Source organism: Gobio gobio, assembly GCF_949357685.1.
Source record: "Gobio gobio genome assembly, chromosome: 4".
In the NCBI taxonomy this organism is placed as follows: Eukaryota; Metazoa; Chordata; class Actinopteri; order Cypriniformes; family Gobionidae; genus Gobio; species Gobio gobio.
In genome coordinates this window covers 29,923,435-30,211,792 of record NC_137100.1, presented here as the reverse complement: position 1 = coordinate 30,211,792, position 288,358 = coordinate 29,923,435, and the positions used below count along the sequence as shown (strand labels likewise).

Below are 288,358 nucleotides of genomic sequence, written 5' to 3'. Positions count from 1 at the left end.
TCCGTCGCTGCCCACTAAACCTTGCCGCGACACGTCCAAATTAGTCGGCAGGGCTTTTGGTGCGGCAGGTCGAGCTGCTGGTTGTCTGCACACCATGGCGGTCCTGCAGGCATACCAAGCCGACCTCCTCAAAGAGCTGGATGAGGGCGAGGGACCATCTCCGGATGACTTCACTGAGCTCAGGAAGGCAACGGATTTGTCTCTCCGCATTACCAAAGAGACGGCTCGCGCTGTGGGCCGCTCTATGGCTGGAATGGTATGCGTTGAGAGGCATCTCTGGCTGACGCTGTCGGGAATCAAGGAGAGCGAGAAACATTTTCTCCTTGATGCTCCGATCTCGCCTTCTGGCCTCTTCGGCGGGGCAGTGGATACTGTCGTCGAGAGGTTTCAGGAGGCGAGGAAGCAGTCAGCCGCCTTCCAGAAGTTCTTCCCTCGCCGCTCGGGCTCTGCAGTTAGAGCAGGCCCGGGTGGGCAGCCCGGACCCTCATCCAGCTCATCGCACCGCGATGTGCAGAGGCAGAGTGTCGCCTCCCGCGCCCCTCCCGAGGGAGCTTGGCAAAGGAGGCGGCGCTCTCGCAGGAAGCCTTCCCAGCCTAAGAGCGACCTGAGGGACGTTATCCAGGCTAAGAAGGCTCCCAAGCGGTCCTAGCTTCGGCAGGACCGCTGAGAGTCGTCCCCCACAGGGTGGAGCGATCGAGGTCGTTTCCACTCTGGGACTCTCGGGGAATCGTTGCTGCGCTCCCGCCGTCCAAGACGTTTCGGGCCGCATCGGTTCCCTGCGCGCGCGCACTGAACCAGTCGCCTCCATTAGGACTTGCGACAGTTCAGCAGCCGCGTGCGCCTCACGGACCTCTTCCCCGACGACACCCTGCCGGTCAGCCGCTTCAGGGCGTTGGGGCAGAGGCTCGAATAACACCCGAGGCTGGCCTCGAGAGGCTAGTTCCCTTAGTAGATTATCTCGGCGCATGGACATGCCTTCCGGGTATATCTGCGTGGGCCCTGCGTACTGTGGAACGGGGTTACAGACTGCAGTTCGGTTTCCCTCCCCCGAAATTCAACGGGGTGGTTCGAACTGTGGTCGGTCCCGAGCAGGTGCGGGTGATGGAGCAAGAAGTACGCTCTCTGCTGGTCAAGGAGGCTATAGAGAATATTCCTCCACCAGACAGGGAGTCCGGGTTCTACAGCCGGTACTTCATAGTTCCCAAGAAGGATGGGGGGTTGCGTCCAATTCTAGATCTCAGGCACCTGAACCGGTCTCTGAGGAGATACAGGTTCAGGATGCTCACAATTCCAGCCATCGTGACTCAGATCCAGTTCGAGGACTGGTTCGTCACGATAGATCTGAAGGACGCATACTTCCATATCTCCATCCTTCCAGCTCACAGGAAGTTCCTGCGGTTCGCTTTCGGGGGCGAAGCGTACCAGTATCGGGTTCTTCCGTTCGGCCTAGCTCTCTCCCCTCGCACCTTCACGAAGTGTATGGATGCAGCACTGGCTCCGTTGAGACTCCAGGGCATCCGTATACTCAATTATATCGACGACTGGCTGATTTTGGCTCAGTCGTACGATATGGCGGTTCGACATCGAGATGTCGTTCTAGCCCACATAAGGTGCTTGGGTCTCAGACTCAACACGAAGAAGAGCGTGTTGACGCCCTCCCAGAGGACTACGTTCCTGGGGGTTGTATGGGATTCGACGCTGATGCGGGCACGACTGTCCCCCGCACGCGTGGAGTCCATACTGGCGATGGTCTCGAGAGTGAAACTGGGCCGCAGCCTCACTGTGAAGCAGTTTCAGAGACTGCTGGGTCTCATGGCAGCAGCAGCCAACGTGATTCCGTTCGGTCTGCTCTACATGAGACCCCTCCAGTGGTGGCTGAGAACCAAGGGGTTTTCCCCCAGGGGGAATCCTTTTCGCATGATCAGGGTAACGCGCAGATGCCTTCGTTCCCTCGTCATGTGGAAGAAACCTTGGTTCCTGTCCCAGGGGCCGGTGTTGGGAGCGTCGTGTTGCCGGAAGTCCGTTTCAACAGACGCTTCCCTCACTGGTTGGGGCGCAGTCATGGAAGGCCGCTTTTCCAGGGGTCTGTGGGGGACCCGCATTCTTCCTGGCATATCAATTGCCTGGAAATGCTGGCGGTCTACAAGGCTCTGAGGAGCTTTCTCCCGGACCTCCGCGGCCACCATGTCCTGATACGATCCGACAGCATGTCGGCAGTATCGTATCTGAACCACCAGGGGGGCCTGAGGTCGCGCCCTCTTTGCAGACTGGCGCATCAGGTCCTTCTGTGGTCCCAGGGGAAGTTGTCATCCCTCAGGGCGATGTACATTCCCGGGGACCAAAATCAGGGAGCAGACATCCTGTCGAGGCAGGGGCTGAGGCCCGGGGAATGGCGGCTCCACCCCGAGGTGGTGGAGGCTATGTGCGAGCGGCTGGGCCCAGTGGAAGTGGATCTATTTGCGTCTCGAGAGACGTCCCACTGCCCGCTGTGGTTCTCCCTCACTCATCCGGCCCCTCTGGGGCTGGATGCCATGGCACAGACGTGGCCGAGGCTGCGTCTGTACGCTTTTCCCCCGATCGCTCTGCTCCCGGGAGTTCTGGAACGTGTCCGCCGGGAGGGCGTCAGCCTTCTCTTAGTAGCACCCCGGTGGCCCACTCGGGTATGGTTCTCCGACATCATAGACCTGCTGGACGGTCCCCCATGGCAGGTCCCTCTGAGGAGGGATCTGCTGTCTCAGGCCGGGGGTACGATTTTCTACCCACGGCCAGAGGTATGGGATCTCTGGGTCTGGCCCCTGAGGGGGCTCAGTTCCTAGCAGAGGGCCTGTCGGCAGGTGTTGTGGAGACCCTACTCAGTTCCAGAGCTCCATCCACCAGGAGGTTGTACAGCCTAAAGTGGAATGTATTTTCCACTTGGTGTAGAGAGCGGCAGGTGAACCCAGTTAACTGCCCAGTGGCTTCAGTGCTGGAGTTCCTTCAAGACCGCTTCTCCGCCGGTCTTTCCCCGTCCACACTTAAGGTGTATGTGGCTGCCATTGGGGCTTTCCACGCACCTTTAGGTGATGCGACGTTGGGAAGGCACCATCTGGTTGTACGTTTCCTCCGTGGGGCTCGGAGGATGAGGCCTGCGGCTCATTCCAGGGTCCCAACCTGGGACCTGGCAGTGGTGCTCGAGGGGTTGGCTGAGGCCCCCTTTGAGCCGCTGGAGTCGGCTGAGGCGAGAATACTGACCTTCAAGGTGGCTTTTCTCCTTGCCATCACTTCTCTGAGGAGAGTGGGGGACCTCCAGGCCTTGGCAGTCACGCCGACTTGCCTGGAGTTTGCCCCTGGCATGGTTAAAGCCATCTTGCATCCCAGCCAGGGCTACGTGCCCAAGGTGCCATCTAACAGGGCAAGGTCAGTGGTTCTCCAGGCATTCCATCCTCCACCTCACGTGACGGCGGAAGAGAGCAGACTTCACCTCCTCTGCCCCGTGCGGGCATTGAGGATTTATCTGGAGAAGTCTGCTCAGTGGAGAAAGTCAGACCAGCTGTTGGTGTGTTTTGGTTCACCCAAGAAAGGGCTGCCTGCGTCAAAGCAGACGATTAGTAACTGGATTGTCCAGGCTATAGCCATGGCTTATCGGGTGCGCAACCTGCCTTCACCCTTAGCCGTGAGGGCCCATTCTACCAGGAGCATGGCCTCCTCGGTAGCCCTCCTTTCTGGGGCCTCTATGCTAGACATCTGCGAGGCAGCTGGGTGGGCCACTCCTCACACCTTCATTCGTTTTTATAGTCTGCATCTCCCTGAGACGCCTGGCGCGAGAGTGCTCGCCCCCTAGTTGTGCCTGGTTCCAGCTTCACACTAGGGTGGTTATGATTGGTGCGGGATAGTTGGTACTCGTTCCCCAAAGTGTCGTCACGATGACGCAGTTCGAGTTCCCTCGAAGGGGAACGTCTCGGGTTATGACTATAACCCTTGTTCCCCGAGAAGGGGAACGAGACACTGCGTCTCGTGTCCACCCAATCATCAGAGCGCTCGCTTCATCGCAAAGAACGCTATCTCTGTTTCGTTCAGACGTCTCTTTGTATCTTCCGGGTATGCCGTCACATACGACGTCATCACGCAACACCAATCGGATTGGGCTGATTCTACTGTTTCTTCAGACGCTTAACGCGAGGGGCGTTCCCCAAAGTGTCGTCACGATGACGCAGTGTCTCGTTCCCCTTCTCGGGGAACAAGGGTTATAGTCATAACCCGAGACGTTTTTTGCACATTGAGCCAAGGATAGGATACATTTTTTAATAGTAAAAATAAATGCACACCTTGATTTTAACTAGTCCTATAATCACATTTTATAGAATTTCTTCAAATAATTTTGCTACTCAATAAATTATTTTTGTATTATTTTTTTTTTAATTGCTGCATGTCATTCATAATAATGATATATCTGGCATTTTGAGCCATTTGAAATTGTTGACATGTTGAGCCGCCAATTTAGAAATGCTAAACTAAGCTAAATGCTGAGTTCGTAATGAGCTGAATTCATCCTTGAGCTTCGTTGAAAGCTGTTTGGAATTGTGCTGCAGTCTGAGCCCCGAGACTCACACTAAACATGCATCTGCAGCAAAAACTATAAATTGAGGTCTGTATGAAGGTCGACACACTATAATTGCAGCAATTTGAGCCCTGATTTAATCACTGAATGTGTAATGAATCATCTGCGCTGTGTCGTAAATATTTAGAGCAACTGTAACAGACAGATAGGAGCTGAAGACAGTGTAAAAAAAATATCTCAAGAAAATATTACTCCTGGAGACCTCTATACCATTTCTTGTTGTCCTGGATTTAGACTTGTGTTTTCTCCTGTTGGCCCTGGGGTGGACTTGAGGAATAATAGTCAGTAAACCACCAATATGATGATAATGAAAACCAGTTGGACATTATTTCACCAAGTTGGAAATCTGCCCAGATTGCACAGTTTATATCTCACCGCGTAGTCCGAGGAAGTCATGATAACCCTCAATCTCTGTTTCTGATCACAGATCAAGCCGACAGCTCAGCGAGGTCTTTGTGCAGTTGCCCTCCAGGAAAGAGCTCCCTGAATACTATGAACTGATAAGGAAGCCAGTGGACTTCAAGAAGATCAAGGTACGTGAGTTACAGTACGTCTTTTATTTCAGTGTGGCCCTAAAGCCTCAAACATCTGAACATCACGCGTTAAATGTTCTGCTGTGACGTATTATCGCAGATCAGGACTGGCACACTCATTAATATGATAACATGATAACAGCATTACCCTGCCATAGAGATCTGGTTTGTGTAAGACAAGATGTTTTTGTGCTTATAATGAGCCGGCCTTACTCGCCTTGAGTGTTGGCTCTTATTTTCTGTTGTAACTCTTAATGGCAATTTAGGTGAAGATTGTATTGGTGTTAGAAGTGCTCTTGTTTTTGCAGGAGCGTGTGCGCAGCCACAAGTACAGGAGTGTGAGCGATCTGGAGAAAGACGTCATGCTTCTTTGTCACAATGCTCAGACTTACAATCTAGAGGGCTCACAGGTGAGTGAATAAATGGATTGAACACTCTCCATGACTGTCTTAAGTATGAATTGTATAGTAGTTGTAAGGCCCGCCTAATCGTCCCAATGACTGCTTACGTTTAGCGGGTGAAGGTTTATTTCACGCGTTCGGTCTTTTCAGCGGGGCAAAGTAATTTAATTCCAATTTACTTTTGATCATGACCTTGAATTTAGGTTACAGTGCGGATTGGTTATTAGGTAATTTGTATAACAATTTAACTACACATTTGATTATTCTATTTAACTCTTTACACTTATTGAAATCATTAATTCGGTTCTCAGAGTCGCACAGGGTCCTCGCACTCGCCAGAACTCGTCAGTCCGATCATTAATCAGAGGTTATGGCTAAAGCAATATTATCTCAATAGTATTTTATCTGGCCCCCTTTAATGCGACTGCATAACAACTTAGTTAAATTCGAGCAGTTAGTCAGAAATCTAGAATCTCGCCAGATGTGCCCCATGCTCCATACAATCCGAGATCTAGTATGTACTTTTGCGGTAACAAAGGATACATCATAATGCACTAAAATCAACCATTTCAGAGTAAGTCAGAATAAATTAAATATAACAATTTATTATTAGTCAGGTAAATGCATCATGCCAATTACATAATCAATTCAAAGATAATCCATACATAACATCAAATGCTCTGAAGTAAAGAGTAAAAGATGAATACCTGTCTAGAAGACACCCAGCGTTACGGGCTGACCTGTGTAAAGTAACGCACCCTGACCCTTCTGCAACATCCCTTAAATACCAGACCACGACAGAAAACTCTTTCAAATGTAAACATGAGTTCACAATGGGAATTAGCATTAATCAAGTCCTATAGACCTGTTTTGACGACAGGAGGTAAAGACCAATTGGCCGAAGACACACCCACCACAATAAGCTAAATATCTCTAAACTCTTAAAACCTTTGTTACCTTTTGCTTTACTTCTGTGAGAATGAGACCTTTGTACCAGTCACACTGAGACATTTCAAATGATTCCAAACATGTATAATACTGTATAGTACTTGTCACATTAACCCATATAGATTTTGGGTGCATTTCAACATATGGAGAGGAGAGATGAGGGGAGGGGAATGAAATGTTGAATGGGGACGCTAAATGCACAAGAGTGAGTTGATATGTTAATTTCCTTTGTTTTCTCAGAGAGTCGCCATCTCTTAAAGTTCTTCCAGTTTTCAGTCTTACATACAGGGTTCCCACGCTTCTTGAAAGTACTTGAAAGTTCTTGCATTTCAGAGACATGGATTCAAGGCCTGGAAAGTACTTGAAAACAAACATAGATCCTTGAAAGTGCTTGAATAAAGCATTTTGTTAGAGTAGCATGGTGCTATTACAAAAAATTGGCCTTCATGCGCTGCCAAAGCCAGAACAAAACAGCATTACGGGAGGAAGCTATTTCAATATATTTCTGCTGTTCCATAAGCGTCATCTACTGTCAAAAGCCCTATTCGAATGGTAATTGTTTCTCTTGGGGTCGTAAGGTATTTTCACCATTGTCAGGGGCTAGTCTGTGATTTTATTGCCGTCCGAATCCAGAATGTCAGTGTTTTTCTCCCACCCCCCGCGTAAAAATCCCCGGCCGAATGACCTACTGTTTTTAGACAAACACCAAGGTTGTGTGGTAATTGAATTGCCATCTGAATCCACATATCTGAGTTTTCAAGATGAAATCACTTCAAAAATTCACTGTTTATATCCTTTTTGACCCCTGCAGAGCACTGTACGGTTGAGCTTTGCTGTAATTTGGATACAGTTTAAAGATCTAGACTTTCATTACTGAAATGCTGGCAAGTATTTACAAGAGCAATATATTTCATCACCGCTCCAAAAATAAAAAGAAGAAAAGCACGTAAACATTTGAAATGGTGTTAAATATGTGAAATATTTTATATGTGAAATATGTGCAGGTCTTAAAAGCTTTCAAATTGATTTTTAAAAAGGTACATGTACAGGTGATTTAATAAATAATTTTGCATATTTTTAATGCCTAACAGTTAACTTGTCCATTTCTTTTCATTTAATTGTAAAATTCATGTATACAATATTATCTCTATATTTTGATGTTTTAATTAAGTAATGATTTATAAAAAAAAGAAAACTAAAACTAGTGTGAAATAAATGTTAAAAGCAGGAATTCTGTAAAATTGGACATTTTTCCTCATTGGAAATTGTATTTTAGCTGTCAATATGCCTTAGTGTTACTGCATTAATGATAGACACAGGGACAGTAGGTATTTGATATATGGGCAGTAACACACCCACCTTTATCATATTTATTGTGCTTGATTTAAAATAAAAGGTGCTTTAAAAAGTCCTTGAATCTGGTGTTCATGAAAGAGTGGGAACCCTGTACATAGTATCACACCAACATTTTGCAGTGATTAAATGTTGCATGAATTCTATGAAGTGCTTGTCATAGATTCAAATGTTAAGCGTGTCATTACTGTACAAAGACATGTATAGCCACTGATCTGTTTGTAAATGGCTTTTGCGTGTTGTGGTTTGTCCGAAGAAGTTTATTATTGCCTGTGGATTGAATTTATTAATCTAAAAGTTTATAAGAACTGCACATTATCTGTGACCCTGGACCACAAAACCAGTCATAAGTCGCACGGGTATATTTGTGGCAATAGCAAACAATACATCGTATGGGTCAAAATTATTGATTTTTCTTTTATGCCAAAAATCATTAGGATATTAAGTAAAGATCATGTTCCATGAAGATATTTTGTACATTTCCTACCGTAAATATATAAAAAAAAATAATATTAGTAGTAATATGTGTTGCTAAGGACTTAATTTGGACAACTTTTAAGGTGATTTTCTCAATATTTAGATTTTTTTTTTGCACCGTCAGATTCCAGATTTTCAAATACTTGTATCTCGGCCAAATATTGTCCTATCCTAACAAGCTTACTTATTCAGATGATGTATAAATCTAAATAAAAAAATAAAAAAACCCTTATGACTGGTTTTGTGGTCCAGGGTTACATATTTCAGATCAGTTATATCTATTTCTAAAGATCTCTCACAGTATTTTATGTTGGATTGTGATAACTGGATTACTTACCAGATTTTGTCTGTGTTTGAATCAAAAATCAATATTTAAGATCTACTGAAATTAGCACAATCCTTGGATGGAGTCTAGACGTCTACAAAAATATAATCAAAACTTTCAATCATTTCTTAGCATCCCTTTTTATTTGAAAGGATTGATCCAGGTTATGCTTTTATTATTTTTACCTCACCTTATTTCTGCTTTATTTGTTCGGGTTGAAGGTGACACAAATAATCACAGCAAGGGGTGTGTTTGTTTTAAATAATAGCTTGTAATTTACCCTTTGTTTTTTGTAGATCTATGAGGACTCTATTGTTCTCCAGTCAGTATTCAAGAGTGCCAGACAAAAGATTGCTAGGGAAGAGAGTGACGATGACAGCAATGATGATGACGATGATGAAGAAGAATCCGAGGAAGAATGTAAGATTTTTCATTAACAAAGGAAAGGACCAATTTACTGATACTAACGAAGCTAAAGCTCTACAAATCCTTATATTTGCTTGAGAAGTGCAGTTTTCTTTCCTTTGTTGAAACAGGATGTTTGGGTGGCACATTTCAAAGACCTAAACCCCTTTTTTTAAATAGCCATAAAGCCGCCTTTTCACCATCTCCGAAGTCATTTATTTCCAGTGGAGAGTAGCACGGGAGCTTTGTGTGTGCATCATATGCACATGCATCATTTTTGTATTGAATTTTATCTTTGTGTGCGTTGAAATATTTAAAATCTTTGCAGTTAAATTGGATCGGATGTTATGTATTTTAGTTAAACTATGAGCATGAGGTGAGAATTATCATTATTTTTGCAGTAATTTTTTTTTGTAAAATTAGTATTTATGTTAAAAATACTTATTTTATAAAAATTACATTGTTATTTATGTTAATTAGCCATAGAAACACTTAAGCAAACGCACACCATCCAAGGTGCAGGTCAAAGAAAGCAAATCTGTATGAAGGAGATATGACCGCACACTCATTTGCAAATGCTTTTATTTCACCAACATTTCGGCAACAAGCTTTTCACACACCTTCACAAAGACTTGTTGTCGAAACGTTGGTGAATTAAAGTATTTGCAAGTGACTGTGCGGTTATATCTCCTTCATACAAATTAGCCATAAAAAAAACTAATATGCTTTTCTTTTAGGCATATTGGCGGTCATTTGTTGTTTTGGTATTTATTTGTGTGTTCAATATTCAATCATTTTAACATGATGAATAAGTGGAAGATAACAGCTGATTCATGGTCAGTTTGAAAGTTCCATTTGAATACTTCTAGGGGATGAAACATGGGCGTAAATTTCATCTAAAAGTTGGGGATCTAACAGTTGGGGATCTAACAGACAAAAAATATCTATCTGAAAAATTATCTTATGTCCGTTTTTTGTTTCTCTGTCATTTTATCCGGAGAACAACAAAAAACAAAAACGTAGTTGTTTAAATATGAGTTATCATAGGTTCACCACATGGTAATATAATCATTAAATTATCTTGCTTCTTCCACATAGAATTGAACAAAACCCCACATAGTGGTAGATCTACAAAATTAGCCTAATACCAGTTCACACATATCGCCGTGTTAGTTGTAGTGGGTGACTTACAACAGCTACCAAACAATAATCAATAAATAACAGAAATACATCGGTATCATCATTTTTTGTCAATGATAATTTTTTTAAATCTCAGCATTGTCTGTATTAAAGAGAAATAAAATCACTTCATCCGATGTTTTGTGAATAAAATAATGAAATGCAGTGCACCAATTTTGAAAATAGTGGTCAATTAAAGCTACACTGTGTAACTTTTTTAGTTTATTCTTAGCTAAAAACACTTTTCAAACTCACTCTTTCAAAAATATATGTGCTCATTAATGTATATTTACTTCTTTCAAGTAATAAAGTATTCTCGTAAGTTAATAATATGCCATTGAAAATACATACGGGTAATGGGTTCGAATGCGGGTCGCCATGTTGCCCCTCCATCTTGAAAGTACATCAGCCAAAGAGGGACATACCCGTGAATTCAAGCTTTGCATTTCGCGTTTTAACACTCGATGGCACCGTGTCGAATGTGGACGAGGTCGAACTGGCAGCCATATTAATCTTGGACTAAATCGGCCACCGTAGGAGTTAAAACAAAATCGGAATTGAGAGGAAGAGAAACTAATATTCACTGGATGGTCATATACCTTTTAACCGCTAGATGGGGGAAAATATCACACAGTGTAGCTTTAAGGCTTTAGTCACATCACAGCATGAACATGATTTCTACTTGCTAATCAATTGCATTGACATTCTCAATGAAGCACATCTGATTGGACAAAAATCTGTGCAATACAGGATGAGTCATTTGTATTTTTGAGAGAAGACTACATTTCTTTGTCAAATGTCTATCTCAGGGGTGTCCAATCCTGCTCCTGGAGGGACACTGTCCTGCAGAGTTTAGCTCCAACCCTGTTCCAGCTAATCAAGGTCTTATTAGGCATACTAGAAACTTCCAGACAGGTTTTGAGGCAAGTTGGAGCTAAACTCTGCAGGACAGTGGCCCTCCGGAACCGACTTTGGACACCCCTGGTCTATCTACTAAAAGTGAATTTTGGCTTTTTTTTTATCGAGTACTCTGACATATTGATGACCCCAAAAGCCACAAACTACGGTTTTCATGAGGTCTTAATGTTTAATGTTAATTTGACAATTAATTAAGCAAACAGGTTAACTACAAAGGACTGATTTAGAAAGATGTGGGTGCCATTTGAGATGGGCTTGAAATTGTCTTTTATTACAATATTTTTTTTTATTTATTTTTTTAATCCAAGCCAAGTCAGTGAAGGTGAAAATTAAGCTGAGTAAACGGGACGAGAGATGTCAGGACAAAGGCAAGAAGAGGCCGAGTCGTGGAAAGGCCAAGCCCGTGGTCAGTGACGATGACAGCGAGGAAGAACAGGAGGAGAACGTAGGTCCACCATTCCTCTCATCAATTAGGCCTGTCATTGCTACAATCTGCTTAGCTAGTTGACATTTAGCTTAATTAGACGTTTTGTAATCAAAAACCTCAGGTGCACACATTGACATTTTGATTGAATATGCTTGAGGATATTATCTAAAAAATAAAATAAAAAAAAAACAGGCTTGATAGGGCGCTTATGGGATGGCTAACCGCAAAGAGCTGCCACCACTCAAAATTTAGCCCACAGACAGCCTCTAAAAACTGGACAAAGAGATTTATAGATGCTTAGTCAGTTATCTTTCAACATCTAAGAGGTATTTGAGGTGGTATGCATTTCCCTGAGGGAATCGTTTATGAGAAAAAGGATATATTGTGCCCTTAAACCTTGCTTTCATTCCTCTCTCTTTATCCCATCTGCGGCAGTTCAAGAGGAAAATGTAAGTCTGTCTGTTTTTCTCGCTTTTGAAACCTCCCTTCACATGCGCTTTTTTCCATTAGTGCGATCGCTTCATGTCTGAATGTCAGTAAATCGCATAGTCTCCTCATATCAAGTCAGTGTGAACATGTCAGGGCCGTATGACCAAGGCCCATGAATCAGTGTGAGATTGTCTCATTATCCAGAAATAAGAAAGCACATTCAGTAACCAGTAATGAGCCTCTGCAGACCAGCAATCAGTCAGGTGTGACGTGTGGGTGGACTCGGGTCACCAGAGCTCTGGCGTGGGGCGATCTGTGTCTGCACGTGCGTGTAATGTCATTGTGTGTTTGTTTTCAGGAGCAGTCAGAGGGGAGCCAAAGCGACGATGAGTGAGGAGGAGATGAGCTGATCATCAGCATTCCTTTCACACGTTTATTTGCTTCTTTTATTGTCTTTCCTCACCCAGCTGTATTACTCTGTGCTGCACCTGAGGCTTCCAACAAGATTTATTGTTTCTATTCTCTTTTTTTAATTTTATTTTATGTTTAGACACTTTGTCTTGCGCTATTGTCCCACTTTTTTTGGCTGTTTTTTGCACCTTCAATAGCTTACAGTTATTTTCCTACATGCAGTGAGGTATTTTAGAGATCATTTCTGAATGCTTGTACATAATTTACATTTATGCAATGTTTAAAAAAAAAGTTTGATAAAAACTAAATCTGAATTTCATCAAAGAACGTCATTATAAGCTATTCAAACCTTCTTTTTTTTTTTTTAAACCTTACCCTTGGTTAAACCTGTTTTTATAAACTTATGAAGCATATAAAAAAGTGTTACTTAACGTGAAATCCTCACAGTATTTCATATCATTTAGATTAGATCCTATAATAAAGTGACTTCTATATTGTATTGCATGCAGCACAAAAGCCAGCAGAGATTACAAATGTTTTTTAGATGGGAGCATTAATCAGCCCTGTACCGTTTCAGTGGTATGTGATATACGAATTTGACCAGCTTTGTATCATATACATAGATGTGACGATTTATTTTTCATATTCAGTGTTTTTCATTCACTAGTGTTATATTCTGCAGTCTCACTTTCCTTTATTTTTTATTTTTTATTTACAGTGGAGAAGAGTGTCTCACAATACTTCAATATTTCAAAGATCATGTAGATAAGACAATCAGTATTTTAAAGCATATATATGTATAAATATAAACCAGGTCAAATTGGCTACCTTTTTCCTTTAAAAAAACTGTGTTTTTAAGGAATAGGACATTTTTTAAAAATGATTCATTGCTCTTATACTGTATTGGTTGAAATATGCATTTCATTTGGTTTTTTAATGAATGTTGTCGCTTTTAAAAATGTACTCATTAAGGCACTTGCATTATTGTCAATGAGAACTATTTTTGATCTGTTCTCCTGTGTGCCATTGGTCATTTCTGACATCTCTTTTGTATGTGCTTGGTAACTTCTCTAAAGTGTCATAATAAGTGCTTTCCTTGCACACTGTCTTTGTGGTTGTAGCTCATAGCCCAAAGTAAACATCACCAATCATAACCTTTCTCTCGTTGATCTCTGGAGTAATGTCATGCTGATTGTCTATAATTGTGACTTGATATATTTACATGTTTGCAATGCTCCTCTTATAATCCTTGTGTATTGCAACCAGTCATGATGTGCTAGGAACATTTGCAATATCCCAAATATTACATTTTAGATGTATATGGCGTCGTCTGCTTTATTAAAATGGAAGCTTAATAAGCTTAATAGTCATTTGAGATAATTACCTGTCACTTTGCAGTTGCTGTTTACCTAAAGCCACCAAGCTACAGTAATTGCAGGGCCAGTCCCCAAGCAACACTGAGATTATGTACCTTGCTAAGGGTTGAAATAATAATGAGAGAGGATTCTTCAATTACCCCCACATGCAAGCAAACCTGTAACGTCTAGGTCAGACATTTTCAAACGGGGGTCAAGAGGGACATGGTGATGGAAAAATTATATATTTTACTTAATTAAAATACTTTTTGCGTTCTCTTGCAAAAGTTTTGCTTTCCCCCGAGAAACTTTGCATTCACTCCCAAAACCTTTTGAGTTCTTTGCAAGCGAACACAACATTTCTCGGGGGGATACAAAACTTGTGCGAGAGAACGCAAAAGCATTGAATTATTCAGCTTTGCCAAAGGAATCAGGAATAAACTACATTTTTAAAAGACTTCTTTTAAAAAAAAGAACAAATCTTAGACTTTTTATGGTAGCTGGCTTTATAAGGATGTCCCTCACAAAGGATCATAATTTTTCAGCGTCCTTGACATCCAAAAGATGGTTGGCTGTTAGGATACCGCCGCTCCTATAGCTCAGCACATTTAAATGTTGTGTATGATATTGCTGACTTCAAGAACACATCTGGCCAATTGAACATCCTTCACCTTTAAAGTTCATCTCAAACAAGTGTTCTACCTCATATGAGCACTGAGGGGCAGTGCAGAGGTCCCTCGTAGGTTTACCATGGTTCTTTTTTCCTCCGAGATCAAAAACAGCTTTTCTTTCAGAGCTCCAGCCATTTAAATGGAGTTCTAAGCTGATTCAGTCCATGAGTACAGTCCATTTCTGCCCTGTTTGTCTTCCACTTTGAAGTGGCAAGCTGTTTAGATAGCGGTAAGCCTCAGAAGATAGAGATAAATTGGGCAGTAATCCTTGTCTCTGTGCCAGGGATGTCAAATGGAAATAGTCAGGTGCCAATGCAATCCCTGCTATTCCTCTGTAGCCTTTGTGAGCTCTTTTCCCGGTCATCCGAGTGACCGATGTGGTGATAACCAAGGCCGTTTCTCAAACAATCTCTCTCAGAAGTGCGTAGAAAATTAGCCATGTATGACTGAATGAAAGGACCAGGTGCTCCCTATTATTAGAAGTTCTGCTGCTAATCGCGCTTTATATCACATATGTAGGGTCTCAGGCCTATGAATAGCCAAAATGCGTCACTTAAAAGGGCTAGGAGAGAATGCATTGATCCCTCTGGCATTCCAGAGTTCGTGATCGGTTAACTGCATGACTGAGGAAATGAAATGAATTAAACCTTACGGCGTATATATTTGCTTCACCATAATCTGACCGCTGAACCAGCATTTATATAACTTGACTGCCGCATCTCCACCATCGGAGAGCATGATCAAAGCCTGTGGTCAGCGAAATTTCCGTCGAACATTCATGAAATGCAGCACTTGTATTGAATTAACTTTATCGACTTTTTTTTAGCAGAGGCAGATTAAGGTGAACCTGAGATTAAAAAGTGCTTTATAGAGAAATCTATAGTGTAATTTATTCCATGATTAGGCCTTATCTGGCTCTCTTGCATCTAATTTGCCTAGATAACAGGGTCTTGGATAGCAATAGCTCTGCTCAATATTATCTAAAAGGAGATTGTTTTTTAAAAAAAATGAATAGAATAAGGAAAACTCAAACTCAGTCATGTAGGAAAATTGGCACATTTGAATGAGATAAACACTCTAGGGGACCAGCCTAAATCTGCTGCCTTTTAACTCTCCCTTGTGTGTGAAACTGGCAGAAAGGTGCTTTATTCAGATGTGTCCGGACCAGCATAGACAATGAGATACTGTAAACCATCACATCTTCGTTCACAGGCTGCCATACAAAAGAACGCTTGAAGTGGCTTATTTGAAGGATTGCATATCAACTTTGAGCTGTCTGTTCAGTGTCTGAACAGTTAACCCGTATGGTGTGCACATGCTAATGTATGGTCTTGACCATGATGCAGGATTTCCTGTTTTCAAGGTGTGAAAATTGTACACACAGACATGTTTATGAGGTGTGTCACTGGAATATTCTATAGATCCTTGTTACCTTGCTATAGATCCTCTGCTACTCTGGAAATCCCTGTACCATCACGAGTAGGAACTATCATGAGTAAAAATGGATAATTGCAGTTTTTGTTTGATTGTAGGGATGCAAGAGCTCCATGATGTAGGATGTAGAGAAAATGTTGCAGCTTCTTGAGCATTGATTTTTAATCTTCAACTAAATGTGTTTTGCCTATATTTTGTACATCGTATATGGACTTTCAAAATCATGCAGTTTTATAAAGACCCAGATGTTCATAAAATATATATTTTTTAATTAATACTTAATGATGCTGTACCTACAATAAATGTTCACTGGAGCATTTGATTATAAATTAAATAATATCCAAACGTTTATTCATTCACATGATCTTTTGTGTAGAAGCGGACAGTGTAAATAAACGACATTCTCAGTAAACAGATTTTGATCAATCATTTGAAAGAACTACTGAGATACAGACCTATTTAAAGGGATAATTCACCCAAAAATGAAAATCACCCCGATTTTCTCACCCTAAGCCATCCTTGGTGTAAATGACTTTCTTCTTTTAGACGAATACAATCTGAGATATTTTACATAATGTCTTGGCTTTATAATAGCAGTGAATAGAGGATGAAATTTTGAAGCCCAAAAAAGTGCATCCATCCATCATGAAAGTAATCCACACGGCTCTGGGAGGGTTAATAAAGGCCTTCTGAAGAGGATCAATGCGTTTGTGAAAGAAAAATATCAATATTTAAAACTTTATAGACTAAAATAACTAGCTTCCGACAGACGGCTGTATGCATCGTATGCACGAGAGGTGTCAAAGCTTACACTACTCCTACATCATGTCAGGGGTTACTCTTTTGGTGTAAGTTGACTTGCGCAGGCAGTCAGCTGGAAGCTAGTTATTTTCGTTTTTATAGTTTTAAATATTTTATATTTTTAGATATTTTTCTTACACAAACGCATTGATTCGCTTTAGAAGGCCTTTATTAACCCTCCGGAGTCGTGTGGATAACTTTAATGATGGATGAATGCACTTTATTGGGCTTCAAAATATCGTCCTCTATTCACTGCCATTATAAATCTAGGATGAGCCAGGACATTATTTAATATATCTCCGATTGTATTTGTCTGAAAGAAGTCATATACACCTAGGATGGCTTGAATGTTAGTAAATCATGAGGTAATTTTCATTTTTGGGTGAACTATCCCTTTAAATCAGTAAGGACAATGTGAATATTTGATTTACACCTTGATATTTATCATGATGTAAAGAATCAAATGCTTTCACTCCATTGCACTTCCTGTCTAGGATCTCAGCATAAATGGCAAGAGAGAAATATTTACATTTATGCATTTAGCAGATGATTTTATCCAAAGCTAGTGCATTCAAACTACAAATCTTGAACCAATATGAACTTACATTTACATGTATGCATTTGGCAGGCGCTTTAAATCCAAAGCAACTTACAGTGCACATATAACAGGGACAATCCCCCTGGAGCAACATGGAGTAAAGTGCTTCGCTCAAGGATACACTGGTGGTGGCAACTGCTGGTATCGTGCTAATAACTTGTTATTAGCACAATGCTACCAGTTGCACTGGGTCAAGTCTAGCCTGTAGTGCTATTTCAAATTATCACATTAACTATGAACATTATTTACATTTTTTTAACACTATCATTTCAAACTTCACAGCTTTTTTGTTGTTGTGATGTGTTGCATGTAAAGTGTTTTTGTGCTATATTTGTTGTCTAATGCAGTGCCAGTAAAACATAAGTAAGTGTGCCTTAAGACGAGTATATATAGAAAGTGAATTTAAGCTGAAATCAGTGTGTGTTCATCTTTGGAGCAGCTGTGCTGACATGGCTGACTGCCGAAAGTAATGGAAGACCCTGGGATACGAGTTCACTTTGGGTAATCTTGAAGTATGGCATGCGGAGGGGTGCCACGGTGGGAGTCAGCCCTCTGCTTGATGTGCTGCAGAGGAATTTTAGTCTGAAAGAGGGGGCGGATTAAAAGCAATAGCCCCGGCAGGTGGTTTTATTGTATTGAGGGAATATGTGAGGTCTGTACTCTGTTCTCTCTCACTTTGCTTCTTTGAATGTTTTCACCTCCTTTTTCTGAAAAGACTTTGACCAGAACTTCCCTGAGTATAGTTTAAAATTCCATGACTTGTGAACATAATTCGAAGAACAGATATTTGCATGCATTCTTATTCACACACTCTCCCTTTCTAAACCATCCATCCATTTTACAAACGGCATGTCCTAAATCAGGGGTTTTCAATTGTATTTCAGACTCCTAAATATAATCATTCTTGTGTGAGGGATAGGGTTGTGAAGGGAAAATTGATTTCAATTCAGGAATCAGATACTTGTTATAAAATTAAAATTTTGATTCTGCTTCTCGATTCCTGTGTGTGCATTTTAATGTGATTATAAACCTTTCAAGTGCAAGAGGACGCGAAAGAGAACTCAATTTGGTACTAGCACGCTGTTTTCTCAAGCTACCAAACTGGCCGTCTCTCATATAGTCTGCAGATACTCAATTGAGTTCTCTTTCATGTTTTATTGCGCTTGACCGGAAATACACAAAATATTGTCAAAATATTCACATATATTTGGGGCCTGTACAAATACACACATTTGTAGTCTTTGCACATGGAGACTATGCAGTGTTATGTAACATTTTAATCAAATTTCTGTCTAAATAGATCTACTTAAAAAAAAAAAAACTTAAAACACTGTTAAATTTTTTATTTTTTTTTGCTCAGTTGTATTTATTTGTGCTATTGCTAATTTGTTTATTTGTTCTTATTTTATTACTAAATTGTCTTTAAAATGTATTATATTTATATGTTAGTTTACGCTAATCATTTTTGCTATGGTAGTTTTATTAAAACCATGAACAAAACTTCCCTTTTGTTCAGTCACTCCGAGTAACATCAGTGATTGACGAATGGGGGTATCGCTTAGAAAGAAATTAAATGCCATGGGCCTGCGGAATTTGCATAGCGTAACTCCGCCCCACCTCGTGGGTATATAAGGGAGTACGCTGGCAATGTCGCATTATGTTTCTGCTTCGGAGCAAAGAGTATCTCTTCACTCTTGCAGTTCTCTCTTCAGTTCTTCGAGATGAGCGGTTCTCCAGTGTGTTGGTGCCCTCCAGCGATCTCACATTGCCTGCCTGCTGATCTGTGCAGTGATCTGCAACAGCTGTGTGTGTTTTCCCTGGGCGCTTCAGGACTCTGCAGAGCTTCCTCTCACAAAAAGAGCTTGCGCATGGCATGTCTTTTTAAAAACATGACCAATGTTGCAGTCGAGACTCAATGAGAGAGTCCCCTCTGCCACACCCCAATCTACCGTCTCCGAGAGAGATGGTAATTTGGCTGGTGGCCAGGGTGACCTGAGGGTTGCGGTGTGGTATAAAGAACCCCCGACGATCATTCCTCGGGCCACACCCCCCTCTCGCACCCTGCTACCCGCGAGTGCTTGGACTGAAGTGGCGGGACCGTCTGTTGACGCCCCGTTCACACTCCAGATAGCGACGAGATGTCGATTGCCGCATCTCAAGGTGAAGATTTGGCTGTGCTGCCGCCTTCGGGTGTGCCAGCACTGCCCGGGTCTGACCCAGAGTTGACAGCCATGTTATCTTGGGCAGCCGCGGGCCTCGGGCCCCGCACCCAATGCCTTTCGTTCCCGAGGTGAATGAGGTGGTCACGCACTCCTGGAAGTCCCTGTGTCTTCCCTTGGCCGCTTCTCTGCCCTCGATGGGGCCACGGCCAAAGGGTGCACTGGCTTCATGGCCCTGACTTCATTGTACCTAGCAAAAGCGATGGGTCATGGCCAGTTCTGGACCTGCATGTCTTGAAACGAACCCTTCTTTGGCTTCCTTCAAGATACTGGCAGCGTAACGCACCTCGAATACGTTCGTCCTGGATTGGTCTGCAGTGTTGACCTGAAGGATCCGTACTCTCATGTCTCCATTTCTCCCCTGACCCAGACCGTCCTGCGGTCTGCCTTCGGGGGGCGGGCATTCCAGTGTGCGGTTCTCCCATTCGGGGAACCCTAACCCTAACTCCTGTCACCTCGCAACTTCACTGAAGTCCCTGTGCCACGCAGGCACACGGGGTTCGCATCCCAAATTTTCTTGATGACTGGCTGAACCAGCTCACTCTCCGGAGCGGGTTTGCGAACACAGGGATGCGGTACTTTGGCACCTCACCCGCTTGGGCCTTTGGGTCATCTGGGAAAAGAGCAAACTCTCCCCTGCGTAGAGGATCTCTTTTCTCGGCTCGGTCGCCGTGCTCGCGCAGGGCGAGCGTGCACAGTCGTTGCTGACTTCCCTTCGTCAACTCGAGGGCAGGGACTGAAGTTATTTGAGAGGATCCTGGGGCATATGGCATCCATAGCCGCGGTAACGCCGCTCGGATTGCTTCATATGACACCGCTTCTGCACTGGCCTCGCGATCAAGTTCTGAGATGGGCATGGCAACAAGGCACGCTCTGGGTCCCAGTGGCTCGGGCCTGCCGTCTTACCTTCATCCCGTGCGAACCTCACTTTCTACGGGCAGAGTTCCCTTAGAACGAGTTTCTGGGCATATTGTTGTATCAACAAATGTCTCTGTCACGGGCTGGGGTGCTATGCACAATTGACATGCTGCCATGGGCTCCTGGAGGGGACCCCAGTGCCCATGGCGTGTCAATTGCCTCGAGTTGCTGGCAGTACGGTTTGCTCTGCATCGCTTCCAGGCGTTGCTCTAGGGCTAACATGTACTAGTCCGAACAGAAAATTTGCCAACAGTAGCGTACATCAACCGACAAGGTGACCTACGCTACCGCCAGATGTAGCAACTCGCCTGCCATCTCCTCATATGGAGTCAGAAGCATCTGAGGCCGCTTTGTGCCATTTGCCGTGTAGCTGATGATCTCTCACGATTCAGTCACTTCCTGGTGAATGGAGACTCCATCCCCAGATGGTTCAGCTGTTTTGGGAACAGCTTGGCGACGCACAGGTAGATCTGTTGCCTCCCACGACTCTTCCCATTGTTGCTTGTTTTTCTACCTCGAGGGAACCCTCAGCCCAGGTGCACTAGCGCACAGCTGCCACGGGGCCTTCCCCAGTGAGCCTTCTTGCACAGACACTGTGCAAGATCAGGGAGGACAAAGAGCAGGTCCTTTTGGTCACCCCATATTGGCCCGGCCGAACCTGGTTCTCCAAACTCATGCTCCTTGCGACAGCCCCCTCCCTGTTCGATTTCTCTGAGGAAGGACCTCCTTTCTCAAAGACGGGGCACCCTATGGCCCTGATGTCTGTAACCTGTACGTGTGGGTTCTGGACGGGAAGCGGTAGGTTTGAGTACCCTACCACCTCAGGTGGTGGCTACCATCTCTTCCGCTAGGGCCTTGTCTACGAGACACACCTATTCGTTGAAGTGGAACCTCTTCATCACCTGGTGCTCTTCTCGACGAGAAGACCCCCAGAAATGCCCGATCGGGTCCATGCTCCCATTTCTACAAGAAGGGTAGGAAAGAAGGCTGTCTCCTTCCACCCCGAAAGTCTATGTGGCCGCTATCTCAGCCTTCCACAACCTTGTAGAGACAAAAAAGGTAAGTCAGCACGACCTGGTCATCAGGTTTGTGAGGAGGGCAAGGAGACTGAATCCTCCTCGCTCTCCCCTCGTACCTTCTTGTGACTTTGCAGTGGTCTTATCAGCCCTGCAGAGAGCTCCCTTTGAGCCACTGTGGTCAGCCGAGCTTAAGTTCCTGTCGATGAAGACAGTGCTTTGGACCGCTTTGGACTCCATCAAGAGGATAGGGGACCTGCAGGCATTTTCGGTTGACGAAGCATGCCTGGAATTCTGGCCGGCCGACTCTCACGTGATCCTGAGACCCCTGCCAGGATATGTGCCCAAGGTTCCCACCACTCCGTTCAGGGACCAGGTGGTGAACCTGCAAGCGCTGCCACTAGGAGTGTGGCCTCCTCTTGGGCTCTAGCGCATGGCGCCTTGCTGACAGACATCTGCAGAGCTGCAGGCTGGGCGACACCCAACACATTCGCCAGGTTCTATTACCTCAGAGTGGAGCCAGTGTCCTCTCATGTACTCGCCTCAACTAGTGGCCGGTAACTGGACAGGCTCAGGTGTCTTCGCTTGCTCGCCATTCCACTCCACAGACTGGATACATGCAATATTTTCTCAGTTGTGCTTCTCCTGAAAAAGTTGTGCTTTTTCTTGTGGAAAAACCTTAGGAATTATAGTTAAAGAAAGAAAGTGCAATGACCACATATATCCAGCAGAGGTCCATAGGGACTTCATTTTCACTTCATTGATTTTGTGTGTGTGTGTGTGTGTGTGTGTGTGTGTGTGTGTGTGTGTGTGTGTGTGTGTGTGTGTGTGTGTGTGTGTGTGTGTGTGTGTGTGTGTGTGTGTGTGTGTGTGTGTGTGTGTGTGTGTGTGTGTGTGTGTGTGAACATGCATGTTGCATTTGTGCTCTAGTATTAGTTGATTGTAATTGAATTGTTTATTGTATTTGCCAATTTCTATAAAATGGCTCTCTGTTGGAGTCACACACGTGTTTGTGTGTGTGTGTGTGTGTGTGTGTGTGTGTGTGTGTGTGTGTGTGTGTGTGTGTGTGTGTGTGTGTGTGTGTGTGTGTGTGTGAGAGAGAGAGAGACAGATAGAAAGTTTGTTCCACTTTGTGTTTATGCTCTAGGACCAGTCCTTGATTTAAATGTAGAAATTTTCAGATTTATACTGGATTTATTTAAAAAAAAATTGACAAACAAATAGAAATATATATTTTTTCCATTAATTACCAAAATCTACAAAATTCCCCAGACACCTGTGTGTGTTTGTGTGTGTGAGTAAACATGCTTGTTCCATGTTGCATTTGTGCTCTAGTTTTAGGCAATTTTTCAGATTTATGCCAGTTTTGTTGATTTTATTTGCCAATTTCTATACAAATGCGCTCTGTTGCAGTCCACTTTGTGTTTATGCTCTAGGACCAGACCTTGATTTAAATGATCCAGATTTATATTGGATTTTGTTTTATTTTGTGACAAACAAAATTATTATTATTATTTTTTTAAATAATTTTTCCATTAATTTTCAATGTGGGGTCAATCCGACCCAGAGGACCTTAAATGGTAAAAAAATGTTTTACACACCTTTAGAACAACCAAATCAAGCCCAGATTTGTTGTGCATGTTTAGATAGATTATTTAGGAAAAGTCACAGAGTCTCATACCCCTGAGATGAAGGGAACACTTTTCTAAAAATGAAGGAAAAGTCCAGTGGGCTCAGCAGGACCCCAAGGGGTGATTAAGGGTTAAAGACGGAAAAAAACTATCAACACGCCAGGCGCACAGTCTAAAAGGGCTGTACCTTGTCACTTAATGAGTCATGGGTGTGTTTTGGGCGTAACGTGCAATAAACCAATCAGAGGCTGCATCTGAAAACCTAGGCAGCTGACTTGTTGCCTCGCAGAGACTTAAGTTATAAGGCAGCGTTTGCACACAAAGGCACCTCACAAAACTGATTTCGAACAGACTTCTGAGGCAGCGAACAATTTAATGATCTACAGCAAAATAGCGTGAGCTTATCAATGAATACTAAACTTCACAATGAATTTTTCATTTATATAGTATCTCCACTTTGTCGGTCGATCAGATCAGATGAAGGTCTCTCAGGAGGCAGGAAGTGAAGCTAACATTGGATTCAGACGTGCCTTGACGCCTTCCTACCTTGAAATGTGTCCTCCGAAGGCAGCATTTTCCATTTTTCGGATGCAGCCAGAGTTTCATGCCGGATTCCCTATTTACATGGTGGAATTTGCAAGCGGAAAGACTGAACGCTTCTCCAGAGCGGAATCCTTTTATTTTTAATATTTAAAAATGTTTGTGTGCTGCTGCCTTAGTGTGCTCTGTGCGTACGCGTGTTGTACACCCGCCTATATGCACATAGTACTAACGCGCTCTTTAAATAACAAAAAATACAGCGCAGTCGATTTCAGTTGCCTCAAACTAGCAATGTGCCAACAATGCGCCTGAACCAGCCTCGTTTTCAGACCAGTATGTCCATGGGCCAACAGATGGGAACATAAAAATTATCGGGCTAAAACTTGCAAAAAACTCTTGCATTGCGCCTGGCGTTGCATTGTGCTGGGTGTATGATAGGGCCCATAGTTTTACAAATGAGGAAAATCTTTGAAGGATAAACAAATTAAAAAATTTCAGTCATCACATTAAAAATAACATCTAAATTGGATAATATTCAGACTGCTTTGAAGTGCTGAAAAAAGTACTTGGAAGTCCTTGTAAAGTTCTTCATTCTTATAACATTGGTAAATAACTAATTGTCTAATTTGCTGGGTCATGGTCAAAGATTTATTTGATTTATACCGTTGTCATATTTTAAGGTTGCCGCTGTTGTCAACAGCATTTTGGTCTTTTTTCTCTCTGCTATCGCTTTGCATGAATGTCATTTTCATTTATTTCAATTTATCAAATAGCTTCAATGGGCAGCAAGATTAGATAATGTCTGCCATACCTTGGCTTTTGGTGAATTGACTGGTCCAGGCGCTTGGAGTGCAAAATATTTCACTATGCAGATTTCGCAGTGGAGAAATATTCGATGATAGACTTTCATCTGTGGATAATGGTGTGCTTTTGCTCTCATTCAGGTTGCCAGTGTGATCAGATATTTATATATTTATTTTTATTATTGAAAATATTATATATTTTTTCACAGGGGTATCATCTGTTGGCCATGTTGCCACTCAAATAATCATGCACTGAGAAGCTCATTTAAAATTAACAATTTTTGTTTTTATTGCTTGAACAACCTTTACCTTAACCTTTACGACTTCTGAGGAAAAATTATTCTCTGAATGACATCTCAGAAGACATCTGAATAAAACATCCAAACAAACAAAAATTTTACAATAGAAAAAAATTCCCTTCCCCACCCTTAACTTTTGACTTAATAATTCAGCATTGTTTCACTGTACAAACATTTGGAACAAATGAAGACGTATAATCACATGGTGGCCTTTTGTGATTAAACTTGAAGACTGGCAAGCTGCCCTGTTTCACTACAATGGTTATGACGCCGCATATTGTTCTCAGGGAGTCTTGTTGCATTAAACCAATTTCAATGTGCTTTGTCAGATATGAGGCTGATGACAATGTCTGGGGAAATGTGGGTTGAACAATTATGTACCTCTGTGTTCAGAAGCATGTCTTGTACAAAGCAATTGCATCATTACACCACCTCAAGCTGAGATTTTTTTTTTTTACATGTTCTTAATTAAAATAAAAATTTGTGTGTGTGTGTGTATACATACATACCTACCTACATAAATCAATTGTGAGCACAATGAATGCAGTGCAGGTCATAGCACACAAAGGGTTAGCGAGGTGCTCACCTTCTTTTTCGTGTTCTGCATGTCAAATCTTTGGGCCAGCCTGCATAGTAAGGATATTTACTGTGTTAGGCATAGGGCAGGAAGACTCTTCAGATGCTGTAGATGTCAGCTGTTGCTGAATAAGGAGACAGTGAATCCTTGTTTTTTTCCCCTGTGGTATCTGCAATTGTACTCTGTAAAATAGCAAGTACATGTTATCCAGCATAAGGAGCTGTGTGAGTCATAGATAATAGAAATGTGAATTACTTTGAACCATAGACCGTAAAAAATATGGACTTCATTGGCTTCCTCTGAAGAAAAGGGAAACCTCCGAATATAGCGCTGACATCTTGCGCTGCGCAGTATGCACAGTGGAGAGCAGGAAGTAGAGCTGCGATATCAAAAGCCCACCCACACTCTCGCAGACGCAGAACAATTCATGATGTCGGTGTGAAATAAACAATTATGGAAATGTAGAAATTAAAGCTAAAGCTCCAATCTCCTCCCGAAAATCCAGAAAAAAGTCAGTTGGTGCCTCAGTGACAACTTCACTCAGAGAAGCTCTCAATCTCAGCTGTCAATCATGACGTCACACGCCCCATTTTTATAGCATCAAATAACAAACTAAAATTAAACTTATTTAAAAAACGAACACTTGAAATTAAATCAGCATGATAAAAACTGCCTAAAATGACATATGTGTTTCATTTGATTTTTGCTAGTGCAGGCTAGGCCTAGTTATGCTATTGATGTTGATGTAGATTTTTGTCACCACTGTTAGTTATATGCTGTGTGGAGATGAAGTCTAATATGCTTCTATATAAAACTTTCACACATAGGCTGAGTTTACTCCGCTTTTAGGGTGATTACACGACACCATTTTCAACTGAAAACAGAAAACTTCTTATGCGTTTCATTTACACGACAACATCGTTTTGGGGGCCTAAAAACAAGCTTTTGAAAAAGTTACCATCTCCATGTAATCAACACAAACGTAAATTTGTGAAAACGGTGACATCATGTGCATGCATGTTACATGTTCACGCATGCATATTACGCCAACTACTGGCCTGGCATGCATAATACAGCGTTTTTAGTCATACACAGATCCGTGTGAACAGGGATCGTTTTGAAAACGTTGTTGTTTTATTACATCGTTGTTGTGTTAACATACCCTTAGACATACACTGGCAAACTTCCCTAAGCACTTCCCCCCAGAAGCATTCCCACCACCATTTTGAAGTGCATTCAGCTTCATCAAGTGGACGAAGGAAGTTTTTTTGGAGAGTGAAATGTTACTTAAGGCAGATCTATAGACCACAATGCAACATGATGGTGAGAATTGTGTGTATTGATATCGCAACTCACGATTGGTCACTTGTCTTTTGCCTGGCTCCTATTTTTTTTGTAGCTGGCTAAGTGCACTGTTTAAGCAACGTAAACACAAATTAATAATAAAACTAAAATAAATATATTTTTAAATACTTTATTATCTCTTTATATTCAAAATCATTTAACACAATTACACAAATAAACATTTCCTTTAAAGACATTTTTTCCCAATATTTTTTTTTCTTCTGCTTTCTTTTTCTCTCATTTCTTCTTCTTTTGTGATAATACCAAGTGGCAACCTCCCGCAGTTTCTCTTGAAGCCAATATGGAAGTGACTTAAACTGCAATTCATCAACTGGCCAGACAGGCTCCAGAAGGGAGCAGGATCTCATTGAGCCCCATGTTAAAATGCCCAACTTTACAGCAGAAAAAAACATGTTTACAGCCTGGTACAAATTGTGGTTTTGGTCTATATAGCTAATTTTGCCCTTTGTGACAACTGTGAGGGGGGTGAATTTTTTTATATCTCATCCGTTTAAATGATATAAAGCCTTAAAGTTCTGCATAATTAAGGGCGTGGTCACTTTGAGTGACAGGTGGATAGCCATTTATCTGCTGTCTGTTAGTCATCGCTTCACCTCAGCTCCACCCATGTCCCGCCTCTTTGCCCATTTTCTGTTATCCGGGAGTGACACGCGATGACATGCTGCCAAGATGGCAACGGCCAGCTTGTCCCTAGTTTACGCTTCAAAACGGCTCTTTAGAATCCTATGGGTGACATCACGGACACTACGTCCATATTTTTTTACAGTCATTAGATAATACCCACCACCCAGTGGTGGATGAAGTACCTAAAAGCTAGCCTAGAAATCTAGACGCACCCTAGCGGCAGAAAATGTATTTTGCCGCGAATGTAGTCTAGCAACTATTGGTAGACCTGAGAGCTGGAAAAAACAAACTCTGGTCAGGCCAATCACAGCGTGTGTAGAGTCGGTGGGCGGGCTTAACATAAAGACGGCACGTCACGGCAGAGTTGCGGAGGTTCTGTGTGCTACTCGTAAACAAAGAAGCTGACGAACTGCGGTCTTTTGAATCGGCTTTGGCTGTGACTCTGGAAGACTTGGAGTTAAGCTTTTCTTTGAGAAAAGAACAAAGCACAGAACAAAGAAGGTTGGTTGTGGCGCTCATGACGTTATCCAATTGCGTGCAGAGGGAATTTGAAAGACAACCGTTTATCCCACCCCTCGGATTGAGCCCTGCCAATGGTGAGTTTCCAGACCCAACATCTTGATGTGGGTCTGGCTTGTCAGGCTACCTAAAAGCCACTCTTGAGTAAAAGTAGCCTAAAATTACTTTGGTAGAAGTTAAAGTCACTGTTTACAATAGTACTTGAGTAAAAGTTTTAAAGTATGTGATATTTATTGTACCTAAATATGAAAAGTATTTTTTAAATATTAAACATACTTAAAGTCCCTGTAAAGGCAATTCTGAGATTTGTTTCTAAACACATTATAAATGTTAGAGATGTTTTCAGAGAGGGGGTTCAGCGAAAAATCGGCAGCTGGCAGCAGGAAGTAGCTGCCACTGGCAGCAGGAAGTAGCTGCCGTTGACAGCCGGAAGTCCTGCCATAATAGGAGGGACCTGCTATTTCGTGGCAGCCAATCAGCATCGTCCAACGTAGTAACAACCAATCACATTTAACTGAATTCAAGAGACAGCAGCAATGTTGGCGCCGGAAAATATCCTGTAATGGTGTCGGTATTTGGCTCGGTAAGTTCGTAATTCGTATATTAATGATCAGATTAATAAATTGTTGTTGCTCTGTAAATTGGATTTTAACTTTTATGTTAGAGACAGTGTATCTGACTACTTGAATTGGTTAATTTAATCATTTGTAGAAACGCAGCTTGTGCCTCCTGGTTTGCCAAGGGGCGATCATTAACTTCAAATTACGTTACCATTACCATTAAATATTAGCGTTTGTTAACACGTTAACTTAATCTATTGATTAGAATAAAGCTCATGCTGATTTATTGGAATTATTGACAATGATGAAACACGTACAACACTAACCATGTCGTTTTTTTTGTGTGTGTGTATCTAATTTGTTAGGGGATTGTCTGATATCCAACCATTTATTGAATTTTTTTTTATTATTGCTATTGCATTTTTTTTTTTTTTGGACACAAAAAGTTCTTTTAAGAACTACCTTCTCACTCTGTGTACAGTTCTACACTTCTTGTGTAACTGCCTATCAATTATGGCAGGTAAGAAGCTGATTCATTTTCCAAAATTTTACTAACTGAAGTAAATTTTAGCAGAGCATGGTAAAAATGTAATGAGACTTCTAAAATGTTCTACCTTTTATATATACTATGAATTTGTGTTGCTATTTTATGTTATTTTCTTGTATACACTGCATGTGTAGGAATACCCCTTGCTTTTGGGAAAGATGACGTCTTTTCTGGGACAGGCAGCTGTCCCTACTGTACAACTGGGGTGATGTCAAGTCCTGAGCATTTTCAGGCAAAGCATTTAAAGCATGCCATATATTTTGAGGACAATGGCATCCGTAAGCATTGTACAAAGCACGCGTGTTTTACATGTTTGGTGTAAGTTAAAATGTGTTAACTTTCTTTTCTCTTTCTAGAAAAATATTGTGTTCCTTGCTTTTGTTTGAATGCGCAACAACAAAAGAGGTGCCATTGGCATTGCCCGAAGTGTCAGCACATCTTGTGTCGTGCCCCTGACTTTAAAAAGCACCTACATAATCATGGTATGTTCAATGTTATTAGTTAAATTTTAAAGTCTTTCATTCATATTATGATTAACTCGCCTCATTTTTTGTCCTTTTTGTAGATCTATCAGTTACATACAAAATTACCAACAAGCCAGACAGTATGTACCTTTGATACTGGTATTTAAGGATGTTTAATATTTATTGATCTTTGGCTACATTAACATGTTTATATATTGTCCCTCAGAAGGGCCATCTTCAGAAAAACCACAGGCCGGGCAGCAGATCAGGGAACAGCCACCTGTCTTTTGTATTGATGAACGAAATGGGATTTTTGTCACCCCAAAAGATGCCCATGGACCTAGAGTCCCTGTTCACGTAAAGAAACAAATCGTCTTGGGGTCTATTGCCTGTGAGTCCCCTCAGTGTCAAGATTTTATGAGGATTGGAGTTGAAAGTGGCAATCCAGGCATTGAATGCGATCACCTTCGAAGGACAAATAGAGCAGTGTGCTATTCTGCACCAGCAGCACTTAGGGAGGACTCTTTGCAGTCAATGGTTGACAGTGGCCTGCTGTCGAAAACCCGACAAGATGAATGTGTGCAGCTAAGAAACCAAAGTATTGCTGGTGGTGTGGATTGTGTTTTTCCCATTTTTTGGCAGGAGCAAACCTCTGTCAGGTTTGTTTATTTTTCAGTGTTTACAGGGGTAAGAGACAGCTGGTGTCAGTTCGAAAGGACCAGAGTGTCTTTTGATAGCCTTCTGGGCAAGTGGCACTGCCAGTGCCGCAATAAAATGAGAAGCTGCGTCCACAGATACCTGTGCATGTGGTGGCTGTTTCAAGAGAAACCCCATCTCCTTTCTTGTCAAACTGACACAAATGCTGACGACAGTGATGTGGATGAAAGGGTCAGAGATGTTGAAGGCACAGAAGTGGCAACACTGGCTTCTACTGACATACAGGAGTTGACAGATTATTTGTGGAGGCAAAAGAGGGTGCCAGAAAACCTGCCACAGGATTTGTCAACAAAAGAACGCCAAATCCCAGACTTCTTTGAACCTCTAGAGTCCAACTGTCCTTACTGCCCTGGTCCCACTCCACCAGCTTTGGGGGAGAGGGTACTATTTACACGGCATGGAACAGTGTATGGAATATCTTCAGTGACTCGAGGTTAATTTCAGAAATGTATAGATTTTTTTTATTTATTATTTATTTTTTTTATTTTTTTTATGCATTTCCACATTATGTTTAACATTTAATATATTATACAATTTCTGTTTTCTCCAGATGTGCCAGTATATGTGAAGAACTGCCTTGTTTGTAGACGTCCAGTGAGGTTTCAAGAATATCAGTCTGGTTTTCACAATTATGAAAACAGGACCTTTTTGACCATTCCCCTCTGTTCTCTTCTAACATCTGGACTGGCAGTGAGTGACTTAACATGACATGAATTTCATAAATAATTCTACATGTCAGTAATGTCTCTGTGTTTTTATAGAATCATATTGCCCTTGGACGTTTTTTGAAAACAATGGAGGATCATGCCAACATCACTTTTCAACACAATTTGATAAGAAAAGCATTTTATCATTTCTCTGCTCTGAGGGAGTACTCCTATAACTATTCATGTGTCAGATGTGGCCACAGCCCTCCGGTTTTGGTTGCAGATGGAAACTGGAAAATTGCATTTGATTTACCAGGTAAAACAGAGTGAAGGGAGTATTGTGTTAATTGTGAGTGCAAATAATGACATCATATAATCTTGATATATATTTGCTTCTTTGCTCATTGTCTTGGTTGTGTATTAGCACATCTGTTTAGACGGCCAAATTTGGACAACATCAGCCAAGAGGATACTCAAGTTAATGTGAGGACAAGATGGGAGACACTTGAGAAGGAAATGACTGCTTCTGGGTTCTGTGATGGTGAGTGCTATTTTGGGGGTGGAGTGGTTGTACCCATAGCTTAAATCCTGAAATGAAAGTTCTTTTCCTTTTTGAATTTTAGGCAACAAGTGTGCCAATCCTTATTCACTTCCCTTGACATACACTGCCTTTACTCCTTGGCTGGGTAACTGCTCTAGGGTAAGCGATTTTGTTCCAAAGACAGAAGTGTACAAAGGTCTGTCTCAGAAAGATCGTGCTTTCACCTCTAGCTGTGGCTTGGAGATAGATGAAGAAGCCATTTTGCAAGTGCTGGAGTCCAAAACTGTATGTAATGTACTTTATTCTGCTAATGATGTTTTCTTTTCTTTTTTTTATTTATTAACCATGACTTTTATATTTAGCCAAAGAAAGAAGCCTTGGTCAAAGCCTGCAATGCCCTTGGAGTATCACACATGGGTAGTACCACTGACTTAATAAACAGACTTGAGGAGCTGCTACTTTACAAGGACTTGTACCCCAAAATGTTTGTTAAGCTTCAGAAGGCTGGTGGTAAGACTATTATTATTATTATTATTATTATTATTATTATTATTATTATTATTATTATATGTTAAAGGGTTAAGTTCACCCATTTAGGAAATTATTGTCATTAATCACCCTCATGTCATGCCAAACCCATAACATCTTTGGAACACAAATTAAGATCTTTGAATACTTTTTGTGCGTTTTTTTTTTTATCTATTTAAAAAATTTTTTTTTTGTCATCATGCATAGAATGTTTTGAGGATGTTTACTTCTTAAATTAACACATTTTTACCAATTTTCTTTTTGTTTTGCCAAATGGAGGTGGTGTTTTGCACATGTCCTGCCCACACTCTGTGGTGTACTACCAGTCAGCACTGTGGTGGCAAGAGTCGGCACGTGATCATGGAGATGCTCTGTTGAGCTTTAAACACCCTCCCACAGTGTATGTGTCAGACATTGCTGGACGTGTTGCAAGACACGTTAATAATCGCACCAACCAACGTTTTTTCCAGCCATATGATGGACGACTTTGTGAAAACACTGCTGCACACATCCAGGCAGCAACGGAAAAACGACTTGAAGTCCGGTTCCCATGGGTGACAAGTGTTGGCTTTTCATCTAGAAAAGTCTCTGAAAATGAGGCCACCACCTGTTCTTCTGACACTTTGTCCTCACTGCATCCTGTGACAGGAACCAATGCAAGATTCTCTTTGTATGATCGGTTCCATCAAAAAAATCAAAAGAGACAAGAGGAGGTTTTGAGAAGTTTGAAATTGGCACCACAGTTAGCTGCTCTTGTTAACTCCTCCGTAGCTGAACAGCTAAACCGGGAGTTGTCTTCCAGCAGATATTCTTTGTGTCAAATGAGGGATGCACATTATATGTTCTCCCTACGATTGTACTTTCATCTTCACAACAAAAGAGTTAATGAAAAATACACAAAAACTTTGGAGAAACAGGCAGAGCATTCCATCCACATTGGCCTACATGGGAAATTGACATTCAGAAGTGAAGGTAGTTGTTTAAGTGAGTACTAATTTTCAATATTGCCTGTAATGCCCTTTAGATTGTTTAAATTAGCCATATACATGGTTTTTTGTTTGCGCTACAAGGTAGTTTCACAGAACTTCAAGAAGGTAAAGTTTACTTGAATCACTGACGTAAATGTAAATATCAAGGTTTAGGTTTTTATACAAATCATTATTTTGTTGCCAATATCCCAAATGTGCCATGTTTAATACAAAACACAAATTTAATCAACATTACTTCATCATATTCTGTTTTTTGTAGTTTCACAAAGTTTACCAGAGCCTGACACAGATTGCTGGGGACGGACAAACATACGTGCCAGGAAGGAAACCCCAGATTTCCAGTTGCAAAACCAACCAAGCCCCCTGGTATGTTTTCACATAAGAAACAATGTTCAAATGTATTATATCCTGTCTTGATCAAAGCAGGCAAAAGGCATACTGGTTTTTATTTTTATTAATACAAATTCTAGATTTTATCAAATTTGACATTTCAGTGTCTGTTTTATTCTCTTAGTTTGAACATGTTTTGGATGGGACCCAATCACCAGATGAGATCATAGGTGCAGTGGGTAAAACAGTGTTGAAAAGATCTGACTTGATGTCTTTAGGATTGAACCAGGAAGTGGAGGCAACAGTTAGTGGATATGTTATATAACTTTATTTTAATATATTTGAAGTAACTTGTGATCAAATTTTGACCTAAAATTCTGGATCCTCATGCAATAGGTGATGAACTGTTGCCTTTCTCAGCTATCCCACATTGCTGGAGAGAAGGTATTATGGGTGTCATTGACAAACCTGGTTAATATAAACTAATAACGAAATTGCATGATATTTGTGTTTTTAAAATTAATTGTATGTATTTATTTTTTTTTATTAACAGGGCAAGGATGTTCATGTTCTTGACTCATGTGTGGTGGCCACTTGGCAACCACCTCTGAATTGTGATCCATTTCTGTCCCTGCCGGTAAGTGGTTTTAGAAATGTTTGGTTTCATTTGATATCCTGCTTTAAAGGGGCAGGTCACCCAAAAATACAGATTTGAAACAACTTGAGGGCGACTAAATTTTGGGTGAACTTTCAACTTTAAGTTATCGTCATCACTAATTCTCAGATGAATAGCCACATTCAACAATATGTTCTATGTTTGTTCCTCTGTTCACTCCAACAGACTGATGCATCCTCAAAAGACTGCATCCTATTTCCGATGTGCAAATCAGGTCACTGGACCTTATGTGTAAGTTGTTGATTTCTTCAAATAACATTCGTTTAATTTTGGAAATGTCTTAATCATTGCTTTCATCCACGCTTTTGCCTGACAGCCATATTTGATATTGTTAATGTTAACTTCTATGGTAATCATAATTTGGCATATTCATTTGTTTTCCATCTTTATCTTTAATAAAGATTGTATACATAAATTCAAATAAGAAATGACAAACCAACACACAGGCAGGCTATATTGTAGGAAGTTTGCTTTGTATTCTGCAGGTATTGCTCCCGAAACTTAAAAGGATACACATCCTTGACTCCAATGACCCTAGAGGTTATGGAGATGCTGACTGTGTATCCATGTTCAGGTTTACATACTGTATAATTCCATTCCATGGAGTTCCGTGACACAAACTGTTCTGTTCCAGTTTTACGCGTTTTGTTCATTTATTTTGTATATCTATACAAATATTATGGAACTGTTCATTTTTTCCATATAACTTTCACCCCCAGTTTCACAGACAAGGCTCAAACTAGTCCCAGACTAAAATGCATGTTTAACTGAAAACAACTTACACTTGCATATCGTGAAATGTCAGTGCCATTGTTTCTTTTAAGATTCGCAACAGTAATGTTTTTTCTAAGGCATATTTATAAAAGCTACATAAATGTCCTAATTGCACTAAGGCCTAATCCTGGCATAATCTTAACCCTATCTGTGAAACCGGGCTTCAAAGTTTTACATATTAGTCCAGTGGTTCAGTTCAACACTTTGTTCTCTGGCTTTAGATAGGCATAGACAGTGGCATTTAAAATAAATAGTGGCATAAAAAATAAACCTGCTCCCTAGTTCAGGTATGCTACTGTCTATACCTGCTGCAACATGGCTAAGTGGTTCAACACGAAGTTCCTCTCTCTCTCGTGTATAAAATAACTTTTTTTTCTTTTCTTTTTTCCCCTTCTTTTTAAGCTCAATTGCAATAAAGATGGATCCGGGATCTTGGAAGCTTGTTAAAAATAAGGTATTGATTTCATGTTACAACAATTTTGATTTCTTTGCTATCTTTAGTGTATAAATAAAATGTTAGTTTTTCCCCATTTCTTTTTCCAGGGTGTTCCAGCACAGTTGGGATCTGTGGACTGCGGTGTATTCATGCTAATGGCAAGTTATTACGGTGGTTTTGTTTCCCCATAACATTTATTTTACAGATAACCGTAAAATAATCCCCAATGAATTTTGTTTTTCATGTGTCCAGTTGTATGTAGTCCTTAAAGTTCTTTCTTTAAAAAAATATAAAATAAATAACTCTCCCTTTGCTTTGAACTTTGATCATCGTAACGTATTCATATTGCAGATATTGTTTATGCTCTAACAGCAACATTACTCTAAATAAAGTTAGAAAAGTAAAATCGTAATCATAATTTAAAAATGTTATGTTTTACAGTATGCACTGTACAAGGTGTTTAACTGGGAGTTTGACTTCACCCAGGTAAGCACAATCCCTTTCTATTTCTAGGAAAGGTATTACTTACTTTTAAAACATACTTTTCCAAATATATCTTGCTTTTCAGCATGAGATGGCCCATATCAGGCGGTGGTGGGTGAATCTGCTCTTATCAAAAATGACACATGGAAGGTATAGATAAGAGCCAAAATGGTTTTTATTTACATAAGTAATGTTTGGTAATTTAAATGCATGTTTTTGTTTTTTCAGAAAGAGGAAGTGCACATCAGCCTTGCCGGAAGTAATCAGTGAAGAGACAAAACGACAGGAGGCAGGACAAGTAAAGAACATCGACCTCTTGAGGGTAGTAGTATTAAATTCAATATGACCAAAGCAAAGTTCGAAAAGATTTCAAGCCTTTATTATCTCACAAACTACTTAGAAGCTTTATGGCAAATACTTGGTTAAATTAAATGTTTTCAGGTTTTACCTGCACCCATATGCACATTCTGTTTTAAGGGAGGTTAGGTCATGATGTTTGGAAATGGCAGTAGTAATTTTTTTGTTTTGTTTGTTTGTAATACCCAATAGTTGCCGGACTCTGTCCTGTCTGAAATTCTTCTTCACGTGGTCCTTGAGGAGGGTGATTCTGGATTGTTAAATCTGTCTTTAGTTTGTTCCAAATTCAGAAGTCTGGTGGATACAGACTCATTTAGGAGGAGGGCACACTTCTGCTGGCTGGACAGTATGTGTGTATTTATATAATTTATTTATTTTTCTCTTTTGCACATTTGATTTAAATGTGGTTAAAATAGAAACTGAGAAATGTAATGGTTTAGCAACATGTCTTCAATAATTCTTTTTAATCATGCTCATTTTTATGCTCCTCAAATTTAAATATTCAGGTGTAACAAATTGGAGAGAGAAGTTGGTGACATGCCAAGAATACTACCAGATGTACACACTGCAGCCCTGCAGACACTGCAATGAAGTATACAAGAACTGTTTACCAGGTGTATAAATTATGAATGTGATCACTGCTAGCTGCTTAATGACAATGCAATAAGAATCGTCTTTCATGTGGCTGCATCCATGTGTCCTGTTCATAAGGTCATTTGGATATTAATGTCACAATTTTTTTTTTAATAAATCCTCTAGGTTATGTTGGAAGAGGAAAACGAGGTGAAATGCAAGGCTTTTTCTCGGAAAACACCCATCCAGGGTTTTGCAGTGATTGGTGCCAGCTACTGGAGAGTGAAGTTGTTCCATCAACCAGTTGTAGTCTAAAAGCCTAGTTAATCTAAGCTTTCTTTTTTTTTCTTAACTTAACCTTTCTTTCTAATTCTTTTTTCTAACTTATCTATCTTTCTAAAAGTTACAGCTGTTTGACGAATGTATTGAAACCTGAATGATTTTAAATAAAGGTCATTGAGACAATGTTCTTTTTTCCTTTTAGACAGGACTTTAATGAATGTTTGTGCATTTAATAAATATATGTGTATGTATACATTTCATTATTTAACAAACACGTACACATTCATAAATTATATTTATACACGGACATACATAATTTAAACTGTAGCTTATTTTTTTGTTTTCTGTATTATGTCTATGATTCTCGTTAATTGATTTATACTTGATAAACCTTTTTAAATCAAATACAAAATTACAAATTTGGGTATTTTATTTAAATAAATACTAAAATGGTATATAAATTGATCATTTATTACTAAAATGGTATATAAATTGATCATTTATTTGCCTTGCTAAAAGCGGCATACTCCGACTTCCGAAATACAAAATTACAAATTTGGGTATTTTATTTAAATAAATACTAAAATGGTATATAAATTGATCATTTATTACTAAAATGGTATATAAATTGATCATTTATTTGCCTTGCTAAAAGCGGCATACTCCGACTTCCGGTTATTAGCGGCAGCTGACGTCAGCTGCCAGTGGCAGCTACTTCCTGCTGCCAGCTGCCGATTTTTCGCTGAACCCCTACTGTTTATTTGCCTTGCTAAAAGCGGCATACTCCGACTTCCGGTTATTAGCGGCAGCTGACGTCAGCTGCCAGTGGCAGCTACTTCCTGCTGCCAGCTGCCGATTTTTCGCTGAACCCCTACTGGGTTTTCAGTTCTTCACCATTGCTGTGTTCAGGATTTTGTGGGCAGGGCTAAAACTGTGGCTCGATGATGCACTGGAGTCACGGTGCATATGGCGCATTGGAGCCGCCGAGCCTGGCCCCTCCCCTAACACGATCATAATTAGAGCACATTCGCATCAGTTCGCCCGCTCGATCGCGATTTACTATCAGTACTGTTACTATCAGTACAGCCTACAGAGGTTACAAAACTGCAAAACAATAACATTGATATCAAGAAGAGGTGGATTAATCTTGTGAACAGCTAACGTTACCTTGATGGAGAGCTGAGGATCACCACCAACACCTGCCTCTGCAGTGACTTGATAAGCTATTTTATTTACTTGACGGATTTTTTTATGATTCAAATTTGGCTGGGTGGTTAATAATACATTTGTCTGTGGTGTGAAAAACTCAGAACACATATTTAATTTTGACTTCACAGGGACTTTAAGTATTGAAAGTAAAAGTACAAGTAAATAAAAAAATACAAAAGGAGAAAAAATATTAAAAATTATTCTATAGCCTACACAGTTTTAGTAAGATTTAAATCTTTTTTCATCCATTTAGTTTTCTTTGAATTAGAAGATGGCACAATGTTTATTGTATGTTTTAAGTTAAAAAAAAATGCAATTTTCCAATTTTAATTTGAATGTGGAGACCTCAAAGTGTTTCTTAGGGTTGGACAGTGATTTTTTAAATGCTAATATTTCTGTATCTTTGGGTAAGCATGAGAGGCACTTCATTTGGTACGAAAACTCTTTCATTCCAACATAAGAAAACATTTCTCACAAATATGGTCACAGGTGTTCCTCTTTGTCTCAAATGTTGATTGTCACTGGAGTAGCAGGTGCTGCCGCTAGAGGTCAGCAGATAGTGAATTTTTATTGATAACGATAACTAGGTTGGACCACACTGGCTGATGACCAATTACTCAACTGATAGTTAATGTTACAAATGGCAGTTATTGTAAAGTGTTACCATTTCATATAAATCCAGTCATGCCTAAAGATGGCCATCTTTAAAAATATACACAAATAACATAGCTTTGAAATTAGACACATGTATATTGTATGTATACAATATACACTCACCTAAAGGATTATTAGGAACACCTGTTCAATTTCATTCTCATTAATGCAATTATCTAATCAACCAATCACATCGCAGTTGCTTCAATGCATTTAGGGGTGTGGTCCTGGTCAAGACAATCTCCTGAACTCCAAACTGAATGTCAGAATGGGAAAGAAAGGTGATTTAAGCAATTTTGAGCGTGGCATGGTTGTTGGTGCCAGACGGGCCGGTCTGAGTATTTCACAATCTGCTCAGTTACTGGCATTTTCAAGCACAACCATTTCAAGGGTTTACAAAGAATGGTGTGAAAAGGGAAAAACATCCAGTATGCGGCTGTCCTGTGGGCGAAAATGCCTTGTTGATGCTAGAGGTCAGAGGAGAATGGGCCGACTGATTCAAGCTGATAGAAGAGCAACTTTGACTGAAATAAACACTCGCTACAACCGAGGTATGCAGCAAAGCATTTGTGAAGCCACAACACGCACAACCTTGTGGCGGATGGGCCACAACAGCAGAAGACCCCACCGGGTACCACTCATCTCCACTACAAATAGGAAAAAGAGGCTACAATTTGCACGAGCTCACCGAAATTGGACAGTTGAAGACTGGAAAATTTTTGCCTGGTCTGATGAGTCTCGATTTCTGTTGAGACATTCAGATGGTAGAGTCAGAATTTGGAGTAAACAGAATGAGAACATGGATCCATCATGCCTTGTTACCACTGTGCAGGCTGGTGGTGGTGGTGTAATGGTGTGGGGGATGTTTTCTTGGCACACTTTAGGCCCCTTAGTGCCAATTGGGCATCGTTTAAATGCCACGACCTACCTGAGCATTGTTTCTGACCATGTCCATCCCTTTATGACCACCATGTACCCATCCTCTGATGGCTACTTTCAGCAGGATAATGCACCATGTCACAAAGCTCGAATCATTTCAAATTGGTTTCTTGAACATGACAATGAGTTCACTATACTAAAATGGTCCCCACAGTCACCAGATCTCAACCCAATAGAGCATCTTTGGGATATGGTGGAACGGGAGCTTCGTGCCTTGGATGTGCATCCCACAAATCTCCATCAACTGCAAGATGCTATCCTATCAATATGGGCCAACATTTCTAAAGAATGCTTTCAGCACCTTGTTGAATCAATGCCACGTAGAATTAAGGCACTTCTGAAGGTGAAAGGGGGTCAAACACAGTATTAGTATGGTGTTCCTAATAATCCTTTAGGTGAGTGTATATGCACAGCCTCACGTGTCAAAACAAATTCCGCGAGGCATCAGTGATAGTCTTTATTTCACCTCTAGAGGCCGCTGTCATACTGTATAATGTAATGCAATGTATAAAATATTACCCAGATCATTTATTATAGCTTGTCAAATTGCCCCTATTTGAGTGTGAGAAAAAACGCCCCATTTTTGTGTGTGTCCCTTTAAATGCAAATGAACTGCTGCTCCCTGCCCCAGTTCCAGGATCCTTTACATGAGCTTCGGATACAATGTTAACAACCAAACGAATCTCACTCAGCCAAAATGTCAAAAATAACCAGTTGTGGAGTGCAGCTTTACATGTTTGAACTGCAGTCGGACAGATGGAGAGACTCAGGAAGAGGTGTCCTCAGTGGTCGGATGCCGGGAGTCTATGAAGACTCATCTATTAAGGTACATCCAACAACAGAACATTTGTAATGTTTTTGGCGCAGGCATTGTAATACTCTAGCTCTAGCTAGCTGATAGAGTGAGTAAACAGAAATGGCGGTCTCTGTGCTTCTCACTCAGGGGTGTGTCTATGCTAAAAGGGCAGATCATCAATAGTCATGGGTGGGGTTTCAATGAGAGATTGAAAATTATTGATAAGGATTATAAAAAAAAAGTATTGGGTGGATTTTTACCATTAAAGGCTGGTTGTTTACACACACTGTGGGCACGCATCTGTGTGCCACTGCCAACACCTTATAAAAGTGAATTTTGCATAATTTGTCCGCTTTAATGAAAAGCTATTAAGTAATTTTATCATAAAAAAATATTAAAATAAATAATTTTAAAATAAAAACAATAAAAATAAAACACAACTAAAAAATATTAAAATATATAAAAATATTTGTTTGCCTGCAAGTCGTGACCATTAATTGATATCAGATAACTTAACCTCACGTGCCCACTTATGAGGAGCTTGTTGAGGTTGTGACTCGTGCGGTGGCCAGACTTGCAGGAAGCGACTGTAGTTAAATGTAAACTTGATGAGCACTTCCCGGCAGCACAGAGCACAACCTCAACGCCGGGGTTTGCCATTTTTTCTAGACTTACATAACGAGTTGTGTAAATCCCGGAACAAACCACACTCCTCCCGCCTCTCTAATCCAACGGTGTTGGATTACAGTAATATTATGGGGGCGGGAGAGAATGGCTATGGGAGGATGCCGCGGGTGGAGGAGGCTCTGGCCGGTTATCTTTTTCCCGATGCGGCGTCCTCCCTGAAAACCCCGGTGCTGCCCACCAAGCCATGTAGAGATACATCGGCGATGGTGGGCAGGGCATATATGGTGGTAGGTCGGGCTGGTGCATGTCTGCATACCATTGCTTTATTGCAGGCATACCAGGTTGACCTGTTAAAAGACTTGGATGAAGGCGAGGGACTCACACCTGAGGATGTGGCTGAGCTCTGCAGAGCGACAGATTTGTCTCTCCGTGTCACCAAGGAGACGGCCCGCGCTGTGGGCCACTCCATGTCAGCTATGGTGGCCATGGAAAGGCATTTGTGGTTGAATCTGTCGGGCATCAGGGAGAAGGATAAAACTTTCCTCCTTGATGCTCCTCTTTCGCCTTCTGGCCTGTTCGGCGACGCTGTCAACATGGTTGTCGACAGGTTCCGTGGTAGGACCTCTGAGGGCTGTCCCCTCCGGGGAGAAGCGTCTGAGGCCGTTTTCTCAGCGGAACCCTTTGAAAAAATCGATGTGGTAATCCCGCCGTCAATGACGCTTCAGGCCACCTCGGTTTCCAGCGTACGGGCGCTACCTCGCCCGCCCCGAGGGGTTTCGGGCTGGCAGCGATGGCGTCCGCACACCGAAAATCGTCCAGGACCTCTCCCTGCCGGGCAGCCGCTTCAGGGAGTCGAGAACGGTATTCAAAAAATACCCGAGGTCAGCCTCGAGAGACTGATTCCCTTGGTAGATTTCTTCCAGGCGTGGCAACGCCTGTCGAATGTGTCGCCATGGGTCCTGCGCACTGTAGAGAAAGGGTACAAACTGCAGTTCAGCCACAGCCCACCAAGATTCAGTGGGGTGGGGTGGTCTGGACTGCAGTGGTCCCAGAGCGGGCTCGGGTAATGGAACAGGAAGTACAATCCCTGTTGGTAAAGGAGGCCATAGAACGTGTTCCTCCGCCAGACAGGGAGTTGGGGTTCTACAGCCGGTACTTTATAGTTCCCAAAAAGGATGGGGGTCTGCGCCCAATTTTAGATCTGAGGTACTTGAACCGGTCTCTGAGGAGGTTCAGGTTCAAGATGCTCACGATTCCTATCATTATGAATCAAATTCGGTCCGAGGACTGGTTTTGTCACGATAGATCTAAAGGACGCATACTTCCATATTTCCATCAGTCCTGCGCACAGGAAGTTCCTGAGGTTTGCTTTCGGGGGCGAAGTGTTCCAATATCGTGTTCTTCCGTTCGGCCTAGCTCTTTCCCCTCGCACGTTCACCAAGTGCATGGATGCAGTTCTGGCTCCTCTGAGACTCCAGGGTATCCATGTGCTGAACTATATCGACGACTGGCTCATACTGGTTCAGTCGCGAGAGATGGCAGTTCGGCATCGAGATGTCGTCCTTGGCCATATTCAAAGCTTGGGGATGAGACTCAACACGAAAAAGAGCGTGTTGACGCCCTCCCAGAGGACCACGTTCCTGGGGGTAGTGTGGGACTCGACAACGATGCGGGCACAAATGTCTCCCGCACGCGTGGAGTCCATGCGGGCTGTGGTCTCCAGCATGAAGCTAGGCCGCAACATCACTGTAAAGCAGTTTCAAAGACTGCTGGGGCTCATGGCAGCTGAGTCCAACGTAATACCTTTTGGCCTGCTGTACATGAGACGTTCTGGTGCGCTCCGACAACATATCTGTGGTCGCGTACCTAAACCATCAGGGGGGTCTGAGGTCTCACCCTCTGTGCAGACTGGCGCATCAGATCCTCCTGTGGTCCCAGGGGAAATTATCGTCTCTCAGGGTGATGTATATTCCCGGGGACCAGAACCAGGGAGCAGACATCCTGTCAAGGCAGGGGCTGAGGCCCGGGGAGTGGAGACTTCACCCAGAGGTGATGACGTCCATATGCGAGAGGTTCGGCCCAGTGGAAGTGGACCTGTTTGCGTCTCGAGAGAAGTCCCAATGTCCTCTGTGGTTTTCTCTCAGGCATCCAGCCCCGCTGGGGTTGGAGTAGACTGAGGGTCCGGCAGGACGGGGTCAGTCTACTCCTAGTAGCCCCGTACTGGCCGGCCCGAGTGTGGTTCTCAGACATCATGGCACTGCTGGCAGGTCCTCCATGGCAGATCACTCTGAGTAGGGACCTGCTTTCTCAGGCCGGGGGCACAATATTTCACCCCCAGCCAGAGCTGTGGAAGCTTTAGGGTCTGGCCCCTGAGGGGGCTCAGTACTTAGAGGCTGGCCTGTCGGCAGGTGTAGTGGAGACCATACTCAGTTCCAGGGCTCCTTCCATGAGAAGGTTGTACGGCTTAAAGTGGAACGTGTTTTCCACGTGGTGCAGGGAGCGTGAGGTGGATTCAGTTAACTGCCCAGAGGCTTCAGTGCTGGAGTTCCTCCAAGATCGTTTCTCTGCGGGGCTTACCCATTGCGGCTTTCCACGCTCCTATAAGTGATGGGCCTTTGGGGAGGCACCCTTTAGTCGTACGTTTCCTCCGTGGTACTTGGAGGATGAGGCCTGTGACTCGCTCCAGAGTTCCAACTTGGGATCTGGCGGTGGTTCTCGAGGGATTGGCTTCAGCCCCCTTCGAACCGCTTGAGTCTGCGACAGATCGAGTTCTGTCGCTTAAGGTGGCGCTGCTCCTTGCTATCACCTTCAGGCCTTGGCGATTACGCCGACTTGCCTGGAGTTTGCCCCTGGCAGAGTTAAGGCCATCCTTCATACGAGGCCGGGCTATGTGCCCAAGGTGCCATCTAATGTGGCACGGCCGACGGTTCTGCAGACGTTTCATCCTCCACCTTATGTGTCGGCTGAAGAGGGGAGACTTAATTTGCTCTGCCCGGTCAGAGATCTGCAAATTTATCTGCGGAAGTCTTCGCAGTGGAGAAGATCAGACCAACTGTTAGTGTGCTTCGGGTCTCCTAAGAAGGGGCTGCCCGCGTCCAAGCAAACGGTCAGTAATTGGATCGTTCAGGCGATTGCCTTGGCCTATCAGGTGCGCGGTTTGCCTTCACCTTTGGCCTTGAGGGCACATTCCACCAGGGGCATGGCCTCTTCTCTGGCCCTTCATATGGGGGTCCAGATTTGTGAGGCAGCCGGCTGGGCTACCCCACACACATTTATCAGGTTCTATAGTCTGCATCTCCCTGCGACACCAGGCGCTAGGGTGCTCTCGTCCTAAGTGTGCCTGGGTTCCAGCTTCACACTAGGGCAGGCATGGTTCGTGGTGGCATAGTGGGCATTTCGTTCCCAAAAGTGTCATTCCGACGCAGTGCGAGTTCCCTCGAAAGGGAACGTCTCGGGACTATAACCCTTGTTCCCTGAGAAGGAAACGAGACACTGCGTCTCCTTGCCACGCCTCTCCATGCCTGGGAGCGACTGCTTCATCGCGAAAAAAGCTAGCGCTGTTGTGAACCGCCATCCCTTTATACTTCCGGGAATGCCGTCACATACTACGTCATGACGTAGCACCAATCAAGATCGGTCTTAGTTTCATTCATGCTTCAGACGCGCAACGCTGAAGGCGTTCCCCAGAAGTGTCGTTCCTACGGAGTGTCTCGTCCCCTTCTCAGGGAACAAGAGTTATAGTCATAACCTGAGACGTTTTCAGTGCTAGTCACATGACCAGTAGCTGGTCTGTGTGCAATTCCAAAAAAAATGCTTCAGCGGATGGCAGGACCCAAGGTTTCCCAGCAGAACATTGCCCAAAACATCACACTGCCTCCACCGCCTTGCCTTCTTCCCATAGTGCATCCTGATGCCATGTGTTACTCATGTAAGCAATGCACACGCACTCGGCCATCCACGTTCCATTGCTCCATGGTCCAGTTCTGATGCTCACGTGCCCACAGGGGTCAGCATGGGCACCCTGACTGGTCTGCCACTATGCAGCCCCATACGCAACAAAATGCAATGCACTGTGTATTCTGACACCTTTCTATCAGAACCAGCATTAACTTCTTGAGCAATTTGAGCTACAGTAGCTCGTCTGTTTGATCATACCACACTGGCCAGCCTTCACTCCCGCCCATGGCCCTGTCGCTAGTTCACCACTGTTCCTTCCTTAGACCGGTTTTGATAGATACTGCTGAAAATGCACTGCTGTTCATCTTCAAACTCACAGACACAAAGTAGAAGTTGGATCAGATATTTATTTTAATGGGAAGTTGAGTTGGACAATAAAATAACAGAAGGAGTTTGGAAACGCAATCTTTATATTGGCAAGAATACGCTTGGAAAATGAATGAGATATTTCATAACACCAGAAACATCCTCTAATACCCCTTTTCCACCAAGGCAGTGCTAGAGCTAGATCGGTTTCAAATCGGTTCTTTGTGTTTCCACACCCAAAGCCCCAGCTCCGAGCCAGGAAAAGTGGTTCTTAAGTAGCACCAAAACATTGCTGGGCTAGAACAGGGCTAGAAGTAAGAACCGATTATGTCAGGCGCTGGGGGCGGGGTCAACAAGACGAACACAAACTTGAGATCCGCCATTTTTGAAATAGCAGCTAATGGAGCTAACAGCTGCTGCTCGTTTGTAATATCCGTCTATACAAATTACGGCGAACTGCTTGAATGCGTTGGATTCGCTGTGTTTTCGTTGTGTTTTGATGCCGATGTAGGATCGTAAAGCCATGTGAATCAATTGTAACGTAACGTTTGCATTGTTGATGGAAGGCTTGTTCGCAGTGGTGCTGTGCAGAGACCGATCGCCGTATGATAACGAGTCCAGCGAGAGCATAAGACTCCTTATGCTTTTGATTCACTCATGCGTTTTTTTTTTATATCATACGTGGATCGGTCTGCGCAGCGCAGATGCATCTCGAACAAGCCTGGTGTGTGTTTGTGTTTCCCGCTGCCCAGGGTTGCCAGGTTTTCACAACAAAACCCACCCAATTGCTACTCAAAACAAGCCCAATCGCGTTTCAGGGGGGCCTCCCCGGTAAAAATCACATTTGGGGGTAAAATATGTGTTTTTTTGGCATGGTTGCCTACTAAAATTCGCATTCCCGGGGCTAAATATCACATAATTGGGGTCGCTTCAACCCGCGGACATGAAAAACAGCCCGTGGCAACAGTGATGAAGTAGTCCAACTTGGCAACACTGCCGCTGCCTCGCTAGCGTTGCTGAGAAAGATGAGACGTATACAGCGACGTAAGACCTGGCTCTGTTGTGGCTCTCAGCATGTGGAAAAGCAAACCGGTTCTTAGAAGGCTCCTCTGTCGAACCAACTATGAACTGGGACTAGCTCTGGCTCTGAACTAGCTCTAGCACTGCCTTGGTGGAAAAGGGGTATGAGTATATTAATTCATCTTTATGATGTTGAAGTTGTGGTGAACTTAAATCTTATTAATATATATATATATATATATATATATATATATATATATATATATATATATATATATATATATATATATATATATATATATATATATATATATATATATATATATATATATATATATATATATTACACTTTAAATAATCTTTAATAATAATAATAAAAAAATTGGACTGAAGTAATTCTGTTAAAGGAAGAAATTTTTAAGAAACCAAATATAATAAAGATACAAAATATAGCTTTGGTTATAGGACCCATACTACTTAATAAAGATAAGTTACACTATATAGCCAAAAGTTTTGGGACATCTGCCTTTACACGCACATGAACATTAATGACATCCCATTCTTAATCCGTAGGGTTTAATATGCAATTGGCCCACCCTTTGCAGCTATAACAGCTCTAACTCTTCGGGAAGGCTTTCTACAAGGTTTAGGAGTGTGTTTATGGGAATTTTTGACCATTCTTCTAGAAACTCATTTGTGAGGTCAGGCACTGATGTTGGACGAGAAGGCCTGGCTCGCAGTCTCCTCTCTAATTCGCTAGAGTGGATCCGCTTTAATTTATAATTTATCTATAATTTATGTTCTATTGGGTTGAGGTCAGGACTCTGTACAGGCCAGTCAAGTTCCTCCACACCAAACTCGCTCATCCATGTCTTTGCTGGACCATGCTTTGTGCACTAGTGCGCAGTCATGTTGGAACAGGAAGGGGTCATCCCCAAACACCATGTACACCCTTTAAATGGTATTCCCTGGTGGCTGTGGCCTCTTTCAGCAGGATAATGCGCCCTGCCACAAAGCAAAAATTGTTCAGGAATGGTTTGAGGAGCACAACAACGAGTTTGAGGTGTTGACTTGGCCTCCAAATTCCCCAGATCTCAATCCAATCAAGCATCTGTGGGATGTGCTGAACAAACAAGTCCGATCCGTGGAGGCCCCACCTCACAACTTACAGGACTTAAAGGATCTAACATCTTGGTGGCAGATACCACAGCACACCTTCAGGGGTCTAGTGGAGTCCATGCCTCGATGGGTCAGGGCTGTTTTGGCAGTAAAAACGATAATGCCAGTTCACCCAATAGTATTTAGCCACCACAGGTTGCCAGTTGGCGGAAAACACAGCGTATTGCTGCCATGGAAGCCAGCAAACAAACTGGGTCAGAGACTGCAGATTCTACTCAAAAAGCCTCGGCATCCATCTAAAAATCTAAAAAAAGTAATAAATCAACTCATCAACTTACAGTATGGAAGTCTTCTTACCTTCCATTTTCAATTGCGCTTGTTCCTGCTGCGTGTGCTAAAACTGGCAACCCGCATGAGTGTCGAGTCTGAGGAGGAGGGGCCGAGGCAAACTATATTTAGAATTTGGACTGCAGTACCCATTTCAACCCCTAACCGTCATTTTTACATACAGCACCTTTAAGATACTGTAAATGTTTTAGATAAATAAGGTTTTGAGGTGCAAATTATATCTTCACATTCATTTGAAATTGTCCTGTGACATCCTATGACATGCAGTGTTGAATTTGAGTCTACACATACACCACACATTTTATGATCAAACCCTAACTTTCAGTGAAGACTTAATATGGACTTTGGCACTTTGCTATAAAAACCACATCATACGATACATTTTAATTATCACGAATCATCCACATCATCCATTAGTGGTTGGACCCCATGATCAACGCTTACGACTATATTTATTATTGCAATTTTTTGAGTAATCGTCTGTATTATTTCTCACTGTGACAGACTAAAAAGGCTGTTCACACTAAGGATGATAAATATTATGATATAACTATAACGTAATCTTTTTTTTTGCACAGGACATCAGGGGGTTTGTCCAGGAGTTTGATTTTAATAATCAATTTGGAAAAAAAAATTTCCAGCTGATAAACTATACAAAATGTAAAGGGCTTGAGCATTTTAGACAACTGCAGCACACGTATAATGAACAAAACTGGTGTGGGCGCTAATATTGTTGTATATCTTTAGTTATTATTCTTGAACAGCCTTAAATACAACAAATACTTGAATACAATGTTTAAATTCCATTGACTTGCTGCTCTGGGTAGCAACACAAGTTTAGTTGACTTGAAATCCACTAACCCATGTTCCACATCTCACCCCAGTGAAAGGTCCAGTGTGTTGCATAACCTGAGCAGGCAGCTCTTGCACTGCACTACATTTATAAAAATTGCACTCCCATTCACAGCAAATGGCACATCTGAGCTGGACTGTGGCAAAGTCTGCCACAGAATTTTCTCCGTCTGGTTGTCAACTCTTCAACAAAGCTGACCCTCTTAGCCATAGTGCAGCAAACCAGCAGTGAAAAGTTCAAATATTGGACTTTCCTGTGGGGCTCATGCTCTGTGACAACATGTTCATGCCAACATCAACAGGGTGGGATGGTGTCGGAGAGCATGTCTGTCTCGTCTGCGGCAAATGGCTGAAGTGCCATGTGTTTGAGCGGGAAAGAATACCACCCCATCCTTTGTTTCAAAAAGCAGCATGGACACTTTCACATTTTCATGCAGCTCAAGCATATCTCTTTCTCTGTCTTAATTTTACAGTGTAAAATCAATGCATGTTTATGTACCTTTGGCTATAATTACCTGCATATATAATATAACTGTTTTTCATCATTATTAATTTGTCCACCTTATGTATACAGTATGACCAACTACCAGTGAGTGAACAATAAATGGTTTATCTAGGTTGAGTAAATGTGAAGTTTATTCTAAAACTTATTTTAGTGCTGTTTCTTGGTGGTACGTCTAGTAATTTTCCCAGACCTTTTTACTTAAGGTAAAAGTCGCCGTAATCTTTACTGACATTGTCTGTAATGATTACTGAGATGGCACATTTGGACGGGACTAAAATCACTAAGAAGCTCTGGTAATAACTGCTTTACCCCACCATGTTAAACAAATCCCGTCCGAATAGGGCTTTTGGCTGTGTTCGAAATTGCCCCCTATACCCTCATTCACTACATTACTCCACTAAATAGTTCACTTGAAGGAGTGAATGAAAACGAGTGAATTCAAACGCTAGTGCGATGGAAGGGCTACCACTTTTGCATGGTTTATGCTTGCTGTTTGAGAATCATTTGATACTTAACATACTGGCAGCTACAGTAGTAAGATGGAAAGATTTATTTAGAACTAATGTCATGGAAATGATGTATAAACCTTAACCAAACAATCAGATCAATTAAAAATAAATGTATACCTGTATGATATTACGCTGTACCTCCATTGGACCAGCGGTTTGGAAAATGGATTGATGGATGATTCAGCTACGGGTGCCATCTTCTGGTCAGACACGCAGGGGCGCCGCTAGCAATTTTGGGCCCTATGAAAGAATATGAGGTTGGGCCCTCTATCGTACCAAACATACAGGCCAACCTATAGCGATCCAAAGTCGTTGTCAGCAATTTATTTATATGTTTATCTGTGTTAAATAGCACAATACCTGCTTCTCATCTCCATCACCTTCTCCTTCCTGACCTGCATATTTCCCTTCCCAGTGCTGAGCATTGGTTAATACAGTCTTTGCAAACTGATTGTTTCTGTCGCTCATTTAAAACTTCTATCGTAACACAGCTGTTTAGTTTAGCTACACATCTCATCTTGCACTTTATGACCGTTAACTGAAGCGTCGCGCTGGAATCCACGCTCAGTCTGTGAACGGAAAGCCTGCAGAACTTTGTAAATGTTGTTGACCGTATTTTATTTTGATAATGAACAGGCTGCGATGTCAAATTGGCAGTGCTAGAATTGACATATTATGCACGCGTGCGAGGCGCGATCACTTGGATTTTTCCCTCAGCAGTGGAAACAAATACTCAGTTATTTATAGTAATTTTATTTGTGTACATTGAAAATGACTACAAAATGTCAAGCCTTTGAAAACTAAAGAAAACAACAGGGCACGCTTTTCTGTCTCTGCCTCCTTGAACATCTTTCTGGCTCATGTGCACAAAAATGAACCAAAACACAGCAAAAGCTTGATGCTCTGACATATAAAATGAAATATAAATAAATATATATATAAAAAAATATATAAAAAGAAACCTTTAAGTGCCTACTTCTTTTTTTCTTTTAGATTATTTAACGTTACATGCATTATATAAAGTATGTCACATTTACAAAAGACAAAATTACATTCTTTTTATTTTCAATGGTGAAAAACGTAACCTATTGAATAGACTATCAGGTAGTATTTGGCAATGCAACTAGCGCTAACATTACAGTAAAGAAAGCTCCGCAAATAAACATACTCTTTCTTTTTGAAGAACTGGGTGAGTAATTGTAGGGCCGTGTTCTCTCTCTCTCTCTGCCCTCTGTAGCCTCGGATTTGATGACCGGACTTATACTTCTTTGTTGAACTCGAAGACATCTCTAATTTGACAGTTTACCATCTGATCTCACTCAGTGATTCTAGGCTATGTAGTACAGGACGGAACCATGCAGTGAATGGGGGGTAATTCGGCCGGAAATGCAGAAATAATACGTAATTTTGTTTTATTTGTTACTCAGGAAGATTATACATTTATAATTTCTATTACATTACTATTACTGTTACTACTAATAAAACCAATCTCTGGGGGCCCCAAAAGTGCGTGGGCCCTTAAAATTGTCCTAACTCCGGCAACACGTGTCAGGACCCACTCATCATCGTAATCATACTTTAGACCTAATATTGTCACAAGGAATAAATGTTGATACTGTTGAAATTCTGCAGCAGAGCGATTACATCTCAGATCATTATTTAGTATCGTGTATACTTAATTTAGCCAAGGCTGCAAATCCATCCCCTCGTTACAAATATGGTAGGACAATCACCACTACCACTAAAGATTGCTTTGTAAATAATTTTCCTCATCAGTTCCATCTCCTCAGTATCCCAGATAGCCTAGAGGAACTCAATGTTGCTACAGAAACTATTGACTCTCTCCTTTCCAGCACTTTAGACACAGTTGCTCCTCTGTGCATAAAGAAGATTAAAGAAAATAGTCCAACGCCATGGTAGAATGAGCACACTCGAGCCCTTAAAAAAGCAGCCAGAAAAATGGAACGCAGCTGGAAGAGAACAAAACTGGAGGTTTTTCAAATTTCATGGAAAGAGAGCATGACTGCGTACAAAAAGGCCGCAAAAACTGCTAGATCTGCTTATTTCGTGACTCACTTAGAAGAAAACAAACACAACCCTAGGTATTTATTTGATACAGTGGCTAAATTAACAAAAAATAAAGCTTTAACTTCTGATGTTAGCAAACAGCACAGCAGTAATGACTTTATGAACTTCTTTACATGCAAGATTGATAATATTTGGGAGAAAATTATAACTATGCAACCATCTACTACAGTATCGCATCAGACAGTGCATTTTAGTTAGCCTGACGTCGTCATACTCAATTCTAGTCAGAATATGAGTCTGATACTGCTCCGTTGGGCTGTGATTATGGGGCGTGTTTCAACCGAACCAGGAAAGACCTCAATTGGATAGACCTACAACCAATCAGAGCAACGGAGCGACCGAGCGACGCATAACGTTAGTTGTCAAATGTCAGCAGAACTCAACTGCACTGTGTTGCCAAGTCCACGGGTTGAAGCGACCCCAATTATGTGATATACAGACCCAGGAATGCGAATTTTAGCAGGCAGTCCTTCCAAAATAATACATATTTTACCCCCCAAATGCCCTTTTTTCCCAGAGAACCCCCCAGGAAAGCTATTGGGCTTGTTTTTGGCTAGTTTTGAGGGACGTTAGCAATTGGGCGGGTTTTGTTGTAAAAACTTGGCAACCCTGTGCACGCACGCTGGAATAAGTAGCCTAACGTTAGAAGAAAAAGATGAGTGTACTCGATCTTTGCCGGTGTTGTAAAAAAAGAATTTAAGGATACACAAAGTACTTACCAACACGATCATCATTCTGAGAGAAATAGTAAAGGTGAACGCATATATGAACAAGTTCTCCGTTTAGGATTAGAACAAATTGAACCCAAGCGCTCTTTGGTGACCTGGATGATTACGTTACTGTTTATCATCTGTCCATCATCGTCTAAAGGCCGCCCTGACAATTTCATTGGTCCGAACAGTTTCTGTTCGGGCATAATTACTTCTCTACCGATCAAGTCCAGACCGAACTGCCCAAGTAAAAATGTTGTGGGCGGGGCTAAGTTCGGCTGGCATCCAGGCAACATTTTAGTGTCACTGTGGAAAAATTCCTCTCATTCACTGCTATAGGAGAGGAAGAATTGGCTAAACTCGTTAAATCATCTAAATCAACATGTATGTTCAACCCCATACTGACTAAGCAACTGAAAGACATATGCTTCCAGCGGTCATAGATCCTTTTCTTAATATCATTCATTCATCTTTGTCATTAGGATATGTACTGAAAACCTTTAAGCTGGCTATTATTAAACCTCTTATTAAAAAAACACAACTTGCTCCTACAGAATTAGTCAATTACAGGCCAATCTCAAATCTACACTTTCTGTCAAAAATACTAGAAAAGGCAGTATCTTGTAACTATGCTCCTTTTAGAAAGAAATGGAATCTGCGAGGATATTCAGTCAGGATTTAGATCGTACCATAGAACTGAGACTGCTCTCATTAGAGTTACAAATGATTTGCTTTTATCATCCGATCGTGGTTGTATCTCGCTATCAGTGTTACTAGATCTTAGCGTGGCATTCGATACTATCAACCACAACATTCTTTTGAATTGAGTCTCTAATTATGTTGGCATCAGTGGAATTGCATTGGCATGGTTTAAATCATTCTTATCAAACGGTTATCAGTCTGTAGCAGTAAATTAACAGATGTCACATCGATCACAAGTTCAGTATGGAGTACCGCAAGGCTCAGTGCTAGGACCGTTGCTTTTCACCCTGTACATGCTACTCTTGGGAGATATCATTAGGAAGCATGGCGTTAGTTTTCACTGTTATGCTGATGATACTCAGCTCTATATTTGTTTGCTCCCAGACGAAACTTACCAATTCACAAGATTAACGGAATGCATAGCTGATATAAAAAATTGGATGACTAGTAATTTCCTACAACTTAATTCTGAAAAAACTGAATTAAAAAATTATACGACAAAAAACCTCTGCATGTAGTAACCTAGAATACTGTCTAACACTTGATGGCTGCTCTGTCAAGTCCTCGTTGTCATTTAGGAGCCTGGGTGTGCTCTTTGATACCAATCTTTAATTTCTAGCACCTAGCCACGTTTCTAGCATCTGTAAAACTGCATTCTTCCATCTTAAAAATATATCTAAATTACAGCACATGCTTTCAATGCAAAATGCTGAACAGTTAGTTCACGCGTTCATAACCTCAAGGCTAGATAATTTTTTCATCTCTACTGGGTGGTTGTCCTGCTCGCTTAATAAATAAACTGCAGCTGGTCCAAAACGCAGCAGCTAGAGTTCTTACCAGAACCATGAAGTATAACCATATTCCACACTGCACTGGCTCCCTACTAAACATTGTATGTATACATTTTAAAATCTTGCTATTTACTTACAGAGCACTAAATGGTTTAGCTCCCCAGTACTTGAGCGAGCTCTCAACGAATTATACTCCGTCACGTCAATTGCAGTCTCAAAATTCTGGCCAGTTGATAATACCTAGAATATCAAAATCAACTGCAGGCGGTTGATCCTTTTCCTATTTAGCACCTAAACTTTGGAACAGTCTTCCTAGCATTGTTTGGGAAACAGACACACTCTGTCAGTATAAATCTAGACTAAAAACACATCTCTTTACTATACACATAGAACATTATCAATTTATATTATTCAAATAAGTTAGATCCGGCCCATATCCAGATCAGATGGTGGAACTGTGCCTAGATGCAACCAACGCAGCACTGAAGTGTCTCCAGAGACTGTGTCAACTAGACATCCAGTGGCATTGATCCTCTACAAACCCGTCTCCTGCTTGATGACTCCATTCATCAACCAGATGGAACTGGACAAATACTCTGAATGTTCCGATCTAATATGACTTTGGACTTGTAATGTTGCCTGAATCAGAGTCATACACTGTTTGTTCGTTGGCCAGAGGAGAATGGGCACCTCGACTGAGCCTAGTTTCTCCCAAGGTTTTTTTTCCTCCATCATGTCGAGTTTTGGTTCCTAGCCACCATCGCCTCTGTTGCCTTTGGCTTTTGGCTTGCTCAGTTGGGGACACTAAATGTTCAAATATATCACTGATCTGCCTGCATTGACACTATATGAGAACTGAACTGAGCTGGATGACATCACTGTTTTCCCCAGAGCGGCTGTAAAGCCGAATCAAATTCTGTTGCATTAGTAAAAAGCTCTATATAAATAAAGGTGACTTGACATTGTGAGCTCCTACCCATCAAACTAGCTCTAGAAGAATGGAGACATTGGCTGGAAGGAGCCTGGAGCCCTTTCTTAGTGCTTAGTACAAAAATCGCTTCTGGTGGCCAGGCATGGCACAGGACATCAGGAGGTTTGTCCAGCAGTGTCAGGGTTGGTGAAGGGAAAGGAGCGAGGACTCAGAGATGCAGAGGAATGGGCTTTTAATGATAATAATAAAACAAAAAACAAGACAAAACAAAACTACCCCGAGGGGGAAAAAACAAGACTTGACTTGAGCTTGGCTAGACTTGACTTGACTTGACTTGACTTGACTTGACTTGACTTGACTTGACTTGACTTGACTTGACTTGACTTGACTTGACTTGACTTGACTTGACTTGACTAGACGGGAGCAGGGAAACAGGAGGTACATACGACGACGATTCAGCACTGGACTGCAAACACAAGGAGATTAAATAGGGAACAAACAAAGGAGGGTAACGAGGGAAGACAGGTGGGGCAAATTAACCAATAATCAGGAAAAAAGGTGGGCGGGGTTAGACAATAGACATGAGCACATGGCACAAAGAAACACTTGACAAGACATGTGCTCACACCAAACATGACATGAACATGCAGCTAATGAGAACTCATCAGCTGCATGTTCACACAAAACATGACAACATGACGTAGCACGTAGCCAGTGAAAATACACCAACCACGTGCTACACAACATAAGACAAAACATGAAAGCACACGGCCGATGAAAACATGAACCGTGTGCTACACAGAACACACAGACAGAAGAGCACACGCTCACATGACAAAACAAACACGCGGAGCATGAATGTCCGAATCCCAACACAAAACTGAAACCCAAACTAGACCGAAGTGCTGGGATCCGAACACCACGCCCCGCACACAAAACACAAGGACAGAAGAGCACGCAGCTTGAGCATGCTCAAAGCTGTGCGCTCACACAAGACAATACAGGAGTGTCAGGGCTCTGTCACAAAACCATGAATAAACTAGACAGAAGTGACAGTACCCTGACAAGCAGTGCCATTTCCAAAAGTTCACGCCATCTACCATCGGGCAAACTCCTCCAACTGCCTATTCCTCATACACCCTGATCACACCTTGGAGTCTATTTTTATCACAGACTCACCACCTTCAGATGGGTTTACAACTGTGGACCTCAGTTCATCTCTCGGGTATGGAATGCATTTTTCACTAGCTGTAAGTCTCTAATCCCGTTACCACCCTCAAACAAATTAGCAGATGGAGAGAAAGATTTAAGAAAATGTATGCTTCCTGAGAACCTTCTGTCATGGCCACCAGAACTCCTGGCCACTTCCTTGCCTAGGCCCAAAACTCCCTCTGTCAGCCAGCAACTGGATATATTCTGATTCGATGCATACTCAACCCCCAGCCCCCTCTGTTCCAATGGTCTGGGGAATCCTCGGATCCATCACTCACTGGTTCCAGGAGAGCGAGGGGGTCTCGGACACAGCTCACCACCACCTTCAGCGGGCTGTTTGGCATCAGAAGGGCAATGCTGATGCCCAATGGAACGACACTTACCAATCCAGGCATAAAGTTTGGCTCTTCACATCAGACTGCGCCTGCAGAGCAAGAAGTTATGATACATTGGTCCCTTCCCTTCCTAAATCGTCAAATTAACCCTGTCACTTATGAACTACCACCCCACTACAGAATTCACAGTACCTTGCGTGTCTGTCTGCTCAAACCATACCATACCAAACCATTGTGAGGCCCTTTTCTTTGTATGTATTGTCAAAAGTGCTATGATTACAAGTAAATTAAATGCAAATAATTGAATTTATATTGCATTTAATCATGTTAATGATTTATTATATATCTCTCCTCTGATAAGTATGATCAGAACTGTTCATAGACCCCTGACTTAATTGTAAGTCAATTAAGCCCCCCCCCCCCCCCCCCACACACACACACACACATTTTTAAGCGGTCTTATACATTTTGAAGGTTAGTCAACTCACATTCTTTGTAATGTAATGTGGACAATGTTATACTGTTTTTTTCCTGTAATCAGTGCAAATTGGAAACGATCATGACTCTATTGAGCAATATGAAGAATTTACTTATTGCACAATCAGCATGACTGAACAAGTGCTCTTATACGCAATCTTTTGTCCTTTTGTGATGGGTTAAGTAGCTATCAGGCCTCTGTTATGCTCTGCTAAGAAACTTTGATTTGACCACAGCTAAGCTGAACATTAGCCGGTAATTACTTTAAGCATCCTTACCCAAGAAACTCAAATTTTGTTGTTGTACTTTAATCTGCCCTCTTTACCACTGTGAATTTTTCCTTCCCAGCAATTCTTACATTTACTTATCAAAAGAGGTCATGGATAAGAAAAACAGCCAATTTGACGCTGGATCCAATTGGTTGATTTTGTGATCTGTCCAGGGGATTTAAAACAGCTGCTCACTCAGAGGCCTGTGAGCTTTGGAGAAAGGAAGCTGAAGCTCTTGTTCTCTCTATCTTTCCTCCCATTTTCTGCTTCTACTGTATCTTCACTTTTTCTTAAATTTAATGGATGCTATATGTTATTTGATCAAGCCGACTTTAAAATAGAGACTTCATATATATATATATATATATATTTATATATATATATATATATATATATATATATATATATATATATATATATATATATATATACGTTTATCAAATACTTTCATTTCAAATCCGCTAAATCCCAGCGTACAGTTTACTATGTATTTTTGTCCATACATGTCTTTTGCAAAAAAGCACACAAGACATTTACATTTGTTAATGAATCGACTAAAGATAAGGCATTTCAATAACTGACAAATAACCTTTTATTAAAGTGAAATTACTGAACCTAAACATAGGAGCCTGATAAAAAATGCTAATTTAAAAGAAAACATGTCAGATAGTCTTAGGGTTTTTTGCATCTGAACTCTTCATATATTAGTAACAATTGTATATATTTATGTTTTATGGGGACATTCCCCTTAACCTATACCCATCACAAAAAACTTTCAGCATTTTTTCAAAAAACATTACTTAGTATGATTTATAATCCGTTTAGCTCATGGTGACCATAAATGTCCCCACAAGGTCATTGATTTTCAATATTGCTATCTTTGTGAGGACATTTTTTCACCCATGAAGTAAGGTATACTTAAACCACTTGCACACACGTTGGTTTATGGGGACTTTCAGACAATGATTTTTATACTGTACAAACTAGGGCTGCACGATTAAGCGCAATTAACCTGAAATTGCACTTAAACCGATTTGGCATATTGCAATGATGAAAACGCAAAGGCTGCGATTATTTTTTTACGTGCAGCTTGTCAGTGAAGCACCGCTCTTTGATCAATGCTGCTCCATCTGAAAGCACTGCGAGAACTTGAGACTCTTATAACATGCATAATTTTTTTAACATAATTTCTAAAAACATAATTTATTTAAGTTGTTTTCCTCATTGGAACCAAAAAATGTCCCCACAAGGTAAAAAATGACTGGTAGTACACATCATTGAAGAAGTTTTAAATATTAGTTTATCTAGCATTAATATGCATTATTGTAATGTTAGCCTAAGGCTATTTTTCATCTGTAGTCCCTGAACATAATGTTACAGAGTCACCCTAAAAACAAAATTTATTGTTATAAACATACACAAAAGGAGAAACAAACTATACCATGCAAAGCAGATACAGGGATATAAAAAGCATAAACAGCGTATTAGATTAAAAAATCACAATAAACCACAATACTATTGTTTGTCTTTGTTTTAGATATTGACATATTTTCAGTTTTGCATTGGGCTTCTACAAAAGGTGAGTAAGTTAGTGTTATTAGCAGTTGTTTTTCCGATTTGGTTCGGGCTTTAGTATCAAGACAGCAGTCTCCTGTTTTCAGTAAAACTGTACACCTCAAACTTAGAAGATACATACAGCTGTACCAACATAGATATATACACATGGATGCCCCATTAGCAGCTATTTCTATGGACTGCTATAAGCTGTCTGCCATATTGGTCTGTGAACACTTGAAAGTTGACTGTGCATCTTTAGCCTAGTTACTCACATTGATGAATATCTATATAGACCTTAGCAGCAATAGGATTTCGTTTTTTTTATTACAATCCGAAATCAGAAAAAGTTGGGACAGTATGGAAAACGCAAAAAAAAAAGAAAAAAAAAGAAGTGATTTCTACATTTACTTTGACTTGTATTTCATTGCAGACAATATGAACACAAAATATTTCATGTTTTGTCTGGTCAACTTCATGTAATTTGTAAATATGCATCCTTTCCTGTCATTCAGACCTGCAACACATTTAAAAAAAAGTTGGGACAGTAAAGCATTTACCACTTTGTAATGTTGCCATTCCTTTTCACACTCTTAAAAGATGTTTAGGGACTGAAGACACCAAGTGATGAAGTGTTTCAGGTGTAATTTTGTCCCATTCTTACTGCAAACAAGTCTTAAGGTGGGCAACAGTACGGGGTCTTCGTTGTCGCATTTTGCGCTTCAAAATATTCCACACATTCTCTATTGGAGACAGGTCGGGACTGCAGGCAGGCCAGTCAAGTACCCGTACCCTCTTCCTCTGCAGCCAGGACTTTGTAATGTGTGCATAATGTGGTTATGCATTGTCTTGTTGAAATATGCATGGACGTCCCTGGAAAAGATGTCTTCTTGAAGGCAGCATATTATGCTCCAAAATCTCTATGTACTTTTCAGCATTAATGGTGCCTTCACAGAAGTGCAAGTTACCTTTGCCAAGGGCACTGACACAACCCCATACCATGACAGACCCTGGCTTTTGGACTTGTTGCTGGTAACAGTCTGGATGATCCTTTTCTTCTTTGGTCCGGAGCACACGGCGTCCATTCCTCCCAAAAAATACCTGAAATACTGATTCATCTGACCACAGTACACGTTTCCACTGTGTGATGGTCCATCCCAGATGCCTCCGAGCCCAGAGAAGTCGACGGCGCTTCTGGACACTGTTAACATAGGGCTTCCTTTTGGCACAGTACAGTTTTAACTGGCATTTGTGGATGTAACTACGTATTGTGGTACTTGACAAAGGTTTGCCAAAGTAGTCCTGAGCCCATGTGGTGATATCGCTTATAGATGAATGACGATTCTTGATGCAGTGCCGCCTGAGGGATCGGAGATCACGGTTGTTCAGCTTAGGCTTGTGCCCTTGTCCTTTACGCACTGAAATTCCTCCAGATTCCTTGAATCTTTTAATTATATTATGCACTGTTGAATGTGAAATATCCAAATCTCTTCCTATCTTTCTTTGAGGAACATTGTTTTTAAACATTTCAATAATTTTCTCACGTATTTGTTGGTAAACTGGCGATCCTCTGCCCATCTTTGCTCCTAAAGGATTAGACCTTTCTTGGATGCTGCTTTTGTACCAAATAATAATTACAATCACCTGTTGACATCACCTGTTTCAAATCACATCATTATTTAACCATTTTACCTCATTACTAGCCCTACATTGCTCCTGTCCCAACTTTTTTTGAAATGTGTTGCAGGTCTGAATGACAGGAAAGGATGCATATATACAAATGACATGAAGTTGACCAGACAAAACATGAAATATTTTGTGCTCATATTGTCTGCAATGAAATAGAAGTCAAAGTAAATTTAGAAATCACTTTTTTTTTTTTTTTTTGCGTTTTTTCATACTGTCCCAACTTTTTCTGATTTGGGGTTGTAATATTAGATCATTCTGAATATGGATATTGCATTTTGCAAACACAAACCAATTCTCACTTGGAATTTATAACTGTGTTCGTTACAGCTACACAGTGATGTGGTGTTTCTGATTTGTTTGTGAAACTGTAGACATGCTGAAGAATCTTGTGGGAAACAATTTCTGAATAACACAAACATTAATTTAAAAATTCACTATATCCTGTAAAGTTATAATAACTATAACATTTTACAGTTACAATCTGTCTTAGAATAGCTTGTGAAACAGTACAGATTAACACCAGAGGATAAATGGGGCCGTAAAAAATGGCCTTGCCCTCAGAATTAGACAAGTAAGGGTTCAAATGTCAAAATGTATTGTCCTTCCCTTTGTGAAAAGCCTTTACATGGTTAATTTTTATTGGTGTATCTTTTCTTTGACTCAAAGATGAGCATGGACAAAAACTTCCATTCAGCTCTCAGGAGGTCAAAGCACCAGTTAGATGCACATTGTGACTTCTGCATGCCTTCAGTTGCTATTGTGTTCCAAACGTTTTGTTTGAAAACAAAGACGGGATGGCAGCAAGTGGACAGCTTGACATTCAAATATCTATTTCATATATAGCCATCAGAATGCCCTTTGTGAGGTCAGAAGGTCCATCTGGTTAGGTGTGGTCTGGTTAGTGTGTCACACATTGGACAAACCACAAGCGTCTTGTTTTGAAAAACCAAAGCATTTGTATTATTTCCAGAACTCCAGTTAATCCTCATTTCGCATTAACCTCAAAATGCATGACTATATGCTTACAGTTTAAAGTAAAGTATTTCATTCTAGTCTTGTGTTTTAAAACAAGCTTTAGTGTTGAGAAATTCCTGGCTGACAGACGAAACGGGTGACAGGCCTCAAAATTAAATGCCCTTCATGAACGGTATGGCTCTTAATGTCAGCACAGTTGCAAATAGTTTATTGTTTCATTGACCACTTTACAACCTCATTACTCAGCTGGAGTCTGCTTTACACAACCAAAGCTTAGGCACAAAACAAAAGGGTTGCTGACATTCAATTTTACCTTCCAATAAAAGCTTCAGAGAGCATGGACCTGAGTGCAGACAGATTCTCAGGACCTCCGAGCACCTTTTTAATCAACGATAACAATACAGCTGGAATTTCATATACCATTTCAGCAGCAGACCGGTAACACTTGGAGAGAAGCCAGAGTAAGGACCACAGGGAAAGAGAAATACTGTGATTCTATGAGCGTTGTCCATGGGAGAGTTGTATGTATCAGATATTTCATTCAGGAAATAAGAACAAACTTTTCACAAAAGTAAATAGATTTTTTTTTTTTTTTTGTGAATTTCATGTAAAGCATGCTAAAAATCTCACCAGATGGAAACTGCTTTTTTTTGTAGACAGTCGACACTGAACGTGGGCTATTATTGAGTGATATGGTCTGGGAACGTACTCAGACAGTGGAAGTCATGCCTAAATTGGGATGAGGGAAACATAAGGTCTACAGATGTGAAAGAGATCAGATTACCTCTGCTTAAAACTCACCTGTAATGCATTTGAACTGACACATGGCCTTGAAGGCATCAGGAAGACCTCGAAAATTAGACCTGGAATAGTGTGGAAGAGAAAAGAACAAAGGTGAGATGCAGGTGGTCTTTTTATGGATATGAGGATTACAATTGCCAGTTTGTATTACAAAATCAAATCACAAAGAGGTTGAGAAAAGTGAGAAGAAGAGATGCGAGGTTCTGTTATTATGTTCAGGAATGGGACCACAACAAAATTATCATCCAAACAGTCTGTTATTATAGCAGTTTTTTCTTCCTCTCAAAGGTTTTGACAAATCCCTCAGACCAGAAATTAATTGTATTACCTGGTATTTTTGTCTAAAATAGAGACCTTGTAGAAGGCCGTCAAACAACATGTTGATTTGAGATGGGAGAAGACTGTATTCTCTGCTTTGTTGCTCCCTTCTGTTCCTCATCAGAGAGGGAGGAAAAACAAAACAAATAATTTTCAAGCACCGCAAGCTGTTATTAACTCTGTTATAAAAGTCGGTCAAATCACTTGAAGTCAAATAACTATAACAATTAACATTAAACAGATTTTAACATAGAACATATATGTAAATCGAAACTATTGACATTGTATACTAAGCAATATTATTGTTACCTGTCAAATATATCTAACAGGAGCAGCTTGGTTTTACATCTGTAGGATATGACAGACCTCTTCTGACTTGCTTGCTTTGTGAAACGCAAAGCCCTGTGTTTTCTTTGCATATTCCTTTTCTTCTTTTTCCCCCCACCATGTGCTTTCCTGGGAAAGTGTAGAAAATGACGTCACTGTAGGGCTGGTCTGTAGTTTATTAGTCAGCGCGAAGTGCCAGATTAGAGCTCAGACAAGGCTCTGTCCAGCCAGCTCAACTCAACTTAACCACCCCAATTCTTCAGAGGGATGTCTTTCCTATAAGTTTAACAAACTGAGGCATTGACCCAAGTTCTACAACTTTTAACTCTCTTAATTACTTTTTGCTTACTTTTAACCAGTCTTTAAAGTTCTGTTATTTGAGGGTAAAGTGCGCGACACTTTTAGAGAAGACAGGCGCGTAGTGAAACATCCAAATTTGGATTATAGTTTCTGTTTGTCGTCTTTCAGTTGAGAAAACCCGACTCGTGATGGTTGTCCTGTCACTTAGGTTACTAATGGTAGGAGTTGTAGTAAGTCTGACTTCAGCTTTTCTGGTAAGTGTTAATGATTTACTGTTTCTGCACGTAAAGTTGTATGGAAAGTGATCTGAAAGCTCGCGGGACAAGTTTGAGGTGTGACAGTCGCCCTCCCGCTTGGAACACGATTCGAATTCAAAATGTAACTGAAATTTAAAGCCGGTTTTAACGTTATCTATAGCAGTATATAGGGTTTGTTCTGTCTGTTCTTATTATGCAGAGTACTTTGAGAAACTGTATCAACCAAATACTAGAGAGAAACTTGCGCATTTTAGGAGAGTGTTCCCAGCTGTCAAACCAATAGCCAAACTGTCTGAAAGTTGGCATGGCAGAAAACACGTGAAATATGGCAAGCTGCTTTCATATTCCTTTAAACAAACAAGTACAGAAGTAACTCATTGATTAAATACGAGTAGCTACTTGCAATTAGCCTTTTCTTTTGTTACAAACAGTGCATACTTTTCCATAGATTTATTTGCGGGTCTGTGGTTCAGATATCGACTATTCACAGCTTAGCCTAATGCATTTCAGTTGGTGCTGGAACCTAGTTTTATAGTCGTCTATTTATTAATAGCCTATTTCTTAGTTAGGCTACTATTCCACTCAATTTGACTATTTATTTATTTCACAAAAAATACATACATACTTTTATTAAAACTATAAATTAGCCATTTAACATTGAATAAGAAATATAACAGCTGAAATGGGATACCAATGTCACATACCTACATAGTGTTTAATAAAGCGAAAGGCTGAAACAGATATATTAAACAAGTTGGATGTTACAGTAGTAACAAAAAGTACTAGTAGCGTAGAAGATATTAGTAAAAATAGACAGGTACTAGCAACAGTTGGAGCACTTGTTGGAGGTGAATAGTTGATATCGGAACCACAGTAACTATAACAATGGAAGAGTTGATTATTCCTATGTTTCTGGTCACTATTATTAGTGGAATACATAGTTTAAAGGAATGCATGTGAAAATGGCTTGCCACAAATGAAATTGAAAGTTAAGTGTCAAGTTTGGATATTCTCATGACAGATTTACATCTATTATGCTTTCTCTGTTTCTTCCAATGGTACTTTTTTCAGCTGTTTTGTAAATGTCTTGGCTGCCTGTTTTATGCATTGTCTCTTTATCTCTTTTTCTTGCAGGCTGGTGAAATTATAGATAAAGAAGGTAAAGTATACAGCCTTGTGGTCCTCAATCTTTTCCACTATCATTGTGCTCCGTTTGTTTATTTTTTTGTTCATAAAGTCATTCTATTACTTTTGATCTTTCATTTATTATTTATGTAGACAGCTGCAAAGTGCATACTAGAGTCGCACTGTGCCAAGTCATGTGGGGTTTAACTGTTATCACTTGCATCTTCTCCTCTCAATGTTTAATGACAAATATTTTAATCAGAAAATTAATCAGAATTGTTTAACAGTCAGTACCGGAAAAGCCCTAAGGTTACCCTATAAGAGATGATGCAAGTCAATCTCTAGAGAACTTTTAACAGATTTTATAATAAATTATTCTGTTGATGTTTTTTTATTGAACAGTGGGAGACATTTAAGAAGTTAATTGTACACCGTAAAATCAAAGGTGTCAAAGTCACAATCTGCAGTGATGAGTTCATTGCACTTTGTCAACCACTTTGAATTTATTTACGTAGTAAAAAAAAGATGTAGTAAATCGGTCAGCCGGATAATTTCCATAATGACCAACGCAATCTACCAAGAGTTTAAGACTTTTTTTGAGCTGTAAATAATAATGGCGCAAACCTTAGTAAATCACCTTGCATTGATTTAAATATTCTCCTCCCATAAATTTTGCGTCTGAATGGGAAACTCCTACAAATGCATAAGGACAGCTGCAAAAAGAACTGTGTTCAGGCCTTTTCAGCGCTAATTTTTCACTGCGTGTCTTTAGTAAACCCTGACAGTAGTTTTTTAGTGCTAAAAGAGGGTTTGCGTTGCCGCAAGCTGTTAGTAAATCTGGCCCTTAATGTTTTAAAAAGAACACAATTTTTATATCTTATTTGTATGGCCTAGTTTGGATTCAATTAGACAAGGTATTTACATTCAATGAAAGTGTCATCTTTAAGCAGTGTCAAAATTAGATGGCTGAGCTCAAACAGTTTTATTTTTGTATATGCCCAACAGTTTCCTTTCCTGCTAAGACAAAACTACCATAACAAATTGCAAGGGTTTGGCTCCTGAACACTTGAAATATTTTCCTTCATGCAAACCATTATTCATATGTCATGAGGCATTAGAAGCATGCTTTGAAATGTAAGGAGCAGTATAATAGCAATAAACAGACATCCAGTAAACTTCGTGACCACATTTAACATGAGATGTGATTTTTTTTCTCATAAATTTTAATATAATCAAAAGAAATTCTACATGTTTGTCTTATGTTTTATCAGACTTGTTGAAGATCCGTCTGAAAGAGTATGGCCTCATTACTCCCATCAGTACAGACGCAGAGGGACACTACCTCTCGCATCTTCTCTCGGCCAATCACAAGCAGCGTGTGAAGCGTGAGGTTTTGGAAGGGTCAACGCAAGCGGTAGACAGGCTGTTCTTTAACATCACTGTCTTTGGCAAGGAATTCCACCTCCGACTACATCCCAACCAAAGATTAGTGGCTCCAGGAGCTATGGTGGAATTGCACGATGAGATTGAAATAGCTGGGAATGCAACTGAGAATGGAACCCACTCAGAGAGAATACTTAGAAGAGAGTTGCTGAAAACAGACTGCACTTTTATAGGGGACATCACGGATGTGCCTGGAGCTTCTGTCGCCATTAACAACTGTGATGGACTGGTGAGTGTTGTTTCCTTTCCTAGTAAATTCATTTTGAAATGAACTTAACTAGCAGGGCCTGTCACAAATGACAAATTGTAACAGAAACTGCAAAGCGTTAGATTTGTGTAGTTAATATAATGGCTTACAATCTATGTTGGCCTATTTTCACATAATGCCAATGCAGTTCGGTTTCTAAACTTTTATGGAAATCCTCACTGGCATTGAGTGGTGAGTCATTCCTTTCCAAACCTGCAGGGAACATGCTTCGATGACCATATTTTGTTCTTTTCCCAAGAATATTTGCAGTTTGCTTTATATTTGACATTTTCTTTATTTAAAGGGACAGCTCACCCCCTCACTCCTTCGTCTACTAACTCTCATGGTTCTCCAAAACTAGCAATTCATAGTCAATATAAATGAGCCAGTAATCGTTTAAGTTTTATGGCTGGTGATCAACAAATGGCCAATATTAACATTTTTATACAATATTTTATACATTAATATTTTTTTTCTGAATAAAAATAAAAACTAACATAAATATTTAAGAAATAAAAAATAATTAAATTTACAGTTTTGCAGAAGATTACAATTTTTTATTATATTGTTAGTGCCCCCCATACAACCAAAATAGAGTGCGACTAATGGCTGTCATGCTCCAAAAAGTTTTTAAAAAGCAGTCCATACGAGTCATTTGTTATATTACAAGCCCTCTAAAGCCATCCAGTAGCTTTGTGTGAGAAATGGTCTGAAATGTAAGTTATTCATTGAAAATCTTGCTTATAGCGAAAATGAAAAGTTATTCATTCACCTTTCAGCAGTTGCTGTGGTGAGGGTGGTACTTATCAACTCACCTGCCAGTTTTCATATCAGATAATTCAGGGAAATTGTGCATTGCACTGTGTGTCTCTTGGCCTTTCTACTTCCTCACAAAAGACTATGGGAGCTTGAGGCGAGTGTCCAGAGTGAGAAGTGGAGTTGAGTGAACTGTGGGTCACCCCAGGAAGCTGACAAATAGGATGAAGCTGCTCTCCCCAGGGCCTGTCCAACATCAGAGGAAAGCTTGACTCTTCAACAATAAATAGAGCGGTCAAATTGGGAAAATCGATTTCGCACAGACTTCCAAAGAGTTTTACACAGACAAGCATGTGCAAAGGAGTGATGGCTATGTTGATGAGGCACTCAGTGGGAAAATATGTTTTTTTGGAATCAAGCAATGGCAATGTGTCAGCTTCTACAAATTTCGACTTTTCATACAAATGTCATTTACGTCTTTTAGTAATCAAGAGATTTAAAACACAATTTTTGAAGAGTGCTCTAGTAAGAACGAGCCTATGATTGAAACTGGAACTAGCTAAAGCAAAATAATAGAGAAAAATGAGAATTAGTCCTCAGGTGCCATGTTCGTAATTGATAGCAAAAAATCTAGCATTAATTCAATCTCAAACAGATTCATTACTCCACCGTCCCTCTGTGGCATCATTAACCTACGTGGTTGAATGACAAATTTGCAACAATACAGTTCCAGGAAACATACGTGAGTAGTTGGTTGATTTCTTTAAAGGGGTCATATAATGGTACATGCACTTTTACAAGTTGATTATACAGAAATGTGTGTTGGCAGTGCTTGTACAGCGTTTCAACACAGACCCACCCTGAGCGAGCTGTCATCATAGTCCGCCATTGTTGATACGCTGGAGCAGAATGGCGTCTAAGCGATTGTGGTGTTCTGTTCTTGGGTGTAATAACGAACACAGCAGTCATTTTGATGTTCCTAAATCCGAACCGCTGAAGACGCAGTGGCTGCTGAGTTTTGTTTTCGAAGGGAATATTCCCCACGATCAACGTCAATGTTTGCGCAATCATTTCTTCTTTATAAACGAGGGTCAGTATAAAGCAGGTTTTGCTAATAAGCTGCTCTTGAAAAAAGGATCGTGTTCCTGCTGCACCTTCAGAAGAAGTGAGTGTAACGTTTTATTAACCTTTATATTAATCTTTGCAAATCGCTTGCACGCTTCACGATGAATGTGGCTAAAGTTTACAGGGTAAGTTACATTACGGCATGCTTTCTATGTATGACGTTCGCAATATAATTAATAATACCATGTTTATAATGAACAATGCGTTATGGTTGTTATTACAAACTGTGTACGCGGGTGATAAAGTTAACGTGGTAACACTACACTAAGCTTACTTTTGTAGATGGTTTATAACGGTGTCTGTTACTGATTAAGAAGTAATGTCAAAAAAAAAATCTTATAACATAACATCAATCTGTCAATGAACTAACGTATACATCAGTAAACACATAGCATTCGTATCTCACTACGCTACTCTGCCAGTACAAAGATAGATCAAAGTGACATGACGTTAACCAACCATTCAGAAACGTCCTGTTCGAACTTCGTTGGGTTTGTCATCTTGTTCCTGGTCCGATTCCGGTTCAAAATGATAAGGTTGCTCAGATGTGTCCTCAGAGACTCCCATTGCCATTATTTCTCGAAAATATACCCTCAATTGTTGTCAAGGCAACACTCCACGTATGTTGTGGTGTTGTGTCGGGTCGAACCGAACGCCCCACAGAGCAGAGGGGCGGGGTGAGCAAAGCTCAGTATCATTTAAAGTCACATGCACTGAAATGCCTTGCTGAAAATTGAGCTGTTTTTGACCAGGTAAAATTAGTGTTTTCTTACAATACTAATGAGAATTTTTAATTAAAGTATATTACAAACTTTTCATTTAGACACTAAAGAATCATATTAACTTGGCAAAAATGGCATTCTAGTACCCCTTTAATGATGCATCGTACTTTGGTAGTTAAAGGTCCCATGGCATGGCATTTTTCTATTATTTTATAATGTTTCCTGATGTGTACTTATATTGTTAGTATGATTTTTACATCATAAAATGTCATAATGTAGAAATAAAATGCATTTTTTCAATACTGATGTTTGCCCTCTGGCTGAATGCCCTGTTTCAAGAGGCGTGTCTGCTGTGAGACTTCAGTAAAAACGCCCACTGTTGTGATTGGCTGACATCTTTGCATTTGAAATGAGCGGAGGGGGCGTGGTTTAACGAGGTCTACCAGGCACGAGCTGCTGCCAGATCTCATCAGTTCTGTCAGTACGTCTCAGTTCAGTGAACTGTTGTAGTTACTAGGATATACTTCAGGTATTAGTTTATTTCTAGTCGGAGGGGCTGTCACTCATGTCAGAAAGTTAGTAACTTTAGTAAATTATGGATCAGCGCTGACTGGAGACGCGAACCGTTTAGAACGATTCAGTCCGATTTGGTGAACTGATTCGGTTCACTAAAAAGAACCGGTTCAAAAGAATGATTAGTTCGCGAACCGGACATCACTAATGTACCAGAGACTGAGCGATTGCTAACAAAGTTATTTATAGTAACTACTGAATTGTGAGAGCGCTGTCAGCACAAGTTTATTTTGTTTGTAGCTGAGAGTTCTGAATAAACAAGAGTCTCAGTCACACCGAGCCCGTCTTCATCATTATTCTACCAACTTTGTAACACATGCAATGTACCATTACAGCTGTCGAGATGAACGAGTTAGTAAGTGTTGATTATAGCATTATTTTTAGATATTTTCCTATCATATGAAAAGTGTCAGTGACGCGCATTGAGTACACAGCGCAAACAAAGACAACAGCAGTAATCGAATGTAATCCAGTTTATTGTGGGGAAAGCTGGCTAGTCCTGATATGCTCACGCTAACCCCCCTTCTGCTTAATCTCGCGCCGCTTTTGGTGCCTCCGCTGTGGGCCAGATGCAGTACTGGGGGTCGGGGATGTTGAAGGCCGACCGGTCAGTGCAGCCCGAGCTTCGGCATGTGCGTGAAGTTTATCTCTAAAGATGTGAATCTGCCGATATTGGGCAGAAACTCACAACTGTATGCACAGTATGCACATTTTAGAACAGATAGACGCGACGAGGACGTACAAAAACACTGACTCACAAGATAGAAAACACCGTTTTGTCGGGAAAGAGAAGCAGCTGCGTGTGCACGAATAATAAATAATTAGCTACACATCAGAAATCACTGATCACAGATCAGAAGGAACTGAAAAAAGACTTCTGTTTTCATTTGTACATCCAAACACTGAGAAACTGCCAGCGTTCACTCGTTCACAAGCCATGATCTCTCGTGGACAAATATAGCGCTTGCATGGGTGTGCCAGATTCTCTGGGCGGAGGAAAGGGAGGTAACACGTTCCTGTTTTTACGTCAAAACAGGAGACTTAAGGATTGGCTAGTCTGGCCTGTCATTTTCTCAAAGGCAGAGAGAGACAGCCACAACTCTGTTTACACCGATCAAAATTTCTAGCCACTTGGGGACAATATTCAGGCTAGGGGAACTCATATTAATGTTGAAAAAAAGCAGCGAGTTACATCATTGTTCTGGAAAACACCCCTGATGAGAATTTGTCAGACTAATTTAAATGAGTGATTAATGAGTAATTAAAGAATTTATGAGTAATTCTTTTTGAATGCTCATTCAAAGAACCGCTAAAAAGGTTCATTTGGTCATGAATTGGTCTACTACACTACATGCTATGTTTTGATTGCAGCCCTCAAAGGCCAGTAAATAGAAATACTTTTTTTCCTCACTAGACATAATAGTGAGTCAGATTCAGTAGCCTATCCGCTCTGACTTATTCAGTGACGGATTCATCAGACTGATTAGAGCTGCATGGTAACTCCTGAGTTTGATTGTACATACTGTGAGACAAGCTGAACCATTCCATTTGAACTGACTTCTTTAGACCTTTTCCTTCAGCTCTGAATGTTTAAATTGTCTTAGAATGACATCAGTGCTATTGTGTGACCTTTGAAACCTTGACTGTGTATTTCTACAAGACTCACTGAGGTTTTTGTAGCTTTACATTTTCCACCTAAACTCTGCTACTTCCTTGAGTAATGGATCAAATGCTCATATGGGCAGTCTTTGATGTAAAGTGGCACTCAGAGTCGACACCAATATATGTTTCACTGGTCTTAATTACAGCCATCGTGGATCTTGAAATCTTGTAGCCTGTGAAGCAGATATTTCCTCTCTGAGCTGAGAGGTTGTGGGGGATGGAGGGATGATTTTAGCTGGGGGAGGAGGAGGAGGCGGAGTGGGAGGCTCACTTACATGACACAGGCATGTTTCAGGCTTGTGAACATTCCTCTGAAAGTGGGAAAAAGTGAACGGTTCTGTTTCTGCTTAGCAACTCAACAAGGTCTCGGAATGTCAGCAGAAATACTTTGGTAGAAGTATCAAAGATCCAAGCCATTGACCATTCCCTTTCCACTAGGGACCAAAACAGGGTCAGCAGTCAGAGCGTTCCCAAAGCAATGGGAATAATCCTCTGCTAATCTACAGCTCTGTGTCACTCATAGCTTGGCCTCTTTAATGCATACTGCTATATTCTGTGGCCAGGGTGCTGAATGAGGCTTCTTACTCATTGATGATCAGAGCTGGCTGTGTTACTGAACTCCTGGCTGAGCTTCACACGGGAGGCTGGCTCTGAGCCAGAACTTCATCCCCAGTGCACCTTTGTCAGGAGAATAATGACTTTAATGGTCAGAGGAGTCTGTGTTCTTCTGCCCAGTAACAATCTAACAGGTTCAGTCTTTTTCAGATCCACTTCAGTGCTGAGATGACTTTGAACTTCTCCGTTTTTTTCCCCCATCATGCCTTGAATTCCTCTAAGAGTTCTGGTACTGTTCCAAAACCTAGTAAGCTGAAGAACAGTAATTTGTATTGCTCTACTGTACACAGATACCTAGAAGCAAATAACAAGCATAAATGTATATGACACCCACAATTTTAACTAGTGAATCAGTACTCTTCATTACTAAATAAATATTCAGCAGCGATGCATTAAATTGATCAATAATTACTTGTGATGAAAAGCGAGACTTTTACATTGTTAAAAAGATTTCTATAAAAAAAATTAAAAAACCTGACATTTTTTTCCCCACAAAAACATTCATTAGCACAACTGTTTTCAACATTTATAATAACAATAAATGTTTCTTGAGCATCAAATCAGCATATTAGAAGGATTTCTGAAGGATCATGTGACACTGAAGACCGGAGTAATGATGCTGAAAAGGAATGCCATCACAGGAATACATTACATTTTTAAATAAAATAAAAACAGTTAATTACTATAAAAAAATACAGTTTTACTAACTTTGTGAGCATAAGAGACTTCTTTCAAAAACGTAAAAAAAAAATCGCACTGACTTTAAACTTTTGAACAGTAGTGTATGTATGTTAATTTAGTGAAGGATACGTCAAACTGAATCAAACAGGCAATAGTATTTTTTTTTTTATTCCTCAAAAGGATCACTCATAAGAGTCATTAGTTAGTCATATGTTGATTCAGTAACTGCTCTGATGGATTCAGTGAGTTCATTAGTAACACTGGATTTGAGTCTTCATTAAATTAATTCATTAAAATAACTGCTCATAAGAGTAATTTGTTTATGAGCTTGACTGCATTGTATTTGTTTACACATAAAGCACATTTCACATATGCACTGTAAAATATTTTTTAAAGTTGTGAATAAAAGAAAGGTTATTAGAGTATATTTAACTAGAAAATACTATTTCAGTCTTTCTACTTCAAAATGTCATGTTTAAAGAGATAGCCCCCCCCCCCCCCCCCCCAAAAAAAATAAAAATAAATAAATAAAAAACACCTCAAGCCATCCTAGGTGTATATGACATTCTTCTTTCAGACGAATACAATCAGAGTTATATAAAAAAAATGTCCTGGCTTTTCCAAGCATTGGCAGTGAATGGCAGCCCAAAATTTGAAGCCCAAAAAATGCTTCCATCCATTATAAAAGTAATCCACACGGCTCAAGGGGGTTAATAAAGGCCTTCTGAATTGAATCAATGTTTTTTTGTAAGAAAAAAATCTATATTTAACACGTTATAAAGTAAAATATCTAGCTTCTGGCGGACCGCCTTCCATATTCAACTTACAAAAAAAGCGTAACTGGCGATGACGTCACATGTTGTGTAAGCGTTTTAAACTGTGAGAAGCGTTTCACTTTCTTCATAAGTTGAATACGGAAGGCAGTCCACCGGAAGCTTGATATTTGACTTTATAAAGTTTTAAATTGGGATATCGTCCGAAAGAAGAATGTCATATACACATAGGATGGCTTGATGGTGAGTAAATTATAGGATAATTTTTATTTTTTGGGTTATTAATGTGTTGCTGTTTCTTTGTAACTATTTGTGAAATTTACCAGCAATTTCTGAGTGAAAATAGTTAAAAGTAAACCCTACGCTGAAGGTTTTCAGTGTGTGTGAACAACTAGAGAGTGCGTTTGTCATAATTTTGTGGTACACTTTAAAAAGAATATCTCACTGAATTTAAATCAGACAGTAAATTCATAACTAAAAATGATTTCTTTAGCAGTGATGCTGTAGATTTACTTGTGGTGGAGGGAGCAGGAAACTGTTGTTATAACAGTCTTGTTAGGATGTATGTTGGAGCTGCAGTTCAGAGAGGAGAACTGTGCTGTTTTTTTTTTTCAAGTTCAGACACAGTGGCTGCACGACCTACATCAAACAGAAGTGCCAGTGACCAAGCAGTGTATGAGACCTTAACTGTCACAAGTGGGTGTACGCTGTTTTAAGAGCAAACACATCTCTGCTCTCTGACATCTCTGGCATACCAGTGTGTGTCCCACCCTTTACTCAGTGGATCACTCACTGTGCCTTGTTCTTTACGCTCCAGACTCTCACCATCTGTAACTGCCAGGGTTTGGTCATAACATGAAAAATGACAAATGGGATTTATTGTGCATGAAAATTTTATATGGAATTGAAGAACAGAATGTTTCAACCAAAACAACATGCTTTTTTTAAAGAGTCTGCCCTCATGGCTTCTGCAAAAGTGAGTCAAGAATTGTGGAAGACGTAGATGCATGCGCATGGTATTATGTTACCAATTTACATTGATAATAGAACAGATAATAGAACAGCATTGCTGATAGAAAATGAATAGAAAAGTTACCAGTTAAACAATTTGTGTCATCATTTTTCTCACAAAGAGGTTGTTTCGAACCTCTTTGACCTAATTTCTTCTGTGACACACAAAAGTATTGATTCTAAAGACTGTTCTGACCCTCCTTTCCATGGCATTAAAATTAATTGAAAAATAAAGCACTTAAGCCTGAAAAAGAAGGCCCTAATAAAAGTGCACTACATATATGACTCTTTATGGAACCAATTTTTGTGTGAGAACATTTTTGTCATTCATTGATAACCTTCATCTCCACAGAGCTGTTAACCACTCAAAACAGAGCATCAGTGATTCAGTGGTTTGAATTTGAAAACTGGATCAGTTAGATTTATGTTGTGAATCATGTTTTGTTCATGAATCGGACATCTCTACCCTTCTCATGCAATTTCTTGAGAATTAGGTTGGATGTCAAGATATTATGTGAATAATGAATTAATATTATTCTTTAAATATTGACCCTTTTGATAGCATTTTTTATCATGGTTTTGTGACCTTTTTGAAACTTGAAAGCTTTGTTACGTGTGTGTGTATATATCATGGAAAAGAGCATACAAACAATCTTCAAACTAAATCCTTTTGAGCTCCACATAAGAAAGAAAGCCATACATGTTTGGAATAACATAAGGATGGATAAAATATTACCGGATTTTCATTGTTGGGTGAATGAACAGCTATATTTAGAGTGAGAGTGTGCTTGAAGGAAAGCTAGCTTTCTGAACCATCATAACTATTAGAAGTTTTTGCTTTCCACTGAAAGAGCAGCATTAGCTTGAGTTTCACTCTTTATCTCTGTTTAAACGTTGCAAACTCACGTGAGGCTTTTATTCAGTCCAACACCAGTTTAAACTCAGAAACCATCCTTCTGGGAACACAAACATTCTTCACCAAATATTGGCTGAACTCAGTGACTTCAACTTCAGCATCTCAGCTTGAAATCAGGTAACATTGGATCATAACAGGATGTCCTGATTTTAACTGTTACCTCAATTCTGCTTGTGTTTTTACAGCTAAAGGACTGTAAAAGAAACTCAAGCCCCCTTCGATGTTCCTCAATGCACTTTTAGAGCTTTTAAACACGCTTTTAGAGTGCAAATATTCCCAAAATATTTGATAAAGTTCTGTTTTTACTTGTAAGACTTCCATTACGCAAAGCATTATCTAAAGCGACTAATAGAGGCTTCGATATTTGGAATAGACTCAAACGACAGTTTATGTTTAATAAGCCTTATAGTCCATCTCCAATATGATATAAGCACTTGCGAAGAATGGCTGTATATGCTTCAGTTATGCAGAAGAGGGCATGTTGGGGATTTAGCATATCTAGAAAAAAAGGTTGCATTTGATTTAGAAAGAAACTGAGCCAGTTCCTTCCCCCTGAGAAGTGCTCCCGTACACAAGAGTCGTATTCACTAATAGTTATTGATGTACTTTGTTGATTCAGCCGAAGACTTGCCTGTTGCAGAGGCTTGACCCCTGAGCTGTTTTGGTATATGGTTTGAGGTTGAAGAGGGGAGGTGTTGGAGGATATGCAGAGGCAACTTATTTCTTTAGGTCTGCTTCAGGAGAGGCCAGAGACTAGCAACTCTAGCCCTGTGTGTTTAGCTGCTTTTATTGATATATTAAAATATTTTTACATTTTTAATCATGGCCAGTTTAAAGCCACATTTTCTGTTGTCATTGCACTGAACATTGGGACCCGTTCACCAACAGCACTTGGGTTTTATTTAGAGTTAGCCATGCAGGTCTTGCAACCACTCAAAGTGGTGTGTAAATGTTTGCTTTCAGTGTTTTTTTCAGACCGGCACAAAAAGAAATGAATGATTCCGATTTGATTCTCATGTTGTATTTTCAAATTGGATTTAAAATGACGTCACATAGTTTAATTTGGGCTTGCCACATTCAAAAATTTAGTAAAATCATGCAAACATTGGCACACGGTTACTCCCAAAAAATCCCAAACTGAGTTGAGTGCCCATTTACTATTCATTCTCTATGGGGGCAGCAGGTTCATGCAGGGGAATTTAGGATTAAAAGTGGAGCACATTTCCAAGTTCTAATGCAATTTGAAGCTTTTATTGTGATTCAGCTCTGGCAGGGATATTGAAAGTGTACTAAATTGACACCTTGTGTATAATTTTCCTACTGTGATGGCGAATAATATATATAAAGCATTTATTGACTGTGTATTGAAAGCAATTATTGCACACACTACTGCACCCCCCCAGAGTGACAGGTTGCACATTTTTAGTGGTATTGAGCTGATTCTTCAGCACCAGTACATATGGGAATATGATATGTGGTATATACAGCATGGCTAAATACAACATGTATATCAAGGAAATTAAGGCACAGCGAGCTGACATGATGATGTGTGTTCTATTTCCTTCTGTACCTTCATAGCACCTGTAACAATACTTTGGATGGTTTTCTTTGCTCACTTGAATTTTGTGAGGCACTTTTCACTAAAGCAACTTTACAATATGTATTGTGAACGAGCTCCAAAAATTGTGACTTACTGTACACACTTTGTGATATATATTTGGCATTAAAATGTCTAGTGAGTTATTCAATACCAATCATGATTATGCCAGATAGTGGAAATAAGAAAAAATACTAAACAGTATAGTGTAAATGTGATTATTATGTAAATTTTTCTGAGTTCTTGTGAAATAATTTTGCTTCACTCTGTTTATTTTGATTTTCCTTCCTCGAAATACAGAGATTCCTCTTTTCCTCTCTGGGTTAGATTACTTTTTCGGATAATTTTTCTTGTTTTTTTTTTTTTTTGGTGAAAGAAATTAACTGGTGTAACTTTTTAAAAGTTCCTTTTAAAGGAGGGATGAAAATGGCAGGTAATGATGACGAAGGTTTACACACATTTCTAAACCAAACACACCTTTAAACAACATGGCGGGTGAAAGGTAGCAGTGTGTCGGCTGAATTCATGCTTTTTTGAAAGTGGCAGTACCTTTTTTTCAAATAAAGCACGTTCAGACCGGCTCCTTAAGAAGTTTAGACTGGAGTGCAGTCTTAGAAAACTGGACCCCTTCAGCTGAATCCCATATGTTTGTTTTGGCCCATAGCATGGTGTCTGCTTGGCGGGCGCTGATGCTGGGGATATTAAACTGATGGAACACAGGTCTCTTGATCCCTTTCGAGGGCTGCTATTTAGGTAAGGCAGGAGACTCTGTCCATCCACCTGTGATTGTCTGCTTCACAAAGCAAGCTGCTCTGTGGTTGGTTTGGTGAATGGGGCATTAATAGAGGTGACTACCCTGTGTCCTCTTTTTTTTTTGCTAGCACTGACACCTCAGAGATGTGTTTAATGTTTTTAATGAGGGCTGGATGTAAAAGTGGGTTTTTGGGAATGGCAGTAATTCATTGAATGTGATCAGCTTTAAAGGAAATGTATGTAAGATTGTGGCCAAAACTGGTACTGCAATCACTTTCAAATTACTGTAGAGCAGTGTATCCCCCCTGACTCGAGGTTGCCAGATAGGCTGCAGGATCCAGCAGGAACGTAGGCTGCTACAAGGAGCTTCCAATGGCAAGTGACGAGTCCTACACAGCAAGTTCACAACGTTTTTCTGATTCATAACGAGGTCTTTTAGGTTTCGTAAAGTTTTATGTTTTATCCAAAAAGTTTGTAGCTGCAGCTGTGGTAACTAGAGCAGAGCTGGCAACCCGGATGCCGAAACACTTCTGACTTTGTAATTGGTAGATAGGCAGAGGGTGGTGCTTCAGGCCAAAACACAACATGTCAACATCAACATCATTTGAGGGCTGCAACTTCACTTTTAAATGACAATATCCTGGCCGGACTACTGTTGTCAGTGATTAAAGTATTTGAAATGAACATGATTTCTTAATGTCTAGTGACATATCAGGGCGATTTTATGATTAATTGAAATACATTTCTTACATACAGTTCCTTTAATACTTCTCCACCACAGTGTCCAGCCACAGTCTTGCTATGGAGGACTGTTTGTTTTGTGTTTCTCCATTCTCTGAAATGGTTTCCTTGGATACAAAGAGCCTTGCATATTATTAATTATAATAATAACTAACTAACTAGCTAAATAAATAACTAAATAAATAAATAAAAAATACAGTAAAATACATTTATAAAAATATATCTGTTATATTAGCTTGAGGACTTCAGGTTCATTCCAGTGTTGGTCTACTGGACCAGTGATTCCTTACTACAAAACATTGGATTTAGTTTTTTACCCTTCATTAGGAGTACAACACTAGACTTTAAAAAGCTTCTTCTTACATCTCCCCATTTCCCATTAATCTTTTTCAAAAGATGAATTTGTACTTAAAGGGGACCTATTATGCCCCTTTTTACAAGATGTAATATAAGTCTCAGTTGTCCCCAAAATTTGTCTGTGAAGTTTCAGCTCAAAATACTCAACAGATAATTTATTACAACATGCTCCATTTTTGAATGAAAGCAAAAACGTGCTGTTTTCGTGCATGTATCTTTAAATGCAAATGATCTGCTGCTCCCTCCCCCCAATCCAAAAGCCTTTACAGCTCTGCCAAAAACTAACAAAACATCTGTTTTGTTTTGATCTCTATAGTGGTCACACTCATGTGACATTGCAGTTCTTCATCATCATAAAAGTTTATTATCTGCATGCGTTTTAAAGCCATATCAGTTTAAACTTCTGATATATGGTTTTCTTAGCGCACACATCTGAAGCATGTGCACAGAAAGCTGTCCCGTGAGTATTACACTAATTTCTCTTTAGCATTATGTACTGCTTCGAGACATGAAGGTTGAGTATTCAAATGCAGTGAAAGGGTAATCTAAAAAAGGCAAAAGGACAAACACAGACAGACAATCCAAAACACACAACAGGGTAGACGGCATGCATGCGCAAGCAGGATAATCCAAAAACCAGGCAGACAAACCAGAGAGAGCATTTCATTTTATCTCAGGTTTTTGGTTTACTCTGTGGCGCTAGACTAGTCGACTAATCGGTTACAAAATTAATTTTTAAACAGTTATGAAATTAGCCGTTGCGCACATAATTGATGCGTACAAGACTTAGCAATAGGTGACCAGAATTGACCAGGCTTTTATAGGGTGAGCTAACAAGGTTAATGGGACACAGGTGGATGCAATCAGGGATGAGTTATGGAAAGGGATGAGTCCGGACAGTGAGTTATGGGAAATGTAGTCTATAAGGGAATGACAATAGTCTGGGGTAGAGTGCCCTCTAGTGAACAACCAGGGCACTCCAGCTTGTGATCGTGACAAGCATATTATACACAAGATCGTGCTGCTGTTAAATGCTCTGGCGAGGAGATAAACATGGCGGAATGTGCTCACTCAGGGGAGGAGCTAAGATAATAGGGCGGAATTTTGTCACCAGTTGTGGGCGGGGCCTATTACAATGTCATCGCAATGTGATGTCACATTGGATTACATTCCTGAACAGCTCATTTTGAGACACTGTTTCAGATTTATGAGGAAAATAACAGTGTTTTTTTTTAAACCACAATAGGTTGATTGTGTACACATTGCGGACACATGAATATGTAAAAAAAAAACAATATAAAAGTGAGTTTTGCATAATAGGTCCCCTTTAAGTAAGTAATGCTCAGGCTGCTGCTTCTCTGAGACCTTGTAAAATCAGATATGATAAATGTACTCTTCTAGAAATAATGTCTAAAGCAGTGGTTCTCAAACTTTTTATACCAAGTAAAATACAGTAGTGTAGTAGGCCTAACTATTCAGCTACAGCTCTGCACAGTTCAAAAACGAGGCGGTTTATTCCCTAATAGGAATATTTTTTGTTGTCAGCCACTTTAACATTATAAATACACAGTTTGTACATTAACACTGCACTGTGCTTACATAGTACATACAGGTAAATAAAATAATGATCAAATTAAAATGTGTTATATCTAAAAGTTAAATGAAAACTATCATGTACTTAAATGTAAAACAAACCTTTAAATATAAATGAATGTTAAAACAATATTATATAATATTATAATAATTTTAATTTCATCTTTATTTGAGTAAAGTCAAAATTAAATATTTGTTCTGAGTGTCACACCACAGAAAAATGTGTTATTAAATGTGTGCCAAATTTAAATTATAAAAATAAAAAGCCAAGCAAAATCGTGAAAAAAATAAGCAGCATTCTCTGCTCTCAAACACTGGCTGCGTTCAGCCCCGACAAAACGTTGCAAAACATGTTTTAAACGGAAACGGTGCTGCGTTGAACACCCTGTTCTGTTGACGCAAGAGTTGTAACTATGGCAGCCGAGAAGGCCATTCTTTGTGTTCTTTTGAGGCCTGTTCTGTTGACGCAAGAGTTGTAACTATGGCAGCCGAGAAGGCCATTCTTTGTGTTCTTTTTGAGGAATTTTCGGAGCCTGATGAAATCGATATAAATACGTGTTTAATACTGCAAAATACATGCAATCACTGCCCTTGCCGTCCAGAATAAATGACAACATCCCAATCCCATTTATTTAACTTTTTTATCTCCTGGTAATCAATTCTAATTTAAATAATTTTATTTCTAGTTCTTACTTTTTTAATAGCTTGTATTTTCTTTCTCACTTTATGTCAAGCACTTAATTACCATATATGAAATTTGGTATATAACTTGCCTTGCAATTAAGCTAAAGATATAAATTAATACATCATCATGTTGATTATATATATATATATATAACTCTTACGACAATCATGTCTTCTAAAACCAGCAGACACATTAAACAACTTTACTTCCATTGTGCGAGCTGTCTCTTTAATACCGCGTGGTTTATATACATGTTGCTGCTGATTGGGCTGACATTTTTGACACACCCACCAAACGAGATCAAACGCATCTCAAATCCGTTGCACACCGTTGCACACCGTTTCCAGGAAACATGACGTTCAACCGGAAACCGTAGCAAAACGTTGCGCACCGGTTTGAGCTTTGAACGTGCCCCACATGTTGGCGGGACGGGCGGATGAAGTCCTGTGTCCGGCAGTGGATTATCAGTGAATCCCAGTTGTCTCCGATGAACGTTTGTAAAACTATCCGGTGTAAAACGATCACTGCAGAGGCAGTGGGTTGGTGGTGTTCAAGGTAGCTGTTCACAAAATTAATCCACCTCTTCTTGATATCTCTTCTATTGATATTTTGTTTTATAAGCTTTTTATACGTTTTACAATTAGGTCATATGCATTTACGTGATGAAGGCATAACTAGCTAGCTAACTGTAGGCTCTAGTAACTAACGGTAGTGACAGCAACGCACGATTGAGTGGGCGAACTGATGCGGTTAAGCTCTAATTTAACGTTAGTTGTTATAGTGTTAGGGGAGGGGCCATGCTCAGTGGCTCCAGTGCGTCATCGAGCCACTGTTTTAGTACAACACAGTTCACATTCTTTGTAACGTGTTTCAGCAATACTTTTCTAACCTTATAATGTGTTTAGAATAGAAACAAATTTTAGAATCGCCTTTACAGCAACTTTAATTTAGTGATTCCTCTGCGTACCACTAGAGGGAGCCTGAGTACCACTAGTGGTGCGCGTACCACACTTTGAGAACCACTGGTCTAAAGTAATGTCTCTTCTGAAAATACCACCTTAGATTAGCATGAATTTCATGGCGCTGGTATGGTTGGTGGATCACCATGGCTGTAATGATGATGCTGGTTGGGCAAGGAAGTCTTGCTAGTAGTATACTAGTTAAATAATAATTCACCCTCAAGTTGTTCCAAACCTGTGTATCTTTCTTTTGCTGAACACAAAATAAGATATTTTGAAGATGTCAATGGTGTTGATTAGCTGTTTGGCGACCTATATGAGTAAATTATGAAAAACAAATATTTTTGTGGAAATTTGCATGTGGACACCAGCAACAATTATTCTGGTCAACAACAATGCACAACTTTTGTTTCAGTCGGAATTAATTCATTCCAATTGATGAATCTGAATGTAGTGTTTACATGAAAAAAAAAGCGATCGGGTTGATGTGCATCTTTATATGTCTCAAGCTTCATATCGGAATTGAGTTTTTGACATGCGCACACTGTACAAATATAGAGAGTTTACCTCTCTTTGTGCATACTATTCTACTACATTGCTACTTTCTTTGTTTTAAACAGTAGACTTTATCTATTATGGGCATAATTAGGAGACAATGATGCTTCCCAGCAGGCACCGGACGTCAATATGATGTCAACGTCGGACAGCCGTCACGTTGCATTTTGGTTGAAAATGAAAATCGGGTTGACGTCAGAACACAACATCAGACTGACTTTGGGTTCTGACGTCAAACCGATTTTCATTTTCAACCAGATTGCAACGTCCGTCCAACGTTGGATGTTGACGTCAAACTGACGTTGGGTTCTGACGTCAACCCGATTTTCATTTTCAACCAAAATGCAACGTCCGTCCAACGTTGGAGGTTGATGTCAATCTGACATTGGGTTCTAAACTCAACACCAGATTGACATCAACCTCCAATGTTGGACAGACGTTGCATTACATTCATATTGAAACTGGACATTATCTCATTTGTCATCAGCCTGTGGATATAAAAAGAAAAGGATTTAAATGTCCAAATAATTAATAATACGTAACACATTATGAACTGGTTGTCATAGTTTTTGTCAGGTTCGTCATATCTAATACAGATGTCACACTGGTTCTACTCTGGTGCTAGATGGAAGGTCATGGGCTCACCCAGATATGCCAGGTTTTTATCTTCTGGCAACACAAGTGATAACATGCAATTCCAAAATCTAAAACGTAAAAATCTCTAAACATTTACTTAGGTCTGTTGTGAATATGTACACAAAAAAGAGAAGAAACAACAAACAACTGACTGAGCAATTATTAGATGGAACCAAAAGCAATGCTTTAGGATATTTCACACTATGAATTCAGTGATATCACCAGTCTGTAATCGTTGTCATTGCTGCTTCTTCTTCTTCTTCTTCTTCTTCTTCTTCTTCTTCTTCTTCTTCTTCTTCTTCTTCGCTTGTTTTAATCAAGAGATGCTGTACTCGTTCAGGAGATGTGTAATAGCACCCCCTACCGTATAACATGGAAAGTGGAAAATATCGTAGCGATAACAAAAGACAGAGAAAATAATCACTCACGACTCTTGACGGAATAACTTTTAATAAGGGTTCATCTATATTTATATGCAGTGATATATAATTGAATGCAGACTATGCAGTAATATTTAACATTTGATTACTATTTGTGTACCTGAAAAGCTAGTTTAGACCTATATTAACCTACATCATTTGCATGTTTGTTCTGCTGTATTGATTTGTGCTGTTGCTCGTAATTTGATTATTTGTTCTAATTTTATTACTGATTGTCTTTAACAATATTCAAAATATGTATTAGTTAGGTTAGTAGTTTTTGGAGTCATAACCTTATTTATTAAGGTTACATGGATCAAAAACAACAAAAACAATACTGGGCTTATTTTATTTTATTTATTACTTTTTTTGTGGTGGGGCCAGTGAAAATTTTGGCAGGGCATGTAAAAAAAATCCTTATATAAAAATGAGTCCTTATAATTATTATTATTATTAAAAAAACTACTGACGCTTGAGCTCCATGTAGAATGGACAAGGTGACAATACTAAACAGACAAAATTCGTTTTTTTTTTCTTCTTAAAAACAACAAAATCCTGAGAAACAACTCAAGCAATGCATCCTTGGTTGTGTTGTAAATAGTTGTGTGATGAATAAATGTTGTTTTATATTTATTTACCAAATTTGCACAAATAAAATATCAACCTCTAAAGTTGGCTTGAGACGTTGGCTCAATGTTAGATTTTGGTTAGTTAATACCACAACCTAAAACCAACAAAGGATCAACGTCTAATGATGTTAGAATCTGAACGTTGAATTTTGGTCACCTGACGTCGCAACCAAAATGTAACCAAATATCAACGTCTTATGACGTTGTGTGCCTGCTGGGTTATATTTATCAAGCAGTAAAAATGCCCCTACCTGAGTATGAAAAAAGGACTGGTGGGACAATGTCCTGATGAGTGGAAGGAGAATGTTAGAATGACACAACAGTCATTTATGACACTTCATTCAACAACTACAGATCGTTCCACATGTCATACATCATTATGTCATTTCTACGCCATTGCACATGCACAGTATTTTCCTTTTTCAGTTTTCAATCCGATCAAATGTTTACATGCCCTATCAAATGGATTAGAAAAGGAATAAACCACCCCTTACAATCTGATTGCAATTTAATTTAGATCGATTAAGGTGTTTACATAAAGGCTTTCCAGTCTGAGCAGTCGATCCGATTACTAACGGATTATTTGGTTGTATGTAAATATAGGCACTGAGAGGCATATTGTGGAGTATTTGCTCTTTTAAAGGGGGGGTCTAATGCTATTTCATGCATTCTGACTTATTTACGTGTTATTTACTTTTCTATAGATTCTCATCCTAAACATGGCCAAAATAAAAAAAAAAAACAAGTTGGATGTATGACAGAGCATTTATGTGCCAAATACACTCCTTCAGGATTCGAATATGTTTCGGAATTTTTTTTAGAGTATGTCCCTGTATGACGGAAAGGGCGGAATTGCTTGTATGGACACTTCTCCCGGATGAGCGCGTGCGCACATCAACCTGAGCGAGAGCAAGAGCATGCCCATCAAGCTTAGTTCGGGTTACGGAAGCCGTCGGCAGCTCTGTCATTTCGTTTTTAGACCGCAAAATCAACATTGTCACTAAAGAAGTGTTTCTGGTTGTGAGGAAAAGATAACCTTGTTCAGCTTCCCAAATAACCCAGAGTTAAGGGAACAGTGGATGCAGTTTGTTTTTCTAGAGCAGCAATGGGAGTTCTGCAAGTGTGTTTGTTTGTTCCTGGTCATGAGTCGAACATATATACTGTATGTGTTCATAACACATATGTGTTTTGTTGGCAATCGGCGCGTAAGTGCATATAATGTAAACAACATACTCAAGATTAACATAAGACTGGCAGAAACTGTGTGTGTTATGTACCCTTCTTTAATCCTTTTCACAACATACAGTGAACACCAAAAGTTTGAAAACTCCCTATAGGCAAAATGCACAATATCAACATAAAGGCCCCGATATACAAGCAAATATTATTCATCTAAATGCCGCTCTCAGCAGTATGGGTGGTGTCAGGATGTTCGCTAACAATATACTGTTGCTCACGTAATTCAAAGTTGTTTTTACCCCATAGCGAAGAATGAAAAACTTGACCCAAGTTACTGACCCAAGTTAACTTTTTGATCATTATTCGATGATCATTAGCTTTACTGATTTGATTGATTGCCAGTTAAGGTTAGTGTACCAATTAGAGATTTAAGGATTTGTCTATATTGGCATCCACACAAAGGCAGTAGCATTTTACATGGTTAAACAGCAGTTGAGAACAATGCTTTGTTACACTCAACTGGTCTCCTTCTGCAGATCCTCTTGCTTTCCTTGTAGACTTTAGGATTCCAGATTCATCAAGGAATTATTCCTGCAATAAATGGACATTAATTTACTTTTATTTTATGTGATTAAATTGCTCAGTGCAATATTGTGCAAAGATATTCCCTCTCTGCAAGTCAAACAGTTTGCCAGTGGCTCAGGTGGTTGGTGCAGTGACCTGTGGGTCTGCAGGGAAGAATCATATGTGTGGAACATGTATGCGTACTGATTCTGTATTCAAGCATATAAATTGCACGGTCTATTTACTTGCCTCTGACAGTTTTAAAGAAACTGAGTAGGATTTTCATAATAATACATAATCATCTAGTGTTATTGTGACTAATGGGTGCAGAGCGATTCACGTGGTGCAATTTTGCTCTTCGGATGCATTTAAAAATGTCCTATAAGGCAAAACGGATCTTTGAAGCATAGAGTTCTTTTGAAATGGGTGAAGGAATGGAGAAAGGTAAACCGTGTCTTCTTGAGTGCACAGGATGGCGCTGAGTAGAGGTGGCCAGGTTATGACTAGGAGAGAGTGGACTGAGCGAAAAGAGAGAGCGCTAGTCTTTCAGCACATTCCAAAGCATGGCCTCTGAGAGGCTGTTCTGTGTCCAGGAGGCCGGCTCTGGGGCTGTGGGTAAAACTGAGAGGCTGTTCAGAAGAGCAATGAGGTCGGTCCATGCAGACACACTTGAAGTACTGTACATTCGAACACTCACCCAATCACGTGCCCAGATCCAAGTACGCAGTTGAGCATATGGATGAACTCCCACTTCAGAAGGGATCAAATATTGCAAGTCAAGATGGATCTTAAAGATCTTAATGATATCAGTATGATTTGAAGTGACTTAGCTACATGCTCCCACTCATGTTGTACACAAGTTAAAATGAACGTGTTAATAACGCGTTAACGCAAATTCATTTTAACTGCACTAATTTTATTAACGTGCGATTAACGCAGTGCTAGAGTTGGAGAACTCGAGAGCAGCCATAGACGTAAAGGATGCAGCAGCAAACAGAAATTGGGAAAGAAAAGGGCTAACATTAACATTACTACTCTGAAACAAGTGACGTTCGTTATAGCCTACATAAGCTACCATTTTTATACCACTCCAGGTCTAAATAAAAGAAAAGGGTGTTTTTACGCAGTCTGAGCGCGATAGTTCTCGGTTTCCCCCGCAACCCTGGTTCATTTGCGTGCGTCTTACATAATCACTAACATCCACAGGGCATGATATAAAACAGAACGTGGGTCTATATATTGGATAAGGGTTTCTTTCTGTTGCATGCTTGCAAAGGGACTCTGCGGAGAGACTGCATGCGTGATGTGCGACTAGCCTACACTGCAAGCTCGCTCTCGCTCATATCCGAGGTAAATCATTAACACCATCACCACTTATGTACTTATGAACTATACATTACAATCGGCTAAAACGAATGCGCAGGTTACTTTTCTGAACAAGCACGCTCCCGAGTCTGTGTTTCTCACACTGTTCACATGAATCGCGGCACAGTTCGAGTGCAACCGAACTCGGCACCTTCTCCAGCCAGGTAGTCTCGGGTGTGGTTATTCTGAATTTTTAAGCTTGGGCTTAAAGCTACACTATGTAACTTTTCCGTCCACTAGAGGTCGCCTGTTCAAAACAAAGGCGTAGTTTGATGACGCCACGTTTGAGCGCAGAATCTTGGGACATGTGGTCTTCAGCTCACAGCCGGTGGAAAACAGTCAGGATAGGACTCGGGCAGAAATCATGTTCATGGATGCGATTATTAACATTACTGTAGTCTGAAGCAGAGCAGGAGCGAGTGTAGTGGAGCTGAGCAAGGCCGCAGGAGCGATTGAAGAGCGGGACTGTTATTATGACATAGTCGCCGGCGGGACTTTTATTATGACACGGTTGCTGGCGCCACTTCCTCTTTTCCAGTCAGTATGATGTAACGCAACTCTGTTTATCGTATTAGATATATCTGAGTGTGTTGAAAAGGAAGTTATGACGTTCGCTCGGCGGCTGCTATGACACTTGTTCACACTGCAGTGAGAGTAAAGTGTTTCACTGAATAAAGCCGGAAACCGAGGGGAACGCAGATATGACGCCATCGACAGGCGACTCCCTCAAACGCATAACTCACACGTCCCGGTTCCTTGGTTAAAATTGCAATTTCTCACGATTTACAAATAGTTGGAAACATTTGGGATATTCTAAGTACTCAACTGAACAAAATATATAACACTGGCCTAGTGGTTTCTGGATATTTTACTGCAAAAATCCTACATAGTTCACCTTTAAGAGACATGAACAAGTTCTTTGAAAAACATCTTTGACCTTTGATACATGTCTAGTCTTCATACTCTGAGTATGGTTTCACTAATAATAAAGCATGCATTTGCATAAAGCATGCATATTTTTTTATTTTTTTATTTATTGGTCAACAAGCAAAATTCCATTTGCAAGCATTTTACACAGGAAAACATGAAACATACAGGTGCATACATACAATTATGTATATACAAGCACCCATAAAATTAAAAAGTAGAATTAAATAAAATAAACAAAATAATAATGTTTACATTCTTATTGACCAAAGGTGTAGGCTGAAGCTAAAGCTTATATTATGCCTACCCTTAACTCCACACAAGCAGCACTAATTAACACTCATTTAATATGACAATTATAGGATTTTCTCAATGTGTATTTTATTAATTATTATTATTACCACCATTATCACTACCAACACTGTCATCATTACCATCATTACTACTACTATTATTAACATCACTATTCAGTATATCTTTTCATTACCAATCTTTTATAAAGTATTTTAAACTGTATTAATGAATTAACCTTTTTTAATTCATCAGGGAAACTATTCCAAAGCTGAACACCTTTATTTGATGGGCAGTTTCTTCTTAAATTAGTTCTACAATATGGTATATCAAACATATATGTCCCTCTAAGATCGTAATTACTATCTCTCAAGCTAAACATAGCTTGCAAGGAATGAGGGAGGGATTGTTGTCTTGCCTTATACACAAGTTTAGTAGTGTACAAATCTACCAAGTCGTAGAATTTTAATGTTTTCAACTGGATAAACAAGGAATTCGTTGGAGTATTAAATGGGGAATGTGTAATTATTCTGATGGCCTTCTTTTGTAGTAGAAAAACTGGAGTAGTTCTAGATTTATATGTATTTCCCCAGATTTCTATTCCATATGTTAAATATGGAGTGATGAGAGTACTGTACAATATATATAATGCACTTTTGTTCAAAATATATTGCAATTTATATAAAATTGCAATTGTTTTTGATATTTTCTTTTGAACATTTTGTATATGGTATTTCCATGCCATTTTATGATCTATAATCACTCCTAAGAACTTAATGTAATTAACTCTTTCTAGTATATTATTATCAATTTTAATTTTAATATCATTATCTATCATTTTATTACCAAATACCATGAATTTTGTTTTAGATAAATTCAGAGATAATTTATTTGAGTCGAACCAGCTCTTTAGTTTGCACAGTTCTCTCTCCACTACCATTACTAACTCTTCCAGATTTTGACCTGAGCAATAAACATTGGTGTCGTCAGCAAACAAGACATAATTGAATACATCAGACACCTTACAAATCTCATTAATATAAAGCAAAAATAACTTCGGTCCCAACACCGAACCTTGCGGAACTCCACAACTTATTCGCTGCAAATTAGACTCTACACCATTTATATGTACATACTGAAACCTATCTGTTAAGTAATTTTCAACCCAAGAATGTGCTATCCCCCTGAAACCATACTTTTGCAATTTACGTAATAAGATATTGTGATCTATTGTATCGAAGGCCTTCTGTAAATCTAAAAAAATTCCAACTGTGTACTGTTTTTTATTCATTGCTTGTGTAATATTTTCAACTAAATTAACAACTGCCATTGTTGTAGACCTCTGTGCTCTAAAACCAAATTGTTGTTCTGTTAAAATATTATTTAATTCTATATAATTATCCAGCCTTTTAACAAATAACTTTTCTAATATTTTGGAAAATTGAGAAAGCAAAGAAATAGGTCTATAATTAGAAAACAAATGCTTGTCTCCATCTTTGTGTAGCGGGAGAACTTTGGCTATTTTCATTTCATTAGGAAAGATACCAGTTTTGAATGACTGGTTGCAAATGAAAGTAAAAGGCTGAACAATATTATGCATTATTTTCTTAACTATACACATGTCCAACCCATTTTTATCTACCGATTTTTTTCCTTTGCAACATCCCACAATTTTTAATATTTCGCTTTCGTTGGTTGGACATAAAAAAAATGAGTTTGAGCTCTTATGGATAGAATCGATGTTTATGGATTTATTTTGTGGATGCACCATTTTATTTGCTAAATTAGAACCAATTTTAACAAAATAATCATTAAACTCATTTACAATTTCATTAATATTTTTTATAATTCTATTATCTTTAAGAAAATGATTTGGATACTCCCCCTTATATTTTCTTTTATGTATTACACTATTTAGCACTTTCCATGTTCCTTGTATATTTTCTTTATGTTCTATCAATAATTTGGTATAATATTCTTTTTTACTGTTTCTAATTATGTTTACCAATTTATTCTTATATTCTTTATATTTATTTTCATCATCTATTGTTCTAAATTTCAAAAATTTTCTATACAATATATTTTTCTTCTTACATGCTTTTATAATGCCTTTAGTAAACCAAGGTTTCTGTATTTTATGATTAACTTTAATTACTTTAAGTGGACAGCATTTATCATAGATCTTTAATATTTTTTCCAGAAAAATACCATAAGCCTCATTTGGGTTTTCATAACTATTGACCTCATCCCAATTTTGCCTACTCAGTTCCTCTTTAAATATTTCTATTGCTTCTGGTGTTCTGTGTCTCACAATTCTGGATTCATATGTTGGCCTAGAATTTACTTTAAATACATTTTGGAAAACTGCAAAAACAGGTAGATGGTCACTAATGTCAGTTATTAAGAGCCCTGCTTCTACTTGATCCATTTCGTTAGTGAAAATATTATCTATTAATGTTGCTGATGATGCTGTTATCCTACTTGGTTTTACTATTACTGGAAATAATGTAATATTATAGAAGGTGTTAATAAAATCTGTGGTCCCTCTATGTTCTCCCGGATTAAGCAGGTCAACATTAAAGTCCCCACAGACAATATAGGTCTTGTTTCCACTTTGCCTTTGATACAAATCTGATATAAATTCATTGAAGGTTTCAAGTGGTGAACCAGGAGTCCTATATGTACAACTAACAGTAACATTTTTCCGTTTTTCAATTTTAACTTCAACAGTCACACATTCTAAGACCTTATCAATTGTTGTTGACATGTCATTCACTAGATTGCATTGTAAATTTGAATCCACATAAATAGCAACTCCACCTCCTTTTTTGTCTTCCCTATTTATTACAAACAATTCATATCCATCTAGCTCTACATCTAATACCTTATCCTTATCTAGCCATGTTTCAGAAACCGCTACTATACTAAACTTTGGAAAACTATTTAAATAGTCTTTAATTTTAGCAAAATTTTTCCCTAGACTTCTACTATTGAAGTGTATCACAGATAAAGATTGCTTCATATTGATTTTACTATTAAATTGTTCTTCTGTATAATACTGACAATTTGGTTCATTATAAAGATAGATTTCTGGGTCAATTTCTCTCTCAATGTCATACTTGTTGGGTCTGATAAATTTAAAATTATTAAAATTATTCAAGTCAAATAATTTGTTGGATGTGTCAGATAAGTCTATGTTATCAGCTTCATAAATACCTAAATTAGAAATTAGGTTTATATCATTTTCAGGACCTGTACAACTCATTACTGATAATCAAACTTAATCCTTCCCTATCCCCCCAATCAAAATAATGAACATAAGAAAATAGATAAATAACATGTCTACAAACAAAAAAATAAAAATAAAAAACAAAACCAGGTAAATAAGCATTATACTGATAAATATCCAATACATTTAAGCTATATGATGAGAATTGATCCTTAGTCTTTAAGTCATTAAACAGACTATTTTTAACAAAAATCTTATATCCAAGTTTACAGGTCTTTCTTTTAACACAAAAAGCATTCTTACTAGAGGAAATCAACTTGACATTAATTAAAGTACGCTTAATATAACTAAATTTGTTTAGCAATGTCCCCATAATATTCATTAGAACTTTTCCAAATCGATGATTTCCTTTACCGTGATCACTCTTGCTTCTTCTGGCGTTCCATTCAATCGAATCATCACACGGCCATTTCTACTCCACGTTGCTTGTATCTTATTTTGCTTCCATAAACTCCGCGCTTGTCTCGCAATATCGGCGTTCTTTTTGGTAAGGTGTTCATTGATGTACACCCCAGTCCCTTTAAGCTTCCGGGCCTGTCGCAGTAGCTCAATTTTATTTCTTCTGCTCACAAAACGAACTATTATTGCTGGTTTGGAAATGCGATTCTTTCTAGGAAGTACGTGACAGGCAGATATATCCTCCGTTTTAACACTGATGCTCTTGCTTGCAAGGTATGTTACAACTAGGGTTGGGTACCGAAATCCGGTTCCAATATGGCACCGGTACTTATATAACCGGTATGTACCGGACCGAATCAGAACGCAGATTTCGGTTCCTCATTTCGGTGCCAAAATTCAAACGTGCTTTCGCGCTTTCGCGCTTTGGCTGAGCCAGAGACAGACGCTCAGCGCTGGTCACATCACAACTCATGACAACTATTCAGTGTTTTCAACGACATCATGTTTATTTCAGGTTTCAGACATTTAAATGTTCATAAGTACTAGCAAAAAACACACACTGATGTCTATGAAAGCGGCAATGACAATCCTTTCAGACGGTTATAATTTGACTAACGTTACGTGTTTTATTCACATCAGATAAATGCACATTATATAGTAACTATATAGTTTACTCTATTCTTCTTCCAGTTCACTGGTCACTTACTTTCATGTATTTCGTGAGACGAGAATGAACTGTTGTAAATCCGACAGATCCGATTCTGAGGCGCAAACTAACATGGCGCCGCCCATTGCGCTTTATAGATCAACTAACACACATTCACTCACACATTTGAACATCAGATAGTTCGTGACACAGTTAAGAAGTTTGTGAATATTTTGAATAAAAAGAAAAAACGAAATAAACCCGATACAGCTGAGCTGTCAGCGCTATTGCGGCTGCTGTGTGTGTCATGTGAGAAACATGACGCGTCACCATGGAAACATTAAGGCGATGTGTTCTAAAATATTTAGCCAGAGAATATGATCATATTTCAAAATAAAGCTGAAGCTCGAAGCTGGTTTGTAGCAGAGCAAGAATACAGACTACTGCTGTTATTACTGTAACTGTTTAGAGTTATATTAGGCCTGTTGTAGTTGGGTGGCTTAGGTTTTACTGTGAATTTGTAAATATGTCAATTATAATTTGTAAATAAGTAAATTGTGTTTTGTATTTATTTATATTCATACATTTAAGTATACATTAAACTTTTAATAAATGGTTCAATTTAAATAATAAATAAATAAATAAAAAGCCATTTAATGTCATCCACCTCGTTTGGTGGCCTTTTAAAAAAAAAAAGTATCGGTTCAGGCACCGTTTAGGCACCGGAACCGTTTTAAAAGTATCGGTTTGGCACCGGAATCGAAAAAAACCCAAACGATACCCAACCCTAGTTACAACCTGCCGCTCGAGTGTTTGTAGCTCCTCCGCCGGTGCGTTCTCGCCCTCATTCATTTCGCCGGTACTAGCGGTAGTAGCTCTCGCATAAGTTTGATGTTTCGTTTCCAGTCCATTGATGATTACTTCCTCCGACCGCGTGTATTGTTCCAAGTCATCAACTCTTTTCTCCAATGCGCAGATAACCTTATCTTTCTCTTTCAGGATTTCCTTCAGCTCCTTGACTTCAATCAGCAAGCTTACTATTTGAGCTTGCTGTTCACCCACGTTGGAAAGCTTTTCCGTTATGGATTCAAGCGATTTTTTGATATCATCCAGCTCTTCCTCCACATAATTACTTGCTTTCTTGGGTGGCATGTCTGTTTCGTTGGATATCTCATTTGATATCCAGTTTTAATTCACTTTAACTCAATTAATTCAACTCCGACGTGCTGCTTGTGCTGCGTGCTGCTCTCAGAGAGGGTTCCTTCTACTGAACTGAGCCTGGATTTGTCCATACCCATGTTGATTAGAGTATTAAAAACTTGAAAAAAATCTAAATTTAAGGTACATTTAGAACGGATAAAAATGTGCGATTAAGTTAAGTCTAACTCATGACAATCATGCGATTAATCGTGATAAAATATTTTAAACGATTGACAGCCCTAATTTTTTTCTTTTTTAATGAGTATAACAAGTTGCTAGGAATGTTAAACATTAAATTGAAAAAAAAAAAAAGTTTTTATGATGTCACACTGTAAAAAGACCTTCTGTGGAAAAATTTATTAATTTTCTGCCAGGACATTATCTACTCTTAAGATTATTGACATTTCCTTTAAAGGATACGTAACACACTCAGTTTCTGCCATGTTATGTCATCTCATGTTAATCTTGAGTATCTATAGAGTAGTATTGCATCCTTCATATCTCAGAAGAGTTTTTAGTTTTATCATATTTATAAAAGACAGATACGCTGAACCAATTATTTCCAAAAACAATCAAATTCGTGAAGATGTGCAGTGGGCGGAGCTAAAGAGTCATGAGCACACACGCACGTATGACACACACACACACACACACACACACACACACACACACACACACACACACACACACACACACACACACACACACACACACACACACACACACACACACACACACACACACTCACACACACACACATATGAAATACATCATGGTGTTATCCCTGGATAACTTTCGTTTCACTATACGTTCGTGTTGTTTACATTGTATGCACTTACGCGCCGAATGGCAACAAAACATACATTTGATGTAGTTTCACTCACTGCCTGCGGTTTCGATTCGTGACAGCGAACAAACAAATACACTTGCAGAACTCTGTTGCTGCTCCGGGAAAACAAACTACATCCACAGTTTCCTTGACGCTGAGTTAAATGAGCCCCACTTTGTTCGTTTCTGAACAATTTAATGTAATTTGTTTGGGCTCCTGTGCCTAGATGTTCTTGTGGCCAGTGATCGGAGTCGCCGTCCTGATGGTAACAGTTCAAACAGGCGGTGTCCAGGGTGAGCAGTCTTTGATGATTTTCCCTGCTCTCTTCCTCACTCTGGAAGAGTACAGGTCCTGGAGGGTTGGCAGGGAGGCACCAATAATCCCGAGTAGAACTGAATCAGCAGCTCCTGTGGGAGGTTGAACTTCCTCAGCTGACGAAGGAAGTGTAGTCTCTGCTGGGCCTTGTTTAACAATGGAGTCAATGTGATTGTACCACTTCAGGTCCTGAGAGATGGTAGTGCCCAGGAACCTGAATGACTCCACTGCTTCCACAGTGCTGTTCATGATGTGGGGGGAGAGCTAGGCTGTTCCTTCTGAAGTCCACTATCATCTCCACCATTTTGAGCTCAAGGTTGTTATAACTGCACCAGACAGCCAGCTGTTTAACCTCCAGTCTGTAAGCAGACTCGTCACCATTTTGGATGAGGCCGATGACAGTGGTGTCGTCTGCAAATTTCAGGAGCTTCACAGAGGGGTCTTTAGAAGTGCAGTCATTGGTGTACAGGGAGAAGAGCAGTGGGGAGAGAACATACCCCTGGGGGGCCCAGTCTCACGAGCTGTTGTCGGTCTGTCAGGAAGCTGGAGATCCACTTTTGGATTTGTTTGCTCTGTAGGCAAATTGAAGAGAATCCAGCAAGGGTCCAGTGATGTCCTTCAGGTGGGCCAGAACCAGTCTTTCAAACGACTTCATGACCACAGACGTGAGAGCGACAGGTCTGTAGTCATTAAGTCCAGGGATTTTGGATTTTTTAAGGACGGGAATGATAGTGGAGCGTTTGAAGCAACAGGGAACTTCACACTGCTCCAATGATCTGTTGAAGATCTGCGTGAAGACTGGGGCCAGTTGGTCAGCGCAGGCTTTCAAACAGGCAGATGAGATGCCGTCTGGGCCTGAAGCTTTCCTAGTCTTCTGTTTTTTGAAGACTCGGCTCACATCCTCCACACAGACCTTAAGCTCAGGTTGGATGACAGGAGGGGGGAGGAGAGGGGTGCAGGAGGTGATGGGGGACGTGTGAAGTGCAGATCAGAGCGGGTGTGTGGTGTGAGACTGGGCTTTTCAAACCTGCAGTTGAACAATTTAGAACCTTGGAATGGAAAATGGAATGGAAAAACATGGAAAAACAACGCCCTGCTTTTAATTCCAGTGCGGCAGAAAATGAAATGAAAATGAAAAGGATAAGGCGTTAGTCACTTGAAGAATGAACTGGCATAAAGTTGGTATGACATTATTAGACGTTCGATATGCGCAAATTTAGGGATCGTCTCTAAAGTTACATCCAACATTGGTATACACATCCTAACTTCAATAGCATTTGAACGGGATGACTTACAGTATCAAAACCAACTGTAAAGTGTTCATCTAGGTGTCAGTTATGATACATACATTTTGCATATTCCGTTCAAATGCTATTGAAGTTAGAAATGTGTAGGTATCAATGGCATATGCAACTTTAGAGACGGTCCTTAAATTTGCGAATATCGAACGTCCAGCGTCAAACCAACTTAATGCCAGTGAAGAACGACCGGTATGCTCCGTGATGGCTCGTTGGCCTCTGTAATGTTGGTCGCAATTCGTCAACTAACTGCAAAATCATGTGTCGTGGGAGTCTGTACTTATTTACCAGCAGACGATCAGCTGAATATCTCTTCAGCAAACTGACGCAAATTAAAGTAAAAGTTGCAGACGCTCAATACACAATCATCATCATCATTAAAGGTGAAGAAACTAATTGATTAGTTCTTATGCCACTCTCTCTCTCATTTCGCGGTCCTTGAAATGTGGAGACACATTTATGTGGCCAAGTGTAAATGGAATGGTTATAAATCAGATAAATATCTGATCTGTAAAAACACATGAAGTGGACCAGCCTAATAGGCCCAGCAAGATCACTCTTTGGGAAGCTTGAACTATAGGAAGAAAAATATAGATATTGAATTGGGGAGGGGGGTTACATGAATGTATCCCTGAACAAAACTGACTGTCTTCAGAATAGTTTCTATGGCATTTTACAGCGGTACCCAAATAAACGCTTGTTTTCCATAAGCACCTCCTACTGTCAGAGAGTGAATTAGCATTTTTATTCAGTCCATCTGTTTTTGTTTTGTGCAGGTGTGTCTTATGTTACAATTTCACAAAGTTAAAGTCAGAGCATTCTGTATTTACTCTAAGTCTTGAAATTATGCAATAATTTAAATAAAAAACAACTGCTCATGCTACATATGTGTATCTTTGTTTGGATCGTAATTAAAATGCAGTGGTTGCCTCACATTTCAAATGGCAATTTTTTTTAAGGTCAGTTTGGCCTGTTATAGAGCAAATAAACAACAAATAAATTTGCTTAAATAAAGAAAAAACGACAGATGGTCTCGGAAATAAAAAAAACCTCTGAATCGGCCCTGAAAAATCTATAGGTAGATCTTGCCTTTCATCAAGGCTGAGGTCAGGGATCTTTGGCTTGAAAAGGTTGGTGACCACTGCTCTAGGTCCTCCAAAAGTATCTCCACCATCAAAACGTTGTTTCTCTTCGTCTTATATAATTAATAAATGTAACCCTCTCTCGAAAAAGGCTTTTGTACTGTGATTTTTACCGTTGGATTTCAGTGGGGTTGTTCTAAAGTTAAGACAGCTTTTGGGATTTTTTGTCGAGTTAGGATGCTTCTGTAATACCTGTTTCCTATCCATAGTTAAAGGAACTGTATGTAAGAAATGTATTTCAATTAATCATAAAATGGCCCTGATATGTCACTAGACATTAAGAAATCATGTTAATTTCAAATACTTATATCACTGACAACAGTTGTCCGGCCAGGATATTGTCATTTAAAAGTAAAGTTGCAGCCCTCAACTGATGTTGATGTTGACATGTTGTGTTTTGGCCTGAAGCGCCACCTTCCACCTATCTACCAATCACGAAGTCAGTAGTGTTTCGGCATCCGGGTTGCCAGCTCTGCTCTAGTTACCACAGTTGCAGCTACAAACTTTTTGGATAAAAAATGTCTAAGGAGGGGGAGAGGGGATACACCGCTCTACAGTAATTTGAAAGTGATTGCAGTACCAGTTTTGGCCACATTCCTACATACAGTTCCTTTAAGATAGGATTATGCACTTAAGAAATGTCATTCTGTAATAGCTTTTGTCCTAAATGTGGTCCTAACTGAAATTGCCATGGTTACTAATAAGATAAGATGGGATTGTAAAGTTAAAATGTTTCTGTAATACGCCCCCTGTTCCCCATTGTCTCATGTCTAGTCTGTTGTAAATGTTTGATTTGTTCCTTTGTTCAGTTTCCTGCCACTCCTCGTTTCCATGATCATTGTCATTATGAGTTATTTCTATCACCTGTGTCTTGTTAATTACCTCATTTGCCCTGTGTATTTAACCTTCAGTTCTCCCTCAGTGTTTGTCTGTTGTTGTAAACTTGTGTGTTTTGAGAGTATCCTGAGGTTTTTGGTTATTAAAGTTCCTGTTTCAAGTTCTTCACCGTCTTCGTGAGTTTTGATCAATACTAGTTTGTGACACCCATGGACATACTAGTACATAGTATAGTACATAGGCTACTTAAGCCGCGTTTCCAACGAAATTACCCGGAACAATTTGTACCAGGAACTTTTTTTTACAGGATTTTTTTCCCCCCAGATCTGCTACTGTCTGTGTTTCCACTGCGGTCTAAAGTACCGGGAAGATTAGGCAAATTAGTCCGGTGATGTAGGACTGCGCGCGGCTGCTCCTCCCAGTCAGCGACGGACAGTAATCATTTTTGCACGATACTGTCTGCAACAATAACGAGGAGATGCAAGCAGCGCTGCTTTTGGTAGTTATGTATTGGTTTAATAAAGAGGTCATTAACAAAACGGCGGAAAAGAGACGAGCACTGATACTAAAGCGTATTCTGAAAGCTTGTAAAGCTAGATTTAAAATAAGACAATGTATGTTATTATCAGCTATTATGGACATTGACTGTGTGATTGCTGAGACGAACGCGCGCCATCAGACAGAAAGAGCAAGACTGATATTTACTGAACGCAGAACGAACGAACCTCGCAAAAGACTTTTAAAACTGCCGGTTGAAATAAAATGCAGCGTGAGTTCAACCGCCCAAGTCCCACCCCCGAAAGTTCAGCGCCCAAGTCCCACCCCCGAAAGTTCCTGAACTTTGAAAAAGTACTACCCCGGGAGCAGGGCCGTTTGGAGGGGGAAATATTTACCCGGAACTTCATTTAGACCCTGGTTCCTGCGGTCGAAACTCACAGAGTACCACCCCAAAGTTCCTTGTTCCTGGGGAAAGTTCCTGCGTTGGAAACGCGGCATTACTATAGTAATTGCAATAACTGGGTAATAACTAGGTACTAACCCAGATTATCTTAACCCAAGTAGTTACCTAATATTACCCAGTACATTCTTAAATACATGCACGTATTGTAAAATTAAGTGCCACCGATATTTCCATATTTTCAGGTCTAAATCCCCATTTTGTTGATTTCTAACAAGTTTGTGTAATTAAGTATTTCAGACTCATTAAAACAATTTAGTCAGGGGAAATCTGATTAGTTTATTGAGTTATGCAGGAAAACCAAGTTTTGTTTACAACTGTGTGTGATAATGAGTTTTGTATCCTGAAAGCATTTTTGAATTAAAGATGCCTTTGATTTTTAAACGAATAGGAGGCTAAGAAAAACAAAAACAAAAAACAGATAGGAGAATGGATCTCCTGATTATTCACTGATGAATGCATTAAACATTTAACTCTCTCTGGTGTTATCTGGCCTTCTTGAAAATATTTGCTTGTGAATGCACACACTGGACTGTGTGTTATCTAAAAAAAATTATGATTGCTTAACTCCGAGTAGAAGGAATGTTTGGAGTTGAGGCATGTGTTCTGTACCTGTACATATGTTGTGTGACTTACCGTATGTTAGATGAAAAGATCAAAGTAAATGAGTGAATGAGGGTTAGGTGATAAATAGAGCATCTGCTCTCTCAACAAGACCATAAGATGTGTTTTGGCAAGGGCCTTGCAATTAGTGGTGAGATTTATTGTAACACTGTGACAGTCACCTACATTTCAATCACAATGACTGTCATATACATGAACAGATTTCATTTGTACACTGTCAAATCTGTCTGTCATAGTCATTTATAGGTTAATTCTCTAGAAAGGGTCCTTGGTTAGACAGACTTAAATTTCTGTCCATTTCGGATAACAATTTTTTTATTTATTTTTTGTTCTCCAAAGGCTGGTATGATTCGTACTGATTCTGATGAGTACTTCATTGAGCCTCTGGAGCGAGGAACACAGGAACACGAGGAGAGAGGAAGAGTGCATGTGGTGTATCGAAGGTCTGCAGTATTACAAGCTCCTTCAGACATCTCCTTGGATTACCAGCCAATCCGTACGTATCACTGGTTTATTAAAGTCTTGTGTGCATCTGTTGATTCTAGCCTTGTCACATTTCCTGTGTATGCCTTGGGCTCAGGGTTTTCCACAGCTTCATGTTGTAGATAATTTAACAATGCTTGATTTATTTGAAACCTTTCTGTCTAAAAATAAAGGCTCCATAGAATATGGTTCATTGAACCATATATGCCAATAAAGAACTATTATTTTTATTATTAGTGTATTCCTCTATACTTTTTTTTTGCTATTGTGACAGTGTTTACCCGAGTGCCAGTGGTGGCACACATATCTACGGTTTCCGACTTGTGCTGCTTTGTCATATTTATGAATCTTTAGAAACTAGTTGTATTATTCAATCACATATACACTACCTGTCCTAAATTACTGTTAATAGCACATGTTTCCCCCCCTTTTGAATGAATAATGTTTGTTTGGAGCATATAAATTAATTTATAATTATTTGAAAAAAAAAATTATATTGCCTTTGCTCAAATGAAATCAAATGCCTCACAGCACTTTTTAGAAATGGCGTACTAAAGCATACCAGAAAGCCTGAAGTCGGACATTCTTTATAGGTGGGCCAGCCCATTATTGCTTAACAGCATCTTCCCAACCAGATCACATAAAGTTTTTACAAACCGCCATCAGGGCGTGTGAATGACTGACAGCACTTTCAATTCACAGCCAACTTTTTTTTTGTTGAAGTAATTTTATAATCACACTCGAACAGTGGGAAGCTCTTGGAAGTCAAGCCCTTTGTGCGGCCACGACCTTTCGAGATTTCCTCTCAATTCAGTCACTTCTAAAGAGTCAAGTGCTTGTGTGGTTGTAGCGGTTGCCATGGTGATGTGATGGCATTCCATTGTCCCAGGTGGGAAACATGCCATAGGCAGAGATGATTACGCTCTCACTCCTGTTGCTTAGATAATCACAGCGTGCTGCTTATAAGATGAGGAAAAGTCTTCTCTGTTTGGCCAGCAGACCTTGAAGTTATTGCCACTGTCAAACCTATTGTGACGTTTCATGTACTACTTGTAAAACCCAACAAATGTTTAGCTGTATGTCAATTATCATTTACTCACCCTCAAGTTGTTCCAAACCTGTATACATTTCTTTCTTCTGCTTAACATAAAAGAAGACATTTTGAAGAAAATTGGTAACCAAACAGTTGATGGGACCTATTGACTTCCATAGTATGGAAAAAAAATACTATGGGAGTCAATGGGCTCCAAGCAACTGTTTAGTTACAGCCATTCTTCAAAATATATACTTTTATGTCAAAAAAATGAAAACCGGTTTGGAACAACTTGAGGGTGAGTAAATGATGACATAATTTTCATTTTTTTGGATGAACTACGCCTATCCCTTTAAACTGAGTTGAATGGGCATATGTATTTTTAGCTTAGTATACACTTTATGGTGGCTGGTCTCATGGACATCAGAAATACAATCTTCTAAAGAGACTCAATTGTATGCCTCATTCAGCTGTCTTTCAAAAACCCATTTAAATTGTGGCCAGGAAGCAAGCTGTGTAGGTCTAAGAGAAGAGAGAAAGTTAATGCCGCTTTACTGCTTATCCTTACGGTTGTGTGTTATTTGAACTCCTCCTGTGTGGTACACAGGTCAGTACCCTCTTGACCAAAGAGAAGTTCTCCTTCTTAGTGAATGTGTCTAGGTTACATTTGCAAGTGTGCAAGTGTCTGTCAAGTCGCTCAAACAGTATAGCATGGTGTACACCAAGGTTATAGGTTTATAGGTGTCTTGAATGTCATTTAAGTCGCTTTGGATAAAATGTAAGTGGGTTTGTTGCACACTAGGTAACACAAAAGTATGAAAAATAGATATTGCTTTTGAGATTTGTTAAAGATTATATTTAAAGGTGCAGTTATTAATAAATTGTGTTTTTGTAAAGAGTCATAGTAGTGTACAATCACACTGTACACATAATGGTTTAAAAAAATGTATGGTTTGGGTCAATTTCCTTGTGTATTTTGCCTTGTTGAAATGACGTGACTTGCAATGCTTCTCTAAATTATGTTTTATTAAGTTCGGGAGGAACATGTTCAAATGATCTATCCAATTATCATGTCATTCCAACCAGCTGTCAGCAATCATTAATCAACATGTCTACCCAATCAGCACAAGTGGAGGCTTTTATAAATACCCAGTAAACTCACCAGTGTTCCTTGACAGTTTTTCAGCATCCCTCCACCACCCCGTCTCCTCACACTCGCCTGGTTACTTCCAAACCAGAAATATGGGGGGAGTACTCTGGGTTCGGGCCAAAATACAGAGCTCGGAGCCCTCTCCTCGGACAGCACGCCAAATACACATACTACTTTACTCTATCCGACTTATTAGTAAGTACGAACAGATTATTTGTCAGTGTGAACTTGTGAAATGTCAGAGAGAATACTTGCACTCCTTGGCTGCTACAGTTCATTTGTAGATAGGCTAGTAGCATAGTGTTGTTTGACAATGCAAAGAGCAAAAATGAGACAGAGGAACAAACTTATTAGTTTGCTTTCACAATATGAAAAGATTTAAGGACAGAAAGTCCTGAGTAGTGATGCCCAAGTTGCTTCTTTTTTGTTGGACAGATAAGGGAATGAAAAATTGTGTAGACAGCTCTCTGAAACTCAGTAGTATTAGTGTAATTTACATAAAACTATGCTGATCCATGTTGATAGATGGCTGTGCAGCGTAGGGATGGGATGGTATAGTAACCAAATGTATCATGATTATCAATATTAGCATGGTTTTGTTGAAAATGAGATGAAAGTGTTCAAAAAGAACTGATGCACACACTGAAAACATTTCAGCAAGTTTTATATTTGAAAATCAACAAATAAAACAAGCAGCTCTATGCACCTTTTTTAAGCAAGATTCTATTCTGTGGCATTTCCTTCCTTATAATAAACGTCGTCAATAGCAACCATTATAACACCGCACACATCCATGTATCACGAGAGATCTAACCAGCAGAAGACACAAGCCACGGTTTAAATCCTAGTTTTGCAGGTGGGGTGCATTGTAACACTCAGTTACAATAAGCCCCTATTAAAACTACGCTATATTATATTCTATACTTTTATAAATTCTTTTGAGAAACCATGAGAAAAAGGGTGAATAATGACTGGGAGTCAATGTTCCGAAATTATTAATTATTATTATGTTTTAACTATGCTGTATAGCTGTATTTAGCGATGAGTTTGTTGTCAAACTCAAAAATGAGTATATTTTTAATGATTAAAAAATGCCATTATTTTATTTTAAAAAGTGAATAATTGTATTTTATTGACAAAATATTTTAGTTTGTCTTGGATATTTTTTTGATTATAACAGGTAACATTTTAAGCTGTCATTTGGTCGGGGTAAATCAAGAAAAAAGTATACACTGTATTAATGAAACAAAACCACATAACTGTAGACATGTGGGAAATTAATGTGGGAAAAAATAAATACTCTGAACCCCAAGTGGATTTACACAAAATGAGAAAGTCAAAAAGTGTTAGGTTGTGCACCGCTGTCCCCTATACGCTATTATCCCATAAATGTCACCCTTAAAGCTACACTGTGTAACTTTTTTAGTCTATTCTTAGCTAAAAACACTTAGTTCTTTCAAAAATATATGTGCTCATTAATGTATATTTACTTCTTTCAAGTAATAAAGTATTCTCGTAAGTTTATAATATGCCATTGAAAATACATAAGGTAATGGGATCTAACGGTGGTCGCCATGTTGCCCCTCCATCTTGAAAGTACATTAGCCAAAGAGGGACATACCCGTAAATTCAAGCTTCGCTTTTCTCGTTTTAACCGGTTTTAATACTCGATGGCACTGTACAAAATTCTCTGCCTCGCGCATGTGCGCGTCAACTTGTTCAGACTTGTCTGGTGCATGTGCAGAGAGTTTTCATCTCAGCAGCGTCCAGTAACAGTTATACGGAGTTTTCCTGGCTTGTTTATTCCTCAAAAGTCTGTTTTTCCTTGTGTGGTATTTCTGTGCGTTAATAACTCCGTGAGTAATAAGTTATTGTCATTGTAGATGTGTTTCAGAGTGTGTCATTGTGTAATTCAGTTGATGTCACCTCAGAAGTATTTTTGTGTCAACATACAATAGCTTAATGCTCACCTATTTGAATAATCATTCAGTTATTTTGTTATCAACAATGTTTATTCGTTTATAGAAAATATTTGCTTGTAATGTATGTTGATGGAAATATGTATCAGGTCTGATCGGCATATTAACAATTGTTATACAGAGCGCACTGCAGTGCTAACGTTAAAGCGCCGCACACACTTTTGTAACCGGACACCGCTTGTTAGCAGCGGCAGCTCCGCTCCTTTTAATGCAGCTTCATTTAGCGCCTATATATGGTACAATAAGCTCTGGTTTACGGTTACATTATACAAATGTAACTTATAAGTATAGTTATACAGTTCTTAACTGTGTATGTATATTTACCATCCTTATTTGTTCTCTCACAGAAACCACATTTATGTACATATCCACGCAAACCTGTTTATGCCTTGCAATTGGATGACTGAATAAACATTACTATCATCAAAGTTCACTCTGGATTAGCTGCAGTTCTTTCTAGCCGAATAATTAGGCCAGTTGAGTTCCAACCATCCCACTGCGCACAGAATATCCCACAGGCACCGTGTCGAATGTGGACGAGGTCGAACTGGAAGCCATGTTAATCTTGGACTAAATCGGCCACCGTAGGAGTTGAAACGAAATCGGAATTGAGAGGAACAGAAACTAAAATTCGCTGGATGGTCATATACCTTTTCACCACTAGATGGGGGAAAATATCACACAGTGTAGCTTTAATAGTCTTGTTTGAACTTGTTCATTCGTCTTTGGCCACTTTTCTTTGCGGAAGCTTCACGTTAATTTCAAGTGAGTGAGATTAAATATTTCAACTCAAAACAACATTTTGTGTCCAATTATTTCCCAGACGTAGTTTTGGTATTGAGGTGAAAGGGCAACTTGCCTCGCGTTCGCTATACAACAGTGGGTGATGGTCATGAAGACGACTCTGCAGATTTGAAGTGTTTCCCCCTATTGCAGACTTTGCATGTTCTGCAGACAGGGTGACCATCCTCGGTTAAGTTTCCCTCTTTTTTTTTTTATAAAAGCCCAAATATGACCACACCTCAGATTTGGCCCTTTTAGAAGGCTGAAAAATCTCCCGAGCGCTGTCACTGCCTCCCACCATTTCTTCTCGTTCAAAAAACAACATTTTGCGCTGTGCCTGCACCAGACTGATGCTGACTGGACAGGATTTCAAAGTTTTCAAAAGTGACTTTTCAAAATCAGGATAATCAAACATGGTTTTGATGATAATTACATTTTAAACGATAATACTACCGTCAGTACATTTTATCGTGGTTTATCGTGAAACCGGTAATCGTCCCATCCCTAGTGCAGCTTCCGGTCTAACACCGTTTTGGGTTTTGTGATTTTACTCACTTGGATCTTTGAATCTCATTCAGCAAAAGGAACAAATCTTTTTTCAAGTCATTTCGTTCATTTGAGCAGAATTAAAAGTAAAAATGTTCAATAGCCAGTTTCCCCAAATATGTCTACATACACAAATTTGGTCATATTCAGAAAAATTCAAAAAGGAAAATGTAGACAACGATGAATTATAATATTCAGACATAATTAATTCAGTATCTTCTGTTTAAAGTTGTTCCTTGTCACATGACATTCGCATAAGCTCTTTGATTGTACAAGAAACAGAAATGATCAGTTCACCAGAGTATTCTGGTAAGAGTCGTTTATTCTCTGTGGCTGTCACGTCACGTGACATGAACGAAAGAGACTCGGATGGGACCAGAGACTCGAGATGAATTAATATTTTATTTTTCCTGTATAGAGTCGGACTCTGAGCCTATGCGTCTGTCACTTGAAAGAAGGAACGACTTGGACCTGAAGACTAATCAATTCAAATCAAGTTTCCAGTTTCCAGTACTTTTCACGTTAGTTACAAACAAAAGGATGTTGAATGAATGAATGAATCGCTCTCTGAGACAACGTGTTGTTCGAAATGGACGAATCGTTCATGATCGACCCATTACTAGTATCTGCTAACACTAAACAATAGGGATGTAACGATTCACCTATGCCATGTTCGGTTCATGTCACGGTTTTGGAGCCACGGTTCGGTTCGGTTCTGTTCTGTTTGCTGTGGAGTCATGGATCATGGCGGGCACCAGTAAAAGTATAAGTAACCACCACACTAATTTAAAATAAACAAAATAACAGTGAAAATAAATTTGTGACATTTTGTGGTTATGGAAACAACAGCTAACGTTACCATGGCGAATACACAATACTTCATGAACTGTTAATGAAACATGAAAACTGCTCCTGATAAATACAATGCACATCATACCTGCATGCCTTCCCAGCTAACACACGTCAAACCAGTAACGTGATTTATTGGTACTTTACTTTTATTTCATGAATTACAAATTGACATATAATATACGGCGTGATAGGGCGCGCACCGCCTCGTGTGCGTGCGCGTGTAACTAAAGTGTGTGCGCAACGAGTGCAGTATAATGGCTGACAGGACAGGAAAGCGGTTTTCTGAGGTGAGAGAGATTTTTTTATTTTGTAACAAGCTACGAAAATGACGATGTTGCTGGGACTCCAAGGTAGTATTAGCCAAGCTGTCTAAATGGGGAAACTGGTTCTCTTTGTTGTTCCATGAAGCTTGAGTGCAGTGTTGCCACAGTTACTTTGAAAAAGTAATCTGATTACTGATTACTAATTACTCCTTTAAAAAGTAACTTAGTTACTTTACAGATTACTTGATTTTAAAAGTAACTAAGTTAGATTACAAGTTACTTTATTAGTTACATTCATCAGTTGCCGACAACACCTCTGCAGCCTCAACATAAAAATGACAACCGTTTTTGCCAACACTCACTTTATTGGAAGTGCATTTTTAACAGTAACGTGAACAATGTATCTCCTGAAATTGTATCTCCAAAAAGAATCTTTTGATTAATTTTATAAAATCTAAACATGTTAATGAAAAGGTACAAACTACTTTGTGTTCTTATTAAATACATTTATGAAAAACAATTTATATTTAATTTTTAATTTATATTTATTTATGAATGTAAAATTGTAAATAATTATATGGGCCTACACAAATAATATAAAATCACAAGATTTATAGTTTATTGTAAATGTAATGTGCAGCTCTGTAAAGGGACAACAAATATATGATCGATACGTGAGAACAAGATATTTGTTAAGAAGGTCCCATGGCATGACATTTTCATTTTATGAGGTTTTTCAACATTAATATGAGTTCCCCTAGCCTGAATATTGTCCCCAAGTGGATAGAAATGTTGATCGGTGTAACCCCGAGTTCTGGCTGTCTCTCTCTGCCTTTGAGAAAATGACAGGCCAGACCAGCCAATCTTGAAGTCTCCTGGTTTGACGTCCAAGCAGGAACGGTTACCTCCCTTTCCTCCGCCCCGAGAAAATCTGGCACGCCCAAGCAAACGCTCGAGAGATCATTGCTTGTGAACGAGTGAATGCTGGCAGTTTCTCAGTGTTTGGATGTACAAATGAAAACAGAAGTCTTTTTTCAGTTCATTCTGATCTGTGATCAGTGATTTCTTATGTGTAGCTAATTATTTATTATTCGTGCACACGCAGCGGCTTCTCTCTCTCCAGACAGAACGGTGTTTTCGTGTTTTCTATCTTGTGAGTCAGTGTTTTTGTACGTCCTCGTCGCGTCTATCGGTTCTAAAATGTGCATACAGTCGTTTCTGCTCAACATCAGCAGACTCACATCTTTAGAGATAAACTTCATGCACACGAAGCTCGGGCTGCACTGGCCGGTGGCCTTCAATATCCCCGACCCCCAGTACTGCATCTGGCCCACAGCGGAGGCACCAAACGCGGCGCGAGATTAAGCAGAAGGGGGGTAAGCGTGAGCATATCCGGGCTAGGCGGCTTTCCCCACAATAAACTGGATTACATTCGATTACTGCTGTTGTGTCTTTGTTTGCGCTGTGTACTCAATGCGCGTCACTGACGCTTTTCATATGATAGGAACATATCTAAAAATAATGCTATTATCAACACTTACTCGTAACTCGTTCATCTCGACAGCTGTAATGGTACTTTGCATGTGTTACAAAGTTGGTAATAATGATGATGACAGACTCGGCGTGACTGGGACTCGTGTTTATTCAGAACTCTCAGATACAAACAAAATAAACTCTCTCATAACTCAGTAGTTACTATAAATAACTTTGTTAGCAATCGCTCCGTCTCCGTGATGTCCGGTTCGCGAACGAATCATTCTTTTGAATCGGTTCTTTTTAGTGAACCGAATCAGTTCACCAAATCGGACTGAATCGTTCTAAACGGTTCGCGTCTCCAGTCAGTGCTGATCCATAATTTACTAAAGTTACTAACTTTCTGACATGAGTGACAGTCCCTCCGACTAGAAATAGACTAATAACCTGAAGTATATGCTGTAACTATAACAGTTCACTGAACTGAGACTGACAGAACTGATGTGAAGTGAACTCCGGTCCATCCGTCTCTCTGGCAGCAGCTCGTGCCTGCTCGTGCCTCGTAGACCTCGTTAAACCACGCCCCCTCCGCTCATTTCAAATGCAAAGATGTCAGCCAATCACAACAGTGGGCGTTTTTACTGAAGTCTCACAGCAGACACGCTTCTTGAAACAGGGCATTCAGCCACAGGGCAAACATCAGTATTGAAAGAATGCCTTTTATTTCTAAATTATGACATTTTATGATGTAAAAATCATACTAACAATATAAGTACACCTCAGGAAACATTATAAAATAATAGAAAAATGCCATGCCATGGGACCTTTAAGTGCACAAAACTATGAAAATATATGAAACGCTTCAAAACAGAGCGGCAACAAATCGCTTCTGCGCATCCCAGGTGCAGAATGATGCGCTTAATGAAACATGGAGTCAGAGGGCGCAGGTGCACATTGAAAAGTTCACAGCATAAAGAGAAGAGGAGCGTTGAGCGCACAAATCCTAGTCTACTATGTATATCGGACCAAAAGTTCACTGATTATTTGTTTCTTCACAGTTTTAAATTCCGGTTATTGTGCGTGTGATGCTAATTAATAGTCCTTGTGTTGTCACCTGGGTAGCAAGCACAACATCATTCAGAAACCGCTAGATAAACTCCAGGAAGATAAATTATCAAGTAGCCTATTATAACGGGAATATATCATCTTGGATTGAGCTTTACTGTGCAGCTGCAGCTGTAACCGAACACAACGCGCAGTTTGAATGCTGAACGGAGAATGATTGACAGCTACAGCGGAGGAAAGACATTTAGCTATGGAATGGCTTTAGATGACTTTGTAGGATCATGTGACAATATATATTTCTGATAATTATTTAATTATCACGACATGCCTAATCTGAGCTAGTGACTGCCTGTCTTGAGTTTTGTCAACAGACGGAGGCGGCACGAAATTTGACGGAGGCGGCCGCCTCGTAATTCTCTATGCAGGAAAAACCCTGTGAGACTCAACAAGAAAGCAAAAATATATATTTTTGCTAAGGAAAATTACAAAAAAAGTAACTCACAGTGACTTGAATAAGTTACTTTAATCTGATTACTGGTTTGGAAATAGTAACGCGTTAGATTATTCGTTATTGGAAAAAAGGAGTCAGATTAGAGTAAGGAAAGAGTAGAGTTACTGGCATCACTGCTTGAGTGATCGCCCAAGTCACATGCACTTGTAAGACAAAAGTTAGTGTATCCTTAGTAAATAATATTATTATAATAAGATTTAGTAAAAATACAGCTCTTAAAGTTTACTAATTACTATTTAATCTAACGTCAAGGAAGAAAAAATATTTTGGGGCATAAGGTGAAGTGAAAGATGGGCTGGGGCAGATGGGGACGGGACGCGTTCGGTTCGACATGATAGGGTCGCGGTTCGAACCGTGGGTGGTGTATCGCGGTTTTTCGGTTCGGTTTGAATATCGTTACACCCCTACTAACCAACTACTGACTGCAGATTTAACAGGATAATTACATTTACTGGTGTTTTTTATTGAAGAACTTTGAGTGTTTGATGATGCCAATGGTAATCTAAATGTAAAATAAAGTAAATGGGAATACACAACTTTCGTTTATTTCCAGGTGTTTGAGAGCTAGATTTAAATTGTATATCATGCTTACCACTGCCTACACAATTTAGTCCATAATGAGATTGCAATGGGTCATCTCACCCTCAGTGTACATAATTCAGGCCATGCTGTTTTATTCAGTCAAACTCATTTTGTGATGTTGAGCTCTTTTTTAAACAATCTTGATTGCACAGGGGAGAGAAGCAAATCATCTGAACAATATTCTTTTCTGAGCTGCACTCTACAAACACAGTTTTAGGTGTGAATAATGTTAAGTGTTCCTCAGGGCCACAGAAAAAAAGTGAAAATGAATGATTTTTGCTTTCATAATGATAAATACCTGCACATTGAGGACCATATTAAAAGCGGATAGAACGACTCCATTATCTGCTTAACAGCAATGCTTTATCAGCATGTCATTGTGCAATGATTGTAATGGATGACAGCAAGGCCCCTAAACGACACTGCAACAACTTAAAGCACAATTGTGAGATTATAACAAACTTGCCCCAAAGTTCTCGCTTGTGATAACAAATCAGAAATTGCCATCGTAATCTAGATTCAGTCTCCCTCCAAAGACTGTGCATCATCCACCTGAAAGGTCATGAGGTCTTGGGGAACAGATAACATCAGGACATTGATGAACCCATTTAGTGTAAATTGCAGGCCAGGCTGCTGGACGCCTACTTTGTCTTGGTTGCAAAGCAGGTTCCGTTTACTCTTTAAGTGATTTGTCACTGGTTGTAAAGATTGGCTCCAGCCCCTGGAGAGATGAGTTTAACCAAAGGGAATAACAATTACGGTGGTTTACAGCCATAGCATACCATGCTGGGTATAAGGCACCTATTAGCATGCTGCAGTTGCTAGGCTTTCAAATTAAACATGCAAGATCAAGAACGAAGGAAGAGAGAAATAGACTGTGGTACCTCTGAGAATCCATGTCGGATTCATCTAGAAAGTGTAGAGGTGTAGCACTTTCATGCTTTTGTCTCCAACCTGACAGCGTCTTGAGGGTTTAAAGGGTTAGTTCACCCAAAAATGAAAATTCTGTCATTAATTACTCACCCTTATGTCGTTCGAGACCCGTAAGACCTCCGTTCATATTCGGAACACAAATGAAGATATTTTTGTTGAAAGCTGATGGCTGAGAAAGGCTTCAGTTAGGCCTCCATTGGCATTCAGTACACTTATACTCCCAAGACCGATAAAAGGCACTTAAAATGTCATTACAAAGTCCATCTCACCACAGTGACTCTACAATAATCTTACGATGCGACGACAATAGTTTTTGTGCGCAAAAAAAAATCAAAATAACACCTTTATCCAGCTTGTTATTGCCTTCCGCGTGTGCCTCCACGACGCATGCGCGAGAATATGACGTAGCGCCGGGGCTCGGGATTCCATGAAATGCGCACTCTAACCCCATTTTGAGCACTACGCCGAGACCTAAAGCACGATCAATGTAGAATCCAACAGCTGAGATACGCGCGTCTTCCTCTGATTGTAAACAAATCACTTCTGGGTCATCTGTCCGAACGCCGGATCTGCGTCATATTCTCGCGCATGCGTCGTGGAGGCACACACGGAAGGCAGTAACAAGTTGGAAAAAGGTGTTATTTTGATTTTTTTTGCGCACAAAAACTGTTGTCGTCGCATCGTAAGATTATTGTAGAGTCACTGTGGTGAGATGGACTTTGTAACGATGTTTTGAGTGCCTTTTATCCGTCTTGGGAGTATAAGTGTACTGAATGCCAATGGAGGCCTTTCTCAGCCATCAGCTTTCAACAAAAATATCTTCATTTGTGTTCCGAATATGAACGGAGGTCTTACGGGTCTCGAACGACATGAGGGTGAGTAATTAATGACAGAATTTTCATTTTTGGGTGAACTAACCCTTTAATCCAGATTTGGCAAATGGAAAATAGTTGTTTACATTGGAAACAATGCCCACTGAGCTTGATGGAATTGGGGGGAGCCTTCAATACAAACAACAGGAAAATGAAAACAGCCACTTAAACACATAATGCTTTCTCAATGCTCAGGTGTATGGTTTCAGAAAATGTCAAGCTGAATATAAAAGGTGAGACGACATAGTGAGACAAAGAGAGCTGTTATCGGAGGATGACTTAACTGAAGACTTAGACTTTTTTGTCAACATTAATCCACTTATAGTGGTAGTAAAACAATTTTCCTTTTTGCAGTTTAAACACTTCAGATCAGGATTTAATTGATTTGATTGTCTTTTCATCATTGCTGTGCTGTGTTTTAGAGAATGCACTGAAATTTCAACCTTCAAAACCTTTAAAAGATCTGATAACAGAATCTTTAAAGTGAAATTTCACCCAAAAATAAAAATTATTTCATTTACTCACCCTCACATCGTTTAAAATGATTTACAAATGATTATTTCTAATGTGGAACACAAATTAAAAAATTATTTGGAGAACTATTTCTGTCCATACAATATAACCCTTTTACTTTGTTTGAAAAAGTATTTTTTCACTTATGGGTGAAGCATCCCTTAAAAGATCAAAATTATCATATTTATAGTTTTTAAAACATTAAGTTTACAAATTAATTTGCTCTCTAAAATTTGTACAAATTGTGTGTCCATTCAAATATTTTAAAAAATATGGCTTATTTAAAGGGTTACTTCAGTGATTTAGCATTAAGCTTTGTATCAGTAGAAACCCGGTAGTATATTCGAATTATGGTACTTTCGCCCCTCATGTCCCCCATAGATGAGAGAATTATGCATTTTATTTCTGGAAAAATCCTCCAATGAAGCAAATATCGTCATTTTGCGTCATCTGAGGATTTTTTGGCCAGAGCCTAAAGACTACAGCCAGTTGAGGGAGCTAGTTCCGCATGTTTTCAACCCGCCCACAGGGGAGGGATCTCCCTCACAGAATGTAAATGCGCTAGGCTCGGCCTCGGCCATTCATAACGGAGCGGTGCAGAGAAAAGAGAGTTTTTCAACTTTTCAATGAATTCCTATGAAAGTTTACCTTCCATAGGCATGATCTGATAACGTGCCAGACTGGACATGCGCCGTGACACGCTTACCTCAGCTCTGCTCAGCTCTTCTCGTGATGAATGATATCTGACTCCTGCTGCGCTTGTTCCGTGCCTTTCGTTCGGCTCACTCACACGTTATTGAAAAGACACATTCAGTTTTTAATTGTAGTGTCTATTCTCTCACTGAACAAAATCATTTTATTACTATGAATATCAAAACGACAGTGGGGTGTAGCCGCGGTGGGCAAGAGATGAAACCAGTAGCCGTTGCTTTGGGAGGGGCCTCATTGGGCAGCGAAGCAAGTGCATTCTGGGAGTTGTTGTCTTTCATCCACATGAGACAAAAATACATTTTCTGTCTTTTCTCAGTCTAGAAGGCACCAAATTCAAAAATAATTTCACATTTCTACTACATAAATGACCCAGTTTAAATACACATTCATCTTCCCAGCGCTGAAGTACCCCTTTAAAATGAGCATTTTTGAGTTGCCTTTGGGCCCAGTGGCTCCAGAATTTTGTTTCGCCTATAATTTATTAGTCTTTTTTTTTTTTTTTTCGTAGTTTGTTTCATCAGGCTGGAAGAGAGAACAAGGTTATCTAGTATTGCGGATAGTAGTGCAAGATTCTAAAGATTGTTGCCCATCTGTTATCTCCAATGCTTTAGTTCACTTAGTGCTTGTGTTCACTTAGTGAAAGCTCCAGAAGCAAGGACAGTTGGCTTTCCTGACACATTAGGGATCAGCAGAGTGGTTACACAGTGAACACAGGGGCCTAAATTGTGAGTAATGGCATCCCTGAAAGAGCCAATCCAAAGTCCCCTCCTCTTCCATTGTGCTGTCAAAGACTTCCACATAAATATTTTCCCACACCACGAATAAAAGGCTGTTAAAGTGCCTTTTCATTGGCCTAAAGGGAAAGATAGCTTCTTTCCCAGCCTACATGATCACAGTGAAACCCACCGCTGACACACAAAGACACGTAAGCACGTCAGATTTGCACCAGCACTTCTGAGTAGGAAGTTCTTAGAGTGTTAATTGGTATAAACAAAGTCATAGAAGATGATATTAGCATTTGCCTGGAGGCGGATGGCATCATCTTAGAAAAAAGCTGATTAGCAAGCTGTTGCTGTCTATGTGCAATTGCCAGAGATTTCATCATGACACTATTGGAAATTTATTGTTCAAGAATCTTAGTAAAATAGATGATAAAAGCAACATTATGTTATTAAGCATAATTCTTATGTCCACAAGATAGGAAAAATTGTTTAGGCTTTTGGCTCCTGCTCTTTTCTGTTATAAATTAGCTAGAACTCAAATGAACAACCAAAGGGATGAGATGAGGCTGTCATGAAAATATTGTGGTCCATTAAAGAATGAAACAGGGCTTCTAGCGTAACTTTCTGGTCCTGTATGATGTGTTAAGATGTAAAATGTCATGGCTAAGAGAATCCAGCTGCAGCACTTCATTTGCACAATACAAATATGGCACACATAATAAGTAAGTCTTTAACAAGTGCAAATTCAGCATGCCTTTGGGCCAACTTCAGATGTATACTGTTTGGTTTGAATATCCTACAACCAAGTTTAATTGTGGATTAAAGCTGATCTTTCCTGGGGCACTCACATTTTTTTAAAAGTAAATGCTTTGGAGCAGAAAACCAGAAACGTATACCTAATACTGTGTGATGAGAGTGAATGAATTTGGTTTTTGGTTTACATAATTCTTCCTGAAGGCTTGTACCATGAACGATTCTGATCCTTGAGTCAAAGAGAGAATTATGTGCTTCCATCATTTATTCTTGGCTAAAGCCTCCTTTTGTAATGAAATATTAATGTTTAATTCAACCCTGCATGATGGGAAATGGACTTCTCAGCTGAGGAGCTACTCATGTTTATTAAGCTAAAAGCCACACAATGAATTCTGATAAATGGCTAATGTAAAGTTTGTGTGTGCACAAACCTCTCAAGTTTTTAATGGAACCACTAAACAGAACTTATTCTGCCAAGTTTGGCCTTTTTGTCAGATAGAGAGAGAGAGATGTGCAGCCCTCCAATTCTCCATCAGTGACCATTTTCTTTTCGAAGTCTAGTGTGGCGCAATTTACCTCTCAAATTAATTGTTCCGTGAAATTAATTATTCAGGCACTTTTCTTTCCATATTCCCTTTTGAAAATAATTTGTAAGAGTTGATACATTTTTTCCATGAGCCTAGTTATAATTATCCTAAAGTCTTGGCTCTAAAGTGTGTCAAATCGAGGACAACCTTGAAAGCGGTTTCACAACATTTGAATGGCGTCATTAGAGTTGGGAAGTTACTCTGTGAGTCTTGATTCCATTGAATCACCCCGTGCAATGCCATCTGGCAGTGAAACAGCACTGGTTTTTATTACCATCCCATAATGCCCTTCTTCTTTCCTGTCTGTGCAAGGTTTGCTGGAATTAGATACTGGCAAATTGACAGAATTCTTTGAATTCTTGGCCCACAGAATGATGTCATAACTGCTGATTATTTTATTCCATGAGTAATTTATTAACAGAAATAAAAGAAAAGAGGGAAATCTTTAAGAGCTGGCAAAGATCATGCCCAGTGACTAGGGTTATCTTCTAAGAATGTATTCCTTTTTAGATAATAATAATGTGGATATATTATGCAGTGAATTCCCTTCCAAGAGTACTCTCGTATTGCGTAAGTTAACTTTTCTCGAGAATATTGAAGCCAAAATTATCCTTACAATTTTATATAAAACGGAGTGCAGCTGCACAGTAGACCCCAGCAGAGCTTACTAGCGTGCTGATTGGCTGTGCTGCGGCAACTGCATGAACCTATGGCGAGGCCTAGCGCATCAGAGCCCTCCAAAATGGGCGCCACCAAAATTGGCTATAAAAGCCCCCCTTACGCCATAGGATTCAGATTTAATCTCCTTCAGCTCACTTACCTTCGCTGACCTCCGGATTGAGAAGCCGCCGCCATCGAAAAGGCCTTCAGCAGAACGAGCCACCTGCCTTGCAGTTCTGAGGACGCTGGTTCCTGTCTTCACTGGACACCACCGCGTGCTTAGGCCGTGACCATGCTGAAGCTGCACTCTCTAAGGGCGGCTGCCCAGAGTGCCACGAAATGCCGCTGTCGACCCTGCAGGCTTGACTAGCTAGCTTCAATGAGGACGCCGTTCCCACCGCTCTCCCTTTTCTCTCGGTCGGGCCACACAGAAAGAAGCGCCGTGGACTGAGAATGCCAGAGCAGACGAGCGAGCCCACGCCGGAGCACTCCCAGCGTGTCTCGCTCTCAGAATCCCTTTCGCCGGTCTTGCTCAAATCCTCTGCTTTTTTAGTGCTCTCAATACTCGACAGCGTGAAGGAGAAAGGTTATGAGAATCTTCAGATTATCCCGTTGGCTCACTCGCTGGCTCGTGCCAAGCATGTTCTAAATGCAGAGCACACGCGTCCACTACACAGTGCGCGCCACTAGACATAAGCCCTGTCCTTACAGTGTCACAATAGCAAAACAACCGGGTGACCGGGTCCCTATTACAAAGCGGCCCGTCCCCAGACTTAAAGGGGTCATGAATTGAGAAATCAACTTTTCATTCAGCCTTTGATATATGAAAGTTCATTGTGATATAAGAGTATCCTGTAAGTTTCGGAGCTGAAAACTTCCTTGTTAGTCAAAAAAAAAGCTTTTATTGACACTAAGCCCAGCAAACACTCGATCTCAGAAAATGCCAACCCTTGACGTCATCGTGTGGTGAAACGCCACCCCAAGCCTGCCCACCGACTCGTGGGGCTGAACTGATTGCGCTACCGAACAATAAACATGCCGAAGATAGCAAGATATACTGTGCCTGGTTGTGGAAGAACACAGTCGCTGCATATGCTTCTTTCAGATTCTAATATTCGGAATGTGTTGTTGAACTTTATTTTTAATGAAGTTCCAGCTCACGTGCCTAAGACATTGCGTTTGTTCGCTTCATTTCACCGCGGAATCGTTTGTAAACAAGATACAGGTCGAGACTGGATTTGCAGACATATTGAGATTAAAACACAATGCTGTGCCTTCTATATTGGATCCGACAGGAATGGTGCAACACATTTATGTGAGTACAACATTTTTTTTTATATTTGATAGTATTGCATTGTTACAGATCGTTTGATATCTACTGATTATGTTGCGGAAGTTTTGAACATGCTGATTTTTCTGCAGTGAAGTTTTGCTGATGCACGTGCTTGGCTTGTATGTGTGTGTGTTAGTGATGCGTGGTTCCCGGATATATCCACCGATCGGGCGGGCCAAGTAATAAAAAATAACATTCATATTAATTGCGGGTGGATGAGAGAAATCATTGTGTTTGTTTGATAAAGATATTTTGCGAGCCCTGTAGGTGGATTCCGGTTGTTGAAGTTTTCAAAACAATTCCCCTTATGTACTGATGGGGGAGCCGAAACTCCTTATTATGCAAAACTGTTATCCAGTCATAGCAGTGGGCGTTTACTTGCAAGTCTTCAGTGCGACACGCCCATAAAAACCGAGCGTTCCAGGAGAGAGGCTCAAAACCAGGGCAGAAAATATCCTATTACTTATTAATAGTCACTTATCACTCTAAGTGGAAAGTGATCTCGACAGATGTATCCAACCTAGGTTGGGGTGCCCTGCACGAAGGCAGGCCCATCAGGCGGGGGACTTTTATAGCCAAGGTTACGCCCATCTTGGTGGGCTCTGACTTGCTAGTGCACAAAGCAACCTGATTGGTTTGCGCATTTCTGCCGCCTCGCCATAGGTTTGTGCAGTTGCCGCAACACAGCCAATCAGCACGCTAGTAAGCTCTGCTGGGGTCTGCTGTGCAGCTGCACTGCGTTTTACATAAAATGATAAGGATAATTTTGGCTTCAATATTCTTGAGAAAAGGAGTTTTTCCCATAGTGTAAGCTAATTTATGCAATACTCGTTCCCTTCTCTCAGGGAACCGAGGTTACATTTAGTAACTGAGGTTACGTTTCTTTTCATGCCCCTGGTTAAGTAGCTTCTTGCTTTTATGCAGTTTTAAATGAGTAAAAACCACCTGCAAGGCAGGAAGACTTTGCAGTTGTGCTGTAATCAGCTGGTTTACTTTATTGAAAGGTCTTTGGGAATGTAAATGGACCGTTGTAAATGTTTACTCTGGAGTTAGTGTTTTTTATGGACTAATGTTTATTATGTGCAGCTCATTTTCTTTTTTTTAACGCATTTCACTTGCTTTCCAGCAATAATTTTATGTTTTCAATGCACCTGGCTTAATTTATTCAAGGCTTAATATTAGGTTCTATCTGCATTTTCGTCAATGTGGCCACATCTGTTTTGTTTTGGGGAGGCAAAATGTTGTCTGGGAAAGAACTTCATGGCCTCTCTCTCTCTCTCTCTCTCTCTCTCTCTCTCTCTCTCTCTCTCTCTCTCTCTCTCTCTCTCTCTCAATTCAATTCAAATTTGCTTTATTAGCATGACTGTGTATCACAATGTTGCCAAAGCATTAACATATTATATATAGATAATAAAAACAAACAAACATATATATACTATATATGTACAGATCATGTCACATGCAGCACAGTAAATAAGTCAATCAAGTTCATCTCCACAAGTGAGTAGCTGAAGCTCTAGAGAGTTAGCGCTCTCTATCGTTATGAATGGCTAACACATATTGTGCAGCGAGTGTGGCTGTGCTCTCATCTTCTCCAAGCATGAAGGACATTTTCTCAGTATCACTCAGTTCAGTGAATGATGGAATCAGAGTTTCAAATCTGGCCAGAAATGTTTCTCTCACATGATGATATTTAGGACAGATGAGCAGAAAGTGTTCCTCGTCCTCTATTTGCTGTAGATCACAGTGTCTACAGATCCTCCGCTCTCTCTGTCCATGTGTGTCTGTGTCTTCCTCTCTCTATTTCTAGATCATGGTCACTCAATCTGTATTTGGAGAGGATTTGTCTTTAATTACTATATATTTGGCCAATTTAGTGGTTCTATTTAGGGTTGAATAGCATTGGAGTTTATTTTTGAGTTCAAAATGTGTTTTTAGTGATTTATCATGGGTGTCTTTTAGATTTTTGTCAATTTCTTTAATAATGGTTTTGGGGTTGTAGCTGTGGTCAATCGGGGCTTGAGTTTGATGGACTAGCTGAAGAGTGAGTGTGTTTAGAGGATGAGACTCTGCTGAGGTTTCATTGGCGAGGAGGGCTTTATATTGGACTGACTCTGGATCAGACTGATGGAGGTGATGCCAGAACTGGACACATCTCTTCTGGATCTCGATGTCCAGCGGGTACAGGCCTAATTCAGCCCTGCAGGCGGCGTTGGACGTGCTTCTGTGGACCCCTAAGATGTTTTTGGTAATTTGCAATTGTAGTTTTTCTATTGAAGTTTTATCCCAATTTTTTTAAATTCAGTACTGATCCCCAAATTTCACATCCATATAAAAGAATTGGTTTTATTATTGAATTATATCATTTTATCCAAGTTTTTATGTGTATTTTTAAGTGACCGCATCGTGACTTTATAGCATAGAAAGCCCTCCGAGCCTTTTCGCTAAGTGTTTTGACAGCCAGACCGAAGCCTCCCGAAGCGCTGATGTCGATGCCCAGATAGCTGTAGCTCGAGCTGTGCTGGAGGACCTGGCCTTTGTAAGTGAACGGGTGTTTGTGTGCCTGAGATCTGGCCTTCTTCTGGAACACCATGGCTCTGGTTTTGTCCAGATTGACTGTCAGGGCCCACTCGTGACAGAACTGTTCCAGCAGGGCCAGGCTCTGCTGAAGGCCCTCAGGTGTGCGGGACAGCAGGACCAGGTCATCCGCGTACAGCAGACATCTGACCTCTGTGGGGCCGGGGACAGTAGATTGACCTCTGACCTCTGTGTGGCCGGACTGTAGAGTGAGGCCGGGGACAGTAGAGCGCTCCGGCATTGATGCCAGGTCATTAATATAGATGTTAAATAGAGTTGGACTCAGACTGCATCCCTGCCTCACTCCACGTCCCTGCCGGAAAAACGCGGTTCTGTGGTGGTTGATTTTCACCGCACTTTTACTGTTGGTGTAAAGGGATTGTACAATATCAAATGTTTTTCCGCCAATGCCAATTTGTAGGAGTTTGTATAGTAAACCATCATGCCAAATTGAGTCGAAAGCTTTTTTAAAGTCTACAAAACATGCAAATATTTTTCTTTGTTTGTCTTTGATGTTTTTGTTGATTAGAGTGTGAAGAGAATAGATGTGGTCAGATGTGAGGTGTTTTGGTAAAAAGCCAATTTGTGCTTTATTTAAAATGTTGTGTGTAGTGATGTGTGAGACAATGCGGCTGTTTATGAGACTGCAGAACAGTTTTCCTAAAGCACTGCCCACACAGATGCCACGGTAGTTATTGGGGTCGAAGCGGTCACCTTTTTTAAATATGGGGGTGATCAGTCCTTCAGACCAGATCTCAGGGAAGTGACCGGACCATAAAACCAGATTAAATAGTTTGGCTAGAGCTTGAATCATGCTGGGACTGCTGAGTTTAAGCATTTCATTATTAATGTTGTCTTGTCCGCATGCTTTCTTTAATTTGAGATTTTTTATATGTTCTAATATTTCAGATATTGTTATAAATTTATCTAATGGATTTTGATAATTTTTAATAGTTTTCTCCAAGTCTTCTAGTTTCTCCTTGATTTTAATCTGAGGCTGGTTAAGGTCAGCTGGTTCAATTGTTTGATAAAGGTTTTCAAAGTAAGATTTCCAGATTGTGCCATTCTGGAGCGATGTCTCTAATTTGGGTTTATCAAGTTTTTTATATAAGTTCCAGAAAGTGTTTTGACCTACTGCTTTATCAATTTCATCTCTCTCTCTTTCTCTCTCTTTCTCTCTCTCTCTCTCTCTTTCTCTCTCTTTCTCTTTTCTCTCTCTCTCTCTCTCTCTCTCTCTCTCTCTCTCTCTCTCTCTCTCTCTCTCTCTCTCTCTCTCTCTCTCTCTCTCTCTCTCTCTCTCTCTCTCTCTCTCTCTCTCTCTCTCTCTCTCTGTGTGTGTGTGTGCGCATGTGCGGTCACTCAGGGGTGTGTGTGAGCGTTTGAGCGGGTTGCGGCGTGTTCCCTTTTTCCCTTAAATTTGTTCTGAAAGTTTTGTTTAGTATTTAATTGTCACCGCTTTAATCACCTTAGGGTGAAAATGGGGACAAATTCAGATGGTTGTGCTCCTTTAACCGCTCAACATGGGTGTAAATGTTTACCTGATGAGTCCATTACAGTTGAGGACTGTCTAATTGCGATTAGCAGTGAAGTTGGTGCGTGTAACATTGTGTCCGCATCCAGGATTAATAAGGCTGTTGTTGTTTTTTTGAAAGAACTATCCTTGGTTCAGCATCTAGTTGAATTTGGTTTATCCGTCAGAGATACTTTTTTAGCGGTTTTTCCGTTGTCGAATCCGTCTAAGAAGGTTATACTTTCGAATGTGCCCCCATTCATCACCAAAGATTCACATGAGCGTTTGTTAGGACGGTATGGTAAGATAGTGGGGCCGATTAAAATGATTCCTTTAGGATTAAAAAATCCAGAACTCAAACATGTCATGTCATTTAGACGTCAGACATTCATGATCCTGAACGCTGAATTTCAATCCTTGAATACATCAGCGAAAACTACTGTGTTGGGTAAAGATTATACAATTTATATCAGTACTGAATCGATGAGGTGTTTTACTTGTGGGAAGTATGGTCATACAAAATTGGTATGTTCAAGGAATGATGAGGCTAACAATAATGTGGATGAGATTATTATTCCTTCTACTGAACAATTGCCTTCTGCTCCAATAAATAATGAAGGGGAAATAAATAACAGTGACGTAATTGAGGCGTCTTCTCTTTCAAAAAATTGAAATAGTGCTGAGCTTATAATGAAAACGCACGTTGACGATGTTGAACATTCTTCAGTGAATGCCGTAGTTAGTGTTAATGACAGCGCAGCGCGGGCTGTGGTAGAGTGCGCGGACGCAGATCCTGGCGGTATGATCGCTGAACCGGAGCCGGTGGAACGGGTTGAGCTCGCGATGCCTGGAGGCGAGTCCGTCGTTTTACACTTTTCGCAGGCATCAGGATGTAGCCAGTCTCAGGGTGATGATGGTGAGCTGATAGACAGAAGTGAAGTTCAGTCAATGGATTCTGATAGTGACGCTTCTGATATGGCAGAAAATCCTTCTAGTGTAAATTCTCAGGGAAGGTTTGTAGAGAGTCAAAATCTTAAATTAAAACATCCCTATTATACAGTTCGTCAAATCAATGATTTTTTTGGATGATACCTTTTAATCAGCGAAAACCAAACCTTATAAAATACTTCCCGGATCTTCAGCTTTTCGTTGATTCATGTACAGTGGCAATAAGAAAGGCAACATTTAATGAGCTTGATCAGCCGAAACGCTACAGGCTCAAAAAACACATGAACATGGTCAAAAAAAAGATTAAAAGCTCGTTATAAGGATTACATGGGGTCATGATTGTCAGTTTATTTTTTGGGATTTTTGGATACCCTAGCATTTTCTTTTCCATGACATCCATAAGTATTGGATCTTTTAACATCAATGGATGTCGGGACACAACAAAGAGACTTGCTTTGTTTAATTATTTACAATTAAAGAAGGCGGACATTATTATGCTTCAAGAGACTCATTCTGATATACAGAATCAGACACAATGGAATTGTGACTGGAAGGGAAATATTTTAATGAGCCACGGGACAAATCTTAGTGCTGGTGTTGCTATACTTTTTTCTCCATGTGTTTGTAATCAACCAGTTATGTCTGAAATAATACCTGGCCGACTTTTAAGAGCAGATATTGCGGTTGGACAAATCAGGTTTTCCTTTTTTAATGTATATGCTCCAAATGTTGGACATGAGCGTAAGATATTTTTTAAAAAGTTGTCAGATGCTTTGACACAGTGCCCACAGGATAATGTTGTGGTTGTAGGAGGTGATTTCAACTGCACATTAAACCCTGATTTAGACCGAAACCATGATGAACCACATTCAAGTTCTGCAGAAGAGTTAAAAAATGTTGTTGGGTATTATGACTTTGTTGATTTATGGAGAGATAGTTTTCTTGGGGTTAAACAGTATACCTTGTTAAAAGTTAACTCAAATGCTTTGTCGGGAGCAAGACTTGACCGATTTTATGTTGCTAGGAGTAATAGTGGTAGGTTTTATAATAGTCAAATAGTACCATCTTTTCTATCTGATCACCATTATATATCCATAGCTGTGTCTGTCCTGTCTTCTAAAATACACAAATCACACTGGCACTTTAACAACAGATTATTACAGGATCACTCTTTTGTTCACTCTTTTGGCCTTTTTTGGCAATCTTGGAGAGAGGAGAGATGTAGTTTTCCTTTAATAAGTCAGTGGTGGGACATAGGCAAAGTACATATTAAGATATTCTGCCAACAATATACTGCCCATAACACCAGAGATCTGAAAGAAAAAATTAGATCACTTGAAGAAGAAATTTTGAGACAAAGTAACCATGGTGACTCTGCTGAATCCATTGAGAGGAATAAACTCCTTTTAAAGACTCTGTTGGAGGAGCAAGGAAAGACCTCCCTCTTAAGGACCAGATATTCCCAACTAAATGAAATGGATGCTCCTTCTGCTTTCTTTTTTGGTTTGGAAAAAAAACCAAGAGAACATAAGTATTTTTATAAAATGAATTTACCGCAAGGTGGGGTGACAACTGATCAGCAGGAGATCCGAACTCACGCACTTTCCTTTTATGAGGACCTCTACTGTGCTGAACCATGTGACAGATCAGCGGCAGAAGAACTGTTATGTGACCTACCACAGCTATCAGATGAAGATCAACATATCCTTGAGAACCCCATCTCCTTTGCAGAACTCTCTATTGCCGTCCAGGAGTTGAGCCCTGGGAAGTCACCGGGTCTGGACGGTCTTTCAGCTGAATTTTATCGAGCCTGCTGGAATTTGATTGGAGAGGATTTGTATGCAGTTTTTTTGGAAAGTTTTAACAGAGGGAAACTTCCATTGAGTTGCCGGAGGGCAATCGTAACATTGCTACCAAAAAAGGGAGATCTTGGATTCCTAAAAAACTGGCAACCTGTGTCACTGATCTGTGTTGACTTTAAAATTTTATCTAAATCATTAACTAATAGACTCAAAAACTATATGACAAATGTAATCCACGAAGATCAGTCATTTTGTGTCCCAAAACGTTCAATTTTTGATAATCTTTTTCTCGTAAGAGATATTATTACAGTTGCACAAAGACACAAATTGGACATTGGATTCATCTCTGTGGACCAAGAAAAAGCTTTCGATAGGGTGGACCATCATTATTTGTTTAAGACCCTTGAAGCTTTTGGTTTCGGCACTTATTTTATTTCTCTTGTCAAGCTGCTGTACAGTGACATTTACAGTATGATACGAATTAATGGATCTTTAACGAGGCCTTTCTCCGTGACTAGAGGAATAAGACAAGGATGTCCTCTGTCTGGTCTTTTGTACTCTATTTCCATTGAACCCCTGTTAGTTATGCTGAGGAAACAGCTGGGTGGTGTTGTTGCCCCAGGCTTCCCAGAAATTGCCCCGGTGAAATTAACAGCATACGCAGATGATGTGACAGTAATAATCAAGAATACTGACGATGTTACCAAACTTATTTATTGTTTAAATAAGTTTCAGAAAGCTACATCTTCTCGTATAAACTGGGATAAATGTGCAACTTTGTTGTTGGGAGACTGGGTAGATATAGGACCACCTCGATTGCCACAACAATGTAAATGGGTTAAAGATGGAATTAAAGTACTTGGTGTTTTTTTTTGGGACCGCTCAATATACTGAAAAGAATTGGGAGGGATTAGCAAATAGAGTGATTGGTAGATTGCAAAAATGGCGATGGCTTCTCCCACAGCTCTCCTTCAGAGGGAGGTGTTTGATTATTAATAATCTGGCTGCCTCAATGATATGGCATAGAGTAACTGTTTTAAATCCTCCTAAGGAATTGCTTAATATCATTCAAAAAGCTTTCGTGGATTTTTTTTGGAACGGTTACCATTGGCTTATTCCTGGTATACTTTACCTCCCTGTGGCAGAGTGAGGTCAAGGACTAATACATGTAGAGTCCAAAATATTAGGAATGAGATTACAAACATTACAGAGGTTGTTATATTGTTCTGCTCTCTCTCTTTCTCTCTCTTTCTCTCTCTTTCTCTCTCTTTCTCTCTCTTTCTCTTTATCTCTCTCTCTCTTTCTCTCTCTCTCTCTGTGTCTGGGGTGTTTACATCTGGGTTGTTAAGAGGTCATCCCCATGGGCCATTCCATGCCGGAAAACAAAGTGTAACAGGCAATAGAAGTGGCACAGTGTCTCTGTGTAGTCGTCAAACATGACACATCCCATCATCCTTCAAGCTTCCTGCATTTAATGAAGCGTAATGGGCAGTATTTGTAGAGGATATCACACCACATGAGGTTTTCATCCTCATGAATGAATTTTAGACATTCATTCTTTTACTTTCATGGTGCACTATGCAAGGCTGACAGAAGGCCTTTGAGAGCTGAACCCAATGACACCAACTGTTATATTATAATTACGGCATAAACAACAATATATCAGCATGACAGCAAAGTGCTCTCCTCTTTCCCCTCCTGACTGTCAAGGATATTGTGTGAGATTTAGCTGTCATATGTCCTATCAGTTTCACAGATATCTGAAAGGCTGTCATGACAGCTTGAGGACACTTCTGATTTTAATGAAAATCATAACACTTAAACAGTATCATATGAGCAAAAGACTTCACATTTGTGATTATGTGTCTGTGTACTGCAAAGTTCATAGACTCATTTATATAATGTACAATACTGTTCAAAAGTTTGAGGTCATTAAGATTTTTAAAAAGAAATGAATACTTCTTCATAGGCCCTGGAGCTCAGCTCTCAAAGCGGTGAAAACTCTAAGGCCAGTTTCACACTGCATGCATTGGCAGAGCTTAAGTATGGCAAGCCAAGAGGGTCAGAATTACGCTATACAGCGTTTTAAACAGTATTTGCGCTGCAAAAACTAAAACGCCATCAAATACGGCGTCATTGACGTATTTTGCGTGATTTTTAAAACCGTGTTTTAAACAGTTTTTGTGCCGCAAAATATACCGTTGTGATTAAAATGCGCCCTCCTCTCCTCTCCTCTCCTCTCCTCTCCTCTCCTCTCCTCTCCTCTCCTCTCCTCTCCTCTCCTCTCCTCTCCTCTCCTCTCCTCTCCTCTCCTCTCCTCTCCTCTCCTCTCCTCTCCTCTCCTCTCCTCTCCTCTCCTCTCCTCTCCTCTCCTCTCCTCTCCTCTCCTCTCCTCTCCTCTCCTCTCCTCTCCTCTCCTCTCCTCTCCTCTCCTCTCCTCTCCTCTCCTCTCCTCTCCTCTACCCACTGATTGTATTTTTTGCCCTTTCCTTGGCAGACATCCTTTCTATCTCCTGTATGTGCCTTTCTGATTCTTTCTGTTTGTCTGTAATAAATAGTTTAACATTACTTTATTTCAACACCTATCACATCTATATCAAAATACCTCTTTCACCCTTTCCCTTTTCAGTGAGTGTGAGCCCATGTGTGCACAACACATACACATACCTCACTAACATGCACACACAAACAGTCGAGCACACATTAACCCACATCACATACAAACACATTTGTATGGTAAAATGTGAAAAAGGTATGTCACAAATGCAATAATACACTATATTAATAATATTAATAATTTTTAATAATAGGAACCACCAGAATTTCTGCTTAAACTCAACTCAGAAGGTGGCCCATTTTAACTGAACTTAATGGCCCATTTTATCTAACACATTCAGGTAAATTGGGCCAGTAACTAAAAATGCTTAGAACTATTTTTTTAATTGCTTGTGCTATTTCGCGATGTTGATAGTTCTTTTGGTTTTAGACAAAGGTTGAATTTGACTATTACGTTCTACTTGTCCTTATCGCTGACAAACTCAAAGTAATGTGTATGTGTCCGTCTTGCGAATGTACAGTCTTCTTCTGCCATCTTCACCCATTAGCTGCTTTTCCACTGGCCAGCGAGAGCACAGAGGACGAAATCATGCCTTGCGGCACTCCTTGTAAAACCTGCCCTAAACATGCATTCACATGTCACACAATACAAAGGTACACCAGCAAGAGGGAGATTAATTAAATACATCGCTATACAAATATATCAGAAGCTGTCATTTAGTCTTTATTTACAAACTTGGACACCCCACGTGGCTATTGACTGACCACGAACGGGTAGTAATTTACTTGCATTTTTCATTCATTAATGTCTTGCGGTCTTGCTGTTTTTTTTTTTTTTTTTGAACAATTACATTTTGGGCTAAAAGTGTGTTGTAACTCAAGCGTTACTGAACATGTACAGAGTAAAATATTACTGAAAATTGATTAGTAATGCTGTGTTACAGCAAAAAGTAAAACTTTACTGTAATGCATTACTTTTGTAAAGGTACTGTTTGCAGGTACAAAGGTACACAAGCCGCGGTTCAGCTGCGCGCGAGAAACGCTGCCAGCGTGAAAGCACAAAGGGCGCATGCTGCTCCCGCTCTGCAGACACTCATTTGCTTGCGCGTGTGGTGTGAAACCGGTGTAAGTCGAGACTTTCAGAGATCCATAAAGGTGTACATTAAATTATTTAGAAAGGATGCATTCAATTGATCAAAAGTGACAGTAAAGACATTTATAATGCTACAAAAGATTTCAGTAACACTTTACAATAAGATTCCATTTGTTTTCTTTAGTTAACTACATTAGTTAAAGGGGTGGTTCTGTAGTTTTTTTTTCTAGGCTTGGTTGTGTTTATGGGGCGCAGTATAACATGTCTTAATACTTCTTTTTTTTAAAACGCCATATTTTTCTTATATTTTACCTTTATTCCACACCACTGTCTCCACTGTCCTTTGAACGGCTCGTTTGCTTCCTGCTTCTGTGAAGCCCATCCCTCCGAAAAACGCAATGGTCTTAGATTGGTTAGATGTAGTTTGTAGTTCTGCAACAGCTCTCTCTCTTTCGTAATGACTGCGACGTGGCCTCGCCCACTTTGTTGCGTGTTCGCGGGGGCAGTGTTTATGTTAATAGCAAGGGTTTATGATGTCACCAACCCGGGAAGAAGCTTGTTGTAGTCCAAACCGGCCGTTTTTGTAGGCAATAAACTGCCATAACTTTAAAAGACAATATCTCCGTTTGCATTGAACTTTCAGCGCTGTAACTTTGCAGATACTGTTTATGCTCAAGCAGCAACATTACACACTAACTAAAGTTTAAAAAGTGAAATCGCATGCAACCACCCCTTTAAAGGGGTCATGAACTGCATTGTTTTATTGTGTTGTAATGTTTCCTTGGGTGCACTTATAACGTTTGTATGATTTTTAAATCAAAAATGGTCATCATTTAGAAATAAAAGGCTTTTTTCCTACCCCGATTTTAGCCCGCTGATTTGAACACTCGTTTTAAGGGACGTGTCTGCTGTGAGACGTCAATGTAAAGGCCCACTGCTGTGATTGAAGTACATGTGGAACACTCACGAAAACTTTTAGCAGATTTTTACTATTACAGTTTTCAAGGGTAACTATCGTGAAAAGTGTTGATTATAGTATTATATCTATGAAATTAAATTTAGAATGTCGCTTGAAAGGTTGCAGTGATGAGCATTATAGCCGATCACAGACATATTGAGCGCATGAATGCAGTGATCTCGTTATGGCAACTCGATTTCTGCACACTAATGAATGCTTTCATCATAACTAACAGTGCAAACACAATGTAAATAAGATATTTAAAGTCCATGCCTCTAAAACTTAAAAGATAAAAAAAAATGTCATAAAGGCATCAGAAAAATAACTAATTGAGACACGATGGCTTTATATGATGAACAGATTTACTGTATACTGTACCTATACTCAGAGCCGGATTAACGCAAAGGCAAACTAGGCACGTGCCTAGGGCCTGATTGGCGGGATGGGGCCCAGACAGAGGGACAAAAAAAAATTAATAATAAAATTAAAATGTACAAATGTCCTATCTACAATTTATTGTAAATAAATTGTAGATAGGACGATGTTTATCTTAACCATAGACTGTTACATTACGTCACATTAACGCCAGCCCATGACTGAATTTATTATAATCAGGTCAGAGCGGGACAACAAAGCTAGCAGGCAGGTGTTTTGAGTAGGCTAACATTCAAGATGCTTTCGGGTGCGGCAAAACGTAAAAAGAACAAAAATGAAGAGGAACAAAAGAAGAGACAGCGGGGGGCTTTATAGAAGTTTCTGTCGGGCAGCCGTCCGACAGCTGTGAACCTGCTCGAGTCAGCAGAGCCAAAGGCCGAGCCATGCCCGGAGACACGGCCCGAAGACGCAGTGGAAGATGCGGCGGAAAATAAGTAAAACAACATTTCCGTGTTAAGTTTTATGCTGCGTTCACACCAAACGCGAATAGAGCGTCTGGCGCGAGTGATTTCAGTGTTAAGTCAATGGAAAGGCGCGTTTACGCGCGTCTGGAGGTCCCGCGGCGCGGAAGGCGCGTTTCACGCGGAACGCAGCATTAAGTTACAAGAAAATCTAATTCAAAATGATAATAAAAGATAAAAAGAAATGTAAAAAAAGAAATAAATCAATAAAAGAATAATGGCATGGCCCTACTTTACATATGATATAATAATCATGTATGGCTCCCATAATTGTGTTAAGTCCTTTATTTTACTCTTGGAGATATAAGTCAGCCTTTCCAGTCCAATGCACTCTGAAAGTTCGTTTATCCATTGTTTTATAGAAGGTGCTTCCATGCTCTTCCAGTTCATAGCAATGGCTCTTCTGGCATGTAACAATCCAAAGTCCAATAGTCTAGTGTGTTTCTTTGTTTGTGAGAAACCTGTAGGATATATTCCCAGTACACAAAGTTTGGCACAATGTGGTATTTTAAGATTAAACCGTTCTGACAAACATTTTATGACATCCTTCCAGAACTTCTGTATATCAGAACATTCCCATAGACAGTGAATTAGAGTTCCTTTATAATTTTGGCATTTTGTACATATATCAGGAATATTGCTAGACATATGATTGAGTTTTTCAGGTGTTATATAAACCCTTGTCAACCATTTACTGTAATAATTTAAGCCGCGTCTTTATGATTTGTTTTTGCGCCTTTAAACATGCTTCAGTCCATTCAAATTCCTCTATTTATTCTTGAATGGCTTTCCTCCATGCGTTTAATTTGTCTACAGCAGACTCTTTAGAGTTAGACATTATTAAATTATAATATTTTGACAATTGGCCCTTTTCACTTCTTTTTTCAATTATTTCCTTAATTAATGACAGTTTGGGAATGTACATAATATCTGTAGACCTGGAAGACATAAAACTTTTAAGCTGTGAATTTTTAAAAAAAAATGTTTTGAGGGAATCTGGTGTTTATCACACAATTCTTGAAATGTAAAGGCCCATTTATACTTCTGCGTCGAGTGTACGCCGTAGTGTACGCCGTAAAGGCCAATTTATACTTCTGCGTCGAGTGCACGCAGAGGGTACGGCGTACCCTACGCATAGACGCGTTGGATACGCCGTACCCTACGCCGTACCCTGACGCGCACCTCTCCAAAAATGTAACAACGCGTCAATTCTACGCGGACCGCAAGCGCTGTGATTGGTCTGCCAGAACCCTTCCCTCAGGTCGGGCGTATGACGTCATTACTTTGCGTGGCGGCCATGTTGATGGCCTCATTTGCTGCTACTCGGACTACTGCGCACTGTTTATAGACGTGCTCCCTCTCAGTCGTGTGTCTTAATTTGCCGTTATTATTGGAAACCATGGTAAACCGTTGCTGTATTGTGGGGTGTAACACTAGATCACATAATCGCCATGGGAAAAAGTTCTAAAATTGATTAACTTTCCACCTCTTTCCTGCTTGGAGACGCAACCACGGAGACCAAGTATCCGAGGTAACAAAGAGTCGTCGGCTCGCTTGGATCGCGCTTGTAAGACAAACTGTTACCTGGGGATATGGTGTTGGCTGATCGCGGCTTTGACATAAAGGACAGTGTGGGACTTATGTGTGCCGAGGTAAAGATCCCTGCTTTCACAAAAGAACGCTGTCAGCTGGATGCAAGAGATGTGGGGAGCACAAGAAAAAATGCCCACCTCCGAATTCACGTGGAAAGGGTGATTGTAACCGTCCGCAACAAGTACACTATTTTGTCAGATAAAGTACCGATTCACATGGTGTTGCCAAGCAAGGACGAAGACATGACATTCCTCTATAAGATTGTGTATGTATGTTGTGCTCTGACAAACATGAGCCCTAGCGTTGAAATAAAATAAATGTGCATTAAATACAGCCATAAGTGTCTGTTGCATCCATACCCACAATCTTCAAAATAAATATACTTAAATCAATATAATGTGCAAAAGCAAGAAGTGTCACACAATCGCAATAACCGTATAATGTGCAAAAGCAAGAAGTGTCACACAATCAGATATTTTTCAGTGTTTATTTGCAAGTAGTGCAACCCGAGAACACAGAACGGTGCAGAATGCTTCAAGGTAAAAGGTTAACGTTACATAGGCTTCATGGTCTGCAGCTCCTGAACCCATCCATTTATGAACTGCAAATTTCATATGAATCCAAACCGTTAATAGTTCCAATTTAGTCCATATACCGGTCCCTGGCTTCCCTATTTAACGTATCCCGGTAAATTCCACATCCTTTTCGGGATTTTAACATAGGTTTTCTTCTCCCAACTCTGCTTCTCCTCGTTCGATTTGCTGTATGTTTACATTCGCGAGGCCATCAACATGGCCGCCACGTCCCAGAATGCAACGCAGCGCCCGAGCCCTATAAATAAATAAAAAATCTGCGATAGGAGTGTGTGTGTGTGTGTCCAGAAATTGGATGATAGTTCCTTACGTCTGCTATAACACACTATTTTGCAGTCCAGCGATTCTTTATGGTAGTAAATAAATACATAGATCCGCTGAATATAGTTTATTTATTTTCTCATTAAAACCAAAGATGTTAATCAGTAATTGTATATCAAGAACAGGGACACATTAGGGTATATTTCGTGAATGAAGTCTCCGCAACAACAATCGCTTGCTGAGCCACCGCTGCTGAAAACAGCGGCCACGAGCTCCGCATGGTTTCACAAATGCATTCCAGCGCCAGATCGCCTTATTTAACTTTACTAATCAACTAGAGATGCTTAATTTGTATTAGATACAACAACTCAAGCTGCAAGAAAAGCCGCTCTCTCACTGCTGCTGATATTCCGACATGAATGTACAGATTCTACACATCAAGCTGCTTCTTCTTCGGCTGTTGTCTTGATTACACCAACATGCCGGAGGACACTGCCTTCTAGCGTCTGCATGTGGAATTGCACATTGACGCAGACAACAGCGCAGAAGTATAAATGCTCACGACGGCGTCGGCTACACGCGTAGCCTACGGCGTACACTACGGCGTACACTCGACGCAGAAGTATAAATGGGCCTTAAGGCCTGTTCACACCGGGGCGATTTTCGCACGCGTTTATCGCCGACGTTTAACGCCTCGGGACTAAACAATGGGCGCCAATGTGAGTGTTCACACCGACGCGCAAAACGCCAGGCGTAAAAGCGTCATTTTTAAAAAAACGCCTCGGGTTCGTTTTTTTATTTTGACGCGGCGCGTAAAAAACTGTCCGACCAATGAGATCGGCGCTTTTGTTCACATGCCTGGAGCTGCTGAAGTGACAGTAAAACACGACTTGGTGGCGCTCGAGCACAAACCGGTCTTGCCGAGCACACATTGATACGACGAAGAAGTAGTAAGTAGACAAAGAAGAAGATGAACTGCTAATGCTGCTTGCCAGTTAGCAAAAAGTGTGTGAATGGTTTTGTCCATATACATAATATGTCTATGGTTTTGGCAAGCACGTAAATACTGTCTCTCTTCTCCTTCTGTGTGACAAGCGAGTGTCAGAGGCTTAAAGTGCCGCAGCACCATCTTGTGTACCGGGAGCGCATCGACTGAATGTGCACGTTCACTCGGCGCAGCGCCAGTGAAAATCGCTTGGGTGTGAACACTCAAGACGCGCCGAAAAACGTCACGAAAAACGCTGGCGATAAGCGCGCGCGATATTCTTCCCGGTGTGTACAGGCCTGTAGGCTATGCGCGTAGCCGACGCCGTCGTGAGCATTTATTCTTCTGCGCTGTTGTCTGCGTCAATGTGCAATTCCACATGCAGACACTAGAAGGCAGTGTCCTCGGGCATGTTGGTGTAATCAAGACAACAGCCGAAGAAGAAGCAGCTTGATGTGTAGAATCTGTACATTCATGTCGGAATATCAGCAGCAGTGAGAGAGCGGCTTTTCTTGCAGCTTGAGTTGTTGTATCTAATACAAATTAAGCATCTCTAGTTGATTAGTAAAGTTAAATAAGGCGATCTGGCGCTGGAATGTGTTTGTGAAACCATGCGGAGCTCGTGGCCGCTGTTTTCAGCAGCGGTGGCTCAGCAAGCGATTGTTGTTGCGGAGACTTCATTCACGAAATATACCCTAATGTGTCCCTGTTCTTGATATACAATTACTGATTAACATCTTTGGTTTTAATGAGAAAATAAATAAACTATATTCAGCGGATCTATGTATTTATTTACTACCATAAAGAATCGCTGGACGGCAAAATAGTGTGTTATAGCAGACGTAAGGAACTATCATCCAATTTCTGGACACACACACACACACTCCTATCGCAGATTTTTTATTTATTTATTGACCTGAGGGAAGGGTTCTGGCAGACCAATCACAGCGCTTGCGGTCCGCGTAGAATTGACGCGTTGTTACATTTTTGGAGAGGTGCGCGTCAGGCTACGGCGTAGGGTACGGCGTATCCAACGCGTCTATGCGTAGGGTACGCCGTACCCTCTGCGTGCACTCGACGCAGAAGTATAAATTGGCCTTAAGAAGTATACCATCCATATACAAGTCTTTAATAGTCTGAATACCTTTAGTTTTCCATAGTTTAAATCCTCCATCCTTATATTTATTATTATTTATTGTTTGACAGTTTCTAAATGGTCTTGATGAATGTGAAGGGGTCATGTTTGCCTTGTTCTTAATTACAACATTTATAAATGTTGTAAGCTATTGCATTTTGCAGAAAATCTTAATTACAACATTTATAAATGTTGTAAGCTATTGCATTTTGCAGAAAATCTTAATTAAATGTGTTGATTAAATGTAAACAGAGCAAATAAGATAAACTTATTTGCTCTGTTTACATAGTTTACTGATACCTATTGGTTATTTACTGGTACTACTGCCTTAACAATGACACTCCCAATGGATGAGGATAATTTAATAGCATTTAATAGAGCCATGTAATGATGTATAAATAATGAATGTCAAAAAATAGTCTGATGGACTGTTTAAAATACAACACAACCAATTTGTAACCAAAGACTAGGCTATGTAAAATGTGAATTCACTTTTATTAGTAACTTTGGTAAGTTTCAGATTTCAATTCATAAATAACATCGATGGAGGGGGGCCCAAAAAATGCAGCCTGCCTAGTGTAGTCCATTTATTTAACCCGGCTCTGCTCATACTGTAGTAAACACTGATGTTTAAATGCTTGCGTGACGCGTGAAAACATCATGAGAGTGAGTAAATGCAGAATAAAATTTTTGGATGAGCTAAACATTTACAGTTTGCATTGATCATCTGAAGCAAACGCGCTGCCGGAACGGCACTTCTCAGAGTGAAAGTACAAACATAATTAAAACGGCACTCCTCAAAGTGAAAGCGCAAACATTATTTAAATCTCCAGATCAAATTTAGTTTTAGTGGTACAATTACTCAAAGAATTTTAGATGGTTTATTCTTATATGTGTAGTGCATTAATAGCGGGAGAGGCAGGACATAGCGAGCACCTGGAGAGTCTGTGTATGGGTGGCTTAAGAGATCCAATGCCTGCATTGAAAGCACGAGTACTGCGTCAGGGAAAATAATAATGTTTACAGAGTGTCAGTGACATACATTCAATGACTATATATATATATATTTATATATATATATATATATATATATATATATATATATATATATATATATAAATTGATATTTTGTGGTCCCTGATGATGATAATAATACAATTATTATTTTAATAATAAAGTACCAATAAAACAAACCTCTCTTCTTTATTTTGGCTTAAAATATTGTGATAAATATCGTATCGTGAGTTCAATATTGCATTTTGTATCGAATTGTGACACGAGTGTATCGTAACACCCCTACTTTCTATATATACATTTAATCACAGTTTAAATAACATTATTTTCATCCTACTAAGAGAAAAGTTGCAAAATACCAAATAATCCCCAATGAAATGTACTGCATACAAATAGATAATGTTTAACTGAAATATTCACATTGTTGAATATAAATAACCACATTAGGGTGCTATGGAAGATAGTGTTATTTTTAGTGCAGTGATCCTTTTACACTCTCCTCTCCTTGTCATCACACTAACACACCAGTGGGCGGGGCCAAAGTTGCAATAATGAAGTATTCCTTGATTTTCTTCTGCAGAGGCGGGCTTTCAGCTATCTATTACATAGAGAGGCAATTTAACAACGAGTCATTCGCTGGGCTTGGTTACAATAAAAGCTGTTTTTGGACTTACATGGACGTTTTCAGCTCTGAAACTTACAGGATATTCTTATAGTATGATGACCTCTTATATGTCTATAAAATATATTTTTTGTCAAATATTATGTTATATTATAGGACCTCTTATATTTCAAAAGCTTAAGGAAATTTTGATTTCTCAGATCATGACCCCTTTAACTGGAACAAACATACTTTTAAAGAAGTTATCTTAGTTTTTATTCATTTAATTATTTCCTAATACTTTATTAATACTGAATTTATTTTTATACACCTTTATATATTTTATATTCTTTATATACTGTATATATTAAGACTTCAGATGTAAAAGCCTCTAAGTCCATCTAACATTTTTCTTTAAAACAAGCATTTTTGTCAGGCTCCTATGTATAGGTTTCTACCTAAGTACCGGTACTTCTGAATGGCTGTAATTTAGTGGGTTTGAAGTGAAAGTATTTTATGAACTTATACTATATGTGGAGAGCATTCAGTCAGTATCGTTATCTCATTTTTATTTTAGAGGCTTTTGCATCTGAACTCTTCATACATATATATATATATAATATAATCCTATTCATTCTAACATACAGAATCATTAAGAAAAGGGAAACGTTTGACATGTTGGTTGTGAACTGCAGACTGGATGACATGAATGGGATGATAATTAAAGCTGATTTGATTCATACCTGCTTTCACTGCGGAAGAAAATTAATCGACACCAGAGATCACAGATAACATTAAGTCTCAGTGGGTTAAAGAAAAAAAAATCTCTCCCACATTAATGGATTCAGTGTATTTAAAGTGATAGTTCACCCAAAATTTAAAATGCTGTCATTAATTACTCAACCTCATGCGTCACTTCATAAAATGAGGTTAAACCTCTAGAGTCACATGGATTACTTTAATAATGTCTTTCTTATCGTTCTGGACTTTCAATGTGTAAATTATGTTGCTCCCAATGGAGGGACTGAAAGCTCTCAGATTTCATCAAAAATATCTTAATTTGTGTTCTGATGAACGAAGGTCTTACGGGTGTGGAACGACATGAGGGTGAGTAATTAATGACAGAATTTTCATCTTTGGGTGAAGGAACACTAACCCTTTAATAACTAAAAAGTTGTGATTCTGTTCTATCTGATATCTTCAGAGAACTTTACAGAGATATACAGAGAAATTTACAATGACCCTTTGAACAAACAGAAAAATATAAGAATTAATTAATCTCACAAGAAGATACTGAGTCGCAATAAAAAATTGAAAATCACCTGACAGCCTCAAATTAAGGCCAAGCGTGTTCATGAAGTACAGTAAACCCCCCCCGCTGCCATACTCCAGCTTTAGGAGGCCAACATTTGCTAACTCAGCTGCACTCGTTTACAAGAGTTCTCTTATGTCCTAATAAAGAGTTAAAATAGCTCCTGGCACATTAGATCACAGCTAGTGGTGTTATACTTGAGCGCCACGTGGAAGAATTCCATCAAAACTGCCTCCTGCTGCATCTTTTGATCCTGATGCTGTTTGTTATTAGCACACTGTTGCCTGCTAATTCTTAATTCTTCCAGGGGAGTAAAACCACCTTCGCCCATCATAGAGATGGTTGTTAATCCTTACACAAGTTTTCTGTAAGAAAAGCAGAGAGATCTATTTTCTAAATCAAGATAGAACAGGGGGAAAAAGTGAAATCCAATCACACTGCTTTTGTTGAGATATACTGCATAGATACATTTTACATCCTTGCATAAAACGGTAATTGGATTCATAGATGGTTTTAGCATCCCCAATTTGTTTATCAAATAATTTCAGAGTAAGCGGATTTCATGATGATAAAGGGGCTCTGTAACTGTCATCTCAATTTGTTCATTTTGTCCCACTAAGAATACTTTCATTGTGACAGCGTGTGCATTTTTTACATTAGATATACTTACATGTAATCATGCAAAATTGGGCTCTTATGTAGAATCTTCTATTTTAAGTAGACTCCTATGCAGACTTTTGCTCTGGGATTAAAATGAATGTAATTTTCAGCACTCTAAAATATGGTGAGGCCATCTGATAATGTAAAATGAAAAAACAAAAACAAAGTTAAACGAGTTAAACCAAGGCTCATGGTGCTCCAAATGTTTCTTTGTGCCATCATTTTAAAAGATGCCATGTATGCATTCTGTTTCTCCTCCACAGCAGTCTGCCACCTCCTGAATTTTTATTGTGCAGAGCGTGGCTGGCAAGGCAAACCCACTCAAAGAAGCCAGCAAAGAATCGAAATGAGGTCTAGTTGAGGTGAACACAAACACAAGTTTGTTTTTCTGTCATGGTGGGAACCTTACTTTGTCTTCTGTTGGTGTTTTACTGAGGTAATGATATTTTCTGGCCCCTAATTAGTGGTGTTGCTAGACAAATCCTTGTCTGATAAATATAGCTGATAAATCCTTGTCCTGTCACGGTGTGTAGCACAGGAACAAACTGAAGAATCAGAAGATCTGAATTGAACTTGTTTTTTTTTTTTTTAAGTTGCCAGCCACCGCCAGCATTTTTTAAAATTTTCATATAATTTTCATGGCCCCTAGAGTATTTTTTTTCATGAATATCTCAACATGCAATATACCAAAAGAAAGAACAGACCATCTGCCTTAAAAAAAAACAAAACAAACAACAACAACAACGTTTTATTCTATCTTTATGCATTCTTTTTTATGAACATTTGAATGTGGGTTTGTTTCATAAAAAAAGCTACATTTTGAGCAACAAGCTAAGAAAAACGTGTTTTTGTCAAAGACTACATCCAGATTGGATTCAGAAGGATGATCAAATATAGATGGATTAGATCGAGTCCATCGACACCCACAAAGCTGGGTCTACATTTCATTCAGTAACATTTGCCAGTTTTAATTTATATGCTGTTTAATGTTGATGATCGCGTTTTCTTTACATATGCATCGGCTTACATATGCTATTGCTTGTTTCTGCTTCTTATTCACATGTTTTTGGTCAGTAGTTTCAGTACTCTTTCAGAAGATGTGACATAGCGCCCCCTACCGTATAACAGTGAAATCACCAAAAGCTGAACATTTCCGTCAATGGCGGGAAGCATTTTCTCATAAATTACGGAAATTTCAGTTGAAAAAAAAGTTAATAAGTATGTTCGCATTAGCAGTTCATTATAACCAAACAAATTTTAAATGTATGACGCATAAGTATAGCATAAAACAATAAACTGTAATATCCTGACCCACACACACTTTCAATGTGAAAAGCCTAGATACATTTTTCTTTTGCCTACTTCATGGTTTAACACATTTTTGAGCTGCAGTCAGAGTTTTGCAGTCTAGACATTGTAGATTTCCACTGGTGATCTGGATCTGGTCTCATTTGCCATCAAAAGTAATTTTTAGAATTGGGGCCGGCGGGTTACGCAGGTTTGCCATGTGTGTGCTATCCTCGCTTTGCCATTTGTGAATGGCAGCCCCTCAGGAGAATGAGGGTGTGCATGGAGACGCTGTGGAGTAGGGAACCTGCGAGGGACACACGGCACGTCTGCGCTTGAGGGGAAGCCCTGTGCTTTTTGAAGTGGGACCTCAGAGACATGTTTACTCTTCTGGGATCTGGGCCACACAAGAATGCGTGTGTCATGAGGGGATGTAGGAGCCGAGGAATGTTCCTCACAATCCCCACACTGTAGGCCAGAGCCAGCCAAAGAGCAAGATGTTTGGAATATTTATTTTAGCATCAGCGTTTAAAAAAGACATTGGTTTATAGCCTGGATTGATGTTGGATCATGAAGAGCCCTTGTTTGGATTGCTTTCTGTTGTTCTTGGCTGGCATTCACTTGCACTCTGCGAAGAAGAGAAAAAAAACTTGCAAGATGCTAGTTCGTAGTAATGCAAAAAGGCCTTTAAGAGGTTGAATGTGGTGGTGGTGTTGTCAAATGATGAAGCTAAAGTGCTTTTTTGAGACTAACCATTCTGTCTTGCAGAGCCTGAATTGGATGCGCCAAGGGTGCTGGACAGTATTGAAAAACAAGTCAAAAGGACAGTCAGGAGACGGAGGCACGCTGGTGACGATGACTTCAATATTGAGGTGCTGCTTGGAGTAGATGATTCTGTTGTCCGTTTCCATGGGAAAGAGCATGTGCAGAACTATCTCCTCACCCTCATGAACATTGTGAGTATCCTATCTCCTAAGCATTTTATGTTTTGGGTGCTAGTACACAATATTATTTGCCATACAAATATATATTTCAGTAATTCAACTTAAAAGGTGAAACTAATATATTATATAGACTCATTACATGCAAAGTGAGATATTTCAAGCCTTTATTTGTTATAATTTTGATGATTATGGCTTACAGCTTATGAAAACCCCAAATTCAAAATCTCAGAAAATTGGAATATTGTGAAAATCTAATCAGCTAATTAATCCAAAACATCTGCAAAGGGTTCCTGAGCCTTTAAATAGTCTCTCAGTCTGGTTCAGTAGAATTTACAATCATGGGGAAGACTGCTGACCTGACAGTTGTGCAGAAAACCATCATTGACACCCTCCAAAAGGAGGGAAAGCCTCAAAAGGGAATTTGTAAAAGAAGTTGGATGTTCTCAAAGTGCTGTATCAAAACACATTAATAGAAAGTTAAGTGGAAGGGAAAAGTGTGGAAGAAAAAGGTGCACAAGCAGCAGGGATGACCTGGAGGCCTGGAGAGGATTGTCAGGAAAAGGCCATTCAAATGTGTGAGGGAGCTTCACCAGGAGTGGACAGAGGCTGGAGTAACTGCATCAAGAGCCACCACACACAGATGGATCCTGGACATGTGCTTCAAATGTCGTATTTCTCTTGTCAAGCCTAAAGAAAAAAATAACTGGTCTGTTTCTCAGTGGTCCAAAGTCCTCTTTTCTGATGAGAGAAAATTTTGCATCTCATTTGGAAACCAAGGTCCCAGAGTCTGGAGGAAGAATGGAGAGGCACACAATCCAATATGCTTTAAAGTCTAGTGTGAAGTTTCCATAGTCTGTGTTGGTTTGGGGAGCCATGTCATCGGCTGGTGTTGGTCCACTGTGCTTTATTAAGTCCAGAGTCAACGCAGCCATCTACCAGGACATTTTAGAGCACTTCATGCTTCCTTCAGCAGACAAGCTTTATGGAGATAATGACTTCATTTTCCAGCAGGACTTGGCACCTGCCCACACTGCCAAAAGAACCAAAACCTGGTTCAATGACCATGGGATTACTGTGCTTGATTGGCCAGCAAACTCGCCTGACCTGAACCCCATTGAGAATCTATGGGGCATTTCCAAGAGAAAGATGAGAGACATGAGATCGAACAATGCAGAAGAGCTGAAGGCCGCTATTGAAGCATCCTGGTCTTCCATAACACCTCAGCAGTGCCACAGGCTGATGCAGTAATTCATGCAAAAGGGGCCCAAACCAAGTACTGAGTACATATGCATGATTATACTTTTCAGAGGGCCGACATTTCTGTATTTAAAATCCTTTTTTTATTGATTTCATGTAATATTAAAATTTTCTGAGATTTAGAATTTGGGGTTTTCATAAGCTGTAAACCATAATCATCAAAATTATAACAAATAAAGGCTTGAAATATCTCACTTTGCATGTAATGAGTCTATATAATATATCTCCTCAACAGGATTATATATATATATATATATATATATATATATATATATATATATATATATATATATATATATATATATAAAATTTACTGCCATTCCCCTCAACTGGCCCAAAACTTTCACATGGCACCTAAACATCAGGCCATCTTTATTGTTGAGCAACCAATTCTCTTCATAAAACCTATTATCCCTCTCCTCCTGATCCAGTCCTCTGACACATGTAAATGGAAGGCACAGGTATGTCATTTACTGCACCTGTAAAGAGATGGACCTCGTATGAGGGGGGATATTGTCCAGATGTGGTCCTCCTGTTTATGACATTTTCGGTTTTTTGGAGGAAAAGCACATTCTTAGGCTAGCACAAAACAAAAATTGGATAGCCATTTTTAAAACAGAGGACCCCATTATCTCTACAAGATTGACATAGTCCTCATTTTGTAAAGGACGCTGTTCTGAGGAGAGTTTTGAAACATGACCACAGATGCACTATGTAGTCTGTGAAGATAATAGCATCAGTCATCAGGCTTTATAATTTGAGCACATTAACTATGGGCTTCAACTGTAGACACACAGTGCCTGTATGCTCCTTATGTCTAATGTATTTATGTTACCCTCCTATTGATTGCATAATGTTACAGGATCAAGGGCACCCTATCCTTAGTTTTACTTGAACAATTTGCAAGAGTTTGTGTCAATATATTCATAGGAAAGCTCTACTTTCTTTTGTTGAGGTATTCCATCTTTGCTTTTTCGATGTGGCGTACAACAAGGCATAGACCAAATGTGGTGTACTTGAGGATGTGGCAGAGAAATAAAGTAGCTATGACTATTCACTCATACAATTTAAGTATAAACAGCTGCTTTTGAGAAATTTAGAATTCCCTCCTCCAGTAGATGTCCCTGCTGCTCTGAACACCAGAGCATTGATGAGATGTACACTATAATTTTTAATAAACCCTCACTAAAGATTGGCCCAGCATTCAGAATGTAATGAGCTCTGTATAAAAATGCAACATTGCTACAACTTTCACACACGCAGACTTCCGTGGTTAGGCCCCTTGCATGCTTATTTGAATCCCTGTTGCCTGAAGAGGACAATTTTCTGTATCAAACAGAGCTTCTGTTTAATTGCATGAGGCGGCTGGGATGAAGAGAGGGAGACAGTTGGTAAGAGACTAACCATCCTCTGCTGATTTAGAGAGTTGTTTTGGCAATCTGTGTGCATATGCCAATTGAGAATTTAATAATTTTTCATGGGTACATTTTTGCTGCAGCCTACAAAAGATCACTACAGCAACTTAGATCTGCTGAGGCATAGTTTTTCTTTCTGTGCCCCTCCCCTCCTTTTAAAAGCTGTCTAAACATGCCTATACAAATATGTTTTTATTTCTGCAACATAATTGTTTTTTTCTCACCTTTTCCCTTCTGAGTGTAGAGTTTGTGGCAGACTCGACAGCCTCTGCCAGTTTTAGGGGGAGCAAAGTGTTTGCAGTATTAGCAAGATTATTTGGAGCTGTAAGAATTGATTAGCCTTCTCCAGTTTATTATATATATATATATATATATAAAGGTATAACACTATATGATATGGTTCCATTTGTTAACATTAGTTAACTAGTTAACATGAATGAGCAATGCACAATAATGCTAACAGTATACTACAATGAACAATACTACAGCGTTTTTTTTTTTTAATGTTAGTTAATGCTCATTTCAACATTTTCTAAAACATTAAGGTCAAAAGTTGTATCTGACTAACATGAACATGAACATTTTTTAACCTACATTATCAGTTTAATAAATGCTGTAAGAAAATCATAGGCTAATAAATATATTTGATTTATAAAATATATTGCTCATTGTTTTAAATAATGTTTACCAATTAGAACTTATTTTAAAGTGTCACTATATGGCAGAACAAAGGGACCGTATGGCAGATCTCCAACATGCCTACATCATGCCTCCTTCTGATTGTTCATGCTTTGTTCAAGAGAAGATATCTTGGCACAAGTGGAACACAGATGTGCATTTAGATCCACCACAGTTGTCTCTCCTCTCTGCTGTACAAAAGATCAGGACCACCTGGACTTTATTTTTACAGAATCATAAGGTAGAAACTGCTTAACTGGGTACATTTTTGTTGATGTCATGATAATCATATTTTGAAGCATTTGCACCAAAACTTCAATATGTTCAATTAATATATCAATTACTATAGTTATATAATTGTTATTATTTATTATATCAGCATCACATAAAGAAAACTGCTCGGGTTATGTATATAACCCTTGTTCCCTGAGAAGGGGAACGAGCACTGCATCGGGACGACGCTTTGGGGATGCTCCCTTAGCATCAGCGAATCTGAAACCAGAATGCCAACTAGGCCAATCCGATTGGCGTGCGTGATGACGTCATCGTGACGGCATACCCGGAAGTATAAAAGGGGTGCTGGAACGTAATGGCGGTAGTAATTGCTCTGAAGCATGCGCTCCAGGCGCGCCAAGGTGTGGCGTCGGGATGCAGTGCTCGTTCCCCTTCTCAGGGAACAAGGGTTATATACATAACCCGAGCAGTTCCCTTTCGAGGGAACTCGCACTGCATCGGGACGACGCTTTGGGGAACGAGTACCCACTAGGCCACACCGAAGGGTAGCGCCTGCCCTAGTGTGAAGCCGGAAACCGGGCACAGCTAGGACTGGAGCACCCTAGCACCAGGCGTCGTAGGGAGATCCAGGCTATAAAACCTGATAAAAGTGTGTGGGGTAGCCCACCCGGCCGCCTCGCAGATATCCTGCAAGGGGACCCCAGAAAGAAGGGCCACCGAAGAGGCCATGCCTCTGGTGGAATGAGCCCTCACGGCCACAGGTGAAGGCAAACTGCGCACCTGGTAGGCCATGGTAATCGCCTGGACAATCCAGTTACTGATTGTCTGAGTAGACGCAGGCAATCCCTTCTTAGGTGAGCCAAAACACACCAACAGTTGTTGTGATCTCCTCCACTGTGCAGACTTCGCCAGATAAACTCTTAGAGCCCTAACCGGGCAGAGTAGGTGAAGCCTCCCCTCTTCCGCCGTCACATGAGGCGGAGGATGAAATGCCTGCAGGACCAATGACCTGACCACCCTTGATGGCACCTTAGGCACGTAGCCCGGCCTAGGGTGTAAGATGGCCTTTACTCCTCCCGGGGCAAACTCCAGGCAGGTCGGCGTTACCGCCAAGGCCTGGAGATCTCCCACTCTCCTGAGAGAGGTAATGGCAAGGAGAAAAGCCACCTTAAGGGTCAGATCCTTTGGTCCAGCCGACTCCAATGGTTCGAAGGGGGCCTCAGCCAATCCTTCGAGAACCACTGCCAGGTCCCAGGTTGGAACTCTGGACCGAGCCGCAGGCCTCATCCTCCGAGCCCCACGGAGGAATTGTACAACCAGCTGGTGCCTACCCAGAGGCCCATCACCCAAAGGAGTGTGGAAAGCCGCAATGGCAGCCACGTACACCTTGAGTGTGGACGGGGTAAGCCCTGCAGAGAAACGATCTTGGAGGAACTCCAGCACTGAAGCCACTGGGCAGTTAACTGGGTCCACCTCACGTTCTCTGCACCAAGTGGAAAATACATTCCACTTGAGGCTGTACAGTCTCCTCGTAGACGGAGCCCTGGAGCTGAGTAAGGTCTCTATCACGTCTGCCGATAGGCCAGCCTCTATGAACCTGGTCCCCTCAGGGGCCAGACCCACAGGTTCCAAATCTCCGGGCGGGGGTAAAATATCGTACCCGCCGCCTGAGATAGGAGATCCCTCCTCAGAGGAATCTCCCACGGCTGACCTGCTAGCAGAGCTATGATATCCGAGAACCAAACTCGAGTCGGCCAACGGGGTGCTACCAGAAGTAGACTGACCCCCTGTCGACGGACCCTTTCCAGGACTCCCGGGAGCAGAGCAATCGGGGGAAATGCGTACAGACGCAGCCTCGGCCATGTCTGCACCATGGCATCCAGCCCCAGCGGAGCTGGATGCGTGAGGGAAAACCACAGTAGACAGTGGGACGTCTCTCGAGACGCAAACAGATCCACTTCCACTGGGCCGAACCTCTTGCATATGGCCTCCACCACCTCTGGGTGGAGTCGCCACTCCCCGGGCCTCAGCCCCTGCCTCGACAGGATGTCTGCTCCCTGATTTTGGACCCCCGGGACATACATTGCCCTGATGGACAACAGTTTCCCCTGGGTCCACAGGAGGACTCGGCGTGCTGTCTTGTACAGAAAGCGCGACCTCAGTCCCCCCTGGCGGTTGATGTACGCTACGACAGACGTATTGTCTGTCCGTACCAGGACGTGCTGGCCTCGGAGGTGCGGGAGAAAGCTCCTGAGAGCTTTGTATACCACCATCATCTCCAGGCAATTTATGTGCCAGGAGGAATGACGGCTCTCCCATGGGCCCCTCGCAAAGCGGCCGTCCATGACCGCGCCCCTAGCCTTATTCCTGAGACCATCGCCTGTATGGTCTCGACTCGCGCGGGAGACAATCGTGCCTGCATCGTTGTCGAGTCCCACATGACCCCGAGGAACGTAGTCCTCTGGGACGGCGTCAACACGCTCTTTTTCGTGTTGAGTCTCAGCCCCAAGCATTTCATGTGGTTCAGAACGACATCTCGATGCCGAACCGCCACCTCGTACGACTGGGCCAGTATGAGCCAGTCATCGATATAATTCAGCACACGGATGCCCTGAAGTCTCATTGGAGCCAGAGCTGCATCCATGCACTTCGTGAACGTGCGTGGGGAGAGGGCTAGGCCAAAGGGAAGCACTCGATATTGGTACGCTTCGCCCCCGAAAGCGAACCTCAGGTACTTCCTGTGACATGGAAGGATGGAGACATGGAAATATGCGTCCTTTAGATCTATCGTGACGAACCAGTCCTCGGACTGGATCTGACTCACGATCATGGGAATAGTGAGCATTTTGAACCTGAAGCTCCTCAGAGACAGATTCAAAACCCTCAGATCTATAATCGGACGCAACCCTCCATCCTTTTTGGGAACTATAAAGTACCGGCTGTAGAACCCGGACTCTCTTTCCAGCGGAGAAACACGCTCTATGGCTTCCTTCGCTAGAAGAGTTTTTACTTCTAGTTCCATTACCCGAACCTGCTCGGGTATCACTGCTGTCCAGTATAACCCCCTGAATTGTGGAGGAGGAAAACCGAACTGCAGTTTGTACCCCTTTTCTACAGTACGCAGGACCCACGTAGAAATATTCGGAAGGCATTTCCATGCGCCAAAATAATCTACTAAGGGAACCAGCCTCTGATCCGAAGATCGCCTTTAGGAGCTGAAGGCTGCTGCTGAGAGCGCCGCCTCTGTTGCCAGGCTCCCGGGGGAGGGGCTCTAGAAGCGACGCTCTCCTTTTGCACCTTCCGGTGCGAGGAGCTGGATGACGGCTGAGGCTGCCCGCTAGGGCCAGCCTTCCCAGGTTTAGAGCGGCGTGGGAGATACTGGTGGAAGGCTGCCGACTGTTTCTTCGCCTCCTGGTGTCTGGAAACGACGGTGTTAACCGCGTCTCCAAACAGACCAGAAGGCGAGATCGGGGAGTCCAGGAGAAAATCTCTATCCTTCTCCTTTATCCCCGACAGATTCAGCCAGAGATGTCTCTCCACTGTCACCATGGAAGCCATGGAGCGGCCTATAGCGCGGGCCGTCTCCTTGGTGACGCGGAGAGACAAATCTGCAGCCTTCCTTAGTTCCAGAATGTCCTCCGGAGAGGGACCATCTCCCTCGTCCAACTCTTTAAGGAGGTCGGCCTGGTAGGCCTGCAGAATTGATAATGTGTGCAGGGAACCACCAGCCCGACCAGCCGCCATATATGCTTTGCCCACCAAAGATGAGGTGTCCCGACAGGGTTTGGTGGGCAAAACCGGGGCCTTGAGGGACGATGCAGAGTCGGGTGAAAGATAGCTCGCGAGAGCTTCCTCCACCCGAGGCATCGCCCCATAGCCCGCCTCGCGTGCCCCCAGAACATTGGAATAGTCCAATACTGGGGGATTGCAAACACGCGAGGAATAGGGCCGTTTCCATGATCTACACACCTCGGTGTGTAGATCCGGGAAAAAAGGCAGGCCCCGGCGAGGTGTTTGAACCCGGTGTGAGAGGAACCGGTCATCCAGCCTGCTGGGTGGCTGGATTTCCGGAGCCTCTTGTGGCCAAATTAAATATAAGTTGGGGGGTCTGCCACTGCCCGGGTCAACACCTCGACCAGCTCCTCTTGGGCGGGTGGATGAAGCGATGAAACAATTCCTGCTTCATCCCCCGCCTCGGTGCCTATTTCCTCCGGCTCCTCGGAACCGGAGAGAACAAGCATCGGACCTCCCACCCCGGGGGAAGAAGCCGCAGCGCGGGCTTCCACACGGGGAGGAAGATCCTCGGAACTGTCAGAGGAGGATCGGGAAAGTGCCGCAGCAGTCCCGAAACCCTCTGACAAGTCCCGCTGTGAGCCCCATGATCTGCGACGCCGAGCCGCCTCAGCGACTGCGGGTCCAGAACCACGAGGCTCACGAGGCTGGCCGGCCTCATCAAACGCAGCCAGCCGAGAGCGAAGCACCCTGAGCGTCAGTTTTTCGCAGTGCTCACAAGCGGCTCCCTCGAGAGCCGCTTGGGCATGCTGGACGCCCAGGCAGTGCACACAAAGCAGGTGTGTATCCGAGCCCGACATGAACCTGGGACACGGATGCACACACTGTTTGAACTCTCTCACACTTTCCATACTTTTTCACACACTTTCACTGACAAACAACAGTAAATAGACAGACAGTTTACAGATAGCGCTTGCTGAAGAGCAATAACTACCGCCATTACGTTCCAGCACCCATTTTATACTTCCGGGTATGCCGTCACGATGACGTCATCACGCACGCCAATCGGATTGGCCTAGTTGGCATTCTGGTTTCAGATTCGCTGATGCTAAGGGAGCATCCCCAAAGCGTCGTCCCGATGCAGTGCGAGTTCCCTCGAAAGGGAACTCCCATTGGCTTTGTTTCTTCGGAAAAGTTCACTAAAGTCATGAGGGGAGAATGTTGTGGAAATGTGTGAGGCATTAAATTGTACAGATTCAAAAGCATATAGCATATGTAATGAGTGTATGTGAAAACTTTTGGTGATATTTGCTGTTAAGTGTGGCCAGTTTTTGAAAATGGCTCCAGAAAGTTTCGATGAAACATTTGTACCATTTGGATGGAGTCATTCGGTACAGCATTACACCCTGCATTCAAACAGCAAAAATGTGCCTCTAAAATGCAACTCCCCACACAGCAGCCTCTTAGCTAGGTGGAGAAGGAAAAACATCTGAACCTTTAAAAAAAGGCCTCTGTATGGCCAGCTCAACACTGGGCTCTTTTCATTTACCAACCTTTCATAGGCTTTTCCATGCCAACTGTAGACCCAAGGCCTATCTAAAAACGCCTTCTATGCCTCAGAGAGCCACTCTCACAGGTCTGAAATGTCATTTTCTCTCACTCTCTTTATCTCGATTTTGTTGTCAAAAAATCTTTGCTCTCTCTTGCTCATTGTCAATCATGGTGAGCTTTCAGAAATGGGATGAAGCAGCATTATTTGTTTTCGCAGTCCCTGGAGTTGATAAAATCAGTAGCTGTCATAGATGACTAGGTGGAGGATGATGTAACTTATTTCCTTGCCTGATATCCTTGCCCCCCTTTGTGGCAGGATCAGTGTTTTGTTGTTTTATTATGTTGCATTTAGAGGATAATAATGTATTTTTCATCATGTGTTTACAGGTGAATGAGATCTACCACGATGAATCATTGGGAGTGCACATTAATGTTGTGCTTGTGAGGATGATAATGCTGGGATATGCTAAGGTAAATTACTGCTAAATAGACCCTCATAATTTTATTTTTTCATGACCATTTTCCACTCTCTCTGACTCTGTATTAACACATGGGTTGAATTAAGCCTGTCGTGATAGTCAATAAATCAATTAATCGCACGATAAAAAAAAAATTTGCTCGATAATTTTTCCGGACGCGATAATTTCCAGCGTCCGTTTTTATATCCATTTTTGCCGAGTTACATTATATGATCACGCTCTTATACATGTTATACATGAGAACGCGCTGTATGTCAATGTCCTGTCTGTGTGGCTGCGTCTCATGTCAGCCAATCGAGGGACACTCTGACACACACACACACACACACACACTCGACGCACAGACAGACTCGAATTTTGAATATTCTCATATTAGGAGTCTTAAATTAGTTAAATAACGTCTTAAATGAGAAATTCAGAGTAAAATAATAAAATCAGAGTTGTGAGGAAATGAGATGTGCGGGACAGCGTGTCAGATCCGCGTCATGTTCGGCAACGGCTGTTCTTAAAGTGACAGGAGCACTGATGATGCCTGTCATTAATGTTCATCAAAGAACAACGGGAACAGAGAAAATTGTAGCTTTAATGATGATTAATCTATATTTAATTTATTATTTATGCAGGTAAGAAAGGTGTTTGATAACTATTACATTTCTGTATATGTCTAACAGGGAAGGCCAAGGGTAAATATAACATTTTTTATAATGGGTTTATGTAAAGATTGTTTTAAGTTCACTTAAATTAAAAGTTGTTTTTTTAAAGCCTAATAAATGTTGAAATTGGTAGCTTTCAATTATACTGTAATGTAACGCCATTAATGTTTCATAGAGACATCAGTGATACTGGCCTTCATTCATAAAAACATGACAATACAACACATATTTAAAATATGCTGTCAATAAATTGTTTCTACATTAATTTGGAGAGTAAATGAAATTATTACAATATCAAAACATTAAAAACGTATTAATCGTGATTAATTACAGACATTTTTTTTTATTAATTAGTTCATTTTTTTAAATTAATTCCCAGCACTACCTAAAACACAATCATCCGTTGCAGTTTTCTAGCTGTTTATTCAAGTGTATTTTTTTTTGTTTGTTAACAGACTGAGAGTCCATTGCTTTTTTGTTTTGGTTGTTTTGTTCATTTATTGTTGATATTTAAAATGCTTTCTGTTTTCAGTGTTAAATAGTCTTTAGAAATAAAAGTTTATTGATCTTTGAAAAGGTGTACCTGCATTATTATGCCATTATCATTATTTTAGATGAAAATGGTCTCAGAACGACAATATTATCGTTTATCGCAATCATTTCTTGGCCAATTTATCGTCCAGCAAAATTTGTTATCGTGACAGGCCTAGGCTGAATTAGTTTTTGTTTGTTTGTTGGTATTTCTGTTTTAATTGTAAAATTAGTATTTTTTTAAGTTAAACAAAATGAAAGTGAGAAATGTTTCTTTGACATCTAGCAGAAATAAAATAAGTTACATTTAAAAATATTTTATTTTATTTAACATTTTTTTTATGGTTTTAGTTTTAGTATTAGTTAACAATATCCCTTTAATGTTCCCATGTTGGCAGGTGTGTTTATAGTTAAACACCCAGAAATGGCAGCATGGGCACAACTTGGCACATTATCCAATGTTCCTGGAAAAAGAGTCATTTTTTTTTTTTTTTTACATAACCCCCTCTTCCCTGCCATTTCAGCACAGATCAGTTACTGTCACAGTTTAGTTTAGTTTGATATGTTTTGTTCAAGGACTTTTAGTATGTTTATCTTTGCTTCCTGTTTCCTCCCCAGATAGCAGACCAACACTGAATCATCGTTGAATCAATGTTAATGCATTAATCAAATTATCATTGAAACAATGTTGATATTTAACATTGATTTTTCATCAGGTTTGCACCTTGAAATAATGTTATTTCAACGATGAAAAATAGATCAAGATGGCCATAAAAATCTTAAATTAAATAACTTATTTAACACTGAATCAACATAGAAACACTATAAAATCAATCTTGCTTTATGTACAGCAGGATTCTATGCCAGTTAATTTTCATGTATGGCTGCAATTGATATGATTTTGTATCAAGTCACTCAAAGTAAACAACATCCTTCAGTTTACATGCAAATGTATTTATTTATGCCTCCACAGTTTCAACAGGAAATCTCACATTGACTTAAAACAATTACATCTGAATTTATAACACAATTTTATTTATTTTATCTAATATTAATACTGTATTTAATAGTTAATAATAGTAAATAAACAAATAAAGTGTGAAAGTGAAACAAGTAAATTAATAATCAAGCAGCTAAATTAATAAAAGAGGAGCTGGATAGGCTACAGTGGTTTGGAAGAGATTATCCATTTTACAACACGAACTGGAGGCGCAGAAGTTTGCTAAATTTCTGCAGTTTGATATAGCTGCCTACAGAACTTAAAGATCTCACTCTTCTTTCGTTTTCTTTCTTGCTGCATTAAAGATTAAATTGGAATTCTGTAATTCTGGTCGGCCCTCGTGAGCTAATCGCACAGCCGAAGCAGAGCTACGAACTGATTGTCCTATTTCCCCTCACCGCTGCAACAGGGCAATCAGTTCATAGCTCTGCTTCAGCTGTGCGATACCCGCAAAAGAGGGGCGACCAGAAGAACTGACATGCCAGAAATTCATCCGACCGTCTGATCGCCTCTCATTTCTCCCTGTACACTGGACGAATATGGGATGATTTTACTATCAAAATGATTAATAAATGCACGCACAATTATCCATGAACTTGATACATTTTGTAGATATTTTTTACAAAAAAAAACCTTTCAACTTGTGTGTGCTAAATACAGAATTACATGAATGTGCGGCATATTGTACAAATAGAGACATAATTGTGAATGCAAAACTTCGATTTTGTATTAATGTTGGTCAGAATCTGTGCGTGCAACGAGTAGGATGTGCATTTGTGGGTCCGGTGCCACGCATGCATTCATTGACTCGTTTGTGAGTAGATCCTTTTGTCTTAAAATCCAAAAGAATCAAATATGATCAACTCACAAACGAGGCGATGAATGCTTGCGCGGCACTGGATCCACAAATGCACTTACTCATTGTACGCACAGATTAATCTTTTTGATTCTAAAATCATGCGAACACCTCACAACCAAGCCTGTAGTGCTCCTCTCAGAAAATGAAGCCTCCGCGCCACGATCGCCCCCCCGGTGGTTGGTCCCAGTATAGCTCCTAAACCCCACCTCTCCATGTATTAGAATGGATGCGAGACACACTAAACAATTAAATTACACTTCAAATAATTGTTTCCTAAAGATGGTTTCTGTCATTTTAGGTTTTTATCATAATGATTTCATTTCAAGTGTTCGTTTTTTAAATAAGTTTAGTTTTAGTTAGTTATTTGATACTATAAAAATGGGGGGTGTGACGTCATGATTGACAGCTGAGATTGAGAGCTTCTCTGAGTGTTGTCACTGAGGCACTAACAGACTTTTTTCGGGATTTTTGGGAGGAGATTGGAGCTTTTAGCTTTCATTTCTAAATTTCTATAACTGTTTATTTCACACCAACATAATGAATTGTTCTGCATCTGTGAGAGTGTGGGCGGGCTTTTGATAATCGCGCCTCTACTTCCTGCTCTCTACTGCGCAACTCCGGTCCCGAGATGGCTACTGCGCAGACTCAGCCCCAAGATGTCAGCACCGTGTGCGGGCCTACGAAAGCTTCAACTCTGGTCAGCGGAAGTCAATGAAGTCGCGTCGTCCATATTTTTTTACGGTCTATGCTCACAACAAACGACGCACGACAAAGCTGAAAATCGGCCCGACCCAAATAAGAGTTGCATGAGTCAGAATTCGGCTCGAAATCGGACGAAAATCGCACTGTGTATGCCCAGATTAATAAAAATATGATAGGGTTTGGTGAAAAACAAACTGAAATTCAACGCGTTACTTAAAGTACACAACAAGTGGTTGTGTACGGAGGGCGTTCACGTGACTCTGGCTGCGTTCACACTGCAGGCTGAAACGACCCAATTCCGATTTTTTTGCCCTTATGCGACCTGTATCTGATCTTTTCATGACAGTCTGAACGACACAGATCCGATCTTTTCAAATGCGTCCCAGGCCACTTGGGTATGTGGTCCAAATCCGATACATATCCGATCTTTTGAAATGCGTCTTCAGTCTGAACTGCCAGGTCACATGTATCCGACCCGCACGTCGTTGATACGTGACAAACGTCATCATTGTAACTCCCGTTCCTTACTCCAGTCCAGTGGTGGCGGTAATGCACAAGAAATAGTTGCTAACCGCCAATAAAAGAAGAAGTACGCACCTGTTGCTAGCCGTTTCTGCACTGTTATGGGCCGCCGCAGACGTGTCTCTTCCCGTGACAAAGTTAGTTGAAGGCGCTCGCAAACATAATTGAAGGTGGATCTGGTCATTCTGAAGTTACTGACGAATTTGGTATCAGTAAAGCCACTCACATCAGTATCCCATCTCTCCTGGCTGCGACTCCGCACACACACGTTTCTCTGTACCGACGTTGCTACCACTGCTCTACAAAACGGCATGGCCAAAAACCTTGCTCTCCTCCTCTTTTTTAATTTTCTTCTTAACATGAGAAGGTTGTAATGGTGCTGGCTCCGTTGCGAAAATAACTTTAATAAAGCTAAAAGAACTCCAATGCTGACACCCATATTTGGCTACTTCCGTAAACAACAAGTGACGTCGTTGACCGTTGAGTACTCTTCTGCGCATGCGGGTCACTTCTGGGTAATTTCACGTTCACACAGGAGATCACAAAAGGTCGCATTTAATTGGAAATGTGAACGGCCTTGCAAAAAAATCAAATTTTTTCAAAAAATCGGAATTGAGCATTAAGCCCTGCAGTGTGAACTATTACTCTATTAACGTCGCAGTTCACTCTCGCCCAGGAGAAGCACGCAAGTTGTAAGAAATAAAGATAAATAAAAAAATGAATGAAAATGAAAATTGAGAATTGTATTAATCTTTTTGTACTAACCTCTAAAATTAAAAAGTCTCTTTCGCGCTTTTGATGTCTGTTAAACTGCGCTTTGATCTGAATGCGCTTTGATCTGTATTACCGCCACCTACTGGATTGGATTGTGGCGCATTTGATCGGTAGGGGAAAATATAAAACATGTTTTATTAGCCCTGTATTCTTTAGATAAATAATTAAATGTATGTAAATTATACATGATTTTTAAAATAATAATTGCCTACATTTTATAAATTTAAAACAGGCTATGATTTATACTCACCTAAAGGATTATTAGGAACACCTGTTCAATTTCTCATTAATGCAATTATCTAATCAACCAATCACATGGCAGTTGATTCAATGCATTTAGGGGTGTGGTCCTGGTCAAGACAATCTCCTGAACTCCAAACTAGTGGTGAGAAGTTCGGATCATTTTACTGACTCAGATCTTTGAGTCTCGTTCAGCAAAATGAACTAATCTTTTTTCGAGTCATTTCGTTCATTTCAGAAAAATATAATTAAACTGACATGTTAAATAGCCCAACCCATCTCGTACTTATGAAAATGTTGATTATATTTGTAAAACTAAATAAAAATAAACTATAGGGTACTGCAACCAAAGCCAAATGATAAGAAACTGAAATGTTTAATTAATTGATTAGTTGTTGGGTCAGGCTACTGCAGTTTAACTCTGTTAGTTCACCTCACCTCCTGATCCAAGACATTCTTTCTTTTGCAACTTCATATTTATCACGTTTGTTCTCCGCCTCTCGTGTCTTCGAACTCCTCGAGACGTTAGTTGTTGACTCGTCTGTGTCTGACTCTGATCTGGGGCTGGGCCGGGCCATGTGACAGGTCCGGGAACAGAATGATTAGTTAATCTTTCGAGTCTCGAGTTCGGGTTTGAGTCTTTCGTTCTTCCTGTGAGTCCCATAGAGTCTATGCTGTCAGTAACGGAAACAGAAAAGATTAGTTCTTACGAGTCTTTCGGGTTTGACGTTTGAGTCATTCGTTCTTTTGCCAGGTGACTTGTCACCGTATTGAACACTAGTTCACAACCTTTTTACTAACAAGCACGTAGTTATTTTTTTATTTCATTTTTATTTTATATATATATATAATTCTCAGTTAATATCAGACATAAACAAATATGGAAAATATATTGACTATTCAAGTCTAACATCACAAATTCAAGTCAATTAGACTATTACTCATTTTGAATCATATAGCACAAACACACACACACACACACACACACACACACACACACACACACACACACACACACACACACACACACACACACACACACACACACACACACACACACACACACACATACATTATATATATATATATATATATATATATATATATATATATATATATATATATATATATATATATATATATATATATATATGTGTGTAATATGTTTTTGTATAGGTGCTATAGGCCTATAAGCTATGTTACAAAGGTTTAGGTAACATTTTTTTATATGAATATTTTTATTCATTAATAACACAAGGACAAAAATATATATATAACAACTCAATAGAGAAAAATAAAATACAGTTGATTCAAAACGAGTAATAGTCTAATTTACTTGAATTTGTGATGTTAGACTTGAATAGTCAATATATTTCCCATATTTGTATATGTCTGATATTAACTGAGAATTATATATAAAAAAATAAAAATAAAATTAAAAAATAACTACGTGCTTGTTAGTAAAAAGGTTGTGAACTAGTGTTCAATACGGTGACAAGTCACATGGCAAAAGAACGAATGACTCAAACGTCAAACCCGAAAGACTCGTAAGAACTAATCTTTTCTGTTTCCGTTACTGACAGCATAGACTCTATGGGACTGACAGGAAGAACGAAAGACTCAAACCCGAATTCGAGACTCGAGACTCGAGACTCGAAAGATGAACTAATCATTTTTGTTGTTTCCAGTACAGATTCAGCGTAATGCGCATGCGCGGTCAACACAAAATGAACTAATCACTCTCTGAGACAACTCGGTAGTCCCGAGTCATATTTAAGATAAGTTCAAAATGAACGAATCGTTCATGAACGACACATCACTACTCCAAACTGAATGTCAGAATGGGAAAGAAAGGTGATTTAAGCAATTTTGAGCATGGCATGGTTGTTGGTGTCAGACGGGCCGGTCTGAGTATTTCACAATCTGCTCAGTTACTGGGATTTTCACGCACAACCATTTCTAGGGTTTACAAAGAATGGTGTGAAAAGGGAAAAACATCCAGTATGTGGCAGTCCTGTGGGCGAAAATGCCTTGTTGATGCTAGAGGTCAGAGGAGAATGGGCCGACTGATTCAAGCTGATAGAAGAACAACTTTGACTGAAATAACCACTCGTTACAACCGAGGTATGCAGCAAAGCATTTGTGAAGCCACAACACGCACAACCTTGAGCCGGATGGGCTACAACAGCAGAAGACCACACCGGGTACCACTCATCTCCACTACAAATAGGAAAAAGAGGCTATAATTTGCACAAGCTCACCAAAATTGGACAGTTGAAGACTTGAAAAATGTTGCCTGGTCTGATGAGTCTCGATTTCTGTTGAGACATTCAGATGGTAGATTCAGAATTTGGCGTAAACAGAATGAGAACATGGATCCATCATGCCTTGTTACCACTGTGCAGGCTGGTGGTGGTGGTGTAATTGTGTGGGGGATGTTTTTCTTGGCACACTTTAGGCCCCTTAGTGCCAATTGGGCATCATTTAAATGCCACGACCTACCTGAGCATTGTTTCTGACCATGTCCATCCCTTTATGACCACCATGTACCCATCTTCTGATGGCTACTTCCAGCAGGATAATGCACCATGTCACAAAGCTTGAATCATTTCAAATTGGTTTCTTGAACATGACAATGAGTTCACTGTACTAAAATGGTCCCCACAGTCACCAGATCTCAACCCAATAGAGCATCTTTGGGATGTGGTGGAACGGGAGCTTCGTGCCCTGGATGTGCATCCCACAAATCTCCATCAACTGCAAGATGCTATCATATCAATATGGGCCAACATTTCAAGGCAGTTCTGAAGGTGAAAGGGGGTCAAACACAGTATTAGTATGGTGTTCCTAATAATCCTTTAGGTGAGTGTGACAGTCACTCTGTGTGACTCTGTGACAGTCATTATTTATCGCTGCATGTGCTGTAGCTAGCCGAAAACACTAGAGGATTGGAGATGTTTTCCATAATGGAGGAGATTTTAAAACAATAATTAAAACATTAATATTAACAATATGCCTACTAATAATAATCCACTGGTTCATCCCATTGAGTTCAATTTATGGTAGTAGTGCTTTGTTAATCCACACACTCGTTGGTGGAGATTCATCCTTTGAGGAGAATGAATGTGCTCACATTTCACAGAAATGTACCCAGTTAATTTGGATTTGCTTTGACATGTTGAATGATGGGACAGATAGATTGACAGTAAGCCTCACCAGTGGAGAATTAAGCTGACCAAAAATCAACATTGATTCAATCTTTGTCTTTTCAACACTGAAAAGCATGAAATTATCAACATTGATCCAATATTATTTAGCCTTGCATTTTCAACATTGGTCCACTATTTTTTTTGCATCAAATTTTCAACATTGATCCAATATTATTTAGCATTGACATTTCAACCTCAACCAAATGGATGCTTCTGATGGAATTTCAACATTGACTCAATGTCACAATGCTATCTGGGTCGTTCCTTTGTTTCTTGAATTTGATCAGTTACCGTGGTTTTTCATTGTATGATTAATTATATATATATATATATATATGCCCTCTGTTTCAGTTCACCTTGGTCTGGGGTTGTTTTTGTTAACATGCACACAGTTACATTGTATATTCTTGATGGAGTACCACTTTTTTGTTTTATTAAAGCCAATGTTTTAGTTATTGTTTGAATGCGATCTTTCTCCTCATCATCCTTTGTGGAGCCATGACAGTTACCACCACAGTTTTAAAAATGTGTACAATATTTTAGTGTGGAAAGGGGGAAAGGGGGTGCTCAACAACTGTCTGCAGTCTAGCTTCTTATATCTGTCTAATTATGACAGCATCTAAACCTCTCACTAATGCACAGAGCAATTCACAATCGAATGCAAAAAATACATAAAATATACAATTCAGTCCACAAATACACATTTCATGTCTGTTTTGTAATGCACAAATAATTGCAACGTGGTTTGTTCTTTGTTAATTTGATTAATAACTAAAATGTATTAGGAAAAAAGCAGCAACCAAACTAAAATTAATTTTAGTTTATTGTACTGTAGTTTGCAAATTAAAAGTTTTGAATTTCACCTTCAAGGATCTTGACGACTCTCTTGACTTTTAATAAACAGGAGTTTATCTTAAAGATGTTAAATAAACACCCACAGTGATCAATGTGAGTCATTTTAAGGTGTTTTATAGATTAATGAATCCTGAAAGTTTCCCTTAATGAGTCTCTAATCATTTTCTCAGTCCATCAGTCTCATTGAGCGTGGCAACCCTTCACGAAGCCTGGAGAACGTGTGCCGCTGGGCATTCGTCCAACAGAAAGAGGATCCAGAGCACTCAGAGCATCACGACCATGCCATCTTCCTGACCCGGCAAGGCTTTGGCCCTACCGGGATGCAAGGTTTGACCTTTTTGGTCTTTAACATGCCTCAGACTTTCAAACATTTCCTGCCTTGTCATGTATAGCATGTTTTACACATGTTTATACAAAATCGTACATCTTAAATGTTCATACTGTGAAAAAGGTCAGGCTGTCTCTCTGTCTCTCTGTCTCTCTCTCTCTCTCTCTCTCTCTCTCTCTCTCTCTCTCTCTCTCTCTCTCTCTCTCTCTCTCTCTCTCTCTCTCTCTCTCTCTGTCTCTCTCACTAATACTCCCTCGCAGTCCCCACGGGTTTCTGTCAGCACCTCATCAATGCTGTAAGAAATGTCTGACAGAATGCTGCTTTGAGTACAAGCTCCTCTTCAGACATATTGTGGATGTGTAAAGAGGTTCACACCATTGAATAAGGATAGAAGAGAGACATGAAAGTGGACTTACATAAGCACATAAGAAAAAGGGATTTTGTTGTCTAAGGTTTGAGGCGGCCGCTGAAGCAGCAGTCCTCTCAGAGCATATCTCCTTCAGCACTGACAAAGTTCATACAGTGCACATTTAACGTCTATTCAACCTGACAGGAAAACTCAAGCTTTTCCTGAGAAGAGCACTGATCTCAGCATGAAGTGTTTATGCTGTCACTGCGACTCTCACATTTCCCTTATCATGCCACTGTATGTACTCACGGCCCTCGTTAATCATCCGAAAAGACCTCTTTGGCCTCTCTACGGCACATTCCTTGTCTGGCAGTGGCAATATTAAGCTAATCAGAGCCGATGTGCTTTATTGGCTTATTGACACCAGATATGAATGTAGCTTTAGAGCTGAGATCTGTCACTGTTTTTTAGACTTGCATCAAAGTATTGTTTCATTCTTAGTAGGTGCATGGAGCTTGTGATTGAACAAACATAGCCAAAGTCCCTACGGTCTGATATCAGTCTCAATATGCTTTTGCTCACTGAACATAGCACTGCAAGAAGCTTTTTTTCTTCTTTTTTTTTTTGCATCGAAGCAATGCTACTGATTTTGAATTATAATGCACTTTTCAGTGCCAGTTGAGCACTCAAACTCTAAATTGGAAATTGGTGCAAAATAGCTGTAATAAAAATGGAAGTTGCTGCAATCGGGTTATTGAATTACATGTTAATATGTACACACACAGACACTTAAAGGAACACTCCACTTTTTTTGAAAATAGGCTAATTTTACAAGTCCCCTAGAGTTAAATAGTTGAGTTTTACCGTTTTTGTATCCATTCAGCCGATCTTTGTATCTGGCAGTAGCACTTTTAGCATAGCTTAGCATACATCATTGATTCTGATCAGTCCATTAGCATCTCATTCAAAAAATGACCAAAGACACTTTCAATATTTTTCCTATTTAAAACTTGACTCTTCTACAGTTACATCGTGTGCTAAGACCAACTGAAAATGAAAAGTTGCGATTTTTTTACACCTATATGGCTAGGAACTACTTTCTCATTCCTGCGTAATAGTCACAGATCTTCGCGGCCGTACCATGGCTGCAGCGGCGCAATGATTCGTTGGTATTCTGTGAAACATGGTGGTAGTATACTCCTTCGACTTACTATCACAGCCCTTTACAACACACAGAACCATGGCTAATCACACAGGTAAATCCACAACACAATTTGTCGGCTGCAAGCCTGAAACTTTCTCTGCAACTACACGAACTTAGTGCCGGTCACATTGAAAGTTACCTAGCTGGGGGCTACTTTCAGGCGTTGTGTAATATCATTATGCAGGAATGAGAAAGTAGTTCCTAGCCATATAGGTTGAATGGATTCAAAAACGGTAAAATTCAACTATATAACTCTAGGGGACTTGTAAAATGAGCCTATTTTCAAAAAAAAGTGGAGTGTTCCTTTAATAAAAAAAAGCAGCACAATTGTCCAGATCACTTTGCATCACAAATGCCATTACCAAGAAAAAAAATATTTTCAAACTGAGAAATTTTCATTTCATATCACTCATTTTATCTGAATTTTATTTATTTAAATGTTAACACATAAATGTGACACTTTTTTGTAATGAATTATTATTGACTGCATGCCAAATTGTCAGTATGCTGTAACAATTGCACATTTCACAGTATTACACTTTGTCCAACAAAGTAAAGTGTGGTGTAATGACAGATGGTAGGTTGACATGTTTTTGGCACATACTGTCAACCTGTACTGGAAATAATCCAAATTGGTTCTGTCCTCCTCCTATAATCCTCAAATATGGATTTGAATTGTTTGTAAAATAGCCATTACATGTCATAACTAAATGAGATAATGACAAATAATAATCATAATAATAAAAAATAAAAAAAACATAAAAAAAAAGTCCTTTCTAATTCTAATGGACAGCTCTTTGCAGAGTTGTCAGCATCACTCTTCTCAAAGTAATACAATTACACCATGCAGCAAGCTGTCAGAATGTAGAATCATAGGGCAAGTTATGACAGAATAAATAAACCCTAGTAACTGTTTCATCCTCTCTGTCTGTCTCTGTCACTCACTCACTCTCAGGATATGCCCCTGTCACTGGGATGTGCCACCCTGTCCGCAGCTGCACCCTCAATCATGAAGACGGCTTCTCTTCTGCCTTCGTTGTAGCCCATGAGACAGGACATGTGTAGGTTTTTAAACATGACCAGGTGCTTTTCAGCCATTTCAGATTGATGTTAGCTTTTGTAAAGTGTTTTATGTCACTCCAGTAAAAGTTTTATTTGTGGTTTCTCATTTGAATACAAAGAATGTGTTTTCAGGATAAATAGGCATAGCTAATGTACTATAAGGGCTCTATTAAGAGTAACACAATGGCCATGTTGATGAACCAAAGAAATTCTGATGAGGCTTATCTTTTGAGGATATTATATAATAGTGAAAAAAAATTCAGTATATTTGATAGTTATTACTACCATCCTTGATGTAAACTCACATTTTTCACATTTAAATTTTTGAGCTCATGCTTAAGAGTCCTTGGTCACTGTCTCGGTAAGCCTAATCAGTCTTGCCTGCTCCCTTGTGTCGGTGAGCTTCAATTCCTTTTTTGACAACAGTTGCTGAAAGTCTGTAGGCATCTAACAATTAAAAGGGTTTCATAAAAAACCCACCACCTACATGCAGATTAGTCATTAATTCAAACGTCGTATCTTCTTCTCCATATTAAAACTATTGTCCAGGACTTCACTCTCTCAAACTGCTCTGTCTCTATATGTTTATCTCTTTCTTTCAAATACCTTTATCCAGTTTTCATTATTGAGCACATGATAAAGAATGATAAACCATCATTACTCTGCATCTTGCCACCATCCTACTGATAGTCTTTCATTCAGTTTGGCATTAGCACAGACTGCAGTAACATTTTATTTAATTCAAAGCGAGATGTCAGGGCCTCTGAGATTATAATTTTCTGGCTGACAGCCACATAGAATTGATTCCTTCTTAAGCCCCTGTCCTTACTCTTTCCATACCAATCCCTGTGCAAACGGATCCATCTGTTTGACATTTGTAATGCAACAATACATACATTTATAAAGTTGCAAGAAAAAGTATGTGAACCGCTTGCAGAATCTCTGAAAATGTGAATAATTTAAAAACAATAAGAGAGATACAAAATGCGTTATTTTTTATTTGGTGCTGTCCTGAATAATATATTTCACATAAAAAAAGTTTACATATATTCCACAAGAATGTTTTTACAAGAAGTTTATTAGGCATTTATTTGATTAAAAATACAACAACAACAACAACAACAACAACAACAAAACAGTAATGTTATGAAATATTATTAAATAATAAAAAAAAAAACGGGGACCTTCCACTCCTCAGCGTGTCGTGTGCCATTGAACTGCTGGCTGACAACGCGTGTCATTCGCCGTTCTAGATCAGGATCAGATGTTGATAGCTGCATCGGAGAGAGGGCTATTATGCTCTGGAGATGAAGATGATGCTGGGCTGTTTGCTCATGCTGAATCAGATTCAGAGTTGACAGCCATGCAACCATGTTCCGCTGCTGGCCCCATGGCCTGTGGTACCCAAATTCTCAATAAAGAAGAATTACTTCATCGTACCCAAGAAAGGCGTTGGGTTATGAAAAATTTTGGAGCTGTGCTTCTTGAATCGGGCCCTTCACAAGCTCTTGTTCAAGATGTTAATGCAGAGACTCGTTTTCGAATGCGTTTGACCCCAGGATTGGTTTGCAGCGATCGTCCTAAAACATGTGTACATTCATGTCTCGATTCTCACTCTATTCCTATGCTTTTCGTTCAAGGGACAGACATATCCTTACAAGGTCCCCCCTTTGGGCTGTCCCTACCGCCTTGCGTCTTCACAAAAGACACGAATGCGGCCCTTGTCCCTCTGAGGGAGCACAATGTTCACATTCTCAATTACCTCGACGACTGGCTCATCCTGGCCCACTCACGAGAGCAGTTGTGCAAACACAGGGACTTGGTGCTCAAGCATATGCTTCACATGAGACCTCTTCAGTAATGGTTACATGGCTGAGTCCAGAGATGGGCATGATGCAGTGGGACACACCGGGAGGCAATCACACGGCTCATCGTCAAACCTTCAGGAATTCCCCTACAACAAGTGCTTCATGTCATTCACATTCCAGGTGAGCTCAATCGTGCAGCAGGCGAATATATCTCTAGGGGACCCTCAGCACGTATGTGCTGGCACACAGCTGGCCCCAGGGCCTACCCAAGTTCGCGTTTCCCCCAGTGAGCCTGCTCACACAGAAACTGTGCAAGGTCAGGGAGGAAGAGGTGCAAGTCTTGTTAGTTGTGCCGTACTGCCCCAACCGTACCTAGTTCCCAGAACTGATGCTCCTCGCGACAACCCCTCCTGGGCAGATTCCTCTGTGGTAGAACCTGCTTTCTCAAGATGTGACACCTTATGGTACCTGCGTCCAGACCTCTGGAACCTCCACGTGTGGTCTCTGGATGTGGTCTCTCTCACCTTGTACCCTCTTGGGATTTCTTCTTGGTCTTGTCAGCCTTGCAGAGAGCACCCTTCATGCTGCTACAGTCAGTAGAGCTTTAGGCCCTGCCTCTCAAGACAGTGTTCCTGACTGCGCATGATCCTTCCCTTGGGGACCTTCAGGCATTTTTGGTGATGGGTTGTGCCTGGAATTCGGGCTGGCCAATTCTCACGTAATCCTCAGACCCTGGCCTGGATATGTGCTCAAGGTTCTCACCACCCCCTTCAGGGATCCGGTGGTGTACCTGAAATCACTGCCCCTGGAGGAGGCAGACCCAGTCCTTGCTCTGCTCTGTCCCACTCGCACTTTGCTCCTGTATGTGGACCGCACACAGAGCTTCGGGACCTCAGACCAGCTCTTTGTCCATTATGTAGGCCAGCAGAAGGGAAAGGCTGTCTCCAAGCAGAGGTTGGCCCACTAGATTGTAGATGCCTCCTGCCTGTAGGGAGGGAACAAGTGGGCTTAACACATATGGACTGACCATAAGGCAGTGCTACATATGGAAGGTATCTGTGGTAGATCCAGCCTTGCTGAGGGATTAGGTGGCTTACGCGGGGCGCTGGAAGGGACAATCTTGGCATTTGGCTGGGATCCCAATTCGTCAGTCACCTGCCATAACACACTTTGCGGGGTGTGGTTCTCGATCCAAATCTCACTTACCAATGTCCATTGGCTTGCTTTGTTTACACTTGAAGGTGATTGGGCTCTTAGGTGTGATCCCAATTCATCAGTCACCTGACGCAATGTCTCCGTTCCCTCCTTCAGGAAACGGAGGTATCATTAGTAACCTAGATGGTCTTTTGATCTTTCTATTCATCAAAGAATCCTGAATTTTTGATTTTACTGTTGTCATTGTTTTTTGTACTTTAAATTAAATAAATGCTGCCTTGGTGAGCATAAAGCTTTAAAAACATTATAACGGCAGTATGTAAAAAAAACAACAACATACATTATGACATGCACATTCATATTTTTATTCAGCAGGGACACATTAAATTGAACGAAAAGTGACAGTAAAGATTTTTTTACATTGTTACAAAATATTTCTATAAGTTAAGAAAAAAATTGTTTCCACCAAAATATTAAGCAGCATAACTGTTTCCAATGTAGATACTAATAAGAAATAAGAGATTTCTTTTTAAAAACAAGAAACAATCTTATTGACCCCAGACGTTTGTATGCTATTATAGATGTTTAGAAGTAGTATTTGTTTGTTTTTCAGCATTTATAGCTTTCATTGCTTTGTTGTGTCTAGACTGGTTAGATCACAGTGTCTTTTTGTAATTTCATACCCATTAATGATGTTGGGAGATGTTGGGAGGTGTCAAAGGTGTGTCCCCAGTTAGATATAACTTTGCTAATTGGGTTAGAAAATTTTACTTTCTGGCCATTGCTGCACTCAAATGTTCCTGCTTACCATAATCATGCCTTATATTTAGACTGGGAATGGAGCATGACGGTCAGGGCAACCGCTGTGGTGACGAAACAGCTATGGGAAGTGTCATGGCCCCTCTGGTGCAAGCAGCCTTCCACCGCTACCACTGGTCAATGTGCAGTGGTCAAGAGCTGAAGAGATACATTCAGTGAGTTCACACTTCTCTCTCTTTATGTTTTATCTAGAAACTGGAAGGCCTTGAACTTATGTGCATACTTTAAATGGAAACATGTCTCTTCACAGGTATGCCTATGATAAATATTTCTTATAAGTTATACTTGAATGTAAATATTGGCCTGTGCTTTAATTGGAGCTGTGCTTTGTTTGGTTTCACCTCAAGTCCAGTTGACTATTTACCTGCATTAGAGTCACCAGTAGGTAATTTTCTGCGAGAGAGAAGTGTGAGATCTAAGGGCTTTCATTTAACTGGTCAGTAGATCGCCGTCATATCTGACAGTTTACACACAACATTGCCAACAGGGATTAAGTCTAAAACAACCTGTAATTGCTGCTTTTGCCATGATAATGATGGTGTTTGCTCCATTGCTCCAGCAAAATATTAACTAATCACCTTCTGCAATGTGTTTTTTTTTATTTTTTTATTTTTTTATAAGAAGCACTTTACAAATGATTTTGAGCTATTTTTTATATCTGTAAAAAAAATACTGAACCGTGGCCATTCACGGTTTGTTTCATAGATGATTTAACAGGCTTGCTTTGCACCCGGTAAACTTTGAAGTCATTCTTTATACAATTATTTATATAATGCATAAAATACTCTTTTTTTCTTAAAGAGATATTGATAAACAGACATCATCATTATTTGGACAAAAATCGAATCAGTTTAATTTTTGGGTGAATTATTCCTTCAAGGAAAGATCATGACAGTTATGTGAATGAAACAATCAGTAATTAATGAGATGATGTGATCCAACAGCAAACGGCTCTCATCTGAGACCTGTTACATTATGATCTGGGCTAAAGGTTCTGTAATAAACCTTTCAATTTTAGGTCATTTTTTCATTTGAGCCCTCATTGATTCACTCAATCATTTCAGAAGACATCTAGTGCAACTAAAGGATTTTTGAATTTATATACTGCTCAATGTCCAGGGTTAATCCAATCATGACCAAGGGCTGATGGGATATAAATGACCCATGATCTTGGCAACTTACTGCAGCCAATACAAATGAGATGTTGAGTAGCTCTCTATGACAGGAAAAGCTTTTTCACCGTTGTCTATTGAGTTTGAAGTGGTCACTATTCTTGGTAGCCTTTGAGCAGCGTCAAATGAATGATTTTTCCATTCACACCAAGCAAATCGACTCGTTTTCAGAAGCATATGGGGCATGCATATACCAATGCATTAGATTTGTGTGATCATTGTGTTTTACTCTCAACTCTCACAGCACCTTTAACCTAAACTGCACATGAAGAAATTTGAATAATTAAGAGCGGATACAGATTTATTTCTGATAATGAATGGCTTCACTTTTACTGAAAATCCTTGAGCAGCTCATCATTGGCCCAATTTTAAATTAGCCAGCAGTAGAAGGAAATCTCAGAAAAGCCTTTTGAAGTTCAAAATCTTTTTTGTGGTTTGAAAGTTTGAAAGCACTTTGTCTGCATTTCCTGGCCTCACTCAGCACTTCATGATTTTGAACATTTACTGTAAATTATCTATTGCATGGATATTAAGAAATGTGATTGATTCTTTCTTTGAGGGTTCAAAATGAGTTCCATTTTAATTATATGAATCATGTGTATCATCTAGAATGTATTAGTCTCATTTTCATTACACCCTACTGTCCAATTTAGACTTACCGTTTGTAACCACACTTTAAAACTGGCTTCTAAAATTTATAGGTCCATTCATTAAACACCCCTATTGGGTTTACTCAAACAGCTGTTGTAACTTTGTTTGTTTTTCACAGTTCATATGACTGCCTGCTTGACGACCCCTTCAAACATGACTGGCCGCAGCTCCCCGAACTTCCCGGCATCAATTACTCCATGGATGAGCAGTGTCGCTTCGATTTTGGAGTTGGATACAAAATCTGTACTTCAGTGAGTGTAGCTGGAGGCTGTATTCTCCCTTGACAGATCTGATAAATGTCAGTCATTAAACCAAGCACCAAAATGTCAATCTTCTAAATATTTAGTATTTTAACGAAGGCTCATTGAGGTGTCTGTCCAAGGTCTTTTAGCTGGAAGTGCTTCAAATATTTTTTATATATTTCTATGCCAAGTTTCACTTGTGAATACGAACATTTAAAGAAAGACATGCATAATAATTCAGTATTCGTTTCTGGCCTTTGGATTACTCTTTTTTATGCTCTCTTAACCCCCCAAACCCCCAGCTCTAAACACTTTCAAGTGTGAAATGAATAGGTGCTGCAAAGTCCCAATCACAGGTACAGTGTCAGGGAAAAGAGCCTCACACCTGGTTTATGGCCTGACACTGAGAACCAGCAGATGGCAAGATGTTTGGCATTCTGTCATCAAAGGCTGTAACACTAGTAAACAAGAACACCATGCTGTGATCTTTTCTCCCAGCCCTCTGTCATGCCTAAACAATCTGTGCCAAGCTGTACACCATAGCCTGACAAAAACTCACACCTTCATGAAATTACACTAATCATTCTTTAAACAGTTGTCTCTCTGTGGCCCATTGTCAGAGTCGATAGAAACAATTAGATTGTAATGGGATTGTAAACTAAGTATTTGTCACTATTTGTTGCTTCTCCCATCTGCAGTGTGACATTTTAATTAGCTCTCTGAGGAATTTGTGGTACCAAAAAAGGTAATGTTTCAGCATATTTTATTCCATGACTCTGTAGTTATATTGAATGCTTAATAAGTATCGGGTACGAACTTGCGAGGAGATGCATTTGGCACAGGCATAAAATCCTATTACAGTTTTTTCACCCTCCTATTGCTTCAAACCCGTATGACTTTTGTTCGGATTGTGCTATGTTACAAGTCTTTTAAAGCCGTATGATGGGCGTAGCCAGAACTTTTTTTCAGGGGTGTCCAGGTAAGACCCAGTGATTTTATTGGGCTGGCAAAAAAAAAAATCCTGCTTCAAATCTAGAGAAGCATGCATCTAACTGTGATCGTGTAGGCCTATAGCCTGCGTGGAACACCTTAAAACGGATGTGGAATGGATCACACATAAATTGGATTTCATGTAACTGCACCTCAACAAGCACTGGTTAAACATTGGATCCTCGTTCCTATTTAATGATTACATTTTCGTCTGGCATAAATTATCTTCCATAGACAAGGAGTCTCCAACACAAACGCAATCAATCAATCAATCAATCAATCAATCAATCAATCAATCAATCAATCAATCAATCAATCAATCAATCAATCAATCAACCGATCCCATAACCGGTAGAGCTTTACATGCGCTTGAAGAACATTTTTTAAATCTGCGCTTGCTCTGGTTTGTTTTTGCTCGTAAAGCTGCTTCGCAAAGCGCTTTTGTTGCATTGCTGTGACGTTTTCACTGAAGGCAAGTTGAAGTGAACCCAAGTGCAGTTTATTTACAAAAGTGATAAACAGAATCCAATGATGACTTCACTTGAACAGACTTGAAGCCAGACTTGACTTGAAACATAAACAGACTTGAAACTAGGGATGGCTGACACGAAACTGACGTTTCGGCGCTTTGCCAAGATCCCGAAGCACAGATGTTTTGAAACACTGCTCCGAACAGTGATTCGAAACACCCATGTCACGTGACTATGGCTAAATGAAGCTTCAAGTGTTTCATCAGGTGGCGCCTGTCGAAACTGCGTTTGATTGAAAGGGGCGGGAACAAACCACACAGTCACACATCTATATAAACCTAAATTTTCACAGTTTAAAAGTGAAGTTAATCTGTCTTCACCTCGTGGGTTTTTGTGAGAGGAGAGAGATTTTGTGATAGCAGTGATTTTCCCTCTTTTTATGCAAGTTACTTGCTAAAAAGTATTTGTGCATGTCAGCAACAAGTGTCCCTTGTGAGAGGATTTTTTTAAAGGCTGGAGAAAAAAGAAGTCGGCTAAGTCCTTTAACAGCAGAGCATATCATATTTTTGAATAAAAATGTTATGTAACAAATGTGACACATTGTGGCTTTATTTAATTTTATTAATCAGTTTTATCAATCATTAATCATTTTACATGACCAAAAAAAACTATAGTTATCCACAATGAGTAGGCTACAGATAAAAACAGTCAAACGTCAAACAGATGTTAAAACCCTTTTTTTTTTTTTTTTTTACATGGATCGTAAAAGTTATTTTAGATCAACATATGCAAGTGACCACTAGGTGTCACCGTAGAGACGGGTGTCAAATTGATTCGAAGCTTCGAAACAATATGGCACATTTGCTTAAATTGTTTCAGTGCTTCACGAAGCCTCTGTCTGCCCATCATTACTTGAAACCAGACTTGACTTGAGACAGATTGGAATTGAGACTGACACTCACCAACCATGGATTACAGGGAACAATACTCGAGGGTATGAGTACGCAAAGACTAATGACTAAACAAGACACACCTGTGAACAATAATTAGACAATGAACCAATGACAGAACTGAACTAAGAACACATGACTAAAATAACCAATGAGAACATAACACATGAGACTAGGAAATCACATGACAAACCAGGAAACAAGACAATGAACATGAACATGAAACAAAACCAAAACATTACAGTTGTCATGTCCACTTATTATTGGCATCTTTGGGCTTGTTGTTTTTTTCATATGCATAAATAACACGATCACCAACATTAAACAGCATATAAATCAAAACTGCCTAATGTTACTGAATTAAATTTCCGAATCCACTTTTGCTAGTTTAACGACGGGAAAAAATGGTCTAAAAGGGTTGCCCCTATTCTCTTAATGATAAATAGGTGTGTTTTGGGCATAACATGCAATAAACCAATGAGAGTCTCATCTCCCATTCCCTTTAAAAGCCAGTTGTGTTCGCACCATGGTGGAGATTCTGTTTTCAGACCAGCGGTATGCCATGGGGAAACAGATGGGCGCGAGTGCATTTGCCATTTAAACAACGTGGCACAGGACGTGAAAATGATAATTGTGTCATGGATGAAACTAGCAAAAAAAACACTTGCGCCACATTGTGCCAGGTGTATGATAGGGCCCCTAGTCTTTGACAAAACTGTGAATTTTTTTTTTTTACAGCTTTTTGCTGAATGTTTTTCTTTTTTTAATGAAACCCATATTCAAGTGTTGATAAAAAAAATGCTTGAAGCTAGAATAAAACAAAAAGAATAAAACAAGAATGCAAACTTTTTTTTGTTTAAAAGCAGAGCATCTGCTCTTTTTTATAGATATATTGCATATTCAGATATTCATACAACAAAATATTCTGCGGACCATGACAGTTTTGTGAAAATGATCAAAAATGCTGACGAGTTAATAGGTGAAGAGTGTGTACATGGCCTTTGTGCCAGTGTCAAAGTTCTTTAAATGGAGAAAAGTCAGTTGTTAAAACCGTGAAAATGCTTGCGCAACAAGGGTGGCAAGATGGGTGGCCAAGTTTCAATCAACTTGGCATTGGCCACCCATGGCCACCACATAGCTACGCCCCTGGCCACAGAAGAAAGACATATGGGTTTGGATCAACATGAAGGCGAATAATTAATGACAGAATTTTCATTTTTGTGTGAACTATTCCTTAAAGCGACAGTTTGGTAACGCTTTAGATTACAGCCCGGAAAGTACTGCATATTAAAATGAATTTACAGCGTAACTTTCGGTAATTATAGTGTAACTATAAAGTACATACGTGTAGGTATAAGAGAACAATATGTAATATTTGGGGAATAAAGAAAAAACTAATTATTTATACTGTAAGTATTTTTTAATTAAGGGTTAATAATTTGTGTAGTTACAGGGTAAATATGAATCTGCAGGCTGTAAATTAAAGTGATGTTTGTTACCCTCTTCTTTCATGAAGTTACAGGGTAACTACAAATATATACACGCACATAATCTGATATCACCCGTAACCTTTATTTGAAAAACAACTTTCAAAACAGATTTACAATACTTCTTATTCGTTTCTCTTGCTTGGCTTCATCCTCCTCTTGTTCCACTTCTTTTTCGTTCTTGCCACAGATGAATCTTAAGAAGGAATACTATGTCTCTAGCTATTCTGTATTATGTATTAAAAGAAAATTGTTACAGTTGTCGGGTTGCTGCAGGGATGAGGCAGAATCGGACTTCCATGAAAGACGAGTTTATTACATATACGAAACAAAATGCAACCAAACAGCGGAATCAAACATAACAACATCAACAACTGACAAGGAGTGAAAGAAAGTGAGTCCAATAAGAAGGGAGTGCAAATGACGAAGACCAGGTGCAGAGAATCTAGGGAGAACGGGAAAGATGATGAGGGAGTGCGTTCAGATGTGAGGCAGGGAGGATTCTGGGAAATGGAGTCCGGGACAGGCGTGGAATATAACAAAAATACAGTACACCCAGAAATGTCCTCACCGTTTACTCGTCTTTTACTCTCATGCCATCCGAGATGTATACGACTTTCTTTCTTTAGATGAACACAGAAAAACAAATAATCTCTGTTAATGAAAACTCATTTAGGTTCCTAAAAGTTGAAGCATCAAACAGCACATACAGCAATAACTACAGTAATCCCAATGCAATGGACGAATCAATGTGTTTGTAAGAAAAATACCAATATTTTACATTTCATACACTTTTTAAGCTGTAGACTATCTCTTCCGACCAGCAGTCACCTGTGATTGCATGAGAGGGTTAAGGTCACACTTGAAGTGTGACGTAAGCGCGCTGAGAAACTCGGTCACGCGGATGTCAGATGCTGTCAGTTTTTTTTTTTCTTTGTGAAATTTTTTGTCAATGCTCACAACAGTATGCAAACAATAACATAATATATGATAATTGCAATGAGAAACAAACAAGACAGGAAGACAGAGACGTCAGAACTCATGCGAGAATGTCATGAAAGCTTGAATCTTCATGTTGCTCTTTACTCATATTGCACTCGCTGGTAACAGCTGGTCGGACGCAAAAAGATTAGTCAATTATGAGAGCATTTCTGGGTGTACTTTTTCTTTTAATAAATATTAATACAGAATAGCAAACGACATGGGATTCCTTCAGTTGAAATAATGAATAAGAAGAAGAGGAACAAGAGGAGGAGAAGCGAAGCAAGAGAACAAAGCGACAAAACGTGCTTCTTTCTGTCAGGACGTTAGTATTTGAAATTAAAAGTTTATTTTAAAAAATGAATAAGAAGTGTCGTAAATCCTGTAACTACAGGAAACAAGAGGGTAGAAAACACCACTTTAATTTACAGCCCGCCGATTCATACTTACCCTGTAACTACAGGAAACAAGAGGGTAGAAAACACCACTTTAATTTACAGCCCGCAGATTCATACTTATCCTGTAACTACAGGAAACAAGAGGGTAGAAAACACCACTTTAATTTACAGCCCGCAGATTCATACTTATCCTGTAACTACAGGAAACAAGAGGGTAGAAAACACCACTTTAATTTACAGCCCGCAGATTCATACTTACCCTGTAACTACATAGATAATTAACCCTTAATTAAAGAATAATTACAGTATAAATAATTTGTTAATTTTCTCGTAGTTACTAGGGGTGTGATGAGACACTTGGCTCACAAGACGAGACAAGACACGAGATTGGGTTCACGAGAACGAGACAAGATTTTTCCACAGTATTTTTAAGAAATCCTCAATGGCAAAATTCATGAAATATGAATGGAAATATATACTGGAAATATAGTCTGCAGGTTCATTTTGAAATGTATTAACTAATTATCTTGTAATGAATGTCATTTCAGTTCTACTTTATGAGTATGAATTATCAAATGCATTGAAAGACAACAATACTCAAGCACTGTAAAAGGTTTAGCCACAAACGGAACAGACTGGCTTCTCTCCTGCATGATTTCACATGGGTCTCTTCAGACCTAACTGTACATGAATTATGAGCTTCCAGAACTTCTGATTGAGGCTGTGTGTGAGCTCCTAATTCAACTCCTGTTCATAATTTTAACTTAGAAATAAAAACAGTATAAATAACAAAAATAAATAACAGTTTTATTAAAAGCACTCTCTCATTATACAAAGTGCAAACAGAAAAAAGAGACCAGAGCTAAGAGGTGATTACAACTACACAGTCCAGCCTATAAGATATCTTTGATATTGGGAGACAGGCTATTGCCGCCTAATTTGCGCGAATCAGGGAGCTCACGTTTACTTTTGCTTTTAATTCACGATAACATGTACTCTGTGTATAGGGAGTGGCTGTGCTGAGCGTGCATTCTACAAGATAACACAGTGTTTACACAGTTTTAGACATTTATCAGACACTCTATCAGGCTCTGTTGCGCACAAATCCTCTGCCATGGTCCTGTCAATCATCTCACCTTACTCTTGTCACGTGAGTAGTGAACTGTGAATCCTGGTGCGTGTTTGTGCATGTTAGCTATGGTATTAGCGTGTGCGAGTGTGATTGCAGCTCGTGCTGGGTGAGCAGAGCGGACGTTTACAATAGTTTACAATTGAAGCGACCATTATCCAAATGAATTAGTAACCAACTAACAGAATTGGAGGATTTAATATAAACGTAGCGTAAAACGTGGCAAATTCTATGTTAATTTCACCCTCACGCTTCCTCATGGCGATATCGCGAGACAGCTTTTCACTCGACGAGAAATCTTTAAAAAAAAGATAAATCTTTTTTTCACATTTTAATCTCACAAGGTGGCACGAGATCTTGTCACACCCCTAGTAGTTAACCCTTTATTCCCCAAATATTACATATTGTTCCCTTATACCTACATATACATACTTTATAGTTACACTATAATTACCGAAAGTTACGCTGTAAATTCATTTTACTTATGCAGTACTTTCCGGGCTGTAATCTAAAGCGTTACCATCCTTTTTTCTGTATTGTGACTTACATCCAATGTACATATGATAATGGAAAAAGAAAAGAAAAAAGGGGGGGGACTTTTATTCATCAGATGTTGATTGCGTGAAGACCTGAATGCGAGCGTGTGGTCGATTGTAAGAAAGGGGTGGGGTTTAACTGGACTAAATGATTGATTGGAGAGTAATGATATTTCTATTTACACACACACACAGATGAATTGTTCTCAGTAAGGCCAATAATTAGCATTTAGAAAATAGGCCGGGTGAATTTCCATTTCATGCCGACTTTAATAACATGACAAAATAATACAGGTATATAGTAATCGGAATTGGCTTCGCCTATTGATAAAATAAAGCACAGTGACAGAGCAGACAACTGATATCCTTTAGTCTAGCTGCTTGCCAAGGGACTTGTTAGAGGCTTTAAATGGAAGTTCATTTTACAGAAACAGTCCTTCCCATCTATGCCTTCAACATTTCTCCCTTGGGCACATCCGTCCATTTATTAACCATGTCTGAACCTTCCATCCCCACACAGCATTGCAAATAAGCAGAACTGTTTTGTTAAAGCACAGAGCTTAGAGATGAACCTTGGTATTTCAGCTGTCATCCATTAGTTTCCTCTCCAAGTCTTGTGTTCTAGGCTGTCAAAAAAATATCTTGTAAATGTGAATTGTGTTTTCAGTCCTTCACATTGTAATGTGTATGCCACATTCTCCTACTGTGTTTAATGAAAAGAAAAAGTAGTGAACAGAAGTCCAGCTGTGTATCAGCCATGAGTGGACAACGTTGTCATTCCTAAAATGATCTTCACTTTAGCTGTGTTCATATTAATTTTCATAATCAATGCCCTTAAATGTAATGATAAATTTCCCTGTTTCATTTGAAAATAAATGTTACTTGGTTTATTGTGACCGATAGTCATGAAAATCGCATTGTAATGTTTTCATCTCATGTGCTTTAAACCCACAAACAAATGTGTAAGAAACCACAGCTAAGGTGAATTAAAGGGATAGTCCAAGCATAAATACATCAATCAATAAATAAATAATTCACTCTCATTTCATTCAAAACCTGTGCGACTTTCTTCTGAGATATTTTGAAGAATATTGGAATAGCAACATAGTTTCGGTTCCCATTGACTTCTATTGTGTGGAAATACAATACAATGGAAATCAATGGACACCTCAACTGTTTTCTTACCAACATTATTCAAAATATCTTTGTTTGTGTTCCGCTGAGGAAAGAAACTCTTACAGGTTTGGGACATGAGGGTGAGTAAATTATAACAGAATAAAATTTTTTGAGGACTATCCAATTAAGATAAATAAAATACATGAGCAGTGAACTGTGTGTGCATGTTAGCTATGATGTTAGCGCGTGCGAGTGTGACTGCAGTTTGTGCTGGGTGAGCAGAGCAGATGTTTACAATAGTTTACAATTGAAGCGACCGTTATCCAAATTAATTAGTAACCAACAAACTGAATTGGAGTTAATTTTGCTCTTCCTTTCCATTAAGTGAATATACTATATGTATACTTATTTGTTCCTTCCGACTGAAAATATACACTTTTTTGTTCTGGAATCCCACTTGAACCAAATTGTGTCATTTGGAGTAAACAGAAAATTCAAGACAATTGATCAAGAATCAAGTCTTGATTCTCTTTTCTGTTCTCAGATTCATATCCTGGGTGTATAGAAAATAACACTAGCTCCACAGTGGCACTGGCAGCCTCAAGAGGGAAAATCCATTTGGTCTCTCTATCTCTCTCTCTTTTTTTTATTATTGAATTTGAGCACGTTCCTTAAAGGAAACGGATTGTCAGGGCCTATCTCTGGTGGAACTGTAGCTTGGCCAAAAAAGTTCAAATTTCTTTTAAATGTGTCTTGCCATTTGATTCTCTCTCTTAAAATGCCAAGCATCCAACTATGTGCACTTTTTCTCTCTTCAGTTTCGCACATTTGATCCATGCAAGCAGCTGTGGTGCAGTCATCCAGATAACCCTTACTTCTGCAAGACCAAAAAAGGGCCACCATTGGATGGGACTGAATGTGCACCTGGGAAGGTAATTTCATGTGTCCACATTTTGCTGAGCCTATTTTGTCCTATTGTTCCCAATTTGATCCTGTCTCACACCTTCCCCTCTTAGTGGTGCTACAAAGGTCACTGCATGTGGAAGAATGCCAACCAAGTGAAGCAAGATGGAGCGTGGGGTGCCTGGAGCAAGTATGGCTCCTGCTCTCGCTCCTGTGGGACGGGCGTCCGCTTCAGAACCCGCCAGTGCAACAACCCTGTGTATGTTATCTACTGTACGCACGGTCAGGATTGCTAACAAAGCTCACTGGCACTCTAGTGTACTTTCAATAATCAGATTCAGTTATATGGATGGCAGCAGATTCTTAAAAAATGAAAATAACTATCTGTATAGAAATAAAGCATACAGGCAGCAGGGGTGAACATAATTAGATGAAGAGTTATTCACAAACTTTGCATTATACAGTAAGGTTAGTTTGTTCTTTATCCCTCTATTATTTCAATAACTAATATTTGAAGCCAGATCAAAACTAATGCATGAAATTATCTGATTACCTGTTTACATTCCTACATTTTATTGAGAATAAAATCCCTCTTTTATTGATCTGCACAGGGTGTTTTTAATCAGATGACGCTGCCGTCTTTGCTGTCTAAGTGTAATTTTCTTTTTGGGGAAGGTCTATTATTTTGTACCACGGAAATGAGTGGATGCTTCTTAATTAGCATGCATGCTTTGAGAATGAAAGAAGCAAGACAACTTAAGCTTTTTTTAATGCCATCACATTAGTGTGCTAGTTGTGTGGAGTGTTTGTTAAAGACCTGTTAAAAAGCATTTGAGTTGAACAGATGCTTGCACTTATAGAAAATATGCATGAAAAATTCTAAGTGAAATATCATCCAAACATTGCTTAGCTTTTCTGAATCTTGATCTAAAACAATTTTATTTGGTGAAATAAGGGATAGATGTGTTTCTAATATCTGTTTGTGGCAGACAATTGAAGTGATTAATTTGAACTTTGTTTAGATTAACTATGGTTATTGACTGCTTTTTTAAATCACATGCTTGTATATTTAAAGTACTTTGTTGACCTTTAATCATTATCTTTTATCTTTCAGTCCATCTAATGGAGGTCATGACTGTCCAGGGGTGAACTATGAGTACCAGCTGTGTAACATTGATGATTGCCCCAAACACTTCGAGGACTTTAGAGCTCAGCAATGTCAACATCGCAACTCCCACTTTGAATACCAGAACACTAAACACCACTGGCTTCCCTATGAACACCCAGACGGTGAGTTCATCAGATTTTTCAAAGCAGTGTAATTTGAGGAAATATATTGATATAATAGTTTGTTCTGGGTCCACAAGTTCGATTGGCCGAGTGACATTCCAAAAGTACTGGCATATTGCAAAAGTGTCTGACAACTTTTTCAGCAGCCTTGTTCTGTTTTTTTAATTCAGATTTTTAAAATGTCTTTGTAAAAGCGATATAAGCCATGAACCAAACCAATCAGTGCGAGATGAACCACAACTTTACCCACTTTCCTCAGTGTGTGCGGCTCAAGAAACCGTCCAAGCCTTTAGAATGTCCTCACACATGAGATGACAAAGTGTAATTTTAAAGGCTTTTGTCAAACTTTGCACTTACTGGAGTCGCTTCATGTGCGTGCCCATTGCCATTTATCTCTGTAACCCACAAAAGGAAAGGCCCACATAGTTCAAAACTAAAGCCAGTAAGAAATGTCACTGACAGGCATTACACTTCAAAACACATCTTTGAGCATGTATTATAATATAGATACTTATTTGGGTGATTTTGGAAGCATCTATGGTTTCAACAGCATTTTTTTTTTCAAAAAATGTTTTAGGGACACAGTAAAACATTTAGGGACTGGTGAGGTGCGGTCTTTTAAGACTGCAATGCTGCTGTATCACAAAACAGCATACATATGCAATAATATACAAGCAGGAGTGCAATGCAGCTCTGTATCAGCATAGTTGTGATTTCAGCCACGTGCCGCAGGTAATCAGCCATGCTGATATAGAGCCATAAGTAGGGATGCACGATATATCGGCAACATATAGTTATCGGCCGATAAATGATTATTTTTGATGTTATCGTTATCGGTCTGATAAGGAAATTTGACCGATATAGTCAAGCCGATAGATAATGTATTATTTCCTTCAGCTGAGACAGACGCGCTGTCCACCATGATGGGTTTTGAATTGCTCTAAATATGATTGAAATCACTTCGAAAAGGAAAATACAGTTATGTGCAACATGTGCAGCGCAAGTCTAACATATAATAAAATGATAATGAGAATACGGCTGTAAAAGAGTGTTTCAGCGCGTTTGTTGAGGGAAGAGTGCGCCCACGGAGTTACACCTTCATGACAAGCACAGTCAAATTCGCTTGTGCATTCACAGCCTTTTGTGCCATTGTAAGTTGTAATTAGGGGTTCAAGCATGAAATGCTGAAACCCTATTGTAATTGTAAGGATTCGTAAAACGCATTGTGCAGGCCAAACCGTAAGGCCTAGAGACTTGAAACCTGGCCAGATGGTAGGCCTCAACTTGGGGACAACCTATCAGAGTATGACGAATGGCCCATAGGTGGCGCTACAGCAACCAAAAGTTCAAAATTGCTCATAACTCTTAGACCGATTGTCCCAGGATCAAGTGTCTTATATAGTTGGAATCCGTGGCTCAAGTCGGACAAAATGGCTATCTCTGATTTGCTCGCCCTTCAGGTGCCAATTTCGAGTAAATAGCATTTTTTTTAAAAACATATTTTTGCTGACTTCTCCTAGGTTTTTGGCCCGATTGGAACCAAACCACTGCAAGACTATTCTCTAGAGTCGGACAATCAATAATCATCCAAAAAATTCAAAATTTCAATTAACGGTCGATAAGGGGAACCAAAATCTTTGATGGCACCAGGGCCTTTTTTACTAAAATGGTTATAAATTGTGAACGGAAAGAGATTTTTTTGCTAAATTTGGGATACATCTTCGTGAGCTCATTCTGAGATCACTTGAAAAAAATCGCAACGATTGGCCACTAGGTGGCACTATAAAACGGTTATAACTTGTGAAAGGAAAGGGATATTTTCGCAAAACTTGGGACACATGTTCATGAGCTCATTCTGAGGTCACGTGAAAAAAATCATGACAATTGGACACTTGGTGGCGCTATAAAATGGTTATAACTTGTGAACGGAAAGAGATATTTTCGCTAAACTTGGGACACATGTTCATAAGCTCAATCTGAGTTGACATGAAAAGAATCGTGACAATTGGCCACTTGGTGGCGCTATAACAGTGAAAGAAATCATGAAAATAGCTATAAGCGCACCCAACCGTTAGTCTACTGAAAATTGGCATGCAGTGTCTTTGTCCAGGGTGCCATGATAGTCTATGAGAACATTGGTGTATCTCAAAAAACTCTGTATACGTCATTGGCACAATACCTTGAAGGAGCCTTAGAAGTTTCAAGCCCGTGTTTTTTTCACAGGAGTGACCTCCTAAGAATCCTTGCCGAGTCCAACAATACCAAACATGCCAGGTTTTGCCTTATGGTTTTTGTAAGTGTCATTTAGAGCTTTAAAAAATTGTGGTTATCTTCAAAGCTGTTAGTCTGATCGAGACAACAACAAAAAAACAAAGGAAATTTGTAAACATAGGTAAATAGCTAAACAATAACGCCAAAATGTTAAAATTATGATAGGAACTGACAAAAAAATAAATTAAATCCAATCAATTTCACCCATGGATCATTTTGATGCTCTCACATGTTTGAAACGAACAATGATGGATTGTGATGAAATTTGTTCTGAATTGGGACTGACGAATCCCCGTCCATACTGTCAATGACCGTTCGCAAAGACCCGCCCACTTTAGTTACTGTTGCTATGTCTGACAAGCGACGCCACTCTCACACCACACCAAGTTCTCACGCATTGAAAAATACATTGCGGATCAGAGAAAAGACTGCGTGCTGACAGACAAGTACTTTTGATATGAAACAAAGTCTCACCTTTCAAATGTAGTCAATTTTTAGAGACATTTAAACAATAAATACCATTTTGTGACTCTTTAATGTGTCTGATAGATTGCTGTAGACTCGAGGCTCAGTTAAAGCTGCTTGTGAACCGATCATCTCTTCCTTCTAGTTGATTTATATCATTAAAATAAACATGAATGAACATAAAAAGAATGTTGTTTTAAAGTGCTAAGACGTCAGTACACTTTGTTTTTCAAATGTAATTCCTCCTATGTTAATCTACTAACTTTCCTGACTGCTTTGTTGGACAAAATGGCGGATTATGATTAGTCAGATCGCCTGTCAATCAAACTCCCTCCACATATATACAGTATGGGCACACTTTGAGTACTACTAATAAAAGTGGTGGAGATCAGGCAAGACTATAAGAAGACTCAGGCAAAATGTGCTATAACTGTAAAAACGCTTTAAAACCATATATTTCCTATGGTAAACTGCCTGTATAGGCTGTAAATTGACTTTTTCATCAATGATGGCAGTTGTTAAATGCTTGCTAAATAAAACTTGATGTCTTTTGATGCTTGTGTGCTTAAAGGCCTTAACTGCTTGAACCCCGATAAATGCTGCTTGCAGCTTTAATATTATATTTATTATTCTGTGTATATAATCTCATATAAGATGCGTTTGGTTGAGTTAATTAACGATGCAGTAAAGCACTTCATTGTACCGGTCTTTAGCTTTAGCTTTAGCTTAATAACTACTGGGACTGTCCTATACATAACACTGTAATGAGAATATTTTTGTTATAAAACGTAGTGAATTCTCTGGGTTTAGTTGTTGTGTTGTTGTGTTTTGGGAAGCATCCACAACGCATTCTGACCAGCACATTCAAGTTCACTTGTGCATTCGCGTCATTTTAAGCATATGTAAGTCGTAATATTACGTTTTTGTAGTATAAACATCTGATTAATGTCATATAGGATGCGTTTCGTTACGTCAATAACCTGCAGTGCTTCATTGTACCGGTGATCATCTTCAGTTTCAACGCGCGCTCTAAAACAGAGCATCCACAGGAGTTATAGGCCTTCACCTATGCGTGATTTTGTGCTAATATAAGTTGTAATATTATATTTATTTTGTATAAATATCTGATTGTTCTCATATATGATGCGTTTAGTTGTTAATTACCTTTCAAGCGCTTCAGTTTACGGTTGTTCGTTCATTCTCTCCAGCTTCAGCGCACGCTCTCAAACAGCAACATTATTTAATAGACTAGACTAATATTAAAGATGTTTACTATTACTGTAATATTAAACATATTTTTTTCAAAAACATAGAAGCGTTATTTTTAATAACTAGCACTTTTATTGTTCATCATTTCCATCAACACTGCGGTTTGATTAAAACCATTTCCTTATTGTCCGTGCGGAGGCTATTTCATACATGGCTCTTGCATTCTGATTCTTTATTATGCAGCCTAAGCAATGCTGTTCAATAACTTGTTTGCATTATTTAGGTATATTATTTAAATTTTTTTAGGCAATAGAATTTTTGGTAACATTTTACAAATAAGATCGCATTTGTTAATGCATTAACTAACACGAACACACAGAGAACAATAAACTTTGTTAATGTTAGTAATGAAATGTTTGTGTTAACAGTCCATTCACAGTGCATTACCTAATGTTAACAGACACAACTTTGGATCTGAAAATGTTGAGATTAACATGCACTAAGATGAATAAATCCTGTTGAAGGATTGTTCATTCATTGTTGGTGAACTAATGCTAACAAAAATGAAACCTTATTGTAAAGTGTTACCATTTTTTTTTTAATAAAGTAAGTTGGCCATAGGAGTGTAACATTTATTTGAAAAGGTAAGGAATCTTACACTGGTTCAAATAGGCTACTGTACTGTATAGGTTTGATTTATGTTGAAGTGTTTGGGACATGGCTTTTAATTGTGAGCCTTTTGTTTTTGTAATCAGGCTCTCAAAGTTTATTAAAATTTGTATTTAGATTTATCGGCCAATATATCGGTTATCGGCTTTCAAATATAAAGAATTATCGGTTATCGGTATCGGCCAAAATGTTCATATCGGTGCATCCCTAGCCATAAGCTGAATACCGCATATGACGCTTTTCCACTGCATGATACAGCCTTTAAAACTATATTCAGTGACACAGCAACAGTAGAATTCCTAATATTATAGTGGGTTTTCTTATTTGCCACTCACTGGGAGAAATACTGCCTGTCTAGATTTTGCAGAGACAAGCGGTGAACTGTCCCAGTGCTAATACTGGTGGAATATCAGGATTCCTGGATCAGATATATACTGTATATGCACAAGCAGACAAAACTGAATTAAGAGTTACTTTATAAAAATATTAGATACACTTAATGTGTGACAAAAAACACCTTCACAGATAGACTTTGAAAGTTCTATATTGTCAAACTAAACAACAGCATCCCTAACGCATTATCACTTTATGAACATCTGATTATCAAATATATATTTACAACACTTTCATTGTTTTTCCTTACATTGTACATTCATTATATTTTCATTATACAAACCTTATGCAACGCTTAATAACAGATCAGTAGTCCATGAAAATTCAAGTATAAAGTATATGAATATAAATGTATGAAAAAGAGTATATGAATAAAACTTCCATGACTTTTTATGATAATTTATTTCAAAGTGTGAAATACATTTTCTGAGACATTTTATAGTATTGTGGTCTGTATGCTTGTGTTACAAATCCTACTAAGATGAAGTAGGATTTTGCTCATGCATATTAATTAAGTTTCGTCTGCATTATTCAGCTGTAGAATTAATCCCACAGAATCCCACTATTGTGAATGCATGCTTCATAATTATTTATTAGGTTACTTGATCAGACGCTCACACAAGGTTTCCTAATAATCAAGTGTAGCGTTAGTTCTGGCAGGTCACATCAGTCAAGCTCGCATCAGCTGACTCTCAGCTGATCTACGCCTACCTATAGGAATACAACTCCTATCTCAACATCCCTATATATAAGATCCATTCAGTATTGTCAGCAGCTTTACCGCTGTCACGGTTGGTGTGGCTGTTATAAACCGCACGACTCAGGAGATACACAAACAGTCTTTTAATTGAAGAATAAAAAAACTAGGAGACACGTAGGAGATAACTTGTTCAGAAAAACTGAACAAACCACAATACCTTTACCGCATTTCAATAACATCAACGCAAGACAAAGAACAGACTGAAATTCAGGGCATTTATACATGGCAAACAGAGAACTAATGAAACTAATTAACTACACACAGCTGAACAGAACTAAACTAATGAGGGTAACCAAGGAAACACAGGAGTGGTGGGAAAATGAACAAAGGAACATGTGACACGGAAATAAGATGACAACACAAACAGACCAGCATTGCTCAGGAGCTAATTAAACGGCAAATTTGGCAGGCAAAACTGCCTCATCTTATCAGGGTATCAGCAACACATGTTGCTTAAGGTTTATCTAGTTGTTTTCAGTAACATGCATGTTGCTAGACTCATGCAATCATATTGGCTGTTCCCTGATAAAGCGGAACAAGATGCTGCACAAAGCGCATATGGGAACGTCTTTATCGTGACCAGCTGTGAATAGTATGTTTAACACATCAATGAAATTGACCCGGAGGTATTATAGCCTTGGTAGGTGACGTCACCTGCGCACCTGCTTTTGACACTTCCTGTTGAGGGGATGTTAGATGTCCTGGATGATAACAGGATTTAAACACAACGTCTAACATTTCACTGGAAACCACTGCCCCCTGAATCACCAGAGGCGGCGGGATGGAGTGGTTTTGTGAGGGTAATGGGACGATGCGAGCAAATGTTTGACGGGCCCCATCCCGCGGGGGCACCAGACTGGGCGCTAGACCATCAGGACTTCTTCTTTTTATTGATTATAGTCCTGAGGTCTGCCCTGGGAGGTTGCTGAGGGCGACGAGCCAGCCCCCTGTCTTCACGAGGGGAAGCACGACTCGCCACACTCTGCTTTTTCACCTCCCTGACTCTTGAAGGACCAGGGAGAGGTTGGGTGGCCGATGGCCCCTCCCCTTGAGTGCAGCGAGGAAGAAACTGAACAAACGCTTCCTCATATTTTTTACTTCTCTAAATCTGGCAACCACAGAGTTGACTGAATCACCAAACAGACCAGAGGGGGAGATCAAAGCATCAAGAAGAAAAACTTATATATATATATATATATATAATTTATATAAAATAATATATAATTGCGATATATATATATATATATATATATATATATATATATATATATATATATATATGAACTAAAATATATATATATATATATATTAGGGCTGTCAATTTCGATTAATTAATCTGAGGAAAAATAACGCGTTAAAAAAAATAACGCATATTTATCCATTCTGCATTGGACTTTGACCCTGAGCTGTAAAATGAAGGAGGGAGATGAGAACGCGCTGCCTGGATCATCGATTGGAACATTTACGTAGCCTATATAGAAACGGCCTGATGGAAGTGCTGATAAAAATAAAGTCGTCTGCGATGTCCTGCAATGTCCACTATCCTACCCAAGAGCCATATACACGCCATAAAGTGAGTATCATATGCACGCGAAAAACTGCATAGCATATACATTCCACGACACTGCACACTTGTACTATTGATACACATTCTCAACAGGGAGCGCGCACTCTTAAAGGCATCCTTACACAGCCGAGTTAAGGCGGCTCTAAAGCGGCTCTGTGTCTGCTCAAAATTCTGTGTAAAGATGCAATGCCGCATTAAAGCAGACTTAAAATATGGCGGGTCTGATCCACCTCGGCCCCTAGTATCAAAGGCGATGCTGAAACGGCTTTGATTCAGTGTAAATGAATGCGAACTTGTGCCGCCTTAAACTACCCCATTGTCATGACAACCGCCTGTCAGCGTCAGCTCACGCAGCGCGAGAATCAAGAAGCAGGAGACAAACCATCTAGGAATTAAGGTAAAAGATTCCTGTACTCACATTTAAATTGAAGGGAATTGGGAATTGAAGATAGGAATTATATTCATTTTGCGGAGAGGTGTAAGACAACCTGCATGTTTTAATTTTTATTAGTTTAGATTGTGTAGCCCGTTTCGTTTGCGAGCAGCATCAGCCTCAGCTTGTCAAAAATACCCTTTTGTGGTGGTGGTGATAGTAGGCCTAGGCTAAATGTTTAAACTAACATTGTGATGCTTGAAGTGTTTTATAGCTATGGATTTTATTATAGGCAAGACAAATCCAGTGTTGATTTGAGAGGATAAATTGATCAAACATGCCATTGTAATGTAATTTCCATTACGGATTTGCGCAAAACTTGTGCAATATTTTGTAAAAGTCGATAAAAAAATATTGCGAAATGACAGCGTTTCCATTAACTTCTTAACCCGCAGCGGTTCGTGGGCGGGGGGGTTGACGGAAGTGGGGGGGTGTGTACTTTTATTTACTTTTGTTTTATACAAAATATTCAATCAATTATCACAAACTATGCATCATTTGAAAGCTAAAACACTCAAGATTCATGTTCTGAACTTGTTTTTGCAATAAATACACCAGAGAGGAAAGGGTTAAATGAAATGCTAAAGGACCGTCCATGTAAACATTAGCATAATATCAGCGTTACTCATCTTTCATCTCCTGTCGTTCAGATCAGATCGGACGAATCCAATAAACACCCGCATACATCTCTGTGTAAGAGTCCATTCTTCAAAATGCATCCCACTTTTTAATCCAAAACAACGAAAAAATAGGGAAAAAACTAAAAATCCTCCGTTGTTTGCAAGAGAGTTTTGAGTTAGCGTGATCAATCATGTCCATTTTCAATGAAATATCGATTCTATTCCGTGTCTGGCAAACTCCCCCTGCTAGAATAGCTTCTCCCATGTATTTTAAACCCTCCCCCGTCTCTCTCCTTCAATCAGAGACTCTTCTGGGATGCATCATATAGAGGAAGTGCCTTACAGGCTTGGTGAGCTGTCAATCATTGCGCCCATGGTTTTCGTTGGATAAAGGCACTCGGTGCCCAGCCAATGCCTTTCCAACAAAGGTTTGATTGATGGACTTAGTAACCAATCAAAAGGCATTATCTTGCGCAGTTTGCGTAAGTAGGCTTTGGTGAATACTGTTTGCGCGCTGGCTGCGCGTTCTCCATGGCGCAACTGCAGTGGAGCGCGCAGTCTCTCACTGACGCTTCCCATCAGCTAAATGAGTTTTTTATACTTTGTAATCTCTGTAAATAGTTGCTTTAGTTTTTCAGTAACTGTTTATCCATTATAATTAGTAGTATATTGCAGTTTATTGCAGATTTATTTGAATGAAAAACTACTCTTTACAATAGCAAATGTTCTGAAATAAATGGCCTTTTTGAAATGACGCCTAGACTTTTCTTGACATAAAAGCTCACAGAAGCTACATTACTGAGAGAATCATCCTCATATTTGAATCATGACATGATTAGACATTCAGTTTTATATTTAAGTTATTTTCAGGCTCTTAACATTAAATTATAATATTTTTTTCCCTAAGTGAAAACAAAAAACAAAAAACGTGAGTCACTTACATGTATATTTACATGTATATTACTCTGTTCCCATATTACTTTGAGTTATTATGACTCTTGGGTAGCAATATTTCAAGTGTCTAGTTTAAAATAAGACCAGGTTTATGAATATAGACCATAGGGTTTAAGAGCTGCAGACATTTTCATTTGGGTATATCGTTTTCAAAGAATTCCTAAAAAATGGGGCGCTTGTTAAGAGGTAACAGATGTTATGCGACTAAAACAATTTTTTTCCTCTTGTGATAAATCATTCCAAAAATCATGCTACGTATATTGTTAGGTTTATGTATATCCCAGCCACCGCACGGCATTATTATTAATGGAAAGAGACGTGTGTGTTATCTAAGCACTTATGGCAAGGAAAGCACCTTATACTTGAGCGGCACATATGAGGTGTTATTATAAATTGTGGTATTTTATGTTCTATTGTTTTTTATTAGCTTAATAAAGAACTCCTCTTCTGTCCAAACATACCATCATCTGTAAAGAATGATCGACTTTTACATATGCTAGGTTATTATATACAGAGACGAGCGAAAAGTTTGCATTTACATGGTGGTAACTCAAAGGTTTTTTTTACCACTTCGTTATTATGGCTTGAAATTTTGTTTGTTGGAAATGTAAACTGAATTTAGAAATGCTTTTGAAATGAAAAACTTTGTGTTTAATAAACAAAATATATTTTTGAAATGAAGACAGCATTTGGAGTGGAGTGCAAAATGATCCGTTCCCTGAATCCACGGCCTTTGTTGTTATTGAGTGTACACAAATAAAAGTAGACAGTTTACTGTTTATAATTATGTCTTGCACTTATATGAATGGCTAAAAAATGATGGATAGGTCTCTTTAATGATTATGTAGACCCAGGAGAGAGATAGCTCACGAGCGTCTCTTCCACCTGGGGCATTTTCGAATTTGATTTAGTCATGTGTTCTTAGTTCAGTTCTGTCATTGGTTCATTGTCTTGATTGTTCACAGGTGTGTCTTGTTTAGTCAATAGTCTTTGTGTATTTAAAACCTCATGTTTGCCATGTGTCCTTGTCGAGTATTGTTTCCTGTAAACCACTGTTGGTGAGTTCTCTGCTTCAAAGGGCGTTTTCACACCTGAAAGTCCGCACCAAGGTCCAAACCGCAGTTCATGTTTTGATACTTTTTAGATATTCGGTTAGTTTTGGTTCGGTTTCACATTGCAATTATGTGAGCGGACTAAAGAACTTTACATGACGCACTTGCGTCCACTCGTCATCATCTCTGTGGGCGGCATCTGGACATTGATTGATTTGTAAACGGACGTGCGTCTGACGTCAGCGTCTTTGACAAGTTGAGTGAACGGACGCATATCGTCGTTGCCACTATTGAACAGTGCGCATTGCTTGACTATTTCTTTATTCGTTACGTTTAAAAGTGGAAATTTCAAGCTTTATATACACATATTTCTCAAGTTTGTGAGGCAAGTAGCCTGCTGAGTTTCGGTTTATTTGAGACCCGCTCCAGTTCATGTGTAAAGCATGTGATCGCTCCCGTGATTATTGTCTGCTATAGACTATTTGCTTCTTATTTATTAAATCCAGGCAATTATCTGATTAAACGTTGAATAAAATTAAGATACAATTTATACAAAACGAAATTCCCATTAAAGAAATGCTTTCTAAGCAAAATCATACAAAATTTCGTTCAAAATTATTTCTGACTTTCTGTCTACTGACATATTGCGCATATTTTCACTTTTCATAATCAATGTAGCCTAGATTGAATTTAAAAATAACGTTATAATATTTAAACATAAACAGGAACTTCCTGTAAATGGTCTGAAAGTCTGAACCATACAGAAAATGCTTTCACACTAGAAACGACCGGAACCTTCGTTCAGTTTGATCCGGACCAAGACTACCTCTTTTCGTCGGACGAAATTTCGTCTGTTTGGTCCGGACCGTGGTACGGGGGAGGTTTCACACCTGCAATTTTGATTTGGACCAAACTGAAAAGTCTGAAAATCCGGACCAAACAAGGTAGGTGTGAAAATGCCCTTAGTCAAGTCTGCTTCTAAGTCAAGTCTGCTCAACTTCAAGTCATCGTCTGTTTTCAAGTCATGTCCTATTCTTTGTTTTGTTCACTTTTTGTTTTCTCAATAAAACTGAACTTGGGTTCACTTCAACTTGCCTCCTGTGGACTATACGTTACAGAATACTCGACCAACCAAAATGAACCCAGCAGTTTGCCATCTCCTGCGCCTCCACCAGGGCCAGCGTCCCATTGAGGATTATGTTGTGGACTTTTGTGAAATGTGTGATTTAGTTGGTTTTAATGACGTGACACTAAAATACATTTTTAGAAATGGGTTAAACAAGCCCTTGCACTCTGGCCTAACAGGGGGAAAAATCCACTTTTGCCGGGCCCAATATATTGACCATGCCCTTCTGCTGAGTGGCTCTGCATTTACTGTGGGAACGGCGGAGGAGGAACCACACAGAGTGCCTCAATGCCACCACTGTCATGTCTGGATTAGTTCACGTCATGCCTGCCACACCTGATCTCGTTCACGTCATGCCTGCCCTGCCACAGCCTGTCCATGTCCAGAGCCAAGCGGTGCCTCCTGTCCACGTCCAGAGTCCAGCGGCGTCTCCTGTCCACGTCCAGAGTCCAGCGGCGTCTCCTGTCCACGTCCAGAGTCCAGCGGCGTCTCCTGTCCACGTCCAGAGTCCAGCGGCATCTCCTGTCCACGTCCAGAGTCCAGCGGCGTCTCCAGACCCTGACCAGCACCCAGAAATGGCTCCAGGTCATGACCCCATAGCTCCACCCAAGAAAAAAAAAAGGGCACGATGACTGCCTGTACTGCCATGGCCCCATGAACTGCTTGAGCCTCGATGGCTCCCTGGAGCTCTCCACGACCCAGGTCTGGCCACGCTCCATGGTCCAGGTCCGCCCGCGCTCCATTGTCCGGTTTGCCCATGCAGCCCATCTATGCCCTGCCTGGGTCCATGTCCTCTTCCCCTGCACGGGCCTGGAACCCCATTCCCTCCCCCAAGACCACTCTCCTGGACTTTTGTTTGTTTAGTGTGGTTTTGTTGGGCGTCGGGAGCTACCCATAGAGGGGGGGATCTGTCACGGTGTGTTTGGGTTTTGTTAAATGTTCATGCTTCCTGTTTGTCACCCCAAACTACCGACAAAAAGAGCCCAGTGAGCCGGTGTAGAGGTTAAGTCTCTTGGCAGAGCAGATATACTCTATATTTCGATGATCAGTCCAGACAATAAACGGAATGGAGGCTCCCTCCAGCCAATGGCGCCAGTCCTCCTAGGCCAGCCAAATGGCTAGGAGTTCCCGATTACCCATGTCATAGTTGCGTTCAGCAGACGAGAGCCGATGCGAGAAAAAAGTGCACGGGTGAACCTTATGATCAAGGGCGGAGCACTGCGAGAGCACAGCTCCCACCCCGACATCAGACGCGTCCAGCTCAACGATAAATTGGCTCTCTGTATCTGGCGAAATCAGAATGGGAGCGGACATGGACAGTCTCTTAAGATGCTCAAAAGTGCACTGAGCAGCCTCAGACCAGACATAATGGGACTCAGCAAACGTAAGAGCAGTCAGGGTTTCAGTCAGACTGTCAGACAGATTTCAGTCAGATTTCAGTCAGACTGAAATTACGAATAAAACGACAATAAAAGTTTGCAACCCCCAAAAAGCACTGAAGTGCCGAGCGAGACTCAGGAACGGGCAAGTCAGTGACTGCCTGAAACTTGGAGGGGTCCATGCTTATGCCCTCTGCAGACATGACCGAACAAAGGAAGGTAACTGACTGGACATGGAACGCGCATTTCTCGGCTTTGACATAGAGACTATTCTCTAATAATCGCTGTAATACACGACGCACGTGTTGGGTGTATACCTGGAGAGATCCAAAACGTCATCCAGGTACGGTTAGGAGTTCCCGATTACCCATGTCATAGTTGTGTTCAGCAGACGAGAGCCGATGCAAGAAAAAAGTTGAGCATGTCTCTCAACACATCGTTTATGAGCGCTTGAAAAACGGCTGGGGCGTTTACTAGCCGAACGGTAAAACCCGGTATTCAAAAGGCTGCGTTCGACAGCCCATGTTTCATCAAAAAAAAATTCCCTCTGCCCCGGAGTCAATAAGGGCAGAACAGCCGACAGAAGAGGTACCCCAGCGAAGAATGGCCAAAATCATGGTGCGAGACTTGAAGGATGGTGATAGAGGAGTTGTGCTCGCCAATACTCCCCGATCTACTGGCCAGCTGTCTCTTTTGCTGAACATGTGGCAGCAAAATGTCCAGTGCCACCTCAGTAAAGCACAACCTCTCCCAGATGCGGTGTTGACATTCAGCGGAGGAAAGACAGAAACGGTCAAACACTTTCCCACTTTCCACTTTCTCCTCCTTTAATAAAGTGTATTGATTACAGCAATCAGCCCCTGCCTCCCAGACTGCCGCTCCCCAATCCCGGGCTCGTGAGAAGGGACACCACATACACAACCTTGGCGTGGTCCGCTGCATACGTAACGGGCTGAAGGGAAAACACCACCTCACACTGGGTAAGAAATGCCCGGCACTCTGTAGGCTCACCAGAAAAACAGGGAGGATTGTTAATGAGAGGCTCGGCCGCATGTCGTGTCCCAGGAGATGAGGGCTGATATTGACGCAGGTGGTGTAGCTGGCCGGTCAGATCCGTCACCTGGGCAGTGAGTGCATCCACGGCATGCTTGGCGGCAGCATATTCCTCGGCATGTCTGCCCAGCATAGCTCCCTGCAGCTCGACCGCTGAGTAGATGGTCGTCTCATTCGCTGGGTCCATCGTGGTCAGGTTATTCTGTCACAATGCAGAAAGGACCTAAAGGCGAACGCTGGTTTCAGTTATTTATTGAACAGCTGGGAAAAGGACAAAATAGGCTGCCTGCCGGTCACCGGCCGTCTAGGCGGACGCAGAACAGGAGAAGGAAACTTAAAGGGACCAGACATCAAACAGGCGGGGTGCCTGGTGCTGTCAGAGAGTGCACACTGGAAACTGCTTCACTTGGCAGACACGGAAGTGCAGAAGAGCAGACTTGTAGGCAGATGGTGAAACTCTCGTCTGCCACACACACAGGACGCTACAGGACTATATGAGCAGACAATGACAAGGCGTAAGTAGCAGACATGAATGAACAGACAATAACCCGACAAAGACGAGAGAAGAACATGCGAGCAAATTAGCAATGTGATCAGGGAAAAGGAGGAGCAGGCGTGAAATGGGTGCAGAGCGCGACCGCTAATTAAGATAGCAGACAGCTGTGCGAGAGCGCAAGAGCAGTACAGAGAGAATGAAAACGAGGAATCAAACTAAACTCCTGACATGTACAGCTATCATCAGCTGTTCATCTATTTTGGTTGAGCTTTCAATGATACGGAAAGGGTGAAGCTGATGTGACAAGCAGGTCTTGTCATATGACGTGCGGTGTGCTTGAGGCGTTCTGAAAAGTTGAGATTTTTTCATTTAACGCGCCTGGAAAAAACGAGCATTGCGACCACGTCACTCTCAAACGCGCGTCTACATTTATAATAACGAACTTGAGTGTGACGCAGCATGATCTGTAGTGTGCAGTGCGCCTTAATCTACTACTACTACTATGGCCGTTCATGTCGAGTGCGACGAACTGCTTCCCGTTTTGAGCTTCTCTCTTCCAGAAATGACTTAGGTGAATTCAGGACAGGATAACGACCAAAAAAGGAGGGATGATATATCAGGTCCAGCCAGGTGATTCAAATTCAAACTTTCACTGCAGCAAAACAGAGTATTAAAGGGGTGATGAATTTAGATATCAACTTTCCCTTGAGCCTTTGATATATAAAAGTTAATTGTGATATAAGAATATCCTGTAAATTTCTGAGCTCAAAACTTCCTTGTTAGTTAATTGACACCAGGCCCAGAAAATGCTCATTCTCAGAATATGTTGATCCTTGACGTCATCGTATGATGAAACCCCACCTCAACAGATAAATATGTACACCTGCTTCTTTAGCCCCGCCCACCGACTCGTAGACCTAAACGGATCGCGCTACCGAGCAATAAACATGCCGAAGAGAGTAATATATTGCGCTGTCTGGTTGTGGAAGAACACAGTCCCTGCATAAGCTTCTTTCAGATTCTGATATTAGGAATGAGTGGTTGAACTTTATTTTTAATGAATCAGACTCAGACATGTATGGGCCAGTGCTCGCAAAGCCCAACGTCCCAGGGCCATGTGTTTTTCAGTCAGGCTACCAAAACGTAATCCCGGCCTGCCGACGGGCTATCTTAAATAGTGAAATAACATTCCTTTCTTGATGTACGTTGTTCACTCTCTTGCGCGCGATATCACTCTGGTTGCCGTTCCCACATGTACTGACAGGGGAGCACATGTACACTCCGCTTCGCGTCGTGACCGCATAACCACCTCGGGTGTGCATTATTTTTCTAATAATTCAAAGGCAAATTATTCAATACATAATTTATGCAAAGATATAGTGCCCACAAATATTGGCAATAAAGCCAGCTTCCAAAAAAATTATTTGTGTAAGGAAATATTGTTTCAAAATCGTGATAAAATTGAAATAGCAATATTGATTAAAAAAAATTTGTTTTGGTCCATATTTCAGCGGATCCACGTTTACCTATAGGAATACGACACCAATCCCTATATTTAAGGCACCGATATACTTATAGCTAATTTGAAGAACGAACTGATGTGTTACGGGTGTGCTCAGGCAGGTAGACAAGGAGAGGCAGAGGAGTATCTCAAAGGTTGTTTACTCAGGGTAACAACAGAACACATACAGGGATCATATCATGGAACAGGATAACAGGTAGTATAACGGTGACCGGACAAAGACAGTGTGAACAAGAGGAACTTAAATACAAACACAGATGACTGACTAACGAGGGGCACAGGTGATACAGATGATAACAAACTACACACAGCTGAACAGAACTAGACTAACGAGGGTAACAGAAAGTGGCGGGAAAGAGAACAAAGGAACATGTGACAAATGCAAACAACACGACAGAAACACAGATATGTAACATTACGCCCCCCTCCCAGTAGGCGCGTCCTCGCGCCGTAGAAGTCCAAATGGGGAGGGAGGGTGGGCACCCTGGAGTCCTAGGGGCGGGAGCACTGGGGTCTGACTGGCTGGAGGGCCTCCAGGGTGGAGCCGTGGGCGGCCATGGCGGGTCAGGAGCCGTGGGCGGAGCAGGAGACCTGGGCGGGTCTGGAGCCGTTGTACGCCCAAGCGGGACAGGAGTCTTTGGGCGCCTTGGCAGAACCAGAGCCCCACCCACATGTGTGCCACCCACAGATACATAGATAGCCCCCCCCAATTTTCTTTGGGAAATTCAGGGGTGGAATGGAGGGCTCGTGGAATGGGACGGGCTTGTGGGCTGGAGCCATCCTGTGAGGTGGAGTGGGCTCATGGAAGGCTGGAACGGGCTCGTGGAAGCCTGGGGCGGCCTCGTGGAAGGCTGGGGCGGCCTCGTTGAAGGCTGGAGCGGCCTCGTTGAAGGCTGGAGCTGCCTCGTTGAAGGCTGGAGCGGGCTCGTGGAAGCCTGGAGCGGGCTCGTGGAAGGCTGGAGCTGGCTCGTGGAAGGCTGGAGCGGAGTCCAGGAGTGCTGGAGCGGAGTCCATGAGGGCTGGAGCGGAGTCCAGGAGTGCTGGAGCGGTGTCCAGGAGGGCTGGAGAGGTGTCCAGGAGGGCTGGACGGCTGGAGCGGTGTCCAGGAGGGCTGGAGCGGAGTCCAGGAGCCACGGAACGGGCACAAGAGAGTCTGGAGCGGAATCCAGGAGACACGGAGCGGCCTCGTGGAAGACTGGAGCGGGCTCTGGCGTTGCAGGTGACGCCCAGAAATCAATGCAGTCCCTTGCTGGCTCTTCACTGGGTATGGTCATCTCGGCAGGGATAGTCCCAGTGGAATGGCATGTGGAGGGCTCTGGTATCAGGTGAGCTGGAAAGTCGGACGGTTTGCGGGGATGAACTGGATGATGCTTGGAGACATTCATATTTACAGGATCAACAAAGAAATCAGAACCCTTTAACTCAAGGGCATAATTAATACAGTCTGCAACAGACTGATCACAAATCTTAGGGGACAACATCAGAAAAAAACAGATCATCATCCAGCCCATTCCGGAAACAAGCATTGACCATAAGATCTTTCCAGCTCACCATGTGGGAATACTCGAGAAATTCCTCCACAAACCACTCCAGCTGACGACCACCCTGCCGGATGCTCAGGAGGTGCTCTTCAGCCATCTTCTGTTTGGGTCCGGTCATCTGTTACGGGTGTGCTCAGGCAGGTAGACAAGGAGAGGCAGAGGAGTATCTCAAAGGTTATTTACTCAGGGTAACAACAGAAACACATACAGGGATCATATCATGGAACAGGATAACAGGTAGTATAATGGTGACCGGACAAAGACAGTGTGAACAAGAGGAACTTAAATACAAACACAGATGACTGACTAACGAGGGGCACAGGTGATACAGATGATAACGAACTACACACAGCTGAACAGAATTAGACTAACGAGGGTAACAGAAAGTGGCGGGAAAGAGAACAAAGGAACGTGACAAATGCAAACAACACGACTTAGAGGGACTTCGGCTGTAGATGGAGGAGCTGAACACGCAGCAACATCGAAAGCTTGAGTTCTGATAAGACTGGGTAAAGGGAATTCAAGTCTCTGATTCATTGCTTCAGTAGATGGTGGTAATGCTCAATTTGGGATTGCGAGCCGCCAATAAAAAACGAAGAAGAAGAAGAAGCAAACAACACGACAGAAACACAGATATGTAACATGATGTGACATGATTTCGAAAACGAAGTTCATTTTAGAAGTTCGAAACAGCTTGCCAAAGCAAACTTTCCAGAAAAGTTTGCACCAGCTACTAAACACCTTCGTACTACCATTGGTACATGGCAATTACGTAATACTGTAAGTAATACAGCGTGACTGTGTGGAGGCTCCACTCTCTTTCACGTGAAAACCTTTTCTGGTTTATTTGGCCTGTTCAGTCCGTCGTGGTCAGACGTCCGCAAGTGAAAACATGAACGGTAACACTTTACAATAAGGTTTCATTAGTTAACATTAGTTAATGTACATGAACTAACCATGAGCAGTACACTTGTTACTGTATTTGTTCATCTTTGTTAACATTAGTTAATATAAATACAGCTGTGCGTGGTTTGTTCATGTTAGTTCACAGTGCATTAACTAATGTTAACAAGATTTTAATAATGCATTAGTAAATGTTGAATGCATTAGTAAATGTTGAAATTTACATTGACAAAGATAAATAAATGCTTTATAAGTGCAGTTCATTATTAGTTCATGTTATCTAATTAACCTTATTGTAAAGTGTTACCACATGAACACACTGGAGAGATGCTTTATAGTAGAAAATGAAGTTGTACTTATGATGAAACGATACACAGACAGTGTTTTTCATGTTTAAAATGGTAACGCTGCTTGTTTTTAAGCAATCAATTGTATAAAGTGATATACTGTATAAATAAGCATGACATGACTACTGGAGTGCTGTAGAGCTTGTGTAAACATCCACTTTACTATGATCTGAAGCTTTTCTTATGCTTTATTAAAATGCTTGCTGTTTTCTCAGTTTTGTTGTGTGTTTATTTTGTTATTGAGAGGAAAGCATGCAGTACATATTTACATATTCATCTAAACTTCACCCTCAGCAGATTGGGTGGCGTCAGATGTTCGATAACAGTATATAACGAATTTTGAGTATATCGGGACCTTTATCGCATTGCTCAGGAGCTAATTACCAACCTCCATCTTCAGCTCTTCCTCTCGTCCAGTCAGAACTTGGCCTTCTGATATTCCTCTTTGAGTCAGACTAATTTTTCTTGAATCATGTTGTACATTAAATAATTATAGAGTGAATAATATCAGCAATACATTTATGTTGGTTCTGTTCTGTTTGCTGTAAGAGGCGTTATTTCCACTCCCCCTGCTCTTATGCATGCTAGAGTTCTTGCCCAGAACAAAACCATACCACCAATGCAAACTTTATGTTATCGTCAATCATCTTTGACGATAGTGGTCCTGACAGAATTGTCTACATTACCTTGTTAATATTCAGACACTATATGGCACTATTATGTCATTGTATTACATTACTATGTGGTGAATTGAATTGTGTCGCCCTCATGTTGTTCTGAGCCTGACGTGACATGAGGGTGACTAAATAATCACTTTTAGGTAAACTATCCCTTTAAAAAGTAAACTTCTGTGGTCTTTTTCTGTTGACATGGATGGAACCCAGCAGCCAGTTGCAATGTGAAACCTAATTTATTAAGTTATTCTTGTATTTTATACAAGTTCAAGAGTTCAGTCGGTTGTCAGACCTGTGCTTTTGCTTGAATATTATATTACACTATTCTTTATGCATGATATACCAGTTTTACTGGTTAACCCTTTATGGTACAGTGTTGCCATATGGCAACAATTAATTTCTACTAATTTTCCTGTTATTAAAAAAAAAAAAAGAAGAAAAAAAACTATGGGAATTAAAAAGGCAGGCCTTAAGGTAGCCAATGATGTGCTGTTTTTAAGTCAAATGACATTTGAATGGCCCTTCAAAACTCTCTTTTCCACTGTCACACTCACACGGAAGACACCTGTTGAAGTGCTCCAGAAATTGCTCTAACAACCTCATTTATAAACATCTATTCTCAAGGGGGATTTTTTACAGCGTCTTTGATAAGTAAATTAGATATTTTTATTCACAAATCAACTTTGTCTAACAAAGTTTTACTGTAAATTGAGAAAATATCAATGTTTCCATATGACAACACTGTACCACTATGGAAAAATTGGTATGTTGTCATTTTGGCAACGCTGTACCACAGTGGAATTGCAGTAATGTATTCCCCCATTGGGATTTTTTTTTATAGATAGTAGCATCAACAATATGATTGCAGTTATTTATTCATTCATTCATTCAGAAAATTAATACAGCAATATTTTTCGGAAAGGGCAATAGGAAGAGGGCAGAGTTAGCTCTTCCATGTGATGAGAGTGAGGATGAGTTAGCCAAATTATAGGGAACGATAGGGATTAAATGATAGGGATCTACTTCTTTTTGGTTTCCATGAGTCCCAATTATATAAATCTATTAATTTCTAAAATAAATGTGCATTTAAATAGAAGATAAAATCATAAATGTATTTTTTTAAACAACTTTTTTGACCATTTTCCAACGTTACACCCCCCCCCCCCCCTTTTTTTTTCAAAAATCTCTTTTTTTTTGTATGACTGAAGCTATTTCTTGCGATAAAAACTTATTTGAAAAAATGTTTCATGGCTAGAACATAATGTGTCCCATAGAGGGTTAAATATTATTGATTTCTCATAACTGAATTTTATTTTAATAGACTTTGTATTTATGTATGTAATGTAATTTGTGGTCTTTCTTATTAAATAATATTTCTTCATGTCTTTCGATGTTGTCAGCCAACAAAAGGTGTCACCTTTATTGCCAGTCGAAAGAAACAGGTGACGTGGCTTACATGAAGCAGCTGGTGCATGATGGGACAAGGTGCTCTTACAAAGACCCATACAGCATCTGTGTGCGTGGAGAGTGTGTGGTAAGCGTTTGAATTTCATTATGCATAAAAGGATTTCACTGTTGTGTACTTACTTTTGCAGTTATTAGAACCGGTGCTAGTGTGCTAAAACTTAAGTAGCACAGATTGAAATAAATATGATTATTGTTGTTTTTCTCAGTAAGATCTGAATAATATAATATCATTCACATAACTGCCTCAACAATTATCTGCTTCAAACAGAAGTGAATCTATTTGAAATAGTTCATGCCATGAACTTTGCAAACATTAGAAAATCCAGCCACTAGATTATCTTCTGAGTCACATTATAATGAACCAGTCTGGTATTGATTGATTGATTGATTGATTGATTGATTGATTGATTGATTGATTGATTGATTGATTGATTGATTTATTGATTGATTGATTGATTGATGAATAATAAAATCTTGTGTACTCTGACTCCCAGAGGTTGTGTAGAATCCAGCCAAGAATGAACCTAGCTTTTCTCCAGCTCTTGCCAGTTTAATTCACATCAGATTGGCCGTGAACAGTCCTTGTGCATTTAATGGCCATGCTATTTTAGGCTGAGGCTCACCTTCAAAATCACTATATTATTCTCTTTAACTCTCGTCTGTAATATATGACACAACACTTCTTCGCCATTGATGGAATTTTCCATAAAAATGTTCATGCCGCTATTACGCATCTTCGGAAAGAAGATCAGAATCTCCAGATCAAAACACAGGTGAAAAAAAAGCAGAAACAAGTGATGGAAGCATTGATTATGCATATGTAAAATCACGCAAAACATTATACATCAGACATTAAACAGCATATAGATCTAATCTGCCTAATATTACCAAATTAAATGTTGACCCAGGAAGAGCTACAGGACTGTGCAAGTTTCGGGGGTGGCATCTATGCTTTGATCATTGGTTTGAATTCGATCTGGATGTAGTCTCTAACAAAAATGCAATTTTTTTCTCAATGTAGCTTTTTTTACATTTAAGTGTTTTGTTTTAAAAAGAATGCATGAAGCTAGAATAAAATTTTGTTTGTTGTTGTTGTTGTTGTTGTTTAAAAGCAGAGGTTATGTTCTTCCTTTTGAAACATTGCATGTTCAGATATTTGTGCAGCATAATATTCTGGGGGCCATGAAAGCTCTGTAAAAAATTACCAAAAAGGCTGGCATTGGCTGGCAACTATTTTTAAAAACGCTGGCGGAGAAAGAGTTAAAAACGATTGTCTATTAGTCCATTGGCTTGTCATTTTCTCCCATCACAGACATGTAAGTGAGGCCAATTACAAACTTATTGTACACTTCTGAATAAGTAAAGATTTGTCTTAACATATACTAATTTTAAATTTTAAGACAAATCTATCTTACAATTGTTTTTATTATTTGTGAGTTGGCTCTGTGATATGTTGCTGAGTAAGGACTGCTTACAGTCCAGTGTGTATAGGATGAGTGCCACTTCACAATGAATGTTGTTTGAAGAATGGATCTCTCTGGATGGGGTTGATAGAAGTTAATTGATTTTTGTAGATGGGCAATGAATAGTGTTTAGCTTTTGGGAGAAAGTGATTGATAGTGTGTCAGCTAGTGTACAGAGGCTTTAGGATTTATTTGCAGATATCTAGCACAAAAGTTTTGTTCAACAAACTGCTGCAGTATCTCATATTTGTCAATGTCAGTTGTACTTTCAAAAGAAAAAGACCCATTCTTTGGTGACACTTTTTAAGGATTATGCTTCTGTGGCCAAAATAGCAACATTAGAAATACTCCATCAAAAGCTCTATCTAGACAATATCAAACATGGCAGTATCCATAAAACCGTGAAGTTTTACAATGATTGACAGTGCATAATTAAATAAAGGAGTCCAATCAAGGTGTGAGTTTAACCATTAGATATTTTAAATAACCAAAATTGTGCTGCTGTGGTAGGCCTATAACATTTCAGTTTTACAGAATGTGAAGTCTCGGTTAAAAAAATTCCCACGTTTTAGATCAGGCCAGAAATGTTTGTAATAACGATCCCGGGAGCCGCCATCATTGGGGAATATAAACAGCGAACAGAATTTTTTTAAGCTAGATTCTATTCTGTGGGATCTCCTTCCTTATAATGGCTGTCGTCAATAGCAACGCATAATGCATAAATAATAATAACTTGGTGTAAATATAATCTCTAATATTATCTCTGTAAATATATTCTCAAGCAATATTCTCATCAGTGTTCTATCAGACACATTTAAATCTAGCATATTTTGTGTATGAGCCCAAACAGTATCCTAGTGAATTAATGCATAGCCGATCCATATTTTCATATTTTACAGTTTATTTTATTAAATATCAAAAATCCAAAAGGTGTGCATATAGGCCTACCTGACACCTAGATGAACACTTTACAGCTGGTTTTATGACTGTAAGTCATTTTCTTTAAATGCTATTGAAGTTAGAAATGTGTATACAAATCTTGTATGTAACTTTAGAGACGGTCCCTAAATTCGCGAATCTCGAACGTCAAGCCAACTTTATGCCAGTCATATCAGATGCGCTGTGGTTCTGCTGTGTTTGTTTGAAACTATTTTGGCTGCTGAAATAGAACAAAAACAGTCAATCACTGTATGATGAATGAATCTCCTGTGTACATTGCACGTTTTGAGCGCAGATTTCAGTGAGAACGCTCTCTGAACAAAACTCTGGCTAATCTGAACGCCTCTGATTATTAGAAACACGTGTGGTTGGTTATAATGCGCAACACAATTATAACGGATGGCTTTTGAGAAGACTCAAGTTCAACCGCCAAAGTGGCTAGTGTGAATGGTAGTAATAACAGACGTAGTTTTGGTATTGAGGTCAAAGTCTACTTGCCTTACGTTTGCAGATGTTAAGTGTTTCCCCCTATTACAGCGACTTTCTTCTGGCATGTTCTGCAGACAGGGTGACCATCTTCGATTAAGTTTCCCTCAGGACTTTTGTAAAAGCCAAAATATGACCACACCTCAGATTTGGTCCTTTTAGAGGGCTGAACAATCACTCGAGTGCTGTCACTGCCTTCTGCCATTTCTTCTCATTCAAAAACAGCATTGCGTGCACCAGACTGACGCTGACTGGACAGGATTTACCGCAAGTTTTCAAAATCGTGATAATCACGCGCGGTTTTAATGATAATTAATTTTTAAACAATATTACTAACCGTCAGTACATTTTATTGTGGTTTATCATGAAACCGGTAATCGTTCCATCCCTACATATATCTATAATAAAACTGTAAAACAAAAACTGGAACCCGCCTCTGAGTTTAATAGGCAAAAAACGAGTTAATAGGAACCTACGTGCCTTGTGGAACTTGGACAGTCTGATGTCGTGTGAATCTCTTTACCAAAACAGGGATGGCTCCGGAGAAGCCTCCCTTAAATCACAAGATAAGTTTGAAAAGGATTTCGACGCATGTCTTGCTACACCCAGCAAAAGTCATCCTGCAAAAAAGAAAAAAGCTGACAGTGTTGAATCGCTTACTGAGATATTCGACGCTACTCAGTCCTTGAACTCCAAGCAAGACTCTTATTTCAAAAGATAACCCACATCGAGAGCTCCATTGAGACCACAACTGCGGCTGTGAACTCTTTGTCTGACACCGTCAATCAACTCCTTTCAGATGTTGCCACTCACGGCGAAAAGATCGGTAAGGCCGAAGCTTTGATACAACATATGCAACAGGAGAATGCTTCTCTCAAGTTCAGAGTGGAAGAGCTAGAAAGGTACAGCCGCAGATGGTGTTTGAAATTGCTTGGAGTGAAAGCACGTGAGGAAGAAAATGTCAGAACGACCACCATCAATCATCTTGCCAGGGTGGTCCCACAGATCAAAGACAAGCTGGAGGAGGCTGTGGATGTGATCCATCGTGTAGGCAAAAAACAGCCGGATGGCTCGCCGCAACACATCATCATTTGATTCGCCACACGGAGGTACCGCAGCATCATTTGGATGGAAGCTAAGAATTCTATCTAGCTCAGAGAGAACACTCTCTGGCCCGGTTTCACAGACAGAGCTTAGATTAAGCCAGGATTAGGCCTTAGTTCAATTAGGACATCTAAGTACCTTTATAAACGTGCCCTAGAAAAAAACCTGGTGTGAAAAAAATTACTGGTGTGTATCTTGAGACAAAACAATGGCATTGACATATTTTAAGATATTTCAGTGCAAGTTGCTTTCAGTTAAACCAGTTCAAACATGCATTTTAGTCTGGGACTAGGTTTAAGCCTTGTCTGTGAAACCAGGGGTCTATGTCAAGGAATTTCTCTCCAAAGTGGACATTGAGAGTTGGAATAAACTTTGGCCTCTTGTCCTGGTGGTTAGAAAGGAAGGGAAGAAGGTTACAGAACTTCCAAGTTAGGTGTTTAATACACTTTGTTGTTGCCATTTCCTTTTCTTTCTTTTTCCCCTAATTTTTATTATACGTGTCAAATAATTCAGCTGCTGTTCTTATTTCAATTCATAAGTTTAAAGGAGATATTGTTAATTCTGTGTCCTCCCCTGAAGGCAGATGGGTTATTCTAACTGTCAAATTAGAAAATGCTATCTTTGTTATCTATAATATTTTTGGGTTTAACTCAGACACTATGAATAATTCTTTTTTCAATTACATTTATTTTTTATGTCAATTGCTGGAAACAACCCCAAATGCTGAATTAATAATCGCGGGAAATTTTAATGAAGTCCCTGATGATTTAATGGATAGATTTCCAAGGAAAGTGAGACCCCACTCTCAAAGCTCTAATATTATTGATTCCTTATGCAAAGATCTATCTTTAGTGGATCCGTGGCGCTACTTTAATAGTAATTCATTTTAATATACATGAAGCATTGTGTCAGAGTCTTTAAAATCGAGAATTTACCTATTTCTTATTTCATCCTGCTACAACATGTTCAAGATATCTCCCATCATTATGCTCTCTTTTCATATCACCTCCTGATTGAGTTCTCTTTACAGACTGTTCGTTAACCCAGCTGCCTCCGTTGATATTGGAAACTTAACAACTCCATCTTAGAAGATAAAAAACATCTAAATGGGAGTTATTTAAATTCAGAAAATTAGCTATTTGGAGAAGTAAGGAATTAAAAAAGGATAGAGATTGCATAGAAACAGAACTATTAAACAAAATGTATACTCTTTGGAAAGTTCAGACACTCTCTCAAACACATGAAAGTGAGCTCCAGTCCTTAAAACTAAAACTTGATGACTTGTATATTAGCAAGGCTAGTGGAGCTTTTGTGCATTCAAGAGCTAGATGGATAGAAAATGGAGCACTTCCAATACCTTCCAACACTTCTGGAAGGTATTGGAAGATCCCTTTTCTTATTGTTTAATGAATGTATAAAAAAAACAAACAAAAGTTTTGGTCACAACTATGAAACAAGGATTAATCTCCCTGATTCCTAAACCAAATAAAGATACCCAAAATATAGATAACTGGAGACCTATCACTCTCTTATATATAGACTATAAATTGTTTGCACTAGTTTATGCAAAAAGATACAAATCTGGATTAAATGAAATCATTAATGAGACTCAAACAGGTTTAATGAAAAAAAAAAAATTCTGATCAAATTGATGCAGGGGCTCTTATTGTGTTGTTAGATTTTTGTAAAGCCTTTGACACCATTGAACATGGCTTCTTACTCCTCAATGAAAGTTTTTGGTTTTGGAAATAATTGTATTGATATTATAGAAATGTTTTATAAAGATATTAATAGCTCTATTATTCTTAATATGGGAACCTCATATTAGTTGCCATACCCTGGCATTCAGACAAGCAGGGGAAATAAACAGCTCATGATGCTCGCTATTTCTGAGAGATAAAAAAACAAGTTAAAACGGCCCTGGAATGTATATCTACATTTTCTATATCCTTTGGTTTAATGTTAAATCTTAATTTTTTTTAAATATTATTTATACACGATTCAGATCTATTAGTTGAAAACATTCTAGTAAAGGACTCTGTTAAATATCTTGGCATTCATATTTCTAAAAATAAACATAGGCTACTTTTGAACAACTGAATTTCATGCCTACAAAAAAAAAAAAAAAAAAAAAACTGGTTACAAAGGGACTTGACTCTATTTGGGAGAGATTTTTTAACAATATTTTAAACTTAATTAGCTAAGAAACTAAATTAGCATCATAATTTCTCTCCACACAAAATGCTTATCTGGAATAATACCTCTAGGAATAATCTTTATTTTTGCACAAATGTTTTTTTTTCAAAACTACTGGTTTGAAAAAAAAAAAAAAAACTTTGTCATGGATTTGTTTGATTTAAAAATGGAAATGTTCTATCTTATGAAGATTTTATGCTTATCTACAATTTTCCCATTCTATTTAAAGACTTTCTTAGTTTTCTTTAATTTCATTTTAGGCAGTTTTTATCACGCTGATGTTAGTTTGAGTGTTCGTTCTTTAAATAAGTTTGGTTTTAGTAAGTTATTTGATACTATAAAAACAGGGGTGTGACGTCATGATTGACTGCTGTGATTGACAGCTTCTCTGAGCAAAGTAGTCACTGAGGCACCAACTGACATTTTCGGGAACTTCAGGAGGAGATTTGAGCTTTAAATTTAATTTCTTTATTTCCATAACTGTTTTTCACAAAAAGTTGTTGATTAGGCGGGAGTGTGGGTGGGACCTTGATATCGCGGCTCCACTTAATGCTCACTACTGTGCAGACACGAGACCCAAGATGTCAGCGCCATATTTGGACACTGGTGGCTTCACTTACTTCATTAGAAGAGAGTGAAGGCACATCGTCCATGTTTTTTTGCTTCAAAAATGACATTGCCCATGATAACTTTTGTTAACTCTACAGTAAGTAAATCCACTTCACTAGCTAATTAATAGAAATTACTAGAAATATACAGAGCTATTGCAAGAACGGTTCAAACACAGTTCAAACACAATATTCTAGATGGCTGCAGGCTTGTTTCTCTGGCGCATAAGGTCTATAGTTTCATAATATCATATGCAGATGCAGACATATCCAAAGATAAAAGCTTGAAAGTGTTTCTGATAGCACATCTTGCCTATTTTCTTAGTGTGTCTCGCATATCCCCCCTCTCTCTCCCTCTCCTTTAGAAAGTGGGCTGTGACAGGGAAATTGGCTCCAATAAGGTGGAGGATAAGTGTGGTGTGTGTGGGGGTGACAACTCCCACTGCCGAACTGTGAAAGGAACCTTCACCCGTGTGCCCAAGAAAGCTGGTAAGATACTTTCCTCTTTCCTGGGCCATTGACTTACATTATTTTACAGTTCTTTATCTGGACTTCAGTTGTCATTAAACATCCATCCATCCCTCCATCCATCCAATTTTCACACTTGGTGTCATTAGCCGCTTTTCCACTGTCGGGCCAGGACTTTCAACGGGCTGGGCTAAAAGCCTGTCGTCCAAAACCATGCTGCGTTTCCACCAGTAGCTCCGCAGCGCTTAACTAAAATCCGCCCGTAACACACCTCTCTGAAACAACTTCACACAAACCCATCATTTTACCAACAGATGGAAGTTTTATCAGAAAACTATCAGAACGAAATCAATGGAAACTAGCGAGATCGCAAAACAAACAAAATAATAAAAGCAGCCGTTTGTTGCCATTTTTGTTGTTAATTTAAAGATTTAACACCCAAGCATCAATGTTTTACCACAGTTTTACAATAAGAAGTGATACATTGATCATAATTAATTAATTTGTGTCAAGATTGCTCATTAGCAAAGTCCCTTTAAGACCTACAGTATATATAAAGTCTTTGACATTAGTCACACAGAAATAAAGTGGTGTTTACCGTTATTTCACAAAAGAGGACACATACTTATTGTCACGTCAAAAACAAAGGAAAACTAGTGCGAGGACTCAAGTGCAGGGAAAAAGTTATTTATTACAAAATAAACATAAACACAAAACAAAACCCACAATGGGGCAAAACATAATCATAAACAGAAACAAACTCAAAACATACCAAACACGGGGAGACGATGACATGACATAGAACAACGTACCAGCACAGGACAGAGAACACAATGAGTTTAAATCAGGGACAAACAAGGCAGGTAAAGAGGAACAACAGGTGGGGCAAATAATCAATGCTTGGATAACAAGAGGGGTGGAGTCAGACAAGGACAAGAGCACATGCTCAAAATAACAAAACCCCACATGTGATCAACGAGACCGAACAGAAATGTGACACTATCTGTTTCTGTTTATTTGTAGTCACAGGACAGTATGTTTACATCACATTTAGAAAGAATGAACATTTCTACAAACTTCCCATCAAAAATACGACCTGAGGAGCTTTAGCACTCTCTCCAGTGACGGTCCCTATACAGTTATATCAGAGAAACAGAGGAAGCTCCCGAAAAACCGGAGTAGCTTTATGTCATGATGTATGCAGAGCTAAATATGGATATCAGACAGTCCGGTATAAAGAGACAAGAGGGACTGACAGATTAAATAAATACACGATTGTGATAGCCTATACGATTTTTCTGATTTCTTCAAGCGTTTTTACCATGTTTACTATGGTTGGCGCGCATAGTCTTTTGCATTACATATGAATAGTTCTGCATTATACAGCGATCAGAATCCACATCAGATCACAAACATAAGTTATTTCAAACACTCACTGCTGTCTGAAAGTGAGTTTTGAACTAAAATGATTTTTATGCAAAAAAAAGTATTTAATGCTGGTATATGAAATAATCCGCAGCACTGCCGTCTCTTGACTCAGATAAACTCCCCCTCTGTTTGTAACCACTCCTCAAGCCTGAGTTGGCCCGCTTTTGGACCAAGGTATTCGACAGACCAGAAAACCCTGGCCGCTGGCCCCAAGGAAGCCCAGATGTGGCCCAATTGACTCTCACAAAGCCTCCTTGACCTCCTCTTTTTTTTTTAGGTCCGTCACATTTCACAGTGTTACCAGCTGAAATACTGATTCTGTATTAACATTTTTACTCTTGACACTCTTCCTCTGACACCACAGAATGAACACATTCAAAAGTAAAGGACATCTGTACTTTCCTTGTTCTTTGCATTTATACATAAATGACCATGCTCAAATGTCCATTAGACCCACTCAATCTACATTTATTCTTTATCAGACAAATTAGAGGTTTTGCCTACATCTGAAGAAATCTGTTAATTCGTATTTTTCATTCTCACTCATTTGTCATTGTACTTCAACTGTAGTTAAAGAACCTTAGCAAATGGAACAGCTGATGTCACTTTACTTTAGTCTAGCTTTAGGACTGAACAAAAGCAATTTTCTTTACTTCAGGTCCAGCATATATTCATTGCCAGCCTGAATGTTATGATTATATACACTCACCTAAAGGATTATTAGGAACACCATACTAATACTGTGTTTGACCCCCTTTCGCCTTCAGAACTGCCTTAATTCTATGTGGCATTGATTCAACAAGGTGCTGAATGCATTCTTTAGAAATGTTGGCCCATATTGATAGGATAGCATCTTGCAGTTGATGGATATTTGTGGGATGCACATCCAGGGCACGAAGCTCCCGTTCCACCACATCCCAAAGATGCTCTATTGGGTTGAGATCTGGTGCCTGTGGGGGCCATTTTAGTACAGTGAACTCATTGTCATGTTCAAGAAACCAATTTGAAATGATCGAAGCTTTGTGACATGGTGCTCTTTTTCCTATTTGTAGTGGAGATGAGTGGTACCCGGTGGGGTCTTCTGCTGTTGTAGCCCATCTATCCCTTAAGGTTGTGCGTGTTGTGGCTTCACAAATGCTTTGCTGCATACCTCGGTTGTAACGAGTGGTTATTCAGTCAAAGTTGCTCTTCTATCAGCTTGAATCAGTCGGCCCATTCTCCTCTGACCTCTAGCATCAACAAGGCATTTTCGCCCACAGGACTGCCGCATACTGGATGTTTTTCCCTTTTCACACCATTCTTTGTAAACCCTAGAAATGGTTGTGCGTGAAAATCCCAGTAACTGGGCAGATTGTGAAATACTCAGACCGGCCCGTCTGGCACCAACAACCATGCCACGCTTAAAATTGCTTAAATCACCTTTCCTTCCCATTCTGACATTCAGTTTGGAGTTCAGGAGATTGTCTTGACCAGGACCACACCCCTAAATGCATTGAAGCAACTGCCATGTGATTGGTTGATTAGAATATTGCATTAATGAGAAATTGAACAGGTGTTCCTAATAATCCTTTAGGTGAGTGTAAGTCAATATGTGAATATGTAAGTAAAGCACTGACTGCACTTTTGTGGGTTAAAAAAAAGATGGGACATTTGTTGTAAAATGTCTTTTTATTGGTCCTAATTCGTCCAATAAAATCTCAGACTTGGTTTATGCCTGTAATTATCCATTTTAGGGATCTTGTCAAAACTTAAGATTTATATTAAAATGTATATATTGTGGATTTTCGCTTTATCAACATAATAATGATAACACAATAAAGTAAGTGATATATGTAGACTCATTATTAGAGACTCTCTTCTCCATTAAATTAAATCAGTGAGACACATTTGAGACATTACCACCCAGTGTAAACATCTATCTGTCTCCTCTGACCGCTGGGGATCAGATCACCAGAGGCGGATGTTACTACCAGGTGTAGAAATGTTCTCAGTGTGGGCTGTCTGAGTTTTCATTATGTTTCATAAGCATCAGGGGATACCTATCTGTTTAAAATCAATATTCTCAAAGCTAATAAGATACATGATATTGATTGCAGATTTTCATTGGAAGGATATGCAGTAAATCATAGCGACACCTCCTATTGCAGTGTACACACACCACATCACAGCAATCCCACACTGTTATCTCTGTGAAGAACATCACACTCACGTGAATCAAAAAGGGAAGGTGAATGATTTACAGCTGGAATAAATACAGCATAAATTAGACAGTAAATACATGTCAAATAGAAAGCCAAGAACATTGACATTCAGGACCACCAGGCTGCTTGATGCAGGAGGTGCTTGGCTTACCTGTAAACACAGAGAAACAATAAATAACATTTATTGCATTTATATGAACTCACAGAGCTTCCCCCAGGACTTACATTACCACTCCAACTTCGACTGTCTACTTTGCATACAAACTGCGTATAGTTTATTTTTCAATTCTGTCTTTTTGTTTCCCAAGACACGCAGGAGAAGGATCCTGGTTTTGTTGCAAGTCTCACTCCTTTCAAATGATGTGGTTTGCATTATTCATGCATAGCCATTCACACTAATTGGTGATCAGCCAATTTTTATCACTGACATTACGTGACAGAGAGAGCCAAGTACTATTGGCAATGAATTCAATTTGAATTGAACAACATATTAAAGGGGTGGTAAAACACATTGTTTTGAAGGCTTGATTGTGTTTGTGGGGTGCACTGTAACATGTGTTAATGCTTCGTTTTAAAAAAAAAATCATTATTCTTCATATATTTGACATTTATTCTACACTGCTCTGTCCCTCCTTGTAAAACGGTCTGATGCTTTCCGGGTTGTATGAAGCCAGCCCTCAAAAATACGCAATGGGCTCAGATTGGTTAGCTGGCCCAGTGTGTTGTGATTCGCTAACCGCATTGTACGTTTGTCGGAAACGTCACGCCCCTTACCTTACCGGTAGACTGTGCTTTGGTCAGTATTAGAAACGATGGCGTCAATAAAACCACACCAATCTGAGCCCGAATCAGACCCAGAACATTTTAGTGAAGATGATCGAGCAGAACCTGTTCAGTCCTAATGAGTAAAGACTGCGGATCTATAATGATCGCTACTGAATGGCACTGTTACTTTTGTATTTTTAGAACGATTATAGCCAAATATCTGTCGCAAGAACTATTAACCCAAAACACTAAACACTGGCTTTACTATAGTAGCCAAATCACACACAGAACCATGTTTAGCATGCCTGTAGATAAATAATACATAAAAGCTCTAATCAAAGAATCATTTACACTAATGCCAAGTTCGCTGTTGAGATTTTAACGTTAGTGTTTGTAACGTTAGGTGTTCGTCGGATAACGTTAAGTATGAATAAGCATTTAACAGACTGGTTTGCAGAACAGTGTTGTCATCTGTTTACTTCCTTGCTACAACCTATTACAGGAAAACACATCGATGAAAAATAAATCAGACTTACAGGTTGTGGCCCGTAAACCGCTTCTGATTGTAAATCCAGCTTTCATGTCAAGCCGTTGTGCATATCCTGCATTGAACTCGCGAATATTGTGAAAGTTTTCCTCCGTGAAATGTGCTGCGGGAGGGAGCCCCGCGCGCGTCGTGCATTCACACACTGGCAGTGTTTGTCTTATGCAGCTGACGTTGTGCAAATCCGGTGTTGAACTCGCGAACATTGTGAAAGTTTTCCTCCGTGAAAAACTGCTGCGGGAGGGAGCCCCGCGCGCGTCGTGCATTCACACACTGGCAGTGTTTGTCTTATGCAGCTGACGTTGTGCAAATCCGGTGTTGAGCGAACATTGTGAAAGTTTCCCTCCGTGAGATGTGCTGCGGGAGCCCCGCACGTGCCTGTTCCCTTTCTGTCTCATACACACATGCATATAACATGTTGTATGTTAAACGCTCTGCAACGCACCCCTGTCCCTATGAAGGCTGAACAAAGCAAGTACCCCAGACCTGCAATCCGGATGAATATAACAGCGTTTCCTCGGCATCGCGGCAACAACACTCCAGCCTAACTATACCACAACAGCGCCGCGATACAAAATGGCCTCACCCCCCCCTATTTAATATTCTCGGAGGAGGGGTTTATGTAAATATTGAGCCTGGTGATGTCACCAACCCTGGAGGAATGTGTGTAGTCGCCTACTGGCCGTTTGCTTTAGTTCTTAGAAATGGATTTCTTTAAAAGCAAATATCTCCCTTTGCTTTAAACTTTGAACGTTGTAACTTTGCAGATGTTGTTTATGCTAAAGCAGCAACATTACACGCTAGCTTAAGTTAGAATAGTGAAATCGTGGTTTACCACCCCTTTAAATACCAGAAAATGTTGTATCCAGGGAATCACAATAGATGGACAGAGGCAGAGAAAGCTTTTATTTGCTTAGTCCATCACAGAAAAGCCATCAGTTTTAGGGGGAGTGGTGTCATTATTATTCAGCCAACAGCAGTAAGGCATACAAGCATGGTAGTCATTTAATTGGTTTCCTTAAGGAACCATCACTTTACTTTTTAATGGTGTTTTCCAGTTGTGCAGCCTAGTGGGAGCTTGAGGCTCACACCAGAACTCATTTATAAAAAGATCCCCCCACTGTGATAACTTTCTTAGAAAATAGCTTTAATTATATGATGTTTTGGCACATTGTCACCATGGCTGGTGTAGTGCAGGATTATTAAATTAAAGTTCCAGTGTCCAGCCTTGAAATTTTCTTCCCAGCAAGGGTCCAAAGAGTCATAATAGTTGACTGCATTTAGATGACCAAATAAAACCTACAGGCACACTTGCGATGTTCACTTTGAAATGTTGTCTATCTATCCTACTATTTTCAAGACTTTTTGTTTTGTTTTAATTTTTATTTACTATATGGAAAATATAAATGCTATATTAAAAATATAAATGGAATAGATTCACATCTAAAATGGGCTTGATTTTTACTTCTGGTTTAAACACTGCCCACTCAGTAACAGAGATTTTTGTCATTGCAACAGATAAAGGTACAACCTTTCATAAGTTTGGGGTGAGTATGATTTTTCTTTTTAAAGAAGTGTATGCATTCATTTAGTAAGGATGTGATACATTGATACAAAATAACAGTAAATACATTTATATTTGTCACAGAAGATTCTAGTTAAAATACATTCAGAATAATTTCTGAAGTGTAGCTTTGGCTTCACAGAAATAAATTACATTTTAAAATATATTAAATTGTAACACTATTTCTCAATATTACTGTTTTTACTGTATATCCTGATAATAAAAAAAATGCAGCCTTGATGAGCATAAGCGAATCTTACCGACCCCAAACTTTGGAACAGTTGTGTTCCTCTGCAGATGTAATAGCTTCACTCTCATACTACTGAAGCTGGTTCTTTACACCTGCATGAAACTGTGACTGTGTGTAAAGCCTGTCACAATATTTCCACAATGCACATGATATCATGCTATTGCTTGTTCAACATATGATAATGTTGCCTTGGCTGAAATCAATGATTGTATAGTGGCCTCGCCTGTCCAATCACTAAGCAGTTAATGAGGATATAAAACATCTGAGGTGTTTTGGGCCACAGGTGGCTTTTATTATTAGATTTATTAGATTTATATATCCAAAGAATCCTTCTGTTATTTTGTCCCTATTTTTTCCTTTTCAAATTACACTCTAAAAAATGCTGGGTTAAAAACAACCCAAGTTGGGTTGAAAATGGACTAACCCAGCGATTGGGTTGTTTTAATCAGAGGTGGAAAGAGTAACAAAATATTCTACTCAAGTAAAAGTACTATTACTTCAATGAAATTTTACTTAAGTACACTTAAAGTACCGGTCTAAAAATGTACTCAAGTAAAAGTAAAAAGTAGTTAATTTAAAATGAGTAAAAGATTTTCACGATATGAAAACATTAGAGTTTCACAGCATCACGGTTTTAAACAATTATTTAATAAATAAACTGTATTATTAAATTATGGTTATTATTATCACCAGTTAAATTGGCATTAAATGAATGAAAACTGTTTTTTTTTGGTTGAACAAATGCTTTATTATAACAAACTTGAAACCATTTGTTTTGTTTATTAAAATTTCAATAATACATGTCTAATCAACCAAAATCAATAAATGGTTATGAATAGATAAACAACTTATTTTTATAATCAAATTATTAAAATGTTTAAGAATCCTATTAATTTGTTTATTTTTATGATTTTTATACAAATATATGACAAAAACGGTGGTAATTAAATACAATGTAACAAACTTGTATCCTTTTATTTTTTGGCAAAGTGCTGCAAAACAGAGATTTTCAAGAGATTTTTAAAAAACGTTTATTTTGATGGGTTTTAGTGAAGAGCTACTTCTGTGAAAACCTGTTTCAGAGTGTATTTGACTGGTTTTTAAAATGTTCCTGTGTTCATGTCCAAATATGGTTTGTGAGACGTTAAAACACCACGAGCATCGCGTACTTGAGTATGTAGTATATGAAACGGCGCTGCTCATCACAGAGACAGAACAAGCAGATAATTTATTTATATAGCAGTGTTTTGCTTTAATATTCACAGACCATGTCGCGATTTGATTTATTGTACAGCTCTACCGTCGATGTATTCATTCATCCATCAGTTTGCTTGTTTTACGTGATATCTGCGTTATACTGTAAATTAATTGTCGTGACAGAAATCACTCGGCCTTAAAGATCCTGTTCTTCGTGATCCCATTTTTCAAACTTTAGTTAGTGTATAATGTTGCGTTTGTAGAGTGTTTGTCGCCATGTCATCCAGACGCTGTTATTTTCATCCCAGAGTCAAATCACCTTTGTTTGGCCTTCAGGGACGCTGTACTTTGAGCACATGCATCTCCCCGTTATGGTAAGAGGCGTGACCTTTCCGGGCAACGTGCGCTAAGCTGCTGTCGAATCACAACACAGGAACCGCTGGCACAATCAGAACTCGTTACGTATTTCTGAAGGAGGGACTTCATAGAATAAGGAAATCCTCAAGCCTCAAAGTTTTTAGGACAGTGAAAACAGCGGTAATCAGATAAGTAAATTGTGTGAAAAATACTTTTTTGTTTACACGCAAAACATGAACACATGTTATATTGCACACTGTAAACACAATCAAAGCTTCAAAAAATCAGGAAAAACGGGATCTTTAAGTTAAAAACATACCTTTATCTACACAGAGGGATGTTCCCGAACATGTTTTATGCGTTTCCTCATTTGCATCAACATTTTTTGTAACTTTGATGTTATTTATTTCTATATCCAAAGTATTCCCATACTAACTGGTTCATGACGGCGTTTCGCTTTCAGCTGGATCTGCATCACTGACATGTCTTGTCCGTCTCCATCTTTTTGTAATTTTTGCGCGTTCTCCCGCCCTTCAATTCAATGCAGTCGTTTCCGGATCGCTTTTTCCCCACTTTCGTATTATTTATTTATTTTACTCAGTAACGGATGTGGTTTAAAATGTAGCAAAGTACAATACTTAAAACGATTTAAGATTTGGTTAAAAAATTTTTTTTCCAAATTTCTTTAAACTTTCTTTATATATCAATACATAATTAAAATGTAAGTACTCTGAAAAAGAAAGTATAAAAATTGAGTGTCTGTAGACCTCTCACGACTGTTTTAAAGACAGCTCATTATTTCCATTCACTCCACCTTCTCCCTTCTGGGCTCTTTCCAAAGCCACGCCCCCAAAACACATGAACGCGCTACACCGACCGTTCAGCTGAAAGAAGCATTATTTACCTGAGACGAGCAGGGAAGAAGTGCATGCAGTGACATCATGTCAGAATCACATGTAATAAAAAATTCTCATGAAGTGACGGTTTATGCGTTTGTGTCTTCATATAGTGACACGGCAGAGACTACAAAGACAGCGAGCGAGTGTCACGCGCGCGCGCGTATGTATGTGTGTGTGTATGTGTGTGTGTGTGTGTGTGTGTGTGTGTGCGCCCCCGTCATTCGCATAGAGACGCAGAACATGCAGGAGTAATATTTAAATAGTATTTTGCAGTTTAATATTCACAGACACAGTTTAATGTTCACAGACACTCGTATATATTCGGCTACAGTCTGGAGCCCTGCACTTAGCCCGTAAACACTGACGCGAATGAACGCAGCACAAATTTATAGCACTGTATTTTTTTCCAAATTATATCGGTTTCACGGTATATGACGGTATTTTTTTCCCCTATGCATGACCGGGTGTTAACCACATTTTCTACTGATTGAGATGCTGCAGTAGTTTGACTAGAATGCCCTGTTTTACTGTCATGATGAGTGAATATTGTAGAAAAATTCCACACTAGAGTTAATACAGTTAATACACTCATTACAGGCACATGAATATTAAAATATGACCACAGAGAGAGAAACAAAACAGAGTTGAGGGCACCTTAAGCATTTAAAAAATCTTATCTTGTTGTTATAAAAATCCTATATAACAACATACTGCCAAAACGCAGAAACGCGGATATTTGCAATACATTTAAGAGCTCTCTCTGAACAAATGACACACATCAGTTTAACACAGAAAGAATAAAGCAGTTACTTTTTTGCCCATTCTTCTTTGAATTGTCAGTTTATTTATTGACTTACATCATTCATTGTCTTTTGTATAGCAGAATAATCCATCATGTCATCGCGGTCGTGATCAGATGTATGGTTGTATCAGTGTAGCCAAATCAGTGCACATTTCATTTGAAGAAGACGTGATAAAATATGTGCGCATACATGCTTTGGGTTCACGTTTAGAGCACTATTAGTATATGAAATATGTCCAGAAAAAACTTAAACGTGCTCGCTCCGGTCTCTTTCTGATATATGATCCATGTGGTGAGCGTTGTTAATCTCATCGCGGCGCTCCGCTCTCTCTCTCGTGCACCGCGTTTAGTTTGAATTCTCCACTGTAATCAAGGGCTGAATCCGAAATCGCCCCTTATAACCTCAAATAGGGCATTATTTGGAGGGGATAGCGCTTTGTAGTTGTGTCCGAAACCATAGTGGACGTTATTGAGTGCACTCATTCTATCGCACACGCAATGTGTACAGCTGATGTACACACAACGGTTGTCCGACTTCACGCACTCGTTTTCATTCACTCCTTCAAATAAAATGAGAACGTATGGAATAGTGAATGAGGGTATAGGGGGCGATCTCGGAATCAGACATAGGCTGTAATGCGATCTCAGCTGTGCTCGGCCTCTGACTGCTCTCACTATCACAGTGCAACAGTGAAATGGGTCCCCTCTCAATCAATGACGCGCTGCGCCGCATTCCGAACGTTGTTTAAGGGACATATACCGGTATTGCGGTATCATCAAAATTCATATCATAACAAAAATAAATACCGGTATTCGGTATGAACCGGTATACCGCCCAGCACTAGGTTTAACCCAACAACTGGAAATTTGAAACTACCCAATGGTGTTTAAAAAGTGATCAAATAAACCAACAAAAATTACCCAACAGTCTCAACCCAGCATTTTGGGTTCAAAAACAACCCAGCATTATTTAGAGTGTATTTGTTTAACTTCATGGTGTATTATACTTGGGATTAGAGAGAAACTCAAATGCACAAAGGCCAAGGGGCTGACATCTTTAAAATGACAGGGAAGGGCTGTCAAGCCCTGCATATACATTAGCTAATTTGAATGCAGTGTGGGGAACTTTACTATGTACAGTATTTCAGAGCTGTGCCTGCTCTGAACAGAAAAAATATGTGACGATTACTTCAGTTAAATTAATTGTAGCCTAAATATGCAAATCATATTTTTAGGATAAGTATAAATCTTCTTCGGAAACAGACATTGACACGCACCATGTGGGTCTTGCACAATGTATTATTGCAGTAATTTCAGGAGCTGCCAAATTGTACTATTACATAGACACAGATGGCAGGACAAATGTGTCTAAAAATATGGATTCATGTGTGTTGTTTGTGTTGCCTTTGTTGCATCTGAATGATGTGATGTGGCATTATTGAGATGATGTACATTATTTTATAGGCCCATCTTGTTTTGGCATGATTTCTACCTTCAGTCTTGCAGATGTGCCTCAGTTTTCATTATGAATGCTGAATGTTCAATCCCGTTAATTAGCATAGTGTCACAAGTGTTGTATTTCCTTGTGACAGTGAATTCATATTTTATTCTGGCTCTAACCAGAATGTCCATGATATTTACATCATGATGCTGTCATAAAATATGCATCCAAATGGGTGATTGATTGTACATAATTTGTGACACTTTAATATCACAAATTCCTTATATTGTCCTTAATTATTATCATTACCACTTTTAACACATTGTCTGCATGAACTAAATCAGCATTTTTGACCTTTCTAACTCCATCTTGTTTTATTTTCAATTGATCACTTTTTTTAACAGGAAAAAAGTTAAGCAAGAGATCCCAAAAAGAAATCCCTGTGTTGGAAAACACAACCTGCAAGTATCTTATATTGTCTAATCCTACACTTCTCTTTCCTGCTGTACTGTGCATTGGGAGTAGCTAGTAGCTTTAAAGGAATATCCTGAGGTTGATATAAATTCAACTCTATCAACTTCATCTGAGTAATGCTGTCTTTTACCACAGAAAATAACTTTGATTCCATAGCTTTGTTTATAAAACCCAAAGCAAAACCTGTTTTCTATAATAAATGCACTTACAATGGATGCCCATGAGGCAAATGTATTAAATAGTTTGGAAGCAGAAATGTGAAGGTTGTACTTTTCTTGAAGCACTGAAATTATTCAGTTAAATTGATCTGTTCAAATAATCCTCTTAAGGTGTAAAACTTTTGTTTTGCATTTTCAACGTAATTCCTGTAAGTGACATCTGTTCCATGTTAACAGCATTAACAACACTGAGTTAAATAAATTTTAGATTTGACCATTTTAACTCAGATTTACCAGCTTTTGAAACACAAAAACGTTGGTAAGCAATTCTGTGACACCAGTCTCCTGCTACCATACTGTATATACTGTGACTGCATATTTTAAAGGTTTTGGTTGTGGTGTTTCCATTATAGGTTATGGAAGCTTGTTTCCACCCCAGAATACAGAATAAAAAAGGTAATTGCGACTTTTTATCTCACAACTCAGACCTTTTTTTCATGCAATTGCGTGATGTAAAGTCGCAATTGTGAGATATAAAGTCAGAATTGTGAGATATAAACTCAATTCTGAGAAAAAAAGTTTGCCTATATCACGCAATTCAAAAAAAAAAAATCTAAACTCACAATTGTGAAACAAAAAGTGGCAATTATATTTTAAAATGATTTATTCTGTGGCGGAAACAAGCTTCCATAATAAGTACATTACTGTGACAAAATGATAGACAGACAATTATTTTCTTTAGTGATAGACAGCATGCCACAGATAAGCTTGAGTTAAATTTAACTCAGAATCTTCCTTAAAGGAATAAACATTTTTTGTTGTTTAAACTCGACTTGACTCAAATGTCCATTGAAGTCTACTCTTACATTAGAGGCATAGTTGACCCCAAAATTTAAATAATTTATCCTCATGTTGTTCCAAACCTGTATGCTTGCGTTTCTTTTGTGGAACAAAAAAGAAGATATTTTGAAAAATTTCTCCAGTGTTGTTGTTTTTTACCTATACAGTGTAAGTCAGTGGGCTCCAATGTTGTTTGGACCCAAACATTCTTCAAAATATCTTCTTTTGTGTTCCAAAAAGATTTGGAACAATGAATGATGACAGTATTTTCATTTTGGGTGAACTGTCTCTTTAAATAAAAGTTTAATAAAAATTGACATATTTCTAATTTAAAATAGGATGAATATAATATAATGGATAAATATGGAAATAACATGCAATCGAGTGAATCTAATTTGCTCTCTCTCCCTCACTCACACATACTGTATAGCAGCCCTCTCCCACCATCACACACCAACAATTATTTATGTCCATCTTCTTTAATGTCTCTTTCTCCTTCTTCAACCCTATTTTATTTCTGCTACTTTTAGGCCTGCACTATAACCTCATCTGAACTCTATTAGGATTACCCAGCAGCCCCATCTTTCCCTGCAGATGTCTTCCTGTCCACATTAATTGACTATAATAAAACCTCCCAGCAGGCGATGTCTTAAGTGACTTTATCCTCCATTGTAATGATTAGACATATTGCGTCATACTGCTAGAGCATTTAACATGCATTTAACATGTCAATGACAAAGAGTGTAGGACAAAATGACATAACAAATCCTTCTGATTCTAAAGGGAAAACAAGAGGAGCCTTCTTGCTGCCGAAAGGAGCTCGGAATGTTTATCTGAATGAAACGGAGGTTTCTAGAAATGTGATGGGTGAGTGGTCTCACGCTTTGCAGAGGAATGGGCATTCGTAGAGAAGGCAACATTAGTGCTTTGTGTTCTTGTGTGATGTATTGCAAACTGACTCAAAGCTCTGCCATTCAGCGTCCTTCTTAATTAGCCTCACATAACAATCGTTCATGGTCTTCAGTCTTGTTTTGCCTGACATTGTTATTTGAGCTTCTGAAGGATATGTCATCTATTCACATGAATGTATGAAATGAATGGATGTGGAACCTTCTGTCATGTCTTGATGTTTTTCCTTTGTAGGCTTGTCATGACCCTGCTAGATGGACAGTTGCAATAGTCTGACTGTTCAATCTAAAAGCTTTAGTGATGTACTACTTTAGAAATGCCTTCTAGTGATGAGATGCCCACCTCTGCAAAGATCAATGCATAGTAGAACTTCTTAGCTAACTAATTGCTTCTGCCATCTCTCTCTTTGCCTTTTTTCACCGTTGCAAAGGTTACCTAAAGATGTTTCTCATTCCTCCTGGGGCTAGACATGTGATCATACAAGAACATGAGGCTTCTCCTCAAATTCTTGGTAAGTGAAATCTGTCCTCATGTTTCCCAGGCTAAACAGCAAGAAAATCAAATGCATGCTAATGTATTCTGTGCACAGAACTGTGCCTAATGGATCCATGTCACTCTAATACATATCCATCACACCAATGTATAAAGCAGCCTGTGCATTTGCCTGGAAGTGCATTAAACAGAATTATTCTCTCAGATTTTAGAGACAGTTACTGTCCACCTCAATTTTTCTGTGGCATTGTGGACCACAGTGCTAAATCCTGAAAGAGAATGAGCATTTTCAAGCTGTGGGTTCTTTCTGGAATTTACAGTAGGTTTTCAAATTAGTTGTTTTCAAGTTATGAGTGAAATCATGTTTCACGTTTTGTTCCACAGCATAAAGAAGCTCAAACATGAATTTTGAATTCAAAAATGGGCTCACAACAGTCCATTTTTGATGGTCCAAAATCCATATTTAGATAGCTTCAAAGTAATCCACACGACCCTAGACAACAATTAAGGGTCTTCTCTAGTGAAATTATCAGTCATTTTCAAAAAAAAAAAAAAAAAAAAAAAGTTTTTAATAATAAACATTTATATATTTTTTAAACAAAAATATTCACCTTGGTCCAACTCTGCAATGCGCTTCCTTGAAATGCTTTAGTTCATGACCTCTCATGTGACGTATACACGTTGGGTAGATCACGCTTGACATAGGCAGCAAGAACTGCACAATTGTTTACAAGAGGAACATGCAACCAATACCGTTGCAAGGGCTGTGCCAAGTGTGCGACCGCACAGGGCCTCGCGCCTCACCACGGCCTTGCGCAAAAGTAAAGACGACAGCTGACTTGATGATGTAAAGCCGATAGTTAAAGTTCATGTTTTTTCCTTCAAAATACTATAATAGTTAAAAAACATAGCTAAAAATGTGTATCGTGGTGCTTTATTATTCTGCTTGTTAAAAATTTATTATGAAGTAACTTGCAATACCCTATTTCTCTGTGCGTGAGACTGTGTGTGTGACAGTGATTCATGCGCATGTCAGTCAGCGGGCATCGCACGTCAAGTTCATAGAGCTTTATTCACAGTCCATTCAAACAGTCCATTGGCCCCATCTGTAATGGGTCAAGCCATATTACCTAAGAAGTTCAAGTAAAAACGCTAGAAATGCACGCTCATTCAAGGATATGCATTTATTGCATGGACAGAGAAAGCAAATACCGTTTTTATTTAACACTATTGAACCTCTGAAGAACCGCTGAAGAACCACTGAAGCACCAAAATTGGTGCTATATAGCACTAAAAAAGGTTCCCCTATGATTATGAGCAAAGAACCATTTTTGGTGCAATATAGAACCTTTTTTTTTTTAGAGTGTAACTATTACTCATCTTTCGGAGCATCAGTGAGAGCATGACACCGCAGAACGAGTAAAGCCTACTCTATCTGTAGACTTAAACGTTTTTAAATCTAAAAACTGCAAAGAGCAACAAAATTATCAGACAACCATTTAGCGCATAGGCTATTCACAGAGGATATACTGAAAAACAGCGCTGGTCCTCTCAATACTGTCTGTTTATTTTACTGACTGAGAAATCGCTTCTGATGATTCAGTGAGAGAGCAGTCCAAACTCATTCAAGTGGATTCAGGCCGTTTTGCAAACGCGTTTGACCCATTCATAATTTAGAATATAATTTTAGCGTTAAAATGTGCGCACTGTCCAGTTCAGTTACACAGTTTAACTTCTTGAACCTAGTTAAACTGAATATACGTTTTTTTTTCTCTTAAATATCAACATTAACAACAAATTGTTCGTCACTATTGCAACAGTAGGCCCTATAACCCGTTAATAGCCTACCCCCGGGCCTCGCACCCCCCTTGCGATGGGCCTGCATGCAACGACTACGTTAAGCTCCCTTCACACTGTAAAAATACTCTAAAACAACTATTTCTGACAATTCTGAAGTAGGAGGAGAATTCGCCCAACCCTAAGTCTGTAGCTATGTTTTTCCCAGCAGAATTAATCTTTTAGCTTTCACAAGATTGATGCATCCAGGATACACACACAAACAGACCATTTATGCAAAAATAACATGTTAACTAATGTAATTAAGAATAAATTATCCTGGAATGTTTTCCTCCAATGTTTTACTTATTTTTTCTGCGGCTGAAGAAAGAAAGTCATATACATCTTGGCTGGTCTGGGGCTGGGGGTGAGTAAATAATTAGGAACAATTAATTTATAAGTGAACTATTCCGTACAAAACGGAAAGGAAAGTTCCCTTTCAAAAGCTACTCTCGATGCTGCATTACTAATATACAATGGGATCATTCTTTGTTCGACAGGTTGTGAAGCATACATGTGGCAAACACACCAAGAAATTGCCTTAAATAACCTCTGATGATGATGTCATTGGAATGCGCACTCGTGAGAGGCTATACATACATGTGAAACAGGTGCGCCTTCAGGTTTTCTTTGTCTTCAGAGACCACATTATGTTTACTGTGTGTGCTCTTCTCTATTTCAATCTCTGTTGCCTTTGAGTTACAAATGTTAGGCAGTAGTCAGCCTTTTCTCTCTTTCTATAGAGAAATCAAAGACATGAACAAAAACAGGTTGAGACAATCTGGTAGGAGATGCTTGCCGCCTTGCTCCTATCTCTGAGGATGATCCATATGAGTTTTGTTTGGCTTGGGGCAGGAGACGCTGCGATTGGCCTCGAGGGAGAGAAATGTGAGCATTGTGAGCTCTTTTTCAATTAAAGCAATTTGACTGATTAGCCAGAGACGGGTCCTTCCCTTTCTCTTGTGCCCTTGCCAAATCGCCTTGGTGCTTCTTTAAAGCGGGCTTCTTCAGAGTGGGACAAGAGGACGTAGGTTATCTTGTGTCCGGGGAAATGGAGTTTGAGTGCGAAAGTTCCGCACCATGTTGACTATCTTCTTGAGGGAAGAGTCTTATGCAATAAAGAATCTAGTTGCTCAGATCTCTTGTTTGCAGAGGCAACGCATAGATTACGGGTCTGTATATGAACTGAGCAGGCGGGAGATTCCGTTTCTCTCTTGTTCCTATGATCGCATGCAAACGAATTATGTGTGTTTGCAAACTATGATTCTTGTTGTGTACTGAAACTATTTTAATACGAAAATACTATATTTTGCCTTTCATCAAGACCCTTTTTACTTGTCTGGTTGATCTTTGACAGCACTTAATTAGGGATTAAATGATAAATACTCATCTGATTTTGAGAAGTTCGATGCCTGTATTACTATACTATATTCAGTCTTTCATCCAGAACATGTTATCTTGTCTGGCTGTTCTTTGGATTTCTGAGGAATTAAATAGTGAAATAGCCATCTGGAGATGGATTTTAGGAGTGCTGCCTCCGAGCACTCCTCCCTAGTTTGTCGAGGTGGTGACTCGTGCAGTGGCCAGATTACAGCAAGACTGGTTATATGATGATGCCCCAGATATAAGAGATGGTCACAGGCTTTCTCTTCCCTGGGAGCTCATCGTCACTTAAAAAGCCAGCTCTCCCCACCAAGCCTTGCAGAAAAACCACGCTGGTGGGGAAGGTGTTTCAGTCAGCGGGTCAGGCTGGTGCTGCTCTGCACACTATGGTAGTGTTACAGACGCACTAGGCTGACCTGCTGAAAGATCTGAGCTGGCCATTATGTTAAGTTGTTCCCTTCCAGTGAGCTGTTTCAGGGCACTGAACAGACCATTTCTTTCTGTGGAGCCATGTCTCTTCTTATTCTATTTAAAGGAGCCATTGAGCATGTTCTCCTTCCAGTGAAACAGGGGAAAGCTTACATTACATTCGCACCACAGTGGGCAGTCTAAGTTTAGGTTATGGTATTTAAATGGTTAGTTCACCCAAATTAAGATATTTTAAATGAAATTGGAGAGCTCTCTGACCCATAGGCAGGCGGAACTCGGAAGTGCTGCGCTGTATTTACTACGTCAACAGCGTAGAAGAATGATGTTGGAAGAGAAGAGATTTTTGAATAAAGTTGTTATTTTTGTTTCTTTTTTGTGCATAAAAAGTATTATTGTCGCTTCATAAAGTTAAGGTTGAACCACTGGACTGTCACATGGCCCCCCCCCCCGACCGACACCCGACACTTGCCATTATACATTTATAACAATAATATCGTAGTCTAAATCTAAAGTAATCTTGACAAACTAAATAGCATTTGAAAGCTTTCAGACTCTAATTTTCATATTTGGTGACTGATTTTCAAAAGAAATGACAGAGCAATAAATAAATATCGATAGATTCTTCATTTGTTATGTGGTGCCAAACTATAACGCATGCTCTGACTCTTTCCATATGTTTTTTATATGCATTTTAGAGATTGAATTCAAATCAAATATTAACATTACTGCACAAACTACTTCTGAATAGGATGTCTACTTCATAGATATTTTGAAACGTTTGGAAATATATGGTTCAGATCACTCAAACCATATATGGAAATCGAAGAGTCCTTATATAGTCACCGGTAGAGTCTACATGTCATCGAGTGGAAAAGTTTGGTACTTATCACAAAAAAATCTTACTGAAAGTTCTTTTTTTGAGATATCAACCTAAAATTTTGCACAGAACTTGTTCAGATATTTAGCTTTGATTTTCTTAAAGATTTAGAGTTGAACATATTCTGAAAAATGTATATTTTATATAAAAATATAAAAATATATATTTTACATATTCATAAACTTAAACTTGTCAAAACACATCAGCGTGTTGAAACTTTGCATGCACGTTCATGACCCTAAATGAAAAAAAGATTTTAAAAAAAATTAAGAAAAAAAAACAACTGATATTTCTGACAACTTAAAAAATCAAAACGGGTCAAATTGACCCGCAGCATAGCATGAGGGTTAACAATGTCCTTACTACCTTTTTGGACCTTGAAAGTTGCTGCCTATGGAGGGGTCAGAAAGCTCTCTGATTTCATCAAAAATATCTCAATTTGTGTTCTGAAGATGAACGAAGGTCTTACGGGTTTGAAACTAAATGAGGGTGAGTAATTAAAGACAGAATTTTCATTTTTGGGTGAACTAACCCTTTAAGCAAAGTTTATGGCGTGTTTGCCACACATGCTTCACAACTGAATGTTCCTCTAGCATATGAGTACATAGCATATCGTTCCCACTTTTTCATGGAAAAGGGTTACAGTCAAGTAACCCGAAATGTTTCTTCAAGTAATGTCAACCACAGACTCTATTAAATTCATAAATCAAAACCGTTATTCTACAATCGCACAAGAAATCCTGAGGCAAGCAAGGATAATTTGCTTTCCAGCATGATCTGCTAATTGACTTTGTGACTGAACAGTTCTGCTTTCTATATGAATAAAAGCTAGTTTTCAATGTTAGTTCTTTTTTCTAAAATCACTTGTTTTCTTTGAGGCCCTTTCTTAATCAAGGTTTGAGAGCTCATCATTTTGAGCTTCACAGAGTCTTGTTTAACTGTATACAGAGTTAAAGGAGAGAAAGACAATGATGTATTGGCCCATTTGATTTATTCTATTCATTCATTCTATTCAAGTCCATACAGACAATAATTATCATTTTGTAATGCACATAATTAAATTAATTGAATTGAAGTCGATTTTATTCTAAGAATATTCCCCTTCTTGAAAGTGTTTTTCCGTGAATGTACTGTAGGAGTTTGAATATTACTCCTTGGTAGTTGAACTTTTAATTAAACTTAACCTTATTTTAATTAGCTAGATACAGTAAGTCGTTCAGTGCTTTGCTTTACTGCCCCAGTTAACCTTCCAAGAGGTCTTCCAAAGGTAATGTTTCTATTTCAATCATTTTTTTCCCTTTAGGGGTGCTTAATAGCTATTTATCCATATATTTAACTTATCTGATTGCAATATTTAGATTCCTTTGCATGTCAAAACGCTAAAGCTTAGCAATTTCCATCAAACCAAAGACTTAGAGTAGCATATGCTAGAATGAACGGATTACGGAAATCTTTGTTCAGCAGTCTATTAAATTAATATAGGCCTCAGGGTTCTGAAAAAAATAGAAATTACTAAATTGATGCACTGCAGCCAGTCATGAATGTACGTATTTATGTATTGTTTTTGTTTTAAGTGGTGTTTAGTGTTTTGTGATGTATTAATTGATGTGGGATTAAATGCTGTGGGATGCGATACCATTTTTTAAAAAATACATTTCAACAATAAATTAAAATAGAAAATATTTAAACATTTATAGGGTGCCTTAAATAACCAGTTTCTGTCTCCATTAGATTTTTTCCAGACATTTTAGATTTGTTATTAAGATAAAAACACTTATTTGCATGATAATGAAATATATGTGAACGATGAATTAAGTAATGTATATTACATGTGAGTTCCCATGAGTAGCATCCTTGCTTGCTCTGATTAGTTTTATGATTAACACTTTAGCATTTATTATGACCAATTTGTCAGTCATCAAATGGCCATGCTCATTTTAAGGCATAATTCACACAAAACTAAAAATTGATGAAAAACAAAACAAATGTGACTTTCCTTGTGAAGATCACGAGTGGAAAATTATCATTTCAGATTCAAGTCAGATTTGGTAAATAACTTAAATTTCAATTTATTCTTCAGACAGATCTATGATATGGCTTGGAATATAGCATACTAATTGTATGGACTATTTTTATGAAGCTTTTATTGTTGTTTCTTTATTATTCTGTGCTTACAGCTCCTGGTCACTATTCACTTTTGTTGTATAGAGGAGCAAAACTTTTTTACATTCCACAGAATACATTTTTATTCTTGGGTTAATTATCTTTTTTAAAGTTAACATTGTGTGATATGCAGCCCTTTTTTTCTCTGGCAAAAGTAAACACAAATTCATCACACTAAACATAGGAAATCAAAGGTCAGTTTTGATTTCATTGCATCAAACCTTTTGTACAGTTCTGCATCATGCTGTACATTCATTATTATTGTAAAACATTCCAGACAATGTACCCCATATTTAATGTTCTGGAACCTAATCAATTTTTTCACATTACAAGTGACATTTGATGACTGTTAGCAATGGTGATTGTTCTGATGTGTGCATGGCTGATGCGATAGCTTAAATGAACAGATCTTTCAGTTTGATTCAGATCTTTCTGTTATCCTCTTATCCCTGAAATTATGAAAAGTTGTAATTCATCTCTGAATGCAGCTATCAAGAACCAAGCAACAGGACATTACATTCTCAATGGCAAAGGAGAAGATGCAAGATCTCGGCGCTTCATTGAAATGGGAGTGGAGTGGGACTACCTCATCGAGGATGATGTCGAGACTCTCCACACTGATGGTCCACTACATGATGCAATTGTTGTCCTGGTAAATAAATTCTGTAATCTAATTTGAAGCTTAAAAATGTGATGTGATTATAAAGTGCTTTTATTTATCAATTCTCAAAATGAATATCCATTTTAATACTGTATTATAATGTTGTGATGCCTTAAATTTACTTGTAGCATTTAAAATGAATGATTTAGTTTATATTTTAGTTTCTGATTTTTTTATATAGTTATTTAGACAAGTAAATATAAATTTAGTAAATTTTATAAATTTAAATAATCTAATATTTAATTATGAACCATTTATTATCATTTTACTATTGGCAATAACAAAAAAACTATCCTTATTGGCCATAATATGTATTATCCCTAAAATAAATTGTCCATAAAAATAATGTTAATATACTGGATATGAAAAACAAAATCTCCTTTTCTAGCCCTTCCTCACTCTCAATACATCAAAACTGAAGCATGGTCAAGCGCCTTGCATTACCCTAAAGGTACCCCATAAGCTAGGAACTTCTTGGTTACTGTCGTAACCCTCGTTCCCTGATGGAGGGAACGGATACGTTATGTCGAAAGACTGAAAAAATGAGGTGTTGCTTGTGAGCCCCAATCACCTCTATAGTTTTAGAAAAATGGCCAATGGAATTGGCAAGTGGAATTTGCATGCCCAGCTAGGGTTGTGCCGATAGACAATAGTATAGTGTATCAATGATAGTCAAACATATCGCTGATGGCTAATAACAATCTTCAGGTTCAAACACAGCATAAATCAGTCATCTATGAAAATCAAAAGCAGCTTCAAACAATTGGTCAGTTTTTGCTTTTACTTTCACATCACGATAACCTGTTTCCTTTTTCGGAGTAAAGTTGTAAACGGCTTAAGCATAAACCAATCGACACAGCCAAATAAAAGTACAGTCACAGATATTTATTGCAAACCTGAACAAAAAAAAACTTTAAAAAAAAACAACAGGATAAAAGTATTACAAATTACTTGTTTTGCATTCCAAATCTTGGATATCTACTGTATATGTGACCCTGGAGAGCAAAACCAGTCACGAGTCTTTTTTTTATTATTGAGATTTATACACCATTTGAAAGCTGAATAAATAAGCCTTCCATTGATTTATGATTTGTTAGGATAGGACAATGTTTGGTCAAGAGACAACTATTTGAATATCTGGAATCTGAGGGTGCAACAAAAAAAAAAATCAAAATATTGAGAAAATCGCCTTTAAAGTTGTCCAAATTAAGGCCTTAGCAATGCATATTACCACTAATAATAATTTGTATATATATTTACGGTAGGAAATTCACAAAGTATCTTCATGGAACATGATCTTTACTTAATCTCCTAATGATTTTTGGCATACAAGAAAAATCGATCATTTTTCACCCATACAATGTATTGTTGGCTATTGCCACAAATATACCTGTGCGACTTATGGTTTTATGGTTTTATGGTCCAGGGTCACATATAAGACACATGAGAGCCAATGGCATTTCACAATCAAATCTGGCATAACGGTTCTTCAGGCGACAATTTTTGAGCGTTACAGCGGATGGAGACGCTTTTGGTTCTGTTCCTCACACAAGTCGTTTGGCCCTGGAAGACTGAAAATAATGTATATATATATGACACTCATATCATGCTTCTAAGAGGGTGGAACATGATTCAAATTTAGTACAGATTTACCCCTTTGTCAAAGGCCAGTTGCATGGCAACATCCCCCGATTTCCTTAATTGTGTTTTGATCTCAGTGAAATGTAAATTTGTTCGTTGACCATAGCAACCATTGTGCAATTCAATTTTCTCTTGTTGTGCAAAGAATGAATGCCTCTCTCATTCACAAATGTTCAAAGAAATGCTTTTCCTTCTTTCTTTTTTTGCATTAAAACTTTCAGTCTTCATTCTTTGATGGTAAAAAGGAATTATGGTATAATTATGGATTATGCCAAACAGCTCATCATTTTAATAAGTATGTTAATGAAAATGCACAGCTCACTAATCATGACTTGCCATGGTGAGATTAAAATAGAATGATGGTAAAAAAAAAAAAAATACAATGCTGTAGTGTGAAGTAAGCCGCGTTTCAATCGCAGGAACTTTCCCCAGGAACTATAACTTTGGGGTGGTACTCAGTGTGTTTCGACCGCAGGAACCAGGATCTAAATGTAGTTCCGGGTAAATATTTCCCCCTCCGAAAATCCCTGCTCGTGCTCGCGAGGTAGTACTTTTTCAAAGTTCAGGAACTTTCGGGGGTGGTACTTGGGCGCTGAACATGCTGATTGGTTGAGCTCACGCAGCATTTTATTTCAACCGCCATAAGTCTTTTGTGAGGTTCGTGTTCGTTCTGCGTTCAGTAAATATCAGTCTTGCTCTTTCTGTCCGATGGCGCGCGTTCGTCTCAGCAATCGCAAGGTCAATGTCTGTAATAGCTGATAACATACGTTGTCTTATTTTAAATCTAGCTTTACTAGCTTTCAGAATACGCTTTAGTATCAGTGCTCATCTCTTTTCCGCGTTTTGTTAATTACCTCTTTAGTAAACCAAAATATAATCAGCAAAAGCAGCACAGCTTGAATCTCCTCCATACTTGTTATTGTTGCAGACAGTATCACACAAAAATTATTACTGTCCGTCGCTGACTGGGAGAAGCAGTTGCGTGCAGTCCCACATCTCTGGACAAATCTTCACTGTACTTTAGACCGCAGTGGAAACGCAGACAGTAGCAGGTCTGGAGGAAAAAAAGTTCCTGGTACAAATTGTTCCGGGTAATTTCAGTCGAAACTGGACTTTAGATAGTGTGTGAAACATGCAGTAGGCCTAACACCTCCCCCCACACACTATATGCTGTTTCACAGCGTGCCTCACCATATACTGTACACAGCTGATGTCTCATTTCTGGATTCTTTTCCCACGCGTTCATCAGAAAATCAAATTCAGACTCAAAGCAGCACACTTCTTTTTCCTCATGTGCACTTCTGATAGAAGTGTAATGCTGATATTTGCAATCTTTGACATCTGTAAAATGTGTTACTGGAACTGATAATGTTGTTCCACATTTGTAAGGTATTTACTAGCACAGTTTAAGAGTTTGAGATGAGTTTCAGACATTGCTGTTTGCTTGTTAGCTTGAGACATATTTAACTTTCTATTGTGTGAAATATTCACCACCACCACCCACCCACTTAAAGAGTCTCTGTTGAAGCTGTGGTGTGTGTGTGTGTGTGTGTGTGTGTGTGTGTGTGTGTGTGTGTGTGTGTGTGTGTGTGTGTGTGTGTGTGTGTGTGTGTGTGTGTGTGTGTGTGTGTGTGTGTGTGTGTGTGTGTGTGTGTGTGTGTGTGTGTGTGTGTGTGTGTGTGTGTGTGTGTGTGTGTGTGTGTGTGTGTGTGTGTGTGAACTGAAGGTCCTCAAGTAAAAGGAATGCGTGAAGATCACGCCTCTTTGAGTGTGTCAGTCAAAGCTCAAGCCTTTTATCATCTCGACAGAAATTGTTCTAGATACACTGACAGCTTAAACACAATGCAAGGGACATCAGTGACATTGGGTTTTGAATTAGTTTTCTCAGTGGTAGTTTCAAAGGAAACAGATGTGTGAGGTATTGTGGTGTGTTAAATGTTTTTTAGGAGAGAGAATGAGAGATTTGCACGGACACCTACTTTTTAACCAAGAGAATATCTCATTTTACTTAATGCAAAGAGAAAACGGTGCTACTGCAGTGAGATGTGATGGACACTAAGTTTTTCACTGATTTGTCATTGATTATTGAATAAAAATAAATGAGGGAGGTCTTGTAAAAAAATAACAACATATTTACTAATTCTATATATGGTATATATCTGAATGCTCAGGTAATAAACGTGTTGTGCTATTGGTAACATCTTAGAGAGTATAGACGGTGAGCTTTTGAGCTTTCTGGAATAATCTTTAGTCATAGTTTATTATACAATTTGACCCTTCATCTAAGCTTTTGCTTTTGATATAGAAGATTAGATTTGAGTTACATTTAAATTCGTGACAGATGTTTGCTTACTAAAGCCTGATGCGCTCTTGCCAGAATTTGTTTTTGTTGGTGTCTGAGATTAATTTCAGCTATCATAAAATATTTATTTTGTCATAGGACAAATTTGCCAGTCCTAAATAACATGGATCACATTGTCATTGACATTGTCAGAAATATTGGGTTTCAGTTCTGCAGTGTGACCTACTAATATATATATATATATATATATATATATATATATATATATATATATATATTGTGGCAGGGTGAAGAATCACACAACACAGTGCTAGGTGAAAAGCCCCCGGAGGGTGGGTTTATTGTGGTCAAGTGAACGAACAGTGAGGTAGTGAAGTCTTTGGTGCGCGGTGCTTCCTTCTTCCCGGTAGTGCAGTGGTGACTCGCGGTGACGTCAGAGGGACTGGGTGGCCGGAGTGTCACAGGCTGCTGTCTGAGAAAGAGAGAAAGGTTAGTGCGCTGCTTCATGGAGTGTTCGTGCCCCGACTGGTGTTCCCATGTGCGGTGCTTTATGTGGTGTGGTGATCGCCTGCAGCTGTGCCAATCCGGTCCGTGCTGAGTGCTGGCAGGTGATCGGTGTTCGTTACCAGGGCGACGCTGACGAGAGCTCGGGAGACTTGTCACACTTATCTTCCGGAAGGTCCTGTCCAGGCTGCTGTCCCACTGCACCTTCTCCGGCTGCCCCTTCCTGGTCAGGTCTGTCTGGGGAGATGCTAGGGTGGAGAAGTCGGGGATAAAACAGCGATAGTACCCCGCCAACCCCAAAAAGGCTCGTACCTGGGTTTTGGTCTCCGGGCGGGGCGTCGACAGGATGGCGTCTATTTTCTTCTGCTGGGGCTGGATCAGTCCTCTACCCACCCGGAAACCCAGGTACTGAGCCTCGGCGAGGGCGAGATGTTATTTCCGGGGGTTGGCGGTTAGCCCAGCCCGCCGGAGTTCCAGGAGTACCCTCCGCAACCGCTCCAGGTGGTCCTGCCAGGTCTCGGAGTGGATGACTACATCGTCGAGGTACGCCGCCGCGTACGCTTGGTGGGGACGTAGAAGAATGTCCATCATCCTCTGGAACGTAGCGGGGGCCCCGTGCAGGCCGAAGGGGAGGACTCTGTATTGCCAGTGCCCACTGGGTGAGGAGAACGCCGTCTTCTCCTTGGCGGAGTCGGTGAGGGGAACTTGCCAGTAACCTTTTGTGAGGTCGAGCGTCGAAATATACCGAGCCCTCCCCAGGCGCTCCAGTAGCTCGTCCACTCGGGGCATCGGGTAGCCATCGAACTCCGAGACCTCGTTGAGCCGGCGGAAGTCATTACAGAAGCGGAGGGTGCCATCCGGCTTCGGGACCATGACGATGGGGCTGGACCAGGCGCTGCATGATGGCTCGATTACCCCCGACTTCAGCATCTCACCGACCTCGTCCTCGATGGCCTGTGTCTGAGCCTCGGGGACCCGGTAGGGCCGCTGCCGCACAATGATGCCAGGTGGTGTGCGGATGTCGTGCTGGATGACTTTGGTCTGCCCGGGACGTGTGGAGAACACATCAGAGAACTGGCGGACCAGATGATCCAGCTCCGTCTTCTGGGGGGCCGACAGCTGTGTTCCCACGTCCACGACCGGGGGCTCGACAGAGGCCAGTGCGCTGAGTTGGTCTCTAGTCCCCACCCACCTCTTCAGCAGGTTAATATGATATAGCTGCTCTTCACGCCTCCGGCCCGGCTGGCGCAGCCGGTAGTTGACAGGACCCACTCGCTCTATGACCGTGAACGGACCCTGCCAGGTCGCCAGAAACTTGCAGGCGGAGGTGGGGACCAACACCATGACCCTGTCGCCGGGCTGGAATTCGCGGGGTTGAGCCGTCCGGTCGTACAGCTGCCGTTGGCTCTGCTGGGCCTTCGTCAGGTGTTCCCGGACTAATGGCATGACCCTCTCGATCCGCTCACGCATTTCCCTCACGTGTTCGATGGCGGAGCGGAGAGGTGCCGGCTGCTGCTGTTCCCAGGCTTCCCGGGCCACATCCAGGAGCCCTCATGGCTGACGGCCGAAGAGTAGCTCGAACGGGGTGAAACCCAAGGAGGCTTGGGGAACTTCGCGGACTCCGAACAGGACTTAGGGAAGCATCAGGTCCCAGTCTCGCTTATCTTCGGCGGCCACTCGCCGGAGCATCTGCTTGAGGGTTTGATTGAAGCGCTCTACTAAGCCGTCTGTCTGCGGATGGTATACTGTTGTCCGGATCTGCTTCACCTTCAGCAGCTGGCAGAGGTCAGCCATTAGCCGGGACATGAAGGGAGTTCCTTGGTCCGTCAGTATCTCCGCTGGGATGCCGACTCGGGTGCAGAGGAGGAAGAGTTCCTTGGCGATGTTCTTTGCCGTTGCCTTCCGTAGGGGAAGTGCCTCTGGATACCTGGTGGCGTAGTCGACAATCACCAGGATGTGTTCATGTCCACGGGCAGACTTCGGCAACGACCCCACCAGGTCCATTCCAATTCGCTCGAAAGGTACCCCGATGATGGGCAGCGGTATGAGCGGACTGGGGGGAGGTGCTCGTGGCGCGGTCCTCTGGCAGGTGGGACAGGCTTGGCAGAACCGCTTCACTTCTCCATCCAAGCCCGGCCAGTGGAAACGGTCCCGGATGCGCTGGATGGTGTTGGCGGTTCCCAGGTGGCCAGCCATCGGATGGCTGTGGGCTAGCTCCATGACCATTTCCACGTTTGGTTTGGGAACCACGAGCAGTTCTTTTACCTCCCCCCTTCGCTGGGCGACACAGTACAACAGGCCGTTCCTGACGACGAAGTGCGGGAGAGGATGGGGTGCTGGTTGGTGCTCGTGGCCATCCACTGTCCGGACCTGCGACCAGCAATGCTTGAGCCGGTCATCTTCCAGCTGGGCCTTCGCGAACGAACCCCCTCCCTGGACCTGTTGGAAGACATCAAAGAACACGTCAGTAACCGGGGAGGGGGACTCACCATCTCTCCCGCTGTCTGTCGCCAACAGGGCGGTGTTGTGGCTCCTCTTCCGGCGGCGACGACTATGGGGGCGGCTCCCGGCCCGGCTGGCTGGCTGCGTGGTGGCCCGAAGAAGCTCCTCGAACCCCGGCCAGTCCCGCCCAAGAAGCACAGGAACCGGAAGATCTTTCAACACGCCAACCTCCACTGGCCAGGCGCCGCTGATATTGTCACTCGGCGGGCCGGAACATGACGAGTGTCGCCGTGAACGCAGGTAATCGGGAGCTGTGCCTTGACGGCCTTCTGCGGTGGGAGGACGGTGGCTTGGACGAGACTGACCGAGCTTCCGGAATCCAAGAGGGCCAGGACCGTCCGCCCATTTACCTTCACCTCCGCTCGCGTTGCCTCGCGGGGTGGGTCCTGGTGTAGGCTGCAACCAGCCAGCCATGCGTGTGCTGGCGGGGCAGGTTCCTCCGTGGGCATTGGTTCGTCGACGGGGCCGGGAGCCGCTGGCCTGTGCACTGGTCGCGGGGTACCTTCCGGCGTGCGTCGCTCCTGGACCACCCTCCGAGGGAAGGACGGCGCTCGCTCCCCGGGCTCGCGGTGCATCGCCGCCTCCGCCAACTCGACGGCTTCAACGAGCTCGGCGATGGTTGCCGGATTTTTCATTCCCACCGCCCGCCGGGAGCATCCGGTCCATGGTGACGCGCTCCGCAACCTGACCCGCGGTGGGCGTTCCCTCGAGCAACCAGTGTTGTGCGAGCCGCGATAGTTCTGCGGCTTGGGCGCGGGCTGGGCGTCGAGGCTTGAACTCCTACTCATGGAACAGCTGGGCTGCGGAGATGGCGGATAGCCCAAGGCGTCCGAGGATCTCTTTCTTAAGTTCATCATAATTATCAGCCGATTCAGCGGGAAGAGAAAAGTACGCTCTTTGAGCCTCACCAGACAATAGGGGTCCCAGGACCCGCGCCCACTCGCTTCGTTCCCAGCCTTCCCGAACTGCCTTGGTCTCGAACATCTGCAAATACAGTTCAACATCATCTTGTGAGGTCAGTTTTGGCAGTAGTTGGGTTGCTCGGACACGCGGATCAGGAAGCGGAACGTGATGGGCGGCGGAGAGGCGGAGGGCGGCGAACTCTTCTTCTATGGTGGCTTGACGGGCTGCCAGGTGTTCAGTGATCTGCTGCTGACGTGCACTCACTTCCGTTAAGCATTTGAGCAGGTCTTCCATGACGGGGAGAAGCGCCGCCCTACTTCCGGGTTCCGTGAGTGACTGGGGAAACAGAAAAAAAAACAAAATAAAAGTCCGGGGATGGTTGGTGATTCTTCACACTCTTGCCCGCATTATCCACCACTGTGGCAGGGTGAAGAATCACACAACACAGTGCTAGGTGAAAAGCCCCCGGAGGGTGGGTTTATTGTGGTCAAGTGAACGAACAGTGAGGTAGTGAAGTCTTTGGTGCACGGTGCTTCCTTCTTCCCGGTAGTGCAGTGGTGACTCGCGGTGACGTCAGAGGGACTGGGTGGTCGGAGTGAAAGAGAGAAAGGTTAGTGCGCTGCTTCATGGAGTGTTCGTGCCCCGACTGGTGTTCCCATGTGCGGTGCTTTATGTGGTGTGGTGATCGCCTGCAGCTGTGCCAATCCGGTCCGTGCTGAGTGCTGGCAGGTGATCGGTGTTCGTTGCCAGGGCGACGCTGACGAGAGCTTGGGAGACTTGTCACACTTGTCACAATATATATATACACAATATATATATCACAACAATCCAACGCTCTCCATTGACTTTGCATTGCAGGAGGCTGCCTCATTGTCATTTCGGACTTATAACAAAAAACAGAACAATGTGTAAAAGCTGAGATGTGACAATGTGTACAGCAAACAAGCTAAAAAACACAGAAATACGTTTTTATAAGCTGTCGACCCAAAAAAACGAGTGTTTAAGGAGACAAAAGTGGATACAGGCAATACGAAGTGAAGCTTCAGCAGGAACAATGGGTAATTTTTGAGATCCTGACACTCAGTATGCCTCAATATGTGTATGTGTGCAGTAAACATTTTGTCACTGTTAAATCAAATATCCAAATGTCAGTATTATGTATTATATTTACTGTCTCTGATTACGTTCCCCTCTAGTCGCCGTAGTTCTCAGTGTAATATGACCCGTCGCTCTCTGTCTCAATGGCCTGAATCCACTTTTTTGTCCCTAAACGCTCATTTTTTGGGTCAACAGCTTATAAAAACTGCTGGGTTTTTGCTTCTGGGTGTTGTTTAGCTTGTTTGCTGTACACTTTGTCACATATCAGCTTTTATACATTGTTCAGTTTTTTGTTATAAGTCCGAAATGACAAGGAGGCAGCCTCCTGCAATGCAAAGTCAATGGAGACGGTTTGATTGTTTTCCCCCCCGGTGGGCGTGGTCTTCAGATTATGACGCGTGTCGCTCTGTCTCTATTGGCACTAAGGGGTCTAAAGTGTGCCAAGAAAACATCCCCCACACCATTACACCACCACCACCAGCCTGCACAGTGGTAACAAGGCATGATGGATCCATGTTCTCATTCTGTTTACGCCAAATTCTGACTGTCTGAATGTCTCAACAGAAATCGAGACTCATCAGACCAGGCAACATTTTTCCAGTCTTCAACTGTCCAATTTTGGTGAGCTTGTGCAAATTGTAGAATCTTTTTCCTATTTGTAGTGGAGATGAGTGGTACCCGGTGGGGTCTTCTGCTGTTGTAGCCCATCCACCCCTAGGTTGTGCGTGTTGTGGCTTCACAAATGCTTTGCTGCATACCTCTGTTGTAACGAATGGTTATTTCAGTCAAAGTTGCTCTTCAGAATCAGAATCAGAATGAGCTTTATTGCCAGGTATGTTTACACAAACTAGGAATTTGTTGTAGTGACAGAAGCTCTACAGTGCACAGAATGACAGTGACAAGACACAGATGATAAAAATAAAAATTACAATATACAAATATACAGACAATGTGCAGAATAGCAAAGACCCAATATAAAAATTTAAAATAAATTATATAAGCAGCATACTATGCACACGTATTTTAGGTTTAAATTAGAAATGTAAATAAGTGTGTTAAAAATAAGTAAATAAAAGGAATGTACAATTGTGTGTGTGTGTGTGTGTGTGTGTATACGTGTGTGAGTTTCTCGTTTATTGTGAAGTGTTCATGAGATGGATTGCCTGAGGGAAGAAACTGTTCCTGTGCCTGGTCGTTTTGGTGCTCAGGGCTCTGTAGCGTCGACCGGATGGCAACAGTTCGAAGAGGGAGTGTGCTGGATGAGAGGGGTCCTGAGTGATTTTGCCAGCCCTTTTACGTACTCTGGATAAATACAGATCTTGGAGAGTGGGGAGGGTTGTACCAGTGATTCGCTCAGCAGACCGCACTACCCTCTGTAGTCTCCTGAGGTCAGATCTGGTAGCTGAGCTGTACCAGACGGTAATTGAACTGCATAGGATGGATTCAATGATGGCAGAATAAAACCGTTTCAGCAATTCCTGTGGCAGATTGAACTTCCTCAGTTGGCGGAGGAAGTACAACCTCTGTTGGGCTTTTTTCCCAATGGAGGCAATCTGAATGTCCCACTTCAGGTCCTGAGAGATGGTGGTGCCCAGGACCTGAATGACTCCACTGTTTTTACAGTGCTGTCCATGATGGTGAGTGGGGGGAGAGCAGGGGGGTTTCTCCTGAAGTCCACTATCATCTCCATTGTTTTGAGCGTGTTAAGCTCCAAGTTGTTCTGACTACACCAGACAGCCAGCTCTTTAGCCTCCTGTCTGTAAGCAGACTCGTCTCCGTCCCGGATGAGGCCGATGACTGTGGTGTCGTCCGCAAACTTAAGGAGCTTGACAGAGGGGTCTTTAGAGGTGCAATCGTTGGTGTAGAAGGAGAAGAGCAGTGGGGAGAGAACACAGCCTTGAGGAGCTCCAGTGCTGATGGTGCGGGTGCTGGATGAGAATTTACCCAGCCTCACAAGCTGCTGCCGGTCTGTCAGGAAGCTGGTGAAACACTGACAGACAGAGGTGGGCACGGAGAGCTGAGTTAGTTGGGGCAGGAGGAGGTTTGGGATGATAGTGTTGAAATCCGAGCTGAAGTCCACAAACAGGATCCTTACATAAGTCCCTGGTTTATCCAGATGTTGCAGGATGAAGTGCAGACCCATGTTTACTGCATCATCCACAGACCTGTTTGCTCTGTAAGAAAACTGCAGGGGGTCCAGTAAGGGTCCAGTGATGTCCTTCAGATAAGCCAGAACCAGTTTTTCGAATGACTTCATGAAGACAGACGTTAGCACCACAGGTCTGTAGTCATTAAGTCCTGTTGTCTTGGAGTTCTTTGGAACCGGGATGATGGTGCAGCGTTTGAAGCAGGAGGGAACCTCGCACAACTCCAGAGATCTATTGAAGATCTGTGAAAAGATGGGGGCCAGCTGATCAGCACAGGTTTTCAGACAGGCTGGTGTTACACCATCTGGGCCTGGTGCTTTTTTCCTTTTGTTCTTCCTGAAGACCTGGCGCACGTCATCTTCACTGATCTGAAGTGGAGGAGTGAGGGAGAGGGGGGTTGTTGGAGGTGTTAATGGTGTTCTTTCAAACCTGCAATAGAACTCGTTCAGTTCGTCTGTCCGTTGTTGATTCACCACAGTGCTGGGGGATGGTGACTTGTAGTTGGTGATGGCTTTCAGACCTTTCCACACTGATGAGGAGTCGTTGGAATAGAACTGGTTCCTTAGTATTTCGGAATAGTTCCTCTTTGCCAATTTGATGTCCTTTTTTAGTGTGTATTTGGCCTGTTTATACAAGACTCTGTCCCCATTCCTGTAGGAATCTTCTTTGGCCTGACGGAGCTGTCTGAGTTTTGCAGTGAACCACGGTTTGTCATTGTTGTAAGTTAGATGAGTCCTGGTAGGAATGCACATATCTTCACAGAAACTGAACAAAAACACTCCAATCAGTCCAATCGAAACAGGCTTGTAAAGCCCGCTCTGTTTCAGTGGTCCATCTCTTTACAGGCTTTGCTACAGGTTTAGCAGATTTAAGTTTTTGCCTGTAGGTTGGTATGAGATGAACCAGGCAGTGATCAGAGAGCCCCAAAGCTGCCCGTGGGACAGAGTGATATGCATTCCTTATTGCTGTGTAACAATGGTCCAGTATATTACTTTCTCTGGTGGGACATGTAACATGCTGTCTGTATTTTGGCAGTTCATTGGAGAGATTTGCTTTGTTAAAATCTCCAAGAATGATTAAGACAGAGTCCGGGTGCTTTTGTTCGGTCTCTGTAATCTGATCGGCAAGTTTCTGTAACGCCAGGTTCACGTGCGCTTGCGATGGGATGTAGATGCTTACGAGAATGAACGAGCAAAACTCTCGTGGCGAATAGAACGGCTTGCAGTTAATGAAAAGCGCTTCTAGATCAGTATAGCACATTTTCGTTAATACTGTTACATCTCTACACCACCTTTCGTTGATGTAAAAGCATGTCCCGCCGCCACGCGATTTCCCCATTGATTCTGCGTCGCGATCCGCTCTAAACAGCTGATAACCCGGCAGATGAAGCGCGCTGTCTGGTATCACGTCATTCAGCCAGGTTTCCGTGAAACACAGAGCAGCAGTGTTTGAAAAATCCTTATTAGTTCGGGAGAGCAGAAGAAGTTTGTCCGTTTTGTTGGGAAGAGAGCAGAGGTTCACCAGATGTATACTAGGCATCGCCGTCCGAAATCCGCTCTGTCGAAGCTTCACAAGTGCGTCGGCCCGCTTGCCCCGTCTGCGCGTCCTGAAGCGTTTGAACAGTGCAGCCGCTCCACTAACTACAACGTTCAGCAAAACGTCCGAATAATTGAAAACCGGTTGGAGATTCTGAGGTACGTTCTGCCGAATGCTCAGCAGTTCATCCCTGGTAAAACAGATTGTGTTTCCAAAACAAAAAACAGGTAAAACTAACAAAAACACTACAACAACTGGGGAGCTCAGCACAGTGGCTGCCATCCACGGCTCCATCATGATCGTTTTTTTTTCTATCAGCTTGAATCAGTCGGCCCATTCTCCTCTGACCTCTAGCTTCAACAAGGCATTTTCGGCAATACTGTCAGGATTTACTAAAGACACGCAGTGAAAAAAATAGCACTAAAAAGGCATGGACATTTGGAGGAGGACACAAAATTTATGGGGAGGAATCATGCAAGATGATTTATTAAGGTTTGCGGTAGTCAATTTACTGGTATTTTCACCATTATTTACCACCCAAAAAAAGCATGTCTTACACCAGACGCTAATTTGCACTGTTCTTGGTTGATTGTGTTGGGCATTATGGAAATGATCCGGCTGCGTCTGTGTTCTTAATTTGCTCATTGTCAGTAGATCACACGCTGATCTGAGGTTTTGCGCTCTCACGTTAATTTGCCCTTTTTAGTAAATCTGGCCCTTGATGTTAAAAAAGGGCCACTAATATTTGGATGGTAAGATGATGTATAGCTAGCCTGGATGCCAGCCCAACTTAGCCCCGCCCACTACAATTGTGCTCGGGCAGTTCGGTCTGGACATTCTCCATAGAGAAGTAATTATGCCCGAACAGAAACTGTTCGGACCAATGAAATCGTTAGGGCGGGCTTTAGACGATGATGGACAGATGATAAACAGTAACGTAATCATCCACGTCATCAAAGGCGCTTGGGTTGATTTTGTTCTAATCCTAAACAGAGAACTTGTTCGTATATGCATTCACCTTCACTATTTCTCTCAGAAATGATGATCGTGTTGGTAAGTAGGCCTACTCTGTGTATCCTTAAATTCTTTTTTTACAACACTGGCAAAGATCGTTTACACTCATCTTTTTCTTCTAATGTAACTTATTCCAGCGTGCGTGCAGACAGGGTTGCCAAGTTTTTACAACAAAACCCGCCCAATTGGCAATTGCTACTCAAAACTAGCCAAAAACAAGCCCAATAGCTTTCCGGGGGTTTCCGGGGTTCTCCGGGAAACAAATGGCATTTGGGGGGTAAGATATGTGTTATTTTGGCAGGGCTGCCTGCTAAAATTCGCATTCCTGGGTCTGTATATCACATAATTGGGGTCGCTTCAACCCACGGACATGGCAACACAGTGCAGTTGAGTTCTGTTGACATTTGACAACTAACGTAATGCGTCGCTCCGTTGCTCTGATTGGTTGTAGGTCTATCCAATTGAGGTTTTTCCTGGCTCGGTTGAAACACGCCCCATAATCACAGCCCAACGGAGCAGTATCAGACTCAAATTCTGACTAGAATTGAGTATGACGACGTCAGGCTAATGTATAGCAACACGAAACTAAATTAAAAAAATTAAAAAAAAACTTTTTAGTAATGAGATGTTATGTTGGTATGTTTCTCTTTACAGTCTTTCTTCAGGCCAATCTTATAATTTAGCTATCTCACATTAAGTTTTCAGGTCATGCCACAACACTTTAGCTAGATTAAGTTGAAGGCTTTGACTTGTCAAAGCACAACAGTTATTCTACTTCAGCTTTAAAATCCCTCTTGAATAGGATTTTTTTGTGTGTGTGAGTGGTATGACCTACTTTCTGTAAAGCACAAACTCATGGATAGACACATTTTCCTGTAAAATGTATTACTACAGTCCATAATATAATAATTCTTTAATGACCATAAGTCATCTGGGTCCTCAGGTTGCAAAAAATATATATATTTATACCACCAAATGTCATTGTTAATTCAAATGAAGTGTGTGGTTCTTCGTCAATACTGTGATTGTTTTACTTTGATATCATTTCTTTTACACATGTATTCACTAAGGTTAATTCATGAACATCAGCCAATTTAAAAGTTGCACAGAGAATTTTAGATATGTTTTTAGCCTTGCTTTCATAGAAATGAATGTTCTCCATTTTATACAAGCCAGAGTAATGAATTTTAGCAATGACATTGTGACGTGTTTCTGATCAGTGCTTGATTCATATGAATGCTGTTTCAATTTACAGATACTATTTCAATTTACAATGACAACTGGAAATGTATTCTGTACAAAATACACTGATGTCTTCAATCACATCTTGGTTCTTAGTTACTACTAGTTTCCTCAAATTGAGGCAAAAATGAATGCAGGAAGGAATATTATTTTAATGGGTTTACCACCTTTTTCTCACCTTCACAAAATGCAGAAATTACTTTGAATAAGTTTAAAATTGCATGTGCTGAATGCTAATCTCTGACATGCACACTGATTTTATATCAGGATGCTGGCATATTAAGAAAATAAGAATCACTAATAGAATATTAATTTCTGAAGTATGCATGAAATTGTGGTTACAACAGAAAACTAATGCAAGATTTGTCTTCCTTGAAACGACTCCACAAGCGTGTGGAGTTAGGCTGGTCATGCTCGTTTTGTTTTCAAATGTAATTAAACAGATCCTTGTCTGAGTCATCTCACACAGAGGCCAAAATATAAATCTGCATACTCTTACATATGCATGAACAAATGCTAAATCTCTGCGTACATAATCAAATGCCTGTAAATATCACTTTGCTGTCCTATTGTTTTTCCATCTCCATTAGATTATACCTAAAGACAATGAGACGAGGTCCACGCTGATGTACAAATACATCATCCATGAAGATTCAGTGCCCCTTAACAACAATAATGTCATTCAGGAGGACACGTATGAGTGGGCTCTTAAAAGCTGGTCTCAATGTTCAAGACCTTGTGCTGGAGGTAACATTCCCTTAGTACGATCTCTCAGCTTATTTAGATTAATCAAATCTATTTTCCTGAGGAGAAAATACATAAATAAATTATATATATATATAATATCACATTTGGTCATTTGCACTTTGGATCTTTTTTTAAGCATTAGAGGCACAAATCTTATGGTTGTTTTGTTGTCAGTACCACTAGATATGTTAAACTATTATCAAACATAAAATGACTAATAATTAAAAAGTAGCTCATTTTAATCACATCAAATGTCTGATATATGAGATCCCCTTAAAATGTGGATTTTGGCCTGTCCCACATCAGAAGTCTTGACCTTCTCAACTGTATCCAATCATTAAAATCAGTGTCATACAACATTATCATTTTGACATAACTTATAAGTTTATATATAATTCATAAAAAATTACTACGAATAATTGTTTTTATTTTTTATTTTATTAACTAATAATTGTCAATAGGCAACTCTATTGAGACGGATGAGAGACTTTGTTCTGCCAAGCCAGATTTTTCAAAAATGATTGAAGACTGATTCATTTAATTACACGTCATGTTTCTTTCTGTTCTTTCATTTTATTCACTCTTCAGGATTCCAATACACCAAATATGGTTGTCGTAAAAAAGGTGACAATAAAATGGTGCACAGAGGCTACTGTGACATCAACAAGAAACCCAAACCTATTCGCAGAATGTGTAACTTACAGGACTGCACGCAACCACAGTAAGTTCAATTTAGACTTTTTTTAACCCTACTCACAATAACTAACTGCAGTCCCTTTAACTCAAATGAAAGCTAGAATGGTGTGCCATGGTACAGTATGTGATTATCATCGTATTTAGCTCAATCTAAACATCACTAAATAATGTATAAGCACTCGTGCTTCACCAGTTTAGCTCGGAGAGCTCAGAGCAGGGTTTTGATTGCTTTATACCATAGGGAGGTCTGGCTTCATTCATTTCTCTTGTCAGAGGCTAAGAAGAAATCTCAGATTGTGATTGTGCATGTATGTTTTATATCTGGGAATAGATTGCCTCGGCATTCTGTAATTTCTACTGAATGTGTAGCCTTGGCTAATTTTCAACTGAAGATTTCCATAGAAAACAACAAATAAATCTGCAACTTTTGTTTTGTTTTTATCAAGCATGAGTCCATGACCTGCTTTTATGTCTAACATAGGGAATGCACTAATAAGATTTATTAAGACCCTTCAGTATTGAATCAACCTACACGTGCCACTGAGTGTACATCACATCCATAACATATTTTCAAAGAACATTTAAATACACAGAGTAGGGTCTATATGCAGCATTTTTATTGCAGTATTAGAAGGCATTTGTGAGCATTGCAATCACACTTCCTCTTCACCTATTAGCATTGACAATTTTAAGTGTTCTAAAAGAAAAAACATTGAAATATCTCAGTTATTCTGCTTTTATCAGCCATAGCACTAGATTGAAATTAGGGATGCACCGAATCCAGATTTTTGGGGTTCGGCCGAATACCGAATCCACTGGTTAAGATTCGGCCGAATCCGAAACCGAATACCGAATCCTACTCCCATCCGCAGTCCATTATCACAGTAAACACATTAATGAAGTTAACAACGTCCACAGCAGTGTAGGGATGCCATTAACTGTTTTGGTCAAGTTTACTAAAGTAAACATTGTCGTCGCTATTTCATGATGGTTTATAGAAAAATTACCCCGAGTCGTCCTCTGTCGTTTCAAAGAACAACCCAACGGAGAGCGCAGGTGGCACGCGCTAGGGTTGTGCCGACATCAAGATGGAGTGCCACCATCGTGATGCCACGCCCCCGTTGCGAGTCTGTTGTGTGCGACACACACTAATCCTCTTCTGTAGTATTAGTTAAACTAAAAACTTAGCAGGGATTGCTCTGTAAATTAAATTGAGAATTTAACTAATGCATATATGCTATTTTAAATACTGTAGTCTATGCCAGATATATAGCCAACATTTTGAAATCATTTGAGGCTGAAACATCCATATGCGTGTTTATTTTAGCACTTCCGTCAGTGAAACAACACACTACATCCTATAAAACAAAAACGATTTTTAGTAAATAATGGTAACCTCAAGAATATATGAAAATTAAATATTAGTTAGAAAAATATTTGATTCATACTATTTCCCCGCAAAGATGCGTCATATAGGCCTACCGCTCTGCGCTTTGAGAGGAATGGGACACTGAATAGACACCTTCTTGAATATCTTCGTCTTCATATATTCTACTGATGTTGCAAAGCAACACTTGTTTTAAAAGGTCTGAAGAGCGGATTTTATTTTCCACAGGGTCAAGACATTTAGGCAATCTTTGATTATTCACTGCCAGAGAAAACGAAACTAAAATCACCGGCGCGCGCGTGTGTGTGTGAAATGCGCTATTCAAATAAACCAAACTTGACGCGCCTTACCAAGTTTAATAACAAGAACAAACTGTGTTAAATAAAATTTTAACTAAAAAGGTATTCGTCTTACAGTGCTTTTTATACTTTCCCACAGTAAAGGATGTGAATAGTTATAATAGACTTAATTATAAGCAAACGAAAGGAAGAAACGTTTATAATCCCCTGCGAACATGGGCGCGACGTGAGTGAAGATTTGGGAAAAGAAACGAGATGTCCATGTCCATTGGGATAAAATGGACTAGGCCTTTCACGGAAAATCGAGTGACCAGATCCAGATCACAAAGCAGAATGAAAAAGAGCTCTCTGACCATTAGGCTATTTCCTTTCTAGGCTAAACAAAGCTTTGTGCTTCACTCCTGTGGTAATATTCACGTGAAACAGCATTCACATACAAAACACTGGTTTAGTAAAATAATGAAGTTATTTTTTTTTAAAGTAGAAAATAGTATTTATGTAAAGAGATATATTAAAATAAAAAGAGCTCAACTCTTAAGTGGAAGGAACCTATTTTTTCCCCCTCACGTGCAACCTAGCGGATGAATCATTATTTGGGTTAGTAAAAATAATGAAATGATTGTTTTAAGAGCATAGTATATGTAAAGATATATAGTAGCTATATTATCTACCTATTTACCTAATTCCGGTTCTTCAAAGCTTACGGATTCAGTGTATTTTCGTTTTGTCATCTTAATTTGGTAATTATTTAAGTGAAAAATATTTAGTGTAGGCCTATATATTTTATTAATTTTATTTATATTTTATCTGATCTATAGATCTATAGGCTGTTTGCAAGGTAAAATAAAATACATTTTGGCTGCTGTCTGTAGATTCCTTCATGCACAACTCGTAGCCTATTCTCTCGGATGTTTCATATGCAAATTTTATAACAGCGGCTGTTGTTAAGGGTCATCACGAGACAAATCGGCATTGCAAATTGAACGCGTAGCTCAACTTGAATCGCCTTCTTTTGACTTAAAGTATACTGCCACGTTTTCTGTTCATGAGTTCCATTTTCACTTTCAACAGCGGCGTCATTACGTTCGACCAGCGGGGCGCGCATAGTGCAAGCCTAGTGTTCGGGTTCGGTGGAAAAAAATTCTGAGGTTCGGCAGAAACCGAACCCAGTCAAAAAGCCCAATATTCGGCCGAATCCGAACCCGAACCCTGGATTCGGTGCATCCCTAATTGAAATACCAGCCATGAGAATATATAAATGTCCATTGTAATTACATTGTAATTAATGTAATTACATGAAAAAATATGTGTTTATGAGACTTAATAGGTTGTAAACGGACATTAAATTTTTACCCCAGTCTTACAGTTTAATTCCACTCAAAAAAATGTTGAATACTAGCTTATGTTTTTACCTATACATAAATTCATATTTTCAGATCAACTTAAATCTTGTAAAATGTTGTAAAATACACTACATGACCCATGTGTTTACACAATGCGTCCTTTATTTTGGATAAATACAGTTCTGAAAAACAGCATATTTTACATTTCCCATTCAGACGGTCACTTCCGACACCACGTCGGGAAGACCGACGAATAAGAATCGCGCCAGAGAGACCACTCTACTTCGAGTGTAACTAAACGAGCCAATGCACATTGGCATGCAATAATTGCAGCAGCTGCTCTGCCTCTCAGCGCGGGTATAAATGAGCAGTCGGTGCATTGGATTAACCAGATTTTTGCTTCAGAGCCAAGCTCTCTACAAAGCGTGTGCTAACATTATAACGAGTCAAGCTCTTCAAGTGGAGCTCTTCTCGTCTGGTGTTGGAGTGACGGCACTGCAGCGGGGTCAAATTTCTCTTCTCTTTTTCTTCTGTTTCTGGATGCGGTTGTATAAATATATTAGTGGTGGGCATAGATAATTTTTTTTTAATCTAGATTAATCTCACTGTAATCTTGAAATTAATCTAGATTAAAATGGCTCATTTGAATTCTGCCGAAGGCATTCAGAATGTGTGCAAGTAAGGGATCGTTTGTCTTTTTGTAGTTTGAATAATAAATAACTTCTGTCCCTTTAAGACCTGACGCTCGCATGGATCCCAAACAATGAGTTGGTTACGACTGTTTACGTTAAAACTCACCAAGATGGGCATTGAGACATTTTTGAGCGTATTTGACCATTAATAAGCTGGAAAAAGGAGCTCATTTTTGCACTTGTATGTCAGAGGTGGCTTTATTACGGTATGTGTGTGTGCACTTCAGATGCGAGCGCGAAATCTGCGGGAATTAGTAGAATTAACGTTATGTGCAACCCCGCGCAAAATTCAGACCAGTCACAGCAATACTAACACACTGTCATGAGGAAAAACCCGTTCGCAATGTTCAGAGGATTAAACGGACTGAATGAGAGGAGGCGTGTGCGTGTCAATTCGCTGTCGGTCAGAGAGGAGAGGAGAGCGCAGCTGATATCGATACTGTAGAAAATGAGTATCGTATCGTTTCAGATATTTCAGTATCGATAGCGAAATATCTATATTTTTGACAACACTAGTAGGCATACACACAGGTTCGAAGACTAGTTCTCTCGCCCCCTACAGTGCAATTCGGCTAGGTATACATCCGCGCTAAAATATCAAGGTGAAAATCATCATAGCTTGCGTAGTATAGACCCTGCTCCCTACCCAACTTTGAGAATAGATTAACAGCGATATTTTTTTTATCGCCCGATAAGAGTCTCACGTTAACGCAGCACGTTAACGCCGATAACGGCCCACCACTAATATATATATATAGAATGCCAAAATTGCCAAAAATCTGCATAAATCTGCATTTCTACTCTCTCACTACCCTTGATGGTGGCCGGGCTGCTGGCCGGGCTGCTGGCCACCTCCCCCCGTCATGTGAGGCCAAGGACCACTCTTAATGAACAAGGGCAGTTCTGAGCCAGGGTTGAGCTGCGCATGTTGACTGACCGTGATCCAAGCCACGCCGCAGGCCCTCAGCCAGACGATGACCCCCTCGGTGGTCCAGACACGCCCCCTGGCTTGCCTTGCAGAGATGCAAGTGGGCGTCAAAGTACGCTTTCTCGATGCTCCCTTCTCACAAGGCGGACATTTCGGCAACACTGTCGAGAACTGGGCCCAGCAGTCTGTAGCAGGCTGGGGCAATCAAGAGCGTACCATCAGGGTCGCTTGTGGGCCGCACCTCAGTCTGCTCGTCATCAAGGGAGTAGCCCCCTGCAGAAAAAAAAATTCTGGCACAGCCTGCTCTATTGTGTCAGCCGCAGGAAGACGACGCCACCCGTCACCCTCTGCTGCTGGAGTCAGAAACATCTGATGTCGCTTCAGGCCATTCATGTCCCTGCTGCACTCAACCATGTGGTCGACAAGTTCTCATGAGCTGTGCTCCCGGGAGAGTGGCGACTCCATCCCCAGGTGGTCCAGTTGATGAAGACTTTGCTGCTGACCGCACTGGCCTCTATCAAGAGGTTAGGGGACCGGCAGACATTTTCGGTCTACGAATCGTGCCCAGATTTCGGGCCCTGTGACACCCACGTGGTATTGAGACCCCAGTCTGGCTATGTGCCCAAGGTTTCTTCCACTCCCTTCAGGGACAAGAGGGTGAACCCTCAAGCACTGCCCCTGGAGGAGGCAGACCCAGTCCTGGCTTTGCTCTGTCCTGTCAGCGCTCTGCGCCTGTACATGGACGGAACTCAAAGCTTCAGGACCTCAGAGCAGCTCTTTGTCTGTTATGAAGGCCAGCAGATGGTAAAGGCTGTCTTCAAGCACAAGATGGCCCACTGGATAGCGGATGCCATCGCCTTGGCTTACCAAGCACAAGGCGTGCCCTTCCCGCTCAGGGTGCGAGCTCACTCTTCCAGGAATGTTGCATCCTCCTTATTTTATTTATTATTTTATTGAGTGATATTGATATTTCATAGGGTTTAATCAGTGACATTATTAATAGATTTGCTTTCTGGCATCTTCTTGTCACTCCCTCAACCTGCTTCCCTTGTGTTTTTACACATAGAAAAGGCGAAAGAAAAACATATAACATTGTTCAGTTCCCTTTCAGTCGGTCACGTTTGACGTACGTCGGAACTGACCGACGAATTGGGATCTGTTTTCAGAGACCAATCTACTTTGTGTGATTAAAAACGAGCCAATGGATATTGGCATGCGGTTCACGCATTCCACGCACCGCCCAGCTGCGCGGGTATAAATACGAAAGTGGAGTACCGCATCATTGCTTTTAACTTTGGAGCCGAATGGTTTGCTGTATCAAGCTGTTTCTACGAAGAGTGTTTAGACGAGTCTCGAGGAGGATCGCTCTCTTACCTGGGTGCTGGTGTGATGGCGCGAGTCAGCGTGTGGCCGCTGCAACATACACTTGTTCCTGTGTTGGTTGGCTGGGCGTTTCCGTTCTTGAGTGCTCACACGCAGGCTTGCAATTGGACTGCTGTGAGCCGCGGTCATCTCCCTGAGTGCTTCAGCACTTCTAAAAGAGCATTTCCTTCTAAAAGAGCAACACGGTTTGACCCTGTCTTGTTTCCTGTCCGCATTTGACGGCCACGATCTCTCTCACATATAAACATGTGAGATTGCTTTCGCGGGTGATCCATGCTCTCTCAGGAGAACATGCTCACATCGGCGCGTTGTTCGTCTCACCTTTCTCGTAAGGGCTTGAGCATTCAGCGCACCGTGTGCCGTCGAGCACCGGCTGACAGCGCGTCACTCGGCACTCTCTAGATGCGCGGTCCAGACTATGAAACCTAAAATGGGGTTGAGGCCCTTTGCTTATTCCCCGATCTAGTTTCTTTTCTGGTGCACCAGAAAAGGGCTACTTTGGCTAATAAGCCTTGGTGACCTGAGGATTACAGTGGGGCATCCCTGCCGGGTACATCTCTTTGGGCCCCCACTCCTCTATCGCATCATGAGCAGGCTGAGACTTTGTTCGTGGGTGGTTCATGTTCTCTCATGGGAACATGGCCACGTCGGCGCGTTGTTCCTCCTGCCCCTTTCATAGGGGCTTGAGCGTTCAGCGTGCCGTGTGCCGTCGAGTCTGGCAGCCACGGCCAATGTCTCTCATGCCTGCTGGTAGCTCAGATGGGATTGCTGGTCCTTTTTTGAAAAAAGGGGGGACCTAGCGTTTCATTTGTGGCTCTGGCAGAGGACAGATGTCAATTGCTGCATCGGAGAGAGGGCTGTTATGCGCTGGAGATGATGATGCTGAGTTTCCCACTATATTAGTGTGTGCTCATGCTGAATCAGATTCAGAGTTGACAGCCATACTTTCCTGGGTGGCTGCCCAGATGTGCTTCTGAAAAATTTAGCAGTGTGGAACTATTTGGTGTCAAAATATGGAGCACCAAAAGGGCCATAATCTGTATAAGTTTTTCCCTCTCTCACTACCCTCTGTCCTGCATGCACGAGGGTAGTCCCGACTCTGTTTTATTGCAGGTTATGCAGGAACTGCTTGCGGTGACGGATCTCGCTCTCCGGGTGACGGAAGTCACTGCATGCCCCCTGGGTCAGGCGATGTCCACATTAGTGGTCCAGGAACCTGGGGCTAACTTGGCAGATTTGCGTGAGCCCGACAAAGTTCGGTTCCTCAACGCCCCTGTCTGTCAGACTGGCCTCTTCGGCGACACAGTCGAGAACTCGCACAGCAGTTCTCGGTGGCCCAGAAGCGGATGGAGGTGGTTTAAAAAAAAAAAAAAAGCAAACAAAAAAAATAACATTCTGCCCCGACGATTAGCTGCTGCCTCCACCCAGTAGTCGGCTGCAGCTCCTTCGTCTGCTTGTCGCCGAGGGTTCCCCCCTGCATCTGCCTCCACCCCTGCTAAGCTAAGCAGCAGCCTCCACCCGGGCAGCAGGTGGCCAGGTGCAGGGACGCGCCCAACCCGTCCAGGGTCCCGCGAGTCCGCTAGCAAGCACAAGGGCAAGCGGCCCTGGAACGGGCAGCCCAGTGATATGGGGGGAGAATATTTTTTGGTTTCGGTCCTGCCGCTGGCTCTCCGGAGTCCAGCGGTACCCACATTCTCAGAGCAGTTTCCTCCCTCCTTGGGCCCTGAGAGAGTCAGGTTGGCAGTGTGCGACGCCCCCGGGCCTTGCCACTCCTTTCCTCCCCTCTCCCCCTCGCCAGGGGGCAGCAGTGTGGGCACCGAGGACGCCCCCGGGCCTTCTCACCCATACTCTGCCCCACCTGGAGTACTCAGGCAACACTCCGGCCCGCCTCCGTCTGCGTACTCCACCTCGCTGCCCCACCCCAGGTACGTCTGTGGTGCCGTTGGTCCCGCTTGTTCGGTCTCGCTGGCTCATCCGTACCATCAGACTCGGCTACGCGATTCAGTTCGCCCGCCGGCCTCCCAAGTACAGGGGCATCCTCTTCACCACCGTGTGGAGCAGCGATGCCCATGCCTTGCGGTCAGAGATCGATGTCCTGCTGGCGAAGGACGCGGTCGAGCCGGTTCCTCCAGCCGATATGAAGTCAGGGTTCTACAGACCCTACTTAATTGTACCCAAGAAAAGTGGTGGGTTAAGGCCAATCCTGGACCTGCGCATACTGAATTGGGCCCTGCACAAGCTCCCGTTCAGAATGTTAATGCAGAAACGCATTCTCGAATGCATCCGTCCCCGAGATTGGTTGCAGCGATCGACCGGAAGCCCTTCGGGCTGTCCCTGTTGCCTCACGGCTTCACAAAGTTGTGTGAACACAGGGACATGGTGCTCCGTCACCTCAGCCTGTTGGGCCTTCGGGTCAACCGAGAGAAGAGCAAACTCTGCCCCGCGTAGAGGATCTCTTATCTCGGTATGGAGCTGGATTCGGTCAACCGGACTCCGCGCCTCACACCAGAGTGAGTCCGGTCAGTGTTGAACTGCTTGAATACGTTCAAGGGCAGGACAGCGGTCCCACTGAAATTCTTTCAGAGGCTCCTGGGGCGTATAGCATCTGCAGCCGCGGTAACGCCGCTCAGATTGCTTCATATGAGACCGCTACGGAGGCCAGCAGAAGGGAAAGGCTGTCTCCAAGCAGAGGTTAGCCCACTCGATAGTGGATGCTATCGTCTTGGCTTACCAGTCCCAAGACATGTCTTGCCCGTTCGGGTTGCGAGCGCACTCCATAAGGTGTGTAGCTTCCTCCTGGGCGCTGGCTCAAGGCGCCTCGCTGTCAGATATATGTAGAGCTGCGGGCTGGGCGACATCTAACACGTTCGCTAGATTTTATAGTCTCCGTGTAGAGCCGGTATCTTCCTGCATCCTCGCCCCAGTGGCCAGTAGCGCTAAGTACCGGTTCTAGTGTCGGCTTGCAACGCCACTCCCGCCCTCTGGGCCGGATACGTGCGTCTATTTTGCTCCAGTTGAGTTCCCCGGAAACCGCTAACCCTGTGAGTTCCTCCGCCACCCCTTCGGTGTCAGAGGTTGTGGCCGTCTGACGCCAGGCCTGCACCCGTATGCTTGTGGAATGTGTGTGTAGGCTGGGTTCCATATGTAGCGGTCCCCTAACGGCTACCCCATATGTGTATTCTCCACGGTACCAGCTACCCTACTCGGCTAGCTCCGTGTCTTTCCCTTGACAGAGCTCGCTCTGTCGTCTCTGGGCGAGTTCTTCCCCCCTGGGACCAGGTTGGATCCACCCCAGAGACTGCCATAGTTAGCACTACCCTGATAGGTTAGTCCTTATGTGTATTTCGCCACCTCTCCTTCCATTGAAGGACGTGACTCCGCAGCGTGCCATCTCCTCGAGATGGGCATGCTTTCCCAGCGTTATCCAATAGTCACGCTGAGTGGGTCTTGCAGGAACAGCATTGACTGTCCTTCCCTGCCGGGAGCCCTGACTCCCACTCCAACATAGGAGTGGTCCAGCGAGCTCAGGCAGGGCGCTGGAAGGGCCAGCATCCCTGGCGTGTTGGTAGGGATCCCAATTCGTCGGTCAGTTCCGACATACGTCGAATGTGACAGACTGAAAGGGAACGTCTCGGTTGCGTATGTAACCCTCGTTCCCTTAAGGAGGGAACGGAGACGTACGTCCCGTCGCCAGGTGCTGTGCTTCAGCTTAAGGCCCGAGTCACCTATCTCGGCTCCTCAGTTGAAAAGAAATAATTCGGTATTCCACTTCCGTATTTATACCCGCGCAGCGGGACGGTGCGTGGAATGCGTGAACCGCATGCCAATGTCCATTGGCTCGTTTTTAATTAACGATCTCTGAAAACAGATCCCAATTCGTTGGTCAGTTCCGACGTACTTCTCCGTTCCCTCCTTCAGGGAACGAGGGTTACATACTGTAACGAGGTTAGTTCTTGTGGGAAGAAGGAGGCGGGAACCGTCGAACAATAGAAAAAACTTTAATAAAATAAATGAACACAAAATGAAAGTAAAAGCGGCAGCCCCTCACGGACGACTGCCACGCACGTACATAAACAAAACGTAAACAAAAATACAAATCATAGTCCAGGCCTGGTCCTCTCTCGTCCTTCACTGTCGTCGCTCCTCCTTTATACTCCCGTCACTCCTCTGTGAGACACGAGTCCGACGGCACGCAGCTGGCGATCATCATTACTAATGACCGTGGCCTCGTCCCGTTCTCACGGTCCCTCAGCCTCGCTGCTCGCCACACATACGTAACTGAGACGTTTCCTCCCTGAACAGTGATATGAGTTAGTATAGCAACTCTCAATGCAGCATGCATGACATACAATGGCGACATTTTACACAATAGAAAATCAAACAACTACCCTAAATTCACTGGCAGAAAGGTGGCACGATCCTCCAAATATGGCATCTAAACAAGACAGCTACAGAACTTAACATGACATGTCAGATTCACATTTTCTGTTGTTTTAATTGACAGGGAGATTGACCCAGTCACTAACCCTCTAACTAACAAAATAACCTAACAAAAAATAACCTCAAAAAATGACCCTACAGGCTCAACTCAGCGTTTGGGACAAACAAAATAGAGTGTTTTTAGAGTGTACAGATGAACAGTAGAGAAATGTTTTGCAGTTTGATTTATATTTTAATTTTTTCCCATTCATCCCAGCCATTTGATCAATGGGTTCATGTGCACTACTAAACATTAATGTCTTATATGTATGTTATACTTTGACTTATATGATGTAATTTACTTTCTTTCCTTCCTTGTTTTACTGTATGACAAAAAAAATGCATGGGTCGCACATTGTTTTAAAAAGAGATGGGGAAAGTTAATGTTTTGATGTCACAAAATGGTGAATGCATGACTCATGAATAGTATATTAATTAGGTAATGTATACATTATTTAATATGTGTTTTTTTATGTTTTAATAAATAGTGATATTGATCCAACATTATATCACTCATCATTACCTATACAAAAAAGGAAAACTGCTCAATAATAATGAATCTACAGTACACCTTTTATACAGACCCAGATTACAGACCTCTTATTAGCCAGTTGTACATACGTGTATCTACTTCTTTATGCAGAGAAACCTTGCAGCTTGAGCTATAACTGAGTTATAATCATCAGTTTTCGAGCTATAATCATCAGTTCCTTTGATAAACTAGCAGCAGACTGACTTGTACTGCAGAGCTCCTCAGAATAAGGACACTTGTAATGGGATTATAATTTGAGCCCCTTGCGTGTGATAATTGTTCACTCTCCCACGTCACATTGTACATTTCATGCTGAGAAGAAAGCCACATAATTGTAATTCAGCCTTAGACTTTCTCACAGATTATCCTCCTAATGTGGCACAGAAAACGAATTGCAGATTGAGGCATGGTGATTCACTTATATCTCTTAATACTTCTGAAATTGAATGCAGTTAGCATAAATGGGATCCTTAAATATGCACTAAATGCATATTATGCTAGTTCACACAGATCAATGATGCCTCTGCTCAGTGCTCATACACAAAGGAGGAGTTACAAAGTCACAAACGAGGCACAAATTACCTTCTGTAGTGCTTTCCGTTACACTAATACTGCGATTTTTTTGTGTAAAAATGGTAAAAATTGCAAAGTTAAAGGGGCTATATGCGTTTTTCTGAAATTTAAACTCGCAACTGACACCTGTGGCCAAAAAACAGAACTGCTCTCATTTTCTGCTCGCTCTCGCAGCGGTGGTGACGTCACATCCGCAGACAGCGCGGGAAAAGACGACCCGCCAGAAAATAGGAAAAATAGGATACAGGCTTATAGGTGCACCCACTGTGAGCGGACAAGGTGTCAGTATGCTCATCAGGAGATGTTTGAGTCATAAATGGTAAAATAAAAAGGCTATTGTTACGTTTATTTTGGGGAAAAAGTTGCATATAGCCCCTTTAATGTGTGAATATTAAACTACTGGAGCTGCTGCAGAATCATTTCATTTTCCACAAACTGAACTGTTGCTGGAGATTCAGCAGCTGTGACGCCTTCCTATTTCAATTCTGATATTTCCTCTGTGTGCCCATCAGTCACCAGGGCTCCTCCTCCCTTGACAACTGCGGAGGATGAGATTGTGCCTGCAGTTCTTCCTGCATTTCCTTTTCCATTCACTTTGCATTCGCTTGTCCTAATTTTCTTTTTTTATCTTCCTCATTCTTGAAGCTGTCTCTGCAGGTGGTTGCCATTTCAGTTTCCTCTGCTTCCTTTGCCTCCCTACTACTATGCTTTTTTGGCTTAAAATGTGGTCAAATGTGTAAAAGGCAACTAAGAATACGAATCTTGTATTGCTAAAATCATTCATTAAATTAACTGAAATATTAAATAAACATGCAAGGGGTGGGGAATATACAGTCCTGGTCAAAAGTTTGGAAATATTAAGATTTTTTTATGTTTTTGAAAGAAGTCTCTTATGCTCACCAAGGATGTATTTATTTGATCAAAAATACAGTAAAAACAGTAATTTTGTGAAATATTATTGAAATTTAAAATAACTGTTTTCTGTTTTAATATAATTTTAAATGTAAATTATTTTTATGATTTTCAGCAGCCATTACTCCAGGCTTCAATCTTACAGGATCCTTCAGAAATCATTGTAAAATGCAGATTTTGTTATCAATTATTATTGGTGCTCAGTTACTTATAATAGTTCCCATTCAGTCGGTCACTTCCGACGCCACGTCGGAGACCGACGAATAGGAATCTCGCCAGCGAGAGCCAATCTACTTCGAGTGTAACTAAACGAGCCAGTGGACATTGGCATGCAATGAGTGCACCAGCTGCTCATGCCACGCAACATGGGTATAAATGAGGCACAGGTGCTTGCATCAAATCAGCTTTTTGCTTCGGAGCCGAGTGATAGATGGTTCGTCCTGAAATCACTCTCTACAAAGCAGTGGAAATGACTGAGACTGCCTTTTGGAAGTGGATCCCCTCAGTCGGTGTTGGTGTGACAGCACAGCAGCGGGTCGCGTGGTATTCGTACTGTCTCTCTTTTTTTGTTTGTAAGAGCAAACACCCAGGCTGTTCTCACACCTAGTTCGGTGCGCTAGGTGGAGAGCGCTAAAAAAAATGTCAGGCTGCACTACTTCCCTGAATGTGATGCCACGGTCGTTCCCCCTGCGTGCAGATAGAGCTTGTGTTTGTTTCAAGATGACATTCTATCTGTGTGTTTCTGGATGCGGTGGTTATCGGTCAGCGAGGGATGGTCACCAGCGCTGTATCTCATGTTTGGGCGTTCAGCACACTGAGGCAGCGTTGATGGATGATTCATGTTCTCACTGCGGGAACATGACCATCTCGGAGTTGCGGTCGAGACTCCATCTCGCAAGGGGTGGAGTACCCACACCTCTGCCTAGATCTAACCCTCCACAGAGGGTTACTTCTGGCAGTAGCATGGGTGATTTGAGGGATTTCCCCCAGGGAACCAACCCCCGGGGAACCCTCACTCCTCCCGCACTTCGCAGCCAGTAGAACTGCCATTGGAACACGGTGGGCCACCCACGAGGTGTGCACCATCCGTATCCTTCGGGGCTCCTCTCGACGACCAGATGTCCATCGCTGCATCGGAGGGAGGGTCAGACTCCTCTGGTTCATGGGCGTCCGCTTCACTTCGGTGAATGCCACAGATGCCCATGTCTTGCATGTGGAGATTGCAGTCCGTACTTCATTGTACCCAAGAAAACCGCAGAAATTCATTTTCGAATGCATCCATCCCCGAGATTGGTTTGCAGCGATTGACCTGAAGGACACGTACTTTCATGTCTCGATCCTTCCTCGACACAGGCTGTTTCTGCGCTTTGCATTTGAGGGTCGAGCATATCAGTATAAGGTGAAGCATATCAGGGCTGTCCCTGTCCCCTCGTGTCTTCACCAAAGTCGCAGAGGGGGCCCTTGTGCCCATGAAAGAACAGGGCGTTCGCATTCTCAACTATCTTGGCGACTGACTTATTCTAGCACAGTCCAGGGATCAATTGTGCGAACATGGGGACCTGGTGCTCAGACAATTCAGCCAGTTGGGTCTTCGGGTCAACTGGGAAAAGAGCAAACTCACACCTGTTTAGAGAATCTCTTTTCTCGGTATGTAGTTGGATTCGGTCGAACAGATGGCACACCTCACAGAATAGCGTGTCCAGTCGATGCTGAACTGCCTGAACACGTTTCAAGGCAGGGCGGCAGTCCCATTGAAACAATTTCAGAGGCTCCTGGGGCATATGGCGGCTGCGGCGGTAGTAACACAGCGCAGTCTGCTTCATATGAGACCGCTTCAGCATGACCCGTCGCCATGTCCTCTGTACCCTGCTGGAGTGCCAATTCACTTACTTGGCTCCTCAGCAAAAAACTGATTTGATGCAAGCACCTGTGCCTCATTTATACCCACGCTGTGTGGCTTGAGCAGCTGGTGCAAGCATTGCATGCCAATGTCCATTGGCTCGTTTAGTTACACTCAAAGTAGATTGGCTCTCGCTAGCGAGATTCTCCGACGTGGCATCTCCGTTCCCTCCTTCAGGGAACGAGGGTTAGATACATAACCAGGACTAGGGCTGTGTATTGCCAAGAATCTGGCGATATGATGCGTATCACGATACAGGGGTTACGATACAATATATTGTTATATATTGCGATATTGTAAGAAAGGTAATTGTAACGTACTGCTCTGAGACAGAAGGTAGAAGATCCAAACGCAGCTTTATTGGAGGGTAATCCACAATCGTAGTCAAAAGTACAGGCAAAAAGGTAATACACAGGAAAGCAGTCCAAATAGGCAAACAAGGCAGGAGAGACAGGAAAAAGGGTAATCCACGGAACGGGCAAGTAATCAAAGACCAAGATACATGAAACCAGGGAAACGCTCAGAATTGCAGTAGAAACACTAAACAAGACTTCGCACTTAATGATAGAGTGAACATGGTTTATATAGGCTGAGGTAATGAGGTAAATAGGTGATGAGACACAGGTGCAAACAATGAGTGAAGATGAGTCAGGGCAAAGGATTATGGGTAATGTAGTTTATGATGGAGTGACAAGTCCGGGGTGGAGTGCCCTCAGGTGGTAATCGGGGGCACTCTCACTGATGATTGTGACAGCAATATATTGCGATATTTCTTTTTTTTTTTATTTAAAAGAATAAAGAACACAACCATATACATAAAACCTGACAAGTAACTATTTTATTTAATTAATACAGTATCATTTATATCACTAATCACTATTTGTGCAATCTAAGTAAAGGGAAATAATAAAGTGCAGGATTCTTTGTGTATATGTTTTAAAGGTTCACAGTATAGCGGTTTTTAATTTCTAAACTATTTAACAACAGAAAGTGCATAGTCCATTCCATGACTGAATGACTGTTTGTTTTATATTTAATACTGTTAAGCTGTTTGCTTTAAAGCAGTATGTTGTATAAAGTGCTATTTAAAGTACTGAACTGCAGAGCTGGTGCATCCATATCCACATCGCTATGATCAGATGCTTTCGTTCTGCTGCCACCGCTGTCAATTTTGTTGTGTGTTTATTTTGTTACTAAAAGGAAAACGTGCTGAACATATTCTATCGAAACGCTTCTCAGCAGCGCGGATGATGTTGGGGTGTTAAGCGAGCTCTCAGATTCAATGCGTTTACCGAGTATTGGATTTTAACTTGGCCTATTTTGCAAACAAAATGACTCTTGTCGATTTCCTTAGTGGCTTCTTTATAGCTGAAGCCAAAATGAGTACACACTTCAGCTATATCGCGGGAGCAAATAATTCTATCGTCTTTTGAGCTGGGTTTGCTAATGCAAACACTAGCGATGCACGCACCAGCTTCTCCGGCTCCGAGTCAGTTTACGTTCTGAGATAACACTGCCATCTAGCGGTTGGGTTTTATACAGTCTGTGGTTTAAACCGAACACAAAGCCACAAATTTTGGATCTAAATAAATAAATAAATATATAAATATCGATACAGTGCTTTTGAGCATCGATACAGTATCGCCAAACATAATATCGCGATATTCACATGTATCAATATTTTCTTACACCCCTAATCGAGACGAGTTCTTAATTTTATCAATGATGAAAACCTTTTTTACTGTTTAATATTTTTGTGGAAACTGTTATAAATTTTTGAATCTTTCACATCCTTTAGCTTCTAATGACATCCTTTAAAGGATGGCCCTTTGACTTCCTCACATATATATTTAACAAAGAAAAGGTATTAACCTGCCTGTAACATGCTGACTTCCTGGCCATGTCCTGTCATGCTTATTGTATTTAGCATGTCATTGCAATCGAGCATGATGCTGGTAACTTAATCGGCAACCATATCACCCTGTAGTCCAAGACTGGTTGCCCACTGAAGCTAAGCAAGGTTAAGCCTGGTCAGTTCCTGGATGGGAGACCTCCTGGGAAAACTATAGCTTCTGGAAGAGGTATTAGTGAGGCCAGCAGGGGGTGCACACCCTGTGGTCTGTGTGGGTCCTAATGTCCCGGTAAAGTGATGGGGACACTATACTGTAACAAGCACCATCCTTCGGATGAGACATTATCCTGACTCTTTGTGGTCATTAAAAATCCCAGGATGTCCTTCGAAAAAAGAGTAGGGGTTTAACCCTTTATCCTGGCCTAAATTGCCCATTGGTCTCTGTACATCATCATGGCCTCTTTATCAACCCCATCACTTCATCACTCTGTCTCTTCTCCACCATTAAGCTGGTGTGTGGTGGGGGTTCTGGCGTATTAAAGCTGCCGTCACATCATCAGATGGATGCTGCACATTGGTGGTGGTTGAGGAGATTCTTCCTTCCATGTAAAGTGCTTTGAGTGCAGAGAAAGTGCTATATAAATTTAACGATTTATAATTAAAATCACATGATCACTAAAAGCACTTCGGGATATGCACATTACAATGGCAAGAGATAGCTAGAAGAGGTGTGTTTTACATTAAACCATATTTTATTTTCTGCATTCAACAGAATTAATGTAAAGGGTTTTTAATCTTTCAGCACGACTACTGTATCTCACAAGTGTCAGTGTATGATCAAGGCGTATTACATAAGAGCATAGAAAAGGCTGCACTGTTTAATTATGCTAGTTCACACAGGTCAATGATGCCTCTGCTCAATGCTCATACACCATGTGGATGAGTTACAAAGTCACAAACGAGGCACAAATGACCTTCTGTACTGCTTTCCGTTACACAGGTTGGTTCCACTCTATAAGATGCCTCTTACTTCCACAAGTGTGTTGCAGGTCAAAAGGAAATTTCTATCATTTATCATTTATATCATTTACAACCTCATGTCATTCCAAACTTGTATGACTTTCTTCTGTGAAAGAAGATATTTTGGTGGAAGCCAAACAGTTTTGGCGACCATTGACTTCCATTATGTGGACAAAAAAAGAAGATATTTCTGAAAGTATCTGCTTTTATATTTCACAGAAGAAAGAAAATATTGGGTCATTTTGGGTGACTATATTCTCAGTGACTGTATGATGGGCCTTGAGGTTTATGAAGAAGCTTCAGATGTGTCCAACTTTTAGTTCATCAGACAGAGTATTTGCATTCTCTAATCACATTCTGATTGCTAAATAGTCCATATGATTCATTTTATCCAATACAGATTTGTTAGCAGCTGGTCTGTCTTGGGACAAGGAATAATGGATGGAAGCTCCTGCTGTTTAAGGAGGAAATGTGTTGTGCAGTTTTATAGTCCTGAAATAATGGGACAGACCTGTGAATGATAATAGGCAGATAAGGATAATTGAAAACGGTTGAGAAATCTTTTCCAGAATGATTTTAATGTAGTTAGCATTTGTCTTTATATATTTTTTTCCAACCTGATCTCATGAGAAAATGTAAATATTTTACAAGGTAACGATTTCTTATGAATGTTTATAATGGCATTCATATTGAAACTATGCTGTTTTTAGAAAAAGCGAGCTTGAAGGCCACCCCTAAACCCAACTTTCTGTGGGCAATTCTTCACCAATTGGTTTTTAATTTTAATTCCTAAAAAGTATAGAGACTAGAGATTAGATCTCTATAGAGATGATTGACTATCAATGTGAAGGTAATGTCAGGGTTATGTCTAGGTCTGTTAAGTTTAGTCTGAAGTTTTGGTTTGGTTTTCCCTGCTCCAGTTTTGCTTGTGTTCCTTGGTCATTAGTTTCTGATTAATTTAATTCTTAATTAATTATTCTTAATTCTGGTTAATTAACTTTCCCTGTGTATTTCCCTGTGTCTCTTGTTTCCTTGTTCTTTGCCCGGTATTGTCTATGTTTTAATGTGTTTGTGTTCTCCTGAGTTTCCCCTTAGAATTATGATTAAAGACTATTTATATGAATCTCCAGCATTGTGGGCTTACAGCCACAGTTGTTCAATTGTTGGTCTGTGGACACGTGTACTTTAGATGTCTATGTCCAGATCATATCTCAGTAATGTCCATTTATCCACGTTTAGTTCGGCGCAACACATCACCATTTCCGTGTCCAAACAATCTTATCAGATCCCTAAGGCAAACAACAAACAGTGCTAAAATATGCTTGTGGTGTGCTTTAGTGCAACTGAGAAATCAGGATCCTAACCTTTATCTCCATATCGAAATCTCAGTTGCTCAGACATTGATTCACCTTTTCTGAATGTTAAAATATTGGTGTCCAGGATGCTGTGATCCTAGACTAGTGTACACTGTGAGTTTTTAAAAGCTTCACTTAAAGGTGCTATGAATGAAAAGTGCTGATAAACAGCTGTTGAGTATTCTTACTGTGAATTGAGGTCTGGATCAGGAAACAGTATTCGATATGTCACAAGTGGATTAAACCACACTTCATTTGTCTTCTGACAGATGGATCACAGAGGAGTGGGAACATTGTACTAAAACCTGTGGGAGCTTGGGATACCAAATCCGCACTGTGCGCTGTGTCCAGTTCCTTCACGAGGGCACAAACCGCTCCATCCACAGCAAGTACTGCAGTGGGGAAAAGCCTGAGATCCGGAGGCCATGTAACAGAATGCCCTGCCCAGCCCAATGGAGGACTGGGGCCTGGTCAGAGGTACGTTTTTCTTAGGTTTTTGAAAGTAGCATTTTGGGAAAGTGAGAAGATTGGTTCAATTATATTTTACAAAGCTCAGCAGAAAGAAATACTTTCTGCAAGCAGTTTTCTGTGTGATTGGACTTGAAGTGTGAAATCAGTCTCATTTGAAGAATGTGTTTACCACATCCGAGGAAGGTTTTTTTTTTTTTTGGGAGAGTCAGAAAACTTCTGGAGAAAACAAATATAGGACTCATTTCCTTTTAGTTTGTACTTTTTACCTTGTACTGTTTTCATGCACTGACAGTGTCCAAGTGAGGGCTGACATTTCCATTGATTTTTAAATCAATAATGATTTTTAAAGTCAACCAGAGAGATTTTTTTATGACAGTGACCTCATTACCCAGAAAGCTAACATTCAGACATTTAGGGCCCTATTTTAACGATCTGAAACGCAAGTGTCAAAGCACGAAGCGCAAGTAACTTTGTGGGCGGGTCTCGGCGCTGTTGCTATTTTCCCGGCGGGATAAATGGCTCTTGCGCCCGGCGCAAATCTAAAATGGGTTGGTCTGAAGTAGCTTCATTATTCATAGGTGTGGTTTGGGCGTAACGTGAATAAACCAATCCGAGCGTCATCCAACATTCCCTTTAAAAGCAGGTGCGCAAGTTCCATTATGGATTGCTATTATTATGGCGTATTTACCAGGCGCACGCCAGGAGCGGTTCACAGCCGAGGAGACTGATGTTCTTGTAAGAGCAGTGAAAGACAGAGAAGTGAAGTTGTAATGTTGTACATTATGGTAAAGGTGATTTCACAGTCTTTTTTTTTCAGTCTTTCAGTTTTTTCAGTTTTTCAGTCGATTTTTTTTCCTGGTTCTTGACGGACAAACCAATTTGTCAGATGTCCTTATATACATATGTCTTGCCACTATTGGGCAAACAGGTCTTATCCTTAATTATTACAATTAGCCTGAATCATTTGTAAGCTAGATTTATGCCTATTTTTTCACATCTTCGTGGCACACCACAATGATTTCCGTCATCTCATGTGTTAATATTTTTTTAGTGTAACAATTTATGATTTGCAAAAATAACTGTTGCATCTGTGTAGGTTACATGAGCAAAGTGTATGCGCGTTGTGCACGCTATACATTATGGTCAAGCATGCGCCCTTAAAATAGCATAATGAACAACGCGCAACGCGCCACTGACTTTAGACTAGGTTTTTTCTGGTCAGTGGCGCAATTGTTTAATGGAACAGCAAAATAGCACCAGGGATTGTTTTGCGCCGGAACACGCCTCCTTTTTTGCGCTGAACCGCCCAGGTAGCGCAAGTTCATTCACTAGTTTAGCGACGTGCTTCTGTGGAGGGAAAAGCGCGCTTTGCGCGGGTGCAAAATAGGAATGACACATGCGTCGGTGTACAAAGTCAATTGCGCTGGGTGCAAGATAGGGCCCTTAGTGTTTAAATTGCCAAGAAGTCTTTTGATGATTTTAAATATTAAACCGAGATATTGAGCTTGAGCTAGTACACTGTCGATAGGTGTAATCCTCTAGTGAACCAGCCTATGTGGTATTGATTTCGACCCCAAGCAAAATTATTTACACCAAGCTGTGTCAATGAATATTGCTGATAAGCAGGGCCACACAGAATCTGTGGAATTTTCTAGTGATTTCTGCGCAGAATTTTTTGAAAAATCTGCGGAATTATGCGGAATGGTTTTAAATGTGTTAAAAAGATCTAAGAATATTGGAACTGAAAGCATTACAAATAAAATATAAAATATTCACTTCTTGACTTTTATTTAAGGTTTACAATACAAATACAAGTAGAACAACTTGTTTTTTAAACAAAGCTAGATCTCTCTTATTGTACATCCACTAAAAGATAAAAAAAGATATTGCTTTATCAATTGTATTGTACATAAATCATAAAATAAACAATTTCATATCATTCAACAATAGAGCAAAATACATAAATACCGACTGAAGTAAATAAATAAATAAAATTGAATAGCTATAAATAAGTCATTTTTGTAGACAAGTGACGTTTCCTTAACTCCTCCGTGGTCAATTTTATTTTAGACATTTTAAAATATCACTCTCTCACTAAAAAAATGTCACATCAATAAACGCAGCCTACTACCCCTCACAATCGCACACGCGTTGGCCAGAGGAGAACTGGCACCCCGACTGAGCCTGGTTTCTCCCAAGGTTTATTTTTCTCCATTATGCCGCCTGATGGAGTTTTGCTTGCTCAGTTGGGGACACTAAATTTTCAACTAAATATTCAAGTAAATTTTCAACTAAATTACTGATCTGCCAGCATTATCAATATATGATAATTGAGATGAGCTGGATGACATCACCGTTTTCTCCAGAGTGGCTGTACACCCAAATCAAATTCTGTTGCATTATTTTCCTGTTTAACACTGTGAAGCTGCTTTGAAACAATCAGCATTGAAAAAAGCGCTATATAAATAAAGGTGACTTGACTTGACTTGCTATAAAGGCAATCTCTTCACGTAAAGCTTACATTTTCTTATAACCAGCTGTGACTGCAACAAGCGACAGAACATGGACCTCTTGGTTTCTTTTTCTGTATAGTAACTCTTTATATCCTCGCCCAATTTGAAATCTCATTGCTCTAAAATTCAGCTCATCATAACTGTACTGTAAATATTTTTAGTCTGGCTGTGATTCAATTGGATTTTTTCACACTGCACTTAACCTTGGGTTATCATTGTTCTAAACACTGCTTTTAACCCCAAGTAAGGGAAGATTTCACACTAGTAACTTAGAATCAGGTTTTGCATTACTTTTGCAATGTTAACCGCACATTGCTGTGCTAAACTTGTACAGTATGAAACAATGTGGGGCTACAGCTAGATGCTTTTCAACCGACAGCCAATTGCCTGCCTCGTTTTCAGGTGCTGGCCGCTGTATTTAAATAGTAGTTTCAACATTTGAGGGGGAAAATGTGCAATGGTGACAGAAAATGCAAAAATTTTGAGAAAAGAATAAACCTTAAGACTTTCACCTATAAAGTCCGAAAGTACATTCAGGATACACTTGATAGTACAGTCTGCAATATATAACATGAGGATGCGCAATGCTAAGGCCTTTATGTAAACATATTGCATGCAAATTCATCCAATCAGTAACACTGACGTCGCGAATATGGAAATAAGGACATTTATCCAGGGTTTAGGAATGTACAGTGTGAAACGTCATCTTATGAATACCTAGGATTAACTGTTAACCACAGGTAAATTATGAGCAATGTGAAACATGAAGAAAGATAACACAGAATTCTGTTTTTCCAGGGTTTAATAAGACCCAGGGTAACTATTGTATGTGTAAAAAAAACAAAAAAACAAAAGCCCTTATGTGGACAGACAATTGCATTGTGCTTGTTTAGAACACATTTAGATGTTTGAAACCATGTGTATATTTCTGTGGTTCCCATCACCTTCTTTCTTATCTCTCAGTGCTCAGTGTCCTGTGGGGAGGGTGTGGCAAGACGCCTGGTCACATGTCGCATTGGAGATCAATGCACTGGCGAGAAACCTGAGTTGCACAGACCCTGCAGGCCAGGACCCTGTCACGGTAAGATGCCACAGATACACCATTACAAATTCTGCAACCCAAAGCTGGGAATTGGTTTCAACAGGAAACCATCAGCACAGGGACAGAAATTTGCACTCATCAAGCGATGTTATGGGGTCTTGAATGGCTAAACTGTTCATGTTGCTCTTTCAACAAAAGAAAGCCTATTGAAAGCGAATGGAAAATATTGCACAATGCACAAATTCATCTGCATTGATGACATTATTCATGGTGCCCTTGACCACATTGAATTTCTCAGAATGCTTTTGTGGTCCATGAACTTCTAAACTGCTCTCTGGAGTAGCTTGTTTACACCATCTCAGTTGTTGAGAGCTTTTATTTAGACAAGCATTTTATGTGTGAGAAAGCTATTAATTAGGTCACGTAATGCTTACAAGCTTAAACCGAACATGAGGTTTTGGCAATGTTTCTTTTAGTTAAATAATGTACTTTTTTGCATTTCTTCCAATTCCCAGTCTTTTGCTTTTTCATGCCCCATGAGTTTGAAATTTTACATTTATCTTTGTGTTTTATGCAACATGTTTGGCTGTGGTGATGTGCACTGCCTACAGCACAGAAAATCACAGTTTCTTTACACACATAAAAGCATGACTTTGTTCAAGAGAACTCTATTGCTGCTCTCGAGAAGTTTTCTTTTATGAGTAACACTCAGCTGGTCAACATTATTTGTTGTAACACAGTGTGTCTTGAGTAAAGTGATTAGAGTTAGAAATCCAAAATAAATCTCAGCAGACATCACTTTGAATAGTACTTTCTTTATGTGTCTGCTTGCATGACGCTCTCCCTAATTCCTGTTTAATGGCTTAAGCCACACCTGGATGACATCCATCTCAGTGGAAGGTTAACAAATCACCTATCCTTTACAATTGACACTTGCGGCACACTGCTTAACTTTTATATTGCATATAAAGTGGAACTCTTTAGGGAGCTGGAGGCGTTTACCTAGTGACAAACAGTCCATAATCCAACTTCAAAAACTGGAATGCCTCTTTTATGACTTTTTATTAATTAAAAGACCTCATGGCCTTTTGTACAGAGGACCACATTTGTTTGCTTTTACTGTATTGAATAGGACAGTGAGAGGAGGAAGGAACAATATGGTAAAGCTGAGGGGATCAGAAAATGACACGAGTCACCCACACATAAGCGGCACTATGCGATGCATCAGACTTGCCAGGCCACATCACCGAGAGACCTCCAAGTTTAATATTGTATGCCTATACCTCGCTTAAGTGCACACATAGAGCTTGCCGCAAAGCACTGGCAAAAGTAATGATTATGAATATGTCGGAAAAAATAACATGGAGACATTTTAATTGTTTGTTAATAAACTAGTGTTTTCTGATTCAGTGTTGGCTGCAAAGATGAAGATGACGATGCTGACTCGTGCCTTTAGAGAGAAAGGCATCTTTCATACAGATTTCATAATCTGAGAGTATTTGTTTTCTACTCAAATCGGTTAATTTAAAAGGGGGCATTTCAATCTATTTTGTTGTTGTTGTTGTTGTTGTTGTTGTTGTTATTGCGAGTGTACAAAAATAAAAGTAGACCATTTACAGTTTGGAATGATGTATTACTCTACTCTATACTTATCTGTATGACCAAAAATGAAGAGAGTATTTTTAGTTGAAAAATACAAGTGATCGCGCTGGCACCTCCATGTCGTGCAGTAAAGTGCGCTATACATTAGCTGCCTTCCACACTCTGCATGAACACTTGGATATGCACCTAATAATAGTGCACATTTATTTAGGTTAACGTTAGAGCAAGTGACCATGTAAAACTGCTTCTATTTACATGTTTCAAATAATAAGCCATATTTGAGGTCGATGGATGATAGGCGAACGTTTGGATTTCCTGCCCAACATTCTGTATTTACCACAAACTGTTAATTATCTGTCCCTCACGATCTGTGTGACTTCACAATTTCCTGTTGAGTTTGTTTGTGCTGCGACTAACCAACTAATAAAATCTTGGTCGACTTAGCCTCTTCACGTCGACTACGGTTTAGTCGCCTATTAGGGGGCAGCCCTACTGATTATCAAGACTAAATGGATAGTTCACCCAAAAAATTTACATTCTGTCATCATTTAATCACCTTCATGCCGTAACAAACCTGTATGACTCTTCTTTGAAACACATTTTAACCAAGACAATTTAATGCAATGCAACAAAAGGGGACTTTTTAAGTTTCAAGGATGCAAAAGCACCATTTTGTGTTGAACACACTGTTTGATTCACAAACATTACTGCTGGTTTTGTAATCTAACTCAACTGATGCATTGAAAAGATCCAACTCAAAGGATTCATTCACTCATGAATATCTCATGAAGGAGATCTAAGTGATATTTAAGATTATAAGTGAATAACGTCTTAAATTTCAGTCTAAAAATCGTATACTCAACTATTGTATGTTTTAAGAAGATTTTATAAAATAAGTGGGCTGGACTTTTTTGTATATATATATATGTGTGTATATATATATATATATATATATATATATATATATATATATATATATATATATATATATATATATATATATAAATCTGTAAATCTGCTGTACCGAACTCGTACCGAACCGTGACTTCAAAACCGAGGTACGTACCGAACCGTCAGTTTTGTGTACCGTTACACCCCTAATATGTATATATATATATATATATATATATATATATATATATATATATATATATATATATATATATATATTAGATTGCAGATTTACAAAATTGCTTTTTATTTATTTTTTATATTTAACAGTGGTTTACTGGAGAAAAAAAGTGTCCTTGAATGAATTAAATTATATCTAAAAGTTTATTTAAGATATTTCTGTAAATTATATAGGGAGCCCTTACTTGTACATTAATATTAAAGGTTCACAACAGAGCCCAAACTATTAGCCTAAATTCAGTTGCTATTTATTTTTAGGTATAATAATCAACACTCAAATAACACATTGTGTGCAAATATGTAAACTTCACATAAGGCAGTTTTTGCATTAACTTCTAAATCTAATTATAAAATAGTTTTTTTCTCCAAATCGTTGTTGAAATATAATAATTTATATACAGTGTCTGTCATTTTCATGACAGGTTTATTTAACATGCATGAAATAATCAAGACATCATTAACAGGTTAAGTAGAATATAATGAATATAACGGCTAATATAGAGCATATATTTAGCGAAAGAGTTGATTTCTCTAGTGAATAAAATTCTGTGGACACTGAATGACTGCCTGAGGTAAATGTGATGCTAACGTTACATGACATTGTTTAGTTCACAAGCAGTTATATTGACATCTTTCCGCAGTTGAAACACTGATTTAGCGATTACACCACATATATACATGACAGTAAATTGTAATGTATCCTCAGCATACCTTCAGATCGTCATTCATGTTTATTCTTGAATCTTTAGTAACAGATGATCGATCGCCTTCACAGATGATCGCGTTCACGCGCGTGCGCGTCGTGCGGCCGCTTGAACTGTGATCAGTGACCAGTCACGCCACATAGAGCGTCAAAACGGCATTTATCGTTTGAATTTCGTGATAAAATGGACTGAATACTTAATATGTCCGTGTGAGAACTCGGATTGAAGTGTGTTCCGCGTTTACAACAAGCCGACAGTGAACTGTTAAAGATTACATTCATAACCGCTCGACGCGTGCACCGTTCACAAATGATCGCGGTCACGCACGCGCGCCGCGCGGCCACTCGAACTGTGTTTAGTGATCACTGATCAGTCACGCACATTAAAGAGCATCAAAACGTCATTTATAGTTTGAATTTCATGATAATATGGACTGAATACTTAATATGTTCGTGTGGGAACTCGGATTGAAGTGTGTTCCGCGCTTACAACAAGCCGACTGTTAACTGTTAAACATTACATTCATAACCGTTCGGTACACGCGTGCACCGTACCGGAAGCCCTGTACCGAAACGGTTCAATACGAATACGGGTACCGTTACACCCCTAATACATATACATACAGTGAGGAAAATAAGTATTTGAACACCCTGCTATTTTGCAAGTTCTCCCACTTAGAAATCATGGAGGGGTCTGAAATTGTCATCGTAGGTGCATGTCCACTGTGAGAGACATAATCTAAAAAAAAAAATAATCCAGAAATCACAATGTATGATTTATTTTTATGATACAGCTGCAAATAAGTATTTGAACACCTGTCTATCAGCTAGAATTCTGACCCTCAAAGACCTGTTAGTCTGCCTTTAAAATGTCCACCTCCACTCCATTTATTATCCTACATTAGATGCACCTGTTTGAGGTCGTTAGCTGCATAAAGACACCTGTCCACTCCATACAATCTGTAAGAATCCAACTACTAACATGGCCAAGACCAAAGAGCTGTGCAAAGACACTAGAGACAAAATTGTACACCTCCACAAGCTGGAAAGGGCTACGGGGAAATTGCCATGCAGCTTGGTGAAAAAAGGTCCACTGTTGGAGCAATCATTAGAAAATGGAAGAAGCTAAACATGACTGTCAATCTCCCTCGGACTGAGGCTCCATGCAAGATCTCACCTCGTGGGGTCTCAATGATCCTAAGAAAGGTGAGAAATCAGCCCAGAACTACACAGGAGGAGCTGGTCAATGACCTGAAAAGAGCTGGGACCACCGTTTCCTAGGTTACTGTTGGTAATACACTAAGATGTCATGGTTTGAAATCATGCATGGCACGGAAGGTTAAACTGCTTAAACCAGCACATGTCCAGGCCCGTCTTAAGTTTGCCAATGATCATTTGGATGATCCAGAGGAGTCATGGGAGAAAGTCATGTTGTCAGATGAGAACAAAATAGAACTTTCTGGTCATAATTCCACTAAACGTGTTTGGAGGAAGAAGAATGATGAGCACCATCCCAAGAACACCATCCCTAATGTGAAGCATTGGGGGTGGTAGCATCATGCTTTGGGGGTGTTTTTCTGCACATGGGACAGGGCGACTGCACTGTATTAAGGAGAGGATGACCGGGGCCATGTATTGCGAGATTTCGGGGAACAACCTCCTTCCCTCAGTTAGAGCATTGAAGATGGGTCGAGGCTGGGTCTTCCAACATGACAATGACCCGAAGCACACAGCCAGGATAACCAAGGAGTGGCTCTGTAAGAAGCATATCAAGGTTCTGGTGTGGCTTAGCCAGTCTCCAGACCTAAACCCAATAGAGAATCTTTGGAGGGAGCTCAAACTCCGTGTTTCTCAGCGACAGGCCAGAAACCTGACTGATCTAGAGAAGATCTGTGTGGAGGAGTGGGCCAAAATCCCTCCTGCAGTGTGTGCAAACCTGGTCAAAAACTACAGGAAACGTTTAACCTCTGTAATTGCAAACAAAGGCTACTGTACCAAATATTAACATTGATTTTCTCAGGTGTTCAAATACTTATTTGCAGCTGTATCATACAAATAAATAGTTAAAAAATCATTCATTGTGATTTCTGGATTTTTTTTTTAAATTATGTCTCTCACAGTGGACATGCACCTACGATGACAATTTCAGACCCCTCCACGATTTCTAAGTGGGAGAACTTGCAAAATAGCAGGGTGTTCAAATACTTATTTTCCTCACTGTATATATATATATACAGTTTAAATATGTATTTAAACTGGGTCATTTATGTAGTAGAAATGTGACATTATTTTTGAATTAAGAATTTGCCTTCTAGACTGAGAAAAGACAGAAAATGTATTTTTGTCTCATGTGGATGAAAGACAACAACTCTCAGAATGCACTTGCTTCGCTGGCCTTCGAGGCCACTCCATACACCGCCCCCACCGTCATTTTGATCTTCATAATAATACAATAATTTTCGTTCAGTTAGAGAATAAACACTACAATTAAAAACTGAATGTGTCTTTTCAATAAAGTGTGAGTGAGCCGAACGAAAGTCATGGGAGAAACGCAGCAGGATTCAAATTTCATTCATCACGAGAGCGAAGTAAGAGCTGAGGTAAGCGCGGCATTCATTCTCAGCACGTGTCCAGTCTGTGGTGTTTTTAGATCGCATATGGAAGCTAAACTTTCATAGGAATTCATTGTAATGTTGAAACACTCACTTTGCTCTGCACCGCTCCATTATTAATGCCTGATCCGAGCGGCCATGGGCATATACATTTCCCAGAAATAAAATGCATAATTCTCTCGTCTCAGGGGGATATGAGGGGGGAAAGTACCATAATTTGAATATACTACCGGGTTTCTACTGATACAAAGCTTAATGCTAAATCGCTGAAGTAACCCTTTAAGTTGTGACATGTTGAATACTGTTTTTGGGTCAACTCCGTTTCAAGTGAGAATACAATCTCAGCAGCTGTTTATGAACATTATTCATTCATAGCATAAAAAAGGCTCATGGCATCCCAGACTGATGAATCATTGTTTGGCCAACTGAGATTTTGGTGGAGATAAAGGCTATTGAGTTCATGAGTTAATTAGGCAACGTTTACAAGGCGGAGATCAGAAACCATTCAGCTGTGAACAATTTGAAGCTCAATTGCGTTTTATACATTTCACTTCTGAGAGGCGTACACACGTTTTTTGTGCGTACGTTTGCTTTCTGAATCACATATACGCACATTTGAGAAATTATCATAAGATCAAATGTTGGCCGGTTTCTACGCAACATTTTATAAATGAGGCCCCTGGATACTGGTTGAAAAAAACTGAAATCATACTGATTTTGGAATGGCTTGAGGGTGAGTAAATCATGACAACATTTAAATTTTTTGGTGAACTATTGGGTGAACTCCCATTGTGGTCAAAACTGGGATTGGGTGATCACTGAATTGGGTGAAATATTGTAATAATTGTCCATAGACAGTGTATTTTACTGTACTGTATATAAAGAGACGTTTCCTGCAGTATTTGGTAATATTGATGATATAAAGGCCCTGAGCATTTAAAAAAGCTGAAATGTGAAAAGCTTCTGTGTGAAACTGCTTAAAACAGCACCGAATAAAAGCCTTCTGCTTCTCCGACAGATGAGCCATGCGGAGGAGACAAGTCCATATTCTGTCAGATGGAGGTTCTGGCTCGTTATTGCTCGATACCCGGTTACAACAAGCTCTGCTGTGAATCCTGCAGTAAGCGAAGTGGCACTTTTGCTCCTCTTCTTCATGAAGCTGCTGAGACGGAGGAGGAACTTCGCTTCGGTTCAGCCTCTCAATTTCTGGAGACACTTTCAGCCTCAGCCGTTAATGGAACTCTGAAAGGCCTTCAGCAGCACCAGCGGGGATCCTCGTCACAAGGACAATTTGCCAAGCAGACCGTCACTCCCGTGCCTCGCAAACCCAATACTGAGAACAGCAAGACTCAAAAGCGCCTCAAACCTGGTGCGAGAAATCTGCCTGCAATGACGATCCATAGTTCGTGGAATGAGGACCCCGCTATAGATGCACCATGGCAGCTGGAAAGTTTCCAAGAGACTCAGTGGCCAACAGCATCATCCGAGGTGGAGAGATGAAGGCTAGTTTGTCTCTTTTTTCCCTCTGGACTCTCTCTCTCTTATTTGTTTTGTTGTAGATATAGATCTTTAACATTCATCATTCCCTTCAGATCATCCTCAAGATATTTGAAAGCAAGAGAGAGTAAAGTGCTGGTTCACTTTCAAATGTTCTCAATTCCCTCGCCAGCAGTATTTGTTTTTAGAACACACTTGTCAATCACACACTGTTGTGAAGGGGAATGTGCCAAAGACGTTTTTATGATGATCCACTCAGCAACCTGGTCAATGGAGGTTTGGTTCGCATACGTGAAGAGACTCCGGTGGATCTTGTGAGGAAATGTTTGTAGTTGTATCAAACTTCACAACCTTTACGGTTTTATTTTTAACAGCTCCAAATAATATTTATGAACATTCCTGTAAATACTGTATATGGAAAATGCCAGTATTATTTTTTTCAAAAACACAAGCTGAGGATTTTTTTTAAATAAGAGATTCAGGAACATTATCGGTGCTTTTTATATTAAGAACACTTAAATAATATGTGCTTTCAGCCATGAGTTAAGCACTGAAAAACATGTATTCCAAAACAGTGTGAGCCAAAGGAATAACATCAGTGAAAAAGCATTAAAATTGCCATAAAATATCTACTTTTAGTACCAAAAGCATTTCTAACACTCATAAATCAACCTCTCAGCAAGTCATGGATTAAATTAATTCTAATAGACTTTGGTTTCCTCCTAAAAAAATTATTTTCAGCTAAAATATTTACCCATGATGTTGAGGCCTCTTAGATTTCTCCTATTTTTTAACATGTTTAGCCAATGACAAAATTGAGTGTAAGCGTCATCAAGCACCTGATATAGGAGACACATCGTATATATTGTGAAATTAATTGGATGTTTCAGGTGGGATTTTGAAGGAGTAAAGCTGGACTTTCTGGAGATCTTATACTGCACAAGATATCTCTTGTCTGAGGGAGAGGAGAGCTATTTATTTTTTATAATCGAGGGTTATATCTCAACCACAATGCATCTGACTGCAATACCAAGGAGACCAGTTAATCTATCAGTGGAGTTCAGCTGTTCATAACCGTACACACACTTCCACCTGTGTGCCACTGTAAAGCTATTGTATATACCATTGAGAACTTTAGAGTATTTATTGTGATTCAAAGTTCAACATCATGTCTTAAGTGTCATTTCATTATCTGTTACAAAAACACAAGCTCCCATTGAGTAGTAAGAGTAGCTCACAAAAGCAAAAGTAGACATGAATAGCCTTTTTGTTGTTGTTTTAACTGACATTTTAGATACAATAAGACACATACTCAGTTTTGAGATGTTATAATAAGGGAAAGCTGTTTCACAGCCATTTTAGAATAGAAATATTCTAGAGAAAATCATAAACAAAGCTGTAATTTACAGTGATTCATTGTCCTTCACCCACAAATCCCCCAATCCTACACGAAACTGTTTAAACAGTTAATTTGTAGCTTTAAAAAAAACGAAATTACATGTGGATTTTGATTCTCTAGAATAGACAATAGATGTATCTGCATACAGATAGTGTAAGTTGTCTTTGACTTCGTTCAACTGATGAAAGCTGAGGTGAATGTTGTGTGCATCACAAAAACAAACAAAAAAACATATTGTTCACTTTCTGCTAATAAAGAATTTGTTTTTGATAAAATCGAGTAGCTTTCAGAAAGACAAAATAATGTGAGATAGAAACTAAATTGACAACCCCTAAGCCACAGACAGACACCCAATACAAAAGGATCATATTTATCCTCACAATTCCATGTCCATTTAAGTATTAATTGTTGTTCTGGCTTACAAAGAAACTTTCAGTTGCTTGCAGTCATTTCTTTTTGTTTTAATTTGTACTTTTGTTAGTTGTAATGGAAGTGTACACTACTGAGGCTATTTTTTGTAATGGGGAGCACATAGCAATAAAGAAAGTAATAAACACCACGCTGTCTCTTGAGAGTACTTTTTAGGTTTGCTTTATTATTTAATTAAATGTGAACTCACATGTTCCCTTTTCCTCTACTAAGCCTATACTAGACTCTTTACAGTGAAAATACAGGATTATAATCCTAAACTAATAATATTAAAAGGACTAAAAACTGTGTTTGCGAAAATAGCAACAGCTAATCATATTGTGTATTCAACATTTAATGAATCCTACTAAATTTATATATAAATCCTGATATCAAATGTATGCTGGGATATGTGTGCTGTACCACTGAAGCTTTAAGTCTATTTTTAGTTTGCACCATTGTTTCTTTCACAGAACCAAATTAAATGCAAAGAAAATGGTCTTCATTGAGATTTCCTTTTTTTCTGTCAGAAAGGATGTCCATACAGACTTCTCTATGGAAGCCAATTATTTCACACAGGCAAACATTTTACTGCAACTTTAAATAGCTTGAAAACACTACCCTGGTGCTGCACGTGGTGTTCATATAAAAGTATAAACTGGGCTGCCAATTAATTTTCCAGCTCCACATACCTTCAGGCTCAAAATTGCTATATTGTTTGAGGCTTTAATTTCTAAAACCCATTCAGATTAATGACCCAAAATTATTTAATACCAATACCATGCCAGAATAATCACTAAGATCACTACAATTCTATGTAATAACATACAGTTCAGTATGAGAAAAATATTGCAGAATTAAAAAATTAGAATTAGAAAAACGCTAAAAGGAACAATTCACACAAAAATGACAATTCTGTCATTACTTACCCCCATGACATTCCAAACCCATAAGTCTTTGAAATGAATAGAAATTCCGATTCTGCCTAAAGAAATATGAAGTAAAAGTGGCAATATTTCTCCAAATTTGCACACTTGCATAGGACTCAATGCCCTATGAATGTCGTTATCCATTGGAAATATCAATAACTAAACAATTATTTTGTACTCCTGACATAAATTATGAAATTACTGTCACTGTAATCGTTCTTATCATAAACAATAGTCAAATATCGAAGCTAGGGTCCTAAATCCCTCTAATGATACACAGTTGTGACTGAATAAGAATGTCATGTATAGCGTGCAGTGAATGTAAATAACAGTCTGTCTGGGGCTGTCAGCAGTTTTTTCATGTGAAGAGGTTTTAATGTTCATGTGGCAAGCAGCGAGGCGAGGCACCATGAGAGCGGGCCGGTGGTGAGTGATAATGAGCGCCAGCTGCGCGTCACACCGGTCTCGTCTCACGGCGGAGTGACGGGAGCATAAAAGGAGGAGTGACGACAGTGCAAGACGAGAGAGGACCAGGCCTGGAATTTACGTTGTGGTTTTGTTTACATTTTGTTATGTGTGCGCATGGCAGTCGTCTGTGAGGGGCTGCCGCTTTTACTTTCATTTTTGTTTATTTATTTGATTTAAGTCTTTTAACGTCCACCGGTTCCCGCCTCCTTCCCTGAACATACAAACTCCGTTACAGTTTGAAACACAAATTAAGTTATTTTCAATGAATCCTAACAAAAGTCTTATGGGTTTGGAATGACATGAGGTTAAGTATTTCTTCAAGTGTATCATAATTTTAATATTTTTTTAGTTTGTTAAAATTATGTTAAGGCAGAGGAGGAAAACTACAAGTTATTTTCACTGGTATGTCCAACCCTGTTGCATGTTTGACAAGCTATTTAGCCTAGGCTAGCATTTTTAGATACTGGTTCATGCTCTTGCCCGATCTCCAAGCAGATGGAACTTGAAACTAAAATATTTTGAATGATACCAATCCACAATCTGACTTCTGGCTTGTGATGCAGCCTGGAATTAAACCACACCAAGTTGATGGAATGGTTTCTCCCAAGCTTTTTTTTCCCATTCTGTCAGCTGATAGAGTTTGGGTTCCTTGCCATTGTCTCCTCTGGCTTGGTTAGTTGGGGACACTTAATATTTAACAATTTTTGTCAAATTCACAGACATTCAATTTGGGCAACTGAAAAATTTAGATGTGATCGGTCACTAGAAAATTTTAAATTGGAGAGGCCTGACATTTTTTACAGTGTTAGTAAATTATATTTTTCTATTGGCTCAACATATTATTTCTAATTGAGCCCATGTTAACAGACTGTTGCCACAATTGATACAAATCAATTCACTGAAATTCAATTTGGCCAATTGAAAAATGTAGATATTTTTGAATTGGAGAGGCCTTACATTTTTTACAGTGCACTCACATAATAACATCTCCCCTCTAAGTATGACCTGAACCATTTAAAGACCATCCCAGAAAGTCCGACCCAGTTCCCTTTCGTTCAGTCACTACGACGTACGTTAGTGACTAACGAATGGGGGTTTCGCTTAGAAGCCAATCATCTTCCGAGAATTCAACAGCGCCCAATGGCAGTGCCAATGCCATGGGCATGCGGAATTTGCATGCGTAACTCCGCCCCACCTCGTGGGTATATAAGGAAGTATGCTGGCAACATTGCATTATGTTTCTGCTTTGGAGCCAAGAGTATCTCTTCACTCCTTCAAGCCTGATCTGAGTCTTCGACAAGCCTTCGAGACGAGCAGCTTTCCAGAGACGTTGGTGTGACGGCGCGTTCCAGTGATCATTATCTGCCTGCCTGCTGATCTGCGCAGTGGTCTGCTAGTCAGCTGGTGTGTGGTCCCTGGGCGCTTCTGCGTTCTCTGCGAAGCTTCCTCTCATAAAAGAGCTTACACGTGACGCGTCCTTTTCAGGATGTCTCGTCCGTGTACTTCTGGGTGTGGCCGGTCGTTATCTCTCTCTGATGGGCACAAACACTGCCTGGTATGTTTGGGCTTTCAACATGCCCAGGCAGTGTTTGTGGATGAGTCATGTTCCCACTGCGGGAACATGACCATCGCGGTGTTGCGGTCAAGACTCCATGACCTTCGTAATGAAGTGAGAGTCCCCTCTACCACACCCCGATCTACTGAGTCCCAGAGGCCCAGTACTTCGGCTGGTGGTCAGGGTGACCTGACGGTTACGGTGTGGAACAAAGCCCCGACGCTCATGCCTCGGGCCACACCCCCGTCTTGCACACTGCAACCCGCGAGTGTTCAGACGCAGATCGCGGGGCCGGCTCCTGCCCCCCCGCGCATCTCGTTTGGCGCTCCGGAGGAAGATGCGATGTCGGTCACCACATCACAAGGTGGGCTCGAGTCCTCTGAGGATGATGACTCGGCTGTGCTGCCGCCTTCGGGCGCGCCAGCATTGCCCGAGTCGGACCCAGAGCTGACAGCCATGTTGTCTCGGGCAGCCGCGAGCTTAGGGATAGAGTGGAACCCTCCGCCCTGTCCCGAACGCTCTAGGCTCGACGATTGGTTTTTGGGAGCGCGCGCTGACAACCGTCAGTCCCCGCCCCCAATACCTTTCTTTCCCGAGCTTCATGAGGAACTTGCGCGGTCCTGGAAGTCCCCGTTGTCTTCCCGTGACCGTTCGCCGACTTCCTCCGCCTTCTCCGTCCTCGATGGGGCGGCGGCTAATGGGTACACTGGGGTCCCCCCAGTTGAACGTTCTGTTGCGATGCAACTGTGTCCTCAGAGCGCTTCAACCTGGCGCGGTGATCCTAAGCACCCCTCCAAAGCCTGTCGATTCACATCAACCTTGGTGGCGAAATCGCACAGAGCCGCGGGGCAGGCTGCCGCTTCTTTGCATGCCATGGCGATCCTCCAGGTCTACCAGGCCAGGATCCTCAAGGACATGCACGAGGGTGGAGTTGATCCGGGGCTCTTAAATGAGCTGCGTGCCGCCACCGACCTCGCTCTCCGGGCGACGAAGGTGACCGCACGCTCCCTGGGTCAAGTGATGTCCACAAATGTGGTCCAGGAGCGTCACCTATGGCTCAACCTGGCCGATATGCGGGACACCGAGCGGACCCGGTTCCTCGATGCCCCCATATCCCAGGCCGGCCTCTTCGGCGGGGCGGTTGAGGACTTTGCCCAACAGTTCTCAATCGCCCAGAAGCAGACTGAGGCTATAAAACACGTACTGCCCCGGCGGCCAGCTGCTGCCTCCACCCAGCCGTCGGCACAGTCGCCTCAGTCTGCTCTACGCCGAGAACGCCCTCCTAAGGCTCCCGCCCCTCCCGCCCGGCCCAAGCAGCAGCCTTCACCTGGGCCGGGTGGCAGAGGTCGCCGAAGGAAGACATCACAATCCGCTCAGCCCGCCCCGCGCCCCGCTAAACGCCAGGCCAAGCGGCGTTCCTGAGACGGATGGCTCAGGGATGGAGTATTCTTTCCAGGAGATGGTGGCAGGACCACTCCTTCCCCCGGTGGAGGGCCGGGGGAGAATCCTTTGTTCAGCTGCTGGCCCACGGGTCAGCAGCACCCTAATTTGGTCAAAGAAAGAATTAACACTCCCATCCCTGAGCCCACAGAGTCCGGTGATGACGGTGCGCGCCACCCACGGGTCCCGCCACTCGCATCCCACTCTGTCGCCAGCCTCCTGGCAGAGCAGACCCCAGTGGAACGTGCGTCCTTCCCTGGTCTCCTCTGTCAGGACGCAGCAGTCAACCGTGCCCCCGCACCGGGACGCCCCTCAGCCTCCCATGTCCGGGCCGGTGACGCTGCATCGCTGCAAGCCCACACCGGGTACGTCTGTACTCCGTATGACCCCGCTGGTGCAGTTTCTGGATGTCTGGCTTCAGCTTCCAGGGATGTCCCGCTGGGTCGCGCGTACTGTCAGGTGTGGCCACGCGATTCAGTTCGCGCAGGTTCCTCCCTGCTTCCGGGGAGTCCGTTCCACTATGATCGGGGCCAATGCCCCCGTCATGCGAGCGGAGATTGCCACCCTACTGGCGAAGGGTGCGATCGAACCTGTCCCTCCAGCCGAGATGAATTCCGGGTTTTACAGCCCGTACTTCATTGTACCCAAAAAGACCGGTGGGCTACGACCGATCCTGGGCTTGCGCGTCTTGAACCGTTACCTTCACCCGTTTCCGTTCAAGATGTTGACAGCGAAACGCCTTTTCGAATGCGTTCGTCCAGACGATTGGTTTGCAGCGATCGACCTGAAGGACGCCTACTTCCATGTCTCCATTCTACCTCGACACAGACCGTTCCTACGGTTTGCTTTCGAGGGGCGGGCATATCAGTACGCAGTTCTACCATTCGGGCTATCTCTGTCCCCTCGCGTCTTTACGAAGATTGCCGAGGCAGCCCTTGCGCCCCTTCGGCAGCACGGGGTTCGCATCCTGAACTACCTCGACAACTGGCTCATACTGGGTCACTCTCGAGAGCAGGTTTGCGGACACAGAGATTTGGTGCTCCATCACCTAGCCCGTCTGGGCCTTCGGGTCAACTGGGAGAAGAGCAAACTTTGCCCCGCGCAGAGGATCTCTTTTCTCGGTATGGATATCGACTCGGTTGCCATGTGCGCGCAGCTTTCGAGCGAGCGCGCGCAGTCTCTGCTGACTTCCCTTCGTCAAATTCGAGGGCAAGAGTGCGGTTCCACTGAAACTATTTCAGAGGCTCCTGGGGCATATGGCATCTGCAGCCGCGGTGACGCCGCTCGGATTGCTTCATATGAGACCGCTTCAGCACTGGCTACGCGATCGAGTCCCGAGATGGGCATGGCGGTCTGGCACGCTCCGGGTACGAGTGACTCGGGCCTGCTTACAGACACTCACCCCGTGGTCGAACCTCAGCTTTCTACGGACCGGAGTGTCCTTAGAACGAGTTTCCAGGCATGTTGTTGTATCAACAGATGCATCATCCACGGGCTGGGGTGCCATGTGCAATGGACAAGCAGCCGCGGGCTCCTGGATAGGACCCCAGCGCCTTCTGAATGTCAATTGCCTCGAGTTTCTGGCAGTACGGTTCGCCCTGCACCGCTTCCGAGCGTTGCTGAGGGGTCATCATGTACTAGTCAGGACAGACAACACGGCCGTTGTAGCGTACATCAACCACCAGGGCGGTCTACGCTCCCGCCGTATGTCTCAACTCGCCCGCCATCTCGTTTTGTGGAGTCAGAAGCGCCTGAGGTCCCTTCGTGCTGTCCACATCCCGGGAGACCTGAACCGTGCAGCCGACGAGCTCTCACGGATTCAGCCTCTCCCCGGAGAGTGGAGACTCCACCCCCAGACGGTCCAGCTGATATGGGAACGGTTCGGCGACGCACAGGTAGATCTGTTTGCCTCCCAGGACTCTTCCCATTGCTCCCTGTTTTATTCCCTGACCAAGGGCACCCTTGGCACGGATGCACTGGCGCACAGCTGGCCGCCAGGGCTACGCAAGTATGCGTTTCCCCCAGTGAGCCTCCTTGCACGGGTACTGTGCAAGATCAGGGAGGACAAGGAGCAGGTCATGTTGGTCGCCCCGTATTGGCACGGCCAGACCTGGTTCCCAGAACTTCTACTCCTTGCGACAGCCCCTCCCTGGCCTATTCCTCTGAGACCGGACCTCCTCACTCAGAGACGGGGCACCTTTTGGCACCCGCGTCCAGCGTTCTGGAAGCTCCACGTGTGGCTTCTGGACGGGACGCGGCAGGTTTGAGTAGTCTTCCACCTGCGGTGGTCACTACCATCACTTCCGCTAGAGCTGAGTCTACGCGACGTCTCTATGCGTTGAAGTGGAACCTCTTCGTCACATGGTGTTCTTCCCGCCAAGAAGACCCCTGGAAATGCCCGATCGGGTCCGTGCTATCGTTTCTCCAGGAGGGGGTGGAGCGAAGGCTGTCTCCTTCCACCCTTAAAGTGTATGTGGCCGCAATATCTGCCTACCACGATCTCCTGGGAGACAAAAAGGTAAGTCAGCACGACCTGATCATCAGGTTCCTGAGGGGGGCGAGGAGACTGAATCCTCCTCGCTCTCCTCTCGTTCCCTCTTGGGACCTCTCAGTAGTCTTAAGTGCTCTGCAGAGGCCTCCCTTTGAGCCTTTGCGGTCGGCTGAGATTAAGTTCCTGTCTATGAAGACGGCTCTGTTGACCGCATTGGCCTCGCTTAAGAGGGTCGGGGACCTGCAAGCATTTTCGGTTGACGAAGCGTGCCTTGAGTTCGGGCCGGCTAACTCTCACGTGATCCTGAGACCCCGGCCCGGATATGTGCCCAAGGTTCCCACCACTCCGTTCCGAGATCAGGTGGTGAACCTGCAAGCGCTGCCTTTGGAGGAGGCAGACCCAGCCTTGGCATTGCTCTGTCCAGTACGCGCTCTCCGCGCCTATGTAGACAGTACGCAATGTTTCAGGACCTCAGACCAGCTCTTTGTCTGTTATGGTGGAGAGCGGAAGGGAAGTGCTCTCTCAAAGCAGAGGTTGTCTCACTGGATAGTGGACACCATTGTTTTGGCTTACCAGCAGCAAGGTCGACCATGTCCCCTTGGTGTGAGGGCACACTCCACTCGGAGTGTGGCCTCCTCTTGGGCTCTAGCGCATGGCGCCTCGCTAACAGACATCTGCAGAGCTGCAGGCTGGGCGACACCCAACACATTCGCCAGATTCTACAATCTCCGAGTGGAGCCAGTGTCCAACTATGTACTCGCCCCTACGGGTGCCGGTAATGGGCCAGGCTCAGGTGTCTTCGCTTGCTCGCCATTCCACTCCAAGGACTGGATACGAGCGATATTTTCCCTCAGGTGAGCTCCCCGAGAGCCCTGAGCTCCTCCAGCACTGCTTACGCCGACATCAGTTCAGTCTGCCCTTTCGAGCCCAGACCCTCATGTCCGGCCAGGTGCTCCGTGTGCATGGTTCCCCTCCGGCGACCCCCACACGAGTATTTCCACCATAAGCCTCCTCAGTGAGCAGGTGTCTTTCCCTTGGCAAGTCCCTGCCACCCCTAGGGTTAAAAATCCACCTTCGGCTGGTACCCTAGAGATCTTCCATATGCAGCCCTCAGCGGGTCATATGTGTATTCTCTAAGTCCTCCCCACGGGTAGGCATCTTGGCATTCCCTCACTGGGATATGCTTCCCAGTGTACCTTGGTAATCCTGTGATAAGTTGGAGTCCTTCGTCCGTACTAGTCTTACGACAGGGTACTCACACTTACGCAGGGCACTGGATGACAGCTGAGTGGCGTTGTTGTATTGGAACCCCCATTCGTTAGTCACTAACGTACGTCGTAGTGACTGAACGAAAGGGAATGTCTCGGTTACGTATGTAACCCTCGTTCCCTGAGGAGGGAACGGAGACGTACGTTTCCTTTGCCACGTCAGCTGTGCTGCCTGGAACGCGGAGTTCAGTCTTGGCTCCTGCAGCAGTAACATAATGCGATGTTGCCAGCGTACTTCCTTATATACCCACGAGGTGGGGCGGAGTTACGCATGCAAATTCTGCATGCCCATGGCATTGGCACTGCCATTGGGCGCTGTTGAATTCTCGGAAGATGATTGGCTTCTAAGCGAAACCCCCATTCGTTAGTCACTAACGTACGTCTCCGTTCCCTCCTCAGGGAACGAGGGTTACATACGTAACCGAGACGTTTTCCAGCCTGTCAAGAAGTATGCTGTGATCGACTGTGTCAAATACTGCACTGAGGTCGAGTAGCACCAGCACTGATAATTTACCTGTATCATTATTTAGGCGAATATCATTTATTCTTTATTTTGCACTGCTGTTGAGTTTCTACAAGGTGCTTTTTGTCTGCCACTCTTCTTCCTGACTTTCACAGGAGCAATATCATCAATTACACTCTTTAACTTTTGAGTTAAAGGAATCAAGGAGAAAATCATTAGAGTCTGCAGATATGCTTTGTGTTAAAGATATAGTCTTCATAAATAGCACATTAGTATTCTCATTTATGCATGTCTTTTTTGACAGATCTAGTGTCAATGGCAGGAGAGATCAATATATCAAAGAAAATACAGAAATGATCAGATGAGAAGTAAATCTATGTCCACAATTGTGTGTGGGTCCATGTTGAGTCAGATCAAAAGTATTTAACCAGCACCCCAGCTTTTGAAAAAAAATCCCAAGAAATGGCATACCCAGACTTAAACAGATACAGTTCACGTATCCTTTGCACTAAAAGCATAAGTATGGTCTCATTAGAAAGTAGACACTTGGCAGTTCCCTGTAAAGTCAAAATTAGTTATAATAAGCTTCAAAGTTATGTAAAGTTATTAGACATTTCTTTTTTTATTAAATATCTTATTGAAAATAAAATGTAAGTGCAATCTAGAAATGCACTACAGCTAAAGCCACAAGTCTGACCATGTTATATTTCAAATCTGAAGATGACGGGTCTAAAACTCAGAATTTTATTAAATGTTTTTCAAGATCATGTCATGTGATTTTATTTTGTGAAGACTCTAAAATGTTAACTGATGTTTATTGTCATCTTCTAAGCTTCCATTCAGTGTATTGTCTTTTGTGGTGCAAACTGCCCCATTCAGTTTCAGTCTCCCCAGAACACATTCACACCTCTCCGGCCTGGTTATGGCTCTAATTATTATTATTTTGTCTTCATTGTAATTATTGACGACTCTCTATTCAAACGGTTGTATTCAACCCTCATTTCTTTGATCAAACGTCTCACTTCACCTCTTTGAAACTCTATCAAATGCCCTTCTTGAAAATGGAAACATTTCAGTTCATTTTTTCTATTCAAAATTATTCATAAAAGTAACGTATTTAAAACAGTTATGATTTAATTTGCCATGTTGATTTCTGCATTATCTATGTGAATATTAAAATCCCCAGCAAAGGCAAAACAGTCAAACTCTGAGGAATTTTTTGATAACAGCTCTGTAAAGTCTTCAACAAAGGCTGGAGAGTATTTGGAGGCCTGTAAACGTTGATAAGTAGAAACCATGGAGCACCATAATAAAAACGTAGCGGGATATTCTGTGATAATGGCTGCACAATGTTGACTTTTGTGATTGGCCAAGACCGGCAGACTGCAGCCAATGGAAATGCTTCTCCACGACAAGGTGTAAGATACAAGGTAATGGAGCCTTTTATACAATCGCCCCGTTGAAGCTGTTTTTGTAAAATATAGGCTAACGATTGCATCATAACCACGCGACTGTGTCGCGCTGTTGAGCAAATTACCGTATAGACCCGAGGAGAAGCTCGTAGGCAATCTTTTACTGTCTATGAGGCAATCGGGGGGACGTGGAGGCATAAACGCAGATATTGAGATGTTGCAGATCCTGCTTCATTCATCAAAAGTTGCTCCGGCTCACCTTCTCTGTCTCTGCAAGATTCGGTGATTCAAATTTAATTTGCACAACTACTAGAAGACTTGCCACTGTCGGACAGGCTGATCACGTCACATCTACGTCGTCAAGCTCAGTCTGAGGCTGCGCAGTACGCTCAGCCATCAGGAAGTGAGTGCTTCTACCTGACTTCAATTCTCCCCGTTGAAGTCTATGGAGTCTCTATGTCCATTTCTTTTACTGTCTATGCTTATTCCTCACAGAACTTCAAAGCAGACCACTTGAGGTAAATTATCTGGAATGATGAACTGTGATTTTGACCGAAAACCTGAATAGAAACCGTTACTTTAACAGATGCCATAACAGAAACTTTTAAATGGATAAAGCTGTGTTAACATACCTGAAATTATCCTGTCTATATATATAATAATAATACATGATTATCTAAAAATGATCCGGCCGTCTTGCCCGAAAAGAGCGTGAATTTCCGTTAAATATCGAGTGAAAACAGTAACAGATCCAGAAATGCACACTGTAATCCGGAAATACATGCGAGATATGTACAAAACACGCATCAAATGGCGACCCATGCTGGTCAAAACTGTAAATGCAATGAAAACACAGGCCAAGCATGTAGTAGATACCTGAAAAAATAAAATAAGGATTAACACTAGAAGTCCCAGGGAGCAGCCATTTGGCTTTTCTACCTATAAAACCCGCAGGACAGCCGATGGGCTGGAAGGCTTTAGGCTAATATCCTTAATCAGCTGTGAACAGTTGCTTTTGTTATGTAAACAAGGTGGGGCCATGCTGAGCCACTTCAAGGAAACTTGTGTTTCACTTTGCCATCTTAGGGAGAAATCAACACACATGTTTTTTTTTCCTTTGTTGCTGAGATTTATTGATAAAAACAGTACAAAATAAAATAAAAAAGAAACCAACCATTTGTACACATATTTACAAATAATATTAAAAAGTGAGTGAGTACATTCCAGCAATCACTCACAATCCTGGCACTGCCATGGTATCTCCCGTCTGCATTTACCACATGTGTATCTGTAGCAGTGAACACATCGCACAGTGGCATGATTGTTCTTGCATTGGTGTTTGGTGTTCCGGCTAAGAAGTTTATGCGCAAGTGACAGCGATGTGAAGAAATTGTCCGTGGTAACATTTCTGCCCTTGTCTAGGAATGGTTCCATCAGCCTCATCACTACATTTTCAGACAGTCTCTCTCCACTGGGACGACTAGGGTCCTTTCCAAGATATGGGAGGACATTACAAATGTACTTGGATTTTAGGTCGCAAGCCACCCAAAACTTGATCCCAAACTTGTCAGGTTTAGTTGCAATATACTGCAGGAAACAGCAGCGAGTCTTTGACAGGAAAAGCTGTTCATCAACGGTGAAATGTAGACCAGGGTTGTAGGACGTGATGCAATTGGTGACAAATGATCCCCACACACTGGAAATTGCAGCAAACTTATCAGTCTTTGCTCGATCACTCCGGGTGGACCTGTCATCAAAGCGTAGGTGTCGCATGATGTCTTGGAAGTGGTTTCGAAGCATTGTTCCAATGATATGTGGGTTTCCCAGGTTTGCTGACCAGCAGTCACGTAGTGATGGAACCTTGGTAAGCCCCCGGAAGATGACAATTGCAATAAATGCCATTAGTTCAGGGAGGGCCATGAACCAATGAACATGCTCCGTTTCCTGTGCATGTTGAATAGTCCATTCTTGAATGCTATGAAGCATGTCAAGAGTGATGAAACACAGGAAGCTCTGAAGGCGACTCGAGATACTTTTCCTGGCCTTAGCCGTTGGCTCTCCATCTGCAGCGTACGCTTTGATTGGGGTGAAAGGGAGACGCGTCCCCACCTGTTCTTCACGCCACACTGTGCCATCTTTCGCTGTCTCTGTCAGGTCAGTCCCCAAACGGGCTCTCTTTTTT

The 288,358-nt window shown here is 40.6% G+C and overlaps 3 protein-coding genes across 5 annotated transcripts in view; all 3 read left to right on the top strand.

The window, feature by feature from the left end:
• Positions 1 to 13,772, top strand: part of smarca2 (SWI/SNF related BAF chromatin remodeling complex subunit ATPase 2) — a 74,271-nt gene extending 60,499 nt beyond the window's left edge. Inside the window, exons 27-31 of the mRNA XM_079815252.1 lie at positions 5,025 to 5,130; positions 5,439 to 5,540; positions 8,931 to 9,054; positions 11,445 to 11,581; positions 12,351 to 13,772. Of these exons, the coding sequence (XP_079671378.1) occupies positions 5,025 to 5,130; positions 5,439 to 5,540; positions 8,931 to 9,054; positions 11,445 to 11,581; positions 12,351 to 12,386 (505 nt within the window). The 3' untranslated portion in view covers positions 12,387 to 13,772. The remainder of the gene's footprint in view (positions 1 to 5,024; positions 5,131 to 5,438; positions 5,541 to 8,930; positions 9,055 to 11,444; positions 11,582 to 12,350) is intronic.
• Positions 13,773 to 28,769: 14,997 nt separating this feature from the next.
• Positions 28,770 to 36,859, top strand: LOC307125273 (uncharacterized protein). Of its 3 annotated transcripts, none has more exons than XM_079815019.1 (24): positions 28,770 to 28,853; positions 29,015 to 29,158; positions 29,237 to 29,362; positions 29,446 to 29,484; positions 29,571 to 30,494; positions 30,612 to 30,751; positions 30,823 to 31,024; positions 31,133 to 31,249; positions 31,332 to 31,534; positions 31,612 to 31,759; positions 32,057 to 32,761; positions 33,026 to 33,132; positions 33,281 to 33,400; positions 33,493 to 33,540; positions 33,650 to 33,733; positions 33,938 to 34,003; positions 34,949 to 35,000; positions 35,090 to 35,140; positions 35,424 to 35,468; positions 35,551 to 35,615; positions 35,694 to 35,787; positions 36,015 to 36,168; positions 36,329 to 36,436; positions 36,582 to 36,859. In XM_079815019.1, exons 1-17 carry the CDS (start codon positions 28,847 to 28,849, stop codon positions 34,991 to 34,993), a joined length of 3,225 nt encoding a protein of 1,074 aa, XP_079671145.1. In that variant the 5' UTR covers positions 28,770 to 28,846; the 3' UTR covers positions 34,994 to 35,000; positions 35,090 to 35,140; positions 35,424 to 35,468; positions 35,551 to 35,615; positions 35,694 to 35,787; positions 36,015 to 36,168; positions 36,329 to 36,436; positions 36,582 to 36,859. The 3 variants fall into 3 exon arrangements, with proteins under 3 accessions (XP_079671145.1, XP_079671146.1, XP_079671147.1); XM_079815020.1 differs by having other exon boundaries at positions 36,015 to 36,172; positions 36,582 to 36,858; XM_079815021.1 differs by lacking the exons at positions 33,938 to 34,003; positions 35,694 to 35,787; positions 36,015 to 36,168; positions 36,329 to 36,436; positions 36,582 to 36,859 and having other exon boundaries at positions 35,551 to 35,587.
• Positions 36,860 to 62,900: 26,041 nt separating this feature from the next.
• Positions 62,901 to 276,301, top strand: adamts3 (ADAM metallopeptidase with thrombospondin type 1 motif, 3). The gene is made up of 22 exons (XM_079815070.1): positions 62,901 to 63,251; positions 64,389 to 64,413; positions 65,651 to 66,051; positions 100,030 to 100,186; positions 140,044 to 140,231; positions 149,474 to 149,557; positions 159,081 to 159,237; positions 161,747 to 161,852; positions 165,647 to 165,790; positions 167,577 to 167,709; positions 176,576 to 176,689; positions 176,774 to 176,919; positions 177,775 to 177,950; positions 198,785 to 198,918; positions 206,013 to 206,136; positions 220,375 to 220,455; positions 227,613 to 227,776; positions 243,265 to 243,421; positions 244,010 to 244,142; positions 263,042 to 263,249; positions 266,720 to 266,837; positions 273,865 to 276,301. Exons 1-22 carry the CDS (start codon positions 63,186 to 63,188, stop codon positions 274,344 to 274,346), a joined length of 3,498 nt encoding a protein of 1,165 aa, XP_079671196.1. The 5' UTR covers positions 62,901 to 63,185; the 3' UTR covers positions 274,347 to 276,301.
• The last annotated feature ends 12,057 nt before the right edge of the window (positions 276,302 to 288,358 follow it).

Coding starts and splice junctions, on each gene's coding strand:
- LOC307125273 (XM_079815019.1), top strand. Junction 31,250..31,331: donor TGCTTCTGGGTTCTGTGATG/GTGAGTGCTATT, acceptor TTTGAATTTTAG/GCAACAAGTGTGCCAATCCT. Junction 33,734..33,937: donor ATCCATTTCTGTCCCTGCCG/GTAAGTGGTTTT, acceptor TCACTCCAACAG/ACTGATGCATCCTCAAAAGA.
- adamts3 (XM_079815070.1), top strand. CDS start 63,186: ATGGTTGTCCTGTCACTTAGGTTACTAATGGTAGGAGTTGTAGTAAGT. Junction 100,187..140,043: donor CTTGGATTACCAGCCAATCC/GTACGTATCACT, acceptor TCTGTCTTGCAG/AGCCTGAATTGGATGCGCCA. Junction 161,853..165,646: donor GCCCATGAGACAGGACATGT/GTAGGTTTTTAA, acceptor CCTTATATTTAG/ACTGGGAATGGAGCATGACG.